Raw genomic sequence first — 288,358 nt, forward strand, 5'->3', positions numbered from 1 at the left:
GCTGCTGCCGATCGCGGCCCAGGTCGGGCTGAGAGAGCGGACTCCCCGAGCGGGGGTGCGGGCGCCGCCACCGCCGCCGCCGCTGCTTCTGCTGCTGTTCCTGCTGCTGCTGTTGGTGCCGCTGCCGCTGCCGCCGCCGCCGCCGCCGCCGCCGCCGGCGAGCGGGCGGGACCGGTGTGAGTGTGAGGGAGCGTGTGCGAGGGCGAGTGTGCGCGCGGTGAGTGTGCGCGAGTGTCTGTGCGGGATCGGGGGCGGGCGGTCCGGGCTCTCCTGGCGGAGCCGCCGCCGCCGCCGCCGCCGCCGCTCGGGCCCCGGCGCTCCTCGCTGCGCAGCTTTGGAGCGCGCGCCATTTTGTGAGATTTACAAAAATCCTCGTCGGGAAGAAGCGGCCGGCAGCGGCCGCCGCTCGGCGCCCGGCCCCGCCGTCGGCACTCGGGGGCCCGGGGACTGCGGTATTTGCCGGGGAGGGGCTGTCGCCTCCCCGGCCGCGGGCGCCCGCCGGCCCCGCCAGCCGGACGGACCCTGAGCCAGCGCGGCTGCGGCGCGGAGCCGGGACGCCGGGGGCGGAGAGAGAGAGAGAGAGGCGGCCGGGGCGGCGCTGGCTGCGGAGGCCGCGGCGGGAGGAGCGCGGCGCGGGAGCTCGAGGCTGAGGCTCACCGGAGGGAGCGGCGCAAGCGCCCCGCCATCGTCCCGGTGAGTGTCCGCCCCGCCCGCCCGCCCGCCCGCCCGGCGCGGCGCGGCCCTGCGCGCGGCTTCCCGGGGCCTGCGAGCTGAGCTCGCCAGGCCTCTCGCGGAGGGAGGGACCTGCCATCTTAGGAGCGGGAGGGCGGCCCGGGGCCTGCCACCGCGGGAGGGAGCCCGGGCAAGGCCGGGTCCCCGAGGAAAGTTACGGCGGGTGGGACCCGCGGCCTCGGGCCCGGCCGGCGCCAGACCTCCGCTGGCCTCCTGGGCGCAGGGGAGGAGGCTGTCTTCCTCCTCCTCTTCCTCCTCATCCTCTTCCCCCAGCTCCTCCCTCGTCCCTCCTCTCGGTCCCCACCGGCGTGCGGGGCGCCGGGGTTCTAGGCAAGGACAATGCACGGGTTAAGAAAATGGGGCTGGCTGCCGGGAGGCGAGGACGCAGGGCCGGGCCGGCGAAGGTCCGCAGCTCGCTGTCTGCAAGGCCCTGTGGGCCCGCGCCCGGGCCTGCGGACCCGGTGTGCTCGGAAGTCGGGCGGGGAGCGCGGGCGACCCTGGCCACCCGAGGGGCCGGGGTGACCTGCTTAGCTGCGGGAGGAGACACGAATTAGAATGGGTACCTGTGTATCGCCACAAAACTTCACCGGTCTATTTATAGGCACAGACCCACTCTGGCCCCAGAGGCACCCGAGTGCCTGAATATCAGCACTTAGCCAGAGGCCCCTCCCTACCCCGAAATAGTTAAAAACGGCAAAATTCGTGAGTCAGTGACTCCGACGACCTGTCTTTTGCCCAGCCCTAGATTCTATGAATCCTGTCATCGAGGTGCAGCATCATTTGCTTCTTGGGTTCTGCCAGATTGCCAGAAAATATACCTTGTAGCAGTGTTTTCACACTCGAAGATTACTGCCAGGCATTGTTAACTACAGTTTTATATGTTCCCTCGCTTAACCTACCAGTAGGAAATATCACCCATTTCACAGATGAGCATACTGAGCTTAGAGGGGGGCAGTGACCAGTCCAAGGTCATGCAGCCAGGACTCCCGGAGGCAGATGTCAGTTGTGACTTATGATAAGTCCCGTGTGATGACTCAGAGCTCTGACCTACAGACTGGGGGCGGGTTTTGGTGGAGGTAATTTAGGGTTGCAGAAGGGCAGTGTAGACCAGAGCCCTCTTAATGAAACTTGTCCCCCTCCCTCGAAGCAGACTAGTCAGCGTCCGAGTGGAAGGATGGAAACCCTGGTGCATTTTGTTCTTCAGATTTAGTTATAATTATAGTATAGAGCTCGTGTGTGTGTGTGTGTGTGTGTGTGTGTGTGTGTGTGTGTGTGTATTGACAAGTCAAAAGTTTGGTGTGGAGTTACTTTGTTTTTTTTAAATACTTTGATTTCTACTTTGACCCTTTTGGACTTCTCATATTAAATAACCATTAGGTACTTTGATTTGAGATGTCAATAATATAGTGGAATTACTTTACTTTTTGGTTCTTAAATTTCTCTTTTTAATTATTCTTAAAGAATTACATTTCCAGATAGACTGTAAATGGGAGACAGGAACTCAAATTCCACTGGTTAAGATTTCAAAGGGATAGTGGTTCAGAAAGTTTGTTTGGTTATAGACATTGGCTTTTCAGGGTACATGTCTTAAAGAACCTTGCCCTTCTGGTGCATCTACTTTGGCATGGCAGTGATGTCTATGGTAGCTGTCCAAATAGAGTTAGACTTCAGACCTTGCCAAAAAGTGAAGAGACTTGTCAGCATCTCCACCAAGTTCTCCTGTAAAAACAGCTACAGAAAGTTCCTATTTACCTTAGAGAGGCATAAGCTCAAATTATTTTAGAAGGGTCGCCCCTTGTGTCTGTAAGGACACACATTTCATATACCTGGTGGATGTTGAAGAGATTGTTTACTTTTGAAGGAATAGAATTGAATGGTAATTATTAGTAAGGTAGGAAAAGAGCTTTCTGGAGACATTTTGGTATGTGACCTATTAAAAATTTAACTTCAACCATTACTGTGTGCTAGGGATCGATAAAATGACATTGAAGATAACACGGGTAGTCCAAAGACCCTTGGCTAGAAAATCGCCCTTGAGAGCTTGAACTTTGTCACCTAGTTTTATTTATGGCTTCCTGTGTTTGTGACTTACAGATGGGAGTGAGGAGTGGTAAGTGCAACAATGTATTCAGGGAACTTAGGTTTGCGGTGCTGTGCCTAGCTTTGAAAGTGAAGATACCTTGTTATAGACATGCCATACTGTGAACTTTGTCATGAGTGTTTACGTAACTGTACAAAGAAAGTACATGCACATTTACTCACTCACACAGAGGTGTTCTAGAGTGTTTGGTTGGCATATGTCTATTACAGGAAGAAAATCTATAGAATTTTGGGTGGCAAAGAACTGTTTGTACTACATGAAATGACATATAAGACTCATGGAGGGTGGGATCATTTGTGACTTTGTTGGTACCTCTGATCAGATAAGCCATTTGTCACTTTCCTCTGTTACAAAGAGCTCTTACTTTGTACCTGCCAGTCAGTGCCCCTCCTCCCAGTTACTTCCCTTCTGCCTCTCAAGAGTGAGCTTGACCTCCAAACCCACAGACACCATGGGCTTCCAGAGTCTCTGGTGAGAACTTGGCTCTGCACTTGGATTATTAGTCTTCATAATTTTATGGCAGTCCTAAGCAGTGGCTTGGCACAGTCTACTTTCTGTTGAGTGTCTTGGTGGGTTTTCCTCCATCTGTACTTGTCTATTTTCATTTTAGAAGCAAAATCTTGCTTGGAAATATCAGTCAGGGTCACCTGAAACTTGAAAGCACATTTTACCTGTCACAACAAGCTGTACTACCAGGATAGTAGTGTATGGATGGGGTGGTTCTGCCTTCTAAAGACTGGGGCCCTGGGTTGTCCTGGCCATTTGGCAGTATTTGATGGTGAGACAGCCTGTGGTAATTCATAACTTAATGCTTGCACAATTTGGGATTACAAAATTTAGGGGTTAAAATTGGTGTTTAATTAATTGGAAAAAAATAATTGAATTGTTTCAAGTTACCTAAAGTTTCTCCTTTGTTGACCCTAAATGAAGGAACCTTGAAATCTTGGTTCATGTCAACTCTGTAGTGTCAGGCCAGAGTGTAAAGTCTTGTTGGGTGTGTGAGAGGTGAAGGCAGGTTACACGTGACTACAATAAAGGTTTATACTAGATAATGTAGACAAGTCTTGTTTTTTAAATTCTAGTTTCATTTTGGTATATAAAAACAAAATGACGGAAATACATTGCATTTGTATAAAACAGCTATGCTTTTTAAAGTTATATTTTGGCTTTGAAATTGTCCTTTGAGAATTCTGTAATGAGTTGCAGTTCTTGGTTGAGAATGAAACCTTACATTGAACATCTAAACTGCTGTAGCTCTACCAAGACATACTTCGTGTTGACAAAAACCACATTGGATTCTTGGCAGTTCTTCATAGATGCCCCTTTTTTTAACAATTTTTTTTGAAAGTTTATATATTATTATTATTGTTGATAGGTTAAATTTTGACACGATAAATTTTTTTTTAGGAACGTGCATATATAATACAGTAGTCATTTTAAAAATATCTCTTGATGATGAATCATTTTATCACCCAAAATTGAAATCTCATAATTGAAATGCTTTGCTTTTTGGGAGCCTACTGTGATGGTCTGACATGGAATGAAGCCAGCTTCAGAAGGCGTCATCTCTTCTTTAAGTAGCACCCCATCATCAAATAAACCCTAACTTTTTTGTTCCTTCCCTGTAGTGTAAATTCTAATTGGTCTTAATAATAAAAACTTGGAGTCAGATATTAGGGGGTGAAAGCTGAAAGATCAGAGAAGCAGAACAGTTTTTTTTAAAAGTTTAAAAAACAAAACACAATTGCAATGATGAGTTAATTTTTTTTTATTTAGAAGTATTAATGGGATTCCTGGTTGAGGTTTAATGTCCTGGAGCACACGTTTGGATAGAAGGGTGTTGAGACCGTGGCATCTCTCCCAGATCTGCGTGGTGCTTGGTTAGGAGTAGGAATTGAGGCTGTGTGGAGCTCTGGAGAGATCACCTGCCTTGAGATAGTGAACAAAGACTGTCCTCAGTCCCAGTGTCGGTTGTCCCTTGCAGGGAGTGACTTGAGGAGCAGGTCTCAGCATTAGTTTCCTTACCTGTGGCAGGTTGTCACAGGGCTCAGTGACACCCCCCTCCCCCGTCCTTTCCACACTTTCTTCTTTCTCTGTGTTAGACCTGGGACTTGACACACACTGTGCAAGCCCTCTACACAACCCCACCCCACCCCCTTAAGCCAAGCAGGACTTTCTACTTTGTTTCACAACCTTTATTGCTGGTAGCTGTATAGTGAGTCATCAGTGATTTATATATATATACTTATTCATTATGTTCATTTAATGCCTGTCTCTTCCTCTCCATTAGATTGTAAGGTCCATTTGGACAGTGGTGTGTCCTTTTTTCATGTGCTATTGGTTAAATTTAGTCATGTGGCCTTAGCTGCACAGGAGGCTGGGATTTGTGGTCTCTGGTGGGTTGTTTATTTGGCTAAGAATTTGCTTCTACTATAGATGGGCACAATGAAGGAAAATTAAACATTGCTTGTTCATTTCCAAATATTTTGGAAGAAACTTCTGGAAATAAGGCAGTTTATTGAACAGTCACTGTTCAGTTATTGGTCATTAAGCTTTTGTGCTATAGTTTGCAAATTTAAATAGGTTGTTGGTTCTGTAATATATACATCTGTAGTCCGCTTAGAATGAATTTGTACGTTTTTTGTTGTGATGGTTGGTATTTAGGGCCTGATAGCAGTTTACTGACACTATTTTCTAATAGATTGTAAACACACATTCTTTATAGTTGTGATTATATCATGTAAATAATATAGTCTAAACTTTTGGATTTACCCTTACTCTGCTCTGGACCACACTGTGTGTGTGGTCCTGCTTGTGACCACAGCAGATAGCACTAGACCGACACTGGGGTCTTGTTAGGCTTTCAGTAGTAAGAGAGGTGAATGTTGTGAGGATGATAGCAGTGACTTAGGGTACACTCACTACTGGATGTCTCCCCCTCGGAGCCCCTTCTGTGAGGAAAAGGGAAGACCTGGTCTTCCTTCCAGCTGCCAGTGGATCTAGTGGGGCCTTGGGCACTTGGTAGAGACTCCTCAGCTCAGGTATTTGTGTGTAGTTTTGGGATGACCTCTGCAATGAACTTCCTTCAGGGCATCCTGATGCATCACAGATGTCTGAAGCTCTGATGGTTGATTGATCCGCCGCCTTACAGAGGAGGAGTGCAGAGAGCCTGGCTGTCTGAGTTGGACCAGAACTGTCTTGCACTAGCTTGAGTTCTCTTGCTTTCTCCTCATGTGTGCTTTTTGTACAGAATTGCCGGGCTACAGGGCCGGGGTTTGAGGTGCATCTGTCTCAGACACTGCTCTTCGCACAGGAGCTCATTCCTAGGGAATGGTCACTGTGATTCGTTTCCTTTTAGCCCAAGTTAGTCAGAGGAATATTTAAAGGTTAGAGTTAAGGTTTTTATAAGGTATATTTCATGGCAGGACTCTGATAGGTGGCGTTGGGGTAGATCGGTTGGTGGGAACTTGCCATGATTAGATGGAACACAAAAGTACTACTTTTCCTTTATATCTGGTTGTTTATAGTTTTCACATGTTGGAATTCACTCCATTAGGTTCTCTAATTTAAAATGGAAGTAAGCTCAGAGGAATATCCTTTACCTATTTTCAGATTAACACTATTTTTATCACTGAGGTGGCTGTCATTTTTAGAAATCAGAGATCACTTGCACCGAGAGCCTTTTGAGATAGGGAAGGAAGAGTATGTCACCTGTACTTGTTCCTGAAGAAAAATGGTGTCTATGACAGACAGCTGTCACGTGGTGGGATTATCTCAGGCAGGTTTAGGAGCAGCTTCTCTAGGGGTTAAGGTTGGTGTCTTTCAGTCACTAGCTATGGTAACACCCCTGGGGATCATTCTACTTAGGACCTTCTGGGCTTAACTACCAGACAGAGTATCTCTTTCTTCTTAGTGTCTCTCCTGTGTCTGGAGTGTTAGTCTCACAACATAGCAAGCGTTTAATGTGCAGCTCTGATCACGTAGGCAGTACAATTCTTTAAAGATAACGGGCATATGTACCCATTTAAAAAGTGCTGTGGAATGGTGTCATATCACCCTCATTCTCATGGCTCTCAATAACTACTCAGTTTTTTCCTACTAGACATGTTCTATGTATGTTCATGTACAGTCACACATGCATTACATCTAATATGGACTATGCTGCGGAACCGTGCTAGATACACCCCTCCTTTGCTCCCTTCCCGTTCTTCCTTGGGTGGCAGTGGGGATCAGATCCAGGGTATTGTGCTTCCTTAGCAAGCACCCATAGTCTTGTTTTTAAAGTACATAGTTCTATATGTCTGTGTATGTATGCAATGTCCTACATTTAAAATCAAAGATAAGCTAGATGGTGGTGGCACATGACTTGAATCCCAGCTCTTGGAAGGCAGAGGCAGGTAGATCTTTGTGAGTTCAAAACCAGTCTGGTTTAGAGAGTAAGTTCCAGGACAGCCAGGGTTACACAGAAAAATCCTGTCTCAAAAGAAAAAAATCAGACATTCTAAACACAAAGTTTTTTATTTTTACTTAAACTTCATACTTAGAAACATTCGCTTGGGGTCCAGTCGAAGAGAGGGAAGAGGGATTCTGTGAGCAAGGAGAGGGGGCGTTCAAGATCACGATGGGGAAATCCACAGAGACAACTGAACCAAGCTCGTATGAACTCATGAACTTTAGACTGACAGCTGTGGAACCTGCATGGGACTCGACTAGGCCCTCTGCATATGGGAGACAGTTGTGTAGCTTGGTCTGTTTGAGAGGCCCCTGGCAGTGGGATCAGGATCGATCCCTGGTACATGAGCCCATTTGGAACCCATTACCTATGGTCAGACGCCTTGCTCAGCCTTGAGGCAGGGAGAGGGCCTTGGTCCTGCCTCAATTAAATGTACCAGGCTTTGCTGACTCCCCATGGGAGGCCTTAGCCTTTGGGAGGAGGGGATGGGAGGTGGGTTGGGAGGGGAGGCTGAGGGGGAGCAGGAGGAGGGATGAGAGGGAGAATCTATGGTTGGTATATAAAATGAATAAATTTTTTTTAAATAAAAAAATTCCCTTGTTAACTGACAGTGCTCTCTCTGTCTCTCTCTGTCTCTCTCTCTGTCTCTGTCTGTCTGTCTCTCTCTCTGTGTTATGTATATGCTTGAGTGTGTGACTGAACACTGCGCCTAGGGCATCATCACCTGTTTTCGGCCAGTGCTCTACCGCTTCCCCATCTCATCAGTCCTTCAGCTTACCTGAGATTGGGACTCACTGTGCCTTGGAGTCCCTCTGTCCCAGGCAGTCCTTGAGCTCAGAGCCTCCTGCTTCAGTATTTGGAGTAGCTGGGATTACAGGCCTGTATCACCTGGCCTGGCTTTATTTATTTATTTTGGTGACAGGATCTCTGTAGTACAGACTGGTATGGAATTCACTATGCATCTCACACAGACTTCAAACTCAGCAATCCTCCTGCCTCATTCAGTTGCTGGGATTATAGGAATGTGTTACTTCACATGACTTTCGTGAATGTGATTTTCTTTTCTAAATTGTTTTTGTTTGTTTTGATGACAAGGTCTCTCTGTGTATGTCTGGCTGTCCTGGAACTTGCTGTGTAGACCAGGCTGGCCTTGAACTTACAGAAATCTGCCTACCTGTCTTGGAGTGTTAGGATTAAAGTGTGTGCCACCATGCCAGCCTTTTTAAAATTTTAAAAAAGATTCATTTTCTTAATTTTTTTGTTTTTTTGAGACAGGGTTTCTCTGTGTACCTTTGCGCCTTTCCTCGAACTCACTCTGTAGACCAGGCTGGCCTTGAACTCACAGAGATCTGCCTGCCTCTGTCTCCCGAGTGCTGGGATTAAAGGCATGCACCACCACTGCCCAGCTTTGTTTTTTAAATTTTTATTTATGACTATGTATATGTATGTGTGTCTGTATGAGTATATGCCACATGTGTGTAAGTGCCCTTGGGTGCCAGAAGAGGGTGTTGGGTTCCCTAGAGCTTACAGGCAGTTATGAGCCCCTCCACTTGGGTACTGGGAACTGAACTGGGATCCTCTGGAAGAGCAGTATGAACTTAAACATGGAGCCATCTTTCTAGCCTCTTCCCCTCCCCTCCCTCCATCCTTCCTTTCTTTCCATTTCTTTCTTGATAGGCTCTCATGTAGCCCAGGCTGTCTTGACCTCCTTATTTTCTTGTCTCAACCTCTGGAATGTTGTTACAAGCATATGTCATGTCCGCTTTATACCGTACTAGGGTTCAAACCCAGGGATCCATGGGTTATAGGCAAGTACTCTACTAATTGAGATACATCCCAGCCCTTCCTTGTTAGGTTTTTTTTTTTTGGATAGGGAACTATTTCATTTTATGTATATTCTTTGGTTTATTTAGCTCTCATGAAGGGACATTAAAATTGTTTTTATACTCAGTTTTAAACAATGCTGCTCTAGTACACTTAACTGATACATATAGTTGTATTCTAAGCGTTTGCTGTAGAGTACCATTTATAAGGGAAACAAGCTATAAGCATATTTGAATGTATATTACCAACTTGTCTTCTAAAATATCCTACCAGTTTATGTGTTTACAATCAGTGTCTCAAGAGTGCATTCCTCTGATTCTTTTTTTGTTTTGTTTCTCTGCTTTTTTGTTTTTGAGACAGGATTTCTCTATGTAGCCCTGGCTGTCCTGGAACTTGCTCTGTAGACCAGGCTGGCCTCAGATTCACAGAGATCTGTCTGCGCCACCACTGCCGGCCAAGGCATATGTTTTTAAATAACAAGGTATTCACTCTTTGTTAGATACATAGTTAAAGATAGTTAATTATTTTCTAGTTTTCTTTTATCCTGTTGAATAACTGATGTTTTGATAAATTGTAAAAGTCTAAAAAAGGACTTCTTTTTCAATTGAGAAAATGTCTGCATGTCCTCTGTATGAGATGTAAGTGGTGGTTGCTGTTGATTGGAAAGGTGAATAGATGTGTATTCATGGAAAGCCAAGTGCAAGCACGACCACTTAGATATGCATTTGAGGAAAAGGGAGGAGGCGAGGCTGGTGGCTGAGTCGTTGCCGTGGAAGAGCTAGTGGGAGTGCCAGGAGGTGGGGTAGTTGGGGGGACTTGAGCAAGGGTCTAGACAGTAGGTGTCCTGGTAGAACCAGGTGTATGGCTTTGGAGAGGAGAGGGGAGGGGAGAGTTACAGAAGGAGACTCTGGAGGAGTGAGCGAGAGTTGTGGCAGGGGGAGGAGGGAGTGAGTGTCAGGAAGGTTGAAGACAGGTGTGGGGGACTGAGAAGGGAAGGGAGAAGGCAGGGGGTAGAAGTTCTCAGTTACTCTGTCAGTAGATCGTGAGGTGAGTTTCTGGGTTCGGACAAGAGTGTGGCCAAGGCTCTGGAAGTAGAGAGCAGGGGACTGGGAGGGTCAGGTAGGGAGGATTACAGAGGTCCTAAGAGTAGACTGCTTGTGTGACAGTGGAGACCCCTCCTACTGAGGATTGGAAGGCACCAAGAACAGAACTATTAATGTAGTTTGTGTCTTCTATGATGGAAGGTGAGAACAGTTTGCAGTACCACTAAGTCATGAGAGGGAAGGTGGGGTGGTGGGAAAAGATTTCAAAACGGTGACTCTGGGAAGGAGAAAGTGGTGTCATGGTTTGCGCTTGGGAATGTAGAGTAGGAGAGCATGTGAGCGTACAGTTTGTACCAGGTATCTTAGTATTTTCCTGTAAACCTCATGTTCTGTTCATTGTACATGTATCTTCATTAGAGGGCTGATTATCTAAAAAGCCTGTTCTTGTGTGGTGATACAACTATTTTTTTTTAATAATTGATTTATTTTTATTTTATGTGTATTAGTGTTTTGCCTGTGTGTATGTCTGTGTGAGGATCCCCTGGAACAGGAGTTACAGACAGTTGTGAGCTGCCATGTGGGTGCTGGGAATTGAACCTGGGTCCTCTGGAAGAGTGGTTAGTGCTCTTAACTGCTAAGCCATCTCTCCAGCCCTGAACTATTGATTTTTAAGGCAAGATCTCACTATGTATGCGTATATATGTACACACACACACACACACACACACACACACACACACACACACACGGCTCGCTTGGAACTCACTATGTAGACCAGGCTGGCCTTGAACTCACTGAAATCCTTCCTCTGCCCAAGTCCTGGGATTAAAGGTGTGTGCCCCCATGTTGGCCAGCATCAGAGTGTCATCCGTGGAGTGGAGCCTGGAAATCAGCTCTAAAACAAGAGCCACTGCTGTCTTTGCCATAGAGGAAATATGTTCTGGTGGGAAAAATATTTTACAGTTCCCGGGGTAGGTTTAAAAATACAATAGATATAAAATTAAATTCTCATTAAAGGGACATAGGATCTGTGATTTGATGATTTAAAAAAATATTTTTGAAGGTCAAAAATTATCTTAGTGTCCTTTTGACAGTTATTTTAGAGCTAAACTCTTTAGGTGTAAATAGGGCTGTAGTCTTTGACTAATGCTGTCTGCTGAAAAGTGTTGTGATTGGGTCATTTTTTTCTTGAAAACAGTTGCCATCACTATGGTGACTTTTGCTTTATCTTTATATCAAACATTTATTATTGATGGATAATTCCTTTTGTGATAGAAAAGTTTGTGAAAGTTCTTCAGAATAGCAAGGATAAGAAAATGAATAGGATCTCATTGAGTATACTGTGACTTTCGTACACTTCCTTTACGGTGATTCTATAGGACAGTTTAAAACGTTGGTAAATGTAGGTGAGGTCACCTAGGATGGCCAGAGTTTCTCAGCAGTGTCACAGGCATGCAGAGGGAAGAAAGGGAAGTTTTGGGATTCATGGCAGATAGTTTGGAAAAGGGCTGTTTGCTGAATAAGTGAAAAGTGGAGCCGAATAAAGGATGCAGGCCTGTTGAGAAGGTTCGGGATAGAAGTTTGTTAAAGGCCAGCACTGTCTAGAGAAGCAACAATTCTCTGTCATTAAGAAACAAAAGAAAATTTGTGGCAGAGGTTGTGGTACACATCCTGTGGAAGCCAGAGGTCAGCCTCTGGTGAGGTTCCTGGGTCCTCCCACCTTTACTTTTGAGATAGTGTCTTCTCCCCCAATTAGAATTCCCTGATGAGGCTAGTCTGGCTGGTGCAGTCCCTAGGAATCTGCCTGTCTCTGCCTCTATAGCGTGTGCCACCACACCCTCGTGCTCACATGGTGCTAGGGTCAAACTCAGGTCCTTAAGCCTGCACACCTGTGATTTTACCTCAGGAAGGTGAGGCGGGGCATCCAGAAGGGCTGGAGGCTGGCCTGGGTTACTCAGCGAGGTCTCGAAACAAACAAAGTAAAAACCAAAACCAAAACTCCCCCAAAACAAAGGACCCCCCCCAAAAAAAAACCCAACTTCCTTAATGGTGTTGTGACTTTTAGGGTAAAGACCAAAGGAGTCATAGGACCCAAGTCCTTCCTGCCTAAATGACTTGTCCTAGGTGATTGACTCAGGCCTCAGCTCTGTCTGCATCGTGTGACCCTGACTTACTCGTCTTCTCACTGCTGCTTCTTGGTCTGGAGTTTACCCTGTTTAGGTAACTTGTTTCCTCCTTCAGTTTTAGCTGAGATAGCACTTGGTTGGGGAAGACACAGCCCCTCACCAAGTTATTCTTAGTTTATCAAATCTCAAGTCTGTCTAGTCTTTGTTCATAATACTTATTAAAATTAGTTAGTTTTTTAGTGCCTATTTGATTAATCCTTTGTAGACATTAACCCTTAGTATTTGGCAGTCTTAGGCATTCCAGGTACCTAGTACGGTATAAGCACTAAATAAACATGGGTTGAATGAATCAATAAACTTCTTAGATTTTTTTCTTTAGTCCTAAGGACAAAGAATTACAGCAGGGCATATTTGCATTTGGAATAAAGAGCAGAACAGGGAATTTGTGAGCCTACAAAAGGAAGAGATGAGGTCTTTTAGAGATGAATAAAACTGGAATCAGGGTGTGGCAGCACACTTATGCCAGTTTTTAGGCAGGACTGTGGTAAGTTAAAGCTTCATAGTGAATTCTGGGCCACAAGGTGAGACCTTCCTTAGAACAAATGCCACAAGTAAGATTGGAGAGCTCGCTGCACGCCTTTAATCCCAGTACTTGGGAGGCAGAGGCAGGCGGATCTCTGTGAGTTCGAGGCCAGCCTGGGCTACCAAGTGAGTTCCAGGAAAGGCGCAAAGCTGCACAGAGAAACTCTGTCTCGAAAAACCAAAAAAAAAAAAAAAGATTGGAGAGCTCTATGTGCTATGCATAGGAGAAAGAAAATGACTTATTTGTAGATTAATGTTTATAAATGCCTACTTTATGTTGGGGCAAAATATGAGTATGTGGAGTGGAAAGATGATACCTTGTATATTAGAGGACTAGCGCATTTTAGTAGTTTATTGAAGTCCATACAACTCTTAGTGGATCTTTGGAGCAGTTTTATTGGGTGAGAGAGACAGGGTCTTGCCAAGTGGTCCAGACTGGGTCCGACTCACTGCACTCCCACCTCAGCCTCCAGAGGCGCGCACTACCTGTCCTCCTAGGGAGTTTAAAGTCACTGAGAAAAATCGGCCTGATACTGCTCTCACTTGTTACTCCTAGCCAACCGAGTGACGTCCATCCAGCTGGAGTTTCGATCCAGCGTTGTAGTAGTTCTCATGTGCACATTTAAAATAAGTCTAGCTTTCAGAAGTGACAGAGGTGAAGACAGGAGTCTGGATGCCTTTGGCTTGAATTTCCACCTTCAATTGTAAGAGAGAGGGAGAGTTTATTGCATGGAGGGGTTTTCAAAAGTGAATCTTGTGCCCGTAGTTAGAACTAGTGAAGCTGTCAGTCTTGCGAGTGCAACAGTTGTTGGTAAGCTTATGAGGACAACATTTAAAAAATGTTTTTCAGTGCAATTGCACAACTTCTCAGTGGCTGGTTTCCAAGTAATAGTACCAAGGTAAAATACAACTTGAACCTCTAAATTGTTTGCTGTTTGAGACAGCTGTCTGTCTGTGTAGCTCAGGCCGGCCTTGATCTGAGGATGGGAACACGGGCTTATGTCACCACTCTAGTCTGTGAGATGATGGTGATGACGATGATGTGTTGGGAAGTAAGGGACTATTTAATAGTAACAGTGACCACTCTTAGTCCGTTCCCTGCATTATGCAAGCTGTTGGACAGGTAGATATTTATTAGCTGTTGACCCTGGTCAGCAGCCTTACAAAGTAGCTAATAGGGTCTGTATTTTATAAGTTAAACAAGTAGGATTCAGGGAATTCAATTTGCTTTATATTACTCTTAGTAGGTCCACATGCTACTACCAGATAAGCCCAGTTCAGCATTTTGAAGGAAGGGGGCCAACCTGCAGCCATTGACCTAAGAATCAGATAAACTTGGTGACCTAGAGCTCTGGGGTCAGTTCATCACTCACCCCCCACCCCCCCACAGGGTTTCTCTGTGTAGCCCTGACTGTCCTGGATCTCGTTCTGTAGACCAGTCTGGCCTCGAACTCACAGAGATCCGCCTGGCTCTGCCTCCCGAGTGCTGGGATTAAAGGCGTGCGCCACCGCCGCCTGGCAGTTAATCACTCTTCACAGCTTTCTGGTTGGAGAGTTGTTCTCTCGATGAACAAGTGTTGCTGGGAAGCGACTCTGCTTTCTTTGTCTGTGCAGTTAGAATGCAGTCATGCCACTGGTCTCCATCCTTCCTGTGCTGGCTGCCTCAGGGGAGTCAGGCGCAGTGCATGGTTTGTATTCAGAGGCAGCAGCGACAGATTCTAGTTGTAGCATTTAGTTTCTGTTTTCAATGGTGTCAGGACAAGTGGCAGTGGTTGACTCTAGTGTCTTCATCAGACTGGGTCTGTGGTTTGCATTTGGTCGATGTGTCTATGTCCCTGTACCTGTACAGTGTTTTCTTTCTACTTTTTTTTTCATTTTTTTATTTTTTGGTTTTTTCTTTTTCTTTCTTTTTTTTTTTGGTTTTTCGAGACAGGGTTTCTCTGTGTAGCTTTGCTCCTTTCCTGGAACTCGCTTTGGAGAGTAGGCTGGCCTCGAACTCACAGAGATCCACCTGCCTCTGCCTCCCGAGTGCTGGGATTAAAGGCGTGCGCCACCACCGCCCGGCCTCTTTTTTTTTTTTTTAATTGCTTATTTTTATTTGCATTGGTGCTTTGCCTGCATGTATGTCTTTGTGAAGGTGTCAGATCTTGGAGTTACAGACAGTTGTCAGCTGTCATGTGGGTGCTGGGAATTGAACCCGTGTCTCTGGAAGAGCAGTCAGTGCTCTTAACCGCTGAGCTATCCATTTCTGTAGCCCCCAGGGTTTTCTTTTAGTTACTTTCACACTAGCCCAAAGTCAGAGTTAGTTCCTAAGGAACCCTGTACTTAGACCATGCTCAGTGGGTAAGCCAGTCCTAGGGAGGTGGGTCTCCTGGGGCAGGCTCACCTGCCTCTGGGTCAGAATGAGCTAATGATGAGTTCAGTGTAGAGTAAGGAAGAGGCCTCTGAGCAGTTTGCTGCTGACTGAGTTTGCTGAATTTGAGTGCCTGTTCTAGTCAGGATACTTCAGATGGGGATACAGGAACAACGTGGTACACCTCTCCACAGAGCCCGTGTTTTATAGTAGGAGACAGAGTGGGTAGGAAAGTAACTGATATAATTACAGAAGGGAAGCCGGGGTGATATCATAGAGAATGAATGGGTCCCTGTCTGTAGAAGTTACACCCTGGAACACATTTAGTTTAAACTGAAATGACAAGGAGTCATGACTTCTGTCTTTGACTGTGAGATAGCATTCTAAATGTTATTTCCTACCACACACATTTAAAATGTTTTTCAGTTATTGAACAACATGTAGCACAGGAAGATACACGGCTACTGGACAGAACTTGGGATCCTTGACAAATGGGAAGTGAGTGAGGCCCAGCTCCATCTGGAGGCTGTTTCTAGACCTCAGTGTGGAGGGTGGGGATGATGGCCTCGCCTCAGCAGGGTGACCGCACTGCATCCAGGAAGAGGCTGGAGCTGCTGAGGACTGTGGGCTTCTGCTTTGAGGAGCAGTGCTCTGGAGAGGAGGAGGAACAGATAGAGCTCTGCTGGTTAGTGCCCTTACCTGAGCAAGTACCTGTCTGCATGCAGTATAGCATGCAGGTTTCATAAGGAACGTCTTGTGGGGAAATTGTAGGGGGAGCAATGAATTCTCAGAGCCTACAGAGGACTGAGAATTGAGAATTACCTAAGTACTTCATATTCAGAGTGGAAAGATCTCACCAAAAGCAGTGTTTATCAAGACCCCGGAAGAGCTAAAGGAGTCCTAGAGTAAGAGATCAGACTGTAACTGTGTAAACTGTCTGGCACCCAGCTAAAGTTCTGTGACTTACAGGGACTCAATTGAAACGAATCTGAAATTGTACACAGATGTTAAAATTAATGCACAAGGACATTAAACATTTAGAAAGGAGACACACAGAAGGTATACAGGAGGTTCAGGTTAGTGCAGTAAGAACTGTAAAAGGTGACATGAAAATGCAGGGTACAGCAGAGAGTAGTGAGCAGGAGTGTGGGGGAGACTAGGAGACTGACGTGCATAGTTAGTGGACTTGTTAACGTGCTCTTGTACAATGCAGGCTTCCATTACAGTTTCATGTTGACATCTTGTTACGTGAGTCTTGCTTAAGAATCACTGTAGTCAGGCATGGTGCCGTTCCAGTACTCCAGGCAGAGGCAGGTGGATCTCTGAGTTTGAGGCCAGCCTGGTCTATAGCCAGTTTTAGGCCAGTGAAGGCTACATGGGGAGACCATGTCTCAAAAAACACCCCCCAAAACAACAAAATAATTGTGGCCTGCTGTGATAGGCCACAGCAGAGTAAAAAGGACCGCTGTAGCTTTGAGGGCAGCCTTGGTGTAAGTGGGGAGTTCCAGATTAGCCAGGGCTACAGAATGAGATCATATTTAGAAAAAGTAATTGTAGCTACAGCCTGAAGTTGATTTACTTGATACACATAACAGCTGAAAATAAGTCTCCCAGTAGAGCGGCAGGGGTGGCCAAACATTATTGCTGTGTGACAGTGTCCTCACAGAATCAGCAGTGTGAAGCCCGGGAACATTACCTCAGTGTCTATGAGTCAGGTGTCTGGGTGCATCTTAGCTGGGTCCTCTGTCCTGGAGTCTTAAAAAGCTGTTAGATTTGATTGGGGAAAGGTCTCGAATAAAAGGATACTGCTGCAGGCAAGATGAAGACTGGCAACTTTGGTTTCTGTCTGCCTTTTGGCAGGTATCTGTCTGAAATTCCTGCCACATAGTTCTTTCCAACTTGGTTATTTGCTTTCTCAAGGCCAGAGTACGAGACTCACTTCCCAGGCAGTAGACAGTCATATCCTAACCCTGGAAATGATGTCTAGATTACCTTTGTTGTATTTTCTTGGATGAAGGTGACACCAGGGAGAAAGAGATACACAATGGGTGAACACTGAGCTAGTGTCATCATGGGAACCAGCATCAGGTCTGTCACCAGTAGTGTGGTGAATTGGTAAAGGCACATCTGTGTTTCTGGTCTTCAGTTTTGGCTTTGAATGTCAGCCCTGTCTTCCCCCAGCCATATGCAGAGCTCTAGTCTTGAGTTCTGGGTCTAAGGATATCAGCTTCTGCTCTGTGTAGTTGTGAAGAGGAAGTGGATGCAGATGAGCAGGAACGCATCTTCAGATCTCAGCTATGATGGTCAGAGTCTTTCCTGGCTCATTGTTGATGGCACCTGGCCTCTCTCTCTGTTGGGTTTTAAAGCACCCCGAGCTTGTTCTTTCCTTACTTCCTACCCGCTCTCCGACTTTTCTAGCTCCGTGCATTTGTGGGTTGGTTCGCTCTTGTTGGGCTGGCGCTGAAGGCCTGCTGTATTGTGCGTGGAGTTCTACTCTCAGTGTTGGCTGGTGAATTTTAAGGTGATGTCAGTGCAGTCTTTCTTTGAGAGGACACTTATTGCTACTGTATGGTGTTCTGGGTTCTAGGGAGGTCAGGCTGAGATGAGAGTAGCGTGTCCTCTTTCTAAGGGGATTAGATACTAGCGACTTGTAAACACTTACTGTCTGGACTTTCCATTCTCCCATCTATAGTCACTGTCTTTCTGTTTAAAAAATTGTATCACTGTCTTTTTGTAGTAGTTTTTATTTAACACTTTTCTTTTCTTATCCCATCCATTACATTCTGACCAGTTTCCCTCCCTCACTTCTCCCAGTCCTTTCCCCTACTGTAGTTTTAAAAAAGCCTTTAACGGATTTTAGTTGAGAGTTATTTCACTGCAGATTTGTAAGCAGGCAGAGCTGAGTGTGTGGGTCATCCGTGTGCTGAGTGTGCTTGCTGAAACCTTGGTCCTCAGGTTTGGTTTGGTGTGTGTGTGTGTGTGTGTGTGTGTGTGTGTGTGTGTGTGAGTGTGATGGTTCTTGTGTCATTCTTTTTCTGTTCCACCCACAATGTACTGTTTCCTGGAGTCTGTAGTCTTCCATGGTTCTTAGTATCATGGAATGAAAACCACATTTATTAGCAAGTATTCAGAGTCTGTTTGTACCTGACTCTAGTTCATCTTTGCAGGTCGTTTTCTGGACTCCTGCCTGCTCCTTTCATGCTGTAGCTGTTCTGGGTTGTGGTTTTCTTTCCTCTGCTCTTTGCTCTCCCTTGAGCATGTTGTCTGCACTCTTTTACATTGCCTGTGGATCATAGAGCTGGCATGCATCACAGATGCTTCTGACATTGAACAAACAAATGTTACGTTGTCTAATATAATGTCACTCAAACTTTTTGTTGCTCATTATCATTTCCAAATGTTATATTATCTCATTTAATTGCAGTGCAGCTCTGCAAACCATTATTCATCTTTCATAAATGCTGTTGAGCAAGTTGCCCAAAGTTGCATAGCTGTGGATATGAAAGTTAGACTTTACAGGTGTCTGTGTGCCTCTTTTAGGCTTAATTTTAGCTGGCTCAGGTGTGGAATAAAGCAGAAAATCATGTCCTTTGGAACCAGCATTAAAATGCTTCTATTTCAACCCTAATGGAGTGGGTGTGAGGGAAGCCTCTGTAGCTGTAGTTACTCATTTAGACCCCATCTCATGTGAGTACATATATTTATAAAGTGATTAGTTGTATTTGGGGCCATTCTCAGTCCATGTGTGCTGCTGTGACAACACTTACTCAGATTGGGCACATTATAAATACTCCATGTCACACAGTTAGTTACTAGGTCACTAGCAGAGTCACTGGTGAAGGCTTACCCACTCCTCCATGGGATGTTTGTCTGGCTCTGCCCTCACATGGCAGGCAGAGGGCAGGTAGGTCATCCATACCCAAACAACTTGGCACTTTGCAACAAGACCCATCTCTTTCTTTTAGTTTTAAACAAACAAACAAACAAACAAACAAACAAACTCTGTATGTCTCTCTGTGTGTATATGTGAGTACAGATGCCTGTGGATTCCAGAAGTAGGTATTAGGTCTCCTGGAGCTAGAATTACAGGTGGTTGTGAACCACCTGATAGGGGTGCTGGGACAAACCCAGGTCCTCTGGAAGAGCAACTGAGACATTGCTCCAGTTCAGTCCCCAACTCTTTTTTTTTTTTTAAATTATGTATACATTGCTCTGCCTGCATGTATGCTTGCCCACCAGAAGAGGGCACCAGATCTCATTTTAGATGGTTGTGGGCCACCATGTGGTTGCTGGGAATTGAACTCAGGTCCTCTGGAAGAGCAGCCAGTGCTCTTAACCTCTGAGCCATCTCTCCAGCCCTCAATCCCCAGCTCTTAGTGCTGTCATCAGGTTCTAAAAAACATTTTGGAGGAGACACCACTCTTCAGAGATAGTGCATGCTGCTGCAGTGCAGTGGGACAGCCTGGCTGAGAGGACAGATGTAGTCACAGCATTGCGGGCTGAGAAATGAAGATAAAGTACTAGCAGGTTCACTGCTGTTGTGGCCTCTGCTTCCCAGCGCCATCTTGAACATATTGTCAGACGGAGGGATGCAGGACTGTCTCTCCCTGTCGCTGCCTGTCTGTGTCTTTAATAATCTGGAGGGGGATCTCTGCCTCTCTTCTCTCTCAACATTAGGTGTTTGGTTCACATTCCAAGGATCTGTTGACATGCTGAATGGAGTGTGAGGAGGTAGGATTCACAGCCTGCTTGTCAATTCAAGAAGACATTTCAGAGAGAGAATGTTACTGTAAAACATTTTACAAACAGGTTCACTGTAATTTTTCCCATATTTGTTGGTTTAGAAAATGTCAAGGGTACTTGCTGCCGCCTAACTAACCTTCGTGGTGACATAAGCCACAGACAGTACTGATTGTCTGCTTCATTCCAGTTTGGGCAGGATTATTTCCATTCTACATGGTGTCTGTAATCACCCTACCGTCCAAGTTGACTCAGCCTTCGCTTGTCTGGTGTCTCTGTCATCTTCCATATTGCCTTTTCCCTCTCTGCCTGGACTTTCTCACAGGGTTAGTCTTGGGTAGTTGGGCTTTCCAGAGGTGCTGGAGTTGGAGCTGTCAGGCCACGTTGGAGTTTATTTCTGGAACCATGCCACTTTCCCATATTCTCTCGTCATGGGGCAGGTAGTCTCAGGGAGGGGACTGTACAAGTTAGGGCTACTGCAAGAGTGGTTGATTGGAGCCCATGGACACTCTCTGACATAACAAAAGGTAACACTTTGTGTTGGCCTATTCAATTATTTCTGTATACAAGGACATAATTGTATCAGCTTTTAGCTATAAGTACATTGAAAGAACTATATAATTAATGTAATTTCAAATTCAATTAAATTCTATATTTGTAATTTTGATAGATTTCATAAGCACAGATTTGGGGCTAAGGCAGAGGTGATCATGAGTACTTTAATGGGCTTCTCAGCTCCAACTTACATGTCAAAGCACCACATTAGGAGATAAAAGCCAGGCTGTGTAGTTTGTCAAATAAACCACCTCTTGGGTCATGTTACAATCCATAAAACACCTCAAGTATTCCCACAGTGAGCTCTGACTGTTTTTTGTACAGGGAAAGAAGGGCTAGGCAGCCTTAGACTCTCTGTAACTGAAACTCCAACCTGCACACTCTCCAGCTTCTGAACAGGGAGCCAAGAAGACCCAGGAGACTCCCTCAAGAGACAGGTTCCTGTCCAACATGTTCCTCTGCCATGGCTATCTCTTCTAGGGAGTAAGGTCAGTTCTGTGTCTGCTCCTACACAGTGGTGGAGGAGAGGTTAGAAGACTGGGCCCCTTGCCCAGGTCCTGCAGGAAAAAGGATGGGATGTATTGACATTTGCTTTTTGACTTCTTTCTTTGTTTGAGCTGGACACAGATAAAAATGCTTCCCTGGGATTTGGTGGGTACTAGAGGACAGATATGGCAGAAATAGAAGAGTGATATTTAACCCATTATCTTTTATAATTTTACAGTCTAGTTTGTAGCATGACATTGAGGGTGGAGGGAAGGAACAGATAATTAAGAGCTGTGTCCGATGTTCTTGCTTCTTCCTGCCCTGCTTTCCAGTCTTCCCTGGCCCGTCAGTAGCCGTGTGTAGGCTTAGAGAATCTGGTAGGTAATCTTCTAAGCAGTTTCCAGTATCCGGAATTCTATTATCAGATTTTGTTCCACATTAGAGGTGTCCTGTGAAGGGAGTTATTTGCACCAGGCGTTTAAACCGTAGTGTATTAGGGCTAACAGCCACGCTGCGCTAGCAGATACTTGAGGGCCTGGGCTAGTCTCAAGGTGGGGGTGGCAGGCTGCCTCACTGGTTCATTCATTTTTTAAAAGTTTTCTGCTTTCATTCATTGGGAAGATGGTCTGTGCAGGAGAGCACAGGACTGGGAACTGTTCATTGTTTCCTGAGCTCTAAAAGTGGCAATGTCATAGTCTGTTTAAATTCTGTTTATGGGCAGTAAGACACATGGTCATATCACCTGACTAGAGGATGGGAATCACTTTAACAGTAAAGTGATTGGCCATTGAAGTCAAACTAGGTGGCCAGGATCTCTGTATTTTCACAGAATATTTTTTGGGAGAACTTTTTGCCTTTTTTTTTTTTTTAAGATCTCGTTATTTATTTATTTTATGTGTGTATCAGTGTTTTGCCTGCATGCGTATATGTATGTGCCTGATGCCTGTAGAGGTTAGAAGAAGGCATTGGATCCCCTGGAACAGGAATTATGGATGGTTGTGAGCTGCCATGTGGGTGCTGGGGACTGAACCCATGTCCTCTACCTGCTGAGCCATCTCTCCAGCACTGCCTCCTCCTCTTCTTTGTCAGTCAGTCATGTGTTTACACAGGTAAATTATTTTGACAGGTAGTGTGTAACAATGCTAAGGATGGTGTGGTGAAAGGTACTTGAAGTTCATTAGAACTGTGTAACTCACCCAGCCTGATGATGTGTCTGCCCCATGAAGAGCTGTTGCAGCCTTCTGTGTCCTCAGGTACGCATTCAGTCTCTGCAGTGGAGGTCCTCCTGCCGTGAGCCAGCCCAGAAAACCTTCCTGAGTATCATCCAGGCTTTTGGACTCTGGGTTCTTACCATAAATTCCCAATTTGGCCACATGTCACGATTGCCTAGGGATCTTGTTCAGGCTTTAGGCTCAGGCCGTGCCCTCAGGAGATTGTGATGGTTCTGTCTCAGAATCTGAATTTTTAACAAGCAGGCCCTCGGGGTGATTCCGATGGAGCTGTCAATGTTGGAACCACTTCCATAGACAGTTGGTGTGTCGTTTTCTCCTACAAAAGTGCTTCAGTTCCTCATGGACTGAGAGAACACGAATGGGCTATACTTGGAGTTGTTTGGTAGACTGAATAGTAGCATCAAAGTGTTGGGTGCTTTGTAAATGGGGTGTCTTCTGTGTGTTAGGGTGGTGTGCACAGAGGTGAGAGGTCACTCCTGGAGAAATCAAAGGGAGCCACAGGCAGGAAGAGCAGGACTCCGAAGATGCTAACTGCTTGGTTTAACTGCTTGGTTTAACTGCTACTCAGACCAAATTGTGAATAAATACTTGTACTTTTGTTTTTGCATAGTTCTTGGGATCATAGGTGACAGCTTGGCGCCCTAAGTTAAATACATCTTGAGTGTGGTCTGCATGGAAGACTGTGAGCTTTGCACTTTGGCAAGGCCTAGTTGAGTAAGATGTTCCCTGTCCATAAGAAAGTTGGAGTCTAGCCGGGCGGTGGTGGCGCACGCCTTTAATCCCAGCACTCGGGAGGCAGAGCCAGGTGGATCTCTGTGAATTCGAGGCCAGCCTGGTCTACAAAGTGAGTTCCAGGAAAGGCGCAAAGCTACACAGAGAAACCCTGTCTCGAAAAACCAAAAAAAAAAAAAAAAAAAAAAGAAAGTTGGAGTCTACTAGAGGAGACTTAGGAATTATGATACCACTCTTAAAAACTGCTTTCTCCTGTAGTCAGAAGGCGCGCGTGTGAAGCAGTCTTTATGTCAAGAGCATCCCTTGCAGCAGCAGGGAACAGTCTGTCAGGAGGTAGGAGAGCCCAGTGCTGTGCTGTCGAGCACTGACCAGGAGCCAGCGGGTGAGAGAATGATGGGAAACTCTCGGAGGTGCAGCATGTACCTCACTCACTTCCTGAGGGGAAGGCAAGAGCACTGAGGTTGGGATGCAGAGTATGCCAGTGGGGTCTTACCCTGTGATCCTTGTCGGAGCCGTCCTGGGAGCAGAAAGAGCAGGAGCTTTTAGTGAACAGAATACAGGATTTTGAAAACCTGAAAGCAGTTTAATTGTGGCACCAAATCTGGATTGTTTGTAGGGATTTAAAATAAATAGCTTTTCTTGGGGGAGACAGCTGTCTAAGTCTGAGCTAGCTTCCTTGTCAGTGAATTGGGTTGGGTTTGGTTTTGACAGAGACAGGATGGCTGCTAACCCACTAGGACATGAAGGATAGAGAGGTCTGTGGGCTCATGATCAAGCTGTAAGGCACAGGCAGGGGAAGAGCAGTGCGAGGAGCCTTTGGTAGTAAGGAGTTCACAGGAGACAGTTTGCCTCCATGCTGCTGAGGCTTTGCTTAGCATTCTCCCACTGGCTGTAATAGAATATGTGAGAACTTGTTGACTTATCGATACTGTTCAGGATGGTGAGACTAGTGTTGGACTTGGCTGAGCACAGTGGTGGTAGAGTTTATACATGTCTTCATAAAGCTGGCAGGGCTCACTAGAAAGTACTCTGGAAACCATTCCAAATGAGGTGGACATTAAGTGAAGCTTTCCATTAAGAACATAAAGCACTCAGGAGCGCTGATGCAGGCTGGAGCATCTTGTAGGAGGCATTTCTAGAGTGAGTATATTGTATGAAGATTGAAATGTTTTTCTTTGCTCCTAGTATTAGCTTCCTGTGACTGCTGTAAAGACTTACATGAAAACTTCATGACTGAAAACAACATAGATGTGCCCTGATACCTCTGGAGCTCAGCAGTCCAGTGACAACCACTACACTGTCATCCTGGAGGCCACAGGGCTGGGCTGTGTTTCCTTGGGAAGCTGTGGGAGAGAATGTTGTCTTCCTTGACCTTCTGAGTATCTAGCTGTTGGCGGCTAGCCAGCATTTCTTGACTTGTGGCCGCATCACGCTGTCTTCTGTGGTCACAGTACTTCCTTTCTGCCCATGTCATGTCTCCTCCTGCTTCTGTCTTAAGGAACACATATGACGGCGATTAGGGTTCACCGTGATAATTGAGGATGGTACCCTTTCTTAAGTAAGACCAGTTACCCACATCTACAAGAGCCATTTCCCAAATAAACTACAATTTCTAGTTTCCAGAGATCAGGATGTAAATATCCTTGGAGATACTCTTGTAAATGATTTGGGAGAGTAGGAAGAGCGCTTTTGAAATGGTAACTTTTTTGATAATGTATCTTGTAACTTTTCAGTGTTAGCTTGATGATCCTGATTGGAATCCACACTGGGAGGCCGTTCTCAATCTTAAGATGTCATTTCTAGCACTGAGCTGACCGAGCTTCTTTTCTGTCAAGGATGGAAGTTAGTGCTTTTAGAGCTAGCTGCCTGAAGCTGCCTGAACATTTTATACCAGGTATTTATTAAAATGAGTCTATTTAGGGTTAACACTTCTAAAAATTTAGGGAAATGTTACAAATGCTGGAACCTGTTTAGGAGTCTTAGAGTTTGAATGACTTGAGAGCTTGTAGAGCAGTGAGGAGTATACGATCACACTTTTCCTGAAGATTTGTGCTTGAGTTGAAGGCGAAAATAGGTTGTTATCATTGGGTTTTATGTTTGGTTTTACTTTTTGAGACAGGGTTTCTCTGTGTAGCCCTGGCTGTCCTGGAACTCTCTGTGTGACCAGGCTGGCCTTGAACTCACAGATCCACCTGCCTCTGCCTCCCGAGTGCTGGATTAAAGGCTTGCGCCACCACCGCCAGGTATTCTCATTTGCTCTTTTTTTTTTTCTTCAAAGATTTATTTATTTATTTATTATGTATACAGTGTTCTGCCTGTGTGCCAGAAGAGGGCACCAGATCTTATTACAGATGGTTGAGAGCCACCATGTGGTTGCTGGGAATTGAACTCAGGACCTCTGGAAGAGCAGCCAGTGCTCTTAACCGATGAGTCACCTCTCCAGCCCCTCTCATTTGCTCTTATTGTGCTATATTTTATGTAGTTAATTTTGGCATAGGCTAATAGCTTATTCTAAATAAGGTATAAATATACATTCAGTGATGTTAAAGGATATACATACTTGAAAGCTGAGTGTAGTAGTGGTGGGGATATACTCCTGTAATCCAGCACTCTGGAGGCTGAGGCAGGAGGATTGGCTTCTAGAAGTTTAAGGACACCCTGGGCTACCTAGTAGGTTCTAGGCAGCCAGAGTACAGAATGACACCCTTTCTCAAAACATGTAACAACAAAAGGAGATGGACACACATGAAATGGAAGGTGCCAGAGGAGGGCTTTTGCAGCTACATGTATATCCATTTACCCGGCATCTTACCTAATGCATGCTTTGAAGTTCTCTTTTCAGATCTGTTAATTCTAGTTTCTTAAACTAGTGACCAACCAATGAGGTCCATGTCCAGCTTCTAAACTTGCAATGTGCTCAGTTCTCAGCCTTGGCTTTGGGATGGAGATGTGTGGAGTATTGTGTGTGATTGCTGAGCTTTTGGAGGTCCTCTGGGTCTTGAAGGTGGTCACTTCTGCTCTTTACTGTTTAGAGCCAGAACTTTTCCAAGTCCTATTTTATACAGTACTCCTTCTCCAGTGTAGGGCTCTTGGTCTTTCCCCCGCCCTTCCTCACGTCACCCTGTCCTGGTGCTCACACCTGGATCTCTACCCCCCCTCCCCCCCACTGCCCTTCCTCATGTCGCCCTGTTCTGGTGCTTGCTCCTGGTTGTTTTACACACTAAAACTTCAGCTTATGATCCTGCTGGGGTTTGCATTTGACCTGTGTTATTAAATAACTCACACAGTTTTTTGGAACTACCAGTTGTTTCTTAAAGGAAATTAATGGGAGAAAAATCATTTATGAAAATGTATCCATTGATTCTCTGTTTCTTCGTGTAGATTTGAATTTCCATGTAGTATCTTTTTTCTTTAAACTGAAGAACATTCTTTTTTCTTTTTTTAAAGATTTATTTTATGTGTATGAGTGTTTTGGCTGCATGTGTATGTGTACCATGTATGTTCCTCATGCCCACAAAGGTCAGAACAAGGTGTCAGATTCCCCTGGAACTAGAGTTGTGGATGGCTCACAACCACTGTGGATGGTTGTGAGCCACTGTAGGTGCTGAGAATCAAATCCAGGTCCCCTTTAAGAGCATCCTGTGCTCTTCCCTGCTGAGCATCTCTGCAGCCCTGCAGAGCATTCGTAACATTTCTTAGAGGGCAGGTAGGTTGGCATAGATGTTTGTAGTTCTTAGAAAGTTGTCTCTGCCAGTCGCTTTGTTTCCCTGTTTGGATGTGAAGGTCCCGGTTGTCAGCGCCGGGAGCTGTGTGCTTGGGAGGGCTCTGACCACGGGCAGTGCTGCTCGCTCTGCTCAGCTCCTCTGCACGCCATGTTGGCTTCCCCGGCTCTTCGTCTCTGGTTTTGAACTGTATAGGCGTGAGTATGGCCATCCGCTGAGAATCGTCTGCCTCTGTATTTCTTTGGTTTCATTTTATGTGTGTGTTTCACAGCTTTGGATGTTCCTTGGGCCTCTGAGGCCTCAGTCTGCCCTGAATGTATTTTTCTCTGTCTCTCTGTCTCTCTCTAGTGTGTGTGTTTGTGTGTGTGTGTGTGTGTGTGTGTGTGTGTGTGTGTGTGTGTGTGTGTGAGAGAGAGAGAGAGAGAGAGAGAGAGAGAGAGAGAGAGAGAGAGAGAGAGAGAGAGAGAGATACAATCTTCAATGATGTTGAATCTATCTAGTACATTTTCTGATTAGGTTATTATACTCTTCAGTTATAGAGTTGTTTTGTTATTTTCTATGGTTTTAATTTTTCTATTGAAGTACCCTATCTAGTCACACATTAAAAGTTGTCATGGTTTAGCTGGATGTTGTGGTACTTGCCTTTAATTCCAGAACTCTATAGAGGTAGAGAGATAGAAGGATTTCTATGAGTTTGGTGCCAGCCTGGTCTACACAGTGAGTTGTAGGCCAGCCAAGGCTACATAGTGAGACCCTGTCTTGAAACAGCAAAAAGCAAAACAGACTACTACCATCAACAAAAATCATGTTTTCCTTTAACTTTTTGTTATAATTTCTTCTGTTTCTTTGAGTGTATAAATCTAGCAGTGGTCACGCTGACATGGGTCTTCTCCTGATCTGTTGATCCCCTTTCCATTGACTGTGGGCCACATTTTTTGGCTCTATCTTGTTTTTGGTTTTTTTTTTCTTTTGGTTTTTCGAGACTGTGTGTGTGTGTGTGTGTGTGTGTGTAACAGCTCTGGTGTATGCTACCACTGCCCAACTTGTTCCAGTTCTTTTTCTATATTACATTTAAAGATTATTTCAAACAGTATGTTTTGATCATGTTCTTTCCTCTCCCCCATGTCCTTCAAGATCCTCTCTACCTTCCTACACACCCAAAACACACTCTCTCTCTCTCAAAAAACCACAAAAATTCTAAACAATCCCCCCCCCCCCCCCCCCCCCCCCCCCCCCCCCCCCCGCAAAACAAAACACACCAAGACAGAAAGTGCTCAGTCATAACCACAACCACAACCAACACAGAAAGCCATGGAGTCAGTTACTCCTGAGCATCAGGTCTGCTCTGGACTGTGGCTCATCTACCCAGTGTCACTGCATGGGAGAACATAGATTTTTCTTCCTCCACTTAAAAGTAGCTTCTTGATTAGAGGTAGAACTTTGTGCCCACTTGCCCTCTGTGCTGGGACTTTTATCTGGATGGTATTTGTTCAAGTCTTGTACATGCTATCACAGTCTCTCTGAATTCATATGTGTATCAGTCCAGTTGTGTCTGGAAAGGCTTCCTTGGCTTTATCCACCCCTCTGGCTCTTACAGTGTTTCTGCCCTCTCATCTGCAGAGTTTCCTCAACTTTGAGAGGAGGAGTTTCGTATAGACATCCCATTTAGGGCTGAATGTCCCCAGGTTTCTGACTGTCTGCACATTGTCCCGCTGTGGGTCTCTGTGTTATCATTTACTGTAAGACATTGTTTGTCTGATGACGGTTAAACGATGCAGTAAATTATGGGTATGGCAGTGTGTCATGAGGGATGATTGTATTGCTGTGCTTGTTTAGTAGAATAGTAGTATATTTCCCCAGGGCGCATGACCTGTTTAGTTTTTGTTCTTGGCCTCATTAACAGTGTCAAGTCTTGTGTTTCATGGAATGGAATGGGCCTTAAATCCAATCAGAAAGTGGTTGGTTGTTCCCGTAACATTCATTGCTACTATTACACCAATGTATCTTGCAGCAGGTTGCTGTTGTTGGTTGCTGTTCTTGTAGGTGGGTGAGATTCAGGATTGCTTTTCTCCTCCAGTAGCATGTATAGTTCCTTCTAGCACTATTTATAATAGTCAGAAGAGGTGAAGATGCGTCTAGTTGGGCACCAGCTTGATTTCTCCATGTTCAGTGACATAAATAGTGGTGTCTTCCCCAGTAAGGCCTCACTCTGATGTTGTGGAGGGTAACCAAAAGCATTGGCAGTAGCTTGTAATGTTTGGAGTGGGGCCTGTGAGACCCCTTTGGCCAACGATTCCACAAGATGTAACCCATACCCTGTACTGGGGGTTGTACATGGTAGCATATGATGTTGACTTGGGGCTGTGTCTTTCCTTGTTAAATGGTAACTCTATTTAAGTTTCTTTTATATATTTTAGGAAGCTTCTATAGTAGTAGGCTTTCATAGGGCTTTTCAAATGGCCTTTAGTGTTAGTTGTTCCTCCTCATATTCCCACCTTTACCCCCCTCTCCCACCCTTATTTAGTTCCAATATTCTATTGTATATGAATTGCTAAACAGTCTTATTAAGTAAAAACTCCGAGCCAGAAATTGGGGTTAAAGCCTGAGAGAGATCAGAGGAATAGGAAAAGCCACAGCTAACCTCACCTTACCAACTCCGCAGCTTCCAAAAGCAAGCTACTTCTTGTCTAACCCATACCTATATACCTTTCTGTTCTGTTCTCTCAGCCCAGCTACATCACTTCCTCTTCCTGCCCAGCTCTTTCACTTTGTGTCTATCTGTACAGACCTCCAGACCTCTATGGTTAGTGCTGGGATTAAAGGCATGCATCATCATACCTGGCTCTGTTCCGAGTGTGGCCTTGAACTCACAGAGATCCAGACAGATCCCTGCCTCCCAAGTGATAGGATTAAAGGCATGTGCTACCATTGCCTGGCTTCTATGTTACTATAGTGGCTGGCTCTGTCCTCTGATACTCAGGAAAATTGTATTGGGGACACAGTATACTGGGGGACACACTCTATCACCACATTCTAGTTTCCCTTATCTTTTTAGGACATTATACTTTATTTCCCCTGCCTTGGAAGATCATCTCCTTCCTGCGGGCCCATTACTGGGTTACTTTCCCTTTGTGGATATTCTAAATGAAAACATATATCTAAAGCTTAAATGCTAACATCCACATAAGAGAAAAAACATGTAATGTTTGTCTTTACTCCATCCATTTACCTGCAAATTTCAGAATTTTAGTTTTCCTAACAGCTGAGTAATATTCCAATGTGTAAATGTACTATTTCATTATTCATTCATCAGTTGATGGACATCTAGGCTGTTTCAGTTTCTGCCTGTTATGAATAGAGTAGCAATGAAAATGGATGAGCAAGTATCTCTGTAGTAAGATGTAGTCTTCATCGTATATGTCTAAGAGTGATGGAGCTGGATTTTGTGGTAGATCAGTTTCCGTAGTGGCTATACCAATTTGCACTTCCACCAGCAATGAGTAAGTGTTCCCCTTTCTCTACATCCTTGCCAGCATCTGCTGTCATTTTAAAAATTAATCTTGGCCACTTTGACTGAGGTAAGATGAAATCTCAAAGTAGTTTTAATTTGCATTTCCCTCGTGGCTAAGGATGTTGAACAATTCTTTAGGTGTTTCTTAACCATTCACGTTTGATCTTTTGAGAACACTCGATTCTATACTCCATATTTTAATTGGATTATTTTTTTTTGATGGTCAGGTTTCTTTCTTTGTGTATTCTAGATACTAACCCTCTGTCAGATGTATAATTGGTAAAGACCCCCCCCCTCCCCCATTCTGTGTTGATTCAGATTCCCAGATTCAGGCTTTCAGAATAGTTTTGCTCTTACTGTAAGACCATTTGCAGAGTGAGTATAAAATGTGAGGGCAGGAAATAGGCTCAGTAGAAGAGACTGCTTTCTCCTAAGACTTTGCTGTTCTGACTGGGTCACACACTAGGCAGTTAAGCATCCACAATCAGAAAATTGATACTAAAAAAGCTTCAAAATCTGAAAATTTCTGACTTTGAGAGCTGACATACCACAAGTCTAATGCTTTATTGTGTACAAACTTTAGTTTTGAGCATAGAATTATAAAGAAAAAAATTGTCACCTTTAGGTTCTGTTTATAAAGTACATTAAAAGTGTAAAAGAATGCCATCTTTAGACTTTGGTCCCTAAGATATCTCATGTGCACATACTCCAAAATCTGTTGGAATCACTTCTGGTTGCAAGCGTAGTTGAACAGGGATACTACAATGCTTTAGTGATACAGGCCTCAGACAGGTCAGGAATCTGGCGGGGAAATGCCCTGGTCCTAAGCTCTGTAGGTGAGGGACTGCTGTCCACGAACAGCTACTCCCTTATTAGATTCCTTTCTTCTGTTGTCCCTGTGCTCCTTCCTATAGCTTGCATACCAGTTGCAGCCAAGTCTGACTCCTAGGGACCATGTGCCTGCACTTGGATGCCATGTGTAATTATTTGGAGACACATAGTTGCTATTCCTTCAGTCTTTGATTTGTGCTGACTGATCAGCTTAGCACTTCAAGATTCCCAACTTATTTTTCAAGTTTTGAATCTTCTTACCAACCCCCCTCTTCCTTCCCCAGGATGTCTCTGTGTAGCCCTGGCTGTCCTAGAACTCGCTCTGTAGACCAGGCTGGCCTTGAACTCACAGAGATCCACCTGCCTCTGCCTCCTGAGTGCTGGAATTAAAGGTATGCACCACCACCCCGCCTGCCAGTCTTAACAATTCTCTCTCTCTCTTTTTTTTTTTTTGGTTTTTCAAGACAGGGTTTCTCTGTATAGTTTTGGTGCCTGTCCTGGAGCTCACTCTGTAGACCAGGCTGACTTCAAACTCACAGAGATCCTCCTGCCTCTGCCTCCCAAGTGCTGGGATTAAAGGCGTGCGCCACCGCTCCCCAGCACCAATTCTTGTGTGTGGATCAAGAGTGAGGATTTGGTCTTGGGAAGCTTTGTAAAGACTGAAAGCTCAGGTCTCATCTGCCAAGTCTTGGAAAGCTCACTTTTGGTAGACCCTCTCTGTCAGTCTAGAAGTTTCGCTTCTGTATTGTTTCAGTCTGTGCTTTTCGTCTATCTTGTCTTCAGCATGGCTTGACATCATAGTGTCGTGTCATCCCTGTCCCGACCCACCCCCACCCCATTTTTCACTTTGTTCTCCACAGTCCATGGAGGGGGCTGTCATGCCAGGAAATGTCATTCTGTATCTGGTGCTTGACTCACATTTGTTGAGGAACTGAGAGATGAGTGAAAGTTTACAGTGTCACGACCGGATTGACTTTAGGATGCTGTTTGTCTTTTCTCTTGTGTGAAGTTGTTTCTCGGGGGTCAGGAGGTGCACATGTAGTTGGGTTGTTGAAGTGTGTACCCTGTATCCCTCCCACTTCTTCCCTTCTGCTGGGTCGGCGCCCTGGTCCCACTGCTCTGATTAGAAGTATTGCTGTCAGTCTTTGGATACTACTTTGAATGTGCCTGAAGCAAAGTAGTGCCAGGCCTGGTTGTACTTAGGTGGGAGGAGACACACTGTTAGAGGTTTCTGGGGAGCATCTTGGTGAAGACTTGTGCTCCTGTTATGCATGTATTCATACATACTTAAGTGAAGCAGAGTGGGTTGACTGTTCAGTCAAAACGATGATCTTGCTTTTAAAACATTGGTTTCATAAGCCTTTTCAGTGTTTGTCTTCCCTGCCTTACCATGCCCCTTTCTAGTCATTCATTCATTCATTCATTCATTCATTCATTCATTCATTCACACAGTTTCTTTTTATAGCCCTGGCTGTCCTAGAACCCACTACATAGACTAGACTGGCATTGGCTCAAAGAGATCCACCTACCTCTGCCTCCCACGTTCTGGGGGTTAAAGATGTTCAGTACCATGTCCAGCAAAGGATTGATTTGAATGCCAGAATTAACCCCCCCCCAAATCTGATAATTCAGCATTACTGTATAATTAATGGACATTAATTAATTAATATAATTAATTGAATAGGACTATTGTGCTATTCTGTATTGAGAAGGTTTGGAGATGAGAATGAAATGTGATTGTGTGTAATGATAAGAGAGTGTGAGGGCTGGAGATGTAGCTCATTTGGGAGTGTGCTTGCCTAACATTCACAGAGCCCTGGGGTGGATCCCCAGTGATGAGTAAACCAGATGTGGCACACATCTGTAATCTCAGCACTCACGACTGTAGAGGCAGGAGAATCCAAAAAAGGTCATCATCCCCTCATAGGTTCAGGGCTAGCCTGGGGTACATGAGGCTGAAGACAACAAAAGAGATCTTCAGTGCCCTGCACCAAGAGTGGTGAGAGAATTGTCATCAGGAGTGCTAGTGGAGTTCTCCTGTGGGTGACCTTAACACTAGGGGTGCACACAAAGGTGACCTCAGCTGCCTCACACTTCTGAAAGGGAGTTTTCTCTTAGCTCCCTCAACTTGACATTCAATTATTTTTTTAACAAAAATGTATGCTTTTAAATAAGTCACAGAAATCAAAGCTTTAAGTAGGTAAGTTTTTGTTAGTGATTAAAAATGATACCTCATGGAAAATAGTTTCCTAAGCAGTTTTTGCCAGAAGAGGAACCACCCCCCCTACCTCGAGGGATTTTGTTTAGTTTTGGTGTTTGTAAGCTCTTCGTAAAATGTCACTGAGTTGTCAAGTTTCTTGTAGCTCTTTTTGTCTAGGAGGTCACTTGTTTTTATAGTTTGAGAATTGTACTCTCACCACACACACAAACGCACATATATACATATACGTGCTAGTGTGTATATGTATATGTGTATATATATTACATTTCTTCGTGTGTGTGTGTGTGTGTGTGTGTGTGTGTGTGTGTGTGTGTGTGCAGCATGTGTATAAGTGAGCACTTTTCTGGAAGTTAGAGGGCAACTAATAGAAGTCCATTATCTCCTTATTTACTGAACCATCTTGTCAGCCCCTAAATACCTTTTAGAAAAGATGGTTGCTACTTAAAAGAAATTATTTCCAAGCTTTCTGAGTGCTAGTTGTTTATCTAGAGTAGCTAATTATAGAACAGTAAATCTCTAGGAAAACACTAGGTTTTGTGCTGTTTGTATAAGAATGAGCTACAGACCCAAGACGTAGTAGCTGCATCCATTCCCCGTCAGCTCATCGTAACTATTAACAACTCCCTTCCTTGTTTCTACAAAGTAAACCCGTGGAGATGGCTTTAGAGGCAAATGGATTAATAACCATGGTTTTCTGTTCTCTGCTGTTTCTGTTCAGCTGTGGTTGCTGAAGCTGAACTTCTGGAAGGTGAGGTGAGCAGGCTTTTCCTGCATTAACTCAGAGAAGGGTGTTAGGTAATCATGGGATACGAATTTCTATGTCAGCTAGGTGTGGTGGCACACACTTTTATACCCAGCATTCACAGAGGCAGGGGATCTCTGTGAGTTTGAGGCCAGCCTGATCTACAAAGAGTTTCAGAACGTCTAGGGCCGTTACACAGAGAAACCCTGTCTTGAAACAGCAACAGCACCAAAAAAGATTTTCTATGTGTAGGCAGTCATGTCTTTAGGAATGTGGTGGACGCTTTGAAGGAAAAAGTACTGGTGGTGTACTTGAATGGTCTTGGCAATCAGAAGTGGATAAGAAAGACTTATGGAACATTCAGAGCAAAAAAGGTGGTATTTGAGGAATAAGGGTGTTGGTCCATTGTGACTTAATTGTAGATTTGGAAGTGGGAAGTAGAAGACAAGACTGAAAACGTGAAGGTAAAAGTAATGTGAATTAATACAGTTGATTCTTGAACAGCATTGCTGTGAGCTGTGCAGTTGAGATTAATTAACAAACAGAAAATGATTGGTGATGACCTGAGTAGCTTAGATTCTTAAAACGAAGTAAAAAACAAAACTAGAGAAAGGTTAGGTATGAACCCTTCCTCATGTACGGTTTTATTTCCTTCTTCAGGTCATACAGTTGTAAGAACATAATTATTTCACGTTGTTTGTAACATAGAGTGCACCATAATCTGCCATAATTTCTTTGTGGTGAGCACAAATAAAATTCTAATTTTATTTTGAATGGCCAGCTCTTTCATAAACAGCCCCTACTTTCTGTGGTGAAATGAGTTTCTAGGAGCAGATTGAAGGCAGAACACAGTGGGGCTGTGGCCTGGCTCATCAGTCACTGCTTGTCACCTAGTGTGAAGACCTGCCTTTGGACTCCAGCACCATTGGCGCGCGCGCGCGCGCGCGCACACACACACACACACACACACACACACACACACACACATCATACACACAGATAAACAAAATGTGGGTCAGTGCTGCACCTTGAGTGTGGTGAACTTACTTTTGACAGTATTTGTGTGCACTGTGTGCACATCAGAGATCATGTATTGAGAATAAAGCATGAGATTTGAGCACAGAATTAACTGAGACTTAAGAAGAGTGATTGAGAGTATTGATGTTGACTTGGAAATGGAGCTGAAGCATGAAGCCTGTCTCTAAAGAGGGTTTTATAGTTTGTATAGCTTAAGCAAAGAAAAAACAAACTCAAACCAAGAAATACAAGCAGTTGGAATTTATATTGGCACAGAGGAGTTCAGGAGATGATTTATGACTAAGGGTTGGGGGTTAGTAGGATAGTTTATCACGATTTACTCTTTGGAATGGATACATTTCCAGTGCCTTTAGGAATATTTTTTTTCTGCTTAAGGAGAGGGAGTGATAATTATGATGCTGCTGAAAGTTTTTCCCCCCAGACCTTATTTTCTTTCTTATTTTACTATTTTTCATCTATTATATATCAGCTGGCTTTATATGGAGACTTGAGAGTGACAGTCATACTATGTTTGAAGTTTTGACTGAAGGCCATCTTAAAACAAGAAAGCAAACTCCATTTTATAAGTGGAGGGTATCATGCCTGTGAGCAGTGCCTGTGCTACAGGACTGAACCAGGTCCCTGAAATGGAATATTTAAATTAGTTGAGGCTAGTGGAATTGGAAGCATAGACTTGGTGACATAAATAAGTGAATGTGTTAGGATTATGACAGTACCACCTCATTTCCACAAAAGTTCCATTGATAGTAAAATTATAGGTGAAAGCTTTAAAGTATAAGATTTTGTTTTGTCAGAAGACAAAAATTAAAAATTCATTTTTGACAACAGAAAGTGAAGAGGGTTTTTGGCATCTTCTCTTTGGAGGCGACTGTGTTTGTATATATCATGCTGGTTCTTAGATAGTTCGTTTTAAATAGACAGATAGCACCTGCATGTGCTTTACAGTTCACTCTCCCCTCAAAACCACATTCCAGTCTTGTCGTTCCAGTGTTCAGTCTGTTCACTGGGTGTTCACTTGGGAGACCAAGCAGCACTTTTCACCCAGTGGTGGATGTCACTGTGCTGAGTGCACAACAGTCCCTGGAACACGCTGATAGGTAATGCTTATTCAGAAACTGGATGTGGGAGTTGAAGATGAATAGATACTAGGTAAAGAAGCAACAAAGTTTAGCTTGGGGAAGGGCTCAGTGCAGGAGGAGGTAAATACATCTAATGTGTGAGACATGATGGCTGTCAGTTACCGAAGGTTAAATCTGGATTGGAAGTCATTTGTTATTGAAAATACATGTATGTAGCAGCCATATGCGTGATGAAGCTGGAAAAGTAATAGGGTAGCCCCCCATCTCAGCTTTGCGCAGAAGGAATCTGGAGTTGGGTCTGGTGTCCAAATCCACTATGTAACCCTGCTCTTTGGGGGGGACTAAAGCAGGAAGATCAGGCTACAGAGTGACTTCAGGGTCCTCCTGGGCAACTCAGTGAGGCCCTGTACCAACAGAAAATTTAAAGGAAATAAAAAGAGGCCTGGGATTACAGTCATAGCTCAGCAATGGATGAGTGTCTGCCTAATGTGCAGGAGGCTGGAGGGTCGGTCCTGGCTATCACAGAAACAGAGTTTGAATGATTCCTTGTTTCTTGAATCAGAATCTTTGATGTGCATCATGGAATTTGGTTTGAAGAACCACTTGTAGTGTTGACACACCATCATGCCCAGGAGCTACGTCATTCTAGAGGTCATTGTTACTGCCTCCAGTAAAGGACGGACCCAGTCAGAGTGATGAAAACGGGCATGGAGAGAAGAGTGGAAAGGCAATGGGATAGCTTGCAACAGTTCAAGAATTTTATGTACATTATGTATGTACTTGAGTGTATGTATGTGTGTCACGTGTGTGCAGGAGCCCACGGAGATCAGAAGAGGTGTTGCATACTCTGAAACTGGAGTTTCAGGTGGTTGTGAGCTGCCATGTGGGTGCTGGGAACTGAACTTAGGTGCTCTGCAACAACTGCAAATGCCCTTAACCACTGAGCCATTAATACAACCCCTGACAGTTAAAAAATTTATGGTCTTCATTAAAATTGTTTGCAGTAGATGGAGTCGTGATATACCTGCCTTTAAAATAGCTGGTAGAAGCCACGCTTGGTAGCACATACTTGTAATCACAACACTCGGGAGGCTGAGGCAGGAGGATTGCTACAAGTTTTAGGCCAGCCTGTGTTACACAGTGAGTTTGAGGTCTTCCAGACCAAACACATGCACACACTCAGGAAGTAAAGATGTCGTCAGTGACTGGTGGTGAAGGCCGTGAGAACATGGAATAGAGGTGCAGACCCCCACATGTGGGTTTGGGCACAGAGAGCTGGGGAAGTGGAAGTCCAGCAGCCTGCAGACCTGACACCAGGTCACAAGCAGGAAACGCAGTTCAAATATTCCTTTTGGTGGGAAAGTTGTGCGGATGGAGGAGAGAGGTCAGGGAGATGATCACCTGAGCTTAAGACTGAGGGGGAAGAGAATCAAGACTATCCGAGAACACTAGTAGGTTTTCTGAAAGTGCAAACAGGCTTGAGTCACATGTAAGGAAGGGAGGAGGGGGTGTTAGAGCAGGAGCTTCTGCTCCAGGAGTCCCAGGAGCTAGACGAAGCTAGACCATGTAGCCGGAAATTTCTCTGGTTCTGCCGGCCCTGCTGTCAGGGCAGATCTGTCCCACTCATGTTCCCAGCTGCTTGGTCCCAAGTAAACACATGGAGGCTTATATTACTTATAAACTGTATGGCTTTGGGTCAGGCTTCTTGTTAGCTAGCTCTTATAACTTAACGCAAGTTTTTAAAACATTTTAAATGCCATATTCTGTAGGTCTTTAAAGTGTTTAAAGATTACCTACCTAGTTGAAAAATACCTATGTATACCTAGAAAACTTAATTAACATTATAAGTTTGATGATCATAAATGACTAATTATTTTGTATTTTTAATTATATATTACAATTTTAAATGAGTTACATAAACGTACCGTAAACAAGAATAGAAATACATATATATAGTATGACAAAATTAACTTTAAATTTGTATCAATAAACCAAAATCCATAGCAATGTAAAACATTTCAAACAAGTTGTTGCTCTTTAAAAGTAGATTCAATAGAGTTCGAGGCCAGCCTGGTCTACAGAGCGAGATGCAGGAAAGGTGCAAAGCTACACAGAGAAACCCTGTCTCGAAAAACCAAAAAAAAAAAAAAAAAAAAAAAAAAAAAGTAGATTCAATAGTCTACCCTTTTATCCTATCATATCTATATCCTTTTCTTCTTTAGAGATTGCATTTATAATCAATCCCCTTTCAATAAAAACAAACACTTATAAACGTTATTTTGGGAATTTGGGCATAGCTGCTCATACTACTTCTTGCTGGTGGGGGTGCTGGCAGTCTTAGGGGATCCTGAGAAAATGAAGAATTATAGTTAAATCTTGCCTTTCAGGGCATCTTGGTTGATCAAACCATATTAGCCTGGAAGCAATCCACAGGTTCTCCTCCTTTGTGGAAACAAAAGCAGAACCTCTTTTCTAAAGAAACGTATCCTTCGACCCAATTTTTGAAGTCAAGATACCTTTAAAATATACATTGGTTTAACTGAGTAGCCCCTACAACCAAATGTCTCTCTCCAGTTAAAAATCCCAAAGACAACACAACCCAGACTGTGTAATTTCCATCTTTATGTGGCTTAACTTTTATATTACTTTTACTGTCTCTTTAAAGACTTTATTTTTTAAAACTGTTTCTTTGTATAACTGCATATACCCTTTTTCCTCTCTCTTCCAAGCCTACGTACATTTTTACACACGCTGTAAACCATTTAGAGTGTTGTTCCATCTGAATCTGTCTTACTGTGAATCTGTAATCCTTCTCTGACCAGGAGAGGTTTTAAACTGCTAAGCTACGTGGCTAGGACCAATGTGGCAGCCTTGGCTTCTGACTCTGCCCACCTCAACTTCCCAACATGGCAGAAGTATGCCTACCGCCAACTCCGGGAAGCAGTGGGTCTATGCCTCCAGCAAGCACTTTGTAGCGCAGAAACCTTTTCTTTCTTTCTTTCTTTCTTTCTTTCTTTCTTTCTTTCTTTCTTTCTTTCTTTCTTTCTTTCTTTCTTTCTTTCTTTCTTTCTTTCTTTCTTTCTTTCTTTCTTTCTTTCTCTCTCTCTCTCTCCCTCCCTCCCTCCCTCCCTCCCTCCCTCCCTCCCTCCCTCCCTCCCTCCCTCCCTCCCTCCCTTCTTTCCTTCCTTCCTTTCTTTTTTGGTCTGTACTAGCAAAAGCTAAATTGCCGTGCAGCATGCTTCGTGGCTTGGAGACACCTCTGTGTACCTTGGTGGTCAAACCCACATGCCGTGAACATCCAGACTGTAGCTCAAGCCCATACGCAATGGCTTGCCTGAGAGACACAACTAGGAAGCTGCTCTTGGCTCCATTTTAGACCCCCACCCCTTTTTTTTAAGCTTTCTCAGGTTTTGGGTAGAAATTCTTGCTACCATGTTGGTTGCCAAATGTAGCCAGAAGTTTCTGTGGTCCTGCCTGGCCCACAGTCGGGACGAATCTCTCCCACCTGTGTCCCCCAGGCTTCTTGGTCCCAAGTGAACACACAGAGGCTTCTATTACTTATAAACTGTATGGCCTTGGGTCAGGCTTCTTGTTAGCTAGCTCTTATAGATTATATATTGCCATGTGGCCTGCTCATGTAAGGGTGGTTGGTCTGCTGGCATCTTGTTGCTCCTTTGGCGGTGTGCTGGCATCTCCCCCGACTGTCCTTTATCCTCTCACTATCTCTCTTGGATTTTCCCAGCTGGCTCCATCCTGCCCTTCCATAGGCCAATGCAACTTTATTAACCAGTGGGAGCAACACATGTTCACAGCATACAGAAAGACATCTCACAGCAAGACCACCTGTCAGAGCACATGCTAACTGAGTGATGTCAAGGAGTAGAGAGAGGAGCTTTAAACAGCATCACATGGGAAAGAGAAAGTTAGAGGGATGGCCAGTACCCAAGTCTGTCTTTGGACCACTGTAAAGAATGTTAGATTTGAAGAGAGGGAAGGATGCATAATTAAGCGGTCTTGGTGGCAGTATGGCTCAGTTGATAATTGCCGCAGTTCTGATCATGTAGGGTGATCAGAAGTCCCTACCACATTTGGGGATAGGACAAGTTGGTTCTTTGGACTGATTACTCTCCAGGGGACAGCTTTTCCTTCCTGGATAATTGCTTTCTCTGGGGAAGGAGGTTTGGGGTGCTGTTTTTCTTGGAGTCCAGGTGACTTGGAGTTCAGGAGAGAAGTCTGGAACAGACCACAGTAAAAAGCATCCAGTAAGATGCCTCAGTTACTCTTCCTTTTGTTCCTTCTCATCTTGAAGGAATGAGATAGGTTAGGAATCACCAGCTTTTAGACTCACACTCTGAGTAATTAACATGTCTACATGCAGAGCTAATTAGGTGACTCAGAGAAGACGGCTATAAAACAAAGGCTGAGGTGCCATGGTTGCCTGCTGCTTTAGTTACTGTGTAGACCCAAGTGGGGAGTCAGCACTTTGAGCAGAAGCAGCTTCCAAAGTGCTGTTACAGTAGCATTTTTCTGTAAAACTGTAGCACGGAAAGTAAATTGCACTCTCACTAATGGCTTTTTAGAGATGTAAGTGGCTAACAACACTGTTTTTGTTAATTTCTGGGTCTTGTTTTTCTCAATTTCTTAAGAACTAAGATAAATAAAAGCAATTGGTTATTAAACTTACACATAACTATATGTGTATAAAAGTATATATAGCCAACTAAGTGTACATGCATGCCCCAATGTAAATTAATTGTATATAACACTTTATATATAAAAATTATATGTGTGACTCTATTGTACTTTTAGACCATCTTATTTAGAAAAACCAGTGCAGTCAGGGTAGAGTTGGGCAATATATATGCCTGTCTTAGAAACTGCGTTTGAGAAAGGCTTATAGGCTATGTTTGAACACGTTCTTTCTAAATGCCTACTGTTTGATAGGTAATGCTTTGTTTAGGAACTATATATACAAGTGATTACCCTAGGTGTTCAGATTAGGGAGAAAAATACAATAATAGATTGCATAAAACTCTTTGAACCTTGTTTGAATACAGAGAACCTACAGGCCATCTGTCACGTCTTTTAAGTTCTTAGGGTCTAGTAGGTAAGAGAAGGTTGGAGCACACCATTTGTAGGTGGTGTCTGTGAGTAGGCATGGCAGTGGGAGAAGTTTAAAATACTTAGCTATGTGTCTTCTGTTCGTACTGCTTTCCCCTTAATTCCTGCTAGAAGATGAGTAAAAAAACAGGCACCAAGTTTCAAAATTTCATAGTAGTGAAAAAGTGGAAACCACCTATGTAGTGCCCAGGGGGTGTTTGCTAAACTGCACCCAGGTCTGTTCAGCAGAACAGTGTGAACCTATTGACAACAATGCAAATATATTCTGTAAAGTTTTAAAGTTTACTTTTTCATTTTTTGTTGTGTCTGTATTGTGTTTATGCCACATATGCCAGGTGCCCGTGGAAGCCAGAGGATGTCGGATCCCCTGGAACTTGATATGAGGGATTGTGAGCCTCTAAGTGGGTGCTGGGAACCAAGCTTAGGTCCTCTGCAAAAGTAGTCAGCATGTATTCTTTATTGCTGAGGCATTCACTAACCTTGCAAATAAATTCTAGATACAAAGATACACAAAAGGAGCAGAAACAGCATCACCAAGCTGTAGACAGTCAAATTTTGTGTGAATTTTAGTTTTCCTTTTTATATTTAATACCCTTTAAAAATCATTATATGAAAATGGTAGAAAGATTTTTAAATTTTAAATAGAGAATAGCCTTAAGCAGTTCTACCTTCTGAACAATGTAATTATACATGACAGGATTGGATTGATGGCATGATTGGCTTCTAAGGATGAGACTTGGCTTCTATGTGATGAGAATGGACTATAGTAGGTAAAAAGATAAGAGCAATATGTCCAACGGTAATGAGGACCTTGGCCAAGACAGAAATGGACAAGGGGCTAGTTGAAAGGCCTCACTCTTGATGTGAAATCTACCCCAAGATGTGAGGGATTGAATGTGCTGTAAGGTAAAGGACAGAGGCCTGGGTGATAAGAGTTTTGTTTGAGATACTGGGCTGGTGGTGACATTCACTAACCAAGGTAGAGAATACAGGAGATGGTGTTCTTCCTTGTCCTTCCGTCCGTGTTTTCAAGTAAGGCAAGTGGTGGGAAATGGTAAAGTCAGTTTAACACGACCTAAGAGCAGTGGTTTTGAGTATGAAACTGAATGTCTTTACCATGCTAATGTCTGATTTGGGGTGACTTAATTTTGGGGACCTTTGTTTTCTCATGTGTAACAACGGATATGATAGTGATTAATTAATTAATTATTAGGTAATTAATTAATGGAGGTTAAGTGAGTTAAAAAGATACCTTGTGCAGTGAAATTTGAGTTCACTGGGCTGTTGGAAATGTGGGCCTTGAACTCTGGAGAGATTTGAGCTAGAAGAGAGCCACCTGGGACTTCTGTATGTGCGTATGGTAGAGCGCTTTCCTGGCATCTCCTTTATATACTGTCACTCTGGAAGACAGTTAGGGTCCTCAAAAGCATTGTGGTCTGAATTCAGAATCAAAGAGAACAATACATTAATAGACTGGAAATTCCATCTGAATGTGCAGATGCAGGCCTGCACTGAGAAGACCTAGGGCAGTGAGCAGAGTAGGTACTATGGGTAGATCATGGATTTGGAGTTAATGGAAGGGTGTCTGTTAGTGTCCCTTCGTACTTACTGACACTGTTGAAGTCTCCCCACCCTCATTCTGTAGACCAGGGTCCTCAGTGATTATGCATTTAGTAGATGGTTTGCACTGGGCCCTTTTCCTCCTCCTTGCTGTATTTATTTGTTGCTGTGTCTAGATACTTAGTGCCTGATTTAATTTTGGGGCCAAATAGGTTCTAGAGGCTGAGTTAGAACTTCGTTTGATTTGTTGAAATAGTTTAACCTTCTCCCTAGTGCTTAGGTTAGGAATCTGTTGTTCCCACGATTTCTGGGGCAACCCCACACTTTTCTCTTTAACATACACTTTAGTTGCTCATCTTCAGCTATTCCTCATTCCAGGGTGCTGTTGGAATAGAACAGTCCACGACCCATGCCTGTAGTACTTGTTGATTGTTTAGTTGTCTAGTGCCATCATTGGCTTTTTATCCCTACCCCTTTTCATTTGCTGATTGTTGTTGTTGTTGTTATTATTATTATTATTATTATTTTTAGGTATAGGAGTATGTGGCAGTCTGTTATATGTTTGAATTAAAATTTCATTACTAGTTTGGGGACAGTTAATATTCCATTTCCTGAATGTTAAACTTTTTTTTAATGTACTAATTTATTACCGTAGAACTTTTTTCTTTCATGTTTGAGATCGAACAAGGTCTAAAGTCACACTTGGACAGATGCTTGTATTTTTGTAATTTTCTCAACCATTTCATGATTTAATGGGAAGCAACGTGAGGTGTGGAGAACTTTGGCACATGACTAGAGTTTATTAATAGTAGGGCCTTTGACCCGCTAGTCTCCTTGACCCTTACTTCCCACATCTGTAAATCGAAAGTGAGGAGGCTACTTCCTTGTCTGATAACGTGTGAGCAGAGTGGTGGGTGTGCAGTGTGTGTCAGCAAGCGTGCCTTTTCTGTAGTTTCATTAATAATGTTGGCATGGTAGCCCATCCTGCAGTCTTTTTTGGGTTTTGCTTTAAAAACAAGGGCTGTGATTGTTTTCTGGAGGTTTTGATAACTGTCTCCCCCCCCCCCCCCCCCCCCCCCCCCCCCCGAGCTGAGAAATGTTGTGGCATCAACGAAGGCTTTGTACCTGATGTTGAGTTCACTGGCCCCTGGTTTGATCTGACCTCACTAGAGCCCGACTGCTTCTTGAAGTCATAGCCTTGCTGTGCATGCTGGCTGCCCAGGGTTGCCTTTATAAGCACCAGCAGATGGGCACTGCTGCTCACTAGACTTAGAGACTGACACCCAGGTGCTAAGCTCAGAACCTCCCAATACACACCATGTGCTCCACAGACTGTTACCATTCTGAAGATAAGCTGTAGGTTAATTTTATTCGGTGATTTCTCAGACAACTAAAGAGTAGTTTGCAAGTTTAGCTTCAGAAAACCACTTAAGATGAGTTCTTGAATTGATCATAGGGTATTAATAGCTATTGTCAGAATGTGAGCTGAAAAATACTAAAAGATCGTGAGAACCAGAAGTTCCTTTTGTAGAGATTGTGCATGGTTTTCCTTAGTGTCTACTGTTATCCTCCACAGCTTGAGAATGCTTTCATTTATTAGGGAAGAGGGACAAATTGACTATCTGTATTTTTCTGAAATTAAAAAAAAATGACTGTCCATGTGTTAAGGCTCTTGAAAAAGGAAATCTTATCTGAAGCGAGACTGCAAAAGCAGCCCATTGGTGTTTGGACTTATTTGCAGTGGAAGTCTTAGGGTGTAGATTCTTTTCCTCAGTATGTGATGGTTAGGTGATAGGAAAACCAAGAGCAAGTTTTGTGACTTGTAGATACGTTAGCCTTCCCTAAGGGCTACTTTTCAAATGAGTACCGACTAGTGCGTGATGTTTCTAAAAGGTGCCAAATTGTGTTTTTACCTTTAGATGTTTAAATCAGTAGTGAATAAATAGTACCTCAGTTTTTATCAACTTCTAATAAAAAGAGTACTGGAGGCTGGAGCGGTGACTCAGCTGGTAAGAGAACTAGCTGTTCTTGCAGAGGACCCAGCTTCAGTTCTCTGCACCCAGGTAGTAGCTCACAACTTGTTGTACCCTCTTCTGGCCTCCCAGGCACCAGGGTGTGCATGATGCACAGCTATACTTGAAGGCCAAACTCCTATACTTAACATGAATAAAATGAAACGACCAAAAGAATGCTGAGACCTTGTTTGGTCCAGTCTTTTTTTTTTTAATGATGTATTTATTTTATTTTAGGCATTTGTATTTTGCTGGCAGGTATGTCTGTGTGAGTGTCAGATCCACTGGAGATGGAGTTACAGGCAGTTGTGTGTAGATGTAACCGTCTTGTGAAATAAGAAACACAGAGCCAATGCAGAGATGAAAGCCCAAGAGGTCAGAATAATAGCTAAGTGCTAAAAACCTTACCCTTCACTGCCACTCCCGTCCTTCCCTCCACAAGAGAGCTACTTCCTGTGTGTTTGTCCTTTTTATTGACTTTTTGTTCTGCTTTCTCATTGGTTGTAAACCCAACCACATGACCTCCTCGTCACTGCCTGTCTGTACAGACCTCCAGGTCTTCTATGGTTGGTATTGAGATTAAAGGTGTGTATCTCCTTGCTGGCTGTATCCTTGAACACACAGAGATCTGCCTAGCTCTGCCTTCCAAGTGCTGGGATTAAAGGCGTGCGCCACGAACGCCCACCTCTGCTATGGCTTGCTATTAGCTCTGACCCCCAGGCAACTTTATTTATTAACATACAAATAAAATCACATTTCAGTACAAATAAAATATCACCATAGTTGTGAGCTGCCATGTGGGTGCTGGGGATTGAACCCAGGTCTCCTTGAAGAACAGCCAGTGGTCTTAACCTCTGAGCCATCTCTCCAGCCCCTTGATCCAATCTTTTTTTTTTTTTTTTGGTTTTTCGAGACAGGGTTTCTCTGTGTAGATTTGCGCCTTTCCTGGAACTCACTTGGTAGCCCAGGCTGGCCTCAAACTCACAGAGATCCGCCTGGCTCTGCCTCCCGAGTGCTGGGATTAAAGGCGTGCACCACCACCGCCCGGCCCCTTGATCCAATCTTATAAGGACTTCTATGGCAGTAGAAGTGTCATCTATTTATGTTGACACAGTTTATAAGTAATATTGTAAATGTTACAGGTGAACAGTATGAAGTAAAGGCTAAAATGTGGCTATAAATGTAGTTCAGAGCTAGAGACTGAATTGGTCCTTTCTCTGTTGTTCTTGTAGTCCATGTTAGAAGTTCAAAGACTGATCATTTTTGAGGGGAGAAAATTTGACAGCCATAACTATATGAAGCAAAAGTATTTAATTTCGGCCGGGCGGTGGTGGCGCATGCCTTTAATCCCAGCACTCGGGAGGCAGAGCCAGGCGGATCTCTGTGAGTTCGAGGCCAGCCTGGGCTACCAAGTGAGTTCCAGGAAAAGGCGCAAAGCTACACAGAGAAACCCTGTCTCGAAAAACCAAAAAAAAAAAAAAAAAAAGTATTTAATTTCACTGATTCAGTTGTCTTTAGAAGCAGCTATTGGGTTACTTTTATTGTTCCTTTACTCCCCTAGCCATGCATTTAGCCATACCATACACCTAGCCATGCATCTATCTGTGCACCTAATCATACACCTAGCCATGCACCTGTCTGTGTACCTAATCATTCACCTAGCCATGCACCTATCTGTGTACCTAATCATACACCTAGCCATGCACCTATCTGTGTACCTAATCATACACCTAGCCATTCACCTTGCTGTGAACCTAGCCTTGTCTTGAGGACTGGGGCCCCTTGGCTGGGGTGTGTCTTGGTAGCAGCAGTGTCTGTCTCACCTGGAAAGGCTGTCCTTTGGCAGGAGGTCAGGAATACAGGCAGTGATTTCAGAATAGGCAGTTTGCAATGTAAAACTAATTCAGAAATTCAACCACCTGTCCCGAGCAGACCGCTCATCCAGTGAAGTGTTTCCTTTTGCTGCTGTTGGGAGGACAGAGTTGGACTTTTAACCTTAGAGTTCAAAAGTAGGAGAAATAAGTGAAAAACAAAATAGTTGGCAACAATAAATGGAGAATATAAATAAATATATATATCTCCCACTTGCCTAAAAATATTCTGACTTAGTTTTCTTATTATTTTGTAGCATTATTTGGATTTCTATTAATAAGTTCATTTGGGCTAATTAGCACTATTTGTTGGGAGTTACAGTTACTGATGTAAGTTGTTTCAGTCTAGATGATCTTTTTTTTTTTTTTTGTAGTTTACCTGGAATAATGGACTACTCTCAGACAGTAAGCCCTTTGGATGGTAATTTGAGAATGTACAATATGTTGGGAGAAAAGGGTTATGAAGGGGGGTGGCTGGGGGAGTCTTTATGTCCAGTGTAGGGAATGGCAGGCTACGGTAGGAGCACAGACAGCACACAAAGGACAACTTGCCAGGATGGTTTCTAGAGCAGACAGGTTTTTGTCTTTCCTCTCTCACAGTCTGTAGTGCCTGTGACTAACAGTATCTCTATGCTTGTTGGTTTGTTTCTTCGCATGTACTTTCTTTAAAAACTTTGTGGTTAAGAGCACCTGCTGCTCTTCCAGAGGGCCTGAGTTCAATTCCCAGCACCCATATGGCAGCTCACAACTGTCTGTAACTCCAGTTCCAAGGAATCCAACACCCTCACAGATAAACAAGCAGACAAATACCAATGCAATAAGACAGTAAATAAATTACTTAAAAAACTTTTTTTCCCCCCCAAGACAGTGTTTCTCTGTGTAGCTTTGCGCCTGTCCTGGAACTCAACTCTGTAGCCCAGGCTGGCCTCGAACTCACAGAGAACCACCTGCCTCTGCCTCCCAAGTACTGGGATTAAAGGCGTGCGCCGCCGCCGCCGCCGCCGCCGCCGCCGCCGCCGCCGCCGCCGCCGCCGCCACCACCACCACCATCATCACCACCACCTGGCTAAAAAACTTTTTAAAGGTTAGCAAACAAGCCCATCTTAGGAATCACTAGGCTTACTAATTAATTAATTAGTTAATTAGTTTAGCTGCCTTGAGAAGTAGGCCAGCATAAACAATCCTGCTTCCTTTGGAATGGTCGTGGGATTTCACTGTGTCCCTTGTAAGTTACTCTTCAGCCTGTTGGTCTTGGCTTCTCCCCGTCCCGTGTGTTCCCCATTGATAGCCGTGAGATTTGGTCATCGTGGAATTGTCTCAGCAGTCACGAAGTTACCAGTGGATCAGTAGACAGGAGGGGCTCTTAGAAAGTTAAAATGGAGCACTTGGGGAGCAAGGGAAGGGTTATGTATGGGCAGGATAGCTGCATTGAAAAATGTCTCTGAATTTAATCTACAAATAATATTGGTAGATTGACACATTGTCCTTCCTACAGGTAGCTCTTAGTACCTCTGCCTTGTTAGGAAGTCACTGTGAAAAATGAATTAAAATTTGTATTGGTTTGTGCATATTGTTCAAGATCATAAACGGTTTATTTACTTTAGATAGATTATATAAGAGTGCACAGTACTCAGACTTACTTGACACCTAGAAATGGTTATTGGTCATAGGCACATTTTAAAACTTTTTTCTTTTTCATGATAGTTGATTATGTTATATTTTCTATATGCTTGATTTTGATAAATGAATAGAAATTATTCAAGTAAGTGTTAATGTTAGTAAATTAAATTGACAAATTTGGAATAATTTTATCTGTGTGTCAGATATTGTAGTTATATTAGATACTCCTCAATTAGGGGTAATTGTCTTGCATCACCATATCTTATTGTCCTCTGTTTTTCTTCACACAGTGTTATAATTTTGCCGCTGGATTCTTCCCTCCCTTCCCCCACCCCATCAGGATGATATGAGACTTGAAAGAAGACGATGCATACAGGTGACTCACGTTTTGTATACAGTAGAGCTATGGCTATAAGACATTGTGGGGCTGGCTGTTAGTGGACCTTCAGGGTGGGGCTTCTGGTTCCTTAGGCTCAGGAAAGGCCAAGGTAGAAGGTATGGGAAGTGACTCTGGGACGTGGGGTAATGCTCAACTCTAATGGTCATGTTAACAGTAGAGTAATTCTTAGCACTTGAGCTTTTAAAAGCTGGCTCATGCTTTTAAAATGAATGTTTCTGTTTTAAAACCTAATAACGTTTACTTTTATGGTTAAATATATGTCTCCCTGTATTCCTATGGGAACATAGCAGATCTTTCCTGGGAATGGATGTTAAGATCATGTCGGGAAAACTGGCAGGTAGAGGTGAAAAGTTCTAGCGGAACACTTGCACATGTGGTCTTTAAGCAAGCACAGTCCGAGAGTTTGTGTTTCCTTGTTCCTTCCTTCCTGTATTGTCTTCCAAGTTTCGCCACCTTCTTCATCCCATGTCATTGGAATTTCTAGATGACAAACCGTGAAGTTGTTTTGAAGTCTGTGTTTGCTTACTTCATAGTTAAGTGAGGAGATCTTACTTGTATTGTAACCAGAGACTCCTCCGTTCCGAGTGTGGCTGTGTTCAGACTGAAAAATACAGCGTGGCCAGTGGGTCACATGTGACTAACCTGTCTGCTTGTTAATTAGGCAGATGGGAGACATTTTGTTAAACGAAGTTACTTACCTTTACTGGTAGATTTGAGTTTTTATTTGATTACATTATAAACTTAATATTTTAAAAATATTTTAAAAATAAAAAAATTATTTTTTATTGGGAAAGAAATAAATCTTGAGTAAGTCTGGTATCTGATGATAATTGGTATAGCTGTTGGTGATTTTTATTTTTGTGACCCCAATTTTCTAAAATAATTTTTTTCTTTTGCTTTAGAATAAAATTTTAGATATGCCATTTTCTATGATAAAATGTGTTTGAATATAACATTTGTAAGTTATATGGGAAAGTAAGTTACCGTGTATTTTACACGAGGGCCCTACCGTTGCTGGAATTAATGATGGTAGCTGTTTAAGCAGTGACTAGTCATCCCTTGTGGTACTTCTCACACAACATGTATGTAGACTTACTATGTGTGTTTGCCTAGACACCCTGTTGCTGACTTCTGGGGACACCATTCTGCTTGAGTGGCTGGTTGTTAAAATTGTCATGGTGCTGATGCTGAATATCATCGTAGAAGAACCAACAGGAATGTTCACAGAAACATTTCCTTTGCATTTGTAAACATGGCCTTTGATGCAGGAGCAGCTCATCAGCACTGTCGATTCCTAGGCTGCTCCTTGGCTGCAGTCTGTGTAGTCTGTCTACAGATGCTGTCTGTATTGTTGGAGAGGTCAGTAGGAGAACAAAGTAGCTTTTAGTTGTTTCATAGTTATCTGTGACTTCCTGATTGGGAGATTTTCTTCATGAGGCTTTCACTTTGCAAAGTTGTTTGTAATTAAAGGCACAATGTGTTTCCAAGTAGCTGTTTCTTTTAAAGGCTTTATGGTCTCAGTAGTATTAAGAAGCAGGAGAGTAAATGTTTTTAAAAGATACCCAGTTACCGTAGTAAGTGTTGCAGTACATTTGTGATATAAACCAGTCTTTTGGCTTTTTTGGAACTTAACAGTATTTATCGCCTTACAAAAGAAAAATAGAACTCAAGAAAAGGCTTTTTAACCATATGTGTACGTTGCTGGTATAGTTCTCATTCACAGTTTGAAAGTTGATTCTTTTGTATCATAAAATCAACAGCTTCCCCGATCAGTTAATCTGGTACTTTCCTCTTAATATTGCAGCGTGTATTCTTATACTGTAGCTGACACAACACATACAAGCTTATGAGGAGTTTCCCAGTGAAAATGATTTCTGCATTGTTTACACGTGCTTGAAAGGGAATGTTCTGCTCTCTTATACATTGCTTCATGGTACTGGCCTTGTTACGTTGTTTAAATGTTTACTTTCCCATTCCATTTTATTGATGGAAGTGTAGGTTGAGGAATGCTAGAAAAGTCATTGAAGTAGGAATTGGCTAGTTCACTTTTCCGTACTCAAAATGTAATAGATTTTCATGGTAACTACGTGAGGTGATAGCTGTGTTAATTTCCTTGGGTTTTTTTTTTTTTGTAACTTTGTTATTGTCCACATGCATAAAGTATCATGCAATATACATAGGTGTGTACACTTGATATTTCCTAGTTATCCCTGTAAAGCTGGGGAGAAAGGAAGGAAAGGACAAGGAAAGAGAGTTATTCATTGAGCCAGAATCAAACCAATGCTTCTGGAGCACAGGTGTGTGCCGGCTGCTGCTTTCACTTGTTAGAATGCTAAGCTCCTCCTTTGGTCGTGTCCATGGAACTAGAACTCAGTATTAGGTACATTCAGAGTTCCCTTTAAATTCTGGAAGGATGTATGTAAACATTTATTTGGCTAACATTTGTTTCATAACGAGTACTGTAATGAGTGTTGTGCCTCTAAGAATTCTGAGTGTTTACTTATCTAGGGTTATATTTCCTTTAGAGGAAGGGGTGGATGTGTGAGGACCATGAAATGGATGTATGTCATCACACCTATCTATGAAATTCAAGGCACATATAGCAAAAATACCATATTCTCAGTCTAATTGTGTTCACAGTAATGGCTTCAGCTGACACTTCAGTGCCCATGTTATAAGAATCCCTCTTCATGGGCTGGAGAGATGGCTCAGCAGTTAAGAGCATTCGCTGTTCTTCTAGAGGTCCCGAGTTCAATTCCCAGCACCCACATGTTGGCTCACAACCTTCTGTAATGAGATCTGGCACCCTCTTCTGGCCTGCAGCCAGAACACTGTATACATAATAAATATATGTCTTTAAAAAAAAATCTCTGTTGAGGGTTAGTGAAATGTCTCAGTCAGTAAGGGCATGATGTACAGCAAGTAAATGTTTTAGAACTTTTTACTACATTTGTTTACGTACTTGTGTGTGCCTCAGTGTGAAGGACAGACTTGTGGGTGTCTGGTCTTTTCTTCCTCCATTTAAATCTGGGGATTGGATTCACCTCACCCTGACTGCCACCTCTAGGCTCAAGTGACTGCCTCCTGGTTGTCTCCTACATAATCCCTTCTTCCCACTTACATGTCACAATGATGGGAGGCGTCAGCTTGTAGCCAAGTTCAGTTTACTTTGGATACAGAATCATTCCTAAGATTCGATTTGGGGGAAAATGCAAACCCTTCTCAGAATCATTATGCGCATTAACATAAAGCCTCCTGCAGGAAGGAACCTGGGAGGCCAGCATTTCTTCAGTATGTTTGATTAAAAGATCCCCTTTATATTTTGATTTATACTCACAGCCTGTAGACCATTACTTGGGAAAACTTGTTCCCTTTGACAGCTGGTCCTACTCTTTGTTTGAATGATTTTCTTTAACAAAGTAGCTTTTTTAAAGTACATAATAGTGACATGCTAGTCACTTAAAAAATTTAGTAGTGGTGGGAGATGGTTTATTTGGTAAAGTGTTTGCTGTGCAAGTGTGAGACTCAAGTTTGGATTCTCACCACCCATGTACAAAGATGACCTGGTGGTGTGTGCCATGTACCTAGCTCATTAGAGGTGAAGACAAGATGGTTTTTGGAGCTAACTCTCTACTCAGCCTAGCTGAGTCAGTGAGAGACCTGTCTCAAAGAAAGAAGGTGGGAACCAGTTGAAGACACCTGATGTTGGCTTCTAGCCTATGTGTGGTTGAACACACACTTGACCATCCCCCCACACCCCAGTACATAGCCTATTATATACCAGTGTGGTGATATATTGTGTACCCTAATAAACTTGTACCCTAATAAACTTGCCTGAGGATCAGAGGACAGAGCCAGCCACTAGATTAGACACAGAAGTCAGGCAGTGGTGGCACATATCTTTAATCCTATCACTTGGGAGACAGAGATTCGTCTGGATTTCTGTGAGTTCAAGGCCACACTGGGCTACATGAGATTGATCCAGTATAGGAGAGAAAGAGAGCCAGGCAGTGGTGGCACACACTTTTAATTCCAGCACTTGAGATCTGATGACTTTGCTTGGGAAGCACACATACCTTTAATCCCAGGAAGTAATATGGCAAGGCAGAGAAGGGTATATAAGGCATAAGGAAACAGGAACTCTCTCTTTAGACTGAGAATTCCGTAGAGGTAAGAACTAGTAGCTGGCTGTTGATCCTCAGGCAAGTTTATTAGGGTACACAATATATCACCACATAGCCCCTCCCTGCAAGACAGGGTCTCAGGTAGATCAGGTTGGCCTCAAACTTGCTATCCTGAGCCTCCTGGGTGCTGCAAGACAGCAGGCTGAGCAAGCCATCGGGAACACGCCAGCAAAGCAGCACCCCTCCACAGCCTCTGCTTCAGTTCCTGCCTTGAATTCCTGCTCTGACTTCCCTCAGGAGTGGAATGACCTGAGAGTCATTAGGATGAGGTAGACCCTTTCCTCCCAAGTTGCTTTTGATCATGGTGTTTTATCACAGCAGTAGAAACACTAGCTAAGACAATGAGGAAATGGTCGCTTGCTCTCTGGCATCCCCCACCCCCATACCAGTTTAAATTGAGATCACACTGCATAGCCATTCATGATGGCGAGCTTGGGTAGAATGCATTTGATGTTCCTATTGACTGCTGTTCCATCGGAGACTGGCATCAGTGACCTGCTGTCACTTGGTCCAGATCACTCGGACATAAACCTAACTGGTCTTGAGGATAGATTACTTTGGGCATGTGCTGCTTTGAGCCTTTTCATCATGTGAGCATTTCCTTGTTTAAGTTAGATATTGCTTATTCCTAGCAGCCCCACCCCACCCTACCCCACCCCACCTCAGCCCTTGAGTCAAGGTTGTTTTGTTATGTAGCCCTGATCATCCTTGAACTGTATTTGTACCATTGTTGGCCTAGTACTCAGAACCCCTGCCTTGCCTCTGCCTTTGGAGTTTTGGAGTTATATGTGTGTGTCAGCATGCTTAGTTATTCTTAGATTTATTTTATATCTATGAGTGTTTTGCCTGCATATATGTTTGTGCACTGTGTGTATGCCTGGTCATTTCAGAGGACAGAAGAGGGCATTGGATCCTCTGGAACTGGAGTTACAGGTGGTTGTGAGCCACCGTCTGGGCTCTGGGAATCAAATCTGGGTCCTCTGAAAGAGCAACAAGTGCTCTTAACCACTGAGCCAACTTCCAGCCAGCCCCCAGCTTTTTTAAAAATTAATATTTTTCTCAGTTTTAAAAGTTACTAACAAGTATTCATGAATATTTGGCTTGAATGCCAAAGTTTTTTAACTTTGGGGTAACTGAGGTCATGGGATTTGGAGAACTTTAAAGCTTCTACTAAAACCTGTGAGAAAGCTGGTGGTCCTAAGTCTTCACTTCCTGGCATTAGGTGTGTCTGGCTCTCTGGGTGGCAGCTCTTGTTACAGTTCAGGGAACTCAGGTCGACTGGTGGGAGGGCAGGCCGCTGCAGACGGAGAGAGCCGCAGCTGCTCCCTCTGTGATAGTGTGGAGGAGTGCCTTCTGGGCTGGAGGTCGGGGTCTCTAGTGCATCCCACCCTGCTCCCTGTGCGTCTCCAGGGTACTCTGCCAGCGTAGTGATGCTCGAGCACAGGTCTGTCTCGGTGTCTGCTGCAGATGCCTGGAAGAGCCCCTCACTGTCTGCCGTCTCTTCCGTGTTTGTACTTCCTTTGTGGTTCTAGTGTTTCTTTTCTAAGCAGCTGTGCTAATTGTGTCACGAGAACACAGTGTGGAAGTTGATACACACACACACAAACATATACACACGCACACACACAAGGTGGGTCAGTCTCGCTGGGAAGCTGAGTTTTAGTTGGTGGTAAGGCCTTTACTGAAAGCCTAGACAAAAGCAGATGTTTACATTATTTTAATGCTTTAAAATCGCATTTATTTGTGTGTGTGCGTGTGTGTGCATGCATTTGTGCTACAGTGTAGCTGTGGAGGTCAGAAGACAGCTTGTAGGTGCCAGTTCTCCTGCTATGTGGGTTTGGGGGACAATCCCATTTTGCTCATCCTTACAGTACTTTTTATTTTAATGCTACTTTGTAAATGTCTGTTTTAGGTTCTATTGCTGTGGTAAAACAGCATGCCTAAAAGAGCTTGGGGTGGAAAGGGTTTATGTCAGCTTATAGCTCGTATCATAGTCCACCATTGAAGGGAGTCAGGCAGGAACTCAGGGCAGGACTGAAGCGGAAGCCATGGAGTGCTCCTTGCTGGTTGACTGGCCGGCCTTGCTTTCTCAAGCCATCCAGGAGGACCTACACAGGGTGGCACCACCCACAGTGGGCCAGGCCTCCCACGTCGGTCCATGGTCAAGAAACTGCAAATTTGTCTTTTAGGCCAATCTTCTGAAGGCATTTTCTCAGTTAAGATTCCTTCTTCCCAGATAACGTCAAGGTTTGTGTCAAGTTGACAAAATCCAACCAGCATAGTGTACATCTAAAAGAATGTTTGAGGGGCTAGAAAGATGAGTCAGCTGTTAAGAGCACTGGCTGCTCTTCTGGAGGACCCAGGTTTGATTCCCAGTTCTCACTTTGCAGCTCCAGGTGCCGTGGATCTGATGCCCTCTTCTGACCTCCGTAGGCACTAGACACTTGAATATGTACATACACATAATAATAATAATGATGATGATGATGATGATGATGATGATGATGTCAGAGTTCTACAAAAGTGACAGCTCAAGGTAGATTTTCATCAACCCTGTTTTCCCTAAAAGTGGACAGAAAATCTAGATGGGCAAAACTCCCAATCCCACAGACATTGCCTACGAGACTATATGAAAACATCCCCACAGGCGCAGATAGAAATGAGTGCACACAATCAGTGATCACCACCACAATGGTGCGGTGTCAGGATTTGTGCAGAAGGATTCACAACAGAGTTAACTAAGGAACCCGAAAACCTCAAGCTCACCAGCAAAGACTCCCACAGAAGCATAGTGGGCTGGTCTGAGAATATTAGTGTGAGCCAGAAAAGTGTAAGTTCCCAGGAGTACTTAAGATCTGAAAGGGTTAGAGCTGGGTCCTGCAGATTCTCAAAGCCAGTTAAAGCTTCCTTGCTAGCCAAAGCAGACACCACTGGGAATAGACTCCAAATTGAGCAGTTGTGGGATCAGCATGGACAAAGAAAAGGAAAGTTGGGGAAGATAAAAACCCAGGAATTGTTACTTACTAGTCTATATATTTTATTTATTTATTTATTTGCTTGCTTGTTTATTTATTTATTTATTTAATAATTTAATTTAATTTTACATATCGGCCATGGGTTTCCCTGTCCTCCCTCCTCCCGACCACCTCCTCCACCCCCTGCCCACCCCCAGCCCACCCCCCATTCCCATCTCCTCCAGGGCAAGGACTCCCCTGGGGATTCAGCTCAGCCTGGTAGATTCATTCGAGGCAGGTCCTATTTTGATATCCTCCATGAAGATGGGGAGAGAGGACACTACTGAAGACAGTAGTCTAGCCTCCCTGTAGTTTGTGTTTATCCTGTGTGTGTTTGAAGCTCCTGTGTGTGGGGGTCAGAGGACAGCAGTTTCCAGTAGGTGCTCTACTGCCACCTTGTGGGACCCAGGGGTCAAATGCAGCTTTCCTCTACCAACTGAGCCGTCTTGCTGCCCCCTCAGTAGTAGTTTCCATTTTGCATAGCCTCCATGTAGTTTTTTATAACTTAGATAAAAGTTATCCGAAAAGAATCACAGATTCCCCACTGCTGTGTTAGTGGTCAGTGCCACCACTGTCATCCCCTTTTTCTCTCTGTTGTTGTTACTTTGACAGAGGTTTGGCTTGGTAGCCCAGGATGGCGGAGAACCCCTATCTGTAGCCTCAGCTTCTGAAGTGCTGGAATTACAGATGCCCACAGTTATGCCGGCTGCCAGAGAGTTTGATGGGAATGTCTTTCTGTATGCTATGAATATATGTTGCTCTGATTGGTTGATAAATAAAGCCGTTTGGCCTATGGCAAGGCGGCTTAGAGGCAGGTGGGAAATCCAAACAGATAGAGAGGAAGGAGAAAGACAGAGCAGAGGAGACGCTGCCAGCTGCCGCCAGGAGAAGCAAGATGTAAAGAACCGGTGAGCCACGAGCCTCGTGTCAAAGTGTAGATTTATAGAAATGGGTTAGTTTAAGATGGAAGAGCTAGCTAGCAAGAAGCCTGCCACGGCCATAGTTTAAAAATAATGTTAGCCTCTGTGTGTTTATTTGGGTCTGAGCAGCCGTGGACTAGGTGGGACACAAGAAAACTTCCAGCTCTTGTACTAACAAGAAGAGGAGGAGCTGGAGAGATGCTGAGTGGTTAAGAGTACATGACACCCATATGACAGCTCCCAGTCACCCGTAATTGTAATTCCAGAAGATCACATGCCATCTTCTGGCCTCCATGGGTATCAGGCACATACATGGTGCACATACATACATTCAGGCAAAACACTGACACACATAAAATAAAAATAATCTTTAAAAAATATTGTAAAAAGGGAACCTCAAGGGACGGAATATTACACAGACAGTAAGAATACACAGCAGGAAGAGATGCCTGGAGTGTCCAGTTCCCACTTAGTGTTTCAGACAAACCCAGAAGAGTCTCAGGACTGATGGAACATGGGAGAACAGTATAAGATTGGATAAGGGAAACTTAGAAATTTGTTGGTCATTTTGGAAAGAGAAAGGAAGGGGGGAATGCAAACAAAGCACCCAGCTAGGTGCTAGGGTTGTGGTAGTTGGTAGAGTGCCTGCTCAGCATGAGTGGGGCCTGTGTGTGCCGCAGCACCACACAGATGAGCTGTGGTGGAACACACCTCTGCTCCTAGCACTTGGCAAGAGGAGGCAGGAATACCAGAAGGATCAGAAGCTTGTCATCCTCATCCAACCTGGGAGACATGAGAGCCTGTCTCATGTAAACAAACAAGTGAAGGAACCCTGCCTCAAATAAATAAAAATTTAAAAAAGAAGTTTGAATTTGAGAATGAAAATTTCTTCGAATAGGTAGATAATGAATAGCAGAAAAATGTTACAACTCAAATAAAAAAAAAAGAGAAAGTGATAGTTAGTGGAGAAAAGCAGAGAAGTTTCAGCAGACAGTGATCTCTTGACATATACCAATGAGAATAGTGCAGGGACATTTCCTGAGATGGAATGGTTTGCCTTTACATGGGAGAGACGGGAAGCATGGGGGCGGAGGGGAGGCTGTGCCGTGTAACTGAATAGAGTGATGTGGATAAGGCTAGGCATGTTGGCACACATCTCTACTCCCCTCACCCTTAGAGGCAGGAAGATCCCTGCTAGTGTGAAGTCTACATAGAGTTCTAGGCCAGCCAAGGCTGTGTAGCAAGATCCTGTTACAAACAAACAAGAACAACCACCTCCTTCTCCCCAAAGTTGGACTGTGAAGATAGATATGTGGAGGATCTGATGGCTTCTTGAGGGGGGAATATTAACATGAACTGATTTTTGATAGCACTGTTTTGTGCAGAAACAATAGAGTAACAATTAATGCGCTCATGGGAAACCTAAGAGTTTTATATCCAGCTACACTGACTTTAAAGTAAAGAGACAGCATACAGAATGTTAAAACCGTGAGTGCAAATTTGGACAGTATTGTTTCTATGATCTCTTAAAGACGGCCAGAGAACAAATTTACACAGTCAGAAAGATTTCATGGTCTCCAAATCCAGAGTTGGGAGGCTTATCCATTGATGATTATAAGACAGGTTAGTATGTATGTCTACATTCTCTGCAGTAAGAAAGGAAGGGACATGGTGGGATGCTGAACAGAGAGAAGAAGTGGAGTCTTGATGCTGTCTGGTTATGGACTGGGAGTAAAAGAGCATCAGTTTAGATGCAGGGGCGGCAGGCTCTTAGTGTTGTCTCCAGGTTGGGGTTCTTAGGCCATGCTCTTCTTTCAGACACATAACAGAGAAAAGGAAGTAGACAGGATTTGGGGTGTGAGAGTAAAAGCATACAATGATAACCGTGGAAACAAAGTATGAAACTTCACACCTCACTCTCTTCTTGGGACACTGATCAGAACTATGGTAACAGTGCCTTGATCTCAAAATTCCTCAGCATTGCCTGTTGGAGATGCTCTGTATTTATTACTGTTTTTAATGGCTTCTCCTGTTGCCCTGTGTTACTGTTCACATTTGGGACTTGCAGTTTCTTAATTTCTTATTTGTTTGAGAAACTGATAGATTTTCTCAAATTATATATTAATGCTCCACATGTTGTTTGTTCTATCTGTGTTACCAGTTCAAAAGCATGTTATATACATAATTGGGAATTTTTGTTAAGCCATAAATAGACATTTCTCATGTTTATCAGTTAAAATAAAAATGGATTGTAATTGTGTCTTGGACTGTTGTTCCCATCAGGCACTGGGTACAACAGAATTCTCTGCGTACTTGGCGTGAGTTCCATGCTTTGTGCCCTTACTCTGTAGCTTATGACTGGAATGCAGATTTTTAATTGAAAAATACTTGAAAAACTTGATATTCTTTCTGCCTTCATAAGTAAAATGCATCATATTTGTGATTACTAAATTCTTTTTTTTTTTTTTTTTTTTTTTGGTTTTTTGAGACAGGGTTTCTTTGTGTAGCTTTGTGCCTTTCCTGGAACTCACTTGGTAGCCCAGGCTGGCCTCAAACTCACAGAGATCCTCCTGGCTCTGCCTCCCGAGTGCTGGGATTAAAGGCGTGCGCCACCACCGCCCGGCTTCTTGAGGTTAAGTTTTTCTTACTCATCACCTCTGAAATAAGTTATGTGAGCATAAACATTGCACAGAGTGACTTGAGATCCACATGTTCACGGATTTTACCGTCTTACTTCCTGGTGCGTTTGTAGTTACCATCACCGCTAATTGTGTATGTTTTCCACTAAGAATGATTTCAGTTCACTATGTGCATTGAGCTATTACTACATGTCAAGAACTAGTATAAGTTATTTATGTAGTAACGTATTTTCTTTAATTGATAGCTCTGGGACAGGTGCCATGATTGACCAGGCCAGTGTTTAGGAAACATACACCAGGTCACATACCTGTAAGAATGGGACTGGTGTGCAAGTTGAGGATTGACATCCTGTTCTTGACCTCATGCATTGTTTACTTGTTGTGAAATAGTTTTCAGTTTGCATTTGTCTGGCTTTGTTTTCCTAGTACCATGCTCCACAGGAGCTTTATGTTTTTGTCTGGAATGGATAAGGTCCTATAATAACATCTGAGCATAATAGGTTTTCAGATCTGTTGAACAAATTAGAATGAAGCCATTAACAGTCTGTTGATGGTGGTGACCTTTTATTTTTTCTAATATATTTTACCCTTTAAAGAGATCCCCAAGGGCTTCATAACTAACTTTTCTTGTGATAAGGTGCAGTAGCTTACCAGTGCTGGCTCTTGTCCATAGAGACAATCACTGTTGTAAGTGGGAACACATTTTCTTAAATAGCCAAGTCAGTTGATGTTACTAACAGTGAATGAAACCCTTGACGGAAGTGAAAGGACACGCTTGTTTCTGAGAATAATTAGATGGAGTTTATGCTTGATGGATAGATTTGACCATTGTTTAAAATGTTTTAAATTTGTTTTCATTTAAGAAGTAAAGCCAAAAGCCCAAACCAAGAAACCTGACATAACCTTCTCATGTAGATAACCCCTTAAAAGATGAAAAAGACTAGTCCTTTTTTTTACCTACTCTTTAAAGGAAATATTGAGATCCGTATTATTAGTGACTCTTACTGGAGAGAGGACGCTAAGTTCACTGTCATTTTAATCTGGTTTGGTTTTTATCAGCTTGACACAAACTGGAGTTATCTGGGAAGGGGAATCTCCATTGAGAAAATGCCACCATCAGATTGTAGTCAATTCTGTAAGATGTTTTCTTGATTGATGATTGATGTGGGAAGTCCAGCCCACTGTGGGCGTGCTACACAAGGTGGTAATAATGACTGATTTGGGTGGTCCATCTCGTTGTGGGAGTGTTACTGGGGCAGGAGGTCCTGGGCTGAATAAGAGAGCGGGTTAAGCAGGTCAGTAAGCAGCGTTCCTCCATGGTCTCTGCTTTGGTTCCTGCTTCCAGGTTCCTGCCCTGGCTTCCTTGGATGATGTACTCTGCAAGCCAAATAAACTCTTTCTTCTTCAGGTTGCTTTTGGTCATGCATCACAGCAATAGAAACTCAAGGCACAGTTACACAAATTACCTGCAAATACATCTACAAAGGGTTTATTTTAAATCATATGTGCCACATGCAATGATTTTAAAACATGGCTGATAGTTAAAAGAGTATTTCCCTTCCTGGAGTGTGATCGGCTTTAGTAACTTTCCTAATGAACACACTATGCAACACCACTGCTGCCTGATTCTTTTTTTTCTGTCTCTTGAGTCTTTCTGCCTCTCTTAATGTTCACCCCTGAAATCGTGGCGTAATGTGAGGAAGCCAAGTGACCTCATGAGAAAGCCATCTATAGATGTCTGGCCAGGTCCCTAGCTCTGATCCCAGCCAGCATTAGCTGTTAGCTTATATGAGTGAGCAGGGTCCATGTGGTCCCAGGCAACCTCCTTCCCCACCTCCAAAGTCACCTAACCAACACTAAGTGGACAGAGTCATTGCCCCTGCCATACCCTACCAGAGTGCAGGTTTAGATGCAAAACGAAGGTGGTCGTTGCTGTAAAGTTCTAAGTGTTGGAGTGTTGCCATGCAGTAACAATCAGAATAGCAGTCCTGTGGCAGGGCTGTTACCCAGCTGTGCTCTGACAATGTCATGGTGAAGGTTAGCCCAAGGTCACTCCTGAGACCCCACAGTTGATGCCACAGAGGCAGGACACCCCAGTTAGTGACATGCCACCTAGGAGAATGTGCAGTGGGCAACACTGGGGGTGAGTCTCAAGGTCTCTTTGGTAAAGTGGGCACCATTCACTGGTGGTGCCTAGTTTATGACTGGGCAGCTCAGCTGCATGACTAGAAATGCACTGAGGACTCACTGTTGTCTGGGTCCCCTTCCTGACTCAGGATATGCCCCTCCACTGCAGTCACTCCCTGGCCTCTGCACATACATCTATGTATTTGCTGACAGGCTGTCTGCCCTCCTGATTAGATTGAAAGCTGGACAGAGGAAGGGCATTTACCCATTCCCCAGTCAGTGCTGACACCGGATGGAAAGCTACAGATATTAAATATGTGTTGTTTCTAGAATCAACTGGGCATAACCAGAGTTCTCTTGCAAACTTTGCTACTCTTCAGGCCATACTTAGCCCCTGTACGAGACTCAGACCTGTATTTTCCTTTTTTATTATGCTTTAGTCACTCATTTTCCATGCCTGCTTTTAAGGTTTAATACATTTTGGAAATAGAAAAAAAAAATGGAACTTGTTTTTCTTTTCCTTGTTCACATTCCTAGGAGTAACATTTTTAATCACTTCAATTTTTAATTTCTCTTCTTGATTACTTGTATCACTTTTAGATACAATGATAGTTTATTGCTGTGTTTAAACATTCAGAAGACCCCTGACAGTCTACCAGGAAGACAGAACAAGTAACTGTCTACAGTGTCTCTTCTTGCCATTCTCTCTTGGTCCTCTTTTAGTTTTTGGTTAATTAATGTTTAATACAATTGTTGCAAACCCTCTTTTCTGACCTGATGACTTTGAGGCAGTTTTTCATTTATAGTTGCAGTGTGTAGCCTTTCCCCAGCAGACGTTTCTGTGTATGAGTTTAAAAGTACGTATACTTAAAAACCCTCCAGACTGGAACCAGAAGACTGCTAGGTAGAAGAACTTACTAGGCTCACAGACAGGGAGGGAGCGCACTGCGATGTCTTCACTGCAGTGTTCTGAGCACAGAAAGTGTTAGCCCTGGCTTGAGATTTGGTTTAATGCCAGGTAATAATGACTGATTCGTTGTTGATACATAGTCACCTATCAACATGAGAGTTTTTGTTTGTTTTAATCTTAGATGCAGAGTACCTATTCTTGGTGCTTATCTTGAAGTCAGGTGTGGCTGGCTTTACAGTGTTTCTGTAGTAAACACTTTGAACTCTTTTTTTTTTTTTTTTTTGATTTTTTTTCGAGACAGGGTTTCTCTGTGTAGCTTTGTGCCTTTCCTGGATCTCGCTCTGTAGACTAGGCTGTCCTTGAACTCACAAAGATCCGCCTGCCTCTGCCTCCCAAGTGCTGGGATTAAAGGCGTGTGCCACCATCGCCCGGCCCACTTTGAACTCTTATTGCCCAATGAGGAGCCAAAAATTACCCTCCGCTATTGTGTGCTTTTCTTTTGAACTAGAGGAAGTAAACAGGTGTACACTGGCTTTGGTGGGTGAAGTGTATTAATGGGCTTCAGTGTGGTGAGTATGCGTGGAAGCTCTGCTGACAACAGTGCCTTTTCAATGCCGGCTTCTCGTGAGGCCCTCTGGAGCAGTATAGACCTGGGCCTTTTCCTGCCCGGTCCTTAGACATGCTGCCTAGTCCGTAATTACGTTTCTTCCTTAGGCTTGGCCTGGCCTGGATCCTCTTTTTTGTGTTGAGTTGGCGGTCAGTGTGTTGCTTCCTAGAGCTATTGGAGGAGGCTGATGTCCAACAGGTGCTGGTGCTGGCTCTGACTCCAGCCAGCCTTGGCTTTCCAGTTCTCTCCTACCCAAACACCATGGGTATGGAGAAACAGACAGACAGACAGACAGACAGACAGACAGACACACACACACACACACACACACACACACACACACACACACGTGCAGAATGGGTAGGGTGATGGCGATGTGATCTCAGACTCCTCCGTTGTCCTGCTTTCTGTGTTCTGCTCTTGGAGCTCTGCTGGCACATATGGCAGTTGTGGTGCTGGGAATTGAAACTGGGTCCTCTGGAAAAGCATCCAGTGATTTTAACTGCTGACCACCCATGTTTTAATTAATCCTATATTGTGATTATTACTGTTCTGCTTTTTTAAAAATTAAAGATGTAAACAAGTATGTTAAATTTACTTAGTGCTTTAGAGTTTTCTCCTGGGGGTGTCTTTTCCCCCTAACTTACAGAACTAAATTTTCAGATGTCCTTTTGACCCCTCTTGCTGATACCTTAGTTCTGAAAGCTCCAGTTGTCCGTGCTGGCTCTTCACTTCCATGAGTTCTGTGTGTGGAGAAGTAGGTGCTGGTCTGGCCTTGGGAATCATTGTCTGCTGCTAAGCAGCTGGAGGATGCACTTGAGGTTGCCTCAGGGAAAAGCCACTTTATTGGAACTCCACCTGTCTGCGGCCCTGTCTTTGTGACTTTTGAATTGGGATCTTTTTGCACGTGTCTTCTGTATTGTTTCCTCCTGTAGCTAGACTCAAGGCCTCTTCTTGCTCCCGAGGTTTCAGCTGCTTAGAGATTGACTGACCAGGTGTTTCTTTAGGTGTTTTTCACCCCAAGGCTCTGGAAAGTAAATTTTCATACTGTTAAGGGGAAAAAAATTAGGCTGAGTGGTGGCAGCGGTACACACTTTTCATTCCCAGCACTCACTTAGGAGGCAGAGGCAGGCATCTCTGTAAGTTTGAGGCCAGCCTGGTGTACAAATTGAGTTCCAGAACAGATAGGGCTGTTACACTCAGAAACCCTGTCTCAAAACAAACAACTCCCCCTCCCCCCAAACAAGAAAAAATTAGGATAAACTTATGCCTTTAATTTGTTAAGTCTGGAGCTGGGTAGGTGAATTTCTGAGTTTGAGGCCACATTGGTCTACAGAGCGAGTTCCAGATTGGTCGGAATCACATAGTGAGACCATGTCTGCAAAACAAGCAAACAAACCAAACACTTAAGTCCACCAGGTTCTTATTAGATAATTTGGGGATTAACAGGAAAATATTGAATGTAGTTTGTACAGATTAGCATACTTAAAAATGATGCTGTTTTATCGTCTCTAAGTGTAGTTCAAATATAGTTTTAATCCTCAAAATTAGTCCTTTGTTTTAAAAGCATAATATTATGTTAACTTTTAGCTAAATAAAAGCTTTCCTAGCCTACTCTTCAGTTTCCTTAATACCCAACTGAGAAAGAAAGGACATTTACTGCGTAACCGTGAATTCAGTAATGTTCAGGTGACTTCTGTGTTTTAACATGAATTCGATCTCCAAGAGCAAGACAGTCCAGCATTTGAAACTTGGCGTCTGCAGTGTGGGTGCAGCCAACAAGGGACCTGAGAGCGTCTAAGGAGTAGCGGGAGGGGCAGCCTCTAAAGTTGGAGTCTTTTGTTGTTGTTGTTTTTTTCGAGAGAGGGTTTCTCTGTGTAGTTTTGGTGCCTGTCCTGGATCTCACTCTATAGCCCAGGCTGGCCTCAAACTCACAGAGATCCACCTTCCTCTGCCTCCCGAGTGCTGGGATTAAAGGTGTGCGCCACCACCGCCTGGCTAAAGTTGGAGTCTTTTTAAGAGATGCCCAGCAAATAGTATGGTAGCTGGTAGACTGTTTTATAGAGTGAGGTATTAAAAACCTGATCAAAATAGGTACCCACAAATTTTTGACTATTTTTTCTAAATAGATGACTTCAAATTTAAAAAGAAAAAAGTATTTTATTATTTTAAAGTTTTCAAAACTGTCAAGTTGCATTGTTTCATTTCTTAGCATGGAGTGTGAGGTGTCAGTGGGGATTCTGTGGGGCAGTGAGTGGATGATACTGTGATGGTGTCATGATGTCTGCTGTGCATGACGGGAGGGGCTGCTGTTTTGTGTGTCGAGCCTGTCTACTGTAGACGAGAAGTCCCAACTGGTTGTTCTAAATCTAGTTCTTCCTACAATACAGGGGACCTAACTGAAAAGGCTGAGTTTAAAAAGCTAATGATTAGTTGCGTATACTTAGGAGACTTACTTCCTTTACTCGAAATTCTAGTGTCTGATTCATGTAAAGATTCTAATTCAGTGAGTGAACTACTTTTGAACATTAAAACGTTTAATTTCTGATTCTAAAAGTAATACTTGCAATTTCCTAAATTCTACTTTTTAATTGATTGAAAAGCAATGATGTTAAGCTGCAAACATCTAAATGCTGCTGCTTTCTTTATCGCAGAGCATCTTTCACCAGGCAGATGATGTTTGCTTGTGTCTCCAGTCCCTGAAGGGAAGGCTGTAGTGCCAGGGCTTGAATTTTTACCCCTTTCAAGGGCTGGAAGTTCTTTTGATCTGGACAGTGTTTGAGAGGTGTATTAGGAAACAGTCCTTGTGTATGTGGAAAGTGCTTTTTAAATTGCTGTAGATTGGAAGATAGGCAGAGTTAGTTAGGACTCCCTTTTCAATGTGGGGGGAATAAAAGGGTCTGAATTTGATTCGTGGGTAAAGAAAGGTGCCTTTATAGTTGAGAACTAAAGCTCATAGCCAAATGATACTGAAGTTTGATGTATTCAGAATGAATTGTCTTAAGGAATGGGTTAGATATTTTGGGTTAGTGAGTTTTAAACCTTTTTTAGTAGGTGTAGATGATTATTACATGAGATGATTCTCAGCTCATCTTACTCAATGATTTTGATTAAAAAGGCTCTTTTTTGGTATTGACAGGAGAAATTATTATTAATACTATTTAGAAGATGATTTGGGAGGGCTTAGATTTCATTTATAGGATTTTTATGTTATACACGTTCTAAATGCAGTTTGTAGGATGAAAAGTTAGTCTTTGATAGCCTTAGGCTTTCTTCTAGATTGAAAGTTCCCTTGTTGAAACCTTCGCCTTTTAAGAAACTCACTGTTTTGATCTTGGTACCAGTGGATGCTGAGGGTTTTATTTTTGTTTTGTTTTTTAAATCAAGAATTTTCTGAGTAGAGAGAACATAGAAATAAATTAGGGGAGTGGTGTGAGTGGTGGATGTTGGGGGACAGGTTGGAGATGGTGGGAGAGTCGCTTTAATTCTTCTCTCTATTTTTGTTTATAGGTATAGCTTTTAGTTTTTTTCTAGTTTTCCAAAATAATTGTCTTTCATTATGATATTTTCTTACATGCTACTGTACTTTGCTTATACTCACCCCAAAGCCCTTGTCCCCTTCCTCATTTAGATCCACCCCCATCTGAAAGACTGAATTGCAGTGTTAGGCATTGGAGCCATACACTTTTCTTAAGACTGTGAGCCTAAACATGCTTTGTGTCTTCATGTGGCATGTTTTTACAAATGCTACAAATCTTTCTGGAGACATTTATGGGCCTTCTGTGGAAATATTTAAAAACTAGTAACTTTTCAACAGTGTGGGACAAATCCAAATTCCATTAAAGTGAGGATAATTACCAGGAAGGGTGACCTAAGTTCATGTATTTTAAAATGTGTCTTTTGTAAGGTAAAAGTAATAACTGTCTCCTTGACATGTTTTAAAGTATTTAGATGAAATTAAAGACATTCCCTCAACCACAAGGTTGTTAGAACAGATATTTTTTTAAAACTGTCTTTGTAGCTATTAGTATGTACTAACAGAATTAGAAGTTTCAAAAAATATTGTATTCATTACTGAAAATTTAATGTTTATATCATATTTTTATATTGTGGCTACATTTTTAGTTGAACGTTTTTCTCAGCTATGAGAATTTACTTGGTTCCAGCCTGAATATTTTAAGCCTTATATGGTTAATACTTACTGCATTTTTAATTATTTTTGAAGTTATGTTACATAATTAACATTTAACATAATTATATTCTAAAAGGCACCATAATAAAAGACAAAATACTATCTTTTCCTAACCTGAAAATATTTACTTGAGCTTTGTTTTTTTGTATTACCCACCTAAACTATAGTTTTACAAAAACTAAAAATGATATTGTAGGATTTCTCTAAAGTGTAATGTTTGAGAATCTTTTTAAATGTGTAGAAATGCATTTACATAATCTTTTGAGAAGATGGGGGGGACTTGAAGTGTTGAAGGCTGCAGGTGTTAGAAAAACGTATGTCTATAAAGTAAAAAGTTAAAATTTCAACAGTATTCTGTGTGTGTCTGCATCTGTTTGCCTTTGTAGTTCCAAATAGATCGAAAATCCAATCCTTTATAGTTGCTGTTAATTTGTTCTAAACCTGAAAGTGTTAACAGCAACTTGAAAATGTGACAAAGCTCAATTTCATTTCTTGTTTATTGCTTGTTTTCCTATTGGACAATTGGAAGTAGCTCTACCCCGGCAACTAAAATAGTCTATTTGCATAACCTAGCTTGATTGGCTAGCACTCTGACTAACCGTTCCAATCATATGGTTTCGGTTTAGTGGTAGGCTATGCTAATGAGCTGCTGTTGCTGGGGTTCAGGATGGTTTCTGTGTGCTTTTCTGCATTGTGTTGCCTGGTGAGAGACATTGATAAATGCTAGATTAATGATCTGCAGCAGTTCCCACTCACTGCGGGCAGGCGGACTTTGGAACAGAAGTGGAAATAAGGATTTAATTGCTCCGTTAAATGTCTGTAGCCAAATAAATGTATTAAATTATAGAAGTGAAGTTGTAAATCTTGATTAATTAAATATAACATAAAGGACAGCACTTTTGCTTTATCTTTTAAAGTCACTCTGATGTAGCAGTACTATGTAAATATTTTCTAAAACTGTTCAGTAAAATTGATCCTTCTCTTTTCAGACTAGAAATAGTACCATTTTGCCATCAGTAGCATATGTGGTTCTTCTCATAGTCTTGATTTCTTACAGTGATACCTGTTAGTAGTCAATTACTGTAAGCTTTTGGAATTGATCTTGTATTATCCTGTCACCTAGCACATAGGAGAATGAACCTTGACCCCCGAACATGTTCTTCTGCTCATTTTGAAATCCCATTGTATTTATTTACTACTGTCACTTTCCTCATTTAAGGCAGACAGTTTGACCTGTGACTTTCCTGCTTGCTATCTTTGGTTGACAAGAAGTCTCCTAGGTATTGCTAGGTGGAAGGATCTATGGAAAATAGAAAAGTCAGATATTTGTGGATGAAATCGAAGGGAAGAGACATAAACATATACATTGTTAAATGAAAATGCAAAATGGTCCCAGAGAAGTGTCACCAGGGTTAATGTGAGTGATTTAGGGGAGTCTCTAGCACTGTTTTTAACTGAACCCTGCCTTTTATTTCCTTAGAAAGTTGTGTATTTATTTTGTTTTCTAACTCGGTGCTGTGCCTTCAGAACTCTCACAGTTTTCTGCCCTCAATAAGGAAAGCCCGCTTGATTCTGCCACAGATAAACTTAGCACCCATGAGCCAAGGGATGTCCATAGGCCCTGTGGACGAGCTCTTTAGACACTCTGATGAGGCCCTTTGAAGGTCTCAAACCCCTCCCTTTGTCTGTGCTGGCACATACCGTGTGCGGGTTCTGGTGGATCCCCAACCTTCTTGATAGAAAGGAAACAGTCCTCTTGCGAGGGCTTCGAGACAGCCTCATTCTGTTAGAGGCTGTATTGTAGGAAAGCCTGTGTTAAATGGTGCTGCTTTGGAAGCGCTGGAAAGTTCCAGGGCTTTCCAAAGGACCTGCCTGCTCTACACCTCTCCCACAGCCCTCACCTTCACACCAGCTACAGCCCTGTTCTGCAGGACTGCTCCGCCGTCAAATGCCTTGATTGCTGTACATTGTAAACAGAACAAGCACAGAGAAGAAACGAGCCACCATACCTCTCAGTATCTAGGACTTTTGATCAAGGGCATGGAGACTGTCTGAGAACAAGTTAGGAAGAGAGCCCGTAGACTTGTGGTTTGGTGAAGTGTGGCTTACAGATGAAGTAGCTGGGTGAGTTACAGGAGTGAAGAGCTTTAGGATGGTGACTAAATGAAGAAAGCAGCATTTTGGTTCTCAGACACATCTTAGGCATTTCATTGCCTGGGCTTCCAAACCGGTTGGTGTTATCCACTGTCTTAAAATCAGAGCTGGTATCTTACTGTTGAGCTAACGTTGTTGACTTTTTCTTCTTCTTGGGTTTTGTGGTTAGTAGTACTTTGCATTTTCTGGGTCTCCTGACTGAACACAGGACACTTTTACCCTCTTCATCGCCTTGTTTGGCTCTAAGGCCTTGAAATAACAGAAATAATCTGAGTTTTGATGTTTGTCTTCAACTTTCTAGAATTTTTATACATTTAATTCCTCTGTCCATTATTGAAGAAGTAATTAAGTCAGGTAGACAGGTTGATTGGACAGTTTCACAGATGTGTGAAGAATGAAAATAAAAATTAAACTGTAACTTCATTATTATATTTTCTTTAGCCATGTATTTTGGAGATATTTTAGAAAATAACTTATAAAAATGTTTTATTAAGTCACAGAGTCAGAGTGGCTTGGACTTAAATTATAATTTAATGGAGGGGATGCGATTTGTCTTCAATAACTCTTTCTCTCAAGATGGAGTGTGTCCATGCTGTGAGAACAGTGGGAATGCAGGGCAGGGGCTAGACGAGCATTGTTGATGGAAGTAGCTTTTCACGTGGTTGGGAACTATGGGTAGGATTTTCACTGGTGGTGTTGAAAGCCTTGGGATATGGAAGATGGTTGTTTTAAACTTAGGTAGGAGGGAAAGGAGGTTAATAATGTTGAGGGCTTGGGGAGAGATGGTTCCCGGGGTATAGTGGCTCATGCCTGTAATCCTAGCACTAAGGAGGCTGAGGCAGGAAGTGGGAGTTTGAGATCAGCTTGGATTCCAGACAGGTGGTTCCGGGCCAGCTGTAGATACTTAATGAGAGAGAGGATTTTTTTATCCTCCGACAAACAGAAGTGAGACTGGTGGATCACGCCGAATTCCAAGATTGTCTTGCGGAAATGGGGGTGTTTGAATTTTCTACAGAATTGTTTTATGATTAAAACTTGTTAAATAAGCTTTCTGTGAAATTTCCACACCCAGATAGCCATTTCTTCATCACACTAGGAACTATTCTCCTGGAAGCAGTTGGTAGGTTTGAGTTGCTGTCGTCAGAGATGGGCTGTACTGTAGAGTGGAGGAGGGACAGATCTGCCAGGGAGGTCAGCGCTTTTGCACACAGTCTGTGTTTTATTTGACGTACAGTGAACTTGTATAGAGCATGCGATTTAATGTGTCTATTAATGTGCTAACTTCTGAGTGAATGCACTCCTCTCCTGAAGTCTGTAGGTAGCTACCTACTTTATTGTTGTCCTAATGTATTGCTTTGCCTTCAGATTAGTATTTTGTTTTACTACAGTTTACACATTTGTCTGTTGAAAGTTTTTAATCTTTTCAGAATTTTGACATATTACAAATAAAAGTCCTCATGAATATTACTGAGCAACTCTATATGGATATAAGTTTTAATTTCTCTTGGGTAGAGTGGGGTGATAGCACATAGGAGACTTAGACTTAACTCCTTAGAACTGTGAACTGGTTTCTGAGTTGGGGTATCTGTCCTCTGAGTGTCACTGTGCCTGCATGCTGGTTTGTCAGCATTTAGTGGGGAGCAGTGGAGTCGTCCTTTGCTGCCCGCTGACTCTCACTGGGAGACATTTTGCACTGCTCAATTTGTCCTTCCAGTGAGTAACCGACCAACATGTTACTGGGGTTTTGTTGTTGTTAATCTTTAATAAAGCAATTGATTGTTTTCTTATTGAGCTTTAAGAATTTCTGGTTTATTTTATTTGTTTTTATTTTTTTGTTTTGTTTTTTTTGTTTTTTGGAGACAGGGTTTCTCTTGTGTAGTCGTGGCTGTCCTGGATCTCGCTCTGTAGACCAGGCTGGCCACCACCTGTCTCTGCCTCCCGAGTGCTGGGATTAAAGGTGTGTGCCACCACCACCCGGCTTAGATTTTTTTTTTTAAACCAGTATGTGATTTTTAGGAATTTCCTTTTATTCCATGGCTTCTCTTTCATTAAGTGTCTGAAAGATTAGATGTTTAAAATTTTTATGAAGTCTTATTTATTAATTCGATTCTTTTAAAAATTGACCTTTTGCCAAATCTTGATTTAATTGTTCTAAGATCAAAAAGACTCTTTGGTCCTGTGATTTTTCTCTCCTTAGATATATAGTTTTTATATTTTATCTTTAAGTCAGTGATTCATTTTGAGTTGATATTTGCTAGTGTCAAGCATAATTTGGTTGTTGTTGTTGTCTGTTGTGTGTATGTGTGTGTGTGCGCGCGCACGCTTGCGTGCGCTTGTACTCCTTGTGTGCAGGATGCACAGAGGGGGCATTTGGCACTCTGGAACTGGAGTAACAGATGTTTGCAGGCCGCTGTGTGGGTGCTGGGAGCTGAACTTGGGTCCTCTACGAGCACACTAAGTGTCGCTCACTGCTGATCGTTGTCACATCTTTTGTTTTAAACTAAAGACTGTCCTGTAGAACCATTTGTGGAAATGACTGTCCTTTGAGAGTTACTGTTACATGCCATCTTCATAGTCCATTTTCAGTTATGTGCATGTCTTCCTGTGAATCTTGTGTTTTCTGTCCCATTAATCTGCCTGTCTCAATGCTGGTATCAGTTGCCAATGATGAAGCCTTAGTACTTCAGTAAGGTGACGTTAATCCTGGTGTTCTTTTTCAAAGTTGTTACAGCTGGTTGAGTCCCTTACATTTCTGTTTGAGTTCTTAAGTTCTTTTGTTCATTTCTTCAAAAAAGCCTCTAGTACATTGAATTAGATTGTGTTGAGTCTGTAGTAATTTTGGAGGAATTATTAACAGTATTGATTCTTTAGATTCTGCACATATTACATATTTTTACTTAATTTTTCCAGTTCAAGATTATTTCATTTTAGAAATCTTTGATATGTATTTTATCATATTTATGACAAAAATATTTTACATTTTTGATGTTATAAATTCATTTATATTCCAGATTCTAATTGTAGTTAGTAATATATATGTATATGTTGATTTTTCCTATATTAATCTTGTATTATTAGCTCAAATAGATTTTTTTGTTTGTTTCCAGTTTTTTTTGAGACAGTTTCTCTGTGTAGCCCTAGCTGTCCTGGAACTTTACTTTGTAGACCAGCAGCCTTGAGACACACCTGCCTCTGCCTCCCAAGTGATGGGATTAAAGGCCTGCACCATCACGCCCGACTCAAATAGTTTTTTCTTCAGAGATAATTGTCCATTGAGAGACAGTTTTCCATTTTGGTTGTTTATATTTTTTTTCTTACCGTACCACACTGGCTGAAGTCTCCATGGACTATATTTACAGAGAATATTTATAGAACAAATTTACAGAACATGGAATATAACATTGAATAGAAATGCAGAAAAACGAGATTATTTCTTGTTCCTTGGTTTAGAAGGGAGATGTTTTAAACTTTCACTTCTAAGTGTGATGTCAGATGGAGGTAATGTTTTTTCTTCTTTTTGCCAGTATCCTTTGTATGTAAGATGAATCGCTAAATGGTTTTATTGGTAAAAAACCCAGAGTCAGATATTGGGGGTGAAAACTGAGAGATCAGGGAAGCAGAAAGAATCCAGCCACATTCTTACCGCTAGGAAATCATCAGCCAAGAGAGAGTGACTTCCTGTATACTCACGCTTACATCCTTTCTGTGCCCTGCCATTTCACTTCCTGTCTCCACCAAGCTACATCACTTCCTCTTTCCACCGAGCCCTATCACTTCCTGTCTGTCTGTATAGACCTCCAGACTTCTATGGTTAACTAGCACTGGGATTAAAGGTCTGTGCCACCATGCCTGGCCTTGAACTCACAGAGATATTTGGATGAATCTCTGCCTCCTGAATGCTAGAATTAAAGGTGTATGCTACCATTGCCTGACTTCTATGTTTAATATAGTGGCTAGCTTTTTCCTCTAATCCCCAGATAACCTTTATTAGGGTGCACAAATAAAATATCACCACGTTTGTCACTGAGGAAAATACTTTCTATTCCTCATTAAAGCTTTTTTTTTTCTATCTAAAATGGTGTTGGATTTATCAGTTTTCTCTCTTGTATCTGTAGAGACTATTCTATGTTTTTCTTTTTTAAGTAACTTGAATCTCATTGCTAAACTGACATTGCATTCTGAAATAAAACCTACTTGTTTATGGCATTTGTCCTTTTAGGAAGATTGTTGATTGAATTTATTACAGTTTTGTTTAGTATTTGACTCCATGTCCAGGAGACACTAGTCAGATTGGATTAGTGTCTACTGAGTGACTTTATTTTAACTAACCTAACTGCCTCTTTGTCAAACTGTTTCCAAAGAATCTCATAGTCTGAGGACCTGGGGGCTAAGGTGTCGCAGTTGAGATCGCAGCCTCTTCCCTGGGGTCCCTGCACTTGCATGTGAGTGGCCTTAGGTTCTTCTCACTGGTGTTCTGTTCTTGCTCGGAATGCCTGCTCCCCTTCCTCCCTCTGTTTCTCTCGTTTAAAAGCCATTTACTAATGAGCAGTGTTGAAGGAGTTCATAATAATATCTTTTCACGAGCGCTACCTGCTTCCAGCCCTGACTGCAGCAGCTGTGGCAGATTGGAGAGGGTTCTTTGCTCACCCCAGCACCGCCTGTAGTAGTACTTGGTAACTAGTGGCTGCTTGAGTTAATATGTAAATAAATGTATCTGATCTGAGTAGACAGGCTGCAGGAATGAGATGTTTTAGCAAAGAATCAAACCAGGAAGGCTTGCGAGTTTAGAAATCAAGCCAGGGGGTTCAGTTTGGAGGATGTTAGTAGTAAGTCAGGGATGCATTCTTTCTTAAGTTGAGCTTACTGAGTAGAGAGTCCTTCACCAAGTGCAAACCTTAAATCAATGACGTTTCATAATATGCCTCTGTCCCCACATTCTTACTTTAAGAGCAACATGGTAACACAGAGATGGTAAATCTGGGAGGTTTTCCAGAGGACTCTTGGACTCCACATCACCACATGCCATGGAGGGTGGGGAGTTTAAATGGCACCTGCCAAGACTAGCTGAGTAGAAGCTCCTTTGTGGTTTCTGTAGCGTCTTGTGTTGACTTGTGGTTTTATTGTATTACGTCCTGTATCTTTTGAGTGGTGAGTTGAGGTCTTTATACTCTGCTCTCTGTAGTTGTTGGTCACAGTTGTGCAGAAGAAGATCCTGCGAACCTCCCGTTTCCTCAACAGCTTCACACTATTCCCCATTTGGAGCGGAAGCTTAACGGTTCTCCATCTGGAAGCCTAGAAACCTCTTTAAAAAGAGTGGGCTTCTGTAATTTAAATCCATTCCAGCATGGCGGTTGTTGTCCTTGTTCAGCTCATGCTTAGGTATTCATGTGGGGGTAGCCTCTGACTTTTCTTCTTTCTTGTCTCCTCCCCTCCCCTCCCCCTCTCCTTGTCTTTTCTTTTTCTTCTTCCTCTTCCTCTCCTCCTCCTCCTCCTCCTCCTCCTCCTCCTCCTCCTCCTCCTTTTATATAATAACCCACCAAGTCCAGTTTGTGCTTACAATATACTTTTGGTTACTGGGCCATTGATTGGAGCGTGGCTCACCTACCACCTTTAAAGAAGACTGGCTCTCCCTCCCTGTTGTGCGGTCAGCTGGTTAGGGATGGGAACTCAGGAACCCCTTCCCTTCCAGTTAGAATGGTGACCAGTTTGATCTTGTGCGGCAGCCACAGCTGCTGTGAGTTCCTGAGTCTAGCGGTCCTGCCATGTTCAGAAGATGCTCCTTTGCTCTGGTCCTTCTCAGTCTCTCCTCGCTCCTGTTCTGTGCTCTCTTTCACAGTGGTCCCTGAGCCTTGGGGGTGGGGGTGGTGCCGCTCTTATCCCGTTTGTGGCTGACCACCCCACTGACACTCTTCACAAAGCTTAATCTTTGAAGGTGCCTGTTATTTGTCCGTTCACTGCAGATTGATCATTGCCTGAAGCAACAGTTCATTCTCAGGGTCAGTTGATTGATTGATTATAGTTGGAGAGGAAGACTTACTAGCAGATAAATACAAGTCTATGGTATTTCATATCACATAGACATTTATAAGATGAGAGATAGCTCAGTTGATTATGTTCTTGCCTTGCAAGTATGAGGGACTTAAATTCTGTTCCCAGAATCCATGTTTTTAAAAAGCTGAGCTGGTTGTGGTGTTTCACACAGGGAGGCAAATGCTGAAAGGCTGTGGCAGGAGGAGTCTGAGTGTGAGGACAGTTTGGCTACCCCTGACAGTGTGTCCACTTGTACTCCTGGCACTGGCGAGGGGAGAAATGGACCCTTGGGGCTCACTGCCCAGCCAGTTTAGCCTACTCAGAAAGCCCCAGGTCAACGAAAGACTGTCTAAAAACAGATACAAAACAGAGAAACAGCAACAGCAATAAAGCCATCAAGGTGGATTGCACCTGAGGAATGGCATCCGAGGTTGTCTTCTGGCCTCCACAGGAGTGTGCACTCACCTTCCCACTCCATCACATTGTTCCCCTGTCACTCAAGAACATTCCTATCCATAGAAACATGCAGAACAAAGTGATGAATTATTTTAAGTCTGATATTGACAGATAAAACTTTATATACAGGCACGATTATAGTAATGAACACATACACAAATAAATATGAGTTTCCAGTGCCTGAAACTGACTTTACTTCAGAGTCCCAAGATTCTAGTATGGCTTGTGCTGCTGTTTTGTTGATGTGTGTGTGTGTGTGTGTGTGTATACAGTTGTGTTCATTGGGTTTTCTAGCCACTATGGTGTGACCGCAGCACCAGTGGCTGATGCAGGTGGAGACTGTGTCTGTCACACAGCCCTGACAGGTGAGCCAGTCCCAGGTGTTCTGTCCTAAACAGACTCCCAGGATGTGTTTGCACAAGCACACATGTGCATGTATGTTTATATGTGTGCACTAATAGTCATAACAGGGAGTGGGAGTGCACAGCAGGAGCTGGAGGAGGGGAGGGAGGGTCGAGGTGATGGAAACAGTACTCATGCATGAAATTCTCCAAAATTAAATTGTAAATAGTTCTGATCCCTGGGCAAGGCTTTGCCAGCCATTTGACTGAAAAGCATGGTCCAGGTTTGGAGCTGGAAAGTGAAGTTTCTTCTGAGGAGCCGACAGAAGTGTCTCGGACTTAGAGCTCTGGGTTGTGGTGGGTAGCTTCTACCTCCTGGTGTAGGATCACTGTGTGGCCGTAATCAGTTTTTACTTTGAAGGAATAAACCTATTGTGCCTCAGAAGAGCATTTATTCTAAGTTTCTAGATATGAATGTGTGTCATGGTTTTATGTATTAAAATTATGAGTTAATAGACATCTATGTAAACTAGACAAGGTTGCTCGTCAGGTCTCTTGCTTCACGGAAGCTGAGATACAGATTTTCCTCTAATAAGTTTAAAACATGTTTTGTTTCAAATCATATTCCTTCACACAGTGATTTGGGTTCCCAGAAATGCAAATGAGGATTATTAGTTTGTTAGTTACGTTAAGATTAATATAAATTATTTTAGGCAGGATTAAGAGGATCTTCTGTCAACTAAGAAGTTGATGTTCTAAGTTTTATGTTATGCAAAATGCTAGATATTTAAATACACTATTCTTTTTTTTTTTTTTTTTTTGGTTTTTCAAGACAGGGTTTCTCTGTGTAGCTTTGCGCCTTTCCTGGAACTCACTTGGTAGCCCAGGCTGGCCTCGAACTCACAGAGATCCGCCTGGCTCTGCCTCCCGAGTGCTGGGATTAAAGGCGTGCGCCACCACCGCCCGGCCTAAATACACTATTCTTATACCTTTCTCTCTCTCATTCATTCATTGATGGCCCCAGAGTTAATATCTTGCTAAGCCTGGAACTCAGTATTTAATCCAGATTGACATCAAACTCATCCTCCTGCCTCAGCCTCCAGGGTGCTGGTGCTACAGTGTGTGTCACCACTTTTTATCATTGTTATTTCAAATTGTACAGTACAAGAAATTCTTGTTGGGGGACCTAGTGTCATATTCTCATAAAAAACCTTGGGAAAATGAATGTTCTAAGTTTTATGTTATGCAAAATGCTAAATATTCTGAATGAACTGCAGAGGTGAGGTGTTTGGTGTGTTTACAGAAGCCCTCTTACTGAGCTGTGGGATAAATAGTGTCTTCATAACCTGACCTTGCTATTATGATGAAAATGGAAAGTTTTCACACAAGTGATGGAGGCATTCCATTCTTCTGATACAGATCATGACTAACTCTAATATATATATATATATATATATAAAATATATATATTATATATATATATATTATATATATAGTAGGCTTCTTTGAATTCAAATATTGAACAAAGGAAGGACATATGTAATAAGTTGAGATTATTCAATGTGAATTGAAGATGTGTCCCAGTTTTGTTCTTGCCCCACTTCCTTACTCTGTGCTTTTATACTTCTCCAAGAAATGAGTTGCCCCTTCTGTGCCAGACGTGTGCGTGTTCCAGGCTTTGTTTGTGTCAGTCTGGGTTCTCACTGGTGTGAAGCCAGAGCGTGTTCCAGGCTTTGTTTGTGTCAGTCTGGGTTCTCACTGGTGTGAAGCCAGAGCGTGTTCCAGGTTTTGTTTGTGTCAGTCTGGGTTCTCACTGGTGTGAAGCCAGAGCGTGTTCTAGGTTTTGTTTGTGTCAGTCTGGGTTCTCACTGGTGTGAAGCCAGAAGTGTGTTCTAGGCTTTGTGTCAGTTCAGTTTCTCACTGGCATGCCTCTGACTGGTGTCTCCAAACAGAAATAGCATTCCTGTGAAGTGTTTTGAGATTGATATTTCTGTACTTACTAAAGTTGGCTAACAGTACAGTACAGTATCACTTGTACTGTTCCATTGGCTGTTAGTGTAACTGCTGTTCCATAGTTGTTCAAAACAAAATGTAGGCATCTCATACCAAAAGAAGTACCCTGTTGGTTTTATAGGCAGCGTTGTTACCGTGCGAGAAAGGTCATGAGGCATGACAAAACCCAGTATCAGAGCTTTATTGGGGTGGGGAGGGGAAGAAGAGAGCATGGCCAGGCCTGTTGGAAAGACACGTGAGGAGAAGGGAGAGGGGGCAGGAATCTGTGACTGGCTTTTTAAATATTCCCCTGTGCATGTACGTTTACGGAGCTATCACATGCATGCACAGATTGCATGACCTTGTTGTGCGCAGTGCACGGATGATATGACATAAGACCCCTTGCTTGGCTACTGAACTGCGCATGTGCGGTCATAGAGCTGGAGGAGTGGCTGGAATCTTAACATTTCAGACTTTTTGCTTATAAAAGAGGCAGGTGGGCGGGTATGGGGTGTCGTGTTTCCTGAAAACTGCTTCCAGCTGACTTGGTGGACATCGGTTGACTCCTGGGGGGGGGGGGGTGTAGGGAAGGGGGCTTCTGAGGTAGACAGGCGTCCTGGGATGATGGGCTGTCGTGTGCTGCCTTAGACCTGTCCATCATCCCTCTTGGCCTGGGACTCTGGCTGCCTGTATCTGAGAGGGGCTGGTGAGACAGAGAAAAGCTTAGAAAAAAGAATTATTATTATTTTTATTTTTTCCTTTGTGGGGGTGGGGTGGGATGGGAGGGTGGGGGTGAGGGAATCCCGGGACCAGGAAAGTTTGGGTTGCACTTATCTGAAGCAGATCTGACTTGTCCATATGGATTCAAGCTGGTTTCTGGAGCTTAGGAAAAAATTTTAAACATTAAGAAGCAGCCACGAGAAAATTAAAAGTCTTGGGCTGGTGACCATGACATTGTAGTGTTTAGTACTCTGCTTATATTGATTTGTGTGTGTGTGTGTGTGTGTGTGTGTGTGTGTGTGTGTGTGAGAGAGAGACAGAGAGAGAGAGAGAGAGAGAGAGAGAGAGAGAGAGATGGAACATGTTTTTAATTTTACCTGAGATAAGCTTTATCAGAGACAGATTATTTTAAGGCACCCGCTTCCTTTATTAGTTTGGCATCCAGGAGACACAGGTGATCAATTGCTGAGGGCATTTAATAGATTGCAAAATACAGACTTTAATATAACAGAGTAATATTAAATACCTCTGGACTGTTAGTGTTCCTTACCACCTGGGTATATACCTGATGGTCCTTGGACTCCAGCTCTATGGTGATCTTGTAACAATTAGCTGAGTAGTTAATTAGAAGAGGGAACCAGGAAGAGAAAAGCTTGTGGGGTGAGACCTCATTCTTCTGGAATTGGTGACAAGGCAGTGGATCCTGAGGTCCTCTGGAACTTGAGAGAGAGAGCAGGGCCCTGTCTGTGTCCCTGTGCATGAAGAGGAGAAGCACTGCTGACCGGTCTGGAGTGAGGCACATGGAGGGGGCAAACGAAATGAAAGCTCCTACCTTAGCTGGAAACTCTCTTCCCATCAGGTACCCCTGAAAGTACAATTAAGTCTGGTGAGGTGGGTAAGGCTGTCCCCCTACCCCAACAATAGGGAAATCAGAAGGAGAGGTGGAACCCCAAAACTCCTTCAGGACTGAGTAAGTGGCTTGATGTCCAACAGGAAGGAAACAGATCGCCCATGCTGCATCCTGGGTTCCCTGTGGTCCATGGCCAAGCCTAGGAGGTCTGCTGGAGGTCTTTGATGTCCCCATGCCACGAGGTGCATGAGGGCAGTCAGCTGACCAGCATCTCTCTAGGTGGCACTTCAAACAAGGCTCAACTGATGGCCTGAGGGGCAGGGCACACACTAGCCTGCGTGGCCTTCTCTAGCACACATTTAAAACAGGGACCTGGAAGCCCTTATGCAGCTGCTCGGATAGCGTGTGCCAACATTTGGCAATTCTGTTCATGGGTTTTCTCATCTCTCCCATGGTTCCTTAACTGCCACAGCTGAGACTTCTGCCTGTGGGGTTTGAGGCCCTCTCTCCAGATGCTTAAGTTAGCCCTGATGTTGAGAAGCTCTGGGAGACATGAGATGGATTTTATTCTGTGTCTTGAATTACTTTTTTTTTTTTTTTTTGGTGATAGTTTGCCAGTTTGAGGACAGCTTTAGGAAGACCTGCCAGGAGGCAGGCTATAAACTGATCTCTGGCTAGAGAGCCATCCGGATTATTATAATCCCAATGTGGGTCCTGATAGTAAACTCATTTGCCTGCATCCTAGCCTGCTTCCAGACCTGTCTGCTTCTCAGGGCAGCTGAGAACGGGTGACAGTAAGAGTGAAAATGGGAGCCAGAGTCGGGCAGGAGCGGCCCGCCCAGTACTGGAGAACAGAACGGAGGTCAGATAAGCCGAGGAGTCAGAGATTCCTCAGGTTCAGGTTGACCGTGGGCAGGAGAGAAGACTCAGAAAGGGAGGGTTCAGAGCTTAGGTCAAAGCTTGGGAATGAGGTAACTCTTTTCATTTGCCCGTTCACTGGTAGAAGTTAGATAATTCCCGTGAAATATTGGGGTTCAAGCAGCCATTATGCGGCCATATTTATGTAAAATAGGGATACTTAAGACATTTCTCAGAGGAGGAATGGGACCAAGAAGAGGAAGCCTTTATGTCCTCTGACTGCAGCCGAGAGGAGAGAAAACATTAAAACAACAAACAGGATCCAAGACTCCCGTCTCAGGCATCCCCGAGAGGAGGGAAAGATCTGTGGACCAGCATAAATTAGCAGCACAAGTTACCTGACCCTTCATCAAGGGAGGGGTGAGGGCTGGGAGCTTACGTACCAGGAGAAACCCGCCCCCCCCCCCCCCCCCCCCAGTCTGACAGCATTCAGTGCTTTGTCAAGAGAGAACTGTGGTACACAGCCCGAGGATCCCCTAGGGGTCCAATGTGAGAAATATATTTCAGGCTATAGTTGTGGGAAATGGCAAGGGATTGGAAGGGGAAACTCACCAATCTGGGCAGCCAGTGTGTTGTACGTCGCAGTCCGGCAGCTGGGCAAATGAAAAAAGTGGGCAGATGGAGCAAAACCTCGACACAGGGTTCCAGACGCAGAGCGCTGGGAGAGCCTGCTTCGTCACAGCACCAATGTTGGTTTAGTAAGTGGCGCTGTCACTGTGTGAGGCACGACAAAACCCGTTATCAGAGCAGAGTTTTATTAGAAGGGAGAGGGGAGGGACAGAAGAGAGCGTGGCCAGGCCTATTGGAAAGACGTGAGGAGGAGGGAGGGAGAGATGGGGGAGGAGAAGAGAGCTGAAGGAGAAGAGGAAGGGGAGGGGCCTGCGGTCCGCCTCTTATGGATTTCTCTCGCTTGGCTACTGAACTGTGCATGTGCAGCCATATAGCCGGAGGAGTGGTCGGAATCCTGACGTACCTAAAGGTCATTCTGGGCTTTGGTAGTCAGTCATTGAATGGGAAAAGAGTGTAGATGTTAACACAAAGCAGGCTTACGTGTGTCGGAGCTGGTGTGCCACACCTTACTTTCATTGGCATTCTGTTGGCTGGATTTTTGTCACCTGGCCATGCTAAGTGCAAGGGTGCCTGGGAATAGAGTCTTCTTGCCACAGTCAAGAAAAGTAAGTACTGTTGTCTATCCCAGTGTCTTGGTGAGTGTAATTACCACAAATGTCATCAATGTCTTAACTAGTTTTCTATTATTGTGGTAAAATTCTATGACCAAAGTAATTTGGGAAGGAAAGGCTTTATTTCATCCTCAAACTTGTAGTTTCCCTCTCACTCAGGAAGGGCAGGGCAGGAAGTGAAGCAGAGGCATGGGGGGTGCTGCTTACAGGCTTGCTGAGTCTTCTTCCTTAGAGAGCCCGGGACCTCCAGCCTAGGGGTGCTGCCACTCACAGTGAGCTGAGCCCTCCCTCCTTCCCTCCCTCCCTCCCGCTTCAGTCACCAGTCAAGAAAATGCCCACTGGCCAGCCTGGTGGGGCCACTTTCTAAGTTGAGCTTCCCTTTTCCAGAAGGACACTTGGCTTGTGTCAAGTTGACGTAAAACTAGCCAATACAGTTATGAGACAGGAACTGTTCTCTGATCAGCTTTGTATTTCATGCTCCTTTTTTAAACTGTATATTCTAAAACTACTTCCCCACACCATATTTACCGTTTGTGGAGTGGTTTCCAATTACTCAAGTTACTATGACAGTCCAGTCTCTGGTAACAACAGAAGAAACATCTGAGCAGGTTAAAAATCAGGCACAGAGTAGAGTGGAAAACTGGTGACCGTGAGAGGGATGTAAGTGCTGATGTGGTTTGGATCTGGAGTGTCTTCCAGGCCTGTGTGTTAGAGACTTGCTCCCAGGGAGGAACAAAGGAATACGTAGAATTAAGAGTGGGTGTGGGGAGAGGTCTTTTAAGGGCTCCATGGGCACGCTCTTGAGGACGCTTATGGAATCATTTCCTTCCCCTTCTCTCTTTTCTTCCTGTCTGCCATGCAAGGAACAGTTTCATTCTGCCTTGTGCCCCACCATGGCACACCCCCACAGGTCTAAAGTAGTGGGGCTAAAAGACTGTGTTCAGAGACTTTTAAGACTGTCAACCAATAGAGAACCCCTTTTTTTCTATGCTGATTTTTTTCTCTTTTTTAAACTGATTTTTAAAGGAACAGGATCAAAGTATCAGGCAGCAGGGGAGACTGGTTCAAGCCATCGGAGCAGTCAGCTGAGGATGCCACATGTGGCTCTTTGTCCTTGTCTTTGTAACATAGCTTTGGTAATGAACAGTGTAGACAGTCCACCTTTTCTGCTAAGAGTTTAGAATTTTGGATAGACATTCTTGAAACATGCACACATGGATAAAATACTTCGAGTTAGTATGGGAAAGCTCAGGCTCATACATGATTCAGTGAAGAAGTGCCCTGCGTGCCATGCTAAGCAGACGGCCCTGTTCCTTTATTGTAAGCATGACTCTCCCTCCCTCTCCCCTATATGGCTTCACGTGAAGGGTGTCCACATTCCAAGTAGCCCCGTATGAAGGTATGTGTTTAAGAAGGTATTCCATAGGAAAGTGTGCTGGGCTGTAAGATGGGAAATAGTTCCATTCTGCATTTGACATTGACCACCTTATATGCATCTGCAAGCCTTTCTTCATCACAAGCCTCCTGTTACGGTGATGTTGGTATTGCTCACTCCTGAACTATTTTTGAGTGTCGTTTATGTTCCCTAAGAGTTGGTATGACACTCTTGCATAGGAAAATATATGAGTAGAGAAGTTCTATGTAGTTGGTATGCAGTGTTTATATAGTTGAACCCAGGGAGGTGTAGGATCTCCTGAAGAGTGCCCTATTCAGCCCAAGTGGGGAAACCTTGGGTAGAGAATCCACAATTGCTTTTTCTTTCACTCATTAATTCATTGTTACCTTTAAGACTTTGCACTGTTGGAGTTCTGAGAATGCAGAAATAATTAAGACCATTCTTCCTTCAAAGGTCCTGATTATATTTCAAGAGCATAATGATGACGTTAGCATGTGGCATGATTGCTGTGGAAGTTAAGAACAGCATTCTAAGGGAAGGGTGAAATAAGATTTTTAGTAAGGTTCTAGGAGAAGTTTTCTCAGGATGACATTTGATCTGGCTCTCACAATTTGAGTTCAGAATTTTAGGAGCAGAAAAGGGAGTAAGCTGTGCATTCTGAACGAAGAAAACTATTGTGTCCTGTCTAGCATTGTTGAAGAACAGCAAGCAGGGCAATGTAGTTGAGACAAAAGTTCCTGGGAGACGGAGTGGTGGGAAATGAAATGGGAGGGGTGCGAGCACTTAGCCAGCAGAGCTCTGTGTGTTCAAGAGGTGGGGCTTTGAGATTTCTGAGACGCAGCTGAAGGCCTGGGGCCTGACAGACAGCAAAGAAGCAATCCAGGGTTATGAGTTTCAGGCCAGAGCCCTGCTACAGTTTGACTGGGGGGTGGGCTAGGGAGGGAGGAAGAGGAGGAGAGGGAGAGAGTGTGTTGAGGGATAGAAGGAAAGAGTGAGACAGGTCTCTGACTTGAGTGGATGAGTGGGTGGAGGTGCTGTTTATAGAACTGGGTCCAACTTGGCTTTCCTGCTTGCTCTTGAGCCCCTCAAGTGTTAACTATAGTATTCCCTGCTTTCAGAGCAGGCTGCAGTTAGCTTTGGAAGCTTTTCTGTAGCAGCAGGTGCCCCTGTAACAGCAGCCACTGCCATTCTCCTGACTTTGCACTGGAAACAACCTGGTTGCCATCAGTGGAGATAGTGAGGAGGATGAGGGAAGGAAGGCAGGTGTTTTCACCTCAGCCCAGGGCCATTTTACCGGTTTCTGCTTGAGAACACTAACCCTCTGCTCTGATGGCAGTTGCCTGGATGCCTCCTACTCATGTGTAGTGAAATGCAGACTTTCTGGAAGGCTGAGGCCCTGCTTACTACCTTCACATTTGTGTCAGTAATGCTAGAACTTTGCCTAGAACAACACTGTCTAAATAGCAACCACTCACATAACTTAAGATAGCTAAGCAATCACATTTTTTTTAAAACTAAAAAAAATTAAGATTATTTTAATAATAATATAATTTTGTCCAATATATCTAAAATACATTATTTAAATCTAATCAAATTTAAGATGTTAATGAAGTACTTTACATTTATAACATATCTTCGTTCTGAGTAGCCACACAGACTGCAAGCTAATGCATTGGACAGTGTTGAGTGACAGCCTGGCTCAGGCTTAATGAATGAGCATGTAAGAATCTGCTATGAAGATTACATGTGGAGTCAGGGATTTTTGCTTTTGCTGTGCAGCAGTTGAACATGTTACTGTACTTGAGTAGTGAGAGGTGGGAGCTCACAGGAGGCAGCTCTGATGCTGGAGGACGTGCTGAGGTCACGGGGCTGGGGGTCACTTACGCCCTTGGAAGAGGACATACTTTGGTTAGTTAGTCTGTTGGTATCAACAGTTTTATAACTGTTCCCTGATAACATTTTAGATAAGCATCAGCATTCAAGTAGTTGAGGGTCATTTTAAAAGTCTTAAACTTGGGTAAGCGGCAGACTTCTTAGTGGCTAGAGCAGTGCAGAGACCTGAGTTCAAATCCCCAGCAACCCCACCCCAAAGGCCTATAGTGTTTTCCAAATGACTTCAAAGAAAAACATCTTGCTAACATGGGAAGTAGGAAAAGTGCTATTGTAGTGTGCCAATATTTTTATTTTAGTTTTCATTCTGCTGGAAAGAAGTATTTATATATTAAAGATTTATTTACTGAATCTGATTTTTAGAATTTATTATATTTGAGATTTTATAACATGTATCTGAATATAAAGTGAGATTATTTTTCTAAAATTATCTCTTGGTGATAATTATACACTTATTAATCACTTTGACTAAGTCCTCTTCAAGGATAACATAGGCCCACAATACTCGTTTTTCATAGTAGCTTTGGAAGCCATGGAAGTCATTTAATAGAATGAAATTGTAGAAGAGTGACAAAGACTTCACAAACCTTTGAGATGAGGGAGTTCCATCTTCAGGTGTTACTGAAAACAGGACTCAAGAGGACCCTAGGGTCAATAGAAAAGATCAGTATTCTAATGTTAGAAACTTTTGTGTAGCTGACAGCTGAGCTCAGACCCTCTGCCAGAGCAGTACATGCTCCTGCCTGCTGAGCCCTCTCTTGTAGCTTGAGTTTTCTCTCCGGGTCCGCCAAGCCCGAGCAGTCCGACAGTCCACTTATAAAATAAACACACAGACACTTATATTGCTTACAAACTGTGTGGCCGTAGCAGGCTTCTTGCTACCTGTTCTTATATCTTAAATTAACCCATTTCTATTAATCTATAAGTTGCCACATGGCTTGTGGCTTACCGGTATCTTAACATGTTGCTTCTCCTCACAGCAGCTGGCAGTGTCTCCCTGCCTCAGCCTCCACTTCCCAGAATTCTCTTCTCTGCTTGTCCCGCCTATACTTCCTGCCTGGTTACTGGCCAATTAGCATTTTATTTATACATAGCTATATCCACAGCACTCTCTATCACCCTATTTTGGAACTGACATCGGGGTGTGTGTGTGTGTGTGTGTGTGTGTGTGTTTTAAACAGTTTTAACTGTCTTATACTAGAAAATGTAAAGACAGCTGGGGTATACCAGGAAGTAGTCTTTGAATTCCAAGTCAGGATACATTTGGGGAAACAGCACCGTCTAATTCAGTTACCTCTTCTGCTTACTAATAGTCACCACTGTTCTTGGTAACTGGGCTCTTGTTATTTCAACAGGTTTCCAAGTAAGTGGACTTCATCTGCTCTCATGGTGTCTGTTCATCCATGGCTTTGCTTTCCTACACTGACCTCACAAAGACATTGACAGTTGCATATTTAGGCTGTTGAAGTAAACCACTACTTCTCTCTGTTTTCTTACTCTTTCCTCTTGCTTATCATGTCTGTTTTTTTGGTGGTACATTTATCATTTTAAGTAATGATGTTTAAATGATCTGACTAGCCCATTTTTGAGATGGAGAAGGGAGGTAAAGATCTAGGTGACTTATGCAAAGTCACCCAGTAGCTAACAACAAATGGCATGCTGACTGGGACCTCTTGGGCTTCTTCCCCGACACGTTCTCTCTAGCCTGCTTCACCAAGTCCACATGGCTTAGCCTTCCACTTAAACTCTGACCCCAGTCCCACTCCCAGCATGTCCCTCATTTTGGTCCAGGTTCTTGTGTATGCTAAGTCCAGCTCTACCACTGAGCTATACCTGCAGCCAACTTATGTTTCCAGCCCTGATTTGTTCTGTGTTCTTTGGTCATATTTAAGCTTTTGCTTAAAAGAAAGGTAGCTGCAGGTGCTGCCTGGGGCAGCTTGTGCAGGACTTCCTAGTTCTGTGTTCTTCACAGGGCTCTTTGAGAGCTGATCACGAAATTCATGGCTACTGATAACTAGGGCCTTTTTTCTTTGTTTTAAAAATGTGCCTTTGGAAACTTGTGAATTCTCTTTTGCATGCATGCTTTACTTAATCTCCTGTCTCCCCCATGGCCACAGCTGCCTCCGTAGGTTGTGCCTGGAGGAGATGTTCTCCCTCTCCTCTCATCCTGACACTTGCTGCTGCTGGTTCATGGCATCCTCGTTCCTCTGCACATCCAGCACTCTTCCCTTTGGAGGAGTTTGTAGGATTTCCCACCATTGTCCTTGAGGCACGATAGGGTAGTGAGGGCTTTGGAATCCTGTTGCTGTGCCTTCTGAGGATCCATTTCATAGGAGGTGCCACCAAGGGACTTGCTACCCAGTTCCTTTGCAGAACTCTGGCTGCAGCGGAGCCTCACACAAGGTTTCTCTGGCTTTGTGGCTTACTGCCACAGTTTGGCCCAAAGTTAGAGTTTGGTAAATGTGTCGTCTTCTCGCCCTACCCACTTCTCTGTGTAGCCCTGGCTGTCCTGGAACTTGCTCTATAGACCAGGCTGGTCTCTGACTCACAGAGATCCGCATGCCTCTGCCTCCCGAGTGCTGGGATTAAAGGTGTGCGCCACCACCGCCTGGCTTTACTTTTTATTCTTTGCTCTAATTGTTGACAACTATGCACAGAACTATGGTAAAGTGTTGTAGAAACCCATGTTATCCACTGTTACTATCAAGAGTTCTTGCTTGTAAAAATGTACTTCTTGAAAGGGAAAGGGAAACTTGGTTGCTACACACTTACTTTAGATCACCGAGCGTGAAGCTTTTCTTACACTTTATTTGCTAGCATCCCTTCTTCTGTGATTTTGAGTGCTATTGGGTGAAGAGAGGGAGACTGCTGTAGTGACTTTAATTGTATCATTTAGGCTAGAGTACTGCCATATGGATTTAGGATAGGATGCAGCCTTTGGACAGCAGTATTTTCTAGATTACTTTGGCTAGGTATAGAACTGAAATGTTAACTGCTTTTGCATAATGTACATGAAGAGGGTGAAATTTACTATAGAAATAGACTTTCTTTTAATCCCAGCACTTGGGAGGCAGAGGCAGGTGGATTTCTGTGAGTTCAAGGCCAGCCTGGGCTACCAAGTGAGTTCCAGGAAAGGTGCAAAGCTACACAGAGAAACCGTGTCTCGAAAAACAAACAAAAAGAAAAAAAAGAAAAGAAAAAGAAATAGACTTTCTAATGAGGGGCTTTTATTCTTAAATATTAAAACCATTATTCTGTAGTTAATTTGGTTTATTTTATTTATTTTTTGTTTATTAAAACAGGGTCTCACTGTGTATCCCTAGCTGGCCTCAGACTCTATGTAGACTAGGCTGACCTCGAACTGAAAAGAGATCCACCTGTTTCTGCCTCCCAAGTGCTAGGATTAAAGGCACATGCCACTCATGATTAACTTTTAAGTGTCTTTGTTTGGGTAAATGCCTTGTCTTTGAAGGGGTTGTGAAATGGAAATTCTGTAAATCCACGGTGTTTTAGTTGAAATCATTAAGCCAAATGATTACCTCATTGGATAATTTTAAATGTTAAGCTATGAGTACTTAACTGACTTAAAAATAGCTTGTTTATTTAAGAGCTGCTTGACTAGGACTGAAAAGGGTTAGGAGTATGTGCATGGCTCTCTGTTTATCCTTGGGATAGGAGAGGGAAAAGTTTTCTTTCTTTTTAAGTTTTTCTTAGCTGCTTTTGCCGAACTTGCTTTAGAAGGCAGAGGAAGGCTTGAAGCAGAGACTCTACCTAGAGTTTAGTCATGGCTTTAGGCATTTTTTCCGCAGCATTATTGTGGCGCAGTTGAAAGTCTGGCAGCCTGTGGTTGGTAGGGTTCTACTGTGTTTAGTTCTGGTTGTCTTTCTCTGTGTTTTTAATCCTTTTCTGCTGAGGAATAAGCAGCTAACCAGTCAACTTTTTTTTAGTGTCTCTGTACTTGCCCATCACTGGAAAGATCCCATTAATGTGTTGTAAAACCTTGACCAAGTTACAGGTGTCAGGTCTGAAGAGAAACTGAGGGTGTAGGGGAGAGGTAATTTATATGTATATTGTGTGTGTGTGTGTGTGTGTGTGTGTGTGTGTGTGTGTGTGTGTGTGCGCGCGTGTGCGCGCACATACGTGCACATCATTGTAACATTAACATTTTTAGAGAATAGCATTTTGCTATTACTATCTGCTCTGAAGGACAGTCCTTTACTAGGTTGTTTTATAGAATTATTTGATTATAACCAGTATAGTGTATCAGCTTGAAGAGCAAGGAATTTTTCTATAATTCCTTACATATTTGTGAGAATTTGGGCTGTAAATGTTGTTTAGCCTATAAGCAGTTTCATCAGGACCCCTGTTATTACCTCTCGTTTTCAATACTATTAACTTGGATGATGCTGGAGCAACCTTCACTGTTCTCTGGAAATCTAGAATCCTGCGAACCCTGTTTATCCTTAAAAGTGGTTATAGATGTCAGGCATTTTCAGGGGGTATGGTTTTGGTCTGGACTTTACATGGGGGCAGCATTGTGCTCTGTGCTGGGACTCTGCCGGGAGAGGACTGCTTCAGCAGCTGTCGCTTGTTCAGAGGAGCCATGGGCTGTTCCTTCAGGGCTCTGAGTTACAGAACTAACACTCGGCTTCTCCCAGAAATGAGCATGCTGTTTGTCACTGAAAGGTGGGTAAGCTCTTCTTAATTAGGAAATAGATACATTTGAAAAACAGTGTCCCTAATTTCTTGGGGCCTTAGGCTGAGTGCTTAGTTAAGCCACTGCGGATCATAAACCACTGCTGCAAAGTTTAACTATTTTCTTATTACATTTGCCTCAAACTTAAAATATGATTATGTAAGTAGCCGTTTTCCAGCTGTTGTGTTTTTTTTAATGAGAAATGTTTCTAGTAAAGCATTAGTATTACGTTTCTCGAAAGTTTTGTTGTGAAGATTTAAGAACTGTCGGCCAGTCTTCTTGTTGGCATATAGACCGTCTTCCATTTTATGCTGGCATTGCTAAATCTCTTAATGGCAGATTCTATCACTCAGGTTTTTAATTTACTGTCTATTAGGCAACGAATACTTAGGAGGTTCTATGGCTGTTGTCATCCCTGGGGCCCCTGAGGCAGGAGGGCCAGGAGAGGTGCTGCCTGCACAGAGCAGCACATTGGAACAATGCATCAGAGCAGCAGCCACCAGACCAACAGAGAGCATTGGCAATTCTGTTTGGTGTTGTTTTGTTTGTTTTTGAGACAGGGTTCCTCTGCGTAACCCTGTCTTTCCTGAAACTCACTCTGTAGATCAGGTTGGCGTCATTCTAATGGGTTCGCCTGCCTCTGTAGCTGCTGGGATTAAAGGCATGCGCTACCATTGCCAGGTAAGGTGGAGGTTGTCATCCCATGTCATCCTCCTCCTCCTCCATCAAGCATCCCTCTTCAGAGCTTACTCCCCCCTCAGACTTTATCCTGAGACATGACATACCTGCCTGTCTTTGATTCTCAAGACTCTCCACCCACCCAAATTCCTAATGGGCTCAGAGGAGTTTGGTAACCCCTAAAAAGGGTGAAAAGTTTTAGATGGTTTTATTTTTTAAATGTTTTAGAAGTATGGGTACCATCAGAAAAAATTGTTTTCTCCACTTGGAATATTTAATGCTATTGGTATCTATAAATACCAGGCATCTATAAATGAATGCCTTGTATTTTTGGTATTTAAAAATAGTTTAGGGGTATTAGAGAAAATACAAATTTGCACATGTGAGTTAGGCCAGTACAATAATTAGGGCACCCAGCATCTATATCTCAGGGACCATTTTAATATTCCATGTTCTATTAAAAATTAAGTTCTTAGCTTCTTTTCAGCAGTAAGGAACTAGCTTACCTCTTGTGATTGGGAGGAAAAAGTCCTTTTGCTCTGAAGTTAAAGAAACTTTTCTGTAGTGTAGCTTTTAGGATAGCATAGTGCTTCAGAGATAAGTACTGTGAAACATGCAGTAAGTTAAATGTTGACATTGTATGCTCACCTCCGGGTGTCCAGACTGTTCTCTGGGACTCTTGTCTTTGCAGCTGTCCGACTCAGTTGTTGTCCTGGACTTCCCGTGCACACCGCTCGTGCACCGCCGTCCGCTTCCACTTCCCTTGCTCAGCCTGTGCTGTGACTGTCATCCATTTAGTGTTACAGATGGAAGGAGCGCCACAGCATGTTGTTTCTGCGCACACAGTTGTCTTTTAGAAGTACTTCTCGGTGTATGGGAGTTTTCTGTGTGGACCTTAGATTCTGTCTGCAGCCATTTTCCTTCCATGACTCCCTGAACAGTTTTTTGTTGAGTGCAGATCTGATGTTGACGAATTCTTTCACTGACTGAAAAATTACTTTGCTGGCGTTTTTGTGAGGATATTTTCACTGGAGAGAGAAGTGTAGGCAGGAGGTCTCTTTCTTTGGTGGTCTGAAGATGATTTCCTTTCTTCCGATATGGCACATTGGTTTTCCTAAGTCAGTGGTTTTCCTGTGTGTGTGTGTGTGTGTGTGTGTGTGTGTGTGTGTGTGTAAAGCCCTCTGACTGTTTTGTTGGTTTCAGTGATTTGGCTGGATGTTTCAGTACTTTGTACTTGCTTTTCCCATTACTCTCTGTACTTCCGAATTTCTTGAGTTTCTATTATTGATTTATTTTACATTCACTGATTTTCTCTAGTGTCTGGTCTGCCATGAGGTCAAGTGACTGAAATTTTCATTTCTAGAATTTCCATGTGGTTCCTTTTATAGGTTACACTTCTCTAATAAGATTCACTGTTTACTTACAGTAGCAGTTTTTGTCTTTTAATTTTACTATTTCTTGATAATGAATGTTTACACCTCTTGCAGTTCCTGCGTTTTCTGGCCTGATGGGTTTGATTGATGCCACAGTGTATGTGCTGTGTTGTAGGGCATCTAGATTTTGCTGTCCTTCTTGAAGAGTATTTAATTGTGTCTTCACCCTTTGAGATTTGTTTTTCTTTCTGTCTGTGATAAGAAGGTCAAGCGTTGGGCTGGAGAGATGGCTCAGCAGTTAAGAGTACTGACTGCTTTTCCAGAGATCTTGAGTTCAATTCCCAGCACCCACATGGCGGCTAACAACTGTCTCTAACTCCAGGATCTGGCATCCTCACACAGACATACATGCAGGCAAGATACCAATGCAAATGAAATAAAAGCAAATAAAATATTAAAAAGAAAAAAGAAGGCCTTTATTTTAGGATAGAACCAGGTGAGCCATGAACCTAAAACATGGTTGTCTGGCCTGTTGGGTTTCCGTGGCTTTTTATCTTGGTTTACTCACTCTCGTTGGTTGGAATACAGTGTCACGCTGGCCATGCAGGCTTTGATAATTGTTTAGCTCATAGCTTTCTGATAGATTTTGTTGCCTGACCTCATGGGTTCTACTGTGTAGCTTAGCTGAAGATGAGAGTCCAGGGTGACCCATTCAGTCCTGCCAGTCTCGAATTCTCTCTCTGTCCACCTGGCTCAGCAATGCTGCCCTGTTTTATGTGAGTCTGATACTTGATACTGCTCTGTAGTTTTCTCCAGATAGAATGACAGAGTGATCATAGATGTCTCCAACATGTCTGAAAAACAGTTACTTCATGTCTTGGCCGGTTCTGTAGTCATTTGTGATGAATGAGGTAGTCTGGTAGCGGGGACTTTAAAGTGGTCACATGTGGAAGTCTGAGATGATATAGGCTTGTGTCATATCTCATTGTTACTAAGAGCTTGATATGCTGATTTCGAGACAGGGTTTCTCTGTAGCTCTGGCACCTTTCCTGGAACTTGCACTGTAGCTCAGGCTGGCCTCGAACTCACAGAGATCCATCCAGCTGCCTCTGCCTCCCGAGTGCTGGGATTAAAGGCATGAGCCACCACCGCCTGGCTTCATTAATATTTCATACTAATAAACACAGGCTTTTGTTTATGTCTCATAAGCAATTTCATTGTTTCTATGCACAACTAAATATTTTGTCTAGTAGGTGAAAATGTCTGCATGTGCATGTGTCTATGGATATGTATGTGGTTATGATTCATGTAGCAACATATATTGGTCACTACAAGTCAGTTCATCTATCCTTAGTGTAAGATCACTTTTATTAACTAGACCTTATCATTAGATTCAGCAAAGCTGCAGTTGATGTGTGGTTTAATGCTAACATAGATTTACCTAACACCAGCAACCGTAGAGCATGACACTGCCCTGCTTGGGCTGTGAAGCCCAGACGGAGACCTCCTGTACAGGAGAGAGCCATGCCCTGCCTGAGAAGCCGCTGCTTACTTCTGACTCGGGAAATTCACTTGTAGAGTGACTCCCTCATCTTCCCTGCCCTCTCTCCCTCCCCTTCACCTGTTTCTTTATAAATAGATTCAGTTCATGGTGGGTTCAGTCATTGAAAACTACTTCCTGAATGCAGGGGGCGTGCGCGCTTGGTGCTGACGGTGAAATAATCAAGCATGCTCTCGTGGGTCTCCGTTCATTATTCTCCTAATCCATTGTTTCTAGCCATCCTTTAAAACACAGCTGCATGTTCCTCTCACTTTTTTCTCTTGGACACTTTCTTTCTTGCTGTTAGGGACTCTTGTAGGTTTATTCTGTGCAAGCCTGGTTTTTCCTGGTGTTTCTTAAGGGATTCGTGTTAAGAGTCTGGCTTCAGAGTTTACATATTTGGGTGCTCTAATTTGGATTAACTTGAATTATTTTCATTTATCTGTTCCTTAGTATTGTTCTTGTGTTGGCTATACCTCTTTAAACTCTAATATAGAACAGTGCAGTCACTGGTCTTGTGTCCGCACAGTGGTAGTAGAGACACCTACCTATCAGGGTAGCTGAGTGTGGTGTACTCTAGGCCAGTGACCATGAGACGAGGCAAGTACCAGAGGCAAGGGTTGCTTGCTCCTTGTCACACTTCCTGAGGCCTTCCTCAGGCTCTTTAGTTTGGTCTCTCCTTGGGTCTGCAGTAGTGAGGGTATCCTATACCAGCTCCCAGCAGTCTGCTGATGGCCTAGTCCATGCAGCCAGTGTTGCTTCTCACTAGGGACCTGCTCTCCAGCCACTGTAGCTCTGCCTACAACACATTGAGAACACTTAGTTTTCAAGCTGTTAATTTGGCAACAGCATTTTAATGGGTTTTTGAAAGTTAAAACGTGCTTTTGTGGTTAAAAACAGTCCCCACAATTGAGAAGGGTAGGAGAGGTACAAATAGGATGCTGCATATGTGCTTCAGTATGGAGCGAAGAATTCAATGTTACAAGTTTATCAGGTAACTATCATTTGATATGACGGTGTATATTGTTGTACACTCTTAGGCTAAAATATTATAGTTGCTTGTTAGTTTAATGGGATAAGGATCATTTGTAATATGATAGGTACTGGGTGAATCATACAGAATGGTTACTGTAGACCCCAAAGGAAGCTATATGTCAACAATTTTGTATGCTTCAACCTAGTGCTTCATTATCTTATCATTTCTGCTGTGCCCACTGTGAAGTTACCATTTGAGTGTAAATGGAAGGTAGAAGCCTTGGGAAGAACACATACATGATAATTTGCTCCATTCAGGGTCAGTTTGAGAGAAATGTCTGCATTAGCTTGTCTTTTTAGAGTTTTATCGTAGGAAAGAAATAATGAGTGGATCTTACATTTCTTGGCATCATGGGAGGAAATGAACATACTGATTTCTGACATTTATACATAGAATTGAGTATGAAGTAGATGTGAACATGTCAGGTACACCTGTCAAGTATCCCTGTGTACACAACACCAAAAAACTTTAAAATCCCAGAAGAGACTCTCCACTCATTGATAACCAATGGCAGATTGTAAAAAGAGTAGCAGGTGCTTTTCTACCTAACATGTAACACTTACGTACAGGAAAACACCAGAGTGCCTACACAAATTCCCTCCCCCCCCCCCCCATCTTTAAGAACCGAAGCAGCCAGGTGTTGGTGGCATGCCTTTAATCCCAGCACTTGGGAGGCTCAGGCAGGCAGATCTCTGAGTTAGAAACCAGCCTGGGCTACACAGAGAAACTGTCTTGAAAAACCAACCAACCAAACAAACAAAAAACACAAAGCAAAAATAACTGGGAAAGTAAGTATCTTGGGAGCCTCTGGTCTACTGTGTGGTCAGACATTGCTTATTTTTGCATCATCTGCTACTGCTATTGACTAGAGAACAAATTCCAACCTATCTATCTATCTATCTATCTATCTATCTATCTATCTATCTATCTATCTATCTACTTATTTAGTTATTTATCCATCCACTTTTTTTTTTTTTTTTTTTTTTTTGGTTTTTCGAGACAGGGTTTCTCTGTGTAGCTTTGCGCCTTTCCTGGAACTCACTTGGTAGCCCAGGCTGGCCTCGAACTCACAGCGATCCGCCTGGCTCTGCCTCCCGAGTGCTGGGATTAAAGGCGTGCGCCACCACTGCCCGGCTTGACCAGGGTTTTAAATCTGCCTTTTCTAATCACAAGTTTGGCTGGAGATAGGAAACTTTTTTTTTAAAGAAAGTATTAGCTTTTGTTGGCCATCAGCAGTTCTGTGGACTGCTACAGTGTTCATTTTCCTTTTCTGCTGTGGGTATTATTATAATCATGGTTCCAGCTTACCTGTGAGTGATTACTGGACAACCCCCCCCCCCCATCTGAGCTTGCCAGGTCTAAGTTTTGTTAGGGCAGTGTTAGGAACGTCTAGGGGAATCTAGCATCCTCAAATTAAGTTGAGTTAGGTATTTGAATATCTGTTTGCTCAGCTCTTGGTTGCCTCCATCAGTGGAGAGCGTCCCTGTAGCTCTTTGACTAGCTAGGGGTGCCGATTGCTAGCTTTGCTTTCAGATGTGTTTGTGGGCAGCTGGTGAATTGGCAAGGCCCTTCTCAAGAATTCACACCAGAGGGTTGGTTCTTAAGTGTTAAGAATTTCATAGGGAAAATCAGTTTTAAAAGTTGTTACTTTTGGACCAGTGAGATGACTCAGCAGAGAAAGACATTTGTTGCCAAATCTGATGACCTGAGTTTGACCCCCAAGACATGGTACAAGGAGAGAAACTGACTCCTGCAGGTTGCACTCTGCCCTTCACGTGTGCACTATGGCATGGCATGTGTGAGCTCGTGCACACAAACTCAAAAAAATTTTAAAAAGTAAACAAATAAATGTAATATTTTAAAGTTAATTGTTCATTATAAAAAAAACTTTCAAAGGGATTTTCTAAAAAGAAATTTATATTAATTTTATTCTGTGTTTTATACCATATTTAACATATAACTGTTACGTTGAACGACTACGCCTGTTGGTTGTTACAAAGGTTTTTAATAATATTGGATGTCCTAAAGTACTAATTTAGTGTCTGAGATACATCAAGTGACACACCCATCAGGCTGTGACTACTTTAACCCTCCGCTCGTCTGTTCCAGGAGGAGAGACTTCAGCATGCAAACCTTCATCTGTTCGGCTTGCACCGTCATTTTCATTCCATGCTGCTGGCCTTCAGATGGCTGGACAGATGCCCCATTCACACCAGTACAGTGACCGTCGCCAGCCAAATCTAAGTGACCAGCAGGTTTCTGCCTTATCATATTCTGACCAGATTCAGCCACAACCTCTAACTAACCAGGTAATTTCATCAATTATCAGAGATGATGTTGAAATTATAGCTTATCCCTTTGAAAATACTAGACCAGTAAAATGGCAGAGTGCCGTTCAGTTTTACCTGTTAAATGGAAGCCTTGGTAAACAAAGCATGATGTGCAGCGGTTTGTGTTTAAATGTGTTGGTTCTCTCCACCACTTTAACATGAGTATTGAAAGATACTCATAAACAGCCACAACTTCTCATTCTGGAACAAAGAAGAGGAAAGTATTTCTAAAGAAGAGTATTTAAAATGTAAAGAAAATTAAAAACGTAAATTAAATAAGAAAGGCATAGGAAACTGAGAATCAATTACAACAAATTTATGCTATAAACACTTATTTACATTTGTAAAATTATAGACAAAAATTCTTAACACTCAAAGGATGTGGGAATATTAAGAATGCTGTTCTAATATTCAGACCACAGATCCAGCAATTTCTCATAAATTTGAGGCTATAAAAAGAATGTTGAAATCTCTCAATGAGCACATTGTATGTATACACATGGGTATATCCTAAATGTTTGAATTAGCTGTGCCCTACATTAATTACTGTTTTGGGGGAATCTTCTCACTGACTGTGGTTGTGAGGTAGAATTTATTTTCTTTTTTTTTTTTTTTGGTTTTTCGAGACAGGGTTTCTCTGTGTAGCTTTGCGCCTTTCCTGGAACTCGCTTTGGAAACCAGGCTGGCCTCGAACTCACAGAGATCCGCCTGGCTCTGCCTCCCGAGTGCTAGGATTAAAGGCGTGCGCCACCACCGCCCGGCTGAATTTATTTTCTTACTGTGGTGAGTCAGGAACGTGACTGCTGTTAATGGATTTAGGATTTTAGTTAGCCATTGCTTTATTCAGATCTTTTAGTATAGTAAGTGAGGAATGACAAGTATTTCTTCTACTGGATTACTTGAGTGAAATTTGCTCTCTCTGGTTGAATAATGTGTGTGGATTTAATGAGTAGTTGGCTATGGTTGAGTGTCTTATGTTATAGGCGTCCTTTGCGAGGCTTCTCGCAATACATTAGCAAAGTGTAGAGTATGTGAACAGCAGCATTGTGACTTCGAATCTGTTTCATTGAGTCAGTTGATTTAGAAGTTAGGTCCATGTTTGAGAATTGAAGCAGTTCATCAGAATGTTCAGGTTTAGAAAGCTCTTGATCATGTACCAGGGGGAAGCAGAGAGCGAGTGGAGCAGGTCCACTTGTAGTGTGCTGGAGACACAGTGTTCTCGGGGTTCTCACTCTCCCGTCTGTGTCAAAGCAGCGACTGTCACATGGATATTGACTCATGTGCTTTCCACTTCTAAGTTCTGTGTGTGTGTGAGTGGTGATAGACTTCCGAGTTCAGCTCTGCTTGCTTCCTTTAGATAGAGAGCTCTTGGATTTATAATAGCTGCTATTTACAGAGAGCCAGGAAAAAAATCCTTTAAGATAATTTATATCATGTTAGTTGATAATTTAGTTAGCAGAGTATCTTTTTTTTTTTTTTTTAAGTTTTTCGAGACAGGGTTTCTCTGTGTAGTTTTGGTACCTGTCCTGGATCTCGCTCTGTAGACCAGACTGGCCTCAAACTCACAGAGATCCACCTGCCTCTACCTCCTGAGTGCTGGAATTAAAGGCATGCACCACCATCGCCCAGCTGAGTATCTATTTTTGTATTCAGCTAGTATCTTGTCTTTTAAATGATATTTTGCTTAATATTTCTGATTTAAGACATAAGTATTTTTAAAGATTTATGTGATGTAAAAAGACTACTAAATAGAGGCAGGTGTGGTGGCGCACATTTTTACTCCCAGAACTTGGGAGATAGAGGTAAGTATGAGTATGAGTCTAGCCTTGTCTACATAGTGAGTTCTAAGACAGCCAGGGCTACAAACAAACAAGGCTATTAAGTGATAATGAAGTATTTCTTTCAAAGTCCACAAGTTTCTGAGTCTAATAAGGCAGTCTTTAGAAGAAGGTGTCTTCCTTAGGACTGATGGGGTGTCGTTTGCCAAGGAGTGTATGATGGGCTCATAGCATTAGCACTAGATCTGCTTATAGGACTTAAGTTAAAAACACAGGGACACCTCATGTCTGAGAGGTTATTGAATGTAGAACTGGGACCTTATTTGAGACCCTCGTAAGTATTTTCTAGCTATTATCTTGTATAAATTTCATAATGTGATTTTCATTGCTTCTTATTATCACTTTATCAATGTCTTTTAAGTGGAGCTCAGTGCCCAAGTGCTTTGAAAGGAGCTTAGATTTTATGTCTAGTCATTGGTTTTCCTCATGAATGTGTTGATTATAAATATAAAAGTTTCAGTTTGGAAAATAGTTAAGAAATGAGCATCACATAAGTGTGAGCGCAGACGAGTGTGACCGAGGAGCCCTGGTCTCTGGGCTAGTCCAACTCTCAAGGCGTCTCTTGGTGCTCTTGTGGTCCACCGTGCCCTGGTTGTGGTGAAAATGTTGTTCCCTCTGCTTCGTTGATCACTCTTAGAACAGCCTCTCAAACTGCTGACCTTTGAGAAAAGCTTTGTCGTGGTCTTCTGGTCCCCAAAACTTGAGTGCTGTAAAGGTCTCCAAGAGCTGAGCAGTGGCATAAGAATGGTCTGGTGGTCATTAGTGTAGGTGCGCAGTGTCATTGCATTTGAGTCTCTGGACTTCAGGAAGCCCTTTTAGGAACTCCTTCATTGAGGCATGGCACCTGGTGGCAGAACGGTGCTTGTAGGACTCCCTGGACATTGTCATGCTTGGGTAGATTTTGGTCTTCTTCTGTAACAGGGACAGATACCTATTAGAGGGGTAGAGTCTGGGATGTTAGAGCCATACTTCATCAGCATCCAGCACTGGCTTTTTGTAGTCACCTGATTTTAGAAGCTGTAGGCTGGTTCAGTGGCTAGGTGTATTTTTATCTGCCTGTTGTAAATCAGTCAGGCTTTAGAAATAATTCAAAAGAAATTGTCATTGGACTAAATGTCTAGTAGAGAAGGCATATGGGGCAGCATCACATATGTCTCCAGCACCATGGATGTACCTATAAGTCCACTGTCTGGCATATTATCTGTTCACTTCGTTTATTTGCTCCAGAAGTTGTTTCCCTTAGGATCCAGATAAAAGAAGTAACTTTGAGAGTGTGGAGTCTAATAAAAGTTTTCTTCTTTTTTGGAAGAGGCTTGACTAGGTTATGCTAGAAGGGACTTGACTGACTAGGTTATGGTAGAGGGAACTTGACTAGGCTGTAGTAGAAGGGCCTTTCCTAGGTTATAGTAGAGAGAACGTGACAAGGTTATGGTAGAGGGCGTTACACAGCTGCAGTGTAGTTAAACTGCTAGTCTTTCTGTCTATTGAAGGTGATGCCTGACATTGTCATGTTACAGAGGCGGATGCCCCAAACCTTTCGTGATCCAGCAACTGCTCCTTTGAGAAAACTTTCTGTCGACTTGATCAAAACATATAAGCATATTAATGAGGTAAGAGTATTGATTTGCTATGGTATCATATACATTTTCAATAGAACAAGGGACAAGTGTTTTGTTGCCTCTTAGACATCTAAATGTGTTTTATTTCTAATAATTGTAATGAATTGTAAGTTAATGATTTATAGATAGCATAATTACAACTATAGAAAATGTATTAACAAAGACTGCAGATGAGAACACTAGATGACTTCCTCCTTTCCAAAGTATATTTAATATATATTTAGTTATTTCTATAGCTTTTCTCAGAGCTAGAGAGGATACCAAATAACTATAAAAAGCTTGTAGGCAGTAGACTTTTGCTTAAATTTTCATATATATAATATACACTATATATGAGATGCACATCTGTATGTGTTTATTTGTATGTATTTCTGTATATGTATATATTTCTGCTTTAGTCCTGATACTAGGACTTCCTGTGAGATACATTGACTGTTAAGTTAAAAGGACCTGCTTTATTTGAACTAATTATATTTCTGTCATGTCTTTTACATTCCCTCCAAAAATTGTCCATCCATCCATCCATTCATTTTTGAAACAGGATCTCACTCTGTAGCCTCGGCTGGTCTTGAACTTGCAACAGTCCTCCTGTCCCCACCTGCTGAATGCTGAGATTACAGGGCTATGTGTGTTTTTTAATCTGTGTCTTTCCATGGTAAGATATTCAAAAACTTTCATTGAAAAACAGGATTAAAGAAAAAAGCACATTGAATTATTTCTCTTGTAACTCGGCTTGTTGCCACTAAAAATTGTTTTCTGGTGTTTGGACCTTTTCTCCTTGATTGCCATTTGCTTCTGGCCTCAACTCTAGTTTTATAACTCATTGTTCAGTGCGAGATTTCTAGAAGAGCCATGCTTCCTCACTGGAGCCTTTCTCACTGAAGGTTATCTTCTACAGGCTCTGGAGCAGCTTTGACAAAGAGGTGTTCTTAGGTATATAGAAGTGTTACAGCAGGTCCATACCATTTAGTGCTTCAGCACTGTGTCAAGATAAAATTAGAAAGCCTCAGTGAACGTTTCTGAGGTAGATTCTGTCCACATTTGTTTATTATACCTTGTGATTTTCTGGAAATATCTGAGACATTGTTTCTCACAGCGTGTCAATGTCAGTTTGTTAACGTGATGAATTGTTATCAGACCCCGGTTAAACTGTTGTTAATAGCATCTTTGTTGACGCTCATTTATCAGATGTCCTGTCACAGTGTATCAAGGTACCAATTTTTTAGGATATTATTGTTGTCATTCCAGTAGCTTTAAAAACTAAGCTGTAAGAAACTCAGGTTTAAGAAAAATAACTTGGTTTGTGATTGACCGCAAAGGCTAAAGGGATTGGCAAGGAGGTATGTGGACAGAATGGGTGTGGCTTTCATCAGTCATTAGATTATTCTGGACATAGAAATTGGATGGCTGTAGTAAAACATCAATTCCTTGGTATTTAAAACTTTAATTTTAAAAACCTTTTGCTCTAAGATTAAATACCAAATTATTATTAACTGGAGAAGAAGGCATGAAAGACCTTGAACTTGAAGGGAATAAAAATGTTACTCCTTTTGTTTGGGGTTTCTCATTGTGTTTCTAAGATCTGTGTAATCTTACTGTATAGAAATTATGCTGTGCATTAACAAAAGTGTAAGTGAGGGACTTTGATCCTTTGTTAATGGGATGGTTTAGACCAGTCACTTAATACCTCTTATTTATAAAACGTATCTGCAGTTCAGCATTGAATTTCATTATGGACCCCCCCTCATTGGTTATACTTTTGCATTCAGATGTCAACTGCAGAAAATCTTTGTTTTGCGTTTTTTATTAAAAAAGTTGTTCATCAATTTTATACTGGTTTGTTGGGAGTATACTTTTAATATTCAGATCAATAGTGACTTAAGTCACAGTTAACCTTGGGTATATTCTTTTCAGGTTTACTATGCAAAAAAGAAGCGAAGACACCAACAAGGCCAGGGAGACGATTCCAGTCACAAGAAGGAGCGGAAGGTTTACAACGATGGTTATGATGATGATAACTATGATTATATTGTAAAAAACGGAGAAAAATGGATGGATCGTTATGAAATTGACTCCTTGATAGGCAAAGGTTCATTTGGACAGGTAATTTAATGGAGAATGCTGAATTTCACTAATTAAAACTTCTATTTAATCATGATAGCATATCCTTAGTAATGCACTTTTGATATTAATAAGTTGATGTGAACAGTATATATTTAAATACTTAGATGATCATAATTCTCCAGCCATAAAAAACCCTTTTATTTTTCTAAATGTTTGTTTTGCTGCTGACTGTTTACTTTTCGCTAGTGACTGTAGTGATTAATTTTAATTGCAAGCAGCTAGTATTCCCTCTGTTGTCTGGCTAAGTCTAGTCATTCTTCACTGTTGGTTAGAGTTAGGTGTCTCTGGCTGCTCAGACCTCCTGAGGCGGCACAGCCAGCACTCTTCCCCTTCCTGAGGCTGGAACTGTGCTCTGGGTTTTACACCAGCCGATGTAACTGCATCAGGTTGTAAGCAGGCATACAGGCTTCAGAATTCCTTTTTCTTCCATCCTGTAGCAGATAGTGCAAACTCTGTTTGTGGTGACTACAGTGGCCCTGGCCTTTTCTTCATTCTTACCCTTCTCTGCACCTACAGTTCTTGTGTCCCCATCTGAACACCTAGCTGCAGCATGCTTATCCAGGAGTGCTCACTCCCTCCTCACTGTTTCTGTCTTTGAACTCATTTCCTGCATCAGCATCCTAAGTGCTGAGGTGGCAGCTATCTGCCACTTCTTGCTCTCATATGTCTGTCTGCTCCATTTCCTCCTAAGTCAAGGCTTCCATAGTAATTTTTAGTAATCTCTCTTTATGAGTCTTTTCTTGTGTGTCACAAATAGTTGTGGCTTTCCTATAAAGCCTTTAATGAAGCATTGTTGAGGCTTACCTCTGTCTGTCTGTTTGTTTGTTTGTTGAGGCAGGGTTTCTCTGTGTAGCCTTGGCTGTCCTGAAGCTCACTCTGTAGAGCAGGCTGGCCTTGAACTTGCAGAGATCCTCCTGCCTCTGCCTCCCGAGTGCCCGCGAGGCCTGCCTCTTAATGAAGGCTGTAGACACCCCATAAATGGAAGAGGTGCTGTCACTGGCCTACATAGTGCACCAGCCTTGGGGCACGTGCTCCCAGCAGGCCCTGCATGCTAGTTTGTGCCTCCGCCATGGCGGGCGTCCTGGCGTGCTGCTCAGTCTCACTCACGGTGTGTCCTTCTCCACTGGGGCCGCCTGTGCTCTTCTTGAGAGCAGAGGAGCACAGTCTGAAAGTGGACCTGGTTATGCAGGTCTGCTGGCCCATTAGCCAAGACGGCGGTGTTTGCCGTCACAGTTAGGACTGCCACTCACCACAACAGTAGCGTCCATGTGACTCAGTTTATCTGAATCTTCTGTCGGGTCTTTGACAAGTAAGGGAATTTTCTTGTCTCTTTAGCCATTGGTTATCAGTCCTGACTGTACATTGAAAATTTTGGGAAGCATGGACTGTAGGCCTAAGTGAAAATCCCTTGTGACTGGATTGTGTGCATTGGCACTTTTAAACGTGCTGCCAAGTGTGCATATCAGGATAGTGTGAGCCTCTGTCTCTTCCCCCACCCCACCCCTCCTTCCCCCACTAGCATTTAAGCAGCTAGCTGTTTAAGTCAGTAGGTACTCGGTACTTGTGAAAGACCTTTGTTCTAGAGACTTTGGACTCTGGGTACTAACCTGTCACTATACCTAAAGTGGGTATAGTTGCCACCGAAGTAAAAGAATATTGAACTACTTGGGTCACATGCTTACAGGTGTAACTCTGACATAAAAGGCAGCGGATAACAGTTTTGAGAATTGAGTTCGGTTTTCATTCCAACCATGCATAACTTATTTCCAGTATGTTTGACCTTGACTGATTCAGATTGTGCAACAGACTTGTCTTTCCTAACCCAGAGACTGTCAGTCTTCACATTGGCTTCTTTTGAGGTTCTTCCACCTCTAGACCTTTCAAATGTGGTCAAATATACCTAAAACCATTACCTGTCAGACTATTTATATCATATTACAAATGTGTAATGTGTTGATAGGTCTAATATTTGTGTCTGTGTCGAAGAATTTTAAAACATCTTCTAATTATGGCGTTTCCATTATCATACTTTACTGGTAACTTTTTAAAAATAAACATTCTTTTATTTCATTGTTTTTATGTATGAGAATCTAATTTAAAATTAGGAAATTGTCTGCTTTCTGAGAAGTATTAGAACCTTTTATGTAGTCTTGGGATTATATCATTGTTTTTCTACACTAAAAGAATAGTTGAGCTGGAAGTGGTGATGTGTGCCTTTAATACCAGAACTGGAGAGACAGAGGCAAGAAGATCTGTGACTTTGACTCCAACTTAGTCTACGAAAGTAGTTCTAGGCCAGCCAGGGTTTACAGTGAGACCCTATCTCAACAACAACAACAACAACAACAACAACAACAACAACAACCATCCAGTAGTTGAGTAAATTGTCTTATTTTTAAAACTATAATTAATTAAAAAACACATATATGTACATACATAAATATGTATTTATGTATGTACATATATACATATGCACACACAGGTTTGTTTTAGTAAGAATGAGTGAAAATTAAAATCTGAGCATTGGTCAGGAGTCATATTGTTTCTGGAAGGAGGAAAACAGTTTTTGTTTTGTTGAAGTTGTCCATTCTGTGGACATCTAGAACTCGTGTATGGCGGATACAAGAGGAGATCAGTTCTAAAGAAGGATTAGCTCCTTGTGGTAAAGTGTTGGTCCATTGAGTGGAAGCGGCTGTTCTTAGAGGGATATACAGGGAAATGGCAGTTCAGGAGATAGACACTATGGAGAAATGTAAACTTGTAACACTGTCACTAATGAAACTGAGGGTTGCCTGTCTTTTTTTGTAGGTCGTAAAAGCCTACGATCGAGTGGAACAAGAATGGGTTGCCATTAAAATCATAAAGAACAAGAAAGCGTTTCTGAATCAAGCCCAGATCGAAGTGCGGCTGCTTGAGCTTATGAACAAGCATGACACTGAAATGAAGTACTACATAGGTAAAGGAAGGGCTGACGGCGGGGGCTGTTGTTGTCTCAGTCACCTCATGGGTGCTGTGTCCAGGAAGTCCGTGTCCGGTGACTTGACAGTGCGCTGTGGGCTTGACGTGTCTTCTTTAATGAACTGGAATCGCAGCTCCCACCCCGCCCGCCCCAGGGGAACTCGGCCAGTGAAGCAGCATTGAATGCTGTTACACTCACTGTAGCTAGGGAGCGTGCCACAGCATACTCACCCTGTCTCCTCGACTGCTTTTCCTCTGGCTGTCCCACAGGAAGATGACTTCAGCCTTAACTTACAGAAAAATTCCTTTCAGTAGAGCGTGTGCAAGGTCTCAGGGTGCTGTGGCTAGGATCTGGACCTATCCTGCTGCATAAGCCCAAACTCAATATTTGTTACACCATCTCGTTGTTACACCATCTTCCTGCAGGAAACAAAAACAGTGAGCAAAGAATTGGGAAATTTAGAGCCAAATACCTTCCAATGACACCTTTCATACTTTTAAAAGATTTAATTTTGTGTATGTCCATAAGTACATGTATACAGGGATCTGCAGAGGCTAGAAGCATCTGATCCCTTGAGCTGGAGTTACAGACAGTTGTAGAAACTGCCTGATCTGGGTGCTGGGAATCAAACTCTTGGGTCTTCTTTAACATACTCATTCTCATCCACTGGGCCATTTCTACATTCCCACAGCTTTCATATTTTTTAAAATCACATCTAAAATGTCAGTGCTTCATAAAACACCATTGTTTTATTCACTAACAAGAAACACATGCCACCAAGTTTACAGTACCCATGTTAGACAGCTCACAGGCTATCTGGAACTCAGCTCTGGTAGATTGAGGTCTTCCTCTAGCCTCCAGAGACACCTACACATATGTGACCCACAGACACTCTCTCTCTCTCTCTCTCTCTCTCTCTCTCTCTCTCTCTCACACACACACACACACACACACACACACACACACACACACAGAGAGAGAAGTGTCTTCTGATCTGTGACAAAGGATGAGTTGATGGGAGTGACCCTGAAACTGTGACTAAAGGTGGCATTGTGCTCCAGAGAGCTAGCTGTGGGGTCAGATGTGTGAGCAAGAGTTAGCTGTGGGGTCAGATGTGTGAGCAAGAGCTAACTGTGGGGTCAGATGTGTGAGCAAGAGTTAGCTGTGAGGTCAGATGTGAAAGGAAAGGGTGAAGAAATTCAAAAAAGGTGTCAAAGTTGGAGACAAAATGCTGCTCCTGAATACAGAGGCACCAAAGTAATTCTCCAGGACAATGATTATTTGTTACTTAGAGATGATAACATTGTTGGAAAGTATGTGAGCTAAAATCACAGTTGAAATGGTGTCACATACCACTGATCTGAAGTATTTCATCATGTAAATAATTTCAGTGCCTCCCTTTTATAATAATCTGTTGATACCTAATGACTTTCATCGTTCCTGAAGTTTAGTTTCCTAAGTACAGGGATAAAAGGTACTCATATGAACATTTCCAAGTAAAATAATATAAATGAAAAAGAAATAAAAAAAAAAACCTACATCACCCAGGTATCCATTGTTTCCACAGCAAATGTTGAAGGGCCCAATTTACCCCAAATTCTGTAGCCATTTAAAGGTTTAGCTGCTGTTAGTAAGTTACTGGACATTCTTAATGTTTGACTCAGAGCATATGCACAAGGAGAAGTAACAGCATTGAAGCTTATAAGTAATACTGTAATGGGAAATGCAGTGTCGTAGATGAAACTGGATTTCAAATGGGCATCTTAAAGCAAGTCATGAGAGTGCGTTATGGCTTAGTCCTCCCAGAATTCCTACAGTGTGAGCTTCAGGTAATTCAGACCGTCCGTCCGAGAGGCCCCTCCTCCTGTGACAGCCTTTCATCTTTCCTCCTTGTCGGAACAGCCCCTTTCCTCACCACATTGCCTGAAGCTGCTTTGCACGTGGGTTGTTCTGTTTAGTGTCCAGGGAGCATCCAGGGATGCCTGAGTTTATAGAGATCTCTGGACATGCCTCATCTTCTTCCTTATTCTTGTGCCTTGTATTTGTGCCTTGTGTGGAAAATCCACAGTGACTCAGAACAAAACTGAGGACTCTGTTGTGGATGACAGCAGCAACAGAGGTTTAGACCCACTGAACTGCTCAGATTTAAGGTTCAAGGTTTCTTCTTGATGTTACAGTGGGAGTTTAGGGCAGTTGACGGATATAATTTACTCTGATGATCTCACGTTTGAACTTTAAAAACACCTGCCATATGGTAGATCTTGTTTTAATTGGCACAAGTAGTTGCACACTTTTGTCTCCCAGTGTATGTGTGCCTCACATAATGTTCAAGCCAGGGTAAGCATTCATCATTCGTTTGTGATGAAAGTATCTGGAATCATTTCCTCGTGTCTGAGGTTCACAGTGAATTCTTATTTTTATGGTCACCATATGCCACAGGGTGTCAGAGTTTCGCTCTTTCTTACTCTAAACTGCGATCCATGAGGCTTTCCCCATCCTTCTCTTTTACTCTCTTCTTCACAGAGTAATTTCTTTTCTGGAATATTTAGTGACAGTGGTCTGGTTAAAAGTATTTTCATGCTGGGCGGTGGTAGCGCACGCCTTTAATCCCAGCACTCGGGAGACAGAGGCAGGTGGATCTCTGTGAGTTGGAGGCCAGCCTGGTCTACAGAGCAAGATCCAGGACAGGCTCCAAAACTACACAGAGAAAACCTGTCTTGAAAAAAACCAAAACAACAACAACAAAAAAGTATTTTCATTTCATATATTGGAGAAAATTTTGCTAACTCTCCATTCTTTCAGAATCCAGTAAAAAAAAAAAAAAAATGAACAGACATATCTGTGTTTGAGTTTTCCTTGTTAATGTTTTTCCTGCTAGTGTGTCATAGGTTCTCAGTAACGGAGTGGTTAGCAGCAAGTGAGAAATCTTTCATTGGAAGAACATTCTGGTTGCACAGCTTCTTGAGCAGACTTTCACATTCACATTGAGTTTTTTTTTACTTCAGAATTTCTTTTGCGACTACTGCTTAATCAGGAGATGAAAATCCCTACGGGGCCCATGTCTGGGAGGTGTCAAGGGGCTGTTTTTAGTTTTAAACCTAGGAATTGTGAAGTGACTAAGAATAGATAATACACACCCTTAGGCAGCTTTGAAAGATGATTTTTATTACTTTGCAGCATCAAAGAGAGCTATAGATTCCTATGTGAACCACATAGAATACTTCTTGTGTGGTTATTTCTAACTAGATCACTTAGATCATGAATGACCTAAAAATAATTATAGATGTGTACTTCTCAAGACAGTCAGTCCAGAACTGTGTGTGTTTCTCACACAATGGGAGTTTGAATACTGTCATATTTTTCTGGAGAGATCTGTAGAGAAAGTATTTTTGTGATCCTACAAGACCATAGTAAAGAATTAACTTCAGACCTTCACATTGTTGGCCTAAGATTGTAGCAGTTGACTTACAGGTGCTTTCTGATGTGTTTGAGAATGCTTGTGCGAAGGCTGCAGCTTTAGATGACTGTCTGCTCTGCTCGCTGGTGGCACTTAAGCACAGTTGGGGTTTTACTAGGAACCCTGTAGAGGGCAGCAGCGGTCGCTCCCATCTTCTAGACTGTCCCCAGGCACAGGCCTGCTGGTCATTTCTTTCTGTGGTTGGCACGTACTTCACAGTTTCCCTAAAACTTGTGGTTTTACACAAGACTTTCTTTTCTCAGTTTACTGGACATAATAAACATGTTGACCATGGATTCTCAAGAACTTACTCTGCATGATGTCCAGACACTTGCTGTACCTAACACCCCAAAATAGACTGCTGTACTTAGACAGTTGCCAGAAAATTGCTAGCCAGTTATTGGTGAAAATGACTGTTAAACACAGGTTTATACATTGACCAGAGCCAGTGGAGAGGGCTTTCTGATGAAATGTCACAAACCAGTAGACTGTACTTGTCTAACTTGGAAGAGTGATAGATACTATTAACAAATGGAAGAACAGACTCTTACTACTGGGGGCTGATCTCCAGATTTATTTACCTTCAGCTCTGCACTGGACAGCAGAGTGTTGGAGAACACAAATCTATGCTAATGTTCCTCTCACCATTACGTATAAATTAAGTGAAATTTCTTTTCTCTTTCAGTGCATTTGAAACGCCACTTTATGTTTCGAAACCATCTTTGTTTAGTTTTTGAAATGCTGTCCTATAATCTCTATGATTTGCTGAGGAACACCAACTTCCGAGGGGTCTCTTTGAACCTAACACGAAAGTTTGCACAGCAGATGTGCACAGCACTGCTTTTCCTTGCGACTCCAGAACTTAGTATCATTCACTGTGACCTAAAGCCTGAGAACATCCTCCTGTGCAACCCCAAACGAAGTGCAATCAAGATCGTCGATTTTGGCAGCTCTTGTCAGTTGGGGCAGAGGGTAAGTATTACTCTGGGACTTGTGAGTTAGCAATAGAATTAGGTAGAACAGTATAGTTAGCCATGTAAAACATGTTTTAAACAATGTATTTACAGTTGGGAGGCAGTTAGAGGGTGGCTATTTATCTTGAACATGTAGCACGTGTTTTACATCCTCTGATGTCTTTTAAAATCCAGATTGTAATACTTGAATTGGAAGATAATGATTTTTTAAGTGGACATTTAAAATTGTTTTAATGGTAGCAATTTTCAGAAAGAGTAAAAGATAAAAGAGTTAAATATTAGGTGATTTGTAGCTTGTAAGTGGAGCCTTTAGTATAAATTTGGGTGTATTTCTAACTTGAACTAGGTTCTTGACTAAAAATTATTTCTCTACATTATCAAGATAATGTTTCTTAAAACTGAGGAGTGCACACAGATACGGTGTTTTTGGTAATCATGGTACTGTGTAGAAACAGCACAGGTGGTGGATGTGCTTGTTCTGATACATATGTTTAAATCTTTCCTTCTCCCACTACATTTGAGTTGATGCAGATTCAAGACAAAAGAACTGGTTTTCTTCACACTGTTAAAAACAGACATGTCTGGCCAGGTGGTGGTGGCGCATGCCTTTATTCCCAGCACTTGGGAGGCAGAGCCAGGAGGATCTCTGTGAGTTCGAGGCCAGCCTGGTCTAAAGAGCGTGATCCAGGACAGACACAAAAACTATACAGAGAAACCCTGTCTCGAAAAACCAAAAAACAAACAAACAAACAAAAAAAGCAGACATGTCTACTGTGGTTTAATTTAGCTGGTTTTGTTGGGGGTGCATGCCTTTAATTCTACCACTTGGGAGGCAGAGCCAGGCAGATCCTGAGTTCAAGACCAGAGCGTGGAGAGGGAGGGAGGAGAGGGAGAGAGGGGGAGGTGGGAGGAGAGAGAGAGTGTGTGTGTGTGTCCCAGGACAGCCTGTCTCAAAAAACAAAAACAAAAATGAAATGAGCTGGTTGAGGAAAGCAGATTTCCTACTGCAGTGGGTAGCATCATGACGTCTGTGCCGATGTATTTCACACGCACATAGAAGTTACAGGGTTCCTTCTCAAGAGGTCAAGGTTATTTACATAAAGGTATTGAAACTTCTTAAATCTAACATCCAAATGTTATTATTTTTATATCAGCATCCCTATTCTTTGTTTTTCAAGCTTGTGGAATCCCCATCTTGTCCAGCTTTTATGTAGGTTTTAAGTAGCAGACTTATCTTTTGTCATTTCTGCAATTGTCTTATAGTAGAAAAGCTGTATAATTGTAGAAATATTTCCTTAATTGGATTAGGAAGCAAAATGTACAGCCTGAAATGCTGTTGAAAAGCCTAGAGTTGTTCCTGGTTATAGGAGTAAAATACATTGTGAATGGAAACACATGTCCACTGTGAGAGTAATTTCAGTCGATTTTTTTCACTTAGGAGTTTCCCTTTTGATTTAAACTCAGTTCTATGTTGTGTCATCCTATCGAGCAGTGTTATCTCTGTCTGCACAAACTGAGGTGTCTTACCCCTTCGGCCATTGGATGTTGAAGTGCTGAAGTGTACTGGCGTTATGTGGGAAATACTTGCAAGTGTTTGTGTATGGCCCTGCCCATGGCTCTACTGTACTGATCAGACTCAGAAGGTGGCTGGAGGGCCAGGGTGTGTGCCTGGGCTAGGGCGCTCAGTGATTGGGTGCAAACCCTGATTAACCAAAGTAGTCAGGAGGATGGCTTCCTTGACCTGGCAACACCCAGAAACATAGTACAGTTTGAATACCTCATCCAAAACATTTGGGACTGGAGTATTTGCGATCTCAGAATTTGCTAGGGATCAAATCCAAGTCTTAACCCATGCTATACAACTGCCTGAGAGCAGGGTAATTAACTTGGTTTCCTGTTGATATAGGACTGCATTACATGAAAGGGTCTGAATTCTTAACCAACTTTTTGTTTGGTTATTCCTTTGAAATGTTTAGTTATTTAACTATGTTCATGGTATAATGTTGAGCTTTTCTGTTGCCGTGAGTAGTATTCTTAATCTGATATTGAATATAAATAAATACATAAATAAAAACAACATACAGACTTAATACTATTTTGAAATATATAAAAACAACATACAGACTTAATACTATTTTGAAATATGTTTCAGATATACCAGTATATTCAGAGTCGCTTTTACCGGTCTCCAGAGGTGCTACTGGGAATGCCTTATGACCTTGCTATCGACATGTGGTCCCTTGGATGTATCTTGGTTGAAATGCATACTGGAGAGCCTCTGTTCAGTGGTGCCAATGAGGTATGTGAAGGGTTGGTGTGCAGCTCTGTTTCCATAGAGACAGTGCCATCTGAAAGTTGTCTTCATAGGGTAGTGTCTACTTAACAGCTTGATCACTTGGGTATGAGGTCAGCTTGGTCTTATTTAACACTCTTAATTTTTTCCTCTTTGTCAGTTATATAATGGTAGGTTTAGAATTCTGAACTCGTAGTTAAGATAGTTAATATGTTAATGAAGGAGAACAGTAAATTAGAGTAGAGTGTGGTATTTCATAGATATTTTTCAGGTTTAAGTACAGTAACAGAAAGCCTCAGTGTGTGGTGATTGAGGGCCACCCTGAATAATAGTGTAAGCACTGGTTAAAACCCTGAGACTGGACTTGATACTGGAAGAGCAGTGGACAGTGCAGTTGTAGATGCAGCCTGGGTTGCTTCAGATGAACTAGGAAGTCTAGAGGTTTAGGGCTTCAGAGCCTGCAGTCTGCAGGCTTTCTGTGTTCTGATAGATCTGGAGGTAAGAAACAGCGAACTCCCCTGCAGAGCAACTGAGTTTTTGTTTTGTTTTGTTTTTATTACTTATTTGTAGAACCCTATTTGTTTTTTGTAGAAAAGTTAATCATTTAGGATCGTAATCTAAACTTTCATTTATAAATGAAAAAAGAAAGGCCAAATGACTTCACTTTTGTTGGTGCTCTTATTTTTTGTTGAATTGAGATCTTGTCATGTTACCTAAGGCTGGCCCTAAACCCTGGGACTCAAGTGTTCCTCTGATTCAGCCTCTCAAATAACAGACTAAAGGGATATACACCCTACCCAGTTTCTACCCTCTTTTCTACATTTAATTTTAACTTCATTCATGAGCCAGTTGGAAGCAACTTCCCTAATATTTGTTTTTATTTGAATATAAGTAGTTTTATCCTATAATCCCCAAATTTCTTGGGATTAAACAGTATCACCTGGGAGTTTAGTGGCTTCCCACTTTTCTCATTGTCAAAATCAAAATTCTTTGTGTCTGACGTCCCTCTTCCCTCTGTGTGTGGGGGGCGGTCTCTGCAGTGACTCCTTTTCTCTTGCCCCCCCCCCTCGGACGCAGCACACGGTCTTTCTGTGGTCCCTTGAAAACACCACCCACCAGCCCTGCCCGGCCCTTGCGCTTAGACGACTTCTTCCTGCTGGTTCCCCATGGCACTGGAGACTGCTCTCTCTCAAGTCAGCTTCCCAGTGGGGCCTTTGTGATGCCCCCCAGTCGGCCTGGTCCTTCTCCCTGCCTGCCTTCTTTATTTCTCTACTCAGACTCAGGTTTTGTGGTCTTTCTGCTCCCTCTGGTTCTGCAGCTTTCAATTCAACCAAAAATGTTTGTGAAAAAACTTGCTTGAAAACTATTCCAGGCATGTCTTCATTTTTAGGATTTGTCTATGAGACAGTAGACTACAAATGTCTGAATTTGAGTTTTATTATACTTGAGATTACTTTTGTCTTAATGTTGAAATACAGTCTTTAGGTTAATTGAATCTACCAGTGTAGCTGTTACTGGTAAACCAAGTCTAGCATAGCAGGAATGCCAATTGCCACCTATAGTGAACAGGTGCTGACCCTTTCCTGAACAGTGCGGTGTAATGACTTTTTCTAGTATTTGTAATTATAAGTAATCTAGAGAAGATTTAAAGTATAGGAGGGCGTACATAAATTACATGCAGAGATACCTTTTATACAACAGATTTGAGTACCTTTTATACAACAGATTTCGGCATCCATAGGGTCGGGGCTGGGCTATTCCTGCCCAGAATCAGTTCCTTAAGGATTCTGAGGCTTGACTATGTTTCTAATTGGCCTCTTCCAAAACAGGATTCTTCTCTCTCTACTTTTCTGTGCTGTCACTAAGCATAGTTTCTAGCCTTATGATAGAAACACAATTACGTGAGTGCATAGTTTTCATTTAAACAGTAATTTTAATTAGTGTCTATAAGTTAGTGTGACATTTCATTGCTTATTTAAAACTTCAAAAACTGACACTTAAAATTTCTTCGCATTCTGTCTTAGTGTTTTCCATTGAATCTGAAGTCCCAAGGCACACTGCAGATTTGTATTCTTACTTGTTGATTATCTGCCTTCCCTTCTGTTGAGTATGTGGCCCCATGAGGGCAAAAATGTATTCTGTTTATTGACTTCACTGTATACTCAGTGTCCAGAACAGAACCGTGCACAGAGGATGTCTGCAGCTTATCTAGGAAAGAACTGGCGAGCAGAAGTGAACAGATGTGCAGCTGAAATGACAGGTTTGGTTTTGTCTTTAACACAGGTGGATCAGATGAATAAAATAGTGGAGGTCTTGGGCATCCCACCTGCTCATATCCTTGACCAAGCACCCAAAGCAAGGAAGTTCTTTGAGAAGCTGCCCGATGGCACCTGGAACTTAAAGAAGACCAAAGATGGAAAACGGGTAAAATGGGGACACTGGTTGGGGGGGGGGGGCAGTGTCCTTTCTCTCTCCCCGCCCTCTCTTTCTGTCTCTGGTTTTCTTTTTCTTTCTCACCAGAGCCGCCAACCTAGAGTTCCTTGAATTTGCTTGACAGTAGTATTATAGCTAACAATTAGAAGGTGGGGTTTTGTTCCCAAGTTGAGTGTAGTTGATCTGAATTGTGTTTGTTTAATGGTCAGGGTTGTTTGGGCTTCGTTGGAAACAAGCAGACTACTGTCTGCCTGTATTTGGAGACAGCTGACAAAGCTAGAAGGCTGCTTTTCAATACTGAATCACTAAGTTTCACAGCTTGTACATAGATCTGATGCTGCAGCTGTGAACAGAAGTCGTAAGTGCAGTCCATTATTAATTTTTTTCTAAGTGGAAAAGATGTTTTTTAAGCTTAGGCAGTTGGTGATATTTTTCAAGGATAAGAACTGACAGTCAAGTGTTGTGGCAGATTTCAGGTCCCTAGCTCAGTGACTGAGATAGCAGAGTGTTTGCGTCTTCTGATGCAGGGGTAGATCTGAAGACTGTTCCAGAGGCCCAACTGGGTTAATAATTTATTAGCGTAAATGGTACCAAGTTTGCATCTTGACTCTGTAATTTGCCAGACATCCTCTAGTCTGGTTTATCAGATGAAAAGAGCATGCAGATACGTAATTGGAGTTGGCACACACACGTTATCTTAGGGTTGTAGTTGTGCATTTTCAGTGTTTAAGGACTTTTTTGTTCTTTAGTTCCTTTGTCCTGTGTTGTAGTGATGCAGCCACCAGGTGCCCTCTTTAGGGAGCTGAGGGGGCTGTTTTAATTCACAGTTACTTAGTTGTAGAACCTTTGAGTGTGTAAAGATTTATTTTTATTTGTGTGTCTCTGTCCATGTGTGTATGTGTGCACCTGCAGAGGCTGGTGGGGGCAGCAAGTGCTCTTAACCAGCAAGCCAATCTCTGCAACCCTGGTGCTTTGTTCTGGCCCTTTGTCTTTCTTGTGTAGCCCAGGCGGGTTTGAACTTGTTGTGTAGCTGAGGTGTCAGGCAAGCCCCACCCCCTGACCTACATCCCCAGCCCAAATGAGTTTTACAGTGCTCAGAGATTTATATGTAGATTTATTTCTGTCTGGTAATAACTGGTTTGCAACTTTTTGTATCCTGCCTTACTCTGGTTGTCAGCCCTCAGTCTCTAGACTGTCCCTGTGGCTTCACTCCTGTGTACATGCGTGAAACTCACTGACTCAGTCTTGATCAGGGTGGACGGCGGCTCCTTGACTCCTAGAGTCTCTTCATGTGTGTCCTAGGTGATCAATCACGGCCCATTTCCTGTGGAAAGTCCTCGGGTTTCTCTGGTGTTCCAGGTAGACTCTGCCTGTTGGAATTGACGTTGAGGATGCTAGACTCCTTTATGTTTGCTCTGTGGTACAGTCTGCTGCCATTTTTAATATAAACTTCTTCCCCTCTCCCTTACATAAAACTTTCTCCCATTCAGTTTCCCAAATCTCTGTCTTTTTAAAATTAAAAAACTGGTTTGTCATCTGTCATTTCCCCCAAATTGAGCTAGAATTATTATTGTTTATTGATTAATAGGGCCATTTCAGAAATTAGTAGATCTTATTTCTTTTTTAATCAAATCTTAACATATACTTAATACTCATTAATTAACTAAAAATTCAGTGAGATTTCCCATAGTCAAGCTTAGTGATTGTCTTACTTCTCTTTTAGCAAAACTAAATTTTCAGCAACAATAAATCAGTCAGCTGATCATACTGTGGGAGGCAGATGGTAAAAATGCAGACACTGTCGTCATTGGCTGCCTGTGTAGTTTTTAACTTTCATATTTCAGAAGCCCATATTCAGGGTTTAAATGAAATCTCTATTAGTTACTTTGTTATTGCTGTGATAAAACACCATGGCCAAGGCAGGAAAAGTTCACTTGGGCTTAAGGTTCTAGAGGGTTCTTGTCCCAATACTAGAACAGCATGCAGCAGGTGGCAGACATGGTGGCTGGAGCTGGAGCTGGAGCTGAGAGGTCACTTCTTCAACCTCAGTCAAGAAGCAGAGAGAGCATGCTGGGAATGGTGTGTGGCTTTAACCTGCAAGTCCTACCCCAATAACATACTTTGTCCAGCAGAGCCACACATCCAAAATCTGCACAGACATCTCCACCAATTGACAAACCCTTGAGCCTATGGGGAACATTCTCATTCATACCACCGAAAATCCACATTTAAAAGTATTTTTCTTCTGTAGTGGACAAAAACGTAAGACTGCAAATCTTGCTATTGTATTGAAGCATAATTTATTTGCAATAATATGTGCATATTTTAAGTGTTCAGTTTGCATTCACCACTTAACACAAGAAGGAATATTTTTACCCAGCCTTGCCTTCTGTTCTGACTCCTCTGTCCTGACTCCTGCCGCAGGTGGATGTGATCAGGAGGTGCACTTCACAAAGGTGACAGCCTCTGCCATTGTCACCTGACATGCTCACCTTCTCCTGTGACCGAACCTGACAGAAGGACTTCCAGGAGAAAGGGGTGGTTTCTTTTGTAGTTGGTGGGTGCATTCACTGTGACAGAGGAACAGGAGGTGGCTGTCACCCTATACTTGCAGTCAGGAAGCAGAGGAGTGGATGCTGCTGCTCATCTCCCTTCTCCTTTCTCATTCCTTCTGGGACCCTGGACTTGTGGGACAGGCTCCTGACACCACTTCTACCTCCATCTCAACTAGCCTAGTGTAGAGAACTCTCACAGGTGCACCCAGAGGTTGGTTTCCATGGTGATTGCTGAGCCTTGTTTAGTTGACAATGAAGATTAAGTATCACACTTAGTTAATAAAACAATATTTTGAGGGAATTCATATTGTGTATCTCAGGACTTGATTCATTTTATTGCTTCATGGTATTTTATTGACTATACTGTAATTTATTACCTGTCAGTAAACTTTCTGTTTATATCTAATTAGGGACTAATTGATTAAGGCTAGTGAGAACACCACAGCCTTTTTTTATTGTGGCATTGTCTAAGAATAGAATTGCCAGGGCGTAGGGCCTGTGTGTGTTTATCGTCATTAGAAAGTATTTAATAGGCCGCCTTTCAGCTTTTTCTTATTCTTTTTTTCCTCATTTTAATTTATTTATTTCTTTTTCTATTATCAGCTTGATACAGTATAAACTCCTATCCTAATAGTGAAGTGTTTCATTGATGCTTGCCCAGTAATTGAGTAAAACGAAAACTTATTATAAGCCACAGTCATCCTAGGGTCCCCCCTGCTGTGTAGCCTCCCTGGTTCTGTGGGTTGCAGTCTGATTGTTCTTTGCTTTATATCTGGAATCCACTTATGAGTGAGTACATACCATGTTTGTCCTTCTGGGTTTGGGTTACCTTGCTTAGGATGATATTTTCTAGTTCCATCCATTTGCCTGCAAATTTAATTTCATGCTGTCATTGTTTTTCTCTGCTGAGTAGTACTCCATTGTGTATATGTACCACATTTTCTTAATCCATTCTTCAGTTGACGGGCATCTAGGTTGTTTCCAGGTTCTGGCTATTATGTTATGAATAATGCTGCTATGAACATAGTTGAGCATGTATCTTTGTGGTATGATTGAGCATTCCTTGGGTATATGCCCAAGTGGTATGACTGGGTCTTGAGGTAGATCGATTCCCAATTTTCTGAGAAACCGCCATACTGACTTCCACAGTGGTTGTACAAGTTTGCATTCCCACCAACAGTGGAGGAGTGTTCCCTTTGCTCCACATCCTCTCCAGCATAGACTGTCATTAGTGTTTTTGATCATAGCCATTCTGACAGGTGTAAGGTGATATCTCAGAGTCGTTTTGATTTGCATTTCTCTGATGATTAAGGATGTTGAGCATTTCTTTAAATGTCTTTCAGCCATTTGTGAGTCTTCTTTTGAGAGTTCTCTGTTTAGCTCTGTAGCCCATTTTTTTTTTTTTTTTTTTGGTTTTTCGAGACAGGGTTTCTCTGTGTAGCTTTGCGCCTGTCCTGGAACTCACTTGGTAGTCCAGGCTGGCCTCGAACTCACAGAGATCCGCCTGGCTCTGCCTCCCGAGTGCTGGGATTAAAGGCGTGCACCACCACCGCCGGCTCCATTTTTTTTTTTTTTTTTTTTTGGTTTTTCGAGACAGGGTTTTTCTGTGTAGCTTTGCACCTTTCCTGGAACTCACTTGGTAGCCCAGGCTGGCCTTGAACTCACAGAGATCCGCCTGGCTCTGCCTCCCGAGTGCTGGGATTAAAGGCGTGCGCCACCACCACCCAGCTCGGCTCCATTTTTTAATTGGATTGTTCAGTATTTTGATGTCTAGTTTCTTGAGTTCTTTATGTACTTTGGAGATCAGTCCTCTGTCAGATGTGGGGTTGGTGAAGGTCTTTTCCCATTCTGTTGGCGGTCTTTTTGTCTTATTGACTGTGTCTTTTGCCCTGCAAAAGCTTTTCAGTTTTAAGAGGTCCCATTTATTAATTGTTGTACTCAGTGCCTGTGCTGCTGGTGTGTGTGTGTGTGTGTGTGTGTGTGTGTGTGTGTGTTTATCATCATTAGAAAATATTTAATAGACCTTCTTTCAGTTTTTTCTTATTCTTTAAGAAGGGCCTTACTTATGCTGGGCGTGAGGCCTTCATTACCTGTCAGTACCTCTTCCTGGGCAGTGGCTTGCTTGTTCCTTTTCTAAGCATGATTTGTTTGGATGCCACAGGAATGTCTGTTAGTAAAATATCATTAATAGTAGATGGTGCTGTTCAAATCTATAGAACTTTTTTTTTTTTCTAAAATTCCCGAGTTGGTAAAAATATGCTTTACAGATGTTTTCTCCTAAAGATTCTTTGGATTTTCCCATAACTTTGTTTTGGTTCACTTTGAATTCATTTTTGAGCATGGAGTCATGTGAAGGGGGCAGTGTTGAACATCATTGGCTGACACTGATCATGTGACATGGAGTCATGTGAAGGAGGCAATGTTGAACATCATTGGCTGACATTGCCTTTTGTCATCTGATTTGGTGCCCCCCCCTTTTTTTTTACAAAGCCAATTCACCTTTTATGTTTGCAAATTTGGGCTGTTCTCCATCACCCTGTCCTAGTGTATACCAGCAGCACAGTGTTAATTGCTGTTTCCTTAAAGACTCCTGACTACAGGCAGTGCAAGCCTTCCAGGCTGGGCTGCTTGCTGTCTTGGGATTAGTCTGCATTCTAGGTCTTTCTTTTCTGTGTAAAGTCTGAAAACGGGCTTGTACATGAATGTCAGGTCCTGCTAGAAACTGCACTGTCTGCATCTACAGAGATGACCATGTGACTCCCCTACTCCTGTTACAGAGTGAATTTGTTAATTGGCTTTGGAGTATTTACCCTAACCTGTGATGAAGTCCACTTGGTCCTGGCATCCATGGCCTCTGGTGTAACACTGAGTTAAACTTGCTGATCTCGTCAGAGTATTCTGAAGTGTCCTGACGTAGCTTGTGACTTCTTCTCTAATTCACAATTATCTTGTTACGCAATTTCAAATTATTTGAGAATTTTCTAGACATCTTAACTCATCTCTAGCTAAATAGTACTGTGGTTTCAAAATGTGATTTCACTCATTTAAGTATGTAATCTGTCTTGGTGATTCTTTCTTGTGTATTTGATAAAAATTAAACTTGGTTGTAGTGATCTGGAGGTGTGTGTGTGCATGTGTGTGTGCTACTGTCAGTAGCAGAGGGGTGTGTGTGTGCTGCTGTCAGTAGCAGAGGTGTGTGTGTGTGTGTGTGTGTGTGTGTGTGTGTGTGTGTGTGTATGTATGTGTGTGTGTGTGTGTGCTGCTGTCAGTAGCAGAGGGGTGTGTGTGTGTGTGCTTCTGTCAGTAGCAGAGGGGCGTGTGTGTGTGTGTGTGTGTGCTGCTGGCAGCAGAGGGGCGTGTGTGTGTGTGTGTGTGTGTGTGCGCGTGCATGCGCGCGCGTGTGCGTGTGCTGCTGTCAGTAGCAGAGGGGCGTGTGTGTGTGTGTGTGTGTGTGTGTGTGTGTGTGTGTGTGTGTGTGTGCGTGTGCTGCTGTCAGTAGCAGAGGGGCGTTCTGACCTCCAGTAGCGTATTAGTTCTTCTTCTCACCTCTGATAATACCTGGCAGGAAGCACCGTAGGGAGGAAGGCTTTCCTTCAGGCCTTTGTCTGAGAGGATGCAGTCCTTGTGGTGGTGGCGGCTCACTGCCTGCAGGGAATGGGTCTAGAGTTCTAGATTAGCATGTCCCATTCCTTCAGAAAGATGGTCTGGCCCCTTCCAATCACATTGTCTGTGAAGAAAGTCACTGTTTGCTCTTAGCAATGTGTATTTGTGGTCTGGTTTCCTTTTCCTGCAGGGTGATTAAAACACGTCATCTTTGTACTTGATTATTACGCACTTACATATTTTTGTGTGTATTCTCCTTAGAGTGTATTGGCATTCTTGGATTTGTGGACTGATCTCTTGTAGGTGCTCAGATGTTATCAGATACTTACTTTGCTTATCTTTCTTCTAGTCCTCCAGTTACATGGGTGTCAGCTTCGTGTTACCCTGAGATCTTTTCTCTTCTGCAGTGGGTGGGCTGGTTGGCTTGCTGGGGAGCACAGGCCAGTGTGGAGCTTCTGCTGTGTGGGGTGCAGCAGTGCCTACCTTGTTTTGTGTTTTGATTTTAGGTCATACCTTTGTTCTGTGTTTTTGGTCACCATTAATGTTCTTAACCCTGGCTCCCCAGCACTCTGAATCTAGTCTACTGTTAAACTGTTAAGCAGGCTAGAGAGATAGGTGTCAGTAATGTGCTTCCCTTGCAAGCACAAAGACCCGAGTTCAATTCCCAGAATCACCTAAAACAAAAAAGCCAGTCATGATGGTACATTTGTCAGCCCAGTGCTGGGGAGGCAGAGATGGGGAAAACCCTGGGGCTTCCTGGCCAGCCATCCTGACCTACTTGGTGAGTTCCAGGCCAGTGAGAGATGCTGCTTCAAAGAAAAAGAGAAAAATGACCTTGAGCTGGTCCGCTGGCCTCTACACGTGTGCTCACAACACCCAGTGTTAAGCAAGTTCTTCACTTCTTTTAGTATTTGAGTTTAAAAATTTGTATTTGTCTTCATTTTTTATAAATAGTTTTCCTCTTCTGAAATCCCATCTGTTCACATGTGTTGCCTACATGTTTAACTATATACCTTACATTCATTAGTTTAAAATACCTGCCTGCCAATTTCATTGCCTGGGCCATTTATTAGTGTGGATTGATGGATAACCTGTTTCCCCCGCTGAATTATGGACTCTGTTGTTTGTTTCTGTAATTTTTTTAAAAGTATGTCAATCTCTCTGTATTTGAGAATAGTTGAGATGTAAGTGTCGTTTTGCATGAGAAGCAGACATGTCTCATGCACTTTCAGGCCAATAGGATAGGGTGGGCATCAGCTGAATCTGGATGGGGAGTTTTTGACTCAGGTTTACTTACCATGTGAGGAGGCTCTGTCAAGCATCCTTTGTTCACGACTGACAGGATCTCTAGAGATCTGTACACATTGCCACCCACCATCAGCCTGACCTTTCCCACCTTCCTCAGACTGCCCACATGTGACTGTCAGTGTGTGGTCAGAACTCGGCTGACCTGTCCTTGCTCATGTCTGGCATGGTGGCCCTCTTCCCATTACAGGGCTCTTTTAACCTGGTAGTGGCTGTTTGGGGCTGGGGTTGAGGTCAGTAGGAGAACACTCGCTGAGCATGCACATTTGTAGTTTGTCCTGCTTCTTGACTTTAAACAACCACCTGAAGATCCCTATACTATACTGAAGGTCCAGTGATGCTGTTGTGGCCTTAGTGTCTGTAGAGAGGTGCAGGGTGACACTACTGCCTTTTAAGTGTCAGGAACCCCCACTGTGCTTAAACACGTGGGAACCGTGGTGTATAAGAAGAGTCGTAGCTTGCACTGTAGCTGAGCGGGCTGCTGGAGACAAGGCTTCTTCACTCTGAGTGGCGTGCACAGCTTTAATGGGCCACCGTTAGGGAGGCAGCGCAGCATGTTCTCAGGTGCGGAGCCAGCCTGGCATCCATCGAGCTGTGCATCTTTAATCCCAGTTCCGCTACTCGGGACGCAGAGGCAGGCGGATTTCTATGAATTTGAAGTTGGCCTGGTCTATGTAGTGAGTTGTAGGCCAGGCAGGACTGCATAGTGAGAGGTACAGAGTAGAACAGGTCAGAACCCACACTTCTGCAAGCACCTTCACAGTCATTGTGTACTTGTGCTTTTCCGTGTCAGTCTGTGTTCCCTTGCTTGTCTGCTTTTCTACAATCCTGGAAAATAAGAATCCTGTTCCTGGGTGCAACCCGGCTCTAGGCTGGCTGTTGTGTGCTTGCTGCTGAGCTACACTGCTCTTCATAGTCGTGGTTTTGGGTTTCTGTAAGCACATGTGTTTAAGTGTTGTGTGCAGAAGTGTGTGGGGGGGGGGGGGGCGGCATCTAGCTCTCTCAGCTAATGCCCTTGCTCACAAAGCCTTGTACATGTAAGTGCCTCAGACACTTGGGGTGAATCACGTAGATGGTCCATCTCCCACCAAACTTAGAGACAGTTTTTGTTTTCTCTAACAGGAGTACAAACCACCAGGAACCCGGAAACTTCATAATATTCTTGGAGTAGAGACAGGAGGGCCTGGCGGACGGCGTGCTGGGGAATCGGGTCATACAGTAGCTGACTACTTGAAGTTCAAAGACCTCATTTTAAGGATGCTTGATTATGACCCCAAAACTCGGATTCAACCGTATTATGCCCTGCAGCACAGTTTTTTCAAGAAAACAGCTGATGAAGGTACAAACACAAGTAACAGTGTGTCCACCAGCCCTGCCATGGAGCAGTCTCAGTCTTCAGGCACCACCTCCAGCACATCGTCCAGCTCAGGTCTGCCACCTCAAGGCGGGGCGGAGGGGGGCAGGGCGGGGAGGGGTGGGGAAGGGTGGGGCGGGGCTTGCCTGTGCTTTCTGTGCTTTCTGTGTGCTAGCTAGTGGGGGTCTTTTAGAGTATTGATAGACTGATTTTTAAAGTTTTATAAGTGGGTAGCAAGGGATTATTTTACTTAAATCTGTTCTTTGCATGTGTGTGGCTCTGGGTTCGATCACCTGTAAACACCTCCCTTCTGTATAGTTAGTAGCAGATTCAGCCCTTAATTATGCATGTGATAATTGTCTGCCTGACAGTTGGAAACAAAGCTGCTTATTAGCCAAGATTCTAAGTGGTTTTAAATGGAGTTGTTTTTCCACATCCTTGACTTTTTCCTTGGCTGGGGCGAACTTGGGTATATTAGTGGCTGATGTGAAAGATGTCTTCTGAGGCTCAGTGACGTGATCTGTTTCAAGTTAATACTATAGCTTGAAAGTTCTGTGTGTCTTTCTATGTGCCGTGTGGTGCATTTATCTGAGTGTGCACACACCTAAGGTCACACGTGGAGACAGGACACTGCCTGTCTTCCTTCACTGTCTGCCTTAGTCCTAAAGACAGGAGTCCTAGTGCACCAGGCCTGCCTTCTTCTGAAGTCCTGGGGTGAGAGGCAGCCTGGCTTTTCACGTGGGTGCTAGGGATACAAATACAGGTCCCAGTGCTTGCCGAGCAAATGCTCTCACTCACGAGTGTCTTCCTAACCTCGCACTAGAATGGGAATGATAGAGTGTTGAGTACTAACTTGAGCAGAAGTCACTTTAAACTGACAAGTTACTCCGTGTCCTGATACTGAAGGTGGATCCTCAGGAACGAGCAACAGTGGGAGAGCCAGGTCAGACCCAACGCACCAGCATCGGCACAGCGGTGGACACTTCACAGCTGCTGTCCAGGCCATGGACTGTGAGACACACAGCCCCCAGGTGAGCTCTCCCGGGGCTCATGTCATGGCCCCACTGGTGGGAGCTGTGGGAGCTGCCGAGGGCTGTTAGGATGACTGTGTCTGTGTCCTTTTTTTCTAAAGGTGTGTCATGTCCTCGCTGTTAAAGAAATAAAGCTTTTGACTAGAGGACATCCTGATAACCCCCCTCCTTGTTAGAAATGAGAACATCGATTGGACACACACACCACCGTCCTTGCAAGCATTTTTTCTGTGTTTCTTACATTATTTGCCACAGCAGCATCTTAGCCTCATGCACTTCAAGTCCTACTTTTTCGTGGTGCTGAGACTCATAGATGCAGTCCGTCTCCCGGAGCTGCAGTCTGGGTCTCTGTCGTTGCCTCTTGGGACCTCCACTCCCAGACCTGGTTTCTGAATCAGCCTGTACTTGATTTTTAACCTTGGAAGTTTTTGTCTTGCTTTTTAAACTTACTGATTGTAGTAAACTTACTATTAAAGTAATTTTTTAAAGTAATTTTAAAAATTAATGTGAAGCAGGTGGTCAGAATGTTGAGATACCATTTTAGTTCCTTTCTACTGCTGTGGTCAGATGCCCAGGCGGAGCAGCAGGAGGAGGACGGACAGGGTTGGTTTTGCTGCACAGTCCAAAAGGAAAGAATTCCTTCCGTCAGGAAGCCAGGGTAGCAGGAAGCTCCCTGGTCACAGTGCCTCTCTCTGCATTCTAGAAACGAGACCTGGGGCTGGGCTGTAGAGCCTCAAGGCCCGCCCCATTGCTCAGCCTCCTCCAGCAAGAGCGTCGCCTCTGCCACTTGCTGCCAACTGGGACCAAGTATTCACACACACGAGCCTGTGTGAGGTGTCTCCTGTTCACACGGGAGCACGTGACTTTGTGAGATAATGTGTCTTCACAGTGTTGGCTACGGTTTTATGTTTAGTGGTGAGAGGCCAGTCAGTTATTTTTGGTGGTGTAAGTAAAATCTATGCTAGATTGAGGGTCCCCTTTCTTGTGACTGGGCTGCTCGGTTCTGCTGGAGAAACTGTCACATAGTTTTGTCCTCACTGTTAGTATTCACCAAACCCTGTTAGGTAATTATACACTCACTCCTCCGAGGGTCCTGTCTCCCTTCTCTCCTGCACAGTGCTGCAGGCGCCCCCCGCGGCCCCCCCCCCCCCCTGCTTTGGGTAGAGTCTGCAGACGGCCTCTCTCCAGCTGGGCCTGTTGCCTGTGCGCACGCTCTGACAGAGCTCACCTCTTCTCATTGGCTTCTTGTAGAAGGCCAGGCTCTTCCTTCCCGGGGTGGGTCTGGCTCCTGAGCAGCACCAAGTCAGCCTTCTTTCTAGTGTAAAGCAGGTCTTCCTCAGGCCCTTGTCTTCTTCAACAGGCCTCCCCCTGGGGTCCCCTTGTCTCCGGCAGCCCTCCACTCACCGCACTTAGCTTCCTGGCCCCAGTTCCAGCAGAGGATCCTCCAGTGCTGCTGCCTTGTGTTACTGCTGGACGGTGTTGGGCAGTGTTGACTTCTCCACGTCAATGCGTTTCCTCTTGTGTCCTTGTCTCTCTGTTCCTCTGTCCATCCCTCAGCCATCTTCACTTGTGGATGTTGTGTCCACCATGCTTTGAAGATGACATGTATCCTGTCCCTTCCTGCCTCGCTGCGTGCTTCCTGTGTGGTCTCACCCCGTCATCAGTCCCTGCCGTCACCGCTTTTAAAGTCCTTCCAAGGCCCTGTGGGCTGCCTTGGCTTACTGTAAATATCATTTTGAAAGTCTGAGCAAAACAGTACAGCTGTACCATAGGAACTGATGCCATTTTTAGCTTCAACCTGACTCTTTTATTACTATCTCTTGGCTGTAAAAATGGCCCTAAATTCACATGTTTTCTTGTCATAAATCCAGGGCCAGGGAGTTAGTCTTTGGATTAGTAAAGTGTGAATTCTGAACATATAATGTTTGCCCATCCCCTTTGGGAGCCCTCTGTGCCCTGTCTTCCTCGGAAGGACACCCAACCGCCCTTCCCTGTCAGCCCCAGCCAGGCACCTCTGTGCACACAGGTGAACTTTCCTACTCCAGTCTAGTGTGTTCCCCATTTATACACCTGAAACTTACATGTAGATCCCACTGTGACAGCTGTGCATCTTTGCACTCTGCCCTACCCAGGTCTGTCTTTATCCTCCACACTCAGAATGCTCAAACTGGGGTCTTTCACTTCATGGGATGTGCCACACTTGATTTCCAAGCTTTTTTCATTCTGTCTGTGTGCTCAGCTGGACCACTCTTCCTGCTTTGGCCTAGTGACGACACTTTACACTTAGTTCTTAGCTATCACCGATTTGTAAAGGCTACCCTAAACTGTTTTGGACGATCCTTTGTTCATCTCTCTCCCATCTATATTGTACTGTAAACACACACTGAAAGTTCCCATCTGTCTTCACAGAAGTCATAGTTTTGTTTCAAATCAGTTATTGATTTACTTCTTTATTTTAGGTGGCTATTGGACACTCCCAGCTGGCCTTCCAAATTATGATCGTCATCCTCCTGCCTCCAAGTAGTTGGAGTTACAGACATGCTTTACTGTGCCCAGTATATTACCTTTCTTCTTGGATTAATTTTTAGTTGTTTATTTATTTTGTGTATGTATGTATGTATGTGGGTGCTTGCAAACCATATCATGAATGTGAATGTCATCTCTTTGTCCACCGTGTGGATCCTGGGCAATTAAACTCTCAAATCAGGCTGAGTGGGAAGTGCCCTGATGTGCTGAGCTGTCTCTGCCGGCTGGCCCGTTTTTGAATAGTCGAGACAGTGGCGTGGTAAAAAAGAAGCACAGTGCACACAGGGTTGTGAGAAGTCCTTGTTTCATGTCCGCTAGTTTAGTACAGACCAACATTAGTAGCTTTTGTATCTTTGCAAAGATGTTCTTCACATAAAAGTAAATCTAACTACATGTTGTCAGAATATATATTAGCCAGGTAGTATATTATATGCATACACAGCATTCTGTACATGTCCAAACACCTACCCTAGGTATCTTATACATTCCAGCCAGTACATAAACAGTGTCATACCGTACACACTTTTGCTTCTGGGTTTTTCTACATTTGGCACAGATTTGATATTCTTCCCATATTAAAATAAAGAAAGCTTTATTTTATATAGTTTTACAGTATTACATTAATTGAATATTCCATAAGTAATTTCATTCATAGCTTATTAATGGGCATTTTTGCTTACTTCCAATTATTTTTGCTATTTATGATGGCATAATAAATCTTTATATGTGCAGGGGTTGTGAGGATATGGGGTAGGGGTGAACGGAGTAGAGGGGGTTGCCCACCTTTAATCCCACCACTCAGGAGGCAGAGGGAAGTAGATCTCTGTGTTCAAGGCCAGCCTGTTCTACAAAGTGAGTTCCAGGACAGCCAGAGCTGTTATGCAAAGAAAAAAATCTTTATATGATTCTTGTCTGTTATAACAATTGTTTATAACAATACCTGAAAACAATTGGAAGTAAAATTGCCGAGTCATGGTAAGGCAACATGTAATTTTGGTCATGATTACCAGATTATGTTCTGCATGATTTTACAGCTCTGCAAACCTAAGCTGAGAATCGAAAGTCATTACCAACTTGGAGTACAGTTTATGGTGGAGCATTTGCCTGGAGCACATGGTGCCCTGGCCAGCTGAGTCTCCAGCAGCACACAGGCACACACACCAAAGAAGGGAAGACAGAGTGAGGAAAGGGTGACTTAGTGTCCTTCTTCTGCAGTTGACTTCAGTGGTGACAGCTCTCTATGGCCTCAAACTGTCAAACAGAAAGTCCACAATAATAGTTTTTATTGTTATAAAAGTGTGTATGCTTCTGAGTGACAAGATGCGATCTCATCCCACCCTGCTCTGTCCTGTGTCCAGCTTTATCTGTCCTATACACGGGACCGGCCCATTCGTCATGGAGACAGCCTATCATCAGATTGCTTTTGTGCAACTACAGTACTGTGCCAGTGACTCTCACTTTAAAATTTAAGGTGGTTTGTTTGTTTGTTTGTTTGTTTTCTCTGTGTGGCCCTGGTGTCCTGGAACTCACTCTGTAGACCAGGCTGGCCTCGAATTCAGAGATCCACCTGCCTCTGCCTCCTGAGTGCTGGGATTAATGGTGTGCACCACCACCACTGCCTGGTTTAAGATTTATAATTAACCATTTGATAATGGGACCAGCACAAGACTCTGGTGCTGACCACTCAGCTCTGTCAGAGAGCATCCTTCTGCAGTCTCTGCTTGGCTCTGTCTATTCTGCCAGTGTCAGTTTCTTCTCTCTGCTAAGATTGTAGGTGTGTGTCAGAGTGGCCTACCTGTCCCACGGGTAACCGGGACCTTCCAGTGCAGAGTTGGTGTGCCGTGTCAAGTGGTCCTTATCTGAAGGGTTAGAACGATAAGTGCTTCGGTTTCAGTTCTTTGAGATTTTGGTGTAGTAGTAGTTCACCTTTTACAGGTTGAGTGTCCCTAATCTGAAACTCTAATTTATCTGTGTTTTAAAGCATTTCATACCAAATTAAGGCTGTTCAGCCTGCATTTCCATTTGTGAGACTGTCTACCAATTTTGTTCTCCTTACTGGATTTTCAGGGGTTTCATTTTCATACAATTTTTATTGAATAAATACTTCACAGTTGGTGCTAAACTGGTGTGAGAGACAGCCTTTGCCTTTTCAGAGCTTACAGCAACACAAGTAAACACAACCAAGCACAAAAATGATAAGTAATATTTACATGAAAAAGGAAGTTTAGGGGTGTACCTCAGAGGTATTACCTGCATGGTGTTGGTAAAGTTCTGGGTTAGACCCCAGCTCTGTCAGTCAAGACTCACGTGACTGAGAAGGACTTTTGTTAGATCGAGACATGTTGACTAAAGTAGACTAAACACACACTATCCAGGTGAAGCGGCCGAGAGAACACAAGAGTTCCTCCTTGGATATAACAGTGAAGTAACTGAAGTAGTGTGTTCAGAGCACTGGTGTGTGTTTGTGATTCCAACGCCCTTGGCTCAGCTGCCCACAGCGTGGCATTCAGCACGTAGACCTGGCTGCACCTCCACAAGCTAGCAGTGACACCAGAGTCCTGCTGATGGCCGTGCCCAGATGAGGAGGCTGGGGAAGCCTGGGACAGTCATGTGCACAGAGGGTGGCAGATCAGTACCCCGTGCCACAGAGGGCTGGGGCAGCATTGGCCAGAACATCCAGGACCTCTAGAACTGACATGATTGAGAGAAGAGGAGAAACAGAAGCATTCTGGGTGGGAGAGGTGGTGAGCGCAGATGCCCTGACGAAAATGTCCAGGTCAAGGGGTGGGCAAAGGTCTGGGGTGATGGGAAGCCGAGTGCATCAAGAAAGGTTGGAGAAACGGGTAGTAGGAAATCACTAGAGGGTTATAAACGGGGAATGAGTTGATTGTGTTTCGAAAGGCTAGTCCTGCTACTCTGAATGGGTTGAGAAGGGCAAGTGTGGAAGCAGGGGGTGATTTTTTTTTTTTAATTTTTAAATTTTTTGATTTAATAAAGAGGCCCTTGCATTAGTCTAGGCTGATTGATAGTGGTGGTAGCAGGAAGAAAGGTGGCTGGATTTGGGATCTAGTGTGAGATATCTCATTGGTCCTTGCTGCTGGGGTTAGAGGGAGGAATTGTCAAGCATCTGGGTGACTATGAATCCTTTGATTGTATCAAGAACGCTGCAAAGAGGAGGGCTTCAGGGGGAGTCAGGGTTCTCCTGGACCTGCCGAGAGTCTACTGGGTTCTTAGAGAAAGCTTACTAATGTGGCACACACAGACAGTGAGACAGGGGCCTGGACGTGAATGGAACTTCTCAAACTGGCTGCTTTGATGGTAAACCGTTTTTCGCTTTGGAGCTTACATAGGATTTTGTGGTATGGAACTGTCCAGTGTATTGAAAGTTCCCACACCCCGTCCCAGCTCACCTGCTTTAATGCCAGCGCTCAGGTGTAGGTTAAGCTCGGAAGCAGTGCTGAGTAACCTACTCATAACTTCTCTTCACAGGTGCGTCAGCAGTTCCCGCCTCCCCTGGGCTGGTCGGGCACTGAAGCTCCTACCCAGGTCACTGTTGAAACTCGGCCTGTTCAAGAAACCACCTTCCATGTAGCCCCTCCGCAGAATGCACTGCATCATCACCATGGAAACAGTTCCCATCACCACCACCACCACCACCACCACCACCACCACCATGGACAGCAAGCCTTGGGTAACCGGACCAGGCCAAGGGTCTACAATTCTCCAACAAATAGCTCCTCTACCCAGGATTCTATGGAGGTTGGCCACAGTCACCACTCCATGACATCCCTGTCTTCCTCAACGACTTCTTCCTCTACATCTTCCTCCTCTACTGGTAATCAAGGCAATCAGGCCTATCAGAACCGCCCAGTGGCTGCTAATGCCTTGGACTTTGGACAGAATGGAGCTATGGACGTTAACTTGACCGTCTACTCCAATCCCCGCCAAGAGACTGGCATAGCTGGGCATCCAGCATACCAATTCTCTGCTAACACAGGCCCTGCACATTACATGACTGAAGGACACCTGACCATGAGGCAAGGGGCTGACAGAGAAGAGTCTCCCATGACAGGAGTTTGTGTGCAACAGAGTCCTGTAGCTAGCTCGTGACTACATTGAAACTTGAGTTTGTTTCTTGTGTGTTTTTATAGAAGTGGTGTTTTTTTCCCAAAAACAAAGTGCAAAGCTGCTTGAATCAGAAGGAGATTAACACACTGAACCGCTACAAGAGGGCAGAGCTGACTTTTTTTTAACTTGAAAAGATTGCAAAGGGACAGTGAAGTTGTTCAGAGCCATGCCCACCTGTCTCCACGAGGCTCCGAGGTGCCCTCTTTTTGCCCCACCTTAACCTGCCGTCTCCCCGTCACAGTGGGTTTGTCTTTCTACCCAGCAGAAGTTCATGTTCAGATGTTGGTCTTGGTCATTTGCCAACTAATTTTAAAATAAAAAGGCACTGCACATAATTTGCATAAAGGGCCCCATAAGGGTGTTCTGTTTTTTTATTTTTTTTCTGTTGTTGTTTTGTTTTTTCATTTTTATTTTTCCCCCTTTTCCCATGTTTTGTTTTGTTTGGGGTTGGGGGTTGGGTGGGAAACTTGGGTTTTTATGTCCTCTACACACTTGGGCACGGAAATGCAGTACTGTAAGGAAGAGGGACCTCCAGTTCACACAGCCATCATCTTCAGCTGTGTGAAAGGGACGATTGTGTTGAAGTTTGTAAGGCACATTAAGCATGCTAAGTGGCGGGGATCAGGACTCTCCTGTCTGAACCTACCGAGGAGCAAAGCAGCAGTTCCGTGGGACCCTGTGGTCTCCTGTTGGAGAGGCCGAGGGAAGATAGGAATGGAACGGGACTGGTCTCCTCAGCAAGGGGCACTGAGAAGCAAACACCGGGTCCGCTGTGGCCAGTCCTGGGTAGGTCTGAGTGGTGGTCTTTGGGATAACCTTGGCCTTATGGATTTGGACTCGAAGTTAGAAGAGCCTACCATTTCAGATACAATCACTTGTGGACATGCGTTTGCAGACGGTCCTTAATGCTGAAAACACAGAGAATGGGTAATTCAAGAGGCCTTTCTTTTAAAATAGACTCGTGACCCACTAATTGTAAGGTATTGCAAGGTCACTTTGCGTGTGTCATAAAGCGACTCCCTTATTGGTCGAAGGCCACAGACGTAGTGGTTTGCTCTGGCGGAAGTAGCTACAGCTGTGTCCTTCCTGCTTTGACCTTTTCTTTGGCTTTTTCTCGGCACGTGGTGTCTTCACCATTTCTTCTGCACAAAGATGTCTTCTGTTCATCCTGAACATTTTAAAATGCAGAATTTTATGTGACTGCTTTTTTGCCTCACAATTATGCTGTGAATTTTACAAAAATTTATTTTCTTTTTTGATAATTTATTGTACCAAAGCTGTTTTTATAGCACATAGATGTCTGTAACCAATAATGTAGCAGTTCTGCACTTTGACACAAGGTGTAACTAGACCATTTTTAAATGTCAGTTGAAAATTATGGCTGTACTATTGCTTAAACAAAACTGGAACTGTTGTTGAATCCATAGCCAATACATTTACAGCAATCTGTGTACTGGACAGAATAGATTGACATCTAATTCAAGATTACACCACCTGTCACATTCTAAATGTGTTCAGGCTTCTGAAGGGGAAGGGACACTGGATCCAGAAGCTATGGAGCCAGCAGTTGATGCTTGTATCCTGATTAACTTACTTGTAAACTTGAATTCGAGACCTTGATTGAACCAACAGGTCCACAGTAGGAACAGAAGGAAGGCAGAGCTCTGAGTGTGACCTGCAGTGAGCAGGCTGGCATTAACAGGTACCTCACTGGAGAGTCTGCTGCCTTCATGTAACACAGTCTGGCAGTGGCTAAATTTGGGTTCCCATTTAAAGTGAGCAATTCTAGGGTGTTACACTCTTAGCGGTTGAATTGGGAGAGTGGGGATGTAGTAATTTCCCTGTCCAGGATCGCAAGAAGCCTAGGAGAGAAGCAGTGACCTACCTCTGCCTACCGACAGCCCTGTTGGAAGCAACTCAGCAGAACACCACGTTACTTTTTATTGGTCAACTCCATGTGGCTGACTAGGTCAATTTTTTGTTTTTTGTTTTTTTTTTTTTTGTTTTTTTTTTTTGAGCAAAAGCAGTTTTTTATATGTAAACAATGACAGAAGAAAGGCCTAAAACTCTGTGAATGTGAATGGAAACTTGGAGAGCCCCGTTTTTATAAACACAAATACTTTGGTTGTTAATCAGGAAATCCATATTTATTTTGTAATTAAATGTCAAGCCTGTGGATTGTTTTGAACTTGGTAGTTGATGAGAGTTTCCGTGAGTTAAGGTGTCACCTCGAGTGCAGCAGGGTCAGAGGGGTGTGGCGCCTGCTGCTGTAGGGACCCCGACACCACACCAGGGGGCTCAGGTCATTTCTCCCCCTGTGCTGGTTGCCACATTTTAGCAAGCACCAAAAAAGAGAGCAGTTTTTAAACCGATATTTACATAAAGAAAACCACGCAATCCAGTGCTTCTGCATACTGTGTTCTGTTACAGTCCAGTTTTGTGTGCTTTACTACACAGTTTGGTTACAGGACTTCTGTGCATTGTAAACATAAACAGCATGGAAAAGGTTAAATACCTGTGTTCAGATTGTAAGATCTAGTCCGGACTTGCTGTGTATATTGTAACGTTAAATGAAAAAGACCCCCCTTTGTATTATAGTCATGCGATCTTATGTATGATAAACAGTTGAATAATTTGTCCTCAGACTCTTTACTATGCTTTTTTTAAAAATTAATTTAAGGAAAAAATGTAAACATAGTAAAAACCAATCTTCCTATGCAATGAAGCGGGTCCAGGTCTGGTAGGTATAGCAGGTATAATTGAGTCAAATTGTGTACAAAGGGAAATACTGCCTTGCGGAGACGAGGCTTCACGTATCTTTGAAAGTAAAAATTGGAGGTTTAACAGATGATTGGTTCTTTAAAATGGATTCTTTACCTGAGTGATCATCATGTGCACAGTTACTGCTTCATGGTCTTGTTTAGTGTTCAGAGGGTTCGTGAGGACCACATGATTCTCCCCTGAGCCTCTGGCCTGCTGGGGTTGAAAGAGAGACTGAATGCTGCTGTCCCTCCTCAGCTCCCTGAGGATGCACTGGTCACTTTACTGTACAGACCCTAGAACCTGGCCATGCTGCGGCATCGGGTTCTAACCTCCATGTCAGCCTGCACAAGGACATGGTATGGTGGCATTCAGAAGGTAAGAGACTCACAGAAGAGTCACTGTGACTCTGGAAACTCAGTTGTAGAGCTTGTGTGTTAGGATGGAGAACTTCCTATTTTTTTGTCTTAGGCTACTTTTTAAATTTTTTTTTTTTTAAACTTAGGTAACAAGCATATTTTGTAATACTGGAGTAAAATACCCGAGGCTTATTTTTACCTACTAAATAGGACTACATTTTTTTTTTCTGTTTTAAAGTGAGACTGTAGTAGTAATCTGAGGCCTCAGAAATGGCATCTGAGCCCGTGCTACTGTCTTGGTTCCTTACATTTGTTAAATGTACTGTCATGTTCTCACAGTGGGGAAAATACATGAAGAAAGACAGTAAACACTTCATTTTAAGTTGGTCCCCAACTTTCTTTTCACTGGCCTGCTTTTATTTTAACTTGCCCAGGCTCAACACTCTGTGTCTAGTTGTGTGCTGGTGACCATGTGCAGTAGATGAAATGGTCTATTCCAGACACAGGACTGCCTCAGTGTTCTGTGTGAGGAAAGCTTGGAGATGAAGACTGAGGATGTATCTGCGGGCCAGACATCCCCCACAATGAGCAGAGCACCCCAGGTGGCCTGTTTCCAAGTGCACACAGTCCTCGGCAGTGTGTGTACTAGCCGTGAAGACCCATGCTGCTGTCCTGGCTTTTCTTCATACACTTCTTCATACAGCCAGCTCCTAGGTTTCAGCTGCTGTCGTCAGGGAAAGGTGAAGGGCCCAGCTGCCCTCATCAGGACTGGGTTATAGCAGCATGCTGGGGGAGCGCAAGCACTTTGTCACTTTCAAAAATACTCCTGTCTTAAATCTTGAGACAGAGCTGTCTCCAACTAGATACTGATGTAAGCACAAAATAATTGCCTAAGTCAGTCTCAACGTGTGTATCGTGGCACGGATTGCATATCAGATACGCTGCAAATTCGATACTTACATTACAATTCATAACTAGCAAAATTACCGTTATGAAGTAGCAACGAAGTGATTTTTATGGTTGGGGTCATCACAACATGAGGAGCTGTATTAAAGGGTCAGTGTTAGGAAGGTTGAGAAGCAGTTTTGTCGAGTCTTCCAGTGTAGAGCTGTGTAGATGCTTCCTCAGTAAGTTCTCCCTTGAATTCCCCACCACCACCACCACCACCATCCTGATGGGAAGACTGCAGACAGGTCTCAGATCCAGCTCTCTCTGCTCTGCCCTGCCTAGGCTTGGCCGGGTTCTGAAAGTGCTTGAAAAGGAGTCACACTGTAATAAAACACACGTTCACACATGTTCACACTTCGGTGGGAGGCGAAGGTAGCACAAGTTCTCAGTGAGGGTGCTGAAAGCGCTGAACAAGGGAAGGGGTGGCGGGGTCCACTGTGGTTTGCGGAGTGCTCTTGTAGCTAGGGAGATACTCCGTCATCTTTCAGAAGGCAGCATTCTAGAAAGACCAAGTGGGTGTTGCTGCCTATACCCTGTCTGGAAGAAGGAAGCTGATTTGATTATCTTTTCCAATTAAATTCTCTAAGCTTGTTACCTTTGGGTTTTTATTTTCTTATTGTACGCATAAGTCCCTACGACTATCCCTAATTTCTTAGCTGAAACCAGTATGATGGAGCATCTGAGCACCAAAGGCAGGGGCTGGTCACTGTGAGTCATGGCCTGGGAAATGGGGAGCAGCCTAGCAGGTGGGGCCTGTAGTTGCCTGTCTGCCCAGGGAAGAGGAGAGGGCTAACCCAGTGAGGCCTGCCCGAGGTTGGAAACAGCCTTAGGAAGATGAATTGGCAGCTCATCTGCCTTTAGCCATTGTAGAGAAGGAACAGAAGTACTGTGGGGGTGGAGTGCGATGGGTTGATGAATTACTTGTGTGAAATGGCTTTGTGTTTAAAGCCAAAGTTTGATGCAGAGAAATCGCCTAAGGAGACAGTGTGTGCATTGCTAGTGGACGGTGAATCAGTAAGGCATCCTGGGACACCACTCCCACTTTGGGTGTCCATGGGCAGGAAACAAACTGTGGGAAAGGGTGGTTTTGATGAACGGCTACCTGTGCACCTACTGGTTTCAAGGCAGGTCTGGAATCTTTGCAGAATCACACATGCCCCACCCAGCGTTTGATTCAGGAAGTTGGGATTGGGGTCAGGTCATCTTTGGAAAGCTTTGGCTAAGGTGCTGAACCTGCAACCAGGCATGACTGAGAGAGGCATGTGGTCAATCAAAAGCATCCTAAAAAGGCGTGTTGCTGTTTATTGAGTTACGGCTCGCATTACACAGTGTCACAAGCAAGGCAGTACAGTGCACACCACGCACACTGTTCCATTATCTCCCATCGTGGAAGTGGGAGGATGTGGTGGAGTAACCTATTGGTAGTGCTCAGCTGTCCCATGAGAAGACGTGCTCAGTGTATTTCCCAGTAGCCATCTCGAATTTTCTTTCTTAAACATGAGTCCTGTGTGGCCTTTGGAAGGTTTGTGTAGCAGTTACAGTTTTTAGCTTGGAATCATGGATGGGTTCAAATCCTGGCTGGTGTGCCCATTAGCTCTGATGCCTGGCGGATCCCTTTTTCAGCCTCACGCCTGCATTACAGCTGTCTGCTGTACTCAAGTGCAACATTCTGTTCATTGTCAATGAGAGGATGCAGATAAACATCTAGCACACTCTTCCTGTAGAGGAAGCCACAGGACTGTCTTCAGAGAGTGAGTGGAACCTGCATTTTCCACACGAGTATAACAGGATTAGGTGAGTGTTAAGCTGTTTTTGGCTACTTCTGGAGCCTGGCTGGGTATTACCTTTATTAGTTGGCTTTGCTACTACACAGTGTCGATTTTACAATTGGGAAATTCATTGGCTTTCAGGTTTTTTGGTAGTTCCCATCCATGTGGCTTTAATAAGAACCGGCACTAGTTTTTTGGTTTTTTATTTTTTAGTAGGATCTCACTATGTAGCTCTGACTGTCCTGGAACTTGCTGTGTAGACTAAGCTGGCCTCAGACTCAGAGATGCTGGGATTAAAGGTGCATGCTGCCATGCTAGGCCAGCACTGATGTTTTTTTTTTGTTTGTTTGTTTTTCGAGACAGGGTTTCTCTGTGTAGCTTTGCGCCTTTCCTGGGACTCACTTGGTAGCCCAGGCTGGCCTCGAACTCACAGAGATCCACCTGCCTCTGCCTCCCGAGTGCTGGGATTAAAGGCGTGCGCCACCACCGCCCGGCTAGCACTGATGTTTTTAACCAGCTCTGTTACTAGGCTTTGGGAGTTATATGTCCAGTGGCCCTTCACTCAGGCTTTTGTAGCCTTAAAAAAAAACAGGCCTAATTTAATGACAGAAAAGAGTGTGATTGTGTGATCATGTCTGCGTGTGAGTATGGGATGTGTGTGTGTGTGCATGCACACGTGTGTGCAGGTGTCCACGCCAGGTGGAGACCAGAAGTTGACAGCGTATTTCTCTCTATTGCTGTCCATATTTTTGAGATGGCCTTTCTCTGAATGTGGGGCTTGTTATTCCAGTGAGACTAGCTGGCCGGCCAGCTCAGGGATCCAGCTGTTTCTTTCTTTTCCCCCACACCCCCATGATAGGATTGCAGACATCACCTCTGCACCTGGTGTTCACTTGGTCTCTGGAGTTTGGGACCCAGGCTCTCAGGCTCTCACAGTAAGCACGTCCCCCACCAAGCCATCTCAGCACCAGAGGTTTTTAAGTTTATGAGCAGCAGCATCAGGGAAGTTGGGGGAACTTACAAGGCCGTATCATAAACTTTTAAAAGCAGTAAGGCCAGCTGCGCCACTTTCCATTCTGAAGAGTTTGCTTTGGAGATGTGTTTGGTGACATGTCCAGTTCAGTTCCCCACAGGGTCATTCCCTTCTTATTCCTAAAATGTCTTCCCTCTTAAGTAAATTGTGAGCGTAAAGGCGTCAGGATGAAAGTCTGTCCTTGGCGTTAGAATACACAATTTACAGTGGCCTGGGTACATTAAATCACACTGGACTGATGATGAGGTTAAGGTGGGTGAGCTGCTTCCAGGCCAGTTCTATTTCCAAGTCCAGAGCACATAGACAGTCCTCTATTTGAAAAGGCACCTGGGCCTGGGCCCCATAACAGCTCTGATCTCTTCAGGTGGGTTTGCACATCTCTGCCCTCTGGAGGTACCTTTCGTAGTGTGGATCTGGCCCAATGAGTGCCAGTGCCACCTGCGGACTCAGTGGGATGGGTAGTGGAGTGCAGGCCTGGACATGGTCCTCCAGGATCCTGGATTATGTGAGCATGCTACTGCAGGCTTACCCAGAATTCACAAGTTCTCACCTGGATGAGGTACATGTTCATCAGCGCCTGTCTGCTATGGGGGTGTGGGTATTGGAAGACTAGGCTTCCCCTACCACTTCATGGAATCACAGTGGTCTTAACATTTACAGAGACTGAAGGAACTCATGGTCTAGGGGTGTGCTCGAGGTGGCCAGCGGCTAGGGTTAGGGTGGATGGGGTGCAGGGCTCCCATGTGGGCCACTAGCAAGCTACAGCGGCATCCTGGCTGAATGCTGGCTGTCAGGATTCCACCTGCCTCTTAACTGGAACCCACACAGCAGGACTACAGCTCTCCGTTACTGACAAGATTAAAAGGGTGTCAGCTCGAAATATCTGTCTCACTTAACTGCAGAAGACACTCCGAAGCAGAGAAAGCAATGAGGTTTAGACTGCCTACAGAATCGTAAACTGGAAGGGAGGCCTGGATTCAAACCCATTGTCTTCCAGGCAGGAGCTCCAGGCTATAGACGGACCGTGCCAGAGAAATGGTCAACAACAGGCAACAGCATGGGAAAGGTTCCAGGCACAGGAGGAAGGAACCCCAGGCATTACGGCCTCACGAGTGGGAAAGACAGATGTGAATAAGCCATGCTTTAGAGCATCTCACCCTGAACAGCTGCAGGGTAAGCTGATACGAGGTGACCGCAGAACGTAGCTGCTGCCATGCTGCCCGTGGGCAGTCCTGAGCTGTTTAAGGGGGTTGACAGACCCTGGAAATGATGGAATGAGGCAAGGGGAGGAGATTCCCAATGTCCCGCCAGAGCAGCATGAGGGAGGGAGACCTGAGAAGTGGGTGTGCGGCTCATCATTTCAGCTGTTAGAGCAATTTTGGTACAAAAGAATGTAATAAAGGGGTTGGGCCCAAGGCAGTAGAATTTTGGCTTTCCTTAAATAGATAGAGGAGGGAGGTCAGGAAAGTCGGAGGTCAGAAAGGTCGGGGGATATAACAGCTGAGAAGTCTTGGTAGAGAAATCCAAGGAAGGTTAGTACTGTCAAGGGATGGTGAATACTTAAGTCAACTGCCTTAGTTTCCCTGTATTCCCAAAGAAATGTGAAAACAAACAGAAAAAGAAAAATGAATTTATTTATTGTTTGACTAAACTAGGGAGAGACAACCCAGTTCCTCTCCACTGTGCCCATGGAAAGTCCCACGACTTACAGAAAACTGCAAGACAAAGGCCAGAAGATGTGTGCGAGCTGGGAGGCAGGTGAAGGGTCGGGAGGAGCCTCCATGGCCTCTGCTCTGCACGGTGTGAAAACACTGTTACATGGACAAAGTTTCCCAGCCCTGTCCAGCCCCTGCGGTCAGCAGCAGCTGCTCGCCACCCCAGGGAGAGCCTGTGAGCAGTGTAGAGCTTCCAGCTAAGGCCAGAGCGCACCAGCATCTGATTAAACAGGGTCCTGGTGATTTTGCAAACTGTTAGTTTTATTTTTAAGGTTTTTTTTTTCTTTTAAGTTTTGTTTTGTATTTTGAGGCAGTGTTTCTCTGTGTAGCCCTGGCTGTTCTGGAACTCACTGTGTAGACCAGGCTGGTCTCAAACTCAGAGATCCACCTGCCTCTGCATCCCAAGTGCTGGGATCAAAGATGTGCACCACCACACATAGGTAAAGTTTAAACTTTTTCTTATTATTTGTGCATTTGGGTGAGGGCACAGGTACCATGGCATGTGGGGTCAGAGGACACCAGTGAGTTCCAGGGATTGCACTCAGGTGAGGTTAGGCTTGGTGGCAAGTGCCTTTACCCACGGAGCTATCTCACTGGCCTGTACATGTTAGTGGTGTGAGAAACCGCTCAATACCTCTCTCTAGATTTGTGGAAAGCTAAGAGTTCACGTTGAGGACTCAGCGGACAAGTGATTGTCTCCATCTTCTAGTCTGGCCTCTTTCCGAATCTCCATGCAGATGTTGCTCTTGAAGACCACAAACCAAACCCAGCAGAGTTAGAGTGAGAATGACAATGTCCATTAGCACAGGCTTTCCCATATGGGTTAAGAATGATATACAGGGTTCCTACAAGGTTTTTATTTCGACAAGTCTACTGTGAAGTAGAAATGATGGAGACGTTTATCTCTGATACTGTCTTCATTTATTTGGGATGTGAACACTCCCTCCAGAAGCCTCTGAAGAACCTGCACCAAGAGTCTGTAAATCCTGTCTGTCCCCTTGCCTTCTCCCTGGGCCGTTCTCTCCCATGACACACTGTTGACGGTCTGAGTCTGGCAGCAGCAGCAGCAGGCCACTGGCATTTCCTCCAGCAGTCACAGCCTCCCCCCCCGCCCCCCGTCCCCGGCACACCAGCCTTCATGTTCCTCATCCACATGAATTTTCGCTTAGGCCCTAATTGAGAGTGAGCCAAGGGCTGAACCTCTGCAGAAAAGAATTAGGGGGCACTGGACACCGAGGGAGGTTTATTATGCTCTAGCTGTCACCAAAGACCCTTTCCTTCTTTGTCCTTAGCATATCCTTGTAGGGTGGTGGGCCCCTTAAGAGTGAGAACATTCTAAGATGTGAACTGCTTTCAGCTTCTTGCCACTGGCAACAGATTCATTAAGTATCAGCAAACTATAACACACCTTCCTGGTTTTGTATGGCTCACCAAAGGAAGAATGAATGGGTTTCTGCCAGATGTGGTGACGAATGCCTTTAACCCCAGCAATTAGGAGCCAGAGGCAGGTGGATCTCTATGAGTTCGAGGCCAGCCTGGTCTACAGAGTGAGTTTCAGGACAGCCAAGGCCACACAGAGAAACTCTGTCTCAAAAAGCCAAAACCAAAAAGAAAAAAAAAGAATGGATTTTACATTTCTAAAAGGTATCAAAGCAAACACTGATTTAAACCTCACTACCTGAACAAAATTTTGTTGGAATTTAGCCATTCCAGCTTGCACATGGTGGTCATTTTGGTGCTGTGGCAATCACTGTGTGGTTGCTACAGAGACCATGTGCCATCCTCTTGTTCAATACACTGGACCTTCAGTGATGCAGGTATAATAGCTCAGTGGCATCCAAGTGCCCATGAGTGATGCTACAACATGGCAATTGTTTAAGTCCAGTTATGTGAATTTTTTTTTCTGGGGAGATATGAATAAATGTCTACTCACCTCAGGCGGGGCACCATGGCTGACCAAAACTCCACCCACGTCCAGCTTACTGAGCTTACTTAGAGCGTGGTCAGGGGTCACCTACCTGAGTGCTGGTCATCTTAGAGCAGTTGTACCATGGCAGCCTTTCACCCCAGCGGGATGAGCACATCCTCACAGTTGTCTAGACAGAGTGACCCACTTCATTAGTTTTGTACAGTCTGTGTGCTCTAGCACCACCTTGAGACCCTCCCTACCCAGTCTTGTGAGGGGACATAAGAGGCCCGACTTGAGGGTACTTGTGGGTAGTCATAGATGCTCTGATAAAGGTGGTAATTGCTGTTGTGTTCCACAAAACCAGAATGCTCACATCGCTTCCAGAAGGAGTTGAACCGAGTGTCACTATGCTTTGAAGGTATAGTGGAGTATGGATTCTTACCAAGGTAGGTGGCAAAGTCAAAGACATGTCAGCTGTCATCTCAAGGGACACAATATTTGTTGATGATACTCTTATAAACTTGTCAAAATATTTCCAATTCAGGAGGTTGGAGAGATGTCTCAGTGGTTAAGAGCATTTCCTGCAGAGAACCCAGATTCAGTTCCCAGCACCCACATGGCAGCTATTGTATGATATTTTGATCTTGTTCTGACAAATAAAGCTTGCTTAGAGCCAGAGGGTGGAGCTAGCCACTAGCAGACCAAAATTAACCAGAGGCTTTGGAGGTCTGAGGACAGATAGGACAGGAAGTAGTAAGTTGGGACAGAGAGGGATCTCAGCCCCTTTGAAGGCAGGACGGAGCAGCTGGAGGACTGGTGGCCTCTCTGCTTCTTTCGTCCTTCAAGTTCTGACTCCTGAATTTTTATTGATGAAGAATAATTATATTAACACTTCATCTGAGATAGCTGCTTGTCCCTGGCTTTGCAGCCACTGTTGGCAGCTACCACCAGCAATAGAGGCAGTGGCCACTGGAGCTGGCTGGTTTTTCTTCTCTTGCCTCAAACCCTCTGAGTGAGTTTGGGGTTTTCTTGTTGCAGCCTCTCTATAACAGTCTCCTGAGGCCCCGAGCTCTACAGGCACCTGGGCTCCACACTCTGCCTGCAGGCAGCTCTGTGCTCTCACTCCTGCCCATCACGTGTGTGGCTTCTGCACGTTCCCCTGTGTCTGCCCTTCAGACGGCAGCTGGCTCCTTGGCTGCTTTTCTCTGTGGGTTGTGGGCTTCCCCTGGACCCCCTCCTCAGGCTGCTGCCACAGTAGGTCAGCTGCCTTGACACCTGCTCTGGATTCTGTTGTTGAAACCACCACACACTCTCCACTCACAACTACCCACAGGCAGCCGCAGCTGCCCTCAGCCGGGCTGTGCACTGTCTGTGTTCTACACAGCTTCAGCCAGCCTCACACTTCACCGCTGTTGTCAACAGATCTGGTGAGAGGGCGAGGAATTCTTTAAAGTGGGATTTAGTGGTTTTTTTTTTTTTTTTAAGGAGAGGTTTTTTCCCCCCACATTAAAAATGGGAAACATTATGATGCACCAAGGTAGGTCTCTGTATACTTCCACAATGGGAGGTTTGAAAATGGAACACTTAAATGAAGGGATAATCAACTTAGATGGAATTGACATAATGTCTATTATCATTTTGATAATTCTTATTTTATCCCTAAAAAAGTTGTTTGATATCAGAGCTAAATACGAAAAATTGACTGATAAGATAAAATCTTTAGAAAGGCAGTTTAGAGCAGAAGTTACCATACCGTGGCATTATGAAACTGAAGAGGAAATGCCCAAAGCTATTAGAAAACCAATCTTAATGTATTCAGTTACCATTCAAGAACAATGATCAGATGATAGGCACCCCTAGACTGTCCAGAAGTTAATTGGGAAGCTATAGAAATGTTAGATTTGAAGAGATTTAAGGAAGCAATAGTTTCATACGGTATGCATTCACCTTTGCAAAACAGATGTTAAATCCATGGTCTAGTCTAAACAGAATTATTTCACAAGGCTGGAAGCTTTAGTTACAGCAGCATTGGAAGCTGGTCCTCAGTTATAGTGGAGAACCTGGTAGAGAGACGAAGCTAGGGCCATTGAACAACAAGGTAGGGTGAGAGGTTCTGAGATTTCCCAAGATCAAATCCTCAGTGAGGGCCATTATGCTGATGTGGAAAGACAGGTTACTTTTGATGATCACACCTTGTCCCTCTGCCTTACAATAGCTTTGAATGCTTGGGACAAGACTGAAGAATCAGGAAAGAGAAGTGAGCCATTTACTAAAATTATACAAGGCCCAAAAGAAGCCTTTGCTGATTTTGTACAAAGAATGACTTAAGCTGCAAATAGAATGATATCAGATCCAGAAGCTAGATGAATATTAATTGAATATTTGGCTTTTAAAAATGAGAATTCAGAATATAAAAGGATTATCAGGCCTTTAAAGGTAGGATCAAGGGTTAGGGATTTAGCTTAGTGGTAGTGTGCTTGCGTAGCAAGCACAAGGCCCTGGATTTGGTCCTCAGCTCCAAAAAAGAAAAAAAAAAAAGATAGGATCAGCACCCATAGATGAGTGGATTAGAAATACATCTGATATTGGATCTCATACTTATGATGATACTTAGATAGGAGAAGTGACTTCTAAAAATTTTAAGAAAAATCAAAAGGTTAGATGTTTTAATTGTGGTAAACCAGGTCATCTGAAAAGGGATTGCAGGCAGGGTGTTCCCAGAAACAATTTTTTTTCCTAGAGAGAATCTAAACAGAAGGCCCCAGCCTTCTGGAATATGCAGAAGGTGTAGCAAAAGCTGACATTGGACTAATGAATGCAGATCAACAAGGGATAGGCAAGGTAACCCTTTGCCATTGGGAAATGCCATAGGGGGCCTCTTGCAGGCCTCTGTATCAAATTTGGTTCAGTCATTTCCTATCAGCATTGGGGAAGCTCCTCCACAGAGCAATTAAAAGACTTAATGCCTATTATGGAAAACCATACTGCTCTGGATGACAGAATAGCTTTAGAAGACAAAACAAAGAGAAACCATAAAGCCAATATTTTGGCAAACTTCTATAAGTGATAAAAGACCAAAGTTAAAAATACAAATAAATAAAATTGTAATTGAGGGTTTGGTAGACACAGGGGCAGATGTAACAATAATTGCACCAAGATCTTGGCATCTAAACTGGCCTCTTCAGGAGGTAAATGTTCAGCTCTTGGGGATTGGAACTTTTTCTCGAGTAAAACAAAGTGCAAGATGGGTGAATGCATAGGGCCAGAAAGACAGAGGGGAAAGTTAAAGCCACATGTGGCTAACATAGGAGTGAATTTATGAGGATGTGACTTGTAACAGCAGTGGAATACTCATATTAGCATTCCTCCAATCTCAAAAACAAACCATAAACTAACGTATGTTTCTGGGGGAACAGTCACCGACCATTTGGTTGTACAAGAACAGGACACAACAGCTGCTGATCTTTCAAAGGTACCAATAGCCCTACATTTAAAATGGTTAACTGACAAACCTGTCTGGGTGGAACAATGGTCTTTGACATCAGAAAAATTACAGGCTGTTCTAAGGAACAGTTGTTACAGGAGTAGCTAAATGCTTACCAAATCGAAGAATCCACCAGTCCTTGGAATTTTCCTATATTTGTTATTAAAAAGAAATCTGGAAAATTGAGAATGGCAACAGATTTAAGAGCTATTAATGAGGTGATTTAGCCAATGGGCTCTTTACAGCCTGGAATTCCCTTGCCTTCTATATTACCTAAAGGATGGCTTATTATATTGATTGATTTAAACTATTGCTTTTTTTTAACTATACTTTTGCAAGAACAAGATAGAGAAAAATTTGCCTTCATGTGCATACTTATAGTAATTCCCAGCCTGTTAAAAGATATCAGTGGAAAGTCCTTCTGTAAGTAATGTTAAATAGCCCTACCTTGTGTCAATATTTTGTATAACAGCCATTGGAAATAATTCATAATCAGTTTCCTCAATCTATAATTTATCATTACTTACTGATTCAAATGTAGATAACTTAGGGAAAATGCTTGAAGAAGTGAAAAAAAGATTGCCCTGTTGGGGATTATAAATTGCTCCCTGAAAAAATACAAAGAAGAGATTTTATTAATTACTTAGATATAAGATAGGTTTACAAAAATTTCAACCACAGAAAGTAAAAATTAAGAGAGATTACAAATTCTTAAAGATTTTCAAAAATTGCTGGGAGATATTAACTGGATATGGCCCACAATTGGATTGACAACTCAAGAACTAAGTAATTTATTTCAACCTTACAAGGTGATAAGGACTTAAATAGTCCAAGAAAATAATCAGCAGAGGCTGAGAGAGAATTGGCTTTGGTAGAAAAGAAATGACAGGATTCACATGTGCATCATTTGGATCCACAGCTTGATTGTATTCTGGTTATTTTACCATCTGTGTGTTCTTCTACTAGAATTCTTATGCAAAAGATAATATTCTGGAATAGTTATTTTTACCACAAAGCAAAAAATTAAAGACCTATGTAAAAAAGGTTTCTGAGTTGATTCTGAAAGGAAAATTAAGACTTCATCAATTAGCAGGAATAGACCCAGCAAAAACTGTGGTACATTTTACTAATGCTGAAATTTCCACATTATGGACAGAAAGTGAACCTTGGCAGAGTACTTACAATAATTTTTGTGAGAGAGATTAACAACAAATATCCCAAAGCAAGAGACTTCAATTTATAAAGAGAACTAATTTGATTCTCACTCACATTGTACAGGAAACACAAATATCTGGAGCATTCTATACTGATGCAAGCAAATAAGGAAAGGCAGGTTATAAGTCAGGAAATTCAAGTAAAGTACCTTAAAGTCCTTATGATTCTGTTCAAAAGTCAGAATTATATGCTATTCTCATGGTATTTTTAGATTTTCCAGAACTTCTTAATATAGTTACTGATTCTCAATATGCAGAAAGAATTGTTTTACATATTGAAACTGCTGAACATATTCCAGACAATTCAGTTAATTCAGAATTAACTTTGTTATTTATTCAATTATAAGAAATATTCAGAGATAGAAATCATCTCTTATATATAAAACACATATCAGATCCCATATGAGTCTACCAGACCCTCTAGCACAAAGTAATGATGAAATTGATCAGCTATTGGTAGGAAATGTATTAGAAGCTTCATAATTTCATAAGAAGTATCATGTTAAAAGCAAGGGTTTGAAAAAAAGATTATTTCATCACTTGGCAACAAGTCAAGGAAATTTTAAGAAAATGTCCTGCTTGTTCTTTGTATAACCAAACTCCACTACCTTCAGGGAGTAACCCAAAGGGTACTCAAAGAAATGAAATTCGGCAAATAGATGTGTTTCATTTTCCAGAGTTTGGAAAATTAAAAGATGTATGCCTTACCATAGATACATATTCAGGATTTCAATGGGCAACTACTTTGCATTTTGAAGAGGCTGATTCTGTAATTACACATTTATTAGAGGTTATGGCCACCATGGTGGTACCTGTACAAATTAAGACTGACAGTGCTCCAGCATATGTCTCTAGTAAAATGAAACAGTTTTTTGCTTATTACAACATAAAGCATATTACAGGTATACCACATAATCCTACAGGGCAAGCAGTAATAGAAAGATCTAATCACACTCTGAAAGATATGCTTAATAAACAGAAATAGGTAGTTAAGATCCCCAGAAATAGATTGCATAATGCTTTATTAACTTTAAATTTGTTAATGCCAATGAGAAAGGAACGACAGCCGTGGAAAGACACTGGATAATAGAAAATACTGCTCCATTAAATCAACCTGTATACTTTAAGGATGTGTTGACCTCAGAATGGAAAACAGGATATGTGTTATGGTGGGAGAAGTGATTTTGCTTTTATTTCTATAGGAGAAGAAAAACTATGGATACCATCAAAATCGAAAAAGATTAGATTCAAACAGGAAAGAGCTCTTAATTAGAAGAGGTGATAGTTCATCACACAGCATGACCATTCAATCTAAACTAGTTTATAAGACTAACAATTATTTTTCATTTGATCAGAAGTAACTTGCCAAAATGGAAAATCCCCCAAGTTAGGATTGGGGCATGGTTTTGTTTTTGTCTTTCCAGGAGAATGAAGGCATCCAGCTAAGAAATCTGAAGACCACTGGACAAATGAGACATCTGAAGAAAAAGGATGAATCATCCAGAGAAAATGTCCCAAGAAAAGGAGTAAATTAGCCTATTGGTGTATCTCATTTCCAACTGGATAAAATTTCATGAATCTTCCCAAATATTTGTTTCTGCTGTTCTCTACAAACACATAATGCAAATGGTCTTTTTGTAGTCCCAGTCCAATTGAAAATGAAAGCTGGCTTTGGAATTGGAGCGTAGCTGTCTCCTTCTCCCAACCAAGCATGTTTGTTAAAGTAAAATCCAAAATCTCTGTCTCATGTCAGAAAAATCACCTGATAGGGGACAGAATAAAAACCAAAATTTAGGGACTATTCTATTGCCACTAATCTCATAATCTTTTGGTTTTATTTTGACTCTTTAAAACTTTTCTTAAGATATAAATATTATCTCATAATTTATAAGATTAATATATATTTAAACTTTTTTGTTATGATAATAATGGTCATATAGAATACTAATTCTAGAAAAAGACTTCATCTAGATTCCTGTACATGATTTCAGGTTTGAGGCTCTATCAGGTAACTAGGAATTATGTTTTTTGTACTCTGGATGTACATAACAATTTGTGGTCCTTTAACCTCTTCGAGATCTGCTACATATGACATTTAAAATGTTTAAGTTTTCTGTAATGAACCATGTTCATTCCTAATAGCAACCTTTAAAGTCTCCAAAGGGAGGATGGGGCCCCACAGCAGTGATTCCACCTGGATTGTGGTAATGCCACCAAGCTGAAAAACACCACCCAAAGATCAGCTTTGGACTACCAACTGCTCAGGACAATTTCAAGGTGGCTAGTTGAGGTGATCCAGCCTCACAGACTACTCTACCCAGGACTTGAGACAAGCCCTGCACTTTCCCATGACACAGAGACTGGACAACAAATGATACACCTAGCTCTCCCAGGACTTCACAATTATTCCCCTTTTTTTTTTCCAGGGTCCTCTAAAGATGCTGTCACCCCCAGACAGCGGGAATAATTTTAAGAATACAACACCCACATTCCCAAGAGGTGGGGTGGGTGGCTTTTTGTCATCCTTTGGGTTATGAATATTTGTCATTGTTTAGGGGGTTGGTTATAAGTTGTTATTGGTAATAGTCAGGAAAAAAGCTGAACAAAGGATATTAGATTCAGGGATCTTGTTCTGAAAAGAAAAAGGGGGGATACAGAAATGATAGGATAAAAGGGTAGATTATTGAATCTATTTTTAAACCCAAAAAGCAACTATTAGTCTTAAATGTTTTACATTTGTATGGATTTTTTGTATATTGATACAAATTTGAGGTTATTTTTGTTATACTGTATATATGTTTCTACTCTTGTTTAAAATATTTTTGTATAAATTGAGGTTATTTTTGTTAGAACCTACTGTACCCACATTTCTACTCTTGTTTAAGATATTGTACTTATATAACACATTGAACAATGTAATGTAAATTTCTAGTCCTTGAAAGTTATTATTACAAACTATTTAGGATAATAAAGAAATGCAAGTTAGTAGCTAGTCACTTATTACAGTCAAACTTGTAGTCATGTTAGGTATGTTTTCAAGGTCAAACAGAGATATATTTTAGATAGATGGCCTTCAAACACTTCAGAGATCTACATAATATGGCATTTAAAATGTTTTAATAACATAAGGTTTTTGATGACAATGAGACATGTCTGCTCCTGGCAGCACCAATCTACTTAAGAGAAGATGATAAGCACTGAAGAAACTCCATATGGAGTTTGTTTTGTTTTCTTTTTCTTTTTCTTTCTGTTTTTTTGTTTTTCAAGACAGGGTTTCTCTGTGTAGCTTTGTGCCTTTCCTGGAACTCACTTTGTAGACCAGGCAGAGTTTGTTTTCTTTATGGCAAAAGTTAGCCACTGGGTAAAAACTGCCCTTGCCTTGACTGCTGACGGTATGCTGTCTAAATTGGACAAGCAGGACACTAAAGAAAGTGACTGCTGAACTTTGCCACAAAAGGGTGGGACAGTCCTTCAAAAATTCTGCTTCACAGAAAAGTCTGTCACATATTCTAGGCCTGTAGGCTGAAGATGGATGCCCCATTGTTACAGAGGAACCTTGGGTGACTGTCCAGGCAACCAGCTGTTTCTGTCATTTCTTAGTTTTAGAAGTTGTTTGCTCTGCATTTCCTGTTTACTCAGGTAATATTATATCCTTCTCAGGTCTCTGATGGAGTTGAAGACTAGATAGTTATAGTTATAGTTCTCCTTGTTACCAAATTCAGAAAAGAAACTCACTAAAGAGGTGTAAATTGTATAAGGTTGAGAGACATAAAAAGATAGGATAGAAAGTGAATTAGGTACAACATTTTTGATTCACCCAGATAGGATAGATAATGGAGTATTTTCTCTGAATTTGTCAAATGTATATGAACTGGACACTGTTATTGTAATTCTTATCTGTATATATTTGCATATAGTTATTGTACTTATTGTATATAGTTTTACTATGTTAGTTAAAATATTTGTTTTTTGTTTTTAGCAAAAGTGGGAAATGTGTGATATTTTGATGTGTTCTGACAAATAAAGCTTGCTTGGAGTCAGAGGGTGGAGCTAGCCACTAGCCAACCAAAATTAACCACAGAGGCTTTGGAGGACTGAGGACAGGTAGGACAGGATGTAGTAAGGTGGGGCAGAGAGGGATCTTGGCCCCTTTGGAGGAAGGAATGGAGCAGGTAGGAGAGGACTGGTGGCCTCTCTACTTCTCTGATCCTTGAGGCTCTTACCTCAATATCTGACTCCCTGATTTGTATTGATAAAGAATAATAAGATTGACATTTTGGGCAGCTCTCACAGCCCCCTGCAACTCCAGCTCCAGGGAATCTAATCCCTGCTTCTGATCACCTTGGGATTCTGCATATGTGTGATACACAGACACACATGCAGGAGAATGCAAACAAAATAGATTGCTGTGGCAAAAAAATGCATTTTCAATTCATCAAGTTGTGATCAGAAAAGTTAGGAAATTTAAAATTACATCATAGAATATAGTTTTTATTTTTTAACTAGAGGCCGGAGAGATGGTTCAGTAGTTAGAGCTCTTGTTGCTCTTGAAGAGAACCTGGGTTTGGTTCCCAGCACCCACATGGCAGCTCACAACCATCCGTAGCTACAGTTCCGGGGACCTGCTTCCTTCTGCACTCCAAAGACACTGGTAAACACGCATGTGGCACACAGACACACCTGCAGGAAAACACGTGTAGAACAGAGTGAATATATCGTTAAAAAGTGTTCTTAAGTGAAAAAGGAACAGCCAAATACATGTCTGGTTGATTTGTTGATCATTAAATCATGAACCCTTCGAGGGTGTCAGTCTGCGAAAGAATTGACATTGGAACCCACGAGTCTGGGCAGCCCAGAGAAAAGGTGCACCCAGCCTCCTCTTTTCCCTTACTCTTGACTCATCAGTCAACCTGTGCTTTCAGGCCGGGGAGCCAGAACTGATCTGAAAGGAACTGAAGCCATCGTCTCTATCAGGATTTGGTTTTTACATTTAACCCTTTGATCCATTTGGACTTTATCTTATTGTATACTGTGAGGCTTGGACTGGATCTTATCTTTTCCTAGTAGCTGGCTAGCAGGTTGTTTCAGTACTGATGATTTAAAAAAAAATCCATATTCACCCTGGCAGAAAAGGCATCACTGTCATATGGTGGGCATCATCATACTGACATCGTCTTCTGGGCTTTCTAGTGGGTTGGGTTGGTCTGTAGATCATTCATAAACCACAGTGGCTGTCAGCTACAGTGACCAGGGAGAGTTTAATATCTGTTGGCCTAGTGCCCTCAGATTCACTTCTCTTGAGTTCCTCTAGTTCAGTGGGCTTTTTCGTATGAATTTGAGAACAAATACATCATTTCAGAAGGGTAGTCCATAAAGTGTCTTGACTTCAGTTCGACTTTGGAGAGCCTCGTGACTCTGCCCCTGTTAATCCCTTGTCTGTGTCTCAGGGGTGTTTGGAAGTGTTCTCCATTAAAGATGCACCTAGCCTTGTCAAAGTTATTCTGGGGGTTTGGTTTTGTTTTACCGTAAGAGGGATTTTCTCCCCCACCATATCTTCTGCGTGGCTGTGATACGGATACATGAATGCCCTTGAGTTTTGCATCCTGCGTTCTCAACAAGCACCTCACTGTTTTCGGCCATCTGTCCGTTGAGCCTTTGTATTTTTCTAGTAAACAACGATCCTAGCTGCCAACAGAATGTGTTAGGCTTCCTCCCCGCACTTCCTGCTGTCACTCACCCTTATCTGGTGGCATATGCTGATGAATCCCTACAATATTACATGTCATGAACTTGCTGGTGGAGTAATCCACTGAAGGTGTCAGCCTCCTCAAGACCCTGTCACCTTCCCAATGCCTCTGAACACAACCTCCTTGGCAACCCATGAGTCTTCTGGGGAGACCACTTCATGTAGGACCATCATGGGGTGCTCGTGAGACAGGAGCAGGGCGTTCTGAGGCATGGGGAGGGTGACCAGAGGCAGGCAAGATGAAGACCTTAGTGTTTTGCACATATGTCTTCAAATGCCACAGCTCTTCACAGGACACACATAGAAGCATTAGTGAGCTGCAAAGGGGTCTTTTCATTCAATCTCCTGTGGTCAAGAAGTCACCTACTGGATACCCACACTGGCCTAGGTGGAGAGTTGGTACTCTGTTTGTTGTTTTAAACATCTGTTGATTAACTGTGTATTTATATGCACTATGGTCAGAGGATAATTTTGAGAGCTGTTTCTTCTACCTTGAGAGTCTTAGGAATTAAACTCAGACTTGATTGCAGGGGATTTTAGCTGCTGAGCCAACTAGCCAGACCAAGAGTTGTTGGTTTTTATTGGTTTGAGAGATACAGACAAAAGCAATCTCCAGTGTTCTGGAAAACCCTTTGGATAACTGTTACCATGCCACTCACAGTCAATAGGTAGTCTCCAAAGCAGAGCAGCTGAGGGCACAGCTTAGCCATGTGACCTCTCCATGACAATCATCTTGGAATAGTTAAGTCAAGATAATTAACAGCACATTCACTCACATGATTATTAATCTGTGGAAAGAACTCACAGCAAACACACTCTTCACATTTTCTAAAACTATGACGGACTGCAATTTGCCATGGTCTCCATGCTGGAGGTAGACACCTTGAACTCAGTCTGTCTACCTAAGTTCACAGTGACTGAATATCCTTGGACCAGCCTTAACAAACACTGCACCCATGAGAACCAGCATCACTCTATAGTCTGTGACACCAGCTTGTAGATTCCACATAGGATGAGATCATGTGGTGCTTGTCTTTCTATATGTGACTTACTTCACTTAGTGTAATTGCCTTCCATATTCCTCTGCATTACTGTACCTTGCTGGTCTTTTTTTTATGGCAGAATAGTATTCCATTACACACATGCATACATACATCCACATACAGACTTTCTCTATCCACTCATCTGTTGATGGACATCAGGTTGATTCTATATTAAGGCTTTTGGAATGGAATGAAGCTATGTCTTTAACCTGTTGATCTTGTTTTCTAAGATCCTTGTTTTCCTAAAGGTACTCTGTACTCTTCCCATATGGCTGCCGCGTGCATCCCACCATTGTATTCCAGGGTCTCATCCTCTCACAGTCTCCTGAGCAGTTACCTTCAGTCCTATTGGCAGTAGCTGCATCCATTTGGGTAGGTGATGGCTCATTTTAGTTTTGATTTGATGATTGGAGGTGGTATGCATTTGTGTGTGTGTGTGTGTGTGTGTGTGTGTGTGTGTGTGTGTGTGTGTGTGTGTGTGGTGATATTTTATTGAAATATGGTGATATTTTATTTGTATTAAAATGTTATTTGTATGTTAATAAATAAAGTTGCCCGGGGGTCAGAGCTATTAGCAAGCCATAGGAAAGCAGGGCAGTGGTAGCGTACGCTTGTAATTCCAGCACTTGGTAGGCAGAGCTGGGTAAGTCTCTGTGTGTTCAGGGATACAGCCATTATTGGATACACATGCCTTTAATCTTAATACCAATCATGGAAAACCTGGAGGCCTATACAGACAGGCCGTGAGGAGGCGGTCATGTGGTTGGGTTTACAACCAATGAGAAGGGAGGACAGGAACTCTATATAAAGACTTTAACACAGGGGTAGCTCTGGTTCGGAGAGGTAGGACCACCGCAGGAGGAAGGGTAAGGTTTTAGCTCTTAGCTCTGACCTCTTGGCTTTCTTCTTTGCATTGGTTCTGTGTTTCTTATTTAATAAGAAGGTTGGATACATCTACGTGTGTGTGTGTGTGTGTGTGCGTGTGTGTGTGTGAAACAGGGTCTCAGTATGCAGACTGAGCTGATCTCACACTGAGATCCTCCAGCCTTAGCTTCCAGGGCTGGGATTGTAGGCGGGGGGTGGGGGGGTAGGGGGAGTGGGGTGTGTGTCACTACACCTGGAGGGCTGGGGTTGTAGCCTGGATGCCCCTACACCTGGAGGGCTGGGGTTGTAGGTGGGGGGGTCACTACACCTGGAGGGCTGGGATTGAAGGTGGGGGGCTTACACCTGGAGGGCTGGGATTGTAGGCGGCGGGGGCGGGGGGGGGGGGGCTACACCTGGAGGGCTGGGGTTGTAGCCGGGAGGCCCCTACACCTGGCTGCAGCTCTTTATTCTCCCCACCTGATGGCCTGTGTGTCTTATTCCTGGGAAAATCTGTTCATATATCTTCTTATTCTACAAATTAGGGTTGTTTTTTGTGCTATGTAGTTGCTTGAAAGTCCTTTTCAAAAATAGAATCTTTTACCCACATAGACTTACTATAAGCACTGACATCTGGAATGAAATTGACCCCTTCCTCCCTAGTGTTTCTATTTTTATGCTCCTTATTCTTTATGGATTGTTGGGTGTTTTTCAATTATTGTTGTATTTTCCCTATTAATTTAGAAATTGTACAGTATTCTACTTTTCTTCTAGCAGTTACTATAGTAACTATAGTGACTATGAAGGGACTTTTTTTTTTTAATCAGATAGTATTGTTATTTAGACTCTTGCATAGTCAGCCTGGATGATACAAGCACAACCTGATCAACTGCAGACACCACTTAGCTTACACATCATCATTGGCATAGTTTAATTTTGGGTGGTTTTAGACCATACACATTATCATTGCTCTTTATACAGCCAATGGTAGGCGGGACTTGCCTTGCTAAGATTTATTCTTTTGGTAGGGTGTGGTAGCATACTCCTATAATCCCAGCCCTTGAAAAGAGCAGGCTGGGAGATCTTTCAGGAGTTCAAGGCCATCCTTGGTTCCACAGTGAATTAGCCAGCCTGTGCTACCTGAGATCCTGCCAGAAATTCAATCTATTTAAGTATCTATCATCTGTCTATCTGTCTATCATCATCTATCTATCAATCATCTATCTATCAATCAATCTTCTATCTATTAATCAATCAATCATCTGTCTATATCATGTATCTGTCTATCTATCTATCTATCTATCTATCTATCTATCTATCTATCTATCTATCTATCTACTTTAATCTGGACAGTCCCTCACCTTTCATAATCCTGGCCTCTTATTTTATGGAATTCCTATTATTTTGTCTCCCTCCCTGCCTCCTTTCTTTTTATGTGTACACTTAGGTTAAACAGTTTTGACTAGAATACCAAACAGTGAGGCGCTGTTCTTTCTGTGTGTCAGGAAGCACCTGCCTTGATTTTATTCTTTTGGGACAGGGTCTCATCATATGGCTCTGGCTGGCCTGGAACTTGCAGAGATCCACCTGCATCTGTTCCTAGTGCTGGGATCAAAGGTGTGTGCACAGTCCACACCTGGCAAGGTGCCTGCTTTCGATTTGGCTCTCTGCTGGTGATGTTGGTTAAACCTCTCTCCATGGTGAAGTAGCCAGTCACTCTGTAAGGGTTAAAGGTTGTGAGGGAGATATTTTGATGCAATTGCTGTGTAACAAGTAACCCTATAGGTTAGTATCTTGAATACCAAACATTTCTGTTGTCATAGTCTCCTGAGTTAGGAACTCAGGAGCAGGAGAAGGGATGGTCTTGCTGGAGTCACTTAAATTGAGGGTGTAGTCTGAGCTCCTGTCCTCGAAGGCTTGACTGGGGCTAGACTATCACCTAAGATAACTCCTCACAGGCCACTCTGTCTCCAGCAGCCTCCATCCCTCACCAAGGACTTCTTTCTTGTTCGTTTTTTGAGGAGTCTTAGGTAGCCCAGACTGACTTTGAGTTCACCCAATAGCTAAGATGACCTCCTGATCGTGGGAGCTTATCCCACCATGCCTGGTTTATGCTATGCTAGGGATCAATCCCGGACTTCACACAGCCAAGCACTCTCCTGACTGAGCTACATTCCCAGTCTGTCACGAAACCAGACAGTCCATATTTCTAATCCCATCTCTGCCAGGTCCCTATGTAGAGCAGTGATGGAGTTTTACAGTCTCTGGACCAGGGACACAACACCTACTTGATGCCAGATGGAGTCGTGGAAGAGCATGAGGTCAAAAGCCACCACACTGTGGTGACTTATGCTTGATCCTGTCATTGTTGCACCCCTGGTCAGTGTGGGAGGGGACCGTGTAGTGACAGGAGCAGAGGTCACCACAGTTTGGTTCCCTGAGCTCTTGATTCTGTCCTGAGTCACTCTTCCCTTGTCCTGAATGAATGATAACTGATGTGCTGTGGGATGGTCTGTATGTCAAATGTGTTGCTGATTGGTCAATGAATAAATCACTGATTGGCAGTGGCCAGGCAGGAAGTATAGGCGGGACTAACAGAGAGGAAAAATTGAGAGAACAGGAAGCTGGGAGAGGAGACACTGCCAGCCGCCATCAGGATAAGGAAGATGTAAAGTACCGGTAAGCCACAAGCCACGTGGCAAGGTATAGATTAATAGAAATGGATTAATTTAAGCTGTAAGAACAGTTAGCAAGAAGCCTGCCACGGCCATACAGTTTGAAACCAATATAAGTCTCTGTGTTTATTTGATCGGGTTTAAGGGGCTTGGGACTGGCAGGTGAGAGAGATTTATCCTGACTGTGGGCCAGGCAGGAAAACTCTAGCAACAAATGGCGTCCAACGTGGTGGCAAGAGTTTCCACCTAAAAACTGAGAAAAAAGATTCTAAAATGGAGCTAAAAACAGCTTCCTAATTGTCTCTCTCAAATGAGCAGCAGCTGCCGGTTTGAGCTACTGGCGGGTTCCTGGTGTGCAGGTTCCTGGTGTGCGTGCTCGACCTGCAGTATGGCGGGAATGAGGCCTCTGCAAGTGGCACATTAAGCTGCTTGGTGGATTTAGCCTTTGCTAGTACAAAACAAAAAAAGAGTTTTCTGGGCTACACGCTGCTTGGATAAATGCATAGACCCACAATGGCTCCCAGAGCTGGCGGTAAAGTACCACGCCATGTTGGGAAGCTGAGGTGGGCGGAGCCAGCAGCCACAGCTGCTGCAGCTTAAAGCAATAGATTCACAATAAGATAGATTCAGATGTAATAGTTTAAAATGTGTGTAAAATATACGTAGGCTTAAAAGAGACAAAAAAAAGGTGATATATACAGTATAGAAACAAATACATGGTTTTAAAAAATAAAGTCTTTAAAGAGACAGTAAAATTAATATAAAAAATAAGCCACGTAGAGATGACTATTACACAGAGAGTCTGGATTGTGTTGTCTTTGGGATTCTTAACTACAGAGAGATGTTTGATTGTAAAGGAAGCTGAGTTAAACCAGTACGTATATTTTAAAGATACTTTGACTTCAAAATTTGGATGTAAGGATATGTTGCTTTGGAAAGGAGGCTCTGCTTTTCTTTCCACAGAAAGCCAGAGGCTATGGATTTGTTCCAGATTAAGATACATCAGGTTTGACCAGCCAAGACCCCCTGAAAGGTCTCCGATGACACCATGGCTCAGATGATCCAACATCCAGAACCGTTTCAAGGCAACTGGCTCAGATGATACAGCCTCACGGACTACTCCATGATCCTAAAATTTTCTTTGTTTCCCCAGAAGAAACAGCGCCCCCCTCCAGCAGGAAGTAGTAAGAAAAGCTACGCCCAAATTCCCAAATATACCAAGCTGACTTTGGAGATGTGTAAAGGTTAAAACCTTCCTTTTTAAGAAAAGAAAAGGGGAAGTGCTGTGGGATGGTCTGTATGTCAAATGTGTTGCTGATTGGTCAATGAATAAATCACTGATTGGCCATTGGCTAGGCAGGAAGTATAGGCGGGACAAGGAGGAGAATAGAACGGGGAAGTGAAAGGCTGAGGAAGAGACACGGCCAGCCGCCATCAGGACAAGGAAGATGTAAAGTACCGGTAAGCCACAAGCCATGTGGCAAGGTATAGATTAATGAAATGGATTAATTTAAGCTGTAAGAACAGTTAGCAAGAAGCCTGCCACGGCCATACAGTTTGAAACCAATATAAGTCTCTGTGTTTACTTGATCGGGTTTGAGCGGCTTGGGACTGGCGGGTGAGAGAGATTTGTCCTGACTGTGGGCCAGACAGAAAAACTCTAGCAACACTGATGTTTGCTGTGGGTTCTGTTTCTCAGCCAGGGTGTCAGGAAGAGCTTCTATCCCTCCCCGAGCTCAACACCAGCCTTGTTGGGGAAGTACGTCATGGAGGGTGGTTCCTGAGGGTGTAGAGGATTGTCTCACTTCTAGTTCAGTCTCTGCTTCATGTTTATGGCTGCAGATGTGATCTCCCTTAGCTTCCTGATCCAGCTTCCTGTTGCCACACCTCTGCTATCCTTCTGGACTCCTCTCTGGAATCATAAGCCAAAGAGACTCTTCTATAAGTTACTTTTGGTTATGTGTATTAACCAAAAATGTTCATTATAGCAATAAAAAGTAGCTAGTATTGTTATGTATACAAACCCCCATCGAGGGACACTGATTGCTCAGAATTTTTTTAAAAGTTTTATTTACTTATATATATACAGTATTCTATCTGCACACCAGAAGAGGGCACCAGATCTCATTAGGTGGTTGTGAGTCACCATGTGGGTGCTGGGAATTGAACTCAGGACCTCTGGAAGAGTAGTCAGTGCTTTTGACCTCTGAGCCATCTCTCCAGCCCCTGCTCAGAATTTTTAAAAAAATATATTAAACTATCAAAATGTTGAAAATGTATATATGGGGATGTGCTTATCTGGGATAAGTAAGGACGAGGTGCTCTTTAAAGGTGCAGCTATGTTACAGTTTGTTTATAATGCACATAGCATTTACAGTTTGTTTATAATGCCCACAGCATTTCCAGTGCCCCGAGAGGACTGTCCCTGACTGACCAGGCAGCTCACTCCCCGCCAATGCCGCCATTTTTCTTTAATAACTGGCAGTGGTAAGAATGTCTGTGTACAGCACAGCAGTTTTCTGTTGGTTTTTCTTTCTGTTTGGTGTTTTGCTTTCATTGTTTTAAAATTATTACAAATGTTTAATATGCATAGAAAGCTTTATAGGCACACTAACTTGTAGATACAAACAGTACTAATGCAGTGAAACCATTTCCCTCCTGTTCCTCCAAGGCTTTCAGTGCTGAGGTAATCACCCCATGCAGGTGTGCTGCAAACACCTGGTGTTCAGATTTCTAGTTTTCCTTTGTTTACAATACTTTTTGTTTGTTTTTAAGACAGGGGCCTATGTATCCCAGGCTGGCTGTGAACTCACTGTGTGGTGGAGGATGACCTTGAACTTCTGACCTTCCTGCTTTGACCTTCTCAGTGCTGGGGTTGTAGGCATCAGCCACCACCCCTTGTTTATGCAGTTCTGGGGACCAAACTTGGGCTTTGTGCATGCCAGACATGCACTCTGATAGCTGGGCCGCAGTTTAGGCTCTCTACAATATCTCTGATCTACGTGTATTTTACATAATTAGATGCCAATTATTTCCTTCATGATTTTTTACTTTTCTGTCTCTTGCTAAAACAGACTTTTGCCCCACTTCAGGATCATATAAATACTCATGTATTTTTTAGACTTTTATGAATTATTTGCACTTAAATATTTTTATTTTTGTGTGTGTGTGTGTGTGTGTGTGTGTGTGTGTGTGTGTGTGTGCGTGCCACATGTGTGCAGCTACCCTCAGAGGCCAGAAGAGAGCATCAATCCCCTGGTGCCAGAGTTTCAGGCAGTTGTGCTCTGACTGCCTGACTTGGGTGTTGGAAACTGACCTCAGATCCTCTGCGAAAGCAGCCAGTGCTCTTAACTGTTCGTCATCTCTCCAGTCTCGCACTGAAATATCCTATTTGGAAAAGACACTGGGTTTGTAGAGATAAAAACCCACAACTTTATATTACTAAGGAAAGTGGAACATTGGTGCTGGAGTAAACTTACCAACTTAGTAATGGAAAACCCACCGGTGTTTGGCCTGCTCACTTTGCTTCTCCTCTCCCCCTCCCCCCTCCTCTGTTAAAGCAATTTGTCTTCTGACCTCCACTTGGGTGCTGTGACATGTGTGTGCATGTACACATGCACACTAATACATAAATGCAATTAAGGTTGACTAAATAGAGTGGTATGGCATGCATGTTGCTTGAAATGGCCACATATTTTTTTCCTTTTCTCCCCAGGTTATCTAAAGAGTCAACACAATTCCAATAAAATTCCAGACAGCTTTTCTGTAGAGTTTGTCAAGGTGGCTGTAAAACTTTTATAGAAATGCAATTTTGAGAGATGTTTTAAGAATATGCAGAACTATTTTGAAGGCAGAGTTGGCAAAGTGACACAATCCAGTTTTGAAATTTTCTGTAAACATACATGGGGCAATTGAGATGGTGTGTATTGGTAGAGAATGAGGCTCAGGTTGTTGGCACGGAATCAAGATTCCAGAAATAGATTCCCATGGCCCCTGTGTCCGGAATTGTTGCAAAGATGGTTGGGAAAGCAGGGAGAAGTGGCCATTCCTTCTGGTGCCACAGAAGCAACTGGGTGCCCACGGACAGGGAACCCAAGGTTATCTCCCAGTGGGGAAGCCTGCTTGAACTAGAGTCTCATCACAGAAGTATAGTGTGTATAGAAGAAGGAAAAAAAGTAGGACACTACTTCCAGAAAAATCTTTGAAATGAGAAAGTAACCCAGTTAAAGGGGAAGGATACTTCATTATACAAGTTCTAAATAGAGTGCGATCAGTCTTCAAGAAACTATGTAACAGGCCCCCAGAATTTAGTACCACTGAGGCCATGTTAGAGGCACTATTGTGACCTAAGAACCACCATGTAGACCCCGTCACCTGCCAAAATGAGAACGAAGACCGAATCCAACATAGTCCATAGTTCTAGGAAAGTCCCTACATGTATCAACTTTGCTTTCTTGGCTTCTGTAGCTTACTCATTGCTAACTGTTCTTGCTAATTGAAGTGTGCCAAGCCAGGATGTTGTTTTTGTGCATAAAAAGCCAAGAATGGCAAGGCTTGGGGCTACATGATTTGGTGCAGCCAGTGAGAATAAAGACTTTCTATCTGGCTTTAAGCCTGTCGGTGTGTTCTCTGGCAGAGATACCTCAGAACAACTCAGAGGGTTAGGAATTGTCCCTCTACAGATTTAAACCACAATATGATATTGCTTAAAGTTTTACATTTATGATTTACTTGTTTATTGTTCATTTATTTCATTTGTGAGGCCTTTCCCAGGCTGGTCTTGGGTTTGTTTGAGGATGACCTTGAGATCCTGATTCTCCAGCCTTCACTTCTGGTGCTGGGCTATAGGTATGGCCCCCTCACACCCAGTTTTGTGCTATGCAGGAGACTTAACCAAGGGCAATCTGTGTGCTAGGCCAGCAAGTTACCAGTTAATCTACATGCCAGCTCCACCCCCTCATTAGAAAGAACTTGAGATAGAGTCTCATGGAGCCCAGGTAGCTTTGAATTGTAGATCCTCCTGCCCTCCAAGTGTGCTACCAGATTCCTCTATTGTATTATTTTAATTTATATATTAGAGAGAGAGACAGACAGACAGAGACAGACAGACAGACACAGAGAGAAACAGACTATATCCTTGGAGAATGGCTAGGATTAGAGACTTTATACCAGATGATGTTGAGGATGTGGTGGTGCACACCTTTAATCTCAGCACTTGGAGGCAGAGGCAGGAGGATGTCTGAATTCAAGGCCACACTGGTCTACTAGTGAGCCAAGGCTACACAGTAAGATCCTGTCTCAAACAAATAAACAAACAAAACAATCACAAAAGGACATGGAGGCCACTGTTATTATGGTCATGGGCATGCACAAATGTAAACTTGGAAATAAACTGGTACACATTCTCCCAAGCCAAGTTAGACACTTACCTGCACATTGCTATTATTATTATTATTATTATTATTATTATTATTATTATTATTATTGTTGGTACTAGGGATTGAACCTAGAGTCTGGCACATGTTAGCCACTAGCCCTACCACTGAGCTACACCACATCCCCCCACACCCCCAGCCATCAAATAACTTATATTTATCTATTTATCACTGTAGAATTAACACACCCACACACTTACCTGTGAAATTACCCAAATTTTCACACTTTTTTTTTGTTGTTGTTTTTAGGTTAGGATGGACGCACTCTTTTGGTCCAGGATGGCTACCTGGATCCCATCTGTCTGAGGACTTGCCTCAGAGACGCAGCGATGTGGCCAAAAATAGGGTGTTGCAGTGTGAGAAGCAACAAAGCATCCTTGCAAGGAACCACCTCAGAAACATCCCTGCTAGCAGCCTTCCCGTAAGCATCCCTGCGCAGAGCCTCAGTGGAGCCCACAGGGTGGACCTTTGGCATGACCAGGAGCCCACGACGCGGTTTCAGGCTGAAGCCTTAGGATAGCATATGCGAACTGTACAGGTATGGCAACCTCCCCCGGAAACCGGCAGCACCTGGGGCTTGGTACCTGCCAGGTACCCTGAGCCTTGGCACACGCACCCTGTGTACCTGATCATAGCGCAGCCGCCCGGGAGCCACGCCCTGCGAGGAGCGCAGCGGAGGCCGCAGCGCCCCCTGGCGGGGCTGCTGAGAACCGGCCAGCTCGGGATGCAACCTCCGCAGCTAGCCAGGGTCCTCTGTGTGTGCGTCCGGCTTGGTTTTGCTTTTCAGAGGAAAAAGCAGAAATAGGTTTGGTTTATAGCAAATTCCAGGCCCGCTGGATCTTGAGACATTCTCATGCTGGCACAGCTTGGTCCAGCGGTACTTGAGTTACATAGGTGGGGAGGGCGGGGCCCCCTCCCAGCAAGCCAGGGCAATGGTCGTACTAATGCCAATGAGGAGGTTTTTGGGGTGAAATTGGCTCATGGTCTAGGCTGATCTATTTCTGTTACTCCATACTTTAAATATCACCTCCTAGTTCATATACTTCATCTTACTAGCCTTCCAAACAATCTTAGTTTTTTTAAAAATTAATTTTATTATTTTATATGTATAGGTGTTTTGTGTGTGTGTGTGTGTGTGTGTGTGTGTGTGTGTGTGTGTGTGTGTGTGTGCCACTTAGTGCCTTGGTGCCAGCAGTCAGAAGAGGTCATCAGATTCCCTGGAATTGAAGTTACAAATGGTTGTGAGCCACAGTGTGGATGCTAGGAATCGAATCCAGGCCTTCTGAAAGATCTGCCACTCAATGCTCTTAGCCACTGAGCACCTCTCCAGTCCCCCGGACCATCTATTTTATTAATGAAGAGTCAAGAGTGGTCAAAAGGCCTGTCCAAGATCACACAGCATAAAGAGCAAGTACCTTGGGGTCTGGGCTGCTCCTCCGGGTCCAATGGCTGAGCTTTTCTGATGCTCAGAGGACACTGACCCGAGATGGCCATCCCCTGCCAGAGCTCCATCGCGGCTCCGGCCTGACAGGCTCCCAGAAGGATTCTCCATGGGGCAATGAGGCAGGAAATTTATGGCTTGGCCTGATTAATGGGACAGGCAGTTCGGAGTTCTTTGCCAGGCTATTCGCATAATTTAACCTCACCAGGCGGGAGGAGAGGCCTCTAACTTGCATCTTCAAGGGCTCTGGGAGCAGGAGGTGTGTGGGATCATTGAGACATAAAAAAAAAAGCCCTGTACTCCTGTCTCCCTTTCCTCCCAGTCATGAAACAAGTTATCTGGATGAATCTACATGGGAAAACGTAAGAGATCAACTCGCAAGCCGTCACTTTTTCAACCGATGCTTCCTTGGTAGTTCTCCTGTGAGCTCGGTATGTACTCAGCACATTCGCATTCAGCTCTTCCTGTCCTCATGGTGGAGACATTCCCACCCCAGGGAATTGAAATTCCCCCAGGAAAGCCGTTGCAGTTCAGGGAACAGTGGACGGGAATGCCAGAGAGGGACAGTCTGGGTCTTGCCTTTCCCACCCGCCCTGCAGTTAGAAACATCCCCAATTTACCTCTCTGGGCCTCAGTTTCCCCCTTTGTTCAGTGAAGAGTTTGGACAGATTGTCCTCGTGGTTCGTGAGTCTGTAAACTTGTTGCAATCATGACAATCACGTTTTACGTTTTCCCAGCATCTGGAATTAATAATCTGTTTTAAACATTTTATCTCAAATTTTAGCTATTTATGAGTTTTGGGGTCTCTTTCATCCTCCTGCGTCTGGGTACCACTGGTAGGGTCCCTCTCTTGTCCTCCCCTCCCCACCCTCCCTCTTCGTTTTCTTATCCCCACCCTCTCCCTCTCTCTTTTAGCCTGGGCTGGTCTTGAATTTGCTATGTAGCCAAGCATGAGCTTGAATTTCTGATCTTCCTGTCTCTGGCTCTGGAGTGCCGGGATTACCGGTGTATGCCCCCATGCCTTCCGGGATGCCAGACAAGCATACTACCGACTGAGCCTCGTCTCCAAGCATGGGGCCCCTTTAACCCTTTATTTCACAGGCCTGGCGCAGATCTCCAGTCTCCCACTCAGTGTTGTGCTGTGAGGGAGGGCGAGTGAAGGACACCCCCACCTTCTCTGGAGATACTACCCCATGGAAGGGTTTGTTACAGCCTCAACCTTGGTCCCTCTTGTTCTTCACACTTTCAAATAATTTGTAACACAGCTTCTGAAAACTTAATATGATTTACCAACTCCTTGTTAAAAATGAGCCCAGCCACGGGCAGCTGGGTGGTGCACGGGGAAAGGTGCTTGTTGCAATCATGAAGACCTGAGTCCCCTCCCTGGGATGCACACAGAAGAAGGAGAATGGACAAGTTGTCCTCTGACCTACACACATGCATATTACACACACACACATACACACAAACACACACACACACACACACACAGAGCAAACATTTTATATAGAATTAAGAATTAAAAGACTCAAAGGCTGTCCATTGCTTCTTTGATGAAATTTACAGACATAACATAAAGTCAGCTCTTTCCCAGAAGGGCTGTGTGTCAGTCTTTTCCATCTAGGGGTTCACCCCTTTTTCCTTTGGAATGCTCTGAGAAACCATGATCCAGGTACCCCAAAGTCAGTGGGAGGAAGAGGGGACGGACAATGTGGGCAGCGAAGAAAAAGAGACAGCAGGGGCATAGGCAGTGGGCTGGAGGAACATGAGGCTTCATGGAGCCCCAGGAGGGTTCTGTGCTGGGGGCTGGGGCTGTGCCGAACTCCATTGTTCTGTGCTGGGACTAGGGCTGTGCTGATGTCCATTGAGGGTTCTGTGCTGGGGGCTGGGGCTGTGCCGATGTCCATTGAGGGTTCTGTGCTGGGGGCTGGGGCTGTGCCGAACTCCATTGTTCTGTGCTGGGACTAGGGCTGTGCTGATGTCCATTGAGGGTTCTGTGCTGGGACTAAGGCTGTGCTGATGTCCATTGAGGGTTCTGTGCTGGGGCCTGGGGCTGTGCCGATGTCCATTGAGGGTTCTGTGCTGGGGGCTGGGGCTGTGCCGATGTCCATTGAGGGTTCTGTGCTGGGGGCTGGGGCTGTGCCGATGTCCACTGAGGGTTCTGTGCTGGGACTGGGGCTGTGCTGATGTCCATTGAGGGTTCTGTGCTGGGACTAGGGCTGTGCTGATGTCCATTGAGAGTTCTGTGCTGGGACTAGGGCTGTGCTGATGTCCATTGAGGGTTCTGTGCTGGGGCCTGGGGCTGTGCCGATGTCCACTGAGGGTTCTGTGCTGGGACTGGGACTGTGCTGATGTCCATTGAGGGTTCTGTGCTGGGACTGGGGCTGTGCTGATGTCCATTGAGGGTTCTGTGCTGGGACTGGGGCTGTGCTGATGTCCATTGAGGGTTCTGTGCTGGGACTGGGACTGTGCCGATGTCCATTGAGGGTTCTGTGCTGGGGCCTGGGGCTGTGCTGATGTCCACTGAGGGTTCTGTGCTGGGGCCTGGGGCTGTGCTGATGTCCACTGCCTCTCAGCACCTGCTGCAAAGCCAACCGTTGCTTCCTGCTGAGAACCTTGGAACTGATGTAGAAAAAGCAGAACTAGCAAATGATGAGGGGATGAAGTTTTTATTATGTATCTGTGTGTAGGTGTATACATGTAAGTGCAGTGATCTTGGAGGCCATGGGAGGGTGTCAGATCTCCTGGAGCTGCAGTTACAGGCAGTTGTGAGCCACCTGAGGGGTGGTAGGAACTGAGTCTGGTCTTGTGCAAGAGCAGTACGTGCTCTTAACCACCTGAGCCATCTTTCCATCCCTGTATACAGGTGTTGGTAGTGTTGGTGTACGTGCATGTACGTTCTGATGTGAATACACCTGTGTGTGAGGACACCTGTGTGTGAGGACACCTGTGTGTGAGGACACCTGTGTGAGGTCACCTGTGTGTGAGGACACCTGTGTGTGAGGACACCTGTGTGTGAGGACACCTGTGTGAGGTCACCTGTGTGTGAGGACACCTGTGTGGTAGGGCACCTGTGTGTGAGGACACCTGTGTGTGAGGTCACCTGTGTGTGAGGACACCTGTGTGTGAGGTCACCTGTGTGTGAGGACACCTGTGTGTGAGGTCACCTGTGTGTGAGGTCACCTGTGTGTGAGGACACCTGTGTGTGATGTCACCTGTGTGTGAGGACACCTGTGTGTGAGGTCACCTGTGTGTGATGTCACCTGTGTGTGAGGACACCTGTGTGTGAGGTCACCTGTGTGTGAGGGCACCTGTGTGTGATGTCACCTGTGTGTGAGGACACCTGTGTGTGAGGACACCTGTGTGTGAGGTCACCTGTGTGTGAGGGCACCTGTGTGGTAGGGCACCTGTGCGGTAGGGCCTGGAGAGGCCAGAGATTGACCACAGGTCCTTGTTTGATCACTCTCCACTTCACTGGTGTGGAAAAATCTCTCCCTGAACCTAGAGCCTATCAATTTATCTAGACTCACTGGCCAACGAGCTCCAGGTACCCTCCTGTCTACCTCTCATTCCCTTGTCCTGGGGTTACAGGTGCATGCCGCCATGGCCAGCTCTCCATGTAAACTGAGGTCAGGAAGTTGAGGATCCGAAGTCCCCAGCTTTGGCATGAATTTAAGTCTTTTTGCTCAGGCTTGGGGCTCTCCCCTAACTTCTGAGCTGTAAGTCTTCTCTTCGACCAGGGTGACCCCGATCAGTGTCCTCTCATGGCGTAACCAGGGTGACCCCTGATCAGTGTCCTCTCATGGCGTACTGCATCCTCCTGTGGCAAGTCCGCCCTCTCCAGGCATCGCCACCCCTGCTGTACCCACATAGTTGGCACGACCCCTGCCTAAGGACATACTAATGGGTCTGTGGTCATGGTCTCAGGGCCTCCTGGGGCCTCTAAGTTTCCTTCAGGGCTCCTGTGAGTCAGAATGTTTTCTTCATGATGATCCGAGGACTGTCAGCCTTCTTCCCTCTTGGTCATTTTTTTCAGGGAACTCACAACTTGTGAGAGGGGTTGCTGACTGCAGAAGCAAGACTCTGGAATCCACCTGACTGAGGTTCAGCTGGACACGTAATGCCGAGCTGGAAGTGTTTCTTTTCTTCTGGAGATCTCTGTGAACCAATGGCTGAGGAGCCCCCATGGAACTGGACCAGGCCCTCTGGATAAGTGGGACAGTTGATGAGCTTGAACTGTATAGGGGGTCCCCAGGCAGTGGGATCGGGACCTGTCCTTGGTGCATGCCTTGGAGGAGGTGGGGATGGGGGGTGGGTTGTAGGGGAAAGCTGGGGGGTGGGAGGAGGGAGGACAGGGGAATCCATGACTGATAGGTAAAATTAAAGTAATTATAAAATTAAAAAAGAACATCATGTATATGGGCACTGAATTTTTTTAATTTAAACATATTCTCGGTCTCAATATGGCAATGACCAAGTGCCATCACATGTAAACGGGGCTCCCTGGTGTCTTTGAAGAGGGCTCTGAGCTTGGGTTTCTCTGCTCTCCCTCTGTGTACCTGAGCTCAACCTGGTGGAGAGAAACGGAAGATTGTGCACGGGCCCGCAGTGCTTTGGGGGAGGGGCTACGTGGGTCTGCACGGACTTCATATCATGGTGACTGATATCACGGCATGGTGCCTTTCCTGTGCAGATCCTTGACAGTCACCTGCTCTACACTCCTTGAGTCCTTTCCTGAGACACTGCAGTGGTGGACGCATCCTGAGATACTGCAGTGGTGGACGCATTCTGAAACACTACATCTGAAACATCCTGAAACACTGCAGTGGTAGATGCATCCTGAGACACATTGCAGTGGTGGATGCATCCTGAGACACTGGAGTGGTGGATGCATCCTGAAACACTACATCCGAAACATCCTGAAACACTGGAGTGGTAGATGCATCCTGAGACACACTGCAGTGGTGGATGCATCCTGAGACACTGGAGTCGTGGATGCATCCTGAGACAATGGAGTCGTGGATGCATCCTGAGACACTGCAGTGGTGGATGCATCCTGAGACACTGCAGTGGTGGATGCATCCTGAGACACTGCAGTGGTGGATGCATCCTGAGACACACTGCAGTGGTGGACGCATCCTGAGACTGCAGTGGTGGATGCATTCTGAGACACACTGCAGTGGTGGACGCATCCTGAGACACTGCAGTGGTGGATGCATCCTGAGACACACTGCAGTGATGGACGCATCCTGAGACACTGGAGTGGTGGATGCATCCTGAGACACTGCAGTGGTGGATGCATCCTGAGACACTGGAGTCGTGGATGCATCCTGAGACAATGGAGTCGTGGATGCATCCTGAGACACACTGCAGTGGTGGATGCATCCTGAGACACTGGAGTGGTGGATGCATCCTGAGACACTGGAGTGGTGGATGCATCTTGAGACACCTTGGAGTTGTTTATGCATCCTGAGACAGAACAAATGACCCATGCAATATGAAACTACTCGTATGGCAATAGACAATAGTGGGTTGGGTGGGCCCTAATCCAGTATGCTTGGTGCTTTGTAGAAATGGCATCTAGACATTCCAGGAAGAATGCATATGAAGAGAAGACAGATGTTAGGGATGTAGCTCTAATCCAGAAAGTAAAACTTGACAGCGACCAGGCCTGGAAGGAAGGTGGGTCTGGGGCCTTTGAGAAGCACAGCCCTGCTGATAATGTCAGCCTCAGACTTGACTCCCCCAGACTGCTAGAAGATGGTTCTGTCACTTAAGTCCCTCATGTCGGCACATGCCCCAGGTCAGGAAGCCGGTGAGTACCGATGATGACTCCCTACATAGGGAGCCAGTTCTCATTTGGTGGCCTTGTCTGTCAGTCCCACTCACTCCTGTGGTGAGAAGGACAGACTTCCAGAGGAGCTGGAGGGATTCTGCTTTTAGCCCAATGCCTGGCAGGCTGTCGGGAACCCCTTCTGTGCTGTGGGCTCCCCCTTATGCAGCCCAGCAGGCTCTAGAGAGGTGACTTACACGCATTTCATGGCCTGTTCCCACAAAGCCACCATGAAGCAGCATGGTGGCCTGGGTCATGGCTCTGGGAGGCCAAAGGCCAACCAGGAGCAAGCCTCACCCTTGAACCCTGACCCTTAACTCTGGGAGCTCCTAAGTGGGACATAGTCCCAGAGGTCTGTGTCATTGTTGGTGTGGCTTTGTGTAGGGAGTCCTTCAAAGGCACCCTGGGGTCCTTGTGTGTCGGGGGACAAGGGCCTCCCAGTGGGCTGCACACAAGTTATTTTGAGCCTGCACAGGCTGTGCTGGTAGCAGCAATAGTATTTTATTGCTGGTGTCCTGGAGAAATGTTGGGTTGGGGGAGAAGAATGGAGATGGATTTAAAAATAGAAAGCTGTAATTAGCCAAGCATGGGTTTGTTCTCAAAGGCATCAATTACTACAGCAACCATACACCCCAGATTTTCCAGGGCAGGCTCTGTTAGTGGATTCTGATTCTTTTCCGCAAAGGGCTCTGGTGAGTGGCTAATGAATGGGATTGAGCATTACACCGGTGTATATTGTCTCTTACACATCAGTTCACAGCTGCAAACACTTTGTCAGTCATGACTCTGCCTTTTTGTTATGAAAAATATAGTTTTCCCAGCCTTATGCTCTGAACTGTGGTCCTGTCCTGTGGTTGAGAACTACTTGTGAAGAATTAGGAAGGTATTTGTCAAATGCAGGGCCCTGGAAGTCTGAGGTGGAGAGTCACACCTAAGTTTTTGGCTTAACATTTTGTAGGATATAAATCCAAGGAGCTGGCTTTCCAGTTACTGCCACACTTGGTACAGACCACCATCCAGGATGCTGCTGGGCACAGGCATTCGAGCTGCTCTTTCAGCTTGTGTCAGGGGTGCATCAGAGCCTGGAGGAACAAAGAGATGGAGCACTCTGGGTAGGGACATGAGGGTGGTCCTGCTGTAAACTATAAACTCAAGAACATACACAGGGCAGAGAAACTCATTTTCCATTTCCTGTAGATGACATGGAGGCTGTCTGAGTTAGGGTTTTATTGCTGTGAGGAGACACCATGGCCACAGCAACTCTTATAAAGGAAAACATTTAACTGGGGCTGGCTTACAGTTCAGAAGTTTAGTCATCATGGCAAGAACCATGGCAGCATGCAGGCAGACATGGAGCTAGAGAAGGAGCTGAGAGTTCTACATCTTGATCCACAGGTAGCAGAAGGAGATTGTCCCGCTAGGCCTAGCTTGAGCATGTAAGACCTCCAAGTCCAACCTCAGTGACACACTTCCTCCAACAAGGCCACACCCACTCTCCAACAAGGCCACACCTCCTAATAGTGCCACTGCCTGGGCCAAACATCCAAACACCTGAGTCTATGGGGGCCTTTCTTATTCAAACCACCACAGAGGCTAAGAATCTAGGAGTCAAGACTGTGAAGGTAGGGGACACCCATCTGCACTTATGGATGGTCACTTTCGCATTAGCGATCTATGTTTTAGAAAACTGGATGTTTGTGACTACATATTCATAGTCATGATTCTCTTTATTTTCCTCATGTTTCGTTTTACTGCAAATACCAGCTGATTTGCACTTAAAGGACAAAGAGAAAGGGGCAGTTGGTCTAGGATAGTGGTTCTCAACCTGTAGGTCTTGACCCCCTTGGGGGTCAAACGACCCTTTCACAGGGGTCACCTACAACCGTTGGAAAACACAGCTCTTCACAATTCATCACACTAACAAAATTACAGTGAGGAAGGTAGCAATGAAAACAGTGTTGTGGTCGGGGGGTCACCACATGAGGAACTGTATTAAAGGGTCACAGCGTTAGGAAGGTTGAGAACCACTGCTCTAGGGAATTAAAAGTTTTTCATACAATATATTTTGATTATATTCTTTTCTCTCCCCCAACTTCTCCCAGATTCTCCCCACCTCCCTACCTAACCAACTTTATGTTTGTGCTCTCTCTCTCTCTCTCTCTCTCTCTCTCTCTCACACACACACACACACACACACACACACACACACACACACACACACACACACACACACAAAAGGTTAAATAAAACAACAAAAAACAAAACTCAAAATAAAACTTTAAAAAAATCAATAAGGTAAAAAAAGACCAACCCAAACAAAAAGCACTCACACATAAAAATCATGGAAGTCTGTTTTGTGTTGACCAACTACTCCTAGGCATGGGGCCTGTGCCCTGAAGTGTGGTTGGTATACCCAGTTGACACCCTGTTGGAGAAAACTAATATGGTTCCCAGCACCTATTAATTGCAAATAGCTTCTTGGTAAGAAGTGGGACTCTCTGTTCACTTCCTCCTATCAGTGCTGGGACCCTGTCTGGCTTGAACTTGCAGGTCTTGTGTGTGCACTGCCAGTCTCTGTGAGTCCCTGTGTGCCCCAGTCCTGCTGTGTCCAGAAGACTCCATTTCCTGGAGTCAGCCACCACCTCTGGCTCTTCTGCACAGAGCCCCGAGGGAGGGCTTTGATGAAGACCCCATTTAGGGCTAGGTGCTCCAAAGTCTCTCCCTCTCTGCACATGGTCCAGTTGTGGGTCTCTGTGTTAGTTCCCATCTGCTGCAGGAAGAAGTTTCTCTGCTGAGGGCTGAATGATGCTCCAATCTGAGCCACAGCCTGGTGTGGCAACTGCCTGATCTAGGGACTTTGGATATGCATGGTGGAAATAAGAGTTAGAATAATGATGAACAGGAGTCTACAAAGAACGTTGACCCAGACATTACTTAACCCCTTGCCTCCCAAGCATCCCTGTCTACTTCCCTTCCTGAGTAGCCTTGAAGGGCTTTGTTCTTTCAGCTTCAGGAGGCAACGTCTTCAAACACTAATATTTGAGGGTATTAAAGTGTGTTCTGTGGTCCACAAGCACCCACAGCTGCAGGAGCCTGCTAATTACAGACGTCCAGCCCTTCTTCTGATGGACCACATGGTTTCAGATCCCTGGGTGGAGGAAATGTAGGGAATCTGCATTTGTTAACGTACATACCTCCTTGATTTTTTTTTTATATCAACATCTTAGCAAGTGGAGCTGAGCTCTGAGCCTCTCCCCTCTGCAGCCCCTAAATGGGGCGTATTATTTTCAGAGTTCTGAAATTCCTTTGGTCTGAGTGGCATGGCCATGTGTGTGTCTTTATAAGGCTAGTGCACTGCCAAGAGATAAGCACAGGTGGACTCCGAAGGCGCGTGCTGTTTCCAAAGATAGCAACGTCAAATGCTGCTGGTGACTCCGAAGGCCTGAATGTGCTTGTGGCTGCACAGCCTTATATAGAGAGGCGAGGCCCCAGGAAGGCTCTGTGGACACGCGCTTTTGAACGCGCCTGCTCTCAGAACTCTGACATGTCTTTCTCAGCAGCTGATGCCATGTGTTCTGTGGCTATCTTTGGAGAGTGCCCAGCCCTGTTTAGTGCATGGGTGACAGATGCTCGTGGCAAGCGAGCTGGACAGCTGAACTGTAACTGCTGTAAAAAGGTAGCAAACATCTGGAGTGGATGCCTGCCCCGTGGAGCGTGTTGAGGCCCACGGTGATTCTGGGTTCTGGGGAAGATGGACCAGTGATGTTGGGATAGATAGGTTAGGTGGGTCATGCTGAAGAACCACCCCATCTTGCTCAGATGTTATGTTCTCCGAGTTGGTATCCTCTCCTTTGTTTTATTCAGGGCGCTCATGGCTCTCTGGTGTAAATATTTGTGTTTGTTATGGTTTAGTTCTCAAGTCTCTGCTGAAGGCTCACATGTGAAAGGTATCAGGCCAGCCTGGGGCACCAGTGAAGAGCTATGGTACTGTCAGGAGGTGGGGCCTATCGGAAGGCCTGTGATCTTGGACTGTATAAAGTGGAGAAGTGTGTTAAGCAGTACACTTAACCTGTTTCCTGACTGGATGCCCTATGACCAGCTGCCACAAGCTCTTGCCACTTTCTCCTTGAGGTAAACTGTGGCCCAGAATAAACCCTTTCCCTCAGGAGTTGCTTGTTTTAGCACAACAAAGATGACTGAGGCAGACCGACCCCCGGGGGTGGGGGTGGGGCTGGTTCCACTTCCTGGCTCTGTGACTACTGCCTCACAAGTTTGCTGTGCAAGTGTCTCTGACAGGAATCAAGAGCCCTTTGGGTGTATGCCCAGGAGTGGCAGCTGGGTCCTATGGGGGTTCTATTTTTAGCTTTTTGAGGAACCTCCACACGGATTTCCACAGCACTGCACAGTTTGCACGGCACTAACTACACAAGGGCCCTCTGTCTCCGTAACCTCAGCAGCATTGGTGTCATTTCCCTCCCGACTTTAGCCATTCTGACTGGCGTGAGATAAAAACACCAAAATAGTTCTGATTTGCATTTCCCTGATGGCAAAGGATGTTGAACACTTGGAAGTGATCATTGACTGTTCATATTTTGTTCCTTGGGAACTCTCTGTTCAGATCATTAGCTTATTTACTGGCTGGAAGGTTTGTCGGGTGTTTAGTCTTTGAAGTCCTTTATATTAATCACGTGTCTGAAGTACAGCTGGCAAAGATTTTTCTCCCACTCTATAGGTTGACTCTTCACACTGTGAGGAGGAGTTTTAAAATTTCACATAATGCCACTTCTTAATTATTGTGGCTTAGAGGGGGGGAGGGGAGAGAGAGAGAGAGAGAGAGAGAGAGAGAGAGAGAGAGAGAGAGAGAGAGAGAGAGAGAGAGATACAGGCCATGAAAGTAGAAAGTGACCAAGAAAGGGGAAAAAATTCTTAAAAGGTGGGCAGAGGGTTCTAGAATTCACAGGACACGAAACCAGAAGGGGCTGCTGGGAGAAGGAGCAGGCCAGGCCAGCAGGAGGAGGGCAGGGATGGGGGAAGCCAGGAAGGGAGTCAGCCAAAGTGAAGCATGCACAGAAAGGCGGAACTGAACCCCATCACTCGTAATGTGTGCTGGACAGTTTCGTGTCAACTGACAGACGCTAAAGTCATCAGAGGGAGCCCGAACTGAAAAAAGACTTCCAGAAGACCCAGTTGTAGGTGAGCCCGTAAGGCATTTTCTTAATTAGTGATCAATGGGAGAGGGCCCAGCCCATTGTAGGTGGGGTTATCCCTGGATAGGTGGTCCTGGGTTCCATAAGAAAGCAGGCTGAGCAATCCATGGGAAGCAAGCCAGTAAGCAGCACCCCTCCATGGCCTCTGCATCAGCTCCTGCCTCCAGGGTCCTGCCCTGACTGCCTTCAGTGATGGACTACAGTGTGGAAGTGTAAGCCCAATAAACCCTTTCTTCCCTGGCTTTAGTTTTGGTCATGGTGTTTCATTGCAGCAATAGAAACCCTGGGTAATACTAATTTAAACACGATACTTAACAAAGTATACAGTGACTTCTGCCAATCTCCAATTCTTGTGGCACCTTTCAAGGATGGCAAGAAGCAGGTACCATTTTGTGAGATGCTATGGCAATATTCTAGAAGAACAAGGGGCCAGAAATACCACAATGGCCAGTGTTGGAAAATAGGAGTCTATAGTAGAGCATAATAGGGTTGTTTTTATCAAATAAAAATGCTGTGCTCTTAAGAAGTAGCTGCTTGTGGGATAACAATCCAGTTTGTATTCCAGTCCCTATCCACGCAGCACAGCCCATCTCTCTCCCAGAGGACAAAGCGACTTTGTCACCTTCATCATGAGACTTTGGAAGAGCTTATCTGTAGTCAGAAGGTTTCTCTGGTCCCGCCTGCACGGCCCCCCCCCCCCCCACCTTAGTTCAGACAGATCTTTTTCACCTACAGCTGCTTGGACCCAAGTAAACACACAGAGGCTTGTATTATTTACAAACTGTAAGGTCTATGGCAAGCCTCTTGATACCTAGCTCTTATATCTTAAATTAACCCATTTCTATTCATCTATGCTGCCATGTGGCCATGGGTTACCAGTCTGCTGGCATCTTGTTCCTTGGGCGGCAGGCTAGCATCTCTCTCCTCCGCTCCTTTCTTCTCTCTGTATATCTGCTTAGATTTCCTGCCTGCCTCTAAGTTGCCTTGCAATAGGCCAAAATAACTTTATTCATTGGCCAATGGGAGCAACACATATTCACAGCATACAGAAAGACATCCCATAACACTTATCTATCTCATCGACACCCAGAGGTATTTTTTATTTTATAAGATATTATACCTTTGCATATAATTAGAAAAAAATAACATTTTAAAAAAGGAATGGTTTAGATGGAAGGATCCTATGAGAAAGGCCCATGTGCTGAAGGTTTGGGCTTCGGTGCCATGTTCCGAGGCAGGTCTTCCAGAGTGAGTGACTAGCAAGGGCTTGGATGCAGCAGTGAGTTATTATAATTTAATGGACTCTTGGGAGGTGGCAGAAAAGGCAGAGCTTCAGTGGAGGGAGGCGTGGGCATTTTGGGCTGGTTGACCCAAATCGACATAAAGTAAAAAAACCTCAGGTTCGGGCAAAACGGAAGCCTGACTTGTTCCTGTGTGTATCACCCTCTGTGTCTGTGAGCGCCACAGCCTTGGATTCAACTCTGCTCAGATCAAAAGTATCTGAAGATTATAGCTTTTTAGATTACCTTATGTGTGTCTGCCTGCATGTACGCCCACGGAGGCCAGAACAGGTCATTGGATCCCCTGGAACTGGAGTTACAGACAGTTGTGAGCCGCCATATGGCTGCTGGGAATCAAACCTGGGCCCTCTGGAAGAGCAGCCAGTGCTCTTAACTGCTGAGCCATCTCTCCAGTTCCAGTATTTGAGGATTTTGGGGTGTAACTCCTGTAGAAAGCTGACATAGCACATACAAGCCTGCTTCCCAGCATCGCTACCACCGCCACCAACAGAAGTTCGATTTGTACTGAATAGGTAAAGGGTTTTGTTGTCATTACTCCCTAAACAACATGAATAATAATTTCTACACAGCATCATTGCATTCTCGAGATTGTCTGACGTATACAGGAGGATTTGTAGGCTATATGTAAACACTGCACCATTTTGTATAGGGGACTTGAACATCTCAATTTTGGTACCCTGCTGTAGGGAATCCTAATTTCCCAGGAACCAAAGGTTGGCTGCAGGTAAAATACTAAAAACATCACCAGGGAGCTTGGGTTGCCTGTGATGACGCACGCTGGCTGCCTCTGAAGACGGCAGGGGAAGCGCAGTATAAGATGCTAGGGCCGTCTCTCTTTTCAGCCTGCGCTCTGGCCAGTGCCTGGAAGCCTCAGGCTGCTGCTCTGTGGCTGACTGGTCATGACCTTTCAGGCAGTTCAGCATGTCATCATCACCAAGGACCGGAGATAAGGCTCAGATTCCATTCTTTGAGCAGTAATCAGGACCCTGTAGCTTCATTCCTGGATTTACAGGCTGCTGATTGTGAGGGAGGGTCTGTGTCCTGTCATTTCGCCCGGTTCAAGGATTTCCGAGCCTGTTTGTATCTAACTAGCTACAGACTTTCACCTGGAGGCGGGGTCTGCCGCTGAGAAATAGTGTCGTCGTCCCCCACCACCGCCCCCCAAGCCAGAACTTTCTCAGGACAGCGCGTGCTTCTGGGCTGCATCTTCCTCTTCCGACTGCAGTTCTCCATGCAGGGCCCGGCCACAGCACCCAGGTCGGGAGCAAGAAAGGAGGGCTCCACTGCTGCCACCTCCTGGCCAGGGGACCGAGCATACAGTCCCCTCCTAACACCCTTCTCCTCCGACCTCAGGGTCCCTTAGGATCAGGGAGGGGTGTGCAGGTGAGGAGAGACCACGTGATCTAGGTGTGGGAAGGGCAAGGTCCTCACCCTCCTAGGGGTGTGGTTGCAAAGCACACCGCAGCTTGGGCGGTGGGGCACCCAGGGGCTGGGCCCGGGCAGGCCCCAACCGGAAGAGCCCTTCCCGGAGCTCCTGGGTGGCCTCGTGACAGCGGTCCGCAGCTCCTATTGGCCGGGCGCTCTGATTGGCAGTCTCGGGGGCCCCCGAGTGGAGTCAGCGCAGGGCGGGGACAGTGCCCCCCCGCCCTCCCTGCCGGGGTCCCCAATGCCTCGTCCCGGTGCGGACTTGAGTAGCCTGTGGGCCCCCAGGGGCTTCCCCAAGCAGGCTGCTATTTGCTGTTTCCTTCCGGAAGAAGGTGGCTCGCTCTCTGCCTCTGTCTCTGTGTCTCTGTGTCTGTCTGTCTCTCTCTCGTCACGTGTGCATCCTGACGTCACAGCCTGCCGAACTGGGGATTCCTACCAGCCTCCTCCCACCGTCTGTTAGTGATCTTGCTTGGAAAAAGCTCCCTGCTCGGGCGCTCTGCCTGGAAGGGGAGGAGGAGGGTGTGGGTCACCAGCGAAGGGTGCAGCGTCCCACGGCGGCCACACCCAGGTCCGCGTCTCACCCCGGAGGACTGAGATTCAAGAGAGGACTAACCCAGGTCACACAGCTGGGCTTTGAATCCAGGTCTTTCTGATCCTACCCCGAGCTGGACGATGATGTACCTGAAGTCCGCTTTGCTGTAGGGACCCACCTGACCTGGCCTTCTAGGCAAAATGGACTTGGTAGATGGAGAGGGGGAAAAATTGCCTCAGGAGAGGCCAGGTTTGCTTCCAGCGCGCTCTGACTCCGGAGTTTCCATCCATCCTCTTACACCTGTGGTCCTGTGGGTACCCTGAGCTCAGCGTCCCCCAGGCTGCGCGCCTGCGTGTCCCAGAGTGCACTGCTCTGGCTGCAGTCTCACCCCACCCGCACCCCCAATTCGCTGGGATTCCAGCTTCAAAGTCTACGTTGTCTTGCTACACCTCTCTATCCAGTTGTTGACTAACTTCCACCGATCTTCCCCTTTAGGATCTTTTTTTTCCGGTCCTCTCCAGCCCCAGGGCAGCATGGCATTTGGGTCTTTGCAGCGACAGTAAACGCCTTTCTCTGCTCACGAGTGAGCGACACTTGTGACTTTTCTGGGGGTGTCAGCCCGTCACCAAACCCGCCCATTCGTTTTACTGATGTTATTTTATCTGCGTCTCTAAGTATCTCCACTTCCTTCTGTCCATGTATCAGATACTTCACGTGAGTTACCTTCACCACTAAAATATTAATTTTTTAAATTCTAATTATTCCAGATCCCAAGTCAAAATCCAGGTTGTAATCTAGCCGCGCGCGCGCGCATGTGTGTGTGTTACACACATACCATGGCACAAATGTGGAGATTGGAGGGCGACCTTCAGGGGTCTATCCTCACCTTCCACCTAGTTGGAGACAGGCTCTCTTTACCGCTGCTCCCATCACCTTCCCAACCCACCCCACCATCTCTGCCTCTTCCAGTAGTGGTGCTTGGATGCAGACACTCGACCTCCCACGTTAGGCTTTACACGAGTCCTTGGGATCTGAACTCAAACTGTCAGGCCCACCTAGCAAGTGCTTTACCCAGCACGCTATCTCCTGGCCCAGGAATGGAGTTTTGATTCTTGTCTCTGTTCTCTGACTTTCCTATACAGCCTCTACTCATCTAAATGACAATTAGTCCTCTGATACACTAAAAAATGTAAATATGTATATTTTAACTAGCTTTATTTACATATAAAATGCATCAATTTTAATGTAGTTTGATGGGTTTAAGAAATGTATATACCCATGTAGTGATATTTTATTTGTGCTGAAATGTGGTGATATTTTATTTGTATGTTAATAAAGTTTGCCTGGAGATCAGAGGAAATAGCAAGCCGTTTTAAGTAAATACAAAAGTCAGGCAGTGGTAGCACACACCTTTAATTCGATCACTTGGCAGTGTGTTCAAGGCTATACTAGGGAACAGAGCCAGCGTGGTGACACACGCCTTTAATCCCAGTACCAACCTTAGAGACCTGGAGGTCTGTACAGACAGGCAGTGACAAGGAAGTGAGGTAGCTGGGCTAAGACCCAATGAGAGGGCAGAACAGCAAGGCAATACAGGCGTGGGTAGACAGGAAGTAACACACTTTGGAAGCTGTGGCATGGTGAGGTAAGGTTAGCTGGTGGCTGTTCCGATTCCTCTGATCTCTGTCAGATTTTCACCCCTATTTCTGGCTCCATGTTTTTTTATTTAATAAGACCTCTTAGAAATTTGTCTACATACCCATGTGCCTATTGTCTGAATTGACACAAGATATTCACACCACCTGTCTAGAATCCCTGGGCCCTTTGTCAGTTTCTTCCGCCATTGCGCCCAAGAGATCGGTCTGATTTCTGGTGACACAGTCAATTTCCCTTGTAGGTTTACATAAATAGGACCATTTGGTATCTCTATTCTTTTTGAAAAAAAAAAAGACTTATTTTTAAAATAAAAAAATTATGTATATAAGGTGGTGTTTTCTGCATGTATGTCTGTGTACTTGTGTGCCTGGTGTCTGCAGAGGCTAGAAGAAGGTATTGGATTCCCTGGAACTAGAGTTACCAATGGTTGTAAGCTGCTGTTGTGGTTGTGGGTGCTGGGAATCGACGCTGGATGCTCTGGAAGAACAGCCAGAGCTCTTACCTGCTGAGCCATTTCTGTAGCCCTAAGTGTTATCTTTATTTTTATTCACATGTATGTGTACATGTGAGCACGAGTGTATTCCACATGTGTGCAGGTGCCAACAGAACATGTTGGGTTCCCTGAAGCTGGAGTTACAGGCAGCTGTGAACAGTTCAATGTGGGTTCTGAGAATCAACCTAGTCCTTCTGGAAGAGTGGCGTGCACTGTAACCTTCGGGCCATCTCTCTAGCCTGGTGAGTGCTTTTCTGTGTGTGGCTTTTTTCCTCAATGTATTAGTGATCTTTTCCCTGTGTTAGAACTAGTTGTTAAATTGTTTTGCTAAATCCACCAGTCCTGCAGACATGGTAGTTTGTTGACCAGTTCACTTACTGGATGAAACCAATCCTTGGCTCTCAGGAATAAAGAGGACAGATCTTTTGGGAAGTCTGTCCTTTGGGTAAATAGCAGTAAAGTGAGACCTCTAGGTTATATTTTAGGTGTAAGTGTGTCTTTGAGTGTCAAACGGCTCTGTGCATTCACCACCATCAATGCGTGTGTCGTGAGAGTTAGTCTCCCAGCAGTGAGCGTAGGCCACATACTGGATCCTGGGGCTCCTGGTGAGAATCCCCCGAGCCCATAGATCTCATGAGGCCACGTGACTTCCCGAACTTTTCCTGCCTGGAGGGTGGGAGCCAGAGCTGGTGTTAGCTAGCCCAATGGGATGAGCTCACAAGGTCGGAGTGGAAGAGGTGTTTTGTATTTTTATGTTTGAATAATGGAGCCCTTGAGCTGTTTAGTTTTGAGTGTCAACTTGACACAACCTAGAGTCACCTGGGAAGAGGGAGCCTCATTTGAAAGATTGCCTCCATGAGATTGGCTTGTGGAAGTTTATGAGAAATTATCTTGATTGATGATTGATGTGGGAGGGCCCAGTCCACTGTGGGCGGCACCATCCCTAGGCAAGTGGACCTGGGCTGTATAAGAAAGGTGGATGAGTATGAGCCAGTGAGGCAGTAAGCACCATCCCTCCATGGTTCTTACTTTGGGTCTCTGTCTTGAGCGCCTACCCTGACTTCCTTCAGTGATTAACTATGATCTGCAAGTGTAAAACCAAATAACCCTTTCCTACCCTACGTTGCTTTGATCATGGTGTTTATCACAGACACAGACAACAAACCGGAACAGTACTTGTCACACAGAGATTTAATTTCTCTGCCTGATTTAGGAGAGGTCTAGTCAGTACATGGACATTAGCTGTTCTAAAAGGTCCTAATATAAACAGCTGTAAGTTAGGTGGAGTGTCTTTATCTAGACTCTTGTAAGGGAAAGAGAACTGTTACCATGGAGGAGGCCACAGGAGCTAGCTGGCTCCCTTGAGCCAGGGGGACAGGCCGCATTTATTAAAATGAAGTTTAGAAGACTGGAGGGGGAAGGCACTGTCCGAGCTGGTTCTGGGGCCCCTTACATGGCCTGCAGTGAGGTTGGCTTGGGACTCTAAGGGAAATGAAGCCTTTGCCAGATTAAGGAACCCCCCTGGGATAAGGCCAATGCAACCGGAAGCAGTTGGGCCTTTCTTCCTCTCCCAGCCTTTGCACCCTCACTCAGTCAGTGTGTGGAGTGAGAGCTGGCACCCAGGAGTGTGATTGACAGAGTGGCCTAGCTAGGGTTTCTGCTGCTGCCATGAAACACCATGGCCAAAAAGCAAACTGGAGAGGAAAGGGTTTATTTGACTTACACTTTCATATCCTTGTTCATCACTGAAGGAAGTCAAGACAGGAACTCAAACAGGGCAGGAACCTGGAGGCAGGAGCAGATGCTGAGGCCATGGAGGAATCCTGCTTATTGGCTTGCTCCCCATGGCTTGCTCAGCCTGCTTTCTTATTGAACCCAGGACCACCAGCCCAGGAATGGAACCATCCACAATGGACTTGGCCCTCCCCCATGGATCGCTAAAGAAGAAAATGCCTTACAGACTTGTTTTATGATATTTTGTTTGTGTTCTGACAAATAAAGCTTTCCTGGAGATCAGAAGGCAGAGCTAGCCACTAGTTAACTATAGAGGCCAGGCAGTGGTGACACACACCTTTAATCTCAGCGCTCGAGAGAAGGAAGCAGGAAGATCAGGAGTTCAAGGCCACCCTGGGCCACACGAGATTGAAACAGTCTAAAAGAGAAACAGAGCCAGGTGGTGGAGGTGCATGCCTTTGATCTCAGCACATGGGAGGTTCAAGCCTTTAATCCCAGCACTAGGGAGGTGGAGATGGGAATATAAGGTGAGTAGAGACAGGATCTCGGCCCCCATTCAGTCTGAGGATTCGTAGAGACAGGATCACTCCAATCAGTTGGAGATTTCATAGAGTTAAGAAGTCTCTACTGGCTGGCTGCTCTACTTCTCAGATCTTTCAGCTTTCATCCTCGCTATTTGACTCCAGGTTTTTATTGTTAAGATTAAGTAGTATCGTGCTTCACAGGCTTGCCTTCACCTGGATCTTATCGAGGCATTTTCTCAATCGAGGTCTCTTCCTCTCAGATGACTTTAGTTGTGTCAAGTTGGCATAAAATTATCCAGCACACAGACCCTGAGCTTGGGTCACAAAAATCCAGATTTGACAATGCCTTGAGAGCTGAGACGGAGCTTAGTGAGTGGCAGGACACAGATGCTCACCATGTTTAGTTCATGCTCCAATTTTAGTTCTGTTTCCTCCTGAATGGGGCAAACATTCTTTCTTCAGTCCACTCAATAGCTGTGTCAAGTCTTAGCTCATGCTGACTTTATATCTTTGCTGGCTTCAGTGCCTAGCTTGGTGTATATACCCAGCCAAGATTCCATTCCCACATGACATTTCCCTGTTCACCCCAGTTGGGGACCTCACCCTTAGATGTACACACACTCTCTCTGTCCCTGCAGACATCATCATTTCCTAGGTTGCGTTTGGCTGGGCTTGAGCATGCATTCCAGAATTTGGGCTTTCCTGTGATCTCCGTTAGGCCTGCCATACCACCTTTGCAAAACAGTGGCCCATGGGAACACGGACTGTGAATCACGTGAACCAAATTGTGAAAACCAAGCTCCTAGACCCTGACTAAACTTTCTTTGCTGTGGGATGGTCTGTATGTCAAATTGCTCTGATTGGTCAATAAATAAAACACTGATTGGCCAGTGGCCAGGCAGGAAGTATAGGCGGGACAAGGAGAGAGGAGAATTCTGGGAAGTGGAAGGCTGAGTGAGGGAGTCACTGCCAGCTGTGCCATGACAAGCAGCATGTGAAGATGCTGGTAAGCCACGAGCCACATGGCAAGATATAGATTTATGGAAATGGATTAATTTAAGCTATAAGAACAGTTAGCAAGAAGCCTGCCACGACCATACAGTTTGTAAGCAATATAAGTCTCTATGTTTACTTGGTTGGGTCTGAATGGCTGTGGGACTGGTGGGTGACAAAGATTTGTCCTGACTGTGGGCCAGGCAGGAAAACTCTAGCTATATTTCTTGGCCTCAAGGCCCTGCTTGCTTTAAGGAGAATCATCAATTCAATCTTGTGGATTTGCTGTTAAGTTTTCTTCTGACTTAGTCAACTCCTAAAGTTGATGTCTTTAGGGAGTCCTTCTATGTTTCAATGCCAATTTTCCCTCAAAATCAACATGAGTGCTAACCCACTATGGGATGCCCATATTCCAGGCTTTCCAAAGTTTCCTTAACTTGAGAGCCTCTGGCTGTAATCTTAGGACAATATGATGGGAATTTTATTCCCTAAAAGATCCCAGTGTGAGAGAAAAACAGCCATGGTAGGAAACAGCTTCATTTTTCCAGTGGGTTACTAACAGCAGGGGAAGCCTCAGCCAGGAAGAAGGGTGCAAGCCAATTTACTTGTGTGTGTGTGTGTGTATGTGTGTATGTGGATGTGTGTGTGTGTGTGTGTGTGTGTGTGTGTGTGTGTGTGTGTGTGTTTTGAGTGTATTAGATTCCTTGTAAGGAACAATGCTGTCCATTTAAACATTCATGAAGAAAAATTCTACGTGGTTGCATTTCTACATACTGCATTATCCAAATTTTTTTGAGCTTTTTAAATTTTATTATTTTATGTATTTTTGCATCAAGATTCAGAGGAAGACTTTAAGGCATGATGACTATACTCTGCCTACCTAACACTATCAAAATAGAACTTTTAAGAGGAATTTAAATATTTCAAAATATTTGAGTTGATTTTTTTTCCCCAAAGTGAAATCCAGCTGAGTGGCCTTGGGAGGACTTGAGCATTGATTCTATCTTTCTGAAGATGTGGTCTAACCTCCTTGCACTTGAAGGTTGATTCATGTACTTTCTGCTATTACATTGTCCTGGAAGCATGGCTCAGCTTTTAAGAGAGCCTGCTGCTCTTCCTGAGAACCTAAGTTCGATTCCAAGCACCCACATGGTGGCTCACAACTGTCCATAACTTCAGCTCCAGGGGATCTGATGCCTTCTTCTGGCCTCTTTGGGCAGATGAACTTAGGCATACCCTCACATAGACATACATATACACAATAAAAAAAAACTCTTTAAGAAAAAGTGTATTGAAGGCTGGGGATAGCCAAATTTATTGAGGACCAGATGAACCATGATTGGTTGCATCTCTAACCAGTCATGGGAGAGCTATCAAAAAGTTACTATCAAAGCTGGATGTATTGGCCATATGCCTTTAATTCTAGATAGGTACATACATGCAAACCTCTGCTGCCACGGGCTCCAGATTGTCGAGCATTTTTACCTAGGGCTTGAGGAAAACTAACCATAGAAAACTAGAATATTGCAGTTGCTGCTTCTCAGCTTTAGGAGCAGCTACTGGGAAGAAAGGGTTCTGAGCAGAGCATTAAATGAAGAGGCCGAACTCTTTACCATCAGAAAACTACTGGCCTAAGACCCAAGAGGAAGTATGAGTCCTGACCGATGAAACTTGAGGGATACTGGTCACTTGATGGAGCAGAGCCTTGTGAGGGGCTGGAATGTGGGGGTCAGAGTAAACTGGAAGGTTACAGGACACACTTGGAATTCAGCAGACACAAAAATGAGCTCCTTTTTCTATGTACATCAGAGAACCCCCCAGAGTGCCAAGGGGATGTTGGCATCCTGCAAAACTTGCCTACAGTCCTGCACCTGCAAGTGTGAATGGTGTGTAGGATTCACTGTTCCCCATTAGGAAGTCACTGTGCAGCTCCTGGCAGAGCCTGTCAAACAGACACCCACGGGGCTTCTCACACAGCCAGGAGGATCAGCAGGGGCGGGCACCCTGTCTAGTGAACACCTCCATGCCTGTTAAGGATCCATGTCTGATCACTGGGGCTTGCCGGCATGTTTACATCTCTCTGTCAGGAGAGATTTGAAAGTAATTCAACAGGAAGAATGGAAAGTAATCCCTCTAGGTGAGAAGAGTTCTGAGACAGGAAATCTCTTCAGGCAAAAATATCTGAGACCACTATGACACTGTGAAGATACAGGCTAGACTGCTCAAGGGACATTTAGGCAACTCTCTCTTTGCAGATCATTTAGGCACATACAAACCTGAATAGAAATGTATGAGCACAAGTATGTTAGCCTAGCAAATCTCCACAAGGGCCTCTGGATGGGATTAGAAAGGATTCTCAGTGTAGAGTTTCTCACCCAGTGTAGAGTTTCTCACCTAGTGTGGGGTTTCTCATCCAGTGCCATCTCTCTTGTCAGATACAGGGCCAGAAATTCAAGCCCCCTGGGCAAAGTAGCACATGGAAGGGTGGATTTTGGCTACATGAGGGCCCTAGCTTTTGACAGTGAGAAGCCCCCAGACCGACCAGGCCTGACAAGCAGCATGCACTGCAGAGACAGCTACAGCAACTAGAAATAACGGTTACTCTTTTTAAAGATAGGGTCTCGCTGTGTGGCCCTGGCTGGTCTAGAACTTGGTATGTAGACCAAGCTGGCCTGGAACTCACAAAGATCCACCTGCTTCTGCTACCTAAATGATGGAATTAAAGGGATGCACCACCATACCCAGCTTTCTGTATGCACTTTACCATTTCCTCCCCATTTCTCTGAAGAAAGATATTGGGATTTTGGTGAGATTGCTTTCAGTAATATGGCCGTGTTCATAATATTAGTTCCACAAAATGTTGCTTAAGTCACCCAGTTTGTGGTATTTTTGTCTTAACAGCTCAAGATGACTAAGATGTTTCCTTCTTTTCAGTCTGGATAATCTCAGAAGATTACCTGCCAAGCTGCTGGAGTCCTACTAGTGAACAGAAATGGCAGCTTTTGTACTTTTTCAGTTCCAGAATATTACCCTCTTCTTGTGTCTTTCTCTCCCTCCACTCTGTGTGTGTGTGTGTCTCTGTCTGTCTCTGTCTCTGTCTCTCTGTCTCTCTCTTTCTGGGAATTGTGCCTAGGTCCTTGCAAACAGCAAGTAACATGATCAAGGCAACTCTTATGAAAGAAAGCATTTAGTTGGGGGCTTGGTTAAAGTTTCAAAGGCTTATTCTATTATCATCATGGTGGGCAACAAGGCAGCATGCAGGCAGGCACTGGAGCAGTAGCTGAGAGCTGCATCCTGATCCACAGGCAGAGGAAAAGAGAGAGACACTGGGCCTGGCTTGGGCTCTTGAAACCGCAACGCCCACTCCCAGTGACACACTTCTGTAGCATGAATCTTAAAAGGTCTTATTAATAGAAACAAACCTGAAAGCCAGATATTGGGGTGAACGCTGAAAGATCAAAGAAGCAGAGCAAGCCACAGTCACCTCATCTTGCCAATTCCTCAGCTGATCCTGTTTCCTCAGACTGGAAGTCTTTGAGTCCTCATCCAGAATGAATCTCAGCTGAACTGCTACTCAAAAACCTAAAAGCTTAACCAGCTCTAATTCCTGGTCCTCACGCCTTATATACCTTTCTGCTTTCTGCCATCACTTCCTGGGATTAAAGGCGTGAGTCACCATGCCTGGCTGTTTCCAGTGTGGCTTTAAACTCACAGATCTCTGCCTCCCAAGTGATAGGATTAAGGCGTGTGTGCCACCATTTTCTGGCCTCTGTATCTAGTGGCTGTTCTGTTCTCTGACCCCAGATAAGTTTATTAGGGTGCACAATATTTTGGGGAACACAATATCACCACACACTTCCTCCAACAAGGCCACACCTCCTAGTCCCTCTCAAGCATCGCCATTCTCTAATGACCAAGCATTCAGATACATGAGGCCTATGAGGGCTATTCCTAGTCAAACCACCATCAGTAATATATATGCGATTTATTTTATTATTTTGTGCATATGAGTGTTTTGTTTGTGTCTGCCTGTGTACATACATAAACATACATGCACCACATGTATGGCTGGTGACTGTGGAGGTCAGAAATGGCCATCAGATTCTTTGGGACATGGAGTTACTATGTGCATGCTGGGAATTGAACCTGGGTCCTCTTCAAGAATAACAACAGTTCTTAACCATCGAGCCAACTCTCCAGTCCCTAATTTATATTTGAGTCTGTTAAACTGAACACCAGGGCCTCTTTGGAGAGAGTTTTTGCTTCCTTTCACCTCTGTGTATGGGTTATACTGAAGTGGTCACAAGATGGAGACCATCTCCTGTCTCCAACCAGGTTCTTATTTGTCCTCTCTCCAAGAATGGGGTGGAAAGACACCAAAGGCAAGTCAAGAGTAACTTTATTTGCATAAGGGAATAACAGTTTGGATGGGAAGGTAAGAACTCCTACACCCTTGGTAGCAAGGGAGTGTGCCGATGGAGGGAAGTTGGTAGTGTTCTTGCTCAGTCCTCGGCAGGCTTGGGTGCCTAGCTCAGAGGTGGCCAATGTGATATCTCTATGCTATCTGAGGCCTTGGGGTGCTTAGCCTAGGGGTGGCAGCTGTAGTAGCCCTATGCTATCTGAGGTCTTGGCCTAGCTTAGAGGTAGCAGAGGTTTTATAGCTCCGTGCTATCTGAGGCCTTGGGGTGCCTAGCCCAGGGGTGGCAGGTGTAGCCTGGTGCTATAGGAGGCCTTGGGGTGTCAAATGAGATGTTCCCTTGCAAAGCAGGTCTGTAGAGAGTAGCAGGAATGAGTCCCCGTGGTTGTAGTCTCTGGTTGAGTCCTGGAGGTGCCTCAGTGAACTCCCCGCTAGGACCTGGGACGGAAGCCTTGGGTGTGGGAGTCCCTCATCAGCCTTCTTCCTCCTCAGGTGAGCTCTTGTTGGGTTTTCTGTTCTTGGAGCCACAGAACATCAGCACTGTTAGCTGGGCCCTGATTGGCTGGATGTAGCCATGCAAATAAGTTTTAAAATGGGGCCAATCAGGGGAGAGCTATGGAAAGGTTCTAGTTGCTATGGGTCTTATGGGCTCCACTTGGTTGCCCCATGGCCTCTGGCTGAGAAGAGCCATCCCTTTGTGTAGCTGGGCTTTTTCCTCCCCTTTCATTCTCTTGCCCTCAGGGTCAGAGGGGTGACGGGCCCAGAAGGCCAAGATCAAGGTGGCCGAAGGACTGGGTCCTTCTGAGGCTGTGAGGGAGATCTGTTCCAACCTTCAGTCTTCAGATTCCTCTTTTAAGAATACTGGAGTAATTTTTTTATTCATCGTAATTGCTTTTAAATATTCAATTACTTTTATATATATTTCCTCTCAGCACACTAGGGCAGTTGAGTAGCCAGTGTTGGTTCAAACTCAGGCGTCTGACCCTGTGTCCTTTATTTAAAAAGGATTATTGAGCATTTGCTTCACACTAGACAGCGTTCCAGACCTTTGGGGAATGGCAGTGATGAAAATATCAAAAGAGCCCGTCCACACGGGGCTAGATTACAACAGAGAACGTATTAAACAGCCCAGTCTGGGGGAGCTTTAGTCTGCTAGGGCCCCTGTGGCAAACAAGTACCACACACAACAGGAAGGCGCTGTTTCCCGGGGATGGGGCCGGAAGGCCAAGATCAAGATGGTCGAAGGGCTGGCTCCTTCTGAGTCTGTGAGGGTGATCTGGTCCAACCTTTAGTCTTTGGCTAGTTGTTGGCCATTCCCTCTCCGCCCCCCCCCATTGATGTTGTCTGTCTTCTATCATTGTCCATTATTGTATTCCTTTGAGACAGGAATTTCTCTCATTGAACCCAGAGCTCTTTGATTTGGCTAGACAGGCTGACCAATGAGCTCTGAGGACCCTGATGCATCCAGCTTTCCAAATAAAGCCACCCTCTGATGTCCTGGAGGTTAGGGATTTAAGATATGTGTGTGTGTGTGTGTGTGTGTGTGTGTGTGTGTGTGTGTGTGTGTGTGTGTGTGTTTCCAGACAGGGTTTCTCTCTGTAGCTTTGGAGCCTGTCCTAGAACTCTCTCTGTAGACCAGGCTGGCCTCGAACTCACAGAGATCCACCTGCCTCTGCCACCTGAGTGCTGTGATTAAAGGCGTGCGCCACCACTGCCTGGCAAGCAGAAGCTTTTAGCAATACTCTGCTGGGGATCATGGACAGCCAAGCGTGGTATGTGCTGGGTGACTGTAAAACTATCAAGTTGTGGATTGGGCCAACCTCTCCCTGTTTCTTCTGGGATTGGCTTAGTTTGCAGGTACGCTCTTTATTCTCAGCCTCTGGTCCCCTGGTTGTCTTCCTTGGGTGTCCTCCCTGATGTCTTTCCTGCATGTCCTCCCTGGGAGTCCTCCCTGGGTGTCCTCCATGACTGTCTGTCTCCACGTTGCATCACTTACTGCCTGCCACACCTTTCCTCTCTGTATAAGGAGGATAGTTCTATTGGTTATGCCCATCATATTCTGGAATATATTATTCCTAGTTTATACCTTCAATCCTTATTCATATCAGATCATATCCACAGTTATCAGGGTTTGGGAATTGCATACATTTCTGGGGGACTTGACACAACCTACAGAAAGCGCCTGGTTCTACCTGTGTGTGAGGTGGGAACAGCGGGCTGTGACTATCACCATAGTTAGCACTGACTGCTTTTTTGGTGAGCAGGACTTCTCCATGGCAAGGCACTCTGTTCTGTTGAGGGATGCTCCCCCACCCACCTGCCAAGGCTCTCAGGCGACTGATGGTACATTCACAGACAACAAAACAGATGCAACCAGAAGCCAATCCTGCCCCACCGAGGGAGCTGAGAGGGGAGCAGATGCTTCCTACATTAGAAGGGAGTGGAAGGCTGAGCCCTCTGCTTTCACAGCGCTGAACTGCCCAGAAAAGGAGGCAAATGAAAACAGCTCTGTTCCGTAAATGAATTACTTGTTTACCTAGTACAATAAGCAGGGCCTTCCGCTGCGGCTTGCTGTAGAGTCTTCCCAGGATCTGACTTGGGGACAGACCCTCTTCTCTGGCTTAGAAAGTCAGTGTAGTGGGAGTGGCTACGGGAAGTAGGAGCAGCCATTGTTGTTTCTCTGGGACGGTGGAAAAGACTTTTCTGAAAACTGTCACTCCAATGAGGCATAGTTTTGTGGGGCCTCAAACCAACACATTTCCTAGTAATTTAATGGAATGCAGGGTTTTCAAGCTGTATTAGTCAGGGTTCTCTAGAGGAGTAGACCAATAGGATAAATATATAATAAAAAGTGATTTACTAATGTCTGGAGAGATGGCTCAGCAGTGAAGGGCATTCTGTTCTTGCAGAGGACCTGAGTTTGATTCTCAGCACCCACATGGTGGCTCACAACCACATTTAACTCCACTTTCAAGGGCTCTTATGCCCTCTCCTGGCATCTATGGGTACTGCATGCATGTGATGTACATAGGTCCATGAGGCAGACAAAACACCCATACACATAAAATAAAAATGAAATCTAAAATATTAAAAAAGCCCATCCAGGGGGCTGAGTAGTGTCTGATACAGTATGGGTGGTCCAACAGTGGCTACTGCACACTGGGGAGGGTCCCAGTCTGTGAGGTTGTTTGCCTCAGCAGCTCCAATCCAGCCTGGAGGCCTGGAGGATGCCCGGGGGAGCCAGTGGTCTTTAGTCCATGTTAGAAGTCTAAAGAAGCTGAGCTCAGATGTCATCAAGGAGCAGCATGGGCATGGGCATGGGCATGGGCATGGGCAGAGCAGATGCACTCACCAGCAAGTGGCAAAGGAAAGTCAGTGAAAACCAACAGCTTTTCCCTGGGACCTCCTTATACCTGGGTCGCAGGTGTGACATGCTACCCACTTTGGGGGGAGGGTCTCCTCTCCCCCTCACTCAGTTTGCTATTCTGGGGAATACCTTCTTTGGTACCCATTTCCTGATGTGGCCATTGGCCTTTATCAGCCTCTCTCTTCCCTTCGTTCTCAGGAATCTTTTCAAAATACACCAAGAGGACATCCGTGAAGGCTGTGACAGCCCAACGCCCCAGCCCGGCCTCAGAGGAGGAATGGAGCCATCCTGCCTGCACCCCAGCCCTGGCCCACCCTGGGTCTTCAGAGGTTTGCTGTGTCCTGCTGTGTCCCACTGTACCTGGGACCTGAGGGCACCTGGACTGAACTCTGTGATGGAATGGGAGCCCTTGGGTGTTTCAACAACTCCACTGTGGTGCATCTCTGCAGAGGTGGGTAGATGGTCTGTCTCTCAGGGCACACTCCTTCCAGAACCAGAGGCCTGATCTTTAGTTCCATTAGATTCTCGTCTCTCCTGGCCTACCATGAACAATCTCCTTAATGTCAGGGGCACACGAGCTAACTTTAGAGTGGAAAGGGTAACTTTGAATCACGTCCAAGCCGCCCATCTCAGGGGTTGTGACCAGCTCACAGGAGCTGCTAATGGAATAATCGGAGGCGGCTGTTTGCAGATCACTCTGTCTTAATCAGTGCTGACACTCTTAATTGGTGGTGACAGATGAGATTGACAGACATTCTGATTTATAGAAACTGTTCCAAATCTGAATGTTTTATAGATAAACTGTTGCCCTTCAAGGTTTCTTGAAAAATCTGCTAGTTAGGGGATCACATGGGGATTTTAGTTTTAGACATTGTAGGGGCTGAACATACGTGGTGAGGACAGCCTGTGTTCCTGTGAGTAGACCTAAGAATGGAGTTCAGGCTCCCCATCTGTAAGACTTTCTAGGGCAGGTTACCAGAACTTTCTGTACACCAGTCTCCTCGTAGCAATGGGGAATAATTAAACCCAGCTTGGCAGGTCTGGGGGTTCCCAGGTGCTGATGTCTTCAAAGCACACAGCCTAGTGGTCCACATCTGGAGGCTTCACAGCCAAGATGCTCCTCTGTGTGCCAGAGGCTCAGAAGAACAACGATTTGTCACCCACAGTTCTCCAGTCAGGGTGACTTCTTTGCCTCAAATTCCTTCCTACAAAGCATGAATGGTGAGAAAAAGTTCAAAGACACCAACGTTGTGGTCTTGATATAAAATTTCCCCTGCAGGCTCATGTGTTTGAACACTTATGGGTGCCGTTTGTGAATGTTCTGTAACCTTTAGGAGGTGGAACTTTGTGGGCGGAAGCGCGTCCCTGTGGCTGGTCTTTGAGGTTCCACAGCCCGTCCCCACTTCCTGTTCTCTCTCTGCTTCCTGTGTGAGGATGAAAATGTGATCCTCCAGCTTCCTGCTCCCCTGTCATGCCTTGCCTACCAGGATGGACTGTGTCCCTCTGGAACGCTGAGCTGAAATGGACACGTTCTTCTTTAAGTCACCTTTTGCCAGCATATTTTACCACGGCAACAGAAAGTTAACCGTGCTGGCTAGTCATATGTTTACTCGATACAAACTAGAGTCGTCCGAGAAAACGGATCCTAAACTGAGAAAACGCTCCCACTAGACTGACCTGTAGACAAACCTGTGGGGGTATTTTCTTGACTGTTGGTTGATGTGGGAGCCCCAGCTCACTGTGGAGGTCCCACCCTGGGCAGGTGATCTGGGCTCTATAAGAAAGCAGGCTGAGCCAGCCATGGGGAGCAAACCTGGAGGCAGGGGTTGATACATGGCCCCTGTATCAACCCCTGCCTCCAGGTTCCTGCCCTGTTTGAATTCCTGCCCTGACATCCCTCAGTGCTGGACTGTGATGTAGAAGTGTGAGTTGAAACAGATTGTCTCTTCTCTAAGTTGCTCTTAGTCACGGTGTTTGATCCCAGCAACAGGACCTTAAGACAGTGACTGATACAGTCAGACTCGAGGGGTCGCAGATCAGGCTGCTGGATTTGGGCATGTTCCTTCTGCAACTCAGACTTGCCATGATTTTGTGGTAGTGTCTCCTCTGCCCCTGACTGCACGGAGCTCACAGCTCAGCAAGCGATTGCTCATTTCCCGTGTTTCAGTTGACTAAGCGGCTTCAGTTTCTTGTCCTATGGAAGCTACTGTGTTTTTTGTTTGTTTGTTTGTTTGTTTTTGAGACAAGGTTTTCCTGTGTAGCCCTGACTGTTCTGGCACTTGATCTGTAGATCAGGCTGGCCTCTAACTCAGAGATCTGCCCACCTGCCTCACTCTCCTGGGATTAAAGGCCACTATTACCTGGCTAAGCCACTGAGTTGTAAGATGGCCACCTGGAATCTCCCTTCTGTAAAGATCCCAGTCTTGTGGAGTTCCCTGGGATGCAGAGACAGGAAGCAACTCAAAGAAGCTGAGGCATCTTGTTGATAGCTCAGAGACACACTTCCTAGGAATGTCCTTCCCAAATTTCCAACCCAGAAAGTTGTGATGAAAATTAGTGTTTATTTGAAGCCTCTGAGTTGGAGATGGAATCCTGTGGAGAGGAACACACACCAGGGACAGAGTCAGGATGATGTGGTCACCATGCTGGGTTGCTGCTGTAGGAAGGATGCTTGCTCCCTGGGCACCCTGGCCAAGATGCTAAATATCCCTTCCATCTGCATGCCAGAGGCCTTCACTTTCTGTCATACTTAGTGGATTCATTCCCCCCTATCCATCAACTAGGCATGCTTAGACAGCCCAGGACAAATAGATGCAACATTGGCCTTGGGTGATCTTGTGTTATGGCTGATCCCAAGAGATCCCGGTGTGTCTCTGGGAGGCAGGTAATTTTCCAAAGGTCACTCAGCATGGGATCATGGGCCAGATCACAATCATTCCATCAAGAACTTCATTCTGGTCCTGGTGCCAGGAGCCTCCAGAGAGGCTATACCCAACCAGAGGTGGTACCGACCATGGTTGGGACGGAGTACCCACAGAGGGGCCCACCTACATCAACCATCAGTCAAGAACATGCCCCACAGGCTTGCTTACAGGTCGGGTGGAAGTATTTTCTCAGTTGAGGTCCCCTCTTCCCAGATGATTCCAGTGGACATAAAACTAGACAGCACACTCACTGGGTCTCAGTATTGTTTCTGGACAAGATGAATGGCTGAAAGTCTCCACAACTTGATTCCTCCTCTCCCCAGAAACCTGTGTGTATCTGGAGAGTTTTCTCTCTGGGTCCCGCCAAGCCCTGGTAGTCCGACAGCCCACTTATAAAATAAACACACAGATGCTTATATTATTTAAACTGTTTGGCCTAATGGCTCAGGCTTCTAGCTATCTAGTTCTTACATCTTAAATTAATCCATTTCTATAAATCTATACCTTGCAACGTGGCTCCTGGCTTACCGGCATCTTCACATGCTGCTTGTCATGGTGGCGGCTGGCAGTGTCTCCCTCCACCTTCCTGTTCTCTCAGTTCTCCTCTCTGTTAGTCCCGCCTATACTTCCTGCCTGGCCACTGGCCAATCAGTGTTTTATTTATTGACCAATCAGAGCAACACATTTGACATACAGACCATCCCACAGCACCTGTGACTCACAGTGAGGCAAGATGTTCAGAGCACTCTTCATGAGTGGCAGGGTCTTGTCTTTCAGATGTCCAAGACCATCCTCCACAATGAAGGCCACTGGTGAGCAATCACTCGGACAGGAGCATTCACACATTCAGCGCTCAGACCAAAGAGACACCTCTCCCAGTCTCCTCACACCAGACATCCAGTTAGGCTGCTTACAAGGACCTTATGTACCCATTCAAGCCATTTTCCATGACAGAAATCTTGTCTTCTCCCTGTAGATAACGTGGACAAAGAGAACCCTTGGAGTCAAGTCAGCTGAAAAGACCTACCTTCTCCATCATCTCTCACAATCATCTCTCATTTGCTCCGTTGTCCAGAGAAACTTCAGTCACCATTTGTAGACTATGCCAGTTTCTATGGTGTTAATTTTCCCACCAAGACTGCTTTCAAATTCCTAACTTGCTGTCAGTGAATATGGAGCTGGGAAGGGATGTGCTACCACACAGATACAACAACAGGTGTCTGTAGCTCCAAGAATACAGGTAATTATCAAACATAGTGAGACAATTAGGAAGAGATGATTTTTAAATGCTTTTCAAATGTTTGTTTTTTTTTTAAACACAATTCATTCAATTGTAAATTTATATAATTTTGTGTTTTGTAGCAAACTTGAGGAATTCTTGGAAATGCAGAGGCTTGGTACTTGAGGACAGTGCCAGCCTGTCCCAGCTCTCTGCTGGATGTCATAACATGGCATTCCATTGATGATGGGGACTGGCCTGCAGTGCAACCTGGAAGTCAGTTTCCCTGACTGTTTCCCCATGGAATCTGCCACAGAGATGTGCCCATGGGGCCTTAAGAACAGACTTAGTGGTGAATTAGGAGTAAGCATAGAGTTAAGGACTGCTGCTTATAAAGTTATTGTTGTCTCCAAATCTTCTCAAGCCCTGGTCCCTGTTCTTCATTTCCCACGCTGATGCAGCGTCCCTTGGGTACCCACCTACTTGGTGACCAACAGGAAGGAGGACTGATGGGCACTTTTCCTTGGAAGGTCACATTAGCTAGTGTCATGTCCCTCTTGGCCTTGGCTCCTTGGTTGATGTTCTGATGACCCCTCCTGGCTTGAGGCCAATGCCCCCCACAACCACGTTTGGTATAAGAATTGATATTGGCTTGGGTATCTTCTCAAATGCAAAGGATGGCTATCCTGGGTCATCTCCAAATGTTTAATATGTGGCCAGCAGTATGATTTTCAATTTGGTGTTACACTTTTGTGATTCTAATTGCAACTTGCAATGCCATTCTGGACTAGCTACTTCAGCAAGTCTCCGATTGCTCAGCTAGAGAGTGGGAGCTCCATTGCTAATGTCACTGGACTGTCAGCGTCTGGCGAGGTGTGCACAAGGGTGCCCCACCCCCATCACGAGGAGCTAACGTGTGCAGTGGCTGTTTGTGGCTGCAGTCCTTGTGCTGTAAGGATCCAATCCTCACAGTGGCCCTGGCAAACCTGCTTTGCCCTCAGTTTACCTAAGCAATGTCTTTGGGATCCCCTTGAGCCTGGTCTTCTGGCAATCTCTTCTGGAGACAGAGTTAGCCCACCATTTGAGAGAAAACAGTCTATAGAGTTGTGGTGGAAGAAAACTATAACCCAAGCAGCTGGGAGGGAAGAAAGATCATGCCGGGTGTTGTATGTGACTTGTGAAAGCCCCTACTGCTCCTGAGTCCTTGGTCCCCAGCTGGTAGTGCCATTTTGAGAGTTGGCCGAGACTGGGAGGTGGGGTCTGGCTGGGAAAGCAGGTCCCCAAAGGTGTGTCTTTGATGGTTATATCCTCCACCCTCCCTTCCTCTTCAGTGAGCAGAGACACTCTGTCACTCCCTGCGCCGTGATCACAGGTTTCAGTACAGCACCAGAAGCATCAAAGCCGGGAATATAGACCAATACATCTGCAAACAGGGGCTAACGTGGATTGTGCCCCGTATGCCATTCATACCGGATAGGCTGTCACAGCGGCCTCAAGGCTGAGTGATACATTACGCTAGCAAGCTCGGGAAAAGATGTGTTTGTGTTGGCTGGAGACAAGAGTGACGAGGCTCAGGACAGCATCACCAGTGGGAATGCTTCCTGTCCAGAGTCCCTCCTGGGTGTTTACCCTTCGGTGGGTATACACTGACCTGAAGGACCCAGTGCATCCTCTTTCTCCTAAGTGCCCAGGTCACAGAGTGAGCAGTGCTTAGGAATCATGATTTCATGGGAGTGCTCGCAAAGGGTGGTGTGCTGTCTGTGGAAGGTGGGAGGAAGCACTAGATAATAGATCCTGCCTGGCAGAGTGGGGTGTTTGCGGTTCAATACGTGTGTGAAAGCCGCCATAGGTGTGCGTGTCCGTGGACTAGTTCATCCCCCACCACTGAAAGAGAGAGAGGGAGACAGACAGAGGGAGAGCCCTGGTGCATTCCAGTGCAGCATGCTGGAGAGGCCTAGGCAGAGGGAAAGGAAAATACGGGGGCAGTGTGGGGCAGGGGACACCGCACAATTATGATGCCACCCTTGTATTCTGGGTGCAAGGTCCCACGTTTTGAGGGACCCTGTGGCAGCTCTTTGAACTTTGAGATGAAATACACACACACACACACACACACACACACACACACACACACACACACACACATATACATACATATACACACAAACACATACACACATAATACATATACATATATCTAAAAGAAACTAAGGCCATATCAAATTATTCTTTTATTGTTCCAGTCAAAAAAAGAGGAACGCCTCAGTATGTAAACAGTTTCCCTAACACAGCGAGTTCTTAAATATATATATTCATTTATTCTAAAAAAATTTGGCATTGTAGAGATTTCTCAATACATAATTTGTGCTTTCGCAGTTGACATGCTTTCGCCTCGTTGTCCGTGCGCAGACGTACTTGGAGTTGAGTGACAGGAGTTACTGAAGGATGGAAGTGGGTCAGGAGCCAAACCGGGGCCTGAGGTCTGCCCGGCTCACTTTTCAAAAGCCTGGCGGGAGGTTGGCAACAATGACCTCAGAAGCAGATATCAGCTACTTTACTGCGAAGAAAAGTTGAAGCCTTCACGGGAGTTTTTTTGGGAAGATTTTTCTCCCTGTGTTTTTCTGTGCGTCTCTAAAAGATCATTGGCTTTTGCTTAAGGAAAGCTACAGGGGTGTTCCAGTATTCTCTGCATATGATTTTGCTGGGCTTACAATTTACTATGACATGCCACAGAAATGCCACTTTTTCCTATTTTTTCCACCCACAGATTCACTGAATTATTTGGGAGTGCTTGACGATTGTGTCAAGGGCATCCTGCTTCAGTTCAGTGCAAACTGTCCTTTTGTTCAACCGTAAAGCGTCAGGAGCTATTTTGACGCTGTGATGGCTTTATTAAGAAGCCCACCTGTGGCCCTCCACCTCCAGTTCAGAGTGGTCTACGATTTAGCACCAGTTTTCACAATGTATTTTTATCAAATCCCCTGGGAAGTCGTCTACTCTGTGTCGGCCAGCCTAGGTACTGTCCCCTGGCTCCTGCAGCATGTCTGTATGTCTCAATCTGGCCCCTCATGACACATCTTTCCCCTGGATCTCTCACTTCCAAAGCCCACCAAGGCGCAAGGAATATCAAGATGCATCCCTTCCTGCCACACGATACTGTTGCTTACTGCCCATAGAGAGGCTGGCTTGTCTTCAAATTCCAGTCAATGTGGTCTAGCTGCCCCTCTGGATTAAATATTTTTATTCCTAAAACTAGACTCACTTTCTTCATGTGTAATATGGGGATCAGTATTTGCTCACAGGGGTTTGTGTTGCCACACAGTAAGAGGTTGTGGCCATGGGGTAGTAGCTTGTTGGGGACAATGGAAGGTGTTACTATTTATTAGTATCCCCCAGGGTACCTTGCTTAAGACATTGCTCACTGGACAGTAAGCACTCACTATGTGTCCATGACCAGAATGCCTTCATAGAGCCTTGCCCTTGTCTAGCATGAATTAGCTGCTGAATCTTTTAGAACAAAAATAAGTTTTGGCATGCTCTCAGCCTTGAAGACTGCCACACACCTGAAAATGAAAACCTTTGTCTGTAGGACATAAGCATGTTAGTAAAAACTCAAGTTCTTAGGAAAGTTTCTGGAGACAGAGGTGAAAACTAAGTCTGTTTGTGTTTCTAGTTTTTCTGGGGGAGGTTATGTTTGTTTAAAACATTTTAAAATTTAATTTAAATTTATGTATATGTGTGCATGTCTGTGTGAGTTTAATACCACTCGTGTGGGTGCCTGAAAATGTCAGAAGAGGGTTCTAATCCTCTGGAGCTGAAGGTAGTTGTGAGCTGCCCTGCCTGGATGCTGGGCAGCAACCTTGAATCCTCTGGAAGTGCATTCTCAACTGCTGAGTCACAGCTCCAGCACTTTGTGTTCCTTGGAAATGGATTCCAGTGAGGACCTCAGGACACCTCAGCTTCAAGGCCCAGTTCCAGGGCTCCTTGACTTTGTCTTGATAAGTCTGTGTGAGCGTTTGGTGAGAGGTTTATGGTTCATGGAAGTGCAATACCTCTAGACCAGAGACTCAGTCTTGTCCTCAGTTTCATTGAACTGTGAGAAAAGGATTTGGCACTGATAATGGACTTCTGAACTAGTGGACTTTCCAGAATAACTTTCCTATCCTAGCTCACAGAGAAACCTCTTATTTTACTCAGGCAGGCAAGCATCTGGGAAAGAGATACAAGTCATTATTTTCTAACCAATAATGAAAAGGATTTCTTCTTTCTGCTTTGGGCAAAAAAACGTGGTGGGAAAAAGCAGTGCTGTCAACGAGAGTTACAGCTGAAATAGAGCGGAGCTCTCGAACATGTTGCCTTGGCTTCTCCTGTGTTTTGTGTGTGGTTTAGTATCAACACAATTCTGGTGAAGTCCCCACATGCATGTTTCCAGCGGTGCAGAGCTGGAGTTGTGTTGAAATCAGTCATTACATGCTGGTATTGAGTTACTTAAAAATTATCTTTATTTATGGGAATCTGTTTGTGTTAGAATGTACATGTGTGTTCAGGAGCATCAGGTACCCAAAAGGTGGAGTTCCAGGTGGGTGTGGGCCTCCTGACACAGGTGCCTGGACCCAAGCTCTGGTCCTCTGCGAGAGCAGCAAATGTCCTTAAAAGCTGAGCTGCCTCTTCCATCCCCTGGGTGACTTTCTCATTTAATATGCAGCTGTGTGTTTATTCTACGTTGATGATGCTAACCTTCCTTGAAGTATTTCTCTTCTTTGGTGGAGGCCACAGTGCCCTACAAAGTGCCTACCTCATAATTACCTGTCTGCTCCCCGGGTTAGTGTGGAGATGCGAGAGGGATGTGGCTGGTGAAGGAGTGCTGGGGACAGAAGTAGGAAGAACTTACAAAGTTAAAAGCTGACTCAGGGACCAGGAGTTTAAGAGTGATGTTGACTTAGACGGACAGGGTGTAACTAGGAACTCATGTCAGAATCGTAGAGACAGAGACTGTAGAGTCAAACACATGCTGGAAAAATGAGGAGTTGAACATCAGGTGACAGACTCTTCTCAAGGCCACAGAGAACATTCATCGGGACACTTCACCCTGGGCCGTTAGAACACCTTAACACGTTAAAACCATAAAAATTCTATAGTGTTCCTTTCAGAACACAGTAGAGTTAAGCTGGAAATCAATAATAGAAAGAGACCTGGGAAATCTTTAAACACTTTACGATTAAACAGCACAATTCTCAGTAACATGGGGTGCAGAAAAAAACCTCGAGAGAAATTAAAAAAAAAAAATACCTTGAACCCAGTGAAGATGAAATGACGATTTTAGACATGAAGTGAAAATAGAGCCTGAGCAAAGCTTTATACATCCAGTGCATCAAGCAGAGCAGAAACCTGAAACCAGTCCTCTACGTCACGGGAGTGATTCAGTCCAAAGCCAGCGAGGAAATAAGAGGGTACACACTGACGAAACTGAAAACAGGAAGTCAACGGAGAATCAACGGAACCAAGGACTAGTTCTTTGAGATAAAACAAAATTATTAAATTTCTGTCTGAGCAGGGAGAGAGAGAGAGAGAGAGAGAGAGAGAGAGAGAGAGAGAGAGAGAGAGAGAGAGAACTAGAAACCACTGCGGAAAGGGATGGAAGGGAGCAGTATAACTACAGACCCTACGGACATGGAAGGACACCAGAGGATGCATCCACACTTCGCTGTTGGTGTGAAGGAGACTCATTACAGGAAACATACAGTCTGGCAAAACTCACATTAGAGAAATAGATAACCCCAAAGGTCTGTACATTAGAGACTTAAAGTTTTGTTTATTTTTATTTATGTGGATGAGCATGAATGCCTGCATGAGTTTATGTGCACCACACACATGCAGCAGCCCGTGGAAGCCAGAAGAAGGTGCCAGGTCCCTTGGAACTGGAGTTATAGGTGCTTGTGAGCCACCGTGTGGGCACTGGGAACTGAACCCAGGCCCTCGCAAGAACAACAAGCAATCTTAACCGCTGAGTCATCTCTCCAGCCCCGACTTTAAGTAAATTATTCATGACCTTTCCAACCAGAAAGCACTAGGTCCAGATGGGCTCATTCTGGGTGGATTCTTCCAAGTGGTTAAGGAGGAAAATATATCAATTCTCTGTAATCTCTTTCAGAGGATGTAATTAGAAGAAATACTTCTCAATCCACACTAGGAGTCCAGCGTCACCCTAAGAACAAATGAGGAAAAGATACTTCAGTAAATGAAAACTACAGATCAATAGCTCCTATGAACACAGATCCAAATAGCCTCAACCACAAACCACGCACAAATTGAATCAAACAATGCATAAAAAGAATTATGTACTATGACCAAGTGGGATTTATGCCAGATAAGAAAAGTAGTTCAACATTCAAAAATAAACGCCTGTAATCCACATTAGTGGGCAGAGTAATACAAATTATTTATGCTACTATTGGTAGACGCAGAGGGAGAATTTGATCAAACCCAAACTGTGATCCACTATGAAATTCCTTAGTAAGTATCAGATATCTGAAATCACACAGTATCGTGGTCTTTTTAGATTGTTTTAACTTAATAATTTGCACTTAAGCTATTCTATGTTGTTCCGTGATTTTGTGGATTGTTTTTTCAATTATGGAATGATTCATTGTTTAGATAGATGCTTGTTTATTCGCTTATCCCAAGAGTACATCTTGGCCTCTAAGCCCTTTGCAGTTATTAATAAAACTGTTGTAAATAACAAAAGGTTCTCTGTAAAGTATGGCTAGAGGGACATTTATTTTTTATTTTTAACTATTTGTTTATTTTTGACATTTCTTGAACTAGAGGAGCAGTATTTAAAACTTCCCTTTGGTTCATTTCACTTAACTGACAGAAACTTGTTTTCTGTTCAGACCCAGAACAGGCACCACTGCTTTTTAACATGATTCTAGATGTCAGATGGTGCAATAAGACAAGAAAAGTTAATAAAAGATATCAGGTCGGAAGGGAAGAAGTAGTTGTCATTTATAGATGATAGCTCACCTCTAGAAAATCTATAACTGACAGCAAAACCAAGATTGTTTTTTCTGTTCTTTTCAAGACAGGGTTTCTCTGTGTAGCCCTGGCTGTCCTGGAACTGCCTTGTAAACCAGGCTGTCCTCGAACTCACAGAGATCCACCTGCCTCTGCCTCCCAAGTGCTGGGATTAAAGGCATGCATCCCTCCCCCAGCAAAACCAAGATTTAAAAAATTAATTACATAAAGATTTTGGACACAAATTAGTATACAAAAGCCAACTGCTTTCTTATATACCAGCAATGAGCAATTAGAATCTGGAATAAAAAAATATGAGCATCTAAATTAGCACCCTTGAAATGAAATACTTGGGTATATGCCTCATAGGCTATGTATAAGATATGTGTGAGGAAGATATAAGGGGTGAAGATACTGAAGACATAGGTAAGTGAACAAAACCAGCACTGTCAAGGTGTTTTCTCTCTATCTTCATCTTTAGAGTCAATACGATACCAATCCAAAGTCAAGCAGATTACTCTGTGGATCAGTGCTCTAAAGTTTATATGAGAAACAAAAGACCCAGAATAGACAAATGGATCATTTGATACCGAAGAAACAATGCAAAGACAGAGGACTGATGCTACCAAATGCTAAGACAGTAGTCAACCAGTCCCATCACTAGAGACGGTGTGCTATTGGTCAAAGAGTTGGTGGGCAGATGAAGGACCTGATTAGAGAGCCCAGAAGCAGTCCACATAAATCACAGTGATCGGCCTGTGCAGGACACAGGTTGCTTTTTGACAAAGGAGCAAAGGGTGCTGTTTCAGCAAATGATACTAGAGGTATTAGACACACTAAAAACAAGATAAAAAAGAACCTGAACACAAACTTCACATCAGTCACAAAACATCACTTCACAGCCATCATAGATCTGGGGAAAAGATAAAATAACAAAGCTCCCAGGAGATAGGAGAGATAGTCTGGATTTGGGGATGATGACAGCTTCCTAGATACAGCTCCAAAGGTACATCCATGAGAGATGATTGCCAGGCTGGACTTCACTGAAATAAGAACCTTCTGCAGGGCAAAAGACACTCTCAGAGAATGGCCAGCAGGGAGGAAGTATTTGCAAAAGTCCCAGCGAACGAAGAACAAGGATCCAAAATATACAAAGAGACTTTGCAGTTCAAGAATAGGGAAATGAACGCCCACCTACAGAGTGGACAAAAGACCTGAGCAGAGATGCTCCAATGTGACAATCTACAGACAGAAGTATCTGAGAAGGTGTTTGATGCCATCGTGACTGGCATGGTACACAGCCATAAGATACCATGACACACCTGTAACAAGGGCACAAATCCAAATCACTGACACCATCAAACACCAGCAGGAGCAATCAGAGTGCTCACTCATTCCTAGAAGAATGAAAAAAAAATAGTACAGCCACCAGGGAAGACAGCATACCAGCTTACAAGGGAAATGTCTCACCATGTAACACAGCAATCATAATTCCTGATGTTTGCACAAATGACCTGAAAGCTTATTTCCATGTAAAAACTACACACAGATGCTTTTAGAAGTTTTATCTCTAAAAAGGCAAATGGTCAAATGAATTCTGTTGTGTCCAGAAAATGGAATATTGCTCAGTGCTGAAGAATGAAGAGCTATGAAGCCATGAGGGGCCACGGGGGGAACTTTAAGAGTGTACTACCAAGTGAAAGAATACAGCCTCGGTAGGCTTTCCACTGGGCGACCACAGCCACAGTCTACGGAAGGGGCCGAGCTGCCCGGACTGAGAAGGAGCCAAAGGCATTAGGAAGGGGTGAGGGCTACAGAGAATTGTGGGGTGGCCAACCTGCTCTGTATGGTACCACAACGGTGGGAGCCTGCCCTTACACAGTTGATCACACATTCCATGTTCATGGACAAGAGTGAGCCCTAACTTCACCTCCAAATGTAGGTGATAAGGGTGCATCGGGGTAAATTCACAAACAGTGACAAATACACAGTGGTATGTCTGTCAGTAATGAAGGAGGATAGGAGGGCATGGGACATATGGGGGCTTTGTGCTTTCTGCTTAATTTTTCTGTGAACTTAAAATGTCCTTAAAAGTTATAACTTATCGCTTAAAAAACATTGGGAGCGGTTCAGGGATTTATCTAAGACCACATAGTTCATGACAGGGAGCGGGGGTGGGGGCAGACCCAGGACCAGGCTCCCAATCTCCAACAGAACACTGATGATGGGTTCTTATGGCCCATTGCCTATGTGTGGGTCAGCGATGTGTAAGATCATTTAAAAGCTAACGCCACTGTGATGACTTGAGAGGGTGGTCCTCATTCATGTTTCGACTTCCAGAAACCTTTTCTTTTAGATTTTACTTTTATTATTTTAAAGTGTGTGTGTGTGTGTGTGTGTGTGTGTGTGTGTGTGTGTGTGTGTGTGTGTGTGTTTGAGAACATGGGTACAGTTGCCTGCAGAGGTCAGAAGTGTTACATTCTCCTGAAGCTGGAGTTACAGGTAGTTGTGAGGTGCCTGATGTGGTCCTGGACCAAACTTGGCCTCCTCCACAAGAGCAGTAAGTACTCTTAGCTGATGAGCTGTATCTTCAGCCCCATCTTCTGGAAACTTAGGTGGACTTGGTCATAGCTGATTGGGAGGTATAAGACTATGGTCTATGTGTGTGCATGCATTTCTGCACATGTGTTTAGGAGTGGCTGTTATATATTTTCCAGTTTGAGTGTTAGTTATGAAGGTCTCACCACACTGTGTAGCATCCAGAGGGTTCTTCATTCCTTTAGAACAGGGGCAGACACAGGGAGAGTTGTAAATAGGAGGGATCGTGTGTTAACGAGCCTTGATGCCTATTTTAACAGAGCTAGAAAACCAGATGGGAGCAAGTCCTATGGGTGATGGTCTGGGTTGTGGAGATTCTCATTTATCCTCTACTGTCTCTGAGGATATAGCAGCTCACTAGGAGAGCCCTGGGTGCTGAAGTCAGCTGCATGGGCATGCATCAGAGATCTGAATACAAATGTCACTCCACACCTCCCTCATCTTAAGCACTGCCACATTCCAGTCTCCTTTCCTTGCCCTCTGAGATTGCTGTGGAATCGTCCTCACCCTGCTGACTTTCTTTCAGCCTGCTCTAGGGGCCAGACTGACTCGCGTGCTGAACGCTTCGGCGCTCAGGTCTACTTTTGCGTGTCAATATGCAGGAGCCGGGTTCAAAGCCGGATGGAAACGGTAAGCGCAAGAAGAAATAGTATTCTAAGAGCTCGGAATTCTGGATAAAAATGAGTATCTTTAACTTGAAATAAGATTTTCAACAACAAACTATGTCTATGTATTTATTGAGGTTAGATCTCACGTAGCTCAGGCTGGCCTTGAACTCCCTATGTAGTTACAGATGACCTTCCACTCCTGCTCTTCCTCCCCCTGTCTCCTAAGTGCTGAGACGACAAACGTACCCCACTATACCCAGCAAATCTGAATAAGGTTTTCTATTGCTTTTGCTTGTATTTGGGCTTACTATTGAAACATTATTTGTTTTGGGCCAGTATTAATTTGGCAGACAGTGTTTAACTATTGATTAAGAGAATGACAATTCTTTGGACATCTGTTACATTGGATACTGTGAATGTAGTTTCTGGAATTTTAAAAAGGTAAGTGGTGTGTGTGTGTGTGTGTGTGTGTGTGTGTGTGTGTGTGTGTGTGTGCATTCCTTCCTACAGTATACACACACACACACACACACACAGCCACTATGTGCACACTGTGGTAAGATGCAACAAGACCACCCCACACTTGTGTGCTAAGTGAGTACACATTTATCGGGCCCGACTCTCATTTCTCTGGGCTCCCCCAAGGCTGTCTGCAGGTGGATCAGCCCTCAGAGTTTCAGCCCCTGGGACCTCCTCCAAACCTCCTCCAGCCTGCACAAGAGTGGTCCATGCTCACAGATGGAGGGTTGCCATGGCAGCGGCTGAACAACACCTCCTGAGCAGCAGTCATCCCAGAGTGCTGGGTGTTTCCCCTAGAGCACAGTTTGTACAGACTGTGGGCAGAGAAAAGACCACTTTGCCAATCCAGGCACATTTTTGGGTCACTTCAGAACTTGTGCCTATGAATTCTGTTGTCATGGCATGCCTCTGATTTTAGAGGAGGCATGCTGGGCTGAATAAAGATACCCAGGACTTTCTTGGGAAAGCTGTCTAGATAATCATATGCTGCAAATGATGGAAAGACCGAAAGACCCAACCAGGCGAGCACATCTGTCCCTTCAGCACGAGACCTCACTTGACCCCACTCTGGTCATTTGTTGGGCTGGGATCAAAGATGTGCAGACACCAGTAGTAAGCTCAGGGTATCTAATGGTAGAAGCAAACTATTCTAAATACTTTATCTTGGAGGTCAGACTCCAATACAGTCGGCAGTGGAGAGTTAGTGGTAAGAGGTAGGACGGCCAGATAACAAGCTATACGTGGTGGCTGCTCAAGCATTAAATTAAACAGCTATCCTCCTGTGGCAGCTGTTAGAGAAAGGTTTGTGGATTCTTTGACATGAATGGGATTCGTATTGGTTGTAAGGCGGGTTCTAGTGGGACTTCTCTGAGACTTGCTTAGAAAGACGGGACAGGTTCCACTACTCAGAAAGTTAACTGTAATGTCCTAAGTGACTGATTTCCTGTCCTCCCTGCATCGTGAGGCCCCAATGTGAGATTTTCTCAAGTATGAAGAATTGGATACCTAATGAAAAAAGAAAGTCAAAATATCATGGAGATAATCATTATGGTGAAATCAGAACTTCTGGGGATTTCCTTCTGCTTGCTTACTTCATTTTTGCTTTACTGGATTTACATATGGGCAGGGTTCCCTGGCACCTGGCAGATTCCAAAGGTCTAAGTTCATTCCTGACTCAGGAGGTGCTCTATGGAGTCAAGGATGCCTCCCAGGTATCCTTAAAATCTCCAAGTGTCCTCAGAAGACACTTCTATGGGGTCATTGTCTAGATGTGCAAGAAGCAACTCCTTTGTGCAGATACTCATTCTGAGGGGCCTCAGCAGGTGGGCACGGTGAGTCTCGTGGCCTGTCCAAGTTGAGCAGGGGAGGGTGTTCATTGTCACTCTCACAGGCAGAGGTACTAAGAGAGGGTGGAGCTGAAGACAGTGTCCTTCCTTCTCTGAAAACTCTGATTGAAGACCCAGAGGTTTAGATGGTGTATACTGACTGGGATCTGAGGCCCTAGCTCCAGTCAATATGCTATTTGTATTTCATGACCATAAATCTAGCACTGGCTGGCTCTGAAGGGCTTTCAGCCTCAACTTGGGTCTGCTCTTAGACTCCTGGAATGTCTTAGGAGCCTCTCATTCCTTTGGGTGAACGTACTATGAGTGCTGTTTAAATTTCAGAAGCTCTGATGGTTGGCATGTTCATTTCACTAGTGCTTCTTGGTAGCAGATATTTACATTGCCTGAGAAAAACAGCCCTTCATATTCTTATAAAGATTGGCTACATTGATATCACAGTTTTCATGATGGGTGCTGAGCCTTGATCTTGAGGTGGTCAATTACACGTGAATAGGAGGGGACCTGTCTACCTCTGAAGCTGATACCTGTTGACTCTGTGGCCATTGTTATCTGCCAACCACACACACACCTGGATCCAAGTCTGGGGGAAGAGGGTCTAAAAGAACAAGATAGATACATTTCATCAACGGCCAACCCTCCCTTTTCCGCCAGAGGAGTCCACCCGTGAACTAATCTTGTATATCTCAAAAGCATCACCTTCCTTCTCCTTGGGCTGCCCCACATGAATTGGGTGGGTGCACGAAGCTTTCTTTTGCTAAGGCAATGAGGCCAAGTAGAAGTTTGGCTCCTTTTACATTTATTTAAGTTTCATGATGTTGGACTTTGAGACTGTGTGACCTGGTCATTTCTTCCAAGTGGTTGAAGAATTAAAGACTTCTGCATGGTCTCTGTGGCAGATACCATTACCTACTTAGTTTGGCATGTGGGAACACATCTATCATTTGTCTGTCAGAAACACAACATACAATGATTTGTCACAAAATAGTTTCTTTCCCATGTAATTTTCTAGGAAGCATTCATAAGAGAACTCGATATGTATGCTCTCTCTTTTTTTTTTTTTTTTAAATAGAACTGATACGATAAAGAACCAAATTTGGCTGATTGGTATGAGAAATATTTCCTTAAAACTAAAGTAAATCAAATTTGTGACTCCAAACAATGCCATTTAATATTGCCATATCTAAAATTCCCATCACTGGGATTCTTCTGCTTTGCAATTACCAGTGATCTGATAACCTTGTCCCACCCTTCTGCTCCCCTCAGGCTTGCAGAGACCTCCTGAGTTCCCAGAGAAGGACAGGTGGTCATCTGCATGTTGAACTTCTAGCCAAGGGGCCAGAGAAGGTCAGGGCCAGAGTAGAGAAATACTGACTGACAGTGGTCCCAGGATCCTTTTCACCACACTGAGTCATCCTGAGTTCCAGACTACAGGGACCAGCAAGAGCACGAGGCCCCTCAGCGGCCAGTCCTTCTCCAAGCTGGCACCTGCACCTGAGCAGACACCAGTGGGCTGAACAGTCTGCTGAGTTTAAGGCCCACGGCACCAGAGAAGTCATAATTCCATCGATGGGCCAGGAACTTTCATTTCTTTATTGTCCATTAATGAGTGGTTCTACTCTGCCATTTCCTACATGGATGCTGAATCCCAGAAGCCTACGTAGGAAAAGGAAGCCTTCTCTCTGAGCGCCCTGACTATATGACCTACTCTCAAAAACCACAACACGTTTTCCTGGTACAGATCTGTAAGTGACCCCGGGAGGTTTGGGCTGGGAAAGGAGATCATTCTCTGATGTTCCCCCAAACCTATGTGAACAGTATAATTCTCAAAAGTACTGCTACATCCCAAATGACTAGTATTATTTAGTAATAGCACAGATGTTTGCCAGCCATACAATCTCTCTTGCAGTTACTCAGCTCTCCTCACAAGTCAGAGCAGCCACAGGCAATGCATGCACCAATGATATGCTGTGTTCCAATGAAACTACATATGGACCAAGATTTGAATTATCATTTTCTTTTGAGACAAGGTCTCATGTAGTTCAGGCTAGTCCCAAACTCTCTATGTAGTGAGTATGACCTTGATCTTCTGATCTTCCTGCCTCTACTTCCAAAATGCTATAATAGGTGTGTGCTAACATGCTCTCCTTATGCAGTACTAGGGACCAAACCTGGGGCTTTGTGCAAACTAGGGAAGCCCTTTACCAATCAAATTGCATCCCTGGCCCCTGAGATTTGAATTTTATATGTCCCCCAAATATTTTTGGTTTTTCTCCCAACCATTTGTAAGTATAAAAATTATACTTGTAAGTGTTAACTTGAAAGAGTATAATAGGTTAGACTCTCAGCATATTGGTGTGCCAAACCTTTTCATAATAAAAACATCCCATGTTTATAGCCTCATGACTTGGGTTTGAGACCAGGATCTATCATTTATTGTCCTGAAGCTTTGGTGAAATTACTCAGTTTGCCCAAACTCTACATCACCAATTATGGTGATTATAGTGCTCAGCCTCTTGTGCATTAGAGTTCCATGAGATGATTTGTGGGAGTGTTCTGAATTTACTGTACAATGTCAGGTAAAATATTGTTTTGTTTTTAGGTATGCACTGTCAAAACTGTACACATTGTCCAAGTCCCTTAGCAACCTTCCAACAGTCTTGACTTCTATATGACATTTTGAATAAAAAGTCTCCTCTGAGACATTGAGGGTAGACATATTGGGAAGAGGAATGTTTCCCTCTACTCTGAATTACAAGGTGACATTTTCTTAAATATAGGTTGGACATAAACTCTAACTCAAGATAATGTTTTTTAGCTGTGTTGTAATTTAAATCAATCTATTATGTCAATTTTGCTTATGTTTTCCAACTTCACAGCTATCCATTGAGTTGAAGTCATAGCAATGAGTGTCATCGTAATGCTGGTCACGTGGGGGGTCATTTCCTTGGAGCTGCCTTCCCGGCTTTTGTGTCGTTTGGAGCATTTCTGAAGTCAGGGAAAGAAATGCAAAGTGGACTCTCAGCAAGTTGTCTCAGTAGTGATTGACTCTGTATGTTTTCATGGTTTCTCTGAGCTAAAGGATCTGGTGTTTTTTCAGCGTGCTCACGGAATCTTCCAAAGCATTCTTGCTCTCCCTGTCGTACACCTCGGTCTAACAGTCTCCAAACACTCCAAAGATACCATCTTAAATTCAGACAGAAAAGCAAACAGGTTGGGGAAGAAAGCAAGAATTGTGAACATCTAGGCTTCAAAATGAAGCCACACTTAAATTTAAATTAGAGTATAATGAAAAAAAAAAAAGGCATGTCCGAGTCCTATCTTGGTTAAACCTGTGAGAGAAAAGTTGTGCTTAAGAAATAGGTCGGCATTTTGATACAGTAGCTAGATCTCTGTTAGGAAACTTAGACACTAAATTAAATCAGTAGGTTTGAAATAGAGACAGAACAAAAGAGAGGGTTCTACCTCATGGGCATGGAGTCACGACCATATCCCAACATGATGTTCAGAAGGACCTGAAAAGGATGAACTGATTCTAATGTGTTAGCACAGGCGTGCTGTGTGCCCTGGGGACTGGTGGAAACAGCTGTTTGTTACATAAAGTCAATCTGTAAATGTATAAACACTCTTCCTATTGCAAAGTTAATGGGGAGGGGCGTGGTCAGTAGATTGAGGAGTTCCAGGATCTCTTCAGCACCTCCCTTCCAGACAAACCCCAGGGAGCTCATTTACTCTGTCAGATTGGGGTCAACTATGGCAACTGTTGCCTCTGAGTTCCAGGATCTTATCCAGCCCATGGATCTCACTGTGCTTTATGGGAAAAAATGACTTGGAGACACCAACTAAGTAGCCAAAAAAATATCAAGGGCTAAGAAGGGTGGAGTGAGAGAGGCAAGGAGGAAGAGAGAGAGAGAGAGAGAGAGAGAGAGAGAGAGAGAGAGAGAGAGAGAGAGAGAGAGAGAGATCTACTGGTTATGGATCAATTGATGCATTAATAGGCTTATGTATTTTCCTAGCACTTGGTCTGTTGGTGGAGAGAGGGACTGGGATTGTGGACTAGAAAGGGGAGGTGTTGGGGGTCCCTTTTGTTGAATTATCTTAATGAAAAACCCCATTTACTACTTGCTGCTTAGAAAATTCAGTCCTAATGACCTTCTTTCAAATTTTAACAGTAGACACAAAATACACTGTTAAACCATTTTCTCAGTGACTGTAGAAAAATAGACACATTTGATAAGGACATTCTAATATAAGGTCCTTCAGGAGCGCCCGCCTCTTAAGAGTCTGAGCTCGTGTTACACACAGGATTTTCTTCCACTTCCATCACCAACCACAGTGACATCAAGACCATGAGAGGCAGAGAGAGACCTCCCATCAGAGCGCCCTGCAGAGGTCACACAGGCCTATTGTCCAGGTGTGCCGAAGAGCAGGCAAGAAGCCATCAGCTTCAAAGCGGCTCTTTCAACCCATCAATAGGGAATCTTTTGTCCTTCAAACCTCAGTAACAGATTTAAAAAGGCCCAGTGAGTCTTCAAGAGCTAAGTCAGTAGACATTTGGCATGTTTTCGCCATCTTCTTTGTGCTACACTGGCCCTGCCCTGGGCTGCTGCAGATTGGTGCCCCGAAGCAGAGCATCTTTCATAAGGCTAAAACAAGGTCAGGCTGTGGGACCTCCCACAGGCTCTTGGGAATTGTGTCAGGCTCTCTCCTCCACCATCTCCTGCTTAGACTGTGCAGAGTGAATCTTGGCTCATCTGATAAATAACCAATGCCAAAAGGAAATGCTGGCAGGCAGGGAAGGGCCACAGCCAATAGCTTTGTGTTCCAGAGTCAGCGCCAGGAAATGGTTGTTTGGGTGGCAAGATTCCTGCAGAGGGAGAGGAGCAATCCAGATGTTGGATGGAGGAACCACTTCCCATAATTCCTGGGGCATCTGTCTTATAGACAAGGAACCGAGACTACAGCAAAGCCCTGTGCAGTCTGGTCAGGGGTGGCCAGGGAGACAGGGGAACAGCTAGTTTGACCTCTTTGACCTCCATGGTGCAAAGTCTCACACTGAGCACATCTATCTGTAGGAGCTGAAGTCAGTTTAGATCCCTTCGATGCATATTTGTGGTGGGCGATGGTGTTCAAGACAAACAGTTTATAAATGTAAAATCAACGAGAAAGATCGGTTACTGTGCAAAATCTCCGCCTGCCTGACGTCTCGTTCAAGATTCTCTTTCCAGGCTTACTTTTCATTTCCTTTTGAATTTAGATTATTACACATGTTGCCTGCCTTCCTTTGTTCGTTCATTCCTTCCTTCTTTGAAGATCAAAATGAGGTTTGATTGTTGTTGATGTCTGTGCTCTTTTGGTTGAGAGACGCTTGGATTAGATTTCAAAAAGTGGAATGCTCTCACACTCTGGAGGGATTTGCCACAAAGATGGTTATCTACTCTTTGTATGCCAAATTCTGGTCATTTCATAATAATAACAACAACCATGATGATAGAAGATTAAAAAAAAAAACCAGTGTAAGAAATGGTAAGGCCAGGTCCCAGGGACAGGCATGCCGGATGAAGTTGGAGGGCAGGGAGCTGGTGATGAATACTGTCATCTCATCCGCTGCATGCCTTCCTGAGAGCCGTGGCTTCACACCCAAGTCCTCGCCTGCTGACTTGCCATGGCCCACATGAAAAGCCTGCAGCTTCTCATAGAAGACGACATAGAAGAGCAATCAATGGATTTACAGAAAAGTTCTTAAACTGCTGTACTCCAAAGGGCTAGAGTTCATGGGAAGGGACATGTGGGGCCGCGCTAGAGTTCTGTTCCTAGTCCCCCAGGCTAGTCAGAGAGACCTTTGTTGTCTATAAACAAATGGCATCCATTTGGTAAATGTGTCACAGTATATCAGCATTTTGGATGGTGGATCGTGCCATCTATTAGACCTCTGGACTGTTCCCAGACCTATGGCTTATTAGATTCAACAGAAGGATCACAAGGGGACAGAATGGCACCCTAGCAACTGTCAGCCTGGGGCCTGGAACAAAGGCCATGCATTTAGGGGGCCAGCAGTCAAGGAGATCAAAATAATCAAAAGACAAGGTAACAAAATAGAAATACCCACTGTACATTGGGAATCTTTTTTTCTTATTTCTAAAGTTATATGTCTAAAGCTACATGAATGATACATCTATGTACATTACCAGGAGTTCTGCTCCACAGTACTTTTGTGCATGCTGAGTTTTGTTACTAATTGCCAAAAGAAAATAATTCCATAGGGCAGATCTATGTACAGTGGTCTATCCTTAGCTCACCTGGGTCCTGCACCCTCAGTGTCTGTGTGGGCAAGAGCCTGCCCTGTGCTGGGTGGGCCCTATAAAACCAAAGAGACTATTCTGTGTGACCTATGGCCACGGCAAGCAGGTGACCTTTGTGACACTGGGTAAAATCCCTGACAGCTCTTTTGAGTGATTGGTGTTGGATAATGACGTGGGTAAGTGGCTAAGTCTCTCCCGTGGGTGGAGACCAGGCCTGGGCCACAAATGAAGGGACCTGTACCATGACCAAATCCCTGTCTGCTTGTCCGTCTGAACATCTGAGAGAGGGCAGGTAGGCATTTTACACCTTGAAGATTTGTTTTCTGGAAATGCCAAAATTAAATATAAACCAATCAAGATCAAAGTAAGAGAGACAGAAAAAGAGGGGAATGAGAGACAAGGAAGGGCCCTGTCTGAGTGGGAGGGAAAGGCTGACCCGGCAGGGCCTACACTTTGGATTCATTCTCTAGGTTTGCCACATCACCATTCCTCTCCGTTTGTTCTTCTGGGTTCTTCTCTTCCTCCTCTGTCTCCAGTTCTGCATGTTGGTTCAGTTTGCTGGACACAGACCAACTCAGGGGCAGCTCTGCCCTGTTCGCCAGCTCGGCTAGCTCTTTGGCACTAAGGGATGGGGTGCTGGTCTCATAGGTCTCATGGAAGCTGTTGTAGTCGACTTCATAGAACCCATCTTCCAGCGTTAGGACGGGAGTGAACCGGTAACCCCACAAGATCTCACTGGTGATGTAGGAGCTTCGAGCTTGGCACGTCATTCCTGTGGAGAGGAGAAAAGGGGCTTTAGGATACAGGAGTTTGGGCTTTCCAAGGCCAACGAGACGCAGGGACCTGACCACAGCTGTTATGTGCAGACATTTATACTGTATTGTGACCTGTATAAGAGGATGACAGCTATGGAGATATCTTTCGCCGTGTAGACATATGCCATGAAATTCCAGGACTTTTTGAAACTGGCAAACTAAGTTCAAGCCCCCAAATCTCATGTACACGTGGGAGATTACTGTCCCCATCAAGCTGTCTCTTGACTGCCTCCCACACATAGTATCATGCGCATCCTCCCCACACAAATCTATCCACACACGCATACAGACATTAATCAATAAAACAAATTAAAACACTTATAACTTGTTAAAGTGCAGAGAATAGGTGACCATAGAGTGTTCAGCCACCAAAGGGGCATCTATGTCGCACCCCCCCACCCCCCGCCCAAAGGCTCAGAGACCTTTACAGAAGAGGGGACAGAAAGATTGTAAGAGCCAGAGGTTCAGGAAAGACTGGGACAGAATCTTCTGGACATCACAGGACTGTCAAACCTATGCACTCCCAGCAGCTGTGGCTGACTGCACAAGACCAAGCTGGTTAATGTCCTAGCTTGGGATGGAAAGGGGTTCATGGGCTCCCACCTCTGACTGAAGGATTCTGGATAGTTGATGGCTTTGGGGTGAGGGAGAGTTAGTTTTTTTTCCAGGAAGTTGCCCCTGGTGGTTTGATCACATTCTAGTGGATGGCTGCATAAGCAGAAGGAATGGACATAATAAATTGAGTTGATGGGTTATTAAAAAAAAAAGAGGACATGAATTGGTGGTGGGTAGGGAGGGCCTGGGAGAAGGTAAGGAGGGGAGTTGGTGCTGAAAATGATCTAAGTACATTTTATGACATTCTCAAAAAATTAATAAAAACATTTCTTGCAAAACCATGAACAAAATAAAAACAAAAGGCATGTAACAGGCCCCTAGATCTTAGCACAGCTGATGCCAAGATGGAAGTGCCATTCAGGCTGTAAAATGCAGCACTTAGATAGTACCTCCTGCTGAATGAAAACAAAGGCCTAATCCATCAAAATTTATAGTTCTGGGAAAGTCTCTAAACGTACTAACCTTGCTTTTTGGCTTCTGTAGTTCTGCTTCTGGCTAACAGTTCATGTGAAGTATGTCAACTCAGGATATAGTTTCTGTGTTCAAAAGCTCACCCTGTGAAAGGCTTGGTGCTACACTAGAATCCTGAACACCCAGTGTAGTGAGCAGTAGGCTAATAAAGATGTTCTATTGGCTTAAACCCATGTCTGAGCATTCTTCTCTGATGGATACTCTACAACAGGCAATGAGAAGACAGTTTTCAAAATACTGAAAGAAAAAGATTGTCAACCAAGAATTTTATACCCAGCAAAACTGTCCTTCACAAAATGAAGGAGAAATGAAGACATTCAATGAAGGGAAATGGAGAAGAGTCATTGCTAGCAGTTTTGTACTGCATGGGATCAGGAAGAGAGTCCTCCAGGGAAACAAAAGGAATCTGGGTGATAAATCCATGTGAAGAAATAGATGCTGGTATAGAGAACTATGAAAGAAAATACATTTTTTCTACAGTATAATTTTGTGCTGAGTACATTTTATGGTAACAATTATGTTACATTCTATAATACATCATGGTTTAATTACCAAATAAAACAAAGTAATTCAAAAGTGTGTGGTCTGTGCCATCCTCACAGCCTGGGAAGGCTTAGCCCTGAGAGTACACCTTTCACACCTGCCCAGGCAGACCCAGTCACATTTCACAGGCTTTCTTCATTACCATTGAATTTGGATCATCCTGTCCCTGCATTCAAAAACCAACAGAGGATCAGCAGTACTGCCTATCAACTCTTTGTACCTGACTGGAAATCAACGAAGATGGGAAAACAACAAAAAGAGAACCAAACTTCCCCTCAGCAGAGGCAGGCTAGACTCTCACATCAGATGTACAGCAGAGGCAGGCTAGACTCTCACATCAGATGTACAGCAGAGGCAGGCTAGACTCTCACATCAGATGTACAGCAGAGGCAGGCTAGACTCTCACATCAGATGTACAGCAGAGGCAGGCTAGACTCTCACATCAGATGTACAGCAGAGGCAGGCTAGACTCTCGTATCAGATGTACAGCAGAGGCAGGCTAGACTCTCGTATCAGATGTACAGCAGAGGCAGGCTAGACTGTCACATCAGATGGACAGTCAACAAGAGAAGTCCATGTATGTGTGTGTATATATATGGATGTCAACAACAATAATTAAAGAGGTCAGAATTTGAGACGGAGTGGGAGCATGCTAGGAGTTTCAGGGGAGAGGGAAGCGTTGAAATAACATAAGTACCACATTTCCCTCTTACCTTCTGAGGCAGGGTTTCTCACCGAGCCTGGAGTTCACTTTGCTAGACTGGCTGGCCAGCAATCCACAGGGATCTTCCTGTCTCTACTTCTCCCACATTGGGATTACAGGCATGCACTGCCATGCCTGACTTTTTATTTTATTTTTTTGTATGACTTCTGGGGATTGAGTTCAGTTCCTCATGCCTGTGCAAGAAACACTTTACTGACTGAGCCAACTCTCCAGCCTCATTTTTCTAAAAATTATTTAATCTTACAATTTCTTTGTGGAGAACATCTCTGAGTCCCTAGTGAGTTTCCCAAGTGTTCCAGAGAAGTACATGGAAACAGCTCGTCTTTGGGTATCCACTTATCTCTGAATAAAACCACAAGGGTAAGCAGTGTAAGCTCACTCCATCTCAGAGCCACAAAAACACACAGGCATGTAGCTAAGGAACCTGTAGCAAAACACTGGGACAGACCCTGCATAATTTAAATTTAGCAGGCAAAGCTCTAATTTTAGATTCAGTGACAAGTTACAATGGGAGAGGTCTGTGTGTAGAATAGTGACATGATGAAAGCCATCCTGCGAGAGCCCCTTGGGGCACAGCCAGAGGTGTCAGCAGCAGACAAATAATGCACCAAATCTGCCTAGAGAATGAGATCGCAGGAAAGTAAACCACTCCACTTCTGAATAATGTAAAACAGACCCACATTGCCGACATCCCAGAAAGAAGAGGGACTCCGGTACAGACGCTTTGCCATTTCACTTCAAAGACCAGGCTATGTGACAGGCTGTTTTCCTTTCCTTCCACCCTCCTGCCCATCTCAGGAAGAGCTGTTGTCAATCAGCACAGTCTATGATGCTGTGCATGACTGTGCTGGAGTCCCAGCATTGGGCTGCCAGCTGTGGGAGAACGGTACTGGTGACACACTGAGCCCAGTGTCAGCTGGAAGCAGGGCAGTGCAGTCTAATCCAACACGAGGATGTGAACACAGCTGAACCTGGTCATGAACTACAGCCACTCCTGCGTTACGCTCGGGCTCAGAGTCCCTGCTACACACATGGAGCTTCCACAGTGCCTTTAATGCGCACTGTGCTCTCTCAATGCCTTCAAAGCACACCATGCTTTTTCTAACCTGGGGTCTGTGCTGGCTGGCTTATACTATGCAGAAACAGATTGAAATGCATATCTTAAAAAATGACCTGAGGAAAGACATTCTATGTCTGTACTCTACTCTTGAGAAAGAAATTGGTGCATTCATAATTTAAATACTGAATTAAGTAATAATGTTGTTTACTGAATGTTGCTGTTTGCCAGGAACCGGATGCTGTGAGCTGATGCTTCCTGGCACCACGTCTGGGCTGCAGATGTTAGAGAAGGATCACCTGGCAAGAACTGCATGATTGCGGAGAGTTGGAATATTGTAGACTAAAAACCCAAATTATCTCAGGCTATCTCGGTCCCTATAACAGCCAGTTATTGCCAGCCTCTTCATTGACCTGACAGCTTTGTGGTTATCAGGTTAAAACTTTGGGGATGTATTCACTCAGCAGGCCACTAGTCTACTGACTCAAAGGCTAAGAGCGTTATCAGGTGGCATCTGAGGTTTCCCTGTTTGGCTGGTGCTCATCCGGCCACTGTCCCCCTCAGTGTGCCCGGCTGAGCTTTGCTTTATGACTGTCTTCCATTCTTTAAAGTTCCTGTAGCCACTTCCATGGTGGAACATACCATTCACGGAAACTTAGATCCAGATTCCTGCGCCGTAGTCACTCAGGTAAACTGTGGCTTCATCCCTTTGAAGACGAGCCCCGTTTTGTATGCAGGAGCCATCTCATCCTTGCAACAGCCCCTGAGTGATGCTGTAGCCATCTTTAGTCTACAGGTGAGCAGACTAGACAGAGAGAGGTGAAAGAACCCCGGGCAGTGCCGTGCTGTGGACTCAGTGGTGCGATTCCAAACGTCCTGTCTTGAAACCCTGGCTGTCTATGGTGATTGGGTCTCACAGGATTGGTCCACTACCCTTGTCACCTCTTTAGCACAGGAAAAGGCTAGGTGTGGTGGCAGTGTCCATTGGGAGGTGGGGGTAGGAGGATCAGGAGTTCAAGGTCATTCTTGACTATATAGCAAGTTCCAGGTCAGCCTGGGCTGTATAAGATGAGACCCTGTTTAGAAAATTAACCAAGGGAAAAAAAAGAAGGGGAAGAGACACCAGAAGGTGGGCATCCTCTTCCTGCCCCAGACATACAGAGAAGAGGCTGTGTGAGGACCTACCCAGAAGAACATTGTCCACAAGCCAGGGACAGAGCCTTCCCAGGGGCTGCTGCTGCTAGGGCTCAACTCTCAGGCTTCTGGCCTCCAGAGCTAAGAAGAGAAGAGCCTGCCACGGAGTCTCCCTGGCTGTGGTGCTTTGCTCTGGCCACGTGACCACCACAGTGAGAGGAACCTGGGAAGGAACCTCAGTGAGGGGACTCTCATCTGGGAAGCTGGCTCCAAAGTCTGTGGTATTTCCATAATATTTTTCAATTTTTGAGGACAGGGACCATGTGCTAATTTTGGTCTGTGTTACTCTTAGAGCATCGTACACTTCAATGTTTGTAATGTAACAGTCAAAATAGTGTGTATTATATGAAATAAAGTAGAGTGTGTATGAGTTGTGTGGGAATGCTCTCATGGGTGGTAACTCTGCAGCCAGCCTACCCCTGCCCACTGTCTGCTCCACTGTGCTTCTCCCATCTGGCTATTTTTTCCTCTACCAGATGTCCTTCATCCTCTCTATGCCTCCCTTGTCTTCCACACAAATTCTGTATCTTCAGGAAATTACTTGGAAACACTAAAGCAATATTTATTTACTTATTGCTTGATTGTGTGTGTGTGTGTGTGTGTGTGTGTGTGTGTGTGTGTGTGTTCATAGATCAATGTCAGGTCTCTTCTTTGATTGCCTCAACTTCATTATTGAAGCAGGGTCTCTCACTTCACCCTAGATAGAGGTCCTGGATTTGGCTAGTCTCTTGAGACAGCCTACCCTGGGGACCCCCTTTCACCGAATTCCAGGTTCTGGGGCTATAGTCTGGCTACCATGTCCTCCTGGGCTTTTTACTGGGTGTTGGGTATCTGAACTCTGGTCTTCACATTTGGATGGTAAATGCTATTATGAATGGTATTGTTTCTTTGATTTCTTCTGAATGTGTTTTTCATTTGTATACAGGAAGGCCCCTGATTTTTGTGACTTGATTTTATATCCTACTACTTTGATAAATGTGTTTGTATGATGTAGGAGTGTTCTCATGGGGTCTTTAGGGTGTCACACATGAGAGAGTTAAAATGGAGTTACCCTATAAAGGGGTGACAGTGCCCTTACTAGACACCATAGGCTAACAAGAGCCCCGAGCCAAGAATGGGTTACCTCATTTGAAGTTATTGGTCAGTGAGGCCTCATAGACCTCCAGACATCACAAGCAACTGACAGTGTGGTTGGTTATCCTCCAGAACTTGACAGGAAGGCCCTATTGCTGAAGCTACCACACAGATGAATCATAGAACATGGAGAAATCAAGTAGGCACTCACTTGGAGGCATCTCCCTACTGGCTAGCGCTCTTATGATAGAAGGAGCTATGCATACTACCGGGGGAGAAAAGCAATCATTGACCTTACCCAGCCGGGGACCCTGGAGGATACAGTGAGGACTGACCTGGCAGGACCCGCCCACCAGTGCAATAGCGGCACAAATGCCGTGGGAGTAACCAACCACTTCCTGATGCAATGAAGGCCCCCCCCACAATAAAACCCACACCCAGCATCATCATCTGGCAAGAACCTGTGGCTGGATGGGTCATAGGCTCTAGAACCTACAACCATTATTCTACTAAATAGGTATAGTATTAATCTGACTTCTAATGGCTTTTCATTATACCTATAGGTCAATGCCTCTCTCAACCCTCATCAGAGATACTTTTATTTGCAGTAGATGGTTATTAACCCAGAGACCTACAACTGGCTGAGGTGCAGAGAATAAGAGACTGCAGGATGATCAGCCCCCAGTGGAACATCTGCATCACACTCCCCCGTCCAAAGACTCAGGGACCATTGCGTAAGCGGGGGTGGGGGTGGTGGTGGGGGTGGGGTGGGGGTGGTGGTGGAAAAACTGTAAGAGCCAGAGGCAGAGGGTGACTATAAGGAAACAGTGTCCTCGGGACACAGCAGGGCAACTTCACGTATGAATTCACAGTAGTTATGACAGCGTGTGCAAGACCCGTATAAGCTCAAGCCGAACCAAATCCCAGCATGCAGAGGGGAGGTGGGAGGTGGACATGAAGAGGGGCTATTGGCAATTGTTAGCTGCCGGGAGGGTCAAGTTTTCTGAGTGTAGCCCCTGCTAAGTCAACCAAATGTCCAAGTGTACGTGGACAACACACACTGGGCCTGATAGGTTAAAAAGAGACACAAAGTTGGGTGGGTAGGGAAGGGTGGTGGATCTGGGAGGAGATGGAAGAGGGGGTGAATTTGATCAAATACAGTGAATGAAATTCTCAAAGAACTAATAAAAAAAGCAAAAAAAATCTTTAAAAGTTCAAGTCGTAGCCGGGCGATGGTGGCGCACGCCTTTAATCCCAGCACTCGGGAGGCAGAGCCAGGCGGATCTCTGTGAGTTCGAGGCCAGCCTGGTCTCCAAAGTGAGTTCCAGGAAAGGCGCAAAGCTACACAGAGAAACCCTGTCTCGAAAAACCAAAAAAAAAAAAAAAAAACAAAAAAACAAAACAAAACAAAAAAAAAGTTCAAGTCGTGAAAACACACATATACGTGCAAAGAGGTCATGAAATACCCTCGCTCAAACCTCAAGTCGCCATTCATCTGCAATTGGCTTCATCTGTTCTTTTTCAACATCCAGATCCTGAAGTCCCAAACTGCACATTTACCATTTACCCTAGCCTACAAAGCAGGGAAAAGTGTTGGAATCAATAATTCTGCTGAGTGACTGCTTGTGCAAGGCTCACATACCAAACCAAGGACCTGACATTCTTCCACTTAAAACAGGAAAATCCACGTGCCCTTATTCAGACTGGAAAGTCCCTAGTACACACCACCTAGTGTGAACCGGAACCTGCCACGCACCTGGAAGTCAATCGGAAACTTTCCCTGCTTTCAAAAGTTCTCCCCTAACAGAATGTCCACCAGTCAAAACAGTCTTAGTCCTTCCCCCATCACTGTGTTAAACTGGCTCCTCCAAATCCTTCATTTCTCCAGAAGAAAAGCGATGGCAGCTGACAACTGCCTTGTCTGCTCCAGGCCAACAGCCTTTTGTGAATTCTCTCTGTGCTGTTTCTTTGACACCACTGTCCACAAACGGTGGTGAAAGTGAGTTTTCTTTCTAACCTCATACCGTTCCCACTGAGGTCATGCAGTCAGTCTTACATCCGAAAGTTATTCCATTTTGTTTGTGGTCCCGTTGCCCATTAGACAACTAACTGGGCTCATTTGTTCCTGTTCCTATTCCTCTTTCGGGGTTTACTTTAGTTATTTCCGTTTTTTTTAAAATTGTAAATCACTTGAATGATTAAAAAACTTGGTCAGCCCCAAATGATTTGTCCAGCGAAGCCTCACTCCCATCCCTCCCTGCCCCGTTTTCTCCCCACCAGTGTTCTTCTTATTCCTTGTTCTTGCCCTGTGATGGAGGGATGGCTGACAGGTCCCTTTTGCTCATCTGAAATCAATGAGTGTGCTCATCTCCCTTTACCAAAAGTGGGCACCTGGGCATGGGAAGGGAGCACACCGAGAGACATGGAGACAGACCTCGGAGTGGCTATGTGATCTTGGCAGGTGGCAAAGGATGCCCTTGCTCAGTTGCTGAGAAATAATGCCCAGGCTAGAGGTGCAAGGTGGAATTTCACACCCGAAGCTCTCAGTACAGGTGTGAACTGTGGATCCCTAAAGAGGTGAGTGTGTGTTTAAAGAGCTTTCAGATTGCCAGGTGCAGGGTCTTACGCCTGTAATCCCAGGACTTGAAGGTGAAGGCAGGAGCGTCAGGAGTTCAAGGTAAGTCTTGGCTACGTTGTACTTTGAAGTCAACCTGAGTGACACGAGATGCCATCTCAAAAACAACATCAAAGAGTTTGCAGGATGTTTGAGTTGTGCTGACTGAGGCATCGTGACTTTGTGGAGAGATGGAATATTGTAGATCTAGAAGCCAAGGTTGTATTAAGCTGTCTTTGGTCCCTCTTTGGAGCTGTCTGTTGTTGGCCTGTGTCTGGTATTTTTGTAGTTTCTGTGTAGGGTAGTAAACTGGAGGCCAGGCTGGTGGTCCTCTGGCCTCTATCAGCCTCAGGCTGGGGGTAAGTTGGCACTGAATCCTGGAGGGGAGTTCCTGCCTGCTGAAGACAGAACCTGAATTTCATGGGAGCTTTCCTCACAATCTTGTCTCCCTACTTACGATTCCACCAAGTTCTTTTGTGATTATAGGAGCTTGTATAATTTCACAGGAGAACCACATTCTTAAGGACCCATGTCACTTTGAGTGTCTAGAGTTTGTGTTTCTAGAGGATACAGCATTTGTGTTTCGGCTTTGCATAAACTATTTATTATTTCAGAGTTGTGTTTATTTACTGGCCAGCACAGATCTCTGCCTGAGGACTCCCTTGTCCCCTCCCCTCTCCTTGATGGCCTGTGAGAACAACAGCGCTCACTGTAGACTGAGCAGTGCTGATCAAGAGCGCTTGTTCCTCAAAGTGTCTTGTTGTTTGCTGACTGGTTCATAGGGAACAGAAGCCCAGTGGGCAGCGATCTGGCACTCCGGTGTTTCTCCTTGCTGTTGATGTCAGGCTTACTGAATACATCCTCTGAACGTCTCTGTTCTCTCTAGTGCTTGATTGTCAAAATCATCTCCACTGTCTCCTGGAATTTAGCTGTTTTTTCAGACTGCAGCTCTGACCACTTTACTCCAGGACCCTTTAGGGAATCTGAGGAGATGCACAGATCCTTGTCTCTTACAAACACATGTTGTTTTAAGAGTCAAACTGCCACCACATGCATGACTTCAAGCACAGCTGGCTTTGTTGACTGGGTTTGTATGACGCTCACAGAAGGAGGGACGGGGAGGACCCTGATTATCTAGCCTCTTCTCAACCAGTTGGGTTCAGTTCTGCCCCAATTGTACATGGCCTCATGAAGAGGCTGGAAGTGTGTAAGTTGGGAAGAACTGGGGAGGGGAGTCCATTCTGTGACTACTGGGGAGTCATCATCCATGCTTAGCTGGTGCACGTTTCTCACTACACTGCAATCGTCAGCGCTGGTCGCAGGCCTTAGTAGGGGTCCCGAGGGCAGGAACTCTGTCTGGGCTCCACTTTGCCTCCTTACCTCAGTATCAAGTTTGATAATATACACAATTTTTGGAAATGACTAAATAGATGAAAGAACACAGATGGCAATGATTTACTCATTCATCTTAAATTAATTGAAGACCTGTGTTGTATCAGGCTCTCGGATGGACTCTGTGGGTAGAAAGATCATGGTCCCCAGGTTCATCAGACTCACATTCTGCTGAGAATGAAGTAGACATTCAGATATGTAAAGCTGCAATTGTGGTAAATGTAAGAATGAAAAGTAGATGTTTTTCATATGACCACAAAAAAGGCCACTTGTACTCAGATGTGAGAATTAATAAAAATGTCCCCAAGGGTATAATACTTGAGGTGAGACTTGAAGACAAGTAGGGGGGAGATGGGGCAGGAGTAAGGTCTGTGTGAGCAGAATGACCACCAGTAGACAGAGGAGCTATTGAAGGAGGAGTCCTGGGACACCCCAGAAACTAGTGGGTGTAGGACAAGATGGAGGGAGCTCGATCCCCAGGGAAAGTGTCACTCAAGCTGTAGAAGGGAAACACCTGGGAGGAAGGGATGGTAGAAAGACGCGGAGGGAATAAGCAGGAAGTTAACGATACACTGGAGATGACATCAGAGACCCCAAGGTTAGGTCTGAAGGAGAGAACCCCTGGGTGTTCACTGCTCTGACTGTTGGCCGTGGAAATACCACGTTGTAGATTTTTCCTGGAGTCTGGATTTACCTGGAGGAATGAATGTGGAGGGAAATTTTGAATTTTGCCTGTGTCCACTGCTATTCTTGCTGACTTCTGTTTGTGGAGGTCTGGATCTATGCTTCATGGAATGATGAAGAAAGAAGGGGACCAGGGGTCATGTCAACTATGACACACTGTGTGGTGCACACTTTAACCCCGAAGTTACCGTGGTGGCTTTGAAAGCTGAGCTTCTGTTAGCAGAAATAAAGCTTTCTTGAGAGAAAACAAAGGGTTTGGGAATTCCAGAAGCCACATGCGTGAGAACAGGTTTCCTGGTGGCAGCATGCTGGCGCCACTAAGGTTTCTAAGAAGCGGCTCAGAGCCCCCAGCCCTGGGCTTGGTCTACATACAGTAAGAAGGTCAAGGTGGGAAGTATGAGATTGGAGGGAGAATTAGAGAATGTTAGGGATTCAAGGTCTAGTCTGGAGGCATTCTGGAAGATTCCAGGCATCACAGAGCAGTCTGGGCCTAGAGAAGCCTCACCACTGGAGCTTTCCAGCAGGGGCCTGTGGAAGTTGGTGTTGAAGAGTGGGTTCCTCAGTGTGTGTATGTGTGTGTGTGTGTGTGTGTGTGTGTGTGTGTGTGTGTGAGTATACATGTGTGTAAACCCAGTGTATTCACATGTGAGTGAATGCTAGTGCACAAATATGTGTATGTATGTGGGCATGTATGTATATATGTCTGTGTGTGCACAAGCTTGTATAGGCATGCATTTTTGTGCATCCACTCATATGCATTTGAAAGGCTGGTACTTTCTCAAATCCTCTATTGAGAGGACTTGTGGATGAGGCTCTGAGAATGAGCAGTGTCCCAAGTGATATCCCTGGTTTGGGGAGCCTCAAGGGACAGGGATTCATCTGGGCTAGACCCTCCATGGCAAAATAACAGCATGCCACCTGAATTCAGATCTCTCTTAGGGTAGGGAACATGGTGAACAGCAGCTTGTCCAAATTAACTGTTTGAAAATAAAAAAGAGTTGGGCTGGGGAGATGTTTCAATGGATAGGAATGCTTGCTGTATTAGTCAGGGTTCTCTAGAGGAACAGAACTTACAGAGTGAGTCTATCTGTCTGTCTATCTGACTATCTATCTATCTATTTATCTATCTATCTATCTATCTATCTATCTATCTATCTATCTATCAATCAATCAATCATCTATCTAGCTACCTATCATCATTGATCTATCATCTTTCTATCTAACTATCTATCATTTATCTATCTATCTATCAATCAATCAATCAATCAATCTATCTATCTATCTATCTATTAGAATGGCTTGCATGCTGTGGGCCAGCTAGTCCAACACTAGCTGTGTACCAATGGAAGGTCCAAGAATCCAGTCTCAAGCCTGGATGTCTCCACTGGTCTTCAGTAGAAGGAGGCTCTAATACTATTGAAGAAAAAGACTTGTCGTTGAGAGTGAGAGCAAGCCGGCAAAGAGAGAGTGACCTTCCCTCTCCTATGTCCTTTATATAGGCTGCCAGCAGAAGGTGTGGCTCAGATTAAAGGTGTATCTTTATACCTCAAAATACCAGAATTAAAAGTGGATCTTAGCTGGCGGTGGTGGCGCATGCCTTTAATCCCAACACTTGAGAGGCAGAGGCAGGCAAATCTCTGGGCTACAAAGGGAGTTCCAGGAAAGGCGCAAAGCTACACAGAGAAACCCTGTCTTGGAAAAAAAAGTGAATCTTCCCACTTCAATGATTTAATTAAGAAAAAAATCCCTCACAGGTTAACTAAAACCCTAGCCACTGGGTTTTAGTTAATTCCAGATGTAGTCAGTTGACAACCAAGAACAGCATCACAGTTGCCATGTAATCATGGGGACCTGAGTTCAGATCCCAGCACCCATGTGAAAGGCCAGGCCTGGACACACATGCATCTGTAACTCCAGTGGGAGATGGAAAAAGCTGGGTTGCTGGGGCTCACTGGCTGCAAGACTAGTCCAGGTTCAGCAAGAGACTGTCTCAAGGGAGTAAGTAAGGAGTGGTAGAGAGGGACAGCTAATGTCTTCCTCTGGCTTCAGTGCACATGCACAGGCACATGCCCCGTGTGCATATAATATACACACACACACACACACATGCAGGCACATACACATCACACTCATGCATGCACACACACATCACACTCATGCATGCACACACACCACATACACACAAGCACACATGCATACATCACACACAGACACACACACACACACACACACACACACACACACACACACACCCCTCCCAAAGAAGGTGAGTTATCATTAATGGGAAAATTTAAGTTTCTTCTCTTGGGAAATAAGGCATTTAAGAGCAGTTAATTTCTATTCCAGAGAAATGAAGTCAGTTCCATTTACTTATCTCAAGTGTTGTCTATAAATCATAAATTCTCTTGAAGCAAATTTAAAAAATTTGGCTTGGAATTCTTAAAAGCCTTCCTTTGCAAATAAGACTCAAAAATATAATGAGAACACCTTCATTGAAGAGATCCTGACTGTCTCTGGCGGGTTGACAAAGCTCCGGGGAGGCGTGTAGCCCCTGCTGTCTTTTTTCAACAGATTTTAAGATTTTACACACACACACACATACATACACACACACACACACACACACACACACACACACACACACTCATATCTATGTCAAACAGACCTCTAAGTTTACGTTTGATAATTAGATCAATGAAGAGATTCAGGGTCACTATGGTTAAGAGGTGGGGTTCACCTGAGATAGGACGTTCTCACAGGCCCGTGTGAAGGGCCTGTGGGTTTTCACCTAGTGTACCAGTGAATGGTTCTAGAGGCAGGTTCTGTGCCTGTGAGAAGACCGTTGCTTCTCTAGCAATCGAGGGCCACAGGTAAAAGAGACAAGCTCTCGATACCTTCGTCTCCCTTAACTAAGGCCTGTAAGTGTCAGTTGAGTAGTTCTGGAGTTTCTCCTCTGTGATTGGCTGTTGAATGACCCTGCGCCATCCCTGACTGCTATTTCTTCCTCCAGGGCTTTCAGGATTCTCCCCCTGGGGCTCTTTGGCCTCCTGTCCCACCTACAACACTCTTTCCAGATGATTTTTATATGTGGCTGACCTTTAAACGCACATCTCTAGTCCTGACCTCATTCCTGATCTCTGGACCGCTTTATTCTGCCTCTGTTAGATCTCTTCTCCTAGAGGACCTAGTAAACGCCCTGGAGCCTACATGGGTAACACTTCCCCTTCAGACCCGGTCCTCACCCTCAGTCTGGAATTCAGCCAATTCACTGTTACTTGGACCCAATTCTTTCCCTGGTCTCAGCATTCAGTCCCTTAATGCACACAGCTGACGCAACATTTGGAATCTTCTGGACCCTGCGGCTCTTCTTCACTGCTGTGGCCTGCCTGCCCCATGCCACCCCATCTCCATTCCACCACAGCAGCCCCACCCAAGCCTCTCCACTCTGCTTGGTAATCAGCTCCTGGTGTGATTCGGGAGTGACCCCAGAGCAGGCAGAGAGGCCCTGTGTTAGTTAGGTGTTTGTCAGAGCAAATAAGACACCAGAGAGAATGGCTTGTTTTGGCCCACAGTCTCAGAGACTCCGGTCTGCAGTGTCTTCACTCTGAGTTCCTGGGCAGCTATCATGGTGTGAGCATGTGGAAGAAGAGCTCCTTTGTGGCAGACAGGAAACGGAGAGAGCAACACAAGAAGGGATCGGGGAAAGAGACCAGTCCCAAGGAGACAGCCCCAGTGACTGACACCTCCTTTCACACACCCCAGTAATGCCAACATATAAAGGACCCACTAAGAGATGAACGCATTCATTGGGTCAGAATCCTGGAAATCCCGTTACAGACACCGTAGAGGCAGGCTCTACTAATCTGGGCATTTTTAAATGCAATCAAACTGATAATCAGAATTTACTACCACACGCTCCTAGAATGGAATCCAAAGTTCCTACAGCATTTTTTTTTTGACGTCTCTACTCCCCCTAAGTGTGATGGTATCCTCCCTGCCTGACCATATTCTTTCTACTGGCTGATGACTGTGTCCCTGCAGGGAGCCAGGGTCCCTCCTCCAACGGGCCTTTGTTGATGCTCACACTGGATCAGGTCTTCGCTGCTGGCACATCCATCACACTCAGCTTGTCCCCTCATGGGGACGTTTGTAATCCTTGACGGAATGACTCTTCTCTGACAGAACACAATTGACAATGGGGACTGAGTACATCTTGTGGTAAAGATTTAGGGCACGAGAGTCCCAGTGTAACCAGTGTTTCTTATACGAATAGCCCTTCCCATTGACACAAATCCATCTGATGTATTTACCCATGAAAAACGTAACATCGTGAGCAGCTGTGGATGGACGAGGCTACAATGGGAAACTTGCGGGTCAAGGACCTTCTGGTTTGCCCTGGGTCAGGGCTAGCCGCAAAGGAGGTAGGACCACGCCGCTGGCCGGGGATGGGATAGAAGAGGGGGCTAGCAGAGCCTTGCGGGTTGGCAGAGCCAGCCTTTGTGTTGGAATCTCCACCAGTCACTTGCAAGCAAGCTCTGGACTAAGGTTGTGTTATTTAAAACACTTTAAGGTTTGGCACTGCTGGGCGGTGGTGGCGCACGCCTTTAATCCCAGCACTTGGGAGGCAGAGGCAGGTGGATCTCTGTGAGTTCTAGGCCAGCCTGGGCTACAGAGTAAGTTCCAGGACAGGCTCCAAAGCTACGCAGAGAAACCCTGTCTTAAAAAAAAAAAAACCCAAACAAAAAGATTTGGCAGTTTATGGAGACTTCTGCTACCCGCCCCTTACCCTGAGAACTCCTCTTCTAACTCATCTGTTGCTGCACCGTGTGCGAGCCTAGGCTGTTATCTGGAGAGGTTCAAGGTGTCGAAGGGGCTCCTGAAGTCAGCAAGCTACCAGAGAGTAAAAGTGTTAACTGAGTTACATTAATTTGCCAAAAAATAGAAATTCATTAGCACCCATTAAAACAGCGTGCAGCTCCCAGAACCAAGATGCATCTCTGCTGCCTGAGACGCTTGTGTCCATGGATCAAGGTAGTAACTGGATATTTTACTTGTGGAAAAGACCAGAATGCGCCAGCCTCAGCCTGGACATCCCCTGAGCACTGTGTGGGTATGAGGAGGAGAGAGCCTGGGGGATGCTCAGGAAGCAGGGCTTAGGCCTGGCTCCTCCCCTTCCCGACCCTTGCCTTTCCACGATGGTTTCCTTTTTAGTTCGGTCTGTATCTTGGGGCTGACTTTTGACGCCTTCTGCTGAGCAACAAACTTTCCTTGTTCTCTGAGGACCCTCTTGTCCTCTGCCTTGTTAACAACCTGTTAAAGAAGATGCCTCAAGCATGTTTGCAGGCACAGGGGTGAGCCACGATCCAGTTTCCCACCCTCCTTCTCCACTGTTTCATTTTTAAGATGAGTCTGAGGCCCTTCTCAGTGGGGAGAATCAGGTCTGAGCAGGCAGCAAGTGAGAGAATTTTGAGTAAAGAAAACAAGTGATTTTCTTCAGCAAAACAGACTTTAAAGGATTTTTAATAAAAAAAAACCCAATGGATTTTGAAAATGAATATGGCATTTACAGAGTGATTCTGAAGTCCTCTGCCAGTGTCTTAGCCCAGCTTCTGTTGTGTTGACATGCCTGAGACAAAGCAGTCTACAATGAAGAGTGCATTCTGTAGTTTATGGTTCTGGAGGCTGGGCGGTCCAAAAGCAAGGGGCCGCCCATCTGCGCATTGTCTACTGGGGTCTGCCATTGCTATAACTCAGAGAGTGGAAGGGGGGCAGGTGGGCAGGAAGGAAGTAGGGGCAGTCAGGGTGGGGCGAACTACCCAGGTAGCTAATCCATCCATCTCCCTAGGGAGTCATGAGTTCCTGTGTGAGGACTCTGCCCTTGTGAACTAAGTGCCTCCCACGATGTCCTGCCTTCCCTCACTGCTGTGCTGTGGGATGGAGAGTCCTCTCATGAATCCATGGAGGGCATACTGCAGCCACAGCAACCAGAAAGGTGAGATAAGGAGGCATTTATAAAATGGTCCATCTAACAAGTACAATCTTAAACTAAAATACTGGGCAGTGTTGGGGAATCAGTTTGTATTCTATATATTTATAAAGTCCCTGGAAATTGGTGACAGTGTGCTGGATGAGCCATGTTCAGAAAGTAAGCTTCCTTGGGAAAGGTCCAGTGCAGTGCCCCAGGGCACATCTTTAGCCCTTCCTCACTAACCTGATTATTTCCGCTCCCAGAAATGTCTCATGACATCCACGGGCTGAGCACAGCCTCTGGTTTTTCTTGTCATGTACAGGAGGGAGCCCAGGTCTTTAGCTAACAGTGGGAGGTCAGTGATGTTGGGGGAGAGTCTGCTTATGACTCCGCTCAGGAGCCTTCATGTTCTCTTCACACTTGGAATATTTTCCAGCTTGTCAGAACTTGGTTTTGTTTACAGACTATAAGGCAAGCACTCTGAAGCAGGACATCCTCGTAAATGCCTGTGTAAGGATGTCAGGATGAGTCTCTTAGTCTACATCGTTTTGTTGATCTATTTGTCTAAAGCATACATACCATCTAATCTCCACATTCCTTATACCAACCCATGTAGCCAGGCAGTGGTGGCACATGCCTTTAATCCCAGCACTCAGGAGGCAGAGCCAGGAGGATCTCTGTGAGTTCGAGGCCAGCCTGGTCTACAGAGCGAGATCCAGGACAGGCACCAAAACTACACAGAGAAACCCTGTCTCGAAAAAAAAAAATAGCAACTGAAGTACAGCAGAGACTCTGACAGTACCAAGTACAGATTTGGGATGTTTAGTGAGAACCAGGTACTTCCAGGCACAAATGAACACCTGATATGACAGCACCTCCCCCAGCCCATGCCACATCTCACCACCAGGGGACCAAGTGCTGCCCAGACCGCTGGGTTCTAGTGCTAACTGTAGTTGCCATTCACTTTATTTTCACCTTCCGAACGTGTTAGCATCCCAGGAGGATGCAGAGCTTGGTCATTTATTTGCCTCTGGTTTTAAGACAAGGGAGAACTGGACAACACACTGTGCTCCTCTTTGGACCGATCTCTGTCCTTTCGTGTGCCCTTTCCTCCTGGGAGCAAGATTCACCATGTCCCAACTGCTGTAGTCAGTGTAACGAGAGAAGATACCGGAGAGCAGGACCGGCACTTCTGCAGTTTGCTTAATTTTCACCGTGGCGCTTCTGTGGCACCATGGATCAGATGAGAGGGGAGGGTGGGACCTTTCCATCTCTCCTTGATGGCAAGTTGTAGAGTAGATGGTGTCATACACGAGTGTCTTATACACACAGAGCATTTAGCATCTTCAGGATGTGTTTATGAAGCACAGGCTGTTATCATGATGCTTATTATAGCTTGACGGTGCTGATTCGAGCCTTGGTTTTTAACTCACTTCTTTTTGATCTCATAAAGACTCTTTTTGGTCTTTCTAAAGACTTGGTTGAGGTGCATGTGTGCGCGTGTGTGCGTGTGTATGTATATATGTGTGTGTGTGTGTGTGTGCAAGTGTGAATGTGTGTGCCTGTGCTTGCATTTGTGTGTATAGGACAGGGGAGCAGTTTTTCAGAGTAAGTTTGTGTATTAGTTACTTTTCTGTTGCTGTGAAGAAGCACCATGACCAAGGTAACCTATAGAAGGAAGAGTTTATTTGGTTTACAGTTCACGAGGGACAAGAGTCCATCATGGCGGGAAGCAGCGGGCATGTCAGCCAGGCAGAGGCTGAGGACTCAACACTGGAAGAATACAGCTGAGACACGCGTCTTTAACTCTCAGAGTCCTGCAACACGATCATGCCTCCTAAACCCCCACAAGCAGCACCCCCATTGGGGCCCAAGTATTCAAATGCCCCAGACTACGAGGGACAGCGCATGCAAACCAGCAGAACCTGATGCTCGGACACTGGACTAAGACAATACTTGGTTTTCACCTCTAGACTTTTGCTGACCCTGTTGTGAGAGGCAGCATAGAACTTATTCACAGGGTTGGTTTTCAAATGCAGACGGACCAGCCCAGAGCCTACATTTCTACAACCACCTCCATTATGTGTTCTCATAGTCTGGGTCACCATATACCTGCTCTGGTCACCCCAGGGCCAAGTGTCAGACAGCCTGGGGAGACAGTGTTGCTCAGTCTCCTGAGACAATCCTAAGCCAGGAAAGCCATCGATGCATTCTCATGGAAACTGAAGGCTGGCGCTCCAACTGCCCTCTTCTCTTCTGCCTTCTGACTGATCTGATGCCTGCCCCCAGGGTGGGGAACTGTGAGTCACAGCTCTTTTGAACAACCTGTTCTGATACATTGATCACAGTGCACCTCAAATTTCACTGATTTACTCCACCAGTGCCTGCATACTCTGGCCCTGCAAGGTACATCAAATTCCCGCCAAGAGCCGGGCAGTAGTGGCGCATGCCTTTAATCCCAGCACTCAGGAGGCAGAGGCAGGCGGATCTCTGTGAGTTGGAGGCCAGCCTGGTCTACAGAGTGAGGTCCAGGAAAGGCTCCAACTACATGGGAAAATCCTGTTTCGAAAAAACAAAAACAAAGCAAAAAAATTCCCGCCAACATCTGATTAAATATATTTGTTTACACAAAGGTTTTCTCTGCTCCTTGTGGGACAGCTGTGGTCTGTGCAGATCTGCTGGGGTTTGGAGCATCGTCCACTTGTTTCTAGTTTTGCTTCTGAGGGAGAAGAGACGTCACTTTTCACCTAACAATAGTTTCCCCAGGATAGATGTTAGAAAAAAAAACTTAAAAAAAATTGAGCATTTAATCGCTTGCGAGCTGTGACCCATGGTCTCCAGTCATGGAGGCGGACCTCACACTGGGGCTGCCAGTCTTTCAAATGTAATTCTGCCATTCTACTAACTGGGGAGCCTCCGAACTTGCTGACCCAGGCTCGCAGAAGGAGTTTGAATTTTTCAAAAGTGACAGTTACTGTGACAGGAAGAGGAAAATCCATTGTCCCTTCTCCCATGTCCCTAGAAACTGAGTTAGCCAAGGACTGTGGGGAAGGACTGAGTGTCGCCATCTACTAGGTAAAGCAGAAATCATGTTGCCAAGATTTGTGTGAAATGTGGAATGTCTGTTGGCCACTCCCTCTGGGCATTTCCAGAGCTTTCTGCTGAGACCAGGTGGGTCTGGGTAGGAAGGAGGTGAGAATCTGAGGCTTAGGCAGTAGGCACCCCTGTGTTGAGTTCTAGTTCTGACCCACTTGTTGTGTGCCTTGTAAAAGGTTAATTCATTGCCCTGACCCCCAGTGCAGGGAATGAACTGTAAGATTAGGTGTGAAGGGGAGTGATATGTTTTCTATGTTTCTGTGATGTGCACCACAGAAGACCTGGGGTGTCTTGCCGGACCCACGACTTCCAGGAAAGAGGGCAACAGCCCCACACTTCCATTGTCACCTTCTTCTCCCCAAAGGACCTTGCTGATCCTGGCTGTGGAAATTCCAGGTGGCATCTGAGCATCCTGGTCATTGTCTCGGTCTGCAACCCTAACCCACTTATGAACTATGCAAACTGCTGTTGGCCGTCACATAGCCTGCCTGCTGCTTTCCACCTGACAGTGTCTTTTGTTTGACTCACTACCATTTTCAACCCAGTTTTGATGGAAGTCCTACCTTCTCAGCCAGGTTTTAAGTCCCTGGAGTTTAGTAAATCTCTTGGCTTTGTACTTTTTTGTGAACCAGTTTTGTTCCCTAACCAGGTCACTTCAATAGGATGTTGTATCGTCTGCATACAGAACTCAATAAGTAATTAATGGTAGCCACTAGATGATGACACTTGACAGCAACTCAAACGTGGAAAACATCATGGATTCTACAGCACTGTGAATCTTGCTTATTTTGAAATGTCTCAGAAATCAGGTGAGAGATATATTTTCTGATATATACATGTCTATGTACCCGAAGTCTGTAATTTGGTAAGTATTCACACTTAGCATCTGAGTCAGGTACTGTGTTGATCTGGGGACAAAAGAATGAACAAATTAAGGGGCAAAATAGATGGCAATGTGGTTAGGAACACTTGCTGCTCTTGCAGAGGACTGGAGTTTGGGTCCCAGGAACCACGGAGGGTGATGTACAAGCACCTGTAACTCCAGCTCCAGGAGCCCTGGCCTCCATAGACATCTGAGTTCACATGCATGCATTCACACACACACACACACACACACACACACACACACACACCACACGTACATGTACACACACGCACATGCACGCACACACATGTACATGTACACATGCTCAAAATTACTGTTTTAAAAAAATAAAAAAATAACAAATTAGAAGCTATAAATGACACTTTCCTCTTGAAGCTCCCCCCCCCATGCCCCCGGCCATTAGCCCTTCATTCAATTGTTGGATTCTACCATTCTTCTGTATTTGAGTTCTATGAGATCCTACCCATTAGCTGTAAGCTCCTCATGAAGGTGTGTGTGTGTGTGTGTGTGTGTGTGTGTGTGTGTGTGTGTGTGTGAGAGAGAGAGAGAGAGAGAGAGAGAGAGAGAGAACAGACACATCATACACATACATCTCCAATAATAATGTGGACCTTTGAGCCAACACCAACATCTTCCACAATGGAATCCAGATTACTTTCTGAAATAATAACATGACATGAAAATCAAGGCTATTTGTTTATACAGAAGCTAAGTGAACACACTAGCTGTTGTTTTTAAAAAAAGCACATGTATTTTTTTTGTGTGAGAGTATTATATGTGTAGTATGTGCATGCGTAGTGTGTGTGTGTGCAAGTGTGTATGTGAGGTATATGTATGTATAGTGTGTGTTAGTGATGCTGAGCATTAAAGAGAGAGAATGGGAAGAGGAATGATGTGAAAAGTATTTGCAAAGTAAAAAGTCTTATTTGTACACATAATCTTAGGTTCGGGTTACATTGGCCTCCGAGAATCCTGTTTTACTCCAGGGACTTCCCTAGTTATCAACGGAAGCTGAGCAATTCCTGGTCAGCCCTGGTCAGCCCTGGTCAGCCCTGGTCACAAGAGGAGACTGACTGACTTCAGTGCACAGCACAGGGATGGTGCTCTCCCACTCACATAGGTACCCTGATCCCAGGAACATGGCAGCGGACCCGACCACAACCTCATGATCTCAGTTTCTCCCTTTGAGTTCTCACGGCATGTGGGGAGTATTCCCGAGGGATGGGTCGGGTGCGGCAAGGACACGTTACATCAGTGGCTGCAGGACGATGGTGACTAGATGCAGAGAAACATGGCTGTGCCATTCCCAGATGGTTCGCCCATGCTGTCCCCAGCTGCCATCCCTTTCCGTGCCCGTGCCCCACGAAAGGGTGCATACTCTCAGCCACTAGCAGCTCATCTGACTGTTGCGGTCCCACCGTGTTGCCTTCAAGGTCCCTGAGATCTGCACGCTACCTCCCATTACCTTCAGGCTCCTCATGAACATAAGCAGCCTACCTTGGTATCCCAACCAGCTGCCTTGCCTTTGGCCTTCCACCCTGGCTAGCGTCAGGCCCCATCTCTTTAACCAAAGGCAGCACCTTGCCTTCTTGCCCTACGTAGGGGGAAATGTGGCAGGGCCAGGTTTGGACCCAAGAATCTTGTTTTCATCCCAACGTGCTCTACCAGACGGTGGCCTGTAGAGTAGACAAGGCCTGGCTGGTCTTGGGTTGGGCCACTGTCCTCAGAGCTGAGATGGGAGGAGAGCTAGGTACTTCATGCCACCTTGGTCTCCCATCTCTCTGCTTTGGGGAGGTAGGGTGCCTTTTGTTCTTGCTTCCTTCTCCCTGCTGGAAGAGACTGGGAATAACTGAGGTCCCCCCCCCGCCCCAATCAGATGAGTTGAAGGCCTCAGAAGGCCAGAGCATTCAGAACCCATGCCCTGGCCTGACCAATGGCCCCAAACTGGGATCTGCAGTTTGGAATCATAGGGTTGGTTGTGTGGGAACTCCTGGGCCTAACGGGGTGCCTCTGGGGTACAGCGGTTATGGAAGAATTGCTGGCTTCCCTACGAGGGATGGCTGATACCTGCCTCCCGAGGACCCTTTGTGGACAAGACGGGAAAGAAGGGTAGCAGAGAGGAAGGAGGGCTGTCTGGGGCTCTGCTGATGTTCACGCTCTGTCCCTGTGTGCTGTAGGGCAGCCTTCAATGAGGTTCATGCAAGGGGTTCTGGGTAGAAAGCTCTGACTTCATGTGGGGATGAATGATTCTGAGGCAGGTGGGATTTTGCCACCAGGGAGCAGCTCGGCTCTGTGTGAAGGGCAGGAGAGATTGGCATCTGCTCAAGCTGGACGTGGATATGAACTCTCCTTTCTCCTTCTCTTCTCCCTCATTTTAATCCAGGATGAATCGGGGAGCTATCAGGCTGAATAATGGGGTGACCCTAACATTCTGGACTTGGTGAAAAATCACACTCATCTGATTTTGAATCTTACTCTGGATGAAAAGCTAGTTAACTGAAGCAGGACTTACAAGGCAGTGAAGCCAAAGCTCTAATTTTTTCTTAATTGACCCATGTATACTTAAACCCGGTTTAGGAAGGTCTCTGGAATGCCAAGTTCCCTTGGGGGCAAATGGTATCTTCTGAAGCCTGTATTTGACAGTGGTTGTATTTTTCCTGTGGTGATTACAAGCTGCTAGGGTGGTGGGCCAGGATTTGTACTCAGATCTGTAGACCCCGGAAGCTCATCTCACCGTGCTGAGACAGCTTACGTGTGGAGTGCGTTTTTTGAAACATGGGTATTTTCCTTGGGACAAGGCTCTAGTTTCTGTGAGTGTGTGTCCATGACTACCACAGTGGGCCAGAACTGCTGCCATGCCTTCAGAGCAGGGGCAGTGGCCATCTGCAGTCAGGGCCGAATTAACTGCTTTCATAGCAGCCACAGCATGACTGAAACATTCATTTTGGAGATTAAGTGGAAAATAAAAGCAAGATTGGGGCACTGCAAGCATCCGAGAGGAGTGCACAGTAGATTAAATGGAGAGAGGGAAGCGTTTGGTCCCCGAAGACAAGCATGACATTGCAATTTAGTAGTGATGAGAAAACTGACTGACACCTCTTGGAAACACCGACCCACGTCCGCCGGCTCTCTCCCTTAAGTTTCTGTTACTGCGCAGCCGCAGCCATTTAAAACCCGTCCTAAAATATCTGCAGTGCAGAACATTGAGAACGGTTTCTCATTTGCTGGGACATTGCAGCAGGCAGAAGGGCTGTTTGTGTGTGACTTTCGATGGATTTAGAAAACCCTGCAGAAGTGGGTGGTGACGACAGAGAGATTTTTCTTTTTTCTTTTTTTGGCTTGCCTGTGGCATGGGTAAAACAAGAACACATACTTGGTTACTGTACCGTCCTCAGCACACTGGGGGTGGGGGAAGGTAAGCATCTGAGACAGGACCCATGGGTAGAGAAAGCATGTCAGGGCCAAAGGTGGCCAGCCCCACGTAGCTTTCCTTTGGAGGCCACTTCTGGCAGAAACGAGGAAACAGAGGCAGCAGCCATGTGGGCCGCGTCCTTCAGATGCCTAGAAGCAGGGTCCAGTACGTGCTCAGAACTTCCATTGCCCAGACCTCCCTCCCTTCCCTTCTGTTCCCCAGACACAAAGTCTCTGCCTGGAAGTGTTGGCGCCCACATTCAGAACATGAAACTCCTCCCCTCTCCCCACAGGATCAACTTGTTTTCAGTGTTTACATTAGCCAGAAGCCAAGTAGGAAATACTCCTAACTCATTTTTCAAATGAGATATTTTTTTTAATTTGTATTTTTATTTTGCAATACAATTCAGTTCTACATATCAGCCATGGATTCCCTTGTTCTCCCCAATCTGGCCCCCCTCACCTTCCCCCCAGCCCACCCCCCATTCCCACCTCCTCCAGGGCAAAGCCTCCCCCGCGGACTGAGATCAACCTGGTAGACTCAGTCCAGGTAGGTCCAGTCCGCTCCTCCCAGGCCGAGCCAAACAATCCTGCATAGGCCCCAGGTTTCAAACAGCCAACTCATGCAATGAGCACAGGACCCGGTCCCACTGCCTGGATGCCTCCCAAACAGATCAAGCCAATCAACTGTCTCACCCATTCAGAGGGCCTGATCCAGTTGGGGACCCCTCAGCCATTGGTTCATAGTTCATGTGTCAAATGAGATATTTTTTAATAGTTTCCCAGCATAGGCTGCTTAGCTGATCTGTCCGAGATGAGTTTGCTCTGAACTTACTTCAGCTACATCAAAATGCTGCTGTCAGGGCCTCCACCGGGCCCCTCATAGTTGTCAGTCAGGGCAGACCTGACTTTCCATCTGGCTCCCTCCCCCCCGCAGGAATCCTAGCAACAGCATCCAAGACTGGACTACATCATTCCAAAAGGATAGTGTCCCCAACAGCTGGGGCTGTTCCCAACCATGGCTGAGCACCATCGAAGTCACCAAGGGGATGAAAGGGTGTGAAACAGGGGGGTGGGGTGGAGATGGGACCCAGAGGTGCTTTTGGGACAGCTGGTCCTAAAAGGTGCTTTGTGGCCGCACAAAGCTCTTGTGCTTGGTGAGTCAGGGGACAGTGGCTGCTCCTACTCCATGGCGGGTAGTTTACGGCCCCACATGCTGTAGATGGTATCCTCCTGAGAGGTGTACAGGCTGGCTAGGAAGTGACTGAAAACAGGGTACGAGTGTGGAGAAAGAAAGAGGCTCAAGGAAGGAGTGACAGGGTGACCAGAGAAGGGACTGGAGAGAATGGCTGACAGGCTGCTGGCGTGCTCCACCACTGCCTCGGGGCCAGCTGTGGAGTCTGGGGAGGCTGCTGGCATGTTCTAGCCACTGCCTCGGGGCCAGCTGTGGAGTCTGGGGAGTCTGCTGACATGTTCTAGCCACTGCCTCGGGGCCAGCTGTGGAGTCTGGGGAGGCTGCTGGCATGTTCTAGCCACTGCCTCGGGGCCAGCTGTGGAGTCTGGGGAGTCTGCTGGCATGTTTCACCACTGCCTCGGGGCCAGCTGTGGAGTCTGGGGAGGCTGCTGACATGTTCTAACCACTGCCTCGGGGCCAGCTGTGGAGTCTGGGGAGTCTGCTGGCATGTTCTAGCCACTGTCTCAGGGCCAGCTGTGGAGTCTGGGGAGTCTGCTGGCATGTTCTAGCCACTGTCTTGGGGCCAGCTGTGGAGTCTGGGGAGGCTGCTGGCGTGTTCCACCACTGCCTCGGGGCCAGCTGTGGAGTCTGCTGGAATGTTCCACCACTGCCTCGGGGCCAGCTGTGGAGTCTGGGGAGGCTGCTGACATGTTCTAGCTACTGCCTTGGGGCCAACTGTGGAGTCTGCTGGCATGTTCTAGCCACTGTCTCAGGGCCAGCTGTGGAACCTGGGGAGGCTGCTGACATGTTCTAGCCACTGCCTCAGGGCCTAGCTGTGGAGTCTGGGGAGGCTGCTGGCATGTTCCATCACTGCCTCGGGGCCAGCTGTGGAGTCTGGGGAGGCTGGGTGGACACAGGCCTGCTGCCTCCCATTCCTTATCTGCCGCTGGACTCAAAGGAGGTGACATCTTTACGGACTTGACTCTATGCCTGGGCTGTTGTCATCTGGAAGGCATCAGAGCTGCCGTGGAGATGAGCACTCTTCCTGAGGTTTGCGATTCAGGGCTCAGCCTTGTCACTTTCGACTTCTTCCTATCCTCTTTGATGGACAGTGACTTGAAATGTTTTCTGAAGCCGTTGAAGCATTTTATTATCTGGAAGTGTCATAGCAGTGTGAACATTCTGGTCCTCTTATAAAGATGTAGACGTTAGAGCATAATGACACTGGACGGAGAGGGACGTTCCCGGAAGTCCAGGGAGGAGATGGGAGCAGGCAGGGTACAGAAAGCTCCAGGGATGCTGGGCAGGGCCGCTGAGCAGCCTCAGGATTCCTGCAAGGCACAGGGGGCCTGCTTCCTGGGGCTCGGGGTACTGACTCAGGGGGCATGTAGGTGGGACTCGTCTACAAAGCTCTTCCTCCAGGTAGCCTTCCCAGACGTGCCACGTACCCGACATGTGTCCCTTCCTTTCTGCCACAGTTTATCTCTTTCTACGTGACCAAGGATGGTCACAAGCAGAGAACCAACTGCCAAGAGTGCAGGAGCCTCCTGAACCCCAGACAACAGGGGACATACAAGAGAGACTGGGGCCTATGGGTGTCCCCTTTAAAGGAAATATTTATTATTATTATTATTATTATTATTATTATTATTATTATTATTATTATTGTGTGAGTGTGTGAGTGTGTGTGTGTGTGACAGCATGTATGTAGAGGTCAGAGGACAACTTTGTGGAGCTGGTTCTCTCTTTTCACTTTATGTAGACTCTGGTCCTTGAACTCAGGTTGCAGGTCTGTGTGGTGAGTACTCTTCCCACTAAGCCGTCCTGCTGAGCCATGGACACTCTTCCAATTGCATCTGGTACAGAGAGGGCCAGCAGATGGCCTGCCACTGGCCCTCTCAGCACTTTGTCTCTCCCATGGTCCTCCTTGGTCTGAGAACATGCTCCCACCAGGACACAGAAAAGCCTCTTGGGTGCCAGCCGCCGCTCAGGCTCCGAGCCTCGTCTGGCTTCCTACGTTGGGAATGTTAAGGGTTGGGCCAAGACTTGCTGGGAAATGCCATGGGCTTTGGACTTGCCTTTGCCCCTGTTGCCGTCCTCAGGAGTCCTTTGTGAGTCACCTCACTGTGGTGTGGGGACGGGCACAGTGTCACACGGTTTGCCTTAATGAAGCCCACCAATCTTAGTGTGTCCTGCTGTTCTCTGGGGCCCCAGTTGGTCCATAGGTTGGGCATCTTTACAGTTTTAAGTATGAGAATGAGTGATGGTCACACGTAGCAGATTGACAGCCTCCCCCCAAAGGAACATCTGCATCATACTTCCCCCTAAAGGTGCAGGGAGCATCATAGAAGAGGAGATGGAAAAGTGAGAGCCAGAGGTTGGGGAAGACTGCCACAATGTGCTGTCTTTCTGACACAGCAGGACTATTGTCCTCATGAACTCCCAGCATGGTTACCTGCACAAAACCTGCCCAGGACCGTGGTGGTCAGAGTTCCTCCATGGATAGGGACTGGATCTCAAGGCTCTATCTCTAGCTCAGGAGTTCTTGGTGGTTGTTGGTGTTCAGAGAGGGAGAGCCAGTTTTCTTCAGGGGTGTGGCTCCTGGGATCCATGCCTTGGTATGTGGCCCCATCCTGTACCCATGTGCATATGGGCAACACTAATTCGGAGGGTTGAAAACAGAGGCTGTGAGATTGGGAGCAGGCCACGATGGAAGTGTCTGAGAGGAGTTGGAGGGGAGAGTAAGCGGTGGATATTACCAAAATATATTGTATACATGTATGAACTTGCCGACCCCTTGGTTTAAACTCCTTGGGATGAGAAGGTGACTTCGAGATCAGCAAGCCCTTCTGTAGGTTGAGTGGCAGATCACAGTTTTCTACTAAGCTTAATCCATGCATCAGATTTTAGATCATGTAAGATTGTCCCATAATCAATATATATAACTAAAATCTCCGGTGGTGTGACCATCAGTGGGTTGTCCCACGTTCCAGTGGCTCGTCTCACCCCATATACAGATGGGCAGCACTTACTGGGTTCAGTAGGTTAAAAGTGATATGAAGTTGAGAGAATGCTATGTTGGGGAGGGCCCACGAGGAGTGCAGAGGGGATGGAGGGTGGATATGATCAAAATACACTGTATGCATTTATGAAATTCTCAGACAATAGATAAAAATAGTATTTTAAAAAAGACTCCTAAAGGCTAAAATAAGCTTAACTAAGGAAATGAAAGATTCCTACACAGAAAACTACAAGGCAATTGTTAAAAAAAAAATAAAGATCTAAATAAGCGGAATGACATTCTACGTTCACAGATGGGAAGACTCCATACTGCTCAGATGGCAACACTACCCAAAGGGTCTACGGCTTTAATGTAATCCTTGTGAAAATTCCAATAGCCAGTTCAGAGGGTATCACAGGAACCCCACACGGCCAAAGCAAGAAGGGATCGTAGGGAACCCCACATGCTAAAGCAAGAAGGGGTCATAGGGAACCCCACATGCTAAAGCAAGAAGGGATTGTAGGGAACCCCACATGCCAAAGCAGGAAGGGATCGTAGGGAACTCCACATGCCAAAGCAAGAAGGGATCGTAGGGAACCCCACATGCTAAAGCAAGAAGGGATCGTAGGGAACCCCACATGCCAAAGCAGGAAGGGATCGTAGGGAACCCCACATGCCAAAGCAAGAAGGGATCATAGGGAACCCCACATGCCAAAGCAAGAAGGGGTCATAGGGAACCCCACATGCTAAAGCAGGAAGGGATCACAGGAACCCCACATGGTCAAGGCAAGAAGGGATTGTAGGGAACCCCACATGCTAAAGTAAGAAGGGATCGTAGGGAACCCCACACGGCTAAAGTAACCCTGAAATGGAAGAGCAGACATGAGAGGATGTCACACCCTGATCAAAACCACAGTGGCCACTCTCTGGCTTTTAACACGTGAAGCAACATAATAAAGTTGAGAGTCTGGAAACAGAGACAATCACCCATGGCCATTCAATCTTCAACGAGGATGTCCTAATCATTTAATGGGAAATAACAGCCTTTTTGCAAGTGCCCCTGGAACAACTGGGAATCTACATGCCAAATAAATAAATAAAAAAAATAAACAATCACCCCCTATCTTACCCTATATAAAAAGGCATCTCTTCGTGAGAGCTGAAGACAAAATTCAGAAGAAAACATAGCAATCAGCCATCATGACTGGGTTTGTGATGGTGCCTCGCTCTGACACCACACATAGATATGACCTCATCAAAATAAAGTTCTATGTAGTGGGTAGCCATTCCAACCTTGATCTGGAAGTTCCAACCCCATTGAGGCTTCAGTAACTGTCACACCTACAAGGCAGGGCCAAGAGAGGACCCTGAAGACTCGAGATCTGGATGCGCCATTGTGGTGGTATTTTACTTGTACTGAAATGTGATTTTAATTGTATGTTAATAAATAAAGTTGCCTGGGGGTCAGAGCTATTAGAGCCATAGCAAGAGCGTGGTGGTGGTGGCGCACGCCTTTAATCCCAGCACTTGGTAGACAGAGCTAGGTAGATCTCTGTGTGTTCAAGGATACAGCCAACATTGGAGACACATGCCTTTAATCTCAATACCATAGAGGACCTGGAGGGCTGTACATGCAGGCAATACAGAGGCAGTCATGTGTTTGGGTTTACAACCAATGAGAAGGCAGAACAGCTAGACTATATAAAGACATATACACAGGAAGTAGCTCCCCTTTCGGAGAGCTCTCTTGGCTGAAGCAGGAAGGGTAAGGCTCTTAGTTCTGACCTCTTGGCTTTCTTCTCTGAATCGGCTCTGTGTTTCTTATTTAATAAGACGGTTGGATACATCTACACGCCGTCTCTCTTAGTTCCTGGACCCTGAACGCTGGAGGTAGACGGAGCAGAGTTCTCCAGAGAACACTGCCGGACTGTGCTGCATCTTTCCCAGACCTTGCAACCTACCTATCCCTTCATTTGTAAGTTACGCCACTAAATAAACCTCCCTTTTAACTATGTAGCGTGACCTTAATAATTTCACCAATAGTTCTATGCATCAAAGGTTAGTATGAAGAAAGTGGAAAAACATCAGGGAATGGAGAAAGTGGTTGAAATTATCTATCAGCTAAGGGTATAGTGTCTAGGACATATGCAGAATGCTCACAACGAAAAAAATTAATTCTCTGGGGCTGGGGAGATGGTTCAGCAGTTAAGAACACTGGCTGCTGTTCCAGAGGACCTGAGTTCAGTCCCTAGTAACCATGTCTGGTGGATCACAACTGCCTGTGACCCCAGCTTCAGGGAATCTAATGCCCTCTTCTGGCCTCCATGGCAACTGCACTCATGTGCACATACCCACACACACACACATACACACACTCAAAAATAATAATAATTCACTTTAAAATAACCAAACCACTTGGATAGCCAATGCACACACATGAAAACACATGAAATTTCAATGAGCTGTTATTTTTCTACCTCACCTCAGGTCTAAAGCAATGAGGCAGAGTAACATGGACTGGAGCCTCAGAAACCCTGAATCCACTTGCACTTCTTCCCACTTGAGGTGACTTCCTCAGGCATTTTGTCACAGCAGTGGAAAGCTGAATGATGAATATACCTTCCTGCTGCCATGTTTTGGTTATGTAAGCCACAAGGCCCTTCATTATTCCTTTTTTTTTCTCTTGCAGACATTGGTTTGGGTTCTCTGCTATTGCTTTTTGATTAAAAACATTTTTCTTAAAGTTCCAAGATACATGCTCTATCCTTAGCTTAGTTTAAATTTACTGCCCCAGATTGTTTCCTGTAGACTTTTTATTTAATCAAAAGACAATGAAGAAGGTGTGTGTGTGTGTGTGTGTGTGTGTGTGTGTGTGTGTGTGTGTGTAAGGTCTTTTAAATGAGGTGAATGCTCTTTCTTTTTGTTAAATTACCTTTATAATACGATTTTCTCTAGACATTTAAAATGACTTGTGGTCATTATTGAATATGAAATAAGAATAACACACAAAAGGGTTGGGGTGAGGGGAGACACCGAGCAAAGACAGGAAGGGGCAGGAGCTGCCTGCACTGCCCCCCACCCCATGGCTGGGCTGATGCCAGGCTGGGGTTGTCAGCCTGCGATCTCTGTGTCCTCAGACGGATTGCCCCACAGCTCCCGAAGGCCAGACATTCCTGTCCCACTTGAGGTCAAGAGGGGTGCTAGGGTGGCAGCCTTCTTCTTCAGTCCTGCTTCTCTCTGGGGAGTGGCTCCTCGGGTCTCACCCATCTTCACTCCTGGAGCTATAGCTGGCATGTTAAATCTGGCTCATCCCCCACACCAGGCAGTCCCAGGACAGGACCCACACAGTAAGCAGAGGGTGCATTCGGTAACTTTAGAGACGCCTCTAAGGGAGAGGGGACAAGAAGGGAGGACTCGCAAGGTGGCAATGACGCAAGGGAGTTCTTACAAGAGATGGGCTGGGCTTTGAAGAATGAACTGGAGTTTGTTAGGCAGACCTGGGAAAGGTGAGAGGTTCTGTGGCACTGGTGACACCTGAAGAGGGCTTAAGAAAACTCAGGGGAACTTCCCTGTCCTGCAGGGCTCACCTGGTTGCTTTCATGGTGTAACTCACAGCCTGTGGTTCCCCTCGTGGTCACCCCCCACCCCAACATGCAGTCTCTTCCCCTCTGGCTGGAGGTCACTGAGACAGTAGGGCTACTCTGGGTCTGCAGCTAGGAAGAACCTGTCACCTCCTGTGATACACCCTAGGTGAGACCTCGGGGCTTCCTGGAATCACGTTCATCTGCCTCTCATCCCACTCACTCACACAGTGATCCACATGTCCTGGTGGCCCAGGACTACCCCAAGCTTAGCCCTGAGCATCCTATGTCCCCCAAACCCAAGTCCCCACAAACCAGGATGCCCGTCAGCCATAGGTCACACACCAGCACAGAATATGAGCAAACTCACTCCAGTTCCTTCTGAACACCTTCACAGTGACCCTCTCAGAGCCAAAGCCATGGAAAGCTATGGAAGGCTGCAGACCCCCAGTCTGCAGCTAATGACTTTATTCGCCTATGGGCTGCTCAGTCCCTTTCCCAGGCCCGGGGTTCCAGCATCACGGGCATCTTGAATTTCTTCAAAGCTACCCTTCAGTCCCAGGCCTCTGCACATGTGCTATCTGCTCAGAACACTCACTCCGAAGCCTACAGGAGTAGGTTTTAGCACTGCCTCCCGAGGGGCACTGTCCAACTGCCTTCATCTCTCCTCCTTCCCTGTGCACTTCCTGCTCAGCCTTCCTGTGCTCCCTGCTGGACGGCGACTTCCTAATGCACGACATGGTGCAGAGGGTGGGAAATTGATGAACGAATGCAAGAAATTTGGACAGCTTCAGAGTGGCTGAGGGGAGGCGAGGGGTACTCGTCCCAGAGAGCTCCCCATCCTGTCCTGTCCCCCAGCCTTTTAGGTACGTTCAGGAAACCCTGCAGATGGATGCTTAGCCCAGATGATCCTCTTTGCTTTCCTTTCTTTCTTTCTTTCTTTCTTTCTTTCTTTCTTTCTTTCTTTCTTTCTTTCTTTCTTTCTTTCTTTTTCTTTCTTCCTTCCTTCCTTCCTTCCCTCTCCCCCCCTCTTTCTTTCTTTTTCTTCTTTCTTTCTCTAAATTGTGTGTGTGTGTGTGTGTGTGTGTGTGTGTGTGTGTGTACATACATGGAGACGATGCCTGTGGTATGCTCAGCATTGCTCTGTCACTCTGAAACTACCCAATGTCAGTTATTGTGTGGTGTGTGTCTATGTCTGTCGTCTGTCTGTCTCTATCTTGTTCCACGCATTTGTGAGCTGCTTGCTGTGCATGCTGGAAACTGAACTGGTCCTTTGAAAGAGCAACAAGTGCTCTTAACTACGGAAACTTCTCGACATCCCTCTTGCACATCTTCCTAAGTGCCTCCTGGGCCGGGCCTGGAGCTAAGAGTGGACTGTATGTTCTAATTGTATTCCAGCGTCTGCTGCTCACTTTGAACTGATGGCCGCTGAAAACCCAAAGTCTTCCCTTGCATCTGGAGTTTCATGGGTGGTGGCTACCTTTCAGAAATGTGACTGCCTCCCGGACCGAGCCCCAGTGGAGGGGAAATGTTAGGCCCCTTCTAAGAGTGACTGCTTTTGATGTCAAATGCTCTCTTCGGTCACAGGGCCAGCTGTGTGGCTGCTGCACCACCAGGTGGCGCTGGCGCATACACATCGTCCATCCCTGGTCTTAAGCTCCAGGTTGCTGCTTGGCTAACCACTGCTGGGGGAGTTGGAGAGCCTGGAGCTGCAGACTGTGTCTCTGCTCCTTGGGGTCCCTGCACCTTTGGGAGGGGCGGTTGTAGTGCCTATAGCTCCAGGGGTGCACTGACACCCCAGTCCCTGAATGTAGCCAGTTTTGCCTTGCTTAGGCAGACTTTTCTAATTGCAGAAGATGGGGACACCCAAGGAGCTGAACTCTAGGCTCCAAAGATTGTCCCTAGGGACCTTTGGATTCTTCTGCAGGTAGCAGCATACCAACAAGCTCACTCCTCCATAACTTTTCTTCCTCACAGGATTGGAGGTCCGTCGGTTCCCCTGACTCCCAAATTTATATTTCTAGAACCCTCTTTAAGGTACTATGTCTTCAGAAGGCAGTGAAGAAACTCGCTGGTAAAGTTTCTAGCCATGGCTTTGCACTGCTCTCCTCACAGGAGGTCCCAGTTGTACTGCTACATGGAGGGAAATGTGGTGTCTCGGATGGCTGAGCCGGAACCAGCCTTTCAGTCAGACTCTTGGTGACTTGGGGCTCTGCACAGCTGCAGATCGCTGTGGAGAGTCACTTGGGGTCTGTAGTCTAGGGCAATGACCCCTGGGCCAAGACTGAGGGAAAGCACAGGAGCCCTTCCAGAAGGTTCTGGCGTCACAAGGAACAAATGCTTACCTAGGCAAAGTGGGTGGTGAGCTAAAACGGGAAGCCCTGCACTTTGCTCGCCACTGAGCTCTGCAGCCAGATGATGCTAGGCAGCTGAGAAATATCAACTGTGCAAGTGTGCAGAGAATCCCAATGCCACAGAGAATCCAGGAGGGTGTGTGGGTGTGTATAGGGTGCCCCCAAAGCCGGGCTTGCCGTATGTGTGGATGCTGGTACCTTGGCACAAAGGCTGCATGCAAGACAGACTTTATCCACCTTTAAACTCTGCCCAGGGCCAGTGTGTTGAAAGGGTGGCAAGTGAGCAAGACCTGGGAGATGGGTTGATAAACTCGGGGCAGAGCCCTTGCCTAGCAAGAACTCTCGGTTCATCCTCAGTGTTGCAGAGGAAAAACAAAACAAAACAAAACAAAACAAAACAACAAAAGAACAAACCAGGGGTAAGAAAGGGGGTGACATTCAGGTCACAGCAGATATTCTAGATGGGGGGGTGATTACCCACTTGAAAAAATCAGCCATTCAGGGACATTTGTGATGGTCACAACCCAGGGTGGGGAACGTTACTGGGTTTAGGAGACAGAAGTCAGGGACCTGCAAGGACCCCAGCATACAGATGACACCCCTATAAACCCCTATAACCAGAACAATCAAGCCCCAGCATACAGAGGATACCCCTATAACCAGAACAATCAAGCCCCAATGTCATTAGTGCTGAGCTCGAGGACAGGAGAGGAAGCTGCAGGCCCCATTGCTTCCCAGTCTCTGTCCTCAGTGCGAAGGTCTGAGACCTTAGGAGGAGTGCCTGCAGCTCTGGTCCCGGATGACTGTAGGAACAGGGCTCCCAGCCAGACTGATGCGGTGCTCAGCAGTCACGCTGACCAGGGCAGAAACCGGTAATTGCTTCAAGTTCTTTCCCCAGATTCCAGGGATGCTATGGTGCCCGCTACCCCACCAGCGGTGGATGGTGGACTATTGCTTCTGGCTGCCGAGGCTGGTCCCTCCAGTGGCTCAGGATAAGCTCCAGGCAGCCTGCTGCAGTGTGCTAGCTGGAATGGGGGAGGGTTGGGGAAGGATTCAGTACACAGCCCTGAGCTGAAGGCTTTTCCATGGTGTGATAGGTATGGGCAGGTATTCCCTGCATCCCACTCAGAGGCAGATTGGGTAAAAGGATTGGTTTTCAATTCTTTAGAGGAAAAACAAGAAAACAACCCCAAGTAGCCTTACTCGGCTTGAAAGAACAAAATTCTGGGAATTTCAAGCTATTCTTTTATTTGCCTTTTCTGCCCCCCTCCCATCTCCATCTTTCCTCTTCCTTTTTGCATCTGTATTTAAATTTTAGGCCTTTTTTCATATGAGTTTGTCCTGATCAGCTATTTCCCATAACATCTTCCTTAGCAAATGGCTCCAGAATATAGCTAATACCATTTTTACTTGACTCCTGCATGGTCCATGAGATTAGAACCTCTCCCTTTGTCTTCCTGTCTCTCTACTTGCTGACTCATATATTCACCCATCTGTTCCTACACCAGTGCATCCATGTATCTACCCATTGATCCATCCATCCACCCCACCCACTCATCATCAGCCTACTCATCAAACTGTTCATCCACTCACCAACCACCCACCCACCCACCCATCCATCCATCCATCCATCCACCCACCCACCCATCCATCCATCCACCCACCCACCCACCCACCCACCCACCCATCCATCCATCCATCCACCCACCCACCCACCCATCCATCCATCCATCCATCCACCCACCTATCCATCCATCCATCTACCCATCCATCCACCTACCCATTCATCTATCCATCCATCCATCCATCCATCCATCCATCCATCCATCCATCCATCCATCCACCCACCCATCAGGAGACACCTGAAGTGACTGCTTTTGGCCCACAGAAGTGTTACCCAGACATATCTCTCCAGCGGAGTTTAGAATAAGCTCACATTTGATTGTTGTATACAAAGTCCTAGAGAACAAGAGAAGGAGCTGGCTAACTTGGGAAGGGGTGTGTCAAGAAAGCTGTTCAAGAGGCTGGGTTTCTCAAGACAGCTGTGGAGGATAAGCACAGGGCAGGGCCCAATGGTCCTCTGAGAGAACAGGTCACAGGTGATGTAGGTAATGTAGACAGATGAGTCAGGACTACGTAGTGACAGGCCTTTGGGAACATACAAGGTTCTTTTTTTTTAGCCTCCCACAATGAGGTGCTATTGATGAGTATTATGGTAACCTCTGGGAGCAGGGGTTACCACCCAGAACTATGGCACCAAAGCAAAACATAAATATATTGTCTTAAATTTCTCTGGTAGGTCTGGAGACCTCTGCTCCGGGTTCCTAGGTTTGTTGCACAATTCCTAAGAAACACCCAGGGAAGCTCCATGACAAGCTGGGGTGCCTGGCTTGCAGCTCTGGGGGAAGAGCCTAGAAGGCAGAAAACAAGTACAGGGGGTATATAGTTTGTGCATGTGACTATCAGAGCAAGTTACCCAGGAAGTGCAGGGGGGACCTCCCACAATGGTGAGGTGTTGGCCTCTGGAGTCAGACTGAGTAGGCCACATTCCACTGCTTATATGCCAGGGTTTATTAAAATGTGTCCCCAAGTTCTCTGGTGCTCCACTGTCAAGAGGCAGAGCCTAGCTCCCCTCTCCTTGTGTGTGGGCGACTTGGCACCTCACTCTGATGAAGTGATGGTGTGCGGTTTCAGAGAGCAGATTGGAAAAGGCATTGTGGCTTTTTCCTGAGGTCGTTTGAACTTCCTGCTTTGGGGAACATTAGCTGGCATATTGGGGGTACACTCACCAGCCTTTATGGAGAAACCGAGACCTCCAGCTAATACCCTGGGAGAGAGTTAGCCCAGCATAGATCCTCCGATCTGATCAAACCTCCAGATAGAAACTTTACGAGAGCTCCTGAGCTACAGTGACTCAGCCCAGCAGCTCTTGAGTCTTGATGGATGAAACTGCGAGATGGCATTGGCTGCTTTCAGCTACCAGGTTTTGGGGAAGGTTGTTGTGTAGCAGACTGATGATGTGGTATGTGCCCTGGGGCAAGATGATTAGGTCTCCTGTGCCTCTGTGTCCTTACCTGTCTAGGGTGCTCAAAGTGGAGTCTCCATCATAGAGGAGCAGTGAGGATTTTGTGAATAAATAGGTATGAAGCGCTCAGAACACATAGACAGTGCCCCGTAAATCTCAGGCAAAGACGGGAAGAGTGGAACAGAGATCAAGGTCCTGCCGAATGAGTGGAGGATAGGAATCAGTAGGTGACCACCTGGCAAGTGCTGCCCATCCTGACAGACTAAGACTGAGGGCAACAGGGGCTGAGGGCACAGAGCCTCACTGGGAGGGACATTCTGTGTACAGCAAGGATTTCGGAAAGCTGGAAACCCTTCTGATCTCTGATTTCTCCTGGCTGCCGTCTGCAGCCCCACATGCCCGTGGTTCTGTAGACATGCCTGCATGACCCAGCAGAGGTCTGCCAAACTTCTGTACTCCTCAAGTGTGAGGCAGACAAGAGCATCACAGACCATGGTGCTCAGGGAGGCCCCAGTCAGCAGGAGGGCAGCCTCTGCTGTGACTGACATTTGACACAGTCAGACATTCATGTGTAATAGAGAGAAAACTTTGATCAAAAGTTCAATTCACGAATCTTGATCATTCTCAGCTGGTTTCCCCCATTGGCCAGGGAAATACTTAAACTGCCATTTACTCTTCCTTTTTCCTTCTAGAAGGGGAAAAAAAGCTATGAAATTCCAACCAGAGAAAAAATTTTTGAGAAAGCAAGCTTTCTTAAGACAACCCAGGGTGACAGGTGGAGACCAGTGTGTAGAGTGGAGATGGGGTCCCTGAACTGTTCCCAAACCAAGTCTGACTAGCCAGGGCCCAGGATAGCACTGCTACAGTGAACTCCTCCCCCTCCCTCCCTCCCTCCCTCCCTCCCTCCCTCCCTCCCTCCCTCCCTCCCTCCTTCCCTCTCTTCCTCTCCCTTCTTCCCTTCCTCCTTCTCTCTCCCCTCCCTCCCTTCCTTATTTCCTCTCCCCTCCCTCTCTCCTCTTCCTTTCTTCCCCCTTCCTTCTCTTCCCTCTCCCCTTTCTCCCTTCCTGCATCGTTCTGTGACTCTGAGGTATAGAACATGGCGCCTGGCCTCTTTGACGAGTGTTGGACACATCGAATGCTTGGGGCCTCGTTTCTTCTTTCACCAATGGGAGGGTCTCAGGCTCGCTCGAACCCTGGGGGCTGACCTGCCTGATGCTCTCCTGTCCTGTGGGTTTCTCACTTCACTGCACCCCTTATTCACACAGTCACTAGGTGAGGGGCCACTCTCAGTAGAGACAATCCGTTTCCTGTGATTGCTGATGGCCAGAGAACTAACTAGAGAGGGAACACCTCACAAAGGTCAAGAGGTGATAGGTGTGACCTCACGGTGTGGCAGGACTGTGTTCCCCATGAAGGCTCTTAGGACTCTTCCTTCCTTGTCTGGCTCCCAGGTGGCACCAGGCAGTCCTTGTTGGCTGTATCACTCTGTGTGTCTCTAAGGACACACATCAGGCTTTTGGCGACCTGTCATCCAGGACAACCCCATCATGAGATCTTTAGGCTGAGGGAATGTGCAAAGACATGTTTCTGGACAGGTATGGGGCTTATAGTGTATTCGTATCCTTTTGATGCCCACCAGTCAGCCTGCTACAGGTGGGATGGTGTCCAGGTAGCATCACCAGAGTAATTTTCTGTGTATCCAAGAACAAATGAAGAGTATTCCTTGGGGTAGCTGCAGAGCTGGTCCCACCTCCTGCCCTGGGGCCACCTGTCCCTAAAGCCTGGTAGGAAGCTGCTGTGAGCCCATGGGGGAGGGCAGACAGGGCCCCATCAGGGAGCAGCACAGTCATCCCTACCTTGGGGATCATCAGGGTCGTCCCTATCTTGGGGAGCAGTAAGATCATCCATCCCAGCTCTTGGGGAGCAAGCTCTGGTCAGATTAGAACCTGAGTGTTCAAGCGTGACTTCACTTTTCTAAGTAAACACAGCCTGCCTCTGTCCATGGTTCCAGTCTTTGGCGACAAAGCTAGGGATGCGGTCCTGGAAAAACTTGTGTTCGGAGTCCCATCACTTACATCATAGCTCCCTCAGCCATGTGTTCCCAGGGGAGGAAATTGGCTTTGGAACCTCACCAAAAATTCACACACGGCAAGCCTGGAGGAAAAGTCCTATTTTCCAGGAAGAAGGTGCTCGTGCGCCATGTGACTTCCTCTCCATGGCAGTGGCTTTGGGTACAGCCTCTCTGGCAGGGCAAGATTTCCTGGAGGATTTCAAAGTTCCTGCCTTTGAAACAACACATTTAGAGAGGGATGGCTTTGACTCAGTCCTGAGGGGTCCCTGAAATCTCGTCTTTTCTCTATCTCCACCTCCCCTTTCTCTTCCTTTTCCTGGTCCCTTGGCTTCTAGCAGCTTTCTTTCACACACCAAGGAGAATCCTGTCGAGCAGGTTTTCAGGGGCACTGTCTCCTCAAGGGTCACAGGACAAGGGAGAACAGGACCGAGGCTGGCGGGATGCAGACAGGACCTAGGTAGCTTCGAGGAATTGGTGGGTTCCAGTGTAAAGTTGTCTAGCGCTGGACTGATGGTCTGGACCTCGGGCCACGGCCTTTTCTGATGTGTCTCAGAGAAGGAACAATGGCCAGAGTGGTCAGAGGGGTGGAGGGTGGCTTTTGCAGCCCATGAGGAGCTGGCTGCTTGCTGTGTCTGCTGAGCTGGTGTGGACATGAGGCCAGGAATGAGTTTTTCTGACTGCCCGAGCTGCTCAGTGACTGTGTTCTCAGAGGGGAGGATGACAGAGGAGAAATGTGTGCATTGACCTGGCTCCAGGTACCTAAGAAGTGTCTGTCTGCAGGGAGGCTGTTCCAAGACCCCCCAGTGGGTGCCGGAAGTCACAGGTGACACTGAATCACACGGATACTGAGTCACACACACCAATCACACTGTTTAGCTTGTAGATTTAGCACAGGATGAGTTTGATACCAATTCACCACACATCTGAGCAACCTCAACACGTAAGTCTCTGTGCAGCTAGCTTTTGCTGCCAATTTTATCTGTCTTAGAGTCATCTGGGGAGAGAGTCTCAATGAGGGATTATCTGTCTCAGGCTGAACGACGGCTGTCTGTAGGTGGTGGTCTTGACTGTTGATTCAGGTGGGAAGGGAGGACTCACCCGAGTGTGCATGGTACCATTTCTTGGGCTGGGCCTTGGACTGGGTGAGAGTGAGGAAAGGTAGCTGAAAGCAAGCACAGATCTCTCTGTCTCTTGGCTTTTGACTATGGCATCCTGTGAGCAGCCACTTTAAACTCCTGTTCTGCCTCCCCAGTGCTGAGGGCACAGGACTGTGCCGCCACCCGGTTTATGTGGTACTGGGAATCGAACCTAGAGCCTCATGAAGGCTAGACAGGCACTACCGACTGAGCCACATTCCTAGCCCTTGGTGCCATTATTATTAAGTAATATAAGGGTGATTGGGACATAAGCACTGTGTTACTTTGACATTTGGTCTGATCATCAATAGCTGCTTGGTGGGAGATGATTATAAGTAAAATGGTAAAAGATTTCATTGTGCTACTCAAAATGGCATGTAGTTTAACCTTAGGAATTGCTTATTTAGAGAATATTCTATTTAATATTTTTAAAATGTGGTTGACCATAACCCAAACCAGGGGAAGCAAAACAGTGCAGGACAAGGGAGTTGCTACAATGAAACTCCCCAGACTCAGTTTCTTGAGTGCCACAAATGGAGTAGCTTAAACAACAGAAATGGTGTGGCCTCACTGCTGTGCCCGTGAGGGAGAGGCCTGAGGCAGGCCTTCCTCCTGGTTTCTGGTGGGTCACTGGTGAGCTTGGGTGTGGTGTGATACCCTGATCTGTGCCCTCACGCTCACACGGCGTTCTCCCTGTGTGTGTGTTTGAGTCTAAACGGTCCCTTTTCATAAGGACTCCAGCCATTTGAGATTGGTGACTCTAGGGCATGTCTTCATCTGAACTAATCACATTTACAACGATTCGATTTCCAAGCAATGTCCCATTTTTAGGCCTTGGGAGTTGGGAGGGTGTATGTCGGCAGTAGCAGTTACGGGCTGTTCCGTAGGCATGGCCAGCTTCTGGGAGCTGAGACTCATGCTGACACAGTGCAGCCTCCACAGTGGGATTGTTTGATACCTTTCTTTGGCTGAAGAGGGTCGGGCAGGAGGAAGCACAAAGCCAAGGACCGTTCTGAAGGGAGCTGAGTTGTCTTAGTGAGTGTGTTAGGACAATTAGACAGTCACTTAGGAAAAAAACGCAAGCTGGGTTGCCTTGCTGAATCAGCTGGATCAAAAATCTCAGCCAGAAAAAACGAAAACAAACCAACCCCCAAAACAGAACACACACACACACACACACACACACACACACACACACACACACTCCAATAAAAGCACTGTAAGGAGATGTGACAGGGTCATCTTGTGGTAATAAGCTGGGAGGAATGCTTATAAGACAGGATGCTGCTGTCTGGGTGTTTCATGAAAGGTGACCACGTGAAGAAAGATGTCAACAAAATTAACCCCATGAAAGAAAATTTTCTATAATCAAAAGATATAAGAACTAAAAATCAATAAAGAAATCTGTGAGGTGAAGGGGAGCCTGTGAAAGATGTTTGCAGAACTTGTAGCCGGCAGGGGGCTGATTGGCTTTATAGTGTGTCAATTAGATGAGATAAAAATCCCCAAGAAAAACATGCAAACACCAGCAAAAGACATATATCAATATATTCCCAATTACACTCTGAGAAATACAGATGATACCCAGCTTCACTGTCTTATTGGCAAAGATGAATGCCTTGTTCATTTGCAGAGACACGGCTGTGCTCGCCTCTGGAGAGAGACTGTAAACTATCACAATGCTCTGTAACTCAGAAATCTTTAAAACCAGTACATACAAGCCCTTTTTAATCCCATCAATCCTCTAAGAGCCCGCCCCACCAAAGCCAAAGAGGCCCACGGCCGGTTTTATTTGTACAGGAAGGCGGCTCTCTAGCCTTCCACAGAGCAGCGCAACATAAACAAGCGATACCCTCGGAATGGAAGTGTTTTACAGTTGAAAAGCAGCTAGTGCAGGCGTCCAAAAACAGGCCTGGGATGGTGGGTGAGAAGCTGCCTCCTGAGATGCGGAGAAGACAGAGGGGAGCAGAGAGCAGACTGAGAGACAAGATGGGAAGAAGGCAAGAAACTCCACAGGGAGGAGGTGGGGCAGCCCAGGCCCCGGTGGCTCCCTGGTGGGGGTGGGGCTGCAGGACAGAAGTCACTGAAAAGGTAAGCAAGACATCCCTGGAAAAGGAAGATCACCCCTGGTGAAGGCAGACACCGGTCCTTTCCACAGGGGCAGGACCACATTGGGGCCATGTTGGGCCGTCACTAAGGAGGAACCAGTCCAGGGTTTGGTGAGGCAGCGACTCCTTCGCAGGGCAAGTTGGTTTATTTCATCACTGCTCATGTCTCCTAAAGCTGTGGGGCCGTGTGAAGCGGATGTCTACTGTCTGAGACCGAGCTGTTTGTGTGTACGTATTCCAGCAGAAGTGGGGCTACGTGGAGGGGGCAGTAGGGTCAGTGAGGGAGGAGGAAGGGGGCATGGGATGGTAACGGGGCAAATATGAGCAAAGGACAGGTGTGTGTGCGTGCATGTGTGTGTGTGTGTGTGTGTGTGTGTGTGTGTGTGTGTATGGGTGTGTGTGTAAATGTCATGATGAGGGGCTGGAGAGATGCTCAGCTATTAGGAACACTTGCTGCTCTTGCAGAGGACCTGGGTTCAGTTCCCAGCACCCACATGGCAGCTCACAACAGCTTGTAACTCCAGCTCTGGGGATCTGATGCTCTCTTCCGGCCTCCCTGGCAACTGCACACAGGGTACACACACATATACATAAATTAAAAAATATCTTAAAAATTTATTTAAAATGCCATAATAAACCCATTATTTTATAAGTTGACTGATAAAAACAAACCACATCTATTTCTTTCTGAAAACTAAAACTAATAAATAGCTCATCAGTGTGTTAATGAAAATCTACTGCACCTGTAATGTTTGAAGCAATGAACTGAGAGCAGATGCATGCTCCTGTGTAGGAAATACAGGAATATGCACTGATGCATGTTATGCATGTTTGAACAAGAAAAGAACATTTCGGATGACATGTTCAAGCCACTGTGTGCAGGAGTTCTGTCTGCGTGGAGGAATGTGCCTCGAGGGGGCTGGGATTCCCATTATGTATTCATTTGTGCTCTTAGAATAGGTTGGCATGTGAAAGTATGACTTTTTGGTTTTGTTTTTTTGTTTTTTGAGACAGAGTTTCTCTGTGTAGTTTTGGTGCCTGTCCTGGAACTCACTCTGTAGACTAGGCTGGCCTCGAACTCACAGAGATCCGCCTGCCTCTGCCTCCCGAGTGCTGGGGTTAAAGGCGTGCACCACCACTGCCCGGTGCAAGTATGACTTTTTTTGTATAAAAACATCACAGTTAAAAGTGAAAGAATGAGAACAAGGCAGTCGGGGCTGCTGTCAGCACAGGTTTTGCTCTGGGACATCTTACGTGTCCTTTCACGGGTAGTTGAGGACAGTGACGGGAAAACCAGTTGCTTCTGACTGAGACAAACGAGGACAGACTCATCCCATACGAGTGAGGGGTGCTGTGCTGGGGGGGGGGAAGGACTCCTGTGATTTTTGACCTGTGACCCCACATGTTCACTCTCCCATGGGAGGTGCTAAGCAGGATACACAGACAGAGACATGTGCATTGCTCATGGACTCAGCTCATCCCCCAGGTTCCAGGACACAGATTTGACAGAGGGAAGAGAAGTATTTGAACATGAACACTGGATGATGGCTCCCTGGGGAGAGAACCTGCAGCTCTTCCCTAAGGCACAGACAACTCCTGAGGAATGCTGCAGCTTGTTTTCCAAGAAAAGTGGGGACCTGGGTAGGAAGCCCAGCTGTTTACAGCTGGCGACAGGACCCCCTCCTCAGACCCAGGAGCCTCTCTCCTTCCTGCCCCAGTCTTCTGACCTCAAGACCCATGGCTGCCAGTGGAGGCCTGTACCCAGCATCCTGCAAGGACCCCTAAGGCTGAGGGCTGGCTACTCTAGGTCAATGGCTTCAGGCCCTGACAGTTGCTCCCAGAGCTGACCTGGATTAGGACAGCATGGCAGGGGCTTCATAGCTTGGAATGCCTGGGCTGTAGCCCTGCTAGGAGGCGTGAAGAGGAGTGTGTGTGCCTCAGCTAATATCTCAGCCACGTGGCTGGGTCTGTGTCCCAGGATGGGTGTTCCCGATGACGGAGGAGGTTCATCCTTTGAATCGCAATGTAAATAGGTACGCACATCCCAGCTGAAGCCAGCCACCTTGCAAGGGTGGCAAACACTCCTTTTTTATCAAGCAGATGATGCAGGTAGCATGACCTTGTCCGGTTCCACGGGGTGGAAACATCAACTATTGTTTCTTACTCAGTACAGATGAGGCTGCAGGAGGTTGGAAGTGGGACAGGAACCCTGGGGTCTCACCAGCGGTTCCAGACGGCTTCCTCTCTGGACCTTCCCCTTCGCTTCACAGCTCTGGCTTCTCACTGTTGGAAGTGCTTCTTGCCTCTCTCAATGCAAACCTCCTTCTCTCTACTTGCTGCTTCTTGCTGTGATATTGTGTTCCCCAATATATTGTACACCCTAATAAACTTATCTGGGGTCAGAGAACAGAACAGCCACCAGATACAGAGGCCAGAAAATGGTGGCGCACACACCTTTAATCCTAACATTCTGGAGGTAGAGATCCATCTGGATCTCTGTGAGTTCAAAGCCATACTGGAAACAGCCAGGCATGGTAACAAGAGTCTTTAATCCCAGGAAGCGATGGCAGGAAGTAGAAAGGTATATAAGGTCTGAGGACCAGGAACTAGAGCTGGTTAAGCTTTTAGGCTTTTGAGCAGCAGTTCAGCTGAGATCCATTCTGAATGAGGGAGGACTCAGAGGTTTCCAGTCTGAGGAAACAGGATCAGCGGAGGAACTGGTGAGGTGAGGAAGCTGTGGCTTGTTCTGCTTCTCTGATCTTCCAGCATTCACCCCAATACCTGGCTTCATGTTTGTTTTTATTAATAAGACCTTTTAAGATTCATGTTGCAACTTATCAGTCTGATGTACAGACTTTAATGCATGGACACTACATTTCTTCTTGGGGAGGGGGTTGGAGACAGTCTCATGAAGCCTGCCTTGGCCCTTCTGCCCTCAACCTGCAAGTGCTATGATTACATGTATGCATCACCATCTCTCCCTCTCTCTCTCTCTCTCTCTCTCTCTCTCTCTCTCTCTCTCTCTCTCTCTCTCTGTTTACATGGTGGGGGTCAGAGGACAACCTTGGGTGTCATTCCTAAGGCACCACACACCTTTCTTTTGAGACAGGGTCTCTCACAGGCTTGGAACTCACCAAGTAGCCTGGGCTGACTGGTTTTTGCCCAGGGACCCCCCCCTCTATTTCCCCAGCACTGAGATTACAAGTGTCACCACTCTGCCTGGCTTTTTAAAACCGCGTGTCCTGGGAATTTCACTCACATCTTCCTGCATGTAAGGCAGACCGAGCCACGCCCAGCCCTTCTGCCAACATTGCAGCTTTGTGACTGCATCTGTCCTCTTATTTTGGGGGTTTTTAGTCACAGATCTTTGATGGATAAAGTTGGCAGACCGAGTGCCCAGTTGTTGAAAAGCTTCTTTGTCCTGTTGTGACATGCAGTTCTAGGTGATGGATTGATTGTTCACTGGGTCCTGCCACCCAAGATGAAGGTGGCCCTTTGACCTGGCTTGTTTTAGGTATAAAATGCATGAATGAGACACGGGAACCCTTCAGTCTTGGGATTAGTTGTCTGTTTCTTCCTTTTTTTTTTCTCTTATGGGGATAATTTCCGAACTAAAGTGTTCTAACATCTTTGAATTTTACATACGTGGGTCACAGCTCTTCTTATCAAAGGCTCCTCCAGGAGAGTTCCCAGCTAATAAGGAGGATAACCCCTTTTGATAAGTTGACAGTTTTAGATGTTTGAACCAGCTGCCATTTCACAGGTGTGTGGGGACTCTGAGTGCTCCAGATGAGCCGGTATTTAAAATTCAGTCTACTTTTTATTGTCTACTTCATTTTATATTCCAAGGTAGTCTTTTAAAAAATTTTTTTCTTCATTTGAGAATCCCGAGGCCAAGCTGAGCAGATACCAGATACAGGACCTGAGGTCCAGGGAAATCAGATGACACTAAGACATGCCGCTAATGAGCAAGGGGTGAAGACCGTGGTGTGAGGGTCCTGGGCCTAGGGCTCTCCCTAGCAATGTCACCATTATTTCCCAGCACAGTGCCCTGGGGACATTGCCACTGCTTGCCAGGCTGGTCTGTGGTCTTGATTTCTGGTGGCCATATATACGGCCGGGAATGTGGGTACAGGAGTCAGTGAAGTACCTGAGATTATTTGCTAATAAGATTTGTCCATAAAGATATCTGTCTGGAATCCAGACTTTCTGGCTTGGTTTAACCAACACATGATACAATTATTTTGTAACATCTACATGTAGGATGAATTATTCTCTACTGTGATTCTTTATGATGTCATCACGAACTATTCAGTGTCTGAAGATTCATCAGTTCTCTCCTCCTTTCTCTTTTTCTTTCCCCTTCTCCTCTTCCTTCCTCTGCCTCCTTCTTCTTCTTCTTTTTTTTTTTTTTTTAACATTTTCCTATTCTACATCATGAACCTGGCATGACCTGAGCTGGCAGCTACATGCATGCCTACACAAGTAGAACCCACTGAAAGGGGGAATGAGAAGAAAGACCCTACATCTCACCCACCTCTTTGTGTCTGGGAAACCCATGGCTGCTCTCCACCAGCAGGGCTGGCTTAGCTCGCAGGAGTCACAGAGTGGGTCTCAGACACCAGGAGCCCAATGTCACAGATCCTCACCAATGGCCATGCAGCTGAACCCCTAAGAGACTCCTTCATTAACTAATTAGTCATTTTAGAAAGTGGAAGACATTCCACTACAGCCTACTAGTACTACTTCAATAAGAGGCCTTTCATTTCTGGTACAGGGTGGTGTGGTTCAAATTAAGTTTAATCAATGCATGATAGAATTATTGTGAAATATCCATACATATGATAAATTATCTACTACTGTGATTCTGTGTTGTCATTATGAACTACTCAGCATACAAAGATAGCCCCCCTCTTTCTTTCCACTTCATTTTCCTGCTCTACATAAACTTGATAGTGACTTAAAGTCCCTTGACATCCGTGGGTGGCTAGTCCTGGTCCTCTTGAGGGCACCAAACTCTACAGATGCACAAGCCCCTTATATAAATTGGCGGAGTATTTTCATATAAGTGATGCATTTATCTCTGTATACTTTATATTATAGATTACTTATAATACCCAATGCAAGATAAATCCTATGTAAATAGTTTTGTGGTATTGATTAGGGAATGATAAGAGAAAAGGTCTGTGTATGTTCAGCTCAGACCCAGTTATTTTCTATTTTCTGTCTGTGATTGCTTGAACGGCCAAAGGTGGACGTGTTTACCAAGGCCGACTGCTCCCCTGTGTGTTTGAGCTCAAGGATGGCCTTTCATAAGACCTCTACCGTTTGCGTGGAAATGGACGAACGCTGTGTGAGGTGAGTGCCTGTAGTTAGCAGTTGTCTGTAGTGGGCTGTGCTAGGGCAAAAGGAGCTTGTCTCAGGAAACTGCAAGATGTTTGAACTTGCCAGAGGCCTGAGAGGATCTTCCTGAAGTCTAGGGACTGTACAATGTCAGTGGCCCAGGCAACCCACAGTGACAGTCAGGTGAGGAACGCGAGTTAAACCTTGCACAGAATAGTTACCAACACAAGCAGAAATCAACCAAGGTAATGTGTCCCTGGATGAGATTTCATTTTACTTTTCAATTTCTAGCCAAGGAAGCTGAAGCCGGCACCTTTGAGGAGGAACGATGAGATGGGGGATTGTGTGTGGTACCGACAGTGCAGGTGTGCCAGACTAGAGAGCCCCTGTGGGGGCCACTGGCTAGCTATGGCTCAGAAATAGTTCCCTGGGACCCTCAGGCTCCACTGTGTGCATGACAGGACCTTTGAGGATTTCTGCAAGGGCTTCATGAACTGGCTTGAAGAGAGAGAGAGATGTCCCCCACCCTGGGGGCTGTGATGGCCCCAAACCACACTCTCTAGTCTTAGTGTTAAGATGATGTGAGGCCTATGTGGGTGGTGAATTTGGTGTGTCACCAAACTGAGTCCTAAAACTTGCTTTCTGAAGGCTGCATGGCCCCCGGGAGCTCCTGGGGAAGGTGGAAAGCATGGCCGTGTAGGGATGGAGCATCACAGAAAATGACTTCTGAAGCGCTCCCTCAGGCATTCTGTTCTGCTCTGATTCATCATTTAGCCTCTGGCTTGGACAAGCCCCAGGAACAGTGTGAGCCTACCGCTCAGCGGTTAGTCTCTGCTTCAACATTGCTCAGTTTTCTGGCATGAACTGAACCCCAGTAATGCCAAGAGGGTGTAGTGGGACATAGCTGGAGGCCATTTGGCAGGGGTTGGATTGGTGTAGTTACCAGCACATCTGTGCTTGCAGGAAAGAACAAATATTAAAGCAGTGATTCTCAATCTGTGGGCTGTGACCCCACTGGGGGAGAAGGTGTCTAACACCCCTTTCATCACAGGGGTCACCTAAGACCATCAGAAAACAGATATTTACATTATGATTCCTAACAGTAGCAAAATTACAGTTACAAGATAGCAACAAAAATAACTTTATGGTTGGGGGTCACCACAGCAGGAAGAACTGTGTAGAAGGGTCGCAGCATTGGGAAGATTGAGAACCACTGCTGTATTAAAGCGTCGTGGGCCCTGAATGCCCCATTGATCTAAACAGGTTAAATGGTGGTGGATTCAATCTATGTGCTTCAGCGATGGTCTGCTTCCCTGGGTCACAGGCCTTCCTCGATATGCTTTGTCGTATAATTGAAACTATTTCTCTAACTGCTGATTGATTGCAGGGAGATCTTGATGTTGGTGGACACCAGCACACTCTGAGAAGTTACTTGGGTTTGCTGTGGTCAAATTTGATATGGGTGTCCACACCCATGGTTAGAAAGCATTGAGTGATTCCCATATTCAATCTCACGTTGTATTTCAATTGGTTCTCTACCTGAACAATAAATACATTTTCCCCTAGAGTGATTTCAAAGAAGCAACATCAAGGGTGTGAGTCTTGTTGGTTAAATACGGACTGACCCATCAGTGTAACCTCTGGCTCTAATACTCCTCAGAACCACAGTCTCAGTTTTCAAGAATAGTACTCACCCTGAGCCCAGTTGGTCAGAAAATTCTGGGAAGTGATGGACAGGTGAGGACCAATCTGAATGGCGTGCTGACTGGACACTGCAATTTTTTGGTTGTGACAGGACTTTGGTCCAGTGCTCAGTGGCTTCTCCCTTTCATGAGTAAGTTTAGACCATCTCCTTGCAGTGAATCAAGAGAATGGGAAATCACTTGAAATTATCTTTCAAAGAGATGAACCATGGTTCCGATCCTTAGGAGATTGGAGTGTCTAAAACACTCCATGGATGCTTGAACCACATGTAGTACCAGATCTTATATTAATAGTTCATTTATTTTTATAAAGTTTATTTATTAATTATGCAAGTAAGAGTTTAATAACAATGACCGGTAGTAAAATGTGGCAAATAAGACAGCATTCTAATAGAATCATGGCCTCCACTATGCTTGTACTTTGGGCCACTGTTAGAACATACTCCACCATAGTAAATCTAATAACTGAGATGTCTGTGTGATTGACAGGCAAAGAATTATTTAGATTCCTGAAAGTGAGAGATCAGATCACAGCTCTACAAATGCCGTGTAATTAAAAACTTAGGGGTTATTATTATTATTTTTAAACATATTTTGAATTGTTGAGTGTTTGAGTTTCAGCAGAGCATCGGTAACTGAGGCCAAGGGCAGAAAAACCAGGGACAGGTAGGTCCACTGTAGGGCAATGGCAATTTTATATTCTCCAAGAAGCAAATATTTCCTCCTGAGGTCCATAAATTGCTGAGTAAAAAACCCCACCTACTTAGCTAGATTCTAGAGTCACTTGCCTCAGATAACCACTGCTTGGTTAAAGTTGGTGTGGAAGGTTCGGTTGGAAACGGCAAATAGATACAAAGAGTGGTGACATTCTGTGCAGGTCTTCATCTGGGCTGTAACAGCCGTCCAGAGCTGTGTAGGCAAGCTCCCGTGGCGGCCTTGCTAATGCCTCGAGACCCTGTTGTTATGCTCCATCTTTGTGTTTAGTGGTGAAGAAAAGGCTAATGGGAGCAGGGCCGACCGTTGATGGCGTAAGCTCTGTCTTAACGTTAGGGGGAGATGACCCATACAAGCATTTGACCCATTTGAACCCGTCAGTTAGTTAAATGTTACCTGTGGGGCTGGAGAGGTGACCCAGCAGTTGGGAGTGCTTGCTAAGGACCTGGATTCAGTTCCCAGTGCCCATGTGGTGGCTCATGACTGCCTGTAACTCTAGTGCCGGCCTCCATGGACACTGTACACATATGACATGCACACATACATGAAGACATACACATAAAATGAAAGTCTTTAAAGGTCACATTTCCTCTCAGAGATCATACCAGGTGCTGTGTTATGGCTATTTTCTTGCCACCTTCAGACAAAATGATGTTTTAGGAGTGCTGTTCCCGAAGGCTCATATGGTAAATGCTTGGTTCCTGATACCAATACAGATAGGGAGGCTATGATGGGTCTTTGAGAGATGGGACATTATGGAAAGTGGCTAGGTCATTGAGGTATGTCCTAGAGTGCTGTGTTTGTGTGTGTGTGTGTGTGTGTGTGTGTGTGTGTGTGTGTGTGTGTGTGTGTGGTCTCTGCCTCCCTTCTTTGCGTTGTGGTTTATGCAGTAAAAGCAACTCTACTCTGCTACACCGAGCCACTCTACAACATCCAAAGCATCAGGGACAAGTGATCATTGGCCCAAATTTCCAAAGCTGTGACCCAAAACAAACCTTATTTCTCTATAAACTGATCACATCAGGTATTTCATCATAGTGACAGAAAGTTGACTAGCGTAGTTTGTTACCCAACCAATGACAAAGTTCAGTGTTGTAGGAAGAGTCTATACTCTTGCTTTTGATTAACATCATATTAAGATGATGGGAGCTCAGTGTCATCTTTGATAAAAAAAAATCATGGTTGGTTTGAGCTAAAAAACAAAGGAGCATATAGGACCGGCTGTGACAGATGAGTTCATAGACAGAATCCTTAGGAATTCTGGGAAATAAAAACCATGAACCAAATGGGCAAGATGGGCCTCGTGGATGTGACTGTCTATGCTCCCCCCAGATCTTTGTAGTAGTTGAGTGCTTGCCTCTGGGGGGGGGGTCTGTGGCCTCTTAGACATTGGTGTCAGGAAGGGGCTGTGGGAGACGTGTGTCTCCCAACAAGATGGATAGTTCAGAATGACCCCGTATTTGATGTTAGGACAGAAGTGCAAATACCTCTGAATGAGTCTGAATAGTACTCTTCAGACCTATGGACAACAGTGCTGAGTGCTGTTACAGCCACTAGGCAGTGTCCTTCTTGCCAGTAACTATATCCTGTGAGTCTTCCTGGATGCTGCTGCAAGGTAAGGACGACTGCTCTGGAGTCTGTGCCCTGCTGTATTTATCTTGTTGGCTCTCTTCAGGAGTTCTTCTCATCCATACACAGACCCCTTCTACCTCCTTGCCCTGGATGATTTTGCTTGCTATTTTGCAAGCTTTTTGAGACAGGGTCTCCTATAGTTTAGAGTAGCCTTGAACTTGCAATGTTGCTGAGGATGACCTTGAATTCCTGATTCTCCTGCTTCCACCTCCCAAATTCTGGGATTGCTGGTGTGTGTCTCTGTATCCTGCTTCCAGATGCCTCTTTTAGCAATGGAAAGTGCACATATTCAAATACAGAGGGAAAAGTGGGTATCTCTGAAGTGGGCAACAGGGCTTTTAATATTCTTAGGACTGCTGGATGGGATAAAGAGACAATACGATGTAGTCAGAATTTACCAAGTTATAGACACAGCACAGTTCAGCTGCAGGTGTCAGGTTGGCTGGCTTGGTTTCAGTGGAGTTTGGGGAACTGATGTTGAGGCTCAGGACCCCTAGTGACAATGAAAACACGGGTCCCTTTACTATTATCCTGACTTGATTCAGAAAGAACGTAAGCAGCTTCTAAAGTATCATGGACTAATGGTGTCTCCCCTAAATCCATACATTCAAGTCCCAGGCCTTGATTGTTTGGGGATGGGGACTATATGAATAATTAAGGTTGAGTGTGGTTCTAGGGCAGCAGAGGGAGCTGGTCCAACAGGATTGATGTCTTTATAGGAAGAGAAAGTCAATGGAAATCTCCATCTCTGCCTATGCAGAGGAAGGGCTGTGTGAGGACACGGAGAGGAGGCGTTGTCCCCGAGCTGGGAAGGGAGCTCTCACCAGGAACAAAATCAACTGTGCCTCAATCTGACACTTCCAGTCTCCAGACTTTGAGGACATAAATGTTGTTGTTGACACCGCCCAGTTGGTACTATTTTGTGATGGCAGCCCAAGTCAGCACGTTCACACAGCATATAGATTAGCAAACGTCAATATGAAGGTGTTGCTTAGGAGAGAAAACTCTCAGGATAAGGTCCTGAAAAGCAACGGGAACTGAAGCATCATGAGGACACACAGCATGCTGACCCCGGATTGCTGTCCATGAATCTGATGCTATGCTAAGTTAGCTCTGAGTATAAGGAGCCGACAGTGTCTACTGCCACTGGGGGAGTCAACTGCCATCATCAGGTCTGTGACATGAGGCAGCAGGGGAGGTGGAGGGGGGGGGGTCGGAGTTTCCTAGCAGAGGAAGGCTCAGTTCCCCTGTATCAGGCAGCTCAGTGAAGATCTTCCCCATGGTATTTCCATTGCTCTCTTGTCTGACCACTGTTGGACTAGGGTTTGCTCTTCTTTGGATACAAAGCTGGGTGGTCACCCTCTGGAAGGACGGAGAGACTGGGACTGCTGGCTGTCTCCTACTGTTCTCACAGATACTGGAGGTGATCAGCTTGGGATTTCCCTACGAAGAGTTCCTAGAGGGCCGTGATGATGATGATGATGATGATGATGATGATGATGATGACGATGACGGCGACGACGATGATTAGGAGTGGTGGGGATTGACACCAGGGCCTCACATACTCTAAGCACGTGCTCTACTACTGATCCGTATGACCCGGAGCAGGAGGGAGCTGGTCTCGATCTTCTAGTTCGGTTGGGACATGCACTTGGCAGAGGCTGGGTTCTTCTGAAATACTTTAGCTGCTGTAGTCTGAGGGACCTGGTAGGGAGGCTCGCTCAGCGTGGATTATGTCGGATCTTGGCTTTTAAAGAACAGTTGTGACTTAGAGGTGCAAGGACTCTCCATGTCTGTCCAGAGAGCTGCTGGGGAAGCTCAAGGCAAGTCCTCAAAGGGGATGGGGAAATCTGATGATGGGAAAATGCTGGGCTAACTTGAGTATCACAAGTAAATAAATGAAGTCAAAGAGTAGAACCACTGAGAAGAGTCGTGTTGATAGAAGTCCAAAGTGGGAGAGGGCCATTTTTATAGCTAAAGTCAGGACAGGTATATAGTCAGTTGAAGACTGCCACTTGGTAACCATGGGGGGCATAGCCAATGCAAGCTCTATGAACCACCAGTGACTGCTCAAAGGAGGTTCTAGGGGAAGTATAATGCTACCCAGGATATTGCCCCAATCTCAAAGTATTTACTCAGATGGTGGCCTTTACAAGGTAAGGACAATAATTTGGCTGAGAAACCCTTCACCATGGCTCCAGCTGAGAACAACTAGTACCCTGTGCCTCCAGGTACAGTGTCAAACATGAGCACAGCATCCTTTCCATTGAGTTCCTCCCCACACACGAAGAAACAGAAAAACACAGGAGGAATATTCTACCAAACAGTTGACCTGTGCCCTGAGGGAAAGCCAACAGCATGAAAGAAGAAGAAAGAGAGGGACTCCATAGATGACGGAGCACAGAGAATGCCAAGAGGTCCATAGCCTGTAAGAGAAACTGTTGAGAAAACTGGCCAAGGCCAAAGAAAGCACCATGGAAAGACAGGACAACCAATAGCAGAGAACCAGAAGGTGTATTTTCCAACCAACATCCCCAGTAGGGAAAATTGATTTTTTTTCCAGGCAAGTCCAGATGTATTGTGTTAAATAAGAGCTTGTCACAATTACTGTCACCCAAGATCCTGGGTCCTTGTGAGCTTCCTACCTGCCATTTTTGGTCTTACTGGTGTCTTAGTTAGTGTTTCTATTGCTGTAATAAAACGCCATGACCAAAGCAAAAGGGAGGAAAGGGGTATTACAGTTCACACCACTCGGGTCATAGTCCATCACCAAGTGAAGTCAGGACAGGAACCCGAGGCAGTAACTGACCCAGAGGCCGTGGAGGAGTGCTGCTTACTGGCTTGCTCACAGGCCATTCTAGTGGGGGCATTTTCTCCACTGAGGCTCCTGCTTCCAAAATGATTCTAGCTTGTGTCAAGTTGACCTAAAACTAGCCAGCACAGTTAGTGACTAGGAAGTTTGAATAATGTCATTTGGATGCCGTGTTGGCAGTAGCTGTTTTGAATGATGAGAGATATTGCCAACGCATTAGTAGGGGATGGCTCTCTGCACAGTTTCTGTGCTGGCCTGATAGGGATCAAGGTTTGCAGTATGGATATGGAATTCATTATTTTACTTTTTACTCTTATGTTGTAGATTTATTTATTTTATGTGTATGAGTGTTTTATCTGCATTCCACATGCGTGCATGTCTGGTGTCCTTGGAGGACAGAAGAGAACACTGGATCCCCTGGAATTTGAGTTGTGGATGGTTGTGAACCACCATGTGGTCTCTGGGAACTGAACCTGGGTCCTCTGCAAGAACAACAAATGCTCTTAACTGCTGAGCCACCTCTCTCAAACCCACAGGACATGTCATTTGTAGACCAGGTGGCGTGTGTCATCATTGATGGAAAATGACTGGAGAATCCTCAGCCTCCTGCACACCCTGGGGTGCTGGCAGAGAGGGGTTGGACAAAGAAAGGATCTCTTGGGGAGGGATGGAGTTGAGGGCTTTCAGACTCCAAATGAACCAAGGCTCAGAATAAATGCTCCTTGGAGAAGAGCTGGGGAGACTGAAGTTGAGGGAGCAGTTTCTGTCCAAAGAAACAAAAGCAAGTCAGAAGGGGATTGTGTCAGTGTAAAAATCCATTAAAACAAAAGGCTCATGTTCTTTAATCTTTTTCTTTGAAAATGCAATATTAATAACAGCACTGTTTACTGATGGAGTCCTGCTTCTGCATCCAAGTTCAATCAGAGCTCTGCAAAAAGGTCAGAAACCTCTGCGTCCTGTTAGATTTCCACTCAAAGGAGAAGTGCCATGCAAATGATTAGGCTCTCCAGGCTCAGGAAGGGCCCCTTCTCCAGCCACTCTGCCTCCTGGGTCTCAGCACCGATCCAGACTGAAGTGGGGTGTTCTGGGAGAGGGAGGGGAGCTCCTGATCTTCCCAGCACCCCTACATGTGTGACCCTACTCTGCACTGTATGGTCCTCTGTTTTACAAAATAGGGAATAGGGGAGAGCTAAATATGGTTTTGATACCTTTAAAAGGGTTGAAAAAAAAGAACAATATTTTATAACCCATGAAAATGATAATGTGTCCATAAATAAAATCGCATCAGGACACAGCCCTATTGATTTTTTCTCCCTTACTGCCCGAGGCTGCTTCCACATTGGGTAACAAAGCTGAGTGGTTATGGTACAGGCTGTCCCCAGTAAATATTTACGCTCTGGCCTGACAGAGAGAAGGCTTTGTCAAAGCCCTCCTCTGAGCTGCCAGGCTCTCAAAGGTAGGGCTGGGTCCTTACATGGAGAGTCGTTGCTGAGGACCAAGCATCACTGAGCCTGACACATGTGGCCTTTGTTTTTAAACCTTCAAAATGGTCTTGTTAGGGGCTTGGGGATGAAGCTCTATTTGTAGAGTGCCTGCCTAGCATGCATGAAGCCCTGGGTTTGACTCCCAGCTTCTATGAAGTAGGTGCGGTGGTCCATGCCACATCCTCGGCAGGAAGACTATAAACCCACAGCCACATTATTTTCTTCAGCGGTGTAGCCACTGACAAGTTTCCTGTGCTTCTGTGAGCAACCTCCACCCATGCCGTGAAGACACCCCAACGAAACTCAGTGCGTCACTCACGAAACCAGACTTGGAAGTAGGAGAGGGACTTGGTGGGAAAGAAGGGTTTCAAAGTGAGGAATGGGGAGGAGGGAGTGTCATGGGGGGTAAAAAGAGTGAAACGTCCTCACGTGCACGTATAAAACTGTCAGAAATAAAAGCACAAAGCAAATTTGAGGAAGGAATCGGAAGATAAAGATTTGTTGTGTTGTTAACATATGTGTGTGTTTAAAATATTACGTTACACATAATAAATGTGACTTTCTTTGTCAGTTAAAAGTAAACTTTTTACGAGGTGGTGGAGGCGCTGCTATGTGTCCCGACTTTATATTCTCTGCTGTCACTGCCGCAGTGGGCGGGCTGAGTGGTAGACCACCTTCGGCATTAGGTTAGAAACTTATGGTGTCCAGACCCCCTTCGCACACCTGGTTTCCTGATAGGCTTACTTGTTGGGACTTGGTGGTGAATTTCAATGACATCAAGGGCCTCTTAGTGCATGGGGGTTAGGCAGGATGAACTCCCAGTGACCGTGGCTCCCACAGTCCGGCTTCCTGGCCTCCCAGCCTTTGGTGACAATGAGACCTTCTTCAAACAGGATCGGGCCACACTTCTGATCTGCAGAACCCTGTGTGGAATTCTGAGACTGAGTGCTGGGGACAAGTGTGCCTTTTGGATTTCTGCTTCGAACAATCTGTCATGTCAGATGGAGTTTGTGAACGCATGGCGGCTCCTGGGTGGGGAAAGGGCCATACAGAACAGCGGGCAGACTTTCAGTAAAACATTACATGCCTTTCTCATCACTGCAGGGGTGCTGGACAGCAGCCGACTAAGAGAGAAGGCTTTATTCTGCATCACGGTGAGAGGTGCAGTCCATCCTAGACAGGGAGGCATGGCTAAGTCTGTGGCCGCAGAATTGAGTGGCTGAGACACCTTGCATCTGGGCAGATCAAGGAAACAAAGGACTTGGACTGGAAGCAAGGCCAGGCTATACCTCTTATGGTCTGTCCTCCAGTGACTCATTTATTCCAGCTAAGGTCCCCCAAACTTCCCAAACAGAACCACAAGCTATAGACACCAAGTATTCAACACATGAGCCTATCGAGCCATAGTTAAACCACAACGACCATAAGCAACATGGCATCTCCAGAGGAAAACTGGGTGTTGCCTGACTTTGGGTGCACACTACAGTGAGGAGGAGGTACCACAGGCCTGAGACACATTTAGGAAGAAAAGGCCAGACCTTGTTTATAAGAAATCATGGATTTCATCTTTTTTATCAAGCACCAATCATAGGCCAGATTGTAGTTCTTGCTGAAAATAGAAAACAAAAGGCAACTTTTATCCTAAAAATTGTTGTCAGATGGAGCCACCCACGAGTGGTCTGTCACCTCTATGGAAAAGCATCAGAGGCACACAGAGAGCTTCTGAGTCTGCCAAGCCCTCCAAAGGGCTCCCCTGGAGGAAGAGAGGGCATCTCAGGCAGCCTAGTGCCACAGGAGGTGTGAGGCCAGATGTGAGCTAGCTCACCATGAACCCAGGGCTCACGCGCTTGTGTGTGCCCGAGGGGAGGACAGGGTGTTTTCAGACAGGTCGCGCACTGCGACATGCCAAAGCAGTCTGTTTTTATTCTTTAGCTTCATTGAAGTGACCAGGGATGCTTGGTTAGGGGATAAAGAATGGGGTGTGATGGACAAGCTCACCCTGGGCCACCACATACGGTGGTGCACTTTGTTTATGGCACACCTCACATCTAAGAGATTTGTGGGTTTATGACATGAATTCTCCAGCAGGTGGCAGTGGAGGGTCCAGAGGAAGCATCAAGAAGCCCCATGAACTACCCACAGCTCAGGGCTTGAGGAGTTGCTGGTCCTCAAAGCATTCAGGGAGGGAAGGGCAGAGGGAGGGATGACAGCCAGATGTGTGACCTAGGCAACTGAGAGACCAGAGTCCCTTCACGGAGGTGAAGAATATCAGAGGAGTGGGTGGGAGCTGTGGACTGGGTGTGTGATGGGACCAAAACCATCCTGATGGAGAGCAACAGCAAGGACACTCATCTTGTCTACAGCTCAGTGGGAGTCACCTGACCCCCCCAGTTCTCAGCAGGGAGCCCCATGGAAGACAGAGGCTTTGGCCTGATCTTTGTTGACTTTTGGCAATTTTAAAAGACTCTAAACTTTTTTTTTTTTTTTTTCTGTGTGCTGAAGGAGCCAAACTGGTTTGTGACCATACAGAATCTTTCATCCGTTCATAATTTACTCTGTCCTGGGCTCTGGGAGCACAGCACTGAGCAAGGCAAAGTACCAAGCTTGTGGAATATACAGCCCAACTGCTAATAATTGAATGAATGAGGGACGTTCACCACCAGTCCTGAGCACACAGCCTGTGCCATGTCCAGTATGCAGGAAGTGGCTCCTATGGGCTTTCTGAGAAGGCTTCCCTGAGAAAGAAGTGGAAACTCATGTGGCTCAGCGTGAGTCAGACAGGCAAGCGGCTGAAGATAGGAGCCAGCGCACAGGGTGGAGGCCAAGGCTGGCCACAAGGACTCGGAGGCTCTCATGAGGTATCTAGAGTTTCCCGAGGCAGTGGATTCTCTGGGAGCTTTTACATTTTTTAATGACTTGTTTTTGAGACAAGGTCTCACAGCTCAGCCCTGACTGGCCTGCTCTCAGACTCACAGAAGTCCACTGGACTCTCTTCTGGAGTGTTGGGATTAAAGGCGTGCCCCACCACACCCAGCCTGCTGGTGACTTTCAAGCAGGGGATGTGATTGACTCTCATTAGTATTTTGTTAGGAGTGCCTTGGCTTCTGTAAGTGGTCATTCACAGAGGGACCAGGTGAAAACTCTGGCCCCTCACCCTGACAACTTGACCTGGCGTGCTAGCTGTGGAGGGTGAAAGTGGACATGTTCTCCATGTTGGGAAAGAGGTAGACCCAGGAGGTTGCTGCCTTTCTGGTCTGTGTCGCTGTATTGATGACGTCACCGATGCTCATGGGGAGAGGAGTGGACTGGTGAACTGAGCAGTCTCACCCCTGCCCTGGGTGCCATAGGCTGTGTGAGCTTGTTAGGCACCTAAGTGAGGAGGATGCCAAGTATGCAGGTGGATCTCTGAGCACAGCATTTGGGAGAGATGCTGTGGCCCAAGGGAGAAACTTAAGGTCACAGGCAGAAGTTAGGAATGAAATCCCAGGGCCTGCCTGGAGTAACAAGGACAGGAAGAGTAGAACTCCAGACAGAGCTGAGGGCTTTGGGAAGAGGAGGAATAGCTTGCAGAGGAGAGTGGGATTGGAGGGGTTGTCAGGGGGCCATGAACGTCAGGAAGAGTGTTGGAGAGGAGGCAGCTGTCAGCAGCAATGGGAGCCAGGGGTAGCTCTTTCTGAGGTCATGTGGGAGGTGAGCTGAGAAGCAGATGGGGGCTGGAAAGGGATGTGGAACCATGAGAAGCATAGGTTACTTTGAAGGTGGGGGTAGGGTCTCCCATGTAGCTCTAGGCTGGTTTATAACTTACTGTGTAGACCAGGCTGCCCTTGAACTTGAGATGATCTTCCTGCCAGGGTCTCCCAAATGCCAGGATCACAGGCATGTGCAGCATTCTAAGCTTGAATGTTTTTAGGATGATAGAAATGATCAATGTCTAATGTTAATGGAAATATTGGAGGGGTGATTATTGCAATAGAGGAAAAGGAGAGGTGGCTGGCTACCTGAGGAGTCTCGAGTATCGGAGTGTAGGAATTAGAGCTAGTTCTTGATGTTGGAGGAGATGTGACCAGGAAGTGGTTAACACCCAACCTGGGAGGTCCGTACAGCTTCTGGAAGGTGTGTATCATCCAATCTGATTTTTCGCAACTAAATACAAGACCAAGTTGCTCTTTAAGGGTCGATGGTGCTGGAAAGCTAATGGGAGAAAAGAGTGAAAATCTTGAGTTTGGTAGGTGGGGAGATGAGCAGATGAAAAATTTAAATGTGTGCTCAGATCTGTCTCAGGTTTCTTTCTTCATAGGAAGAGACCTAGGATGAGACATATGACAAGAAACCCCGGCCTGGGCTGTGGGTGGCCACTGTTCCTAAGATGTCCCATTGAGCCTTGTCTAACATTTTGCTCGATTGTATTTATTCTATCTGACGCCACTGTGTCATCCTATCTGCTTATGTGATGGTACTGAAGGCTTTGCTTTGACAAATGGGGACATAAAATATCCACAGTGAATCTCTTTCCTTCCAGGGATGGGTGTGTCCAGTCAAGGTGACTCTTTTGCTGGCTTCTCCACCAAAAGTTGGAGTACATCTGTGCCCGACTCACGATGACAGTGGAGACCGTAATCTGCCAAGCTTGTGCTGGACTTGTTGACCTCATGTATGGTCATGGCCCATCTGTAGTGCCTCAGTGAATGTGGCCCCTTGCTTCTCCTGGCCTTAGGATCAAGTATCATGGGCAGAAACAATCTTTATTATCACTTTACTTTTCCAAGTTGTATTAAACCTACTTAATTTTGGGCCAGTGGAAATGTAACATTGGCCTATATTAGAATCAGTTTTTGTGGTCCTGTCTCCTCAGTGTTTTATGTATTAGTCTGTATGTCATTATCCACAGACCTCCTATTGTAAATATGTTACATAAAAATATTTGAGAAAATATAAAAGTGAATGTATTTAATTAATAGGTACTTAATTAAAGTCTTCTAAGGATGGCATTGTGACTGGGGAATTGCCATCACCACCATTATCGCCCTAATCATCATCTTCATCCCATCTTCATCATCATCACCAATTCAGCACCACCACGACCACCATCCTCTTCATCTTCCCACACAGGGCTCTTGCAGGGATTTCACAGAGAAGTGGAAACCTCAGCCAAGCCGAGCTAGGCTGGCCTGAATTGATGTCTTCACTATTGTGCTGGCAGGGAGTCCAGACTTAAAATTGATTCTTCTTCCAATTGAGTCTTCTTTGTTAACCCTGGATTTTCATTTTCCCTCCCCTGTGGTTTGTCAGCTGGCCTCTTGATTGTGTCGTGGGTTATACTTGGCTCTGCACTGGGGCACACTGGATCAGGTTGGCCCAGAGCTGCTGCTGGAACAGTTACCTGCTGAGGTTATTCGGTTAGACTGGAGAGAAAAGGACAGCGGACTGCCCTTACTTTATGTTTTTAAGTTTATTTCTTTATTTTCTGCATGTGCGTGTGCCTCTCTCTCTCTCTCTCTCTCTCTCTCTCTCTCTCTCTCTCTCTGTGTGTGTGTGTGTGTGTGTGTGTGTGTGTGCGCGTGTGCGCGCTCACATGTGCATGAGCATGGACTTTGAGACCAACCTTAGGGGTTCCTCATGATCTTATCACCAGTTTTTTTTTTTTTTTTTAAACAAGGCCTATCATGGCCCGTAACTTGCCACCCAGGCTAGGCTGGCTGGCCGGTCAGTCCCAGGAAGCCACCTTGCTCTACTTGCCAGATTTGGAATCTCATGAACACATGCCACCATGCTTTTTAAAATATAGGTTCTGGGGGATCAGTCCCAGGCCCTCATGCTTACAAGGCAAGCACTTGACATGCTGAGCAATCTTTCCAGCCCTGTGGCTCTCCCCTGCTCGCCTCCCTCGGTCAGGTTAGGTAGGGCGGGAAAGTTAATAGCTCAGAGATAACACAGCATCAGGCACTGTTGCAGGCTCAGGAGTGACTTGCAGTCAGTGTCATTATGGTTGTGATCCTCAAGCGCGTCTTAGGGACTAGGCTTCTCCTCAGAGGCAGATGGGCAGGTGCCTGGGAGCTGGACAGCCCTGAGGTTTGATCTTGATGTCACCATTTCAGCTGTGTGACTCTGGGTAAGTCATTTCCATCCCAACTCCTCATCCAAGAGCCAACCTTTACTATTTGTCAAATAAGAATGGTCTTAACCTTTCAAATTGTTTTTAAGGTCTGAAAATAAACCATGAAAGACATTTTTTGAAATAATTAGTGGGCCAATGAGCAGACACTTCAGGTCAAGTGTGTGCCACCAGGCCTGGTGACCTGAGTTTGATTCTCAGGATCCACGTGGGAGGAGAGAACTGACTCCTATAAGTTGTCCCTTGACTTCCACACATGAGCCGCTGTGTATGCACATGCACGCACACACACACACTCTACATAAGTAAATAAATAAACGTAAAAATTGTCAGCCAGGAGCTGCCAAATGCTTGACAGCGATGAGGATAGGAAAATATGAAGAACCACGTAGTTGTCTATATGTATGGAGCAGTTACTGTGTACCAGGCCCCATCATAAAGGGTTGCATGTGTGATCCCATAGGATAAATATACATATTTATATAAGTATATATCCCCTCCCACATATATATATGCTATGATAAAGTTACAGAGTGTGGTATGTCCAGTCACACCAACATGCAAGAACGGAGACAGATTCAAAATCAGCCTGTTTGGTGTTAAATAAAGTCTCACCCAGGGAAGAGAGAATTTACAGCAGGAAGAAGACATTCTGCAAAGACGCTAGCTGCAAACTCACTCCCTGGCGAGTGTGGTGTGCTTGGCGTGTGCGATAGCCCACTTGTCAAAGTGTCGTCGTGACATTCTGCATCAGGCGAGGCAGGGTGGGTTTTGCCATGGTAACAAACAACCAGTGTCCCTGGTGCTCTGCTCAGCATCATGCCAATGCTCAGTCATGCTTCACATCCTCGGTGACTTGGCAAGGGGTCTAGTATACTGAGCCAGCCAGGATTCAGACTGGCAGAGGGGTCACTGTGCCGTGAGAACCCAGAGCAGGTTCCACACTCTGGTTGTAGGTTTTCTGACAGTCCGGTGTGCACCGCTCTGCTTCTGCTGATAGGTCTGATTCCCGTGGCCTCATTTCAATAGGAAACACAAGCCTGGCTCCTCCTTTGAGGGCTGGGTGGTTGTGTGGGATGAGCTAACGACCACTATACATCTTAAACTGTTCCTCACACAAAGTTTTCAACTATGTACGGTTTTTTTTCAAACTCTGAGGGGATCTATGATGGATTAAATCATTGATCTCTATTATTCATTCCAAACCCCCATGAGAGAATTATATCGAACCATTCTGCTGACATCAGGCTCTGCCACATGACTTTCTATGGCTAACAACTTGAGGGCAGAAGCGAGATGTTTTTCCATTTCCCTGTTTTCCCCCATAGGAGAATGGCAAGTCCCACGTGTGACTATTCATTCAGCCTGCCTCTTGCAGTGAGCAGGATACAGGCAGAGCTGCAGAGGACATGTCTTATAAATGAGAAATAAACCCTTGCCGTTTAAAGACCTCAGGTGTGTTTGTTATTGCGGTACAACATAGTCAAGGCAGACTGATACAGTATGGTTATCACTCTTTCTCAGGAGAAAGTCATGTCTGTTGTCCACGTTGTAGAATTAACTCTATACTGTAGAGGTTTCTGGAAGTCAAAATGATTTGGTTGGGTTGAGTTAACAGCACAGAGGTGAATCTTCCAAATGGGAACATGGCAGGTACCTCAAAAATCTCATGAAACATCTACAAGAGGGATTGGGAACAGTGAAGTATTGTTTTCGGATGCATACTGTTCGTCCTGTCCTCACTGGCCTCAGAAGAGGTGAGGACAATCTACACTCATGGCAGACACTGTAGTGATGAATGTTGCTATTTATGGGAATGCAGAGTCCTTTCTTACTGGCTCCAGTATTCCCCATTATTTCAAATATCATCGATTTATAATTCACAGTAGGTGACCAGGGCAGAGGCCACTCTGGCTTGCGCACAGGCACCCATCGGTCAATATTTTCCACGTGGACTTTTCAAAGCACCTTCAAAGGGGATCATTTGACATTCTGTGCAAACTTCAAAGTCCCTGGAAACAATGGAGCCGCTTGTGAGACTGGTCTTCTCCATTGCCTCCCTGACAAAGCTTTGCCTCTTACTGTTTCACTGGGGTGGCCTCTGAGAAGGAAATGATCTGCCCTGGAGGGATTTGGCAAACAGGAAGGTCACTGTGTGGGAAGTAGCATTCCCACTCCCATTTTAGAGTTGAAGAAACTGAGGCAAGTCAGTGAATGATGCAATTGTGGGTCGAAATTAAGAGGGTACGGATGAGTAGGTCTATGGCTGAGAGATACCATTTTTGAGAAATAAGCTGGATAAGTAATTGATATAACAGACCAGATCATAAATGGATGCAAGGGCATAGCTAACTCCTGGCTGTTAGCCATTGTACAGGAGTGTGCACACATGTACACACAGAAATAATTCATGCGCTTTCCCTCAGCGATCCTCTTCTGGGTGGTTAGAAATTGTCAGGTTAGATTGCTTCCCTGGCAATCTGCTGTCAGCACTCACAGGAAATAATGAAACTCCCCTAACTTCAGGCTGTGGTCATTAGAGTCACTGCAGCAGTTGACAGCATCTCCTAATGGACACTGCTGTTTCTGTGTAAGATAAGCATAGACCGTGGCTGGGGCATACTCAACTCCCTGGTCCCATGTGCCCTTGAGTTTGAATCCATGGTGTGTGTATTGTGTGACCATCACTAATGGCTTCTGGGTATTTATTTGTGGATCTCCCCATGGTCCATTTGGGGGAAAGAAAAGCAACAGTTTTCAGGAAAGTGTGTTTTAATAGTAAAATATTCTATCCAGTATTTTAATTTTTCAACCAAAATTACTGATACCTTTTTGAATTATGGAATTCTCTCAGCACCTTCTGAAATTTGAGAATTTGTTTTGTTTATATATGGGAATGTGTGTGTGTGTGTGTTCATGTGTGCAGGTGCTTGTGTGTGTGTGTGTGTGTGTGTGTGTGTGTGTGTGTGTGTGTGTGTGTGTGTGAAGGTGTGTATAGAGGCATGAGGTCAACCCTGGGTGTCATTCCTCAGGAGCCATTCACTTTTCCTTTGTGGACAGGGCCTCTCCTTGGGACCTAGCCGTTACGCTGAGCTGGTGATCCTACTGTCGCAACTTCCCAGCTCTGAGCTGACAAGCATGGGTGATGACCCCTGGCTTTTTACGTCACACTGGAGCTCCAGGGCAGGTCTTTAAGCACTTCATGGACCAGTCCTCTCTCCCAGCCCTTCCCCATGTTTACAGAGGTCATGTTCGTCTCTTGCAGTGTTTTGCTTTTGGCAGAGGAGGTGGGACAATCCTGAGTCCTGGTGTGGACACTCCACAGTGTGAGCCCCACACAGGAGTGAGACCACAGGCTCTCCAGGGGTTGAAGACTGCAGACTTTACCCCATCCTGGGGCAGTGCCATTGGTTAATCCCCCACCAAAGCTACTCCTGGGATAGCTGATACCAAGTAAATATCTTGGATAGATAGGTGGGTTGAGACTCACTCTGAAAGAACAAGGAGAGGCGGACTCCTCTATGTACAGAAGAGAGATTCTGACCTTCGAGACTTTCCTAGAGTCTCTAGAGACTCACCAGAGTGTGTAACCCTGCAGAGCTTTTCAGCCAAGTGCTTAGCATTTCAGATCTTATCATTGAACTTTTCCCCAAGACTAGGTAACTGGGCTTACAGCTCTTAAAAAGAAATAAACAGCTGGATAATAATGGCCTGCCCAGGATGGAATAAATGTAGATTATCAAAACAAAAGGGAGAACTGAGACTTGGGCACTGTGAGGGCTCTGCCGAAGCACCGGGAAGAGCCTATGAGAGCTGCTGTATCAGCCCTCAACCTTGTTATCCTCCAGACTCTGAATCTCATATCCTCTCCTATCAGAGCAGACTGGCATTTTGATTACAGCAAATAAAAACGGTTCTTGGAACTGAGATCCGGCAGCATCAGGGTCTCCCAGGATGTTCTTATAGACGATATTTAATTTCGATTTCAGAACTGCCATACAGCAACACATCTTGTTTTAATATATGGTTGTTCCAAATCTCATCAGGGATTTTGAAGGGAATTGATTAGGTTGGGAAACCAACAAAGGAACCTTAAAGGAAAACTTTAAGGGAGAAAAGATGAGTGCATATTGATTGATGCCTGAACTTTACACATTTAAATACTAGTTCGTTGTTCTGGACACATTTCTCTATAGAATCTTCATGAACCACAGCACTGATGATACCCAGAAACGAGCTGAGAGAGTTCACGTCAACATCAGCCTCTTGAGCCCCAGAGACCTGCCCTGCAAGTGGCTACTTAACCTCAGCAGCGTCATCTTGGACTTGAAACTTCTCTTCTCTTCCTCAGCCTTAAATCAAGAACCGGGGAAGACTTTATCTCAAAACTCTCAAGCTCTGTGGTGATGTGAGTTTCGCCTACACACAGTCTTTCCACATGAGTACATCAAGAGGGGGTGGAATGGCACTCTTCGCCCATCTCCAGAGCTTGCTGGCCTCCCTGGTAACCCAAACAGCAATTTCTGTTTCCTGGTGTGCACATTGCCCTTTGCTACCCATGAGGAACTGCTCCTGGAGGTCTTGGGGCTACCTATAACCATAGGTGTTCAAGTCCTCATAAATATATTAACACATGTGGCGGATAGAAAGAAAATGGCCCCCAAAGGGAGTGGCACTATTGGGAGGTGTGGCTTTGTTGGAGTGGGTGTGGCCTTGTTGGAGGAAGTGTGTCACTGTAGAGGCGGGCTTTGAGGTCTTTTGCTTAAGCTTCACTCAGTGTCATAGTGGACTTCCTGTTGGCTGCCTATCAAGATGTAGGACTCTCAGCTCCAGTACCCCCTGCCTATACGGCACCCTGTCATGATGATAATGGACTGAACCAATGAAACTTTAGGCGAGCCCCCTCAATTAAATGTTCTCCTTTATAAGAGTTGCTGTGGTCATGGTTTCTCTTCGCAGCAATAGAAACCCTAAGACAACATACAAACATATTTTGGTATAGAATTTGCATAGAACCCTATACATATCTTACCATATGTTAAATATTCTCTAAACTGCTTATAATATCTCCCATAATGTCAATGGCACAGAAATAGCATCTGTACTGTATCGTGTGTAATAATGCCAAAAAATAGTTTCTATAGATTCAGGACAGATGCAATTTTTCCTCCTCAAATATTTTTAATCACTGTGTGTTGACTTGTTAGATTGCAGGACCTGCGGACATGGAAGGGCTGACATGGGGTGGTTTCTAGTTAGCTCCTTCCTGTGCTCCATTTTCTCCAGTTCTCCATGCAGTGTTTAAACCTCCCGTGAGCTCTCTCTGCTGGGGAAAAAAAAATCACAGACGGAAAGAGACGCGAAAGACTGAAGGGTTGAAAAGAGACCTTACCAACTGTGCAGAGTTAACCTTGTTTGAATGTGTGCGTGTGTGTGTGCATGTGTGTGTGTGTGTGTGTGTGTGCGCGTGTGTGTGTGTGTGCCTGTGCGTGCCCCAGCATTCATGGCACAGATGTGGAACAACCTCTGGTGCTTGTCCTTATCGTCTATCTTGTTTGAGACGAGGTCTCTTTGTAGTTTTTCTGCTGTGTGCACTAGGCTAGCTAGTCCAAGAGAGTCAGGGAATTTTCCTCTCATCTCCCATGTGGCTTTCGGAGCACTGGGATTAATAATGCATACCACCACAGCCCGCTTTGTGTATTTTCTGAAGATCTGAACTCAGGTCCACACACTTGCATGGAAACACTTCACCACCCTGAGCCACGGTGCTCATGGCTCTGTTAGAAAGACTCCTGTTCCAGAGAGAATGCTTAGCGGGAAAGGTGTCCGTTACCAAGCTTGATACCCTGAGTCCTATGCTCTGGGACCTACACGGCAGAAGGAGAGAAGTACCACCCACAAGTTGTCCTCTGATCTCTACACTTAGGCTGTGGCATACACACGGCCCTCCCAATCAATCAATCGTCAATCAATCAAAACATAATACATTTGTTTTTGAAAAACTAAGAGTCTTTATCTATTGTAGAAAAGGACTCAGCTGTTTGTAGTTGAAATCCTGCAACATTGGGGAATATTAGAAAGTGAAGGAGCATGTTTGGTTCTGAATTGACAAGTATCAGAACCAAATGACAGGTACCCAGGGATTCATGATACTGTTTGGTTTATTTTTTTTCTATCAGTTGTACAGTTTTCAGAATAAAAAGTATAAAACCTAAACCCAAAGAGGCTTAGTGGATATTTGTGCCATGGAGGCACACAGTGGGGGTGGGGCAGGCTGCATGTCATAGCTGTATAATCACTGGGGGTAAATATGGAAGTTCAATCAGAAGGCTACAGTGAGGCATTGGCTGGCCCGGGGCCCAGTGCTGGGTGGCTGTCATCTAGCTGGAGGCCCATTTGCCCTCTATAAATAACAGTCTGGATGAATGCTCTACTATTTTAATGCACATTTGCCACAGCTGCTCAGCGTGTTTGTTTACGTAGCTAAGAAACCTTCTGTAAACATCACTACCTCAAAATTGCCCATGTGTCGGGGACATAAAGGCCCCTTCAAAAATACATTTGCAGATGACATACAGCCAGCTCTGGGGTGTCTGGGTGGCTGATGCCAGAATTTTCCAGGGTTTGATTTATGTTCAAAAATAGAATCACATGACTGGAAGGTTCCCGAGAGGTCGCCACAGTCACCCCTCTGACTGAAGGCAGGACCAGGACACGACAGTCCTTGGAGAAAGTGTGCCTGTGCTTTATGGTGTCAGTCTGACTAATGGAATCCCTTCAAGGTGTTGAGGATAGACAAGGCTTGCTTCCTGCCTCCAAGAGCCTTCCTTCCTTCCTTCCTTCCTTCCTTCCTTCCTTCCTTCCTTCCTTCCTTTCTTTCTTTCTTTCTTTCTTTCTTTCTTTCTTTCTTTCTTTCTTTCTTTCTTTCTTTCTTTCTTTCTTTCTGAACCTCTCTTTTAAGGCAGGTTATCCTGTATTCCATGCTGGCCTGGGATTAACTCTCTCACTGTGGATGACCTTGAACATCTGATCTTTCTGCCTCTACTGATGGAGTGTTGGGATCACAGGCATGTGATACAACTCCCAGTTTTCTGTGATGCTGAGGATCCAGCCCAGAGTCTCTAGTGTGACGGGCAAGTGGGCCACAACCCCTGACCCTTGATTTCATTTTCTGCGATGGAATTGGAGTCTGGAGTGCAACTGGCGTTGGAACATAAGGTTCCCATGGAGTAACTGGCCCCCTGTTGCCTGTCCCACTAGCTGAGCTCCCAGCAGACCCCAGACCTCAGTGCTCACGTCACTGCAAGATGACTCAGGTCTCTGGAATATGCTGTTGTCAGGGTCACCAGGAGCCTGTGATGTGCATGATGGAAAGGGCATGTGGATAGTCTGACCGCAGAGAATAAGTGACTGTGGCATGCTGTGCCACAAACGGACATCCATATCACCCCCCCCCCCCAGGGGTGGTGGTGGGATATTCTGGAAGAGGGGGTGGAAAGATTGTAGGAGCCAGGAGTCAGGGAGCACAGCTGTGAAACTGTCTTCTGGACATGACAGCACTGTTACAGCCATGAACTCACAGCTGCTGTGGTTGCCTGCACAAGACCTGTGCAGGATCTAGCCATCCAACAGTCCAGCACAGATGGTGGAGGGGCTCACAAGCGCCTTCTCCAGTTAAGGAGCTGTTGGCAATTGATGGTGCCTGGGGGAGACAGGGCCTGTTTTTGTTATTGTTGTTGTTTTGTTTTCTTTTTCTTTTTCTTTTTTTCCAGGGCTGTGGACTCTTTCATGCTTCAGTGGATAGAGCACTGACTAGACAAAATGTTAGGAGGAGGAGGTTGTGGTAGTAGCTGATCCAGGAGTTGGAACAGGAGAGTGGGCATTAGCTATGATTGAAGTATATCATATGCATGCATGAAATTCCAAGGAAAAAATAAGAGAAAAGACAGGCACGTTGAGCCCTGATGGAGTGTGATTCTGCTAATGCAGACTCATTAATCTAGACCCCTGGACACAACCGTTCACTGTCAATGAAGACAGGCTTTTATAAAATTTTCAAAATTATTATTTTTTTCCCTGCATGTATGTCTGTGCATTATGTGTGTGCAGTGTACTTGGAGGTCAGAAGAGGACATTGGATTCCCTGGAACTGGAGTTACAGATGGTTGTGAGCTACTATGTGGGTATTGGGAATTGAACTTGGGTCATATGGAGGAGCAGCCAGTGCTCTTAACTGCTGGACCTCCCTGGCCCAGTGGGGACAGTTTTGAGAGAAGTCACTTAGGCTCCTGGATTGCAGCCCTGCTGTTCAGCAAATAATCAGATCCTTACCTCAATTCGCTTTCCTCCAGTTTGCACAGTTTTCTTTTTCTGTGGCTTTGAGACATTGAAACCTTTTTTTCTCCTTCCTTAAAATTTCCCCTGCCTTCTATTGCCTGTGAATCCCAACGTGGTCTTCATTTTCAAAGACTATGTCCCGCTGAAGTTTCAGAAATCAATTACTGGGCGGAAGTTGGGGGGGTACAGAACTGTATGAAACCAGTGTGGAAAGGACCAAGACATGTATGTCCAGCTTCCAAACACCCCTAGAATGTTCTAGAATACCCTTCCTCTACTAACCAGAAATTAGGAAACTCTATCTATCTATCTATCTATCTATCTATCTATCTATCTATCTATCTATTTATCTATCAATCAAACTTATAAAATATCTATAATATATTATATATCTACACTATATAATAGAATATATTTACAATATATTGTATGATATATTAAAAATATACTAAATAGCATATTCACAATGTATTATAATATATGATATATTAAAAATATATATTTAAAAAGGAAATCAGTAGTGTTGTGTTTTCTCAGGAGTGGTAGAGAGTTTGATTCTTTTTGCTGGCAACTACCCAGGTGTGGCTAAGAACTCTCAGAAAGGCAAGAGCGCTCCTAGGCAACTATCACTGTTAATTATCCTAAAAAGGATGTTTCTCACTGCTGATAGTCTTGTCCCACACAAACTGTCATCAGAAAGACAAGGTCTGCCCTGGGGACAGTGAAAAAATGATTTTCTTGCTCAGATTCATTTATATTTTGAGGTTGGAGGGAGTGTGGGAGCTCGGCTGCTGTTGTTGGAGATGGGGTTTGCACTGGGAGCCAGAGGCTTGGATTCTTGTGTACACAGACCAGGAAAAGGAATATTCCCCTTGGACCATCCCCAAGTCTGCCCAGAGGCAAGGAACACTGGGATGGTCAGTCAGCACATGCTGTGGGAGCTGTCCCCGCAGACACCACTGGGGGATTCTGAGTCTGGGGCTCTGCCAGGGTGGAGAGGCTCAGGTCTGTCTGAAAGTGCCAGAGTTCCCCATTCAAGGGCACCATGCTCTCTCATTTCTCTCCTCACCATCCTTGTTCCTTCCCTCTCCTCCTCTACCTCATTCTCTTCCTCCTCTTCTCATCTGGTCCCTCCTCCCCTTCCTCCTCCCCTTCCTCTTCTTTCTTCCCCTTTCCTCTTCTCTCCCTCCTCCCCCTCCTCCTCCCTCTTCTTCTTTCTTTCCTTTTCCTCTTCTCTCCCTCCTCCCCCTCCTCCTCCCTCTTCTTCTTTCTTTCCTTGTCCTCTCCTCTCCCTCCTCCCCCTCCTCCTCCCTCTTCTTTCTTTCCTTTTCCTCTTCTCTCCCTCCTCCCCCCTCCTCCTCCCTCTTCTTCTTTCTTTCCTTGCCCCCTCCTCTCCCTCCTCCCCTTCCTCCTCTCCCTTTCCCCTCTGCTCCAATCGATTATTACCCCAGAAGAACATAAAACACTCGAGCCTGAGGAGCTGGTAGCCCTGCTGCTCTCTGCAGCTCCTATTTAGAGTTTCACACCAGCCAGCCAATGTTCCAGTTCAAAACACAGACTGAAGTCTTTTAGGAACCAAGAGCTTGTGACTCAGAAGTCAGCAATAGTCTTTCCCATCCCAGTGCTGGAGAGCTGCTCCCCCGAGAGAGTCAATTTCTCACTTCTTTTTGCATACCAAACTTCTAGGCCTGTGCCTGGCTCCAGAAATGTGAGATAAACGCAAAACTGTCTCATATCCAGAGGGCATCGATTCCAGGACTCCCTAAAGATGCCAGATCTTCAGATGCTGAAGTCCCTCTTACAAAATAGCTGTGTTTGCATAGATACTACATTCATCCACATGCTTTAGATTGCTTATAATACCTAATACAGTGCAAATGTTATATAAATATTTATACTGTATTATTTAGGAAATAATGGCAAGAAACAGAAAAGCATTCAATAACAGATGCTTTATAAATGTGTCGGATCCATGATTGGTGGAATTCATGAATGTGGGTTCCTTAGACACGGACGGCAAAGTGGATACTGTTATTCTTTAAAAATCCTTTTGTTCTGTGGAAAGAGAAGTGATGGACCACAGAGACTCACATTCTCAGTTTGCTGAAATGTAAAAGTTTACTGGAAAAGTTTCCCTCTCCCCCATAAGGACGACTTGGTAGGAATCCTGACTTTGCCTCCTGTTGGTGCAGGGAGACAGGGAGACAGATGCAAGGGACCAGGGACTTCCCTTTGGAAAAGGGTACCAGGTTAAGGAAGACTGAGACCAGTTCACAGAGTATACATTTCCACATGACACCGACCAACCTAGAGTTTCAAGCTGGAGGTTTCCAAACACAGGACAGATTGTGGGGGTAGGGGGGAAGGGACCCGGACTGTGTAGCAACAACTCAGAACTATGAAGAGTTGGTGAATGGGATTGAATTTATACACTTCCTGGGAGGCCTGCAGCTCTGCTCAGGCTTTTGACTTGCAGCATACTGTCAGTATATGTGGACAGAACCCACTTTGCTCTCAGAATGTGAAGCATGTATGAAATTTAGGTTCTTAAACCCTGAGAACAGGCCACCAACATATTCATGACTAATGCTGATGACAAAAGGTCTGTAGGATTATGAGGAACCAATCTTTAGTTCTTTAGTGCGATGTATGCTGAGCACTGGGTGGGTCAAGTGTGGAGAGACACTTAACACTTCTGTGGGTTTTATGAACGAAGGCCAAAGAAGGGGCAAAAATAGTTTATTAAGCTATTTTTTTCTTAATTTTTGAAAGGCCTAACTCTCCCCCTTTGGCTTGCCAACACAAAACTGCAAATATTTAAATGAGAAATGCTCTAAAATCATTCAAAATAAACTTTGGACACAGATCGAAATCTAATTTCATTAAGTATTTGGAAATTTAAAGTGCATTAAAAATTATCATTAATTTGCTTTTAAAATGGCTTTTAAAAAGGCAAATGGGGGCTGGAGAGATGGCTCAGCAGTTTAGAGCACTGGCTGCTCTTGCAGAGGAGCCTGGTTAGGTTTCCCAGCACCCTCATGGTGGCTCACAACTGCTCTGTAACTCCGGTTATAGGGAATTCGATGCCCTCTTCTGGCCTCTGTGGGCACCAGGCGTGTACATGGTGCCCATACATACACGCAGGCAAAACACTCATACACACAAAATGAAAGAAACAAATCATAAAACTGCGAAAATTGAAAACTGAAATGGTTAGAGGTCTCAGAGCATGTACTTAAGGTTACAGGACACATAAGCATAGCATTTCACATCAGAGAGTTTCAACTGAATGCATTTCTAACAGGATGGAACCCGTCTTACCTGTGGCTTCCACCATTCCCTCCAGGATGACCACAATCTCCAGTTCCTCTTTAGGTAGCTGGGCTTTGGAGATCTCCCAGAAGGGGCTCTGTTGGTTAATTTCATGGCTAATGATCAGTGGTGACACTAGAAAGAGCCGGTCGTCCCCAGTGTAGTACCCTACGTTGATGTCCGTCTGGTTGAGGGGGATGAACTCCCCCTCTGAAGTCTGTTTGGACTTGATCAACTTGGCTCGGATGGAAGCCTCCACGATGTGGGAATTCCTCAGGTCACCTACCCGGAACATCAGGCAGAGTTTCCCATCCCGCATGGAGATCACCGCGTGGGTGGAGAAGACCAGGGTCTCTGCCCTCTTCTTGGGTTGGGATATTTTCACAAACATACATCCTACCATGAATGCGTTGACAATGGACCCCAACACAGACTGGATTAAGAGGAGAATAAT

The 288,358-nt window shown here is 45.0% G+C and overlaps 2 protein-coding genes and 3 long non-coding RNA genes across 11 annotated transcripts in view; 3 read left to right on the top strand and 2 right to left on the bottom strand.

The window, feature by feature from the left end:
* The first annotated feature begins 549 nt into the window (after positions 1–549).
* Positions 550–133,703, top strand: Dyrk1a (dual specificity tyrosine phosphorylation regulated kinase 1A). 3 transcript variants are annotated; one of them, XM_052741275.1, is made up of 12 exons: positions 567–693; positions 48,578–48,663; positions 96,641–96,840; positions 100,190–100,309; positions 102,233–102,421; positions 105,251–105,398; positions 109,544–109,830; positions 111,985–112,131; positions 114,409–114,549; positions 123,144–123,450; positions 124,282–124,406; positions 130,422–133,703. In XM_052741275.1, the coding sequence occupies exons 2-12, from the start codon at positions 48,654–48,656 to the stop codon at positions 131,040–131,042; spliced, it is 2,295 nt and encodes a 764-aa protein (XP_052597235.1). In that variant the 5' UTR covers positions 567–693; positions 48,578–48,653; the 3' UTR covers positions 131,043–133,703. The 3 variants fall into 3 exon arrangements, with proteins under 3 accessions (XP_052597237.1, XP_052597235.1, XP_052597236.1); XM_052741276.1 differs by having other exon boundaries at positions 568–693; positions 100,217–100,309; XM_052741277.1 differs by lacking the exon at positions 48,578–48,663 and having other exon boundaries at positions 550–693.
* On the bottom strand, positions 77,838–81,551 carry LOC128112281 (uncharacterized). The gene is made up of 3 exons (XR_008218932.1): positions 81,294–81,551; positions 79,806–79,838; positions 77,838–79,725 (listed from the first exon to the last, which is right to left on the bottom strand). It is a non-coding gene; the product is annotated as an uncharacterized LOC128112281 (long non-coding RNA).
* A 28,733-nt stretch (positions 133,704–162,436) lies between the features above and the next one.
* On the top strand, positions 162,437–167,735 carry LOC128112282 (uncharacterized). Its single transcript, XR_008218933.1, has 3 exons — positions 162,437–162,549; positions 163,775–163,883; positions 167,489–167,735. It is a non-coding gene; the product is annotated as an uncharacterized LOC128112282 (long non-coding RNA).
* A 23,403-nt stretch (positions 167,736–191,138) lies between these two features.
* Positions 191,139–200,408, top strand: LOC128112284 (uncharacterized). Its single transcript, XR_008218934.1, has 2 exons — positions 191,139–191,385; positions 194,835–200,408. It is a non-coding gene; the product is annotated as an uncharacterized LOC128112284 (long non-coding RNA).
* Positions 197,296–288,358, bottom strand: part of Kcnj6 (potassium inwardly rectifying channel subfamily J member 6) — a 254,856-nt gene continuing 163,793 nt past the window's right edge. For 2 of the 5 annotated variants that reach the window (XM_052741278.1, XM_052741279.1), the window contains exons 3-5: positions 287,914–288,358; positions 213,912–214,233; positions 197,296–201,282 (exon numbers count right to left, since the gene is read on the bottom strand). The exon at positions 287,914–288,358 is cut by the window's right edge and continues 476 nt beyond it. In XM_052741278.1, the coding sequence (XP_052597238.1) occupies positions 201,264–201,282; positions 213,912–214,233; positions 287,914–288,358 (786 nt within the window). In that variant the 3' untranslated portion in view covers positions 197,296–201,263. Of the gene's footprint in view, positions 207,758–213,911; positions 214,234–287,913 lie in introns of all 5 variants that reach the window. The other 3 variants (XM_052741282.1, XM_052741280.1, XM_052741283.1) reach the window with 3 other exon arrangements.

This window comes from Peromyscus californicus, unplaced genomic scaffold (assembly GCF_007827085.1).
Source record: "Peromyscus californicus insignis strain IS unplaced genomic scaffold, ASM782708v3 Scaffold_16__1_contigs__length_79575227, whole genome shotgun sequence".
Taxonomy (NCBI): domain Eukaryota; kingdom Metazoa; phylum Chordata; class Mammalia; order Rodentia; family Cricetidae; genus Peromyscus; species Peromyscus californicus.

What these genes read in the sequence shown, in the direction of transcription:
- Dyrk1a (XM_052741275.1), top strand. An exon ending in CATATAAGCATATTAATGAG is followed by an intron (nt 100,310 to 102,232) that starts GTAAGAGTATTG and finishes TATTCTTTTCAG; the next exon opens with GTTTACTATGCAAAAAAGAA. An exon ending in GTGAGACACACAGCCCCCAG is followed by an intron (nt 124,407 to 130,421) that starts GTGAGCTCTCCC and finishes TTCTCTTCACAG; the next exon opens with GTGCGTCAGCAGTTCCCGCC.